The sequence below is a fragment of the Vigna angularis genome, chromosome 10, assembly GCF_016808095.1.
Source record: "Vigna angularis cultivar LongXiaoDou No.4 chromosome 10, ASM1680809v1, whole genome shotgun sequence".
Taxonomy (NCBI): Eukaryota; Viridiplantae; Streptophyta; class Magnoliopsida; order Fabales; family Fabaceae; genus Vigna; species Vigna angularis.
The window spans coordinates 27,961,739-28,236,830 of record NC_068979.1 but is presented as its reverse complement, the minus strand read 5'-3'; the positions used below and the strand labels follow the sequence as shown (position 1 = coordinate 28,236,830).

The window sequence follows — 275,092 nt, the reverse complement described above, 5'->3', positions numbered from 1 at the left end:
TCTTTTGAAATCGTTTAATATGTTTGAATTTTAAGAAAAACAAAATCTTTCAAATTGTGATGGCTTTTTTGAAATTTTTTACAGTTATAGACTTCGATTCTAATCTAAGTTTGTATTCATATATGTTTTGATTTTTTTAAAGAAAATAAAACTTATAAATTTTTAAATAATTTCAAAAATGTCACCAGTGATTTTTTTTTCAAATATTTGCACTTATAGGTCTCAAAGAATTAAGGTCTATAGTTTTCCAAATAATTTCAAAAATGCTAACAATGGTTATGTTTGTCGATGAGGAGAGATGAGAAAAAAATAATTTTTTTTGAAAAGAAATAAAGGAATAAGCTTCGGTTCTTATTCAAAAAATAATTGAAGTATAAAGTGAAGAATAGATTTTGGTTATAAATTGAAGCCTAAACTTATATATTTTTTACTTTGTTTGAATATATTTCGGTTAATGAATTAAAACATAATCTCCAAAATAATCAATCTAAAAGTCCTTAGTAGCGAAAATTTTAAAATTATAAAATTATAAAATCCTAAAATCCTAAAAGTAAAAAATTACAAAATTGTAAAATGATAAGATTAAAATTCTCTTGGGTGGTGTTGGTGGATTGCATTCGGTAGTGAAGGTTAGGGAAATAGTATTTAATTTTGGTTTTTTTTTGTAATTCATTTTTGTTTTTATTGAACCCCTATGATAATGCATGCATGATGCTTGAATGCATGAATGCATGAATGCATGGACATATAACAAAAAACTTTGATTCGACCATTGTCTAATAGAAGGCCGATATGGAAAGACTTTGTTATGTGGGCCAAACAAGCTAGGCTTAAGGATGGGTCCAGACGAGCTGGGAGGGCCATATGAAATTGGGCTTTGAGGAAGAAATGAAGTGGATGCGTAGCTAGGGAGAGAGGCTAAAGGAAACTCTCAAGCTCTCTCTCTCGGTGACCTCCAAGCAAGAACAATGATCTTAACTGAATCAAAGCTAGCACATTGTTAAGAAATGGACTTTAAGCTAGGCTTCAAACCATGGCTTTGATACCATGTTAGAAAGTGGGTTTAAGCCTAACTCAATCCCACAAAACGGGCTTGTAAGGTGAGATTTGCACCCACTTATATACTATGAATTGGCCTTATCTCTAGTCAATGTGGGACTTCCAACAAACTCTTTTGAAGTTGTTGGATGCACATGGAAGGTAGCAGTTGGTTGGACGTTAGGTGCAAACCCCTCCTCGCTGAGCGTAAGGCTTCATCTTGCTTCAATTAAGTTGTTGGATTGTTTCTCACGTGAGAGAAAATTAAGCAGGTTGTTGGTTATGTGCCTCTTGCTGGACAAAATTAAGTAGGATGTTGGTCTATGCATCCAAGTGAGAATTAGGCTCACTTCTGCATTCTTAAATTTCCTTGCTTCTTTCCTTGATTCTTCTTATTACTTATCATTTTTGAAAGTGTTGGATCTTTTAATGGCCCTAGGTTTCGCGTTATTCTATCACATGTAAAGGACTAAACATGACTATAGACAACATGGATGGATTCAAAAATCAAATGACACTAAATAAGCATATAAGACCGAAAAAAACAGCAAGGAATGACTCAAAAATAGAAAAGGCATATAAACATATGAAAAACCTAGTAAAAAAGATGAATGGTTCCAAGAGAAGAACAAAGTAGAACCATAAAAATAACAAAAATGGTAACAAGATTATGATAAGTAAGAACAACACATAAAACATAGTGAAGATAGTTAGGGAAAAAAGGAAACTTAGCTCTTGAAGAATTAAGGCTCTTGATATCACATGATAGCAACCTCCTTATGCTAGGTTGGGTCAAAGGTAGGAGATGTGCATGGATGAGTGTTTCATTGGATGGACGGTGCAAAAATGTGGTGGTAAATGGTCCAAGGATGATGAGATAAGGTGTGGATGGTGTAGAAGCTCACGGCCTCTAGGAGATATATGGTGGTGGTGTTGTAGTATTTGGTGGCTCCTGGAGAGGTGAGACCAACTCAATGAGAAAGGTTACTAGAAGGGTCTCTAGGGTTGATCTAGTCTTGATCTAGGAAATGTATGGCCAAATTTTGGCAGCATAACATTAATAAACTTTCAAGATGATTACAAGAGAAGAGACACCTCTATATATAAGCAAGAGTGTCTCCTAAAAACCCTAAAAGAATGATCTCCCACTTTTGCACTCATTACCTGAAAATGAGGCCTTCTGAGGAGTGGAAAAGTGTCCACAAATCCTCTCCAATGAGGGGAGGACATGTGGCCACGCATAAAGCACGATCCTCTCCATTCCTAGAGTGTCATGTGGCTAAATCCTCTCCAATGGAAGCACGAGACATGGCACATACTTTCCACATGGTTTGGATGTCTAGCTTGAGAAAAAATCCTATACTAATTAGGCCTTAATACAAGCCTTAAACAAACCTACATTACATGGCCAAATACAATGGCCTAAACAACCTACACTACTTTTCAAACTATGCTCCATGATGGCTCCAAAATCCACAAGGTAGAGTTGATACGATTTTCAAGGATGACTTTCACTATTCTTGAAAGTACTTGACCATGACTAAGGGATTTGTCATCACATGGTGATTCTTATTACATAGAGTCCCTTATTGTTAGGAATAATTCAAGTATGAGTATAAATCCTACATTGAGTAGATATGACAAAGTTTAACATTATATAAGAAAAAAGACATAAACTTCATGTCTCGATGTTTTTGGTTAAAAGTGGTGTTAATCCTTTTTGTGGATTGTCTGTCACATTTATGTAATCTCTTCCTAATGAACCTTCTCTAAAAAGAACCTATCAGTTGTATAAGAGTTGACAGTTCATCTTAGTGGTTGTCTTAGACCTTTGTGATACCACCAATAACACAACAACATCACAATCATATCAACGATGGTTTAAGTAAAGGTCACCCTACTCTTGAGGAGAAATATATCATATAAAAAGAGTTTATTCCTGAGGGAGAGATTGTTAAGAATAATCCAAGTGAGTCTAGATCACACGTTGAATAAAAATTACCAAGTTAAACCCAATATAAGAAGAAAGAGACATAAAAGGTTTTGGTAGATGTAGGTTATGGACCCTTGAACGCCCAAGCATGTGAAGAGAAACATTTTGGTTTTTGTTTATGGAATCTCATTAATTCCTCATTCCTTTCTTCCATCATGAAAACTTGGCATCCCATCTTTTTGTATTTTCAGCTTTTGATATTCAAAAGAAGTAGCAAGTTTATAAAATACAGCTAAGGCATATTGTTCCACAATGTGGCGACCTATTTGGATTTGCTAGCTAACTCTAGCTCCATTCTGTTGAATCATTAAGGGGTCGAAATTGGGAACACATTTAATGGGTCTTCTAGACATGTTTGTTATATGTTTGGACAGGAATTTGGAGTGAAAAGAAAAACCTTGTGATGAGGCCGGTGTGAGAGATACGTGTGCGGCCAGATCTATGTGTTTGATTTATGCCTCGCTTACAGATATGTGTGTGGCCATCCATTTGGAATAAAGCTCAGAGGACGGTGTGAGGCCCATGTGACATTGTTTAAGTGCCTTTTACTGAATTTATTCTACTTGTTCGGTAGAGAGGGTGTTTGTGTTAAATCCTTCTTTAGAATTTCTTTCTTCTTTTGTTCCCCTGCCTCTTCCCCATCAAAACATTCACAAGAGAAAAACAATTGTCCAGGTAAATTCTCCACGCATTTAAGAAGGCCATGATTTTGTACATTTCCACTTCAAAAAAAAAAAAAACCAAAACTGGCCTCAAAGTTAAATGTTGCATCTGTACATGATTGCTTGCTTCAAGTTAACATACCCGATTATTAAAATGTGATTTCAGTCTAGTTCATCCGTAAAACCAAACTTAATTAAAGAGATATTTAATTCAATTATATAAATTGATTTTATATAGTTATAAAATTTCTATCATATTTCTTACATTCAAGACATAAAATATAAAATATAAGAATGAAAAAAGTCAAGTAAATTTCTTTAGGTCATAATGTATTTTTATGCTACATCATAGAATGCAGAGTTATTATAAATACCAATCAATTCACTTGTTATAATATATCTATTTTATTCAGTCATAAAAAGTAGTTATTAATGACTCTGATAAGTGAATTTAAGTTCAATTTATTCTCACAACCCCAAGTAGATAAAGAGAGTTTATTACCTACTTAAATTTTAATATATAATTTTAATTTTTAATTTTTATTCAAAAAATGTAGATAAAAGAATAATTTGAAATGGTTGAGAATAAGAGCTCTTTTACCGCCAGCAGAGATAATGCGTAAAATACTGAAATACACATTGTAAGAATGTTTAGTTGATAAAATGAGAAGAGTCGTAATCTCCAAACTTGTATTCTAATTTATAATAATCTAATCAAGCTTAAATTAATTCATATTTAGTAATGTTCATAAAAATATACGCTAATACTTTTTTATTTGTTTTTCATGTAATTTAATCGATTATTAACTGGAGAATTATTACACCAAAAGAAACTGCCGAATGCGACAAATTTAATCAGTGGTTATGATTAATAGGAAATTTGTAAGTACAAATCCTGTTCAATGTAAAAAATATCAAATTTAAATTGCCTTTTATAAATTTATTATTAGTCGTGACTATTTATTAATGTATACGAAAGCATTAATTTTAATTCTCAACAGAAAAAATCCAATAAATAATAGATTAATATGTGTAGGATATGGGTGAATACGGTGGTTCCGACATTATTAAAACAATGTTTGGTAAGTAAAAGTCATATCCAAGAAATATATATTACTCATTAGTTGTCAACTTTAATCCACTGTGCAAATTATGTACTTAAATAAAATTTTACCTATTATATTCTAATTTTGTTTAAAGTGGGTTACTTAGTGTATTTCAAAGATAATTATATTCGTCCCCACCACAGGGACATAGTTTGGTGAGTGTTATCTATAGAAATGAATAGAGCATAAATCGTTCGTCGCATTTTATGATTAGGTAAAGTACACGCCTTAGCCATGTGCTATACTTTCACGGGTCTTCGATGGTTTTGAATTGGTTCATATTTTGTCCCCTTTTCATACCAAAATTATATCTTATTAACAAAGACAACAGCCTCCGACCAAAACATCATTAACTTCTTCACATATTTTCTAAACAACAAAACATTGCTCGAACACGTATCATAACGTAAATTTTAAATCTAATTTAATTTAATTTAATTTAATTAATTTATAAAATAAAGTTTAAATTCATTTATATATTATAAATTAGTTTATGTATCATATAACTATTCCGTTAGTTCAATATTGAATGGTTCCATTAGTCAAGAACACCTAACAAAGCAGTCTGTAAGCAAGAATTAAAATTAAAAATGATTAACTTAAACTAAAACATGATGATTACCGGTTAGGCTATAATTAAGTGAGCATTAATCCAAAACTCGTCTTGAAATCTATAAATACAAATTTGAGGTATTTCAATATGTCAATTAATTTAATACACATTGATTGCTAGATTGTCGAATCTTTGCTATCCTCTACAAGTAAACTCTCAATACAGTCGAATAATGATCGGTGCAAGGAATTGAAAAAACAGAACTCGAAAGACGGTTAACCTCGATCCCACAAACCAAAACATTTGACGTGCAACATGGGACCGCACAACGTGGGACCTCAATTAAGCTGAAGAAACTTAATGGTGACCAGAAGGAACATGATAACAAAGTAATTGAGAAAACAAACTTGCTAAGACTAGATTAGATGTGAAATGAAAATAGTAGCAAAGTCACCAAATACAAACCACTAAGAAATTCCACTATGCATTCTTTATTAAAGTAAATATCATAAATTGGATTCTGAGATCAATATTAAATTTGAGATTAACTCATTAAAGGTGGTTGGCCATAACATATAGTTCCTTTATCCCATAATAATGTTACTTAATTTGACATCATCAACATCAAGAATAGACATTGATAAAAATAATGGCATTCTCAAAGCCACACATATATTATAGATAGAAATTCAATAGAAATTACATTAACAAAGGCAGCAAGTTTATGTAAATGCCAAGTGAGACGCAAGTGTCATTTTACCTTGACCAATGAACTGAGAAAATTGTCCGATCATGATACCCTGTAAGAGTGCAAGATGTCTCCTGAAATTCCAATAAGAAAAAAAATTAAAATATCTGGAAAGGAAGGGGTATACTAATATGCCTTCACTATTAAGTGTATGCTATAGTAAAAAATAGTATTATGAACACAACCAACCTATGCAATTGATTTCATAATATTTGAAAGAAACTAACGATGGTGTTTCAAACTATTCTAAGCTATTATATGAATATAGCATAATTGACAGTCAAATTACGATTTCAAAGATCAAATATATCAAAATTAGACATTTCAAAAAAGTGACAGGGGAATCGTGAGACGACAGCAAGCAAGCAATAGGTCATGATGTAGTCATTATAGTTATCAATCTCAAAGGGCACAGCGCAGTGGCTAGTTCTAAACTCGCTATAGCAGGATAACATGATGGACACTATTTTAAATAATATAATACAAACTAAAAAGTTTATAGTGCGCACATAAATCCTCAAAAACAAAAAGAAAACCCAAAACTAAAGAAATTCAAAATAAATAATAGAAGTCACAGTTTAAGCACACAACCACCATCAATCTAGGTGCAATAAAGGCATGGTAATGAAGTCAAAATTGGAAAGAAGATCAAATTATGAAATGAACTAGAAAGTTGAATGGGAGAATAAAGGATGAAAGAAAGGAAAAAATATTTCCTTAAAACTCTAAAGGAAGAAAAGTCAAAACAGAGTTAACTTCATAGTAGCCAGCTATGCTATTTTCGCCATTATTATAACCGAATGTCAATTATTGGAAAATCTTCACTATTTGAATCTCATAGCAAACCAGGGCAACTCCAGTCCACTACAGCGTGATATTGATTAGTGTGGAGGGATTAGAGAAAAGGTCCTAAAATTAGGATGTTAAGAAGGGGAAGAATTAAGCATTAAATATTCAAAAAAAATCTGGTTTCTGTACTTCTATTGTTCCACTTGAGCCTGTTAAAGAGCTATTGGTTATGTCATGATACACTCTACTTCCAGTCCATACGCTTTATCCCAAAAAATAGGTCCTATACCACTTGACAATGTTCCTCTGGGAAAACCAGTTTCAAGATTTAAAGCAATAACCCATAATAATAACATTAGTACATAAATGTGAATGGCTAGCATCAAATAGCTTCTTATAAAATATGAGATGTCAAATACATATTCTAGTGTTCTATAGAAGGGGGAAAAAATAATGTAAGAAAGGCATAAAGGAAATTTCTAACTAGATGAACAATAAAATAATGTAACAGATGAACGATGTCTATATAAAGATATATAAAGATGTCTAGAGAGATGCTTAAGCAAAATAGTAACTAGCCCACATGCCTCTCAGAGGTTTCCAAGACAAAAGAAATTACTAGGTATATTATACTTACGTTCCTGCAATCTCTTGGTAGGTACTGATGATGATAAAATCCATTCATGGCTATTAAATCAGCAGTGAACTGGCATTCGAAAGGCAAAGTAAGATAAGAAAGAAGAGGGACATTAACCTGTGTAACATAAGGAAGCAGTATATGCCCAAAAGTTGAGTTTTGACTTTGCTGGAATAAGGAAGCAGTATATGCCCAATTTAAATGAGACTTCAATAGCTTCAGAACTCACTATTTCTTAACTTAAGTTGGCAAAATATTGGTATCATGTTCCTAGTCTTTCTATAATAAACATTTCATGAAAACATAGAAGTTCAAGATTATTAAATTTCTATATTCAAATAACTATTTTGTTAACTGTATGAGTCATATAAGGTCTAAAAGCATAAAAGATGTTACATAATATATTCAAGAATCATTATCTCTATGGTAAATATTGAACTCTCCAAACAGAGAGATAGGTAGATGGTGTGGATTTCATGTAGGATGCATCTGCGTTTACGACAGCTTTGCAAGAACATTAAATTTTGAGAAAGGAATCTTGATAGACAATCATAACAATTTTTGAAGTTTACAAACTTACAAAGATCGATGTTGAGCAAGAAGTAGTAACAGTGGGATTGCCAACTTTGGTTCATCTTTTGTAAGTAATGTGTCTCTAAGTCTGCTAGTTGACTTTATCAGTGCCTGCAGTTATTAGCAGATAACATAAGAAACTCACCATGCCAATACCATGCCAACCCCAAGTCAGACGTTGAAACTTATAAATAAGTAGTGACTAAAATTAATTAATACTAGAAAATTCATTATTTTGCTGTAACGAAAGCAAAAATAATGCAACCAAATAATTATTCAAACAAGAGCAGTTTCACTGCTTTTTCTTTTTCTACATTAAAATAATCTAAAGAGATCATTAGCATACTTCTAAATAAAATAGTACACTAGTTTGCTTTCTTTACAGGAAATTAATGAAAAGGGATCATCCAACTAATTCACACTTATCTACTTCAGGAAGTTAAATCTATTATCCTCCAATTATCATGGATAAATCAAGTGATTTTCATTCAGTATAAGTGTCACAATTTTCTAAAAACCAAAATTAAATCTGATATCGAAGTCAAAGTAGATTTTTCTTTATGAAAATCATATTTAAGCTACGTACGTATATGTTTAAGATCAAATATAAACACTACATCCAAATATAACATAACCCAAGCAAGTTTATAGATTCTAACTAATATCTACAAATTAACCAAAATATATCCTAGATTATTTATATAGAGAATTAAAGTGACTTAATATTATATCATTGTATCACAACCATAATTACACCACATTTGTTAATCATCAATAATGGAGAAAAACAGGTTTTTTAATCATCAATTATGACTATGCGGAGAAGACATTAACCTCCAACAATAACTGGGCCTGTTATTGCTCGTGTCTTCTTTGGTTTCTAACTTTTGGAGGCCACCAAGGCTTCCCAATAGCTTTTCCCCCTGAAAAAAATAATTAGTTAGATTTAGAGCAGAATGCTATTTGAATTCAAAAGGGGTTTCATAACATCACAATATTTTCAGCAAGGTAAAACAGCATGAAGAAGATTGATACCCGACTTAAATCGTGGTCAATGTTAACAGCAACATGGTGACTCCTGGTAATTTGTTCACCCTGTTGATGAAGGGTGACTAGTGTTTTGGTGGCAACCTCTCTTATATTCTCTGCAAACTTCATACAGTTGTCGACTGAATTTGTGGTCTCTTCAGCCTTGTAAACAGCAGAACTCTCCAGTTCTTTAACCGATTGATTCTCTAATCTGCCTGAATCGCCAAAATTATTATTGTACTTGTTCCGGTTGGCCGATTGAAAAGCATACGATGTAAATGATGATTTCTTAGTGGCATCAAGGGGTTGCTGTTAACTTCCAGCGTAACAATACTTTTTGGTATGCTTCTCCTCATCATCAGAATCAAATGGATTAGTCCAAGATTCAATAGAACTAGGTTTAGCATCCTTCAAATGAGATTTCTTTGCACCGGGCATTATCTCTCTTCTTGCAAAATTGATTCAGAGCCAGATTAAGAAGTAAATTTCTCAAAATCTGATTCGACCTAAAAAGATAACCTAATTTTTCCCTGCAAAGACAATCAAGTGCTATTCAATCACTGTATATGTTCCTCAACAAGCAAAAGAAACCCAAATATAAAATTCTTAAATCACTTATCACAAAAGCACTAATTTTGTCAAGAAACCTTATTCATAACTTGACTAAAACTACAGGTTAATGATGGAGCCAAAAAATCGGACCAAAGCAATCAAGTGTAAAGAACCATACTGAAAAACGGAATCAACAACCCCTAACAATGACAGGACACGGATTTAAAGAATAAAAAAAGTACACAAAATCCCAACAAAAAATAAATAACATTTCTTTTTCAGAAGCCTGTGTAAAAGGATCAAGAAACACGAGATTTTCGAGAATAAAGCAAGCCACAAGAACGAAAAACAGAAGACCCAGATGGATTAAAAGGCTTATCCAAGCAACAGAATCATCAAAATCAAAACTTGTATAAGAGAAAGCAAGATGTACCAGAGAGAGGAAAAGTTGTGCTCAGAAAGACTCGTGAAGAAGCACGAATTTGAGAGGTCTAAACAACTGAGGAAGAAGAAGAGGGTTTCTATAAGAAGTTGGTAAAGCCATGGTCGACGAATGATGGCTTACGATGGTTCGCGTTGGCTTGTGAGCAAGCAAATAATGGCGTGCACATAGAGTCCTAAATCCGAAATGTTCAAGCTTCTTTAGAAATGAACGTGAGAGGGTCCCATTTTCTATTTTTTTTTAGTGATGGAGCGAGAGAAAAAAATTTCAAGTTTTATTTTTATTTTTTAATAATTAATTTTAAACATCCGTATATAAAATTTTGCTAGGTAATTTTTTTTAGATTATACGAATAATATCTTTAGATCAAACAACCACTAATTCAAGCACAAATACAAGTCTTTACTTACCTCTGTTCCAACTACATTATAATTCACATAACTACACACAAAGTATTACCTATTCCACTAAGATTCAAACCACAAGTTATTCTCAAACAGAGCATATATCAAGGCAGTATAGCATGATGAACTAGAGTCAACCAATGCAACACTTTAACTTAAAATATATTCTCCAATTACATTTCAAAATGAAGTATGCTCAGGACAATTAACAATCTCAATCAAAATTTATGGTAGTTTTCATAAATATTAAGATTTTCATCCAAAAACAACCATACCCACGATTGTGCTAACCAAAGTAAAAATAAAATAACCTTATAAAATATTTATGTAACAAAAACATTATTTCATCTCAAGCATTCAAGCCAAATATTGAAATCAAACCTAGTTCAAATTTGTTTCACAATAAAACCCTCGACTAAAAACTCTTCGGAGACCTCATTCTTAACGTCATGTCTTCTCATGCTCACTGTTTGGCTTAGTTTCTCGTACACTCTTCTCATCAGTCTCTAAATATTTGTTCACCGTATTTGCACAAAAACCTCTAAAAATTTTAAATAATACGATAAAATTATTAAAAGCACGATTTGTGATAAGAAACCAATTCATCCCATTTTGGTTTATTGTTCACGCTAACCATTTCGCTGCACTGCTTTAATAGTATGAACATATCTTTTGCAGTTTTATGGAAGATGGAGTTTAATCTAAAAAATACAAAATGAGTTGTACATGATAGCTTTGACCTTTGCTAATTGATTGATGCATAAATTTAGCCTCACTTATCCAATTTGGTTTATTCTTTTTCCATCACATTCATGATTCAATGATCTTTAATATGAATGTAAGAACAATTTTTTTGGAGTGCTTTAAAAGGTGGAGTTTTTTAAAAACCATACATATTGCATAACTTCTAAATTATGATTTTAAGTACATTTCAAAAAATTTATTTTGAAATTATATTATATGATTCTAGTCCAATTTTGGACATTGAACTTAAAGGAAAATATTTAATGAAAGTTGGATAAAACCTTAACGAATTGCTACAATCCACAAAAGCAAATGCATATCAAATGCAAATCTTGGTGTGGAGCATAGAACTTGTAAGGAACTTTGAAATTTTCTCTCTCTAGTACGTTGTATTCTATAGATGATTTAGTGTATTTAAACAAGCTAGAAAGGAAAAACAAGAACAATGCTAAGAAAGATTAAAAGAAAGTTCTTCTTCTACAAGTGAAATGGTTGATCACACAGATAGAGGAGATGACAGAATCATCATTTGAGGCTTTTATTGTTGGGGCCTTATACTTTAAGGAGATTGTGTCATGCACCTAAGACCTAAAAAATATTTAAATCTATCATTCCACCTACTGCAAGAAGAGTAGAAACTAAACTTGCATTTCTTAACCTTATTCTTCACATTTATTTTTCAAGAAAAGATCATGAATGTCCTTGAGCTCACCTATGGAGTTTGCGCAAACAAAAGGAATTGAACTAAGGAGGCTTTGAATCCTTGACTCATGCTTAAAATACATAACTAGCGAGTACTGAAGTTGACTAAACAAGTCAACAATTTAAACTAAAAGAACAACTTTACAATACTGAAGCCGACCATTAATTCAATTAGTTTTCCACAATCGAAGTCAACCATCAATTAAATCAATTACAAGAAGCGTGACTAAAGAAAATCATATCATCTTTTGGCTCCTTTATTCCTTTGTTCAAAAATAGTAGAATATGTTTCTTTGGCTTGTATTTTGTCTTTAGTAGTATAGGTTGGTTCTTTCTTTGTACTTTATCTTTTGTAAAAAGCTTATATATCCTTCTCCTCTTTAAAGTACAAGCAATGTGATACATCAAATAGTTTGGACTTAAAAGAAAAAGAAAAATAGATAAGTCTTCATTCGATTACTTGTAGCATAAGGCAACTCTTTATTAGCTTCAATTTTGATCTTTTAACAAGCTAGGTACCTTATATACCTTTAGGATGACGAAAAATTGAGAGACGTGGGACTTAAGCTGCCTTAGCCATGTGTTTATGCAGTCCTAGCATCTAAGTCCCACATTTTGTAGCTCACTCACGTATCTTCCTCTCTTAAAGTTATATAAGCAACTCTTAGCCTCCTTTGTAACACATACCTTTGATACATGACATAAGAGTGATTTGTATTTGATTGCATTTCTTCTTTCATATAACATTTATTTCTTAGTTCAATTTTGGATCTTATTTTGTGTCAAAAACAAGTAATGATCTTCTCCATTTATCTTGGATCATTCCAAGTGACGTGACATCTTTTAACTCCACAAGTTTCCTTTTCTTTTTTTTCTGTCTTGTGCTTGTTCTTTCAATTCCTTTCCAATTTTGCTTGTTTAGTCTTAATTTCTTTCCTATCTAAGCTTATTATTACATATCAATGTTGATGTCTCTAAATTTGAAGATGAAGAATTCTTTAATAAGGTGGTTCAGTCTAGGAACCAAGAGATCTTAGTACAGATAAAATTTAAATTACAAAAAATAGAATTGTTTTTAATTCTTACACATTAATGTCTCATATCTAAGTAACGTAATTAATAATAAATTTATCCGTCAATAAATTTTATCAACAAATTTTAACCTATAAATAATCTGACAAAAAAACATTACCAATGTTTTTTTGTGACAAATATTAACTATTGATAAATACAATTATTTTAATCGAAAATGAAAATGTATATTATACAATTATATATATCTACAAAAGTAATTATTTTTTATAATATATTTATTTATTTTGTTATTTACCTTGCTTGAAATTTAATTCAGTGATAACTTCTTGAAAGAAATATAAATTTTATAAATATTTAAAAATTATCTATATTTATGTTAAGTATAATTGTATATTGATAAAGTTGAAATAAAATATTTTAAATTATCAGTCAGTACAATAATTTTAATTCACTGTATATTATTTCTATCTTTTGAATTTGTTTGAAAAGTTGAATTATTTATTATAAATAAATATTAAATAAATTATTATAAATAATATAATATATTTTTTCACAAAAAATTATTTATTTATTCATCAATTTTAAGTTTAATACATTACATTATATCAAGCCATTATAAAAAATTATTTAATAATAATTTAAATTAATATATATATATAATTGTAATTTTTTACTATATTTCAATTTTATCATTATTATTATAAAATTTATTTTTATTATTAAATATTAAATATAATTAAAAGATGTCTGTGCATTACTAATTTGTTAACAAATTGTTGGTTTTGATAATACATTTCAACTCTAAAGTAGACCTCTAAAAGAGCTATCTATACCTTTTCACAAAAACATGGTGTATAGAGTTCCCATTTTTCAATTTTATCCCTCAAACCGAGGTAAAAATTTATCCTAATTTCAGAAATTTCTAATGCAAAAATTAAAGTACACATACCCATGTTCAATAACACCAAAGTGGTCCCTCTCTACCCATCCCAAAAAATAATACTACACAAGAAAATAAATACTCATCCATACACATAATACTTCCCCCATGCCCTATATATACTCCCTGCAACCATCCCCTTTCTACTCTGTCAATCAATTCAGGCTTTTTCTCTCCCTTTTCTCTCACACTTCATTCTGCACACACTCATACACAAACTTAGTAAACCAGTAACCAGAGCAGTAGCACGCAATCCACCAAACTGCATAGCTGGGATCGTATTGGATCCAGTTAAAACATTTACCATCAACAACTTTTTAGATAAACCCGAGACTTCAAACGCAAAATCAAGTCTTCATTATCAGGAAAAGAAGATGATAACATGGAAAGACCTGTACACGGTGCTCACGGCAGTGGTGCCTCTGTATGTGGCCATGATCCTGGCTTACGGTTCCGTGCGGTGGTGGAAGATATTCTCGCCGGACCAGTGCTCCGGCATAAACCGCTTTGTGGCTATCTTTGCCGTGCCCCTCCTCTCCTTTCACTTCATCTCCACGAACAACCCCTACGCCATGAACTTCCGCTTCATTGCTGCCGACACTCTCCAGAAAATAATGATGCTCTTTGCCCTGACTCTCTGGACCAACCTCACCAAAACTGGCTCGCTGGAGTGGATGATCACCATCTTCTCCCTCTCAACGCTCCCCAACACGCTCGTCATGGGCATCCCCCTCCTCATCGCCATGTACGGTGACTACTCCGGCTCCCTCATGGTTCAGGTAGTCGTGCTCCAGTGCATCATTTGGTACACCCTCCTCCTCTTCCTCTTCGAATACCGCGCTGCCAAAATCCTCATCATGGAGCAATTCCCTGAAACTGCTGCCTCCATTGTCTCCTTCAAGGTCGACTCAGACGTCGTTTCGCTTGACGGACGGGACTTTCTCGAAACAGACGCGGAGGTCGGCGACGACGGCAAGCTCCACGTCACCGTGAGGAAATCCAACGCTTCCCGACGGTCCTTCATGATGACGCCGCGGCCCTCCAACCTCACCGGCGCTGAGATTTACAGCCTCAGCTCCTCGCGTAACCCCACGCCACGTGGTTCCAACTTCAACCACGCGGATTTCTTCTCCATGATGGGGTACCAACCACGCCACTCCAATTTCACCGCCAATGATTTGTTCTCTTCCCGTGGACCCACTCCACGACCTTCCAATTTCGAAGAAACCTCCACGCCTCAGCCCGTCACAGTCGCTTCTCCCCGCTTTGGGTTTTACCCAACTCAGACCGTGCCGGCTGCGTACCCGCCTCCCAACCCGGAGTTCTCTTCTGCTCCTACTAAACCCACAACAGTTACCAAGAACCAGAACCAGCAGAATCTCACTAAGGGTGCCCACGATGCGAAAGAGCTTCACATGTTCGTATGGAGCTCCAGCGCGTCGCCGGTGTCGGAAAATGCGGGGCTGAACGTGTTCGGGAACACCGACCTTGGAAGCTCCGAACAACCCGACCAGGGTGCCAAGGAGATCAGGATGTTGGTGGCTGATAATGCCCACGTACAAAATGGGGAAGCAAACATCACAGGTACTGATTGAGCTTCTTTCCTTTTTTTTTCCTTTTCAGGGTTAAATTGTTCTTTGCTGCTGTAATTGCAGTGGCAGGATCCTAATTGGTCGAATTTAGTTTTAGATTTTTGTTTTTGAGTTTGTTTAATTAGAAGTGAAGTCTAATATCTCTTCATATGTTCAATTTTAGTTTAAAAGTAACACAAATATATATATATATATATATATATATATATATATTGTATATTTTTTCCTTAATTTGTTATATAATACAATTTCAATTTCTAGACAGTTTAAAGGGCTAGGTTTATTTGGGAATAATTAACTTTTGTTTTAACTGTAACCATGACATTTGTTATAAGAAACCTTGTGACTGTAATTGTGATTTGATATGTGTCAATAGCGAAATTTTAAATTTTGGTTGGTATAATGATAGTAATTTGGAATGATACTTAATGAGATTGTTTTGGTGTTAAATTGAAGGTGGTTTGGAGGCCGAACTTGGCGGAGAAGAGTTCAAGTTTCCGGTGAACGGGGGAGAACAGGTGGAAGAAGAGAAAGATAAAGAGAGAGAAAAGGAGGGGCTGAATGGGCTGAACAAGTTGGGGTCAAGCTCTACGGAAGAGCTCCACCCGAAAGTTGGCAGAGCCGGCGAGCTTTCCGGTGGCGGAAAACACATGCCTCCTGCGAGTGTGATGACTCGTCTCATTTTGATAATGGTGTGGAGGAAGCTTATCCGCAACCCCAACACGTACTCCAGCCTCATTGGTGTGGTATGGTCCCTCATTGCCTTCAGGTAGGTGAATCAAAGTCAACATTATTGGAAAACTTTTGACTAAAAAGCATCTTACGAAAAAAAAATTAAATTAAATTTTAACTATATTTTAACTTTCCACACTTTGAAAACTCTATTTTGTATGCTTAATTTTAAGATTGAAAAGTAATTTGGAGTAATAAAAGTATAGTCTAAGATTTAATTAGGGCAACGAAATGAAGCATGACTAGTTTCTCTTCCTCTCACTTTTTGGTTATCTGATTGAAGTAATGTTGTACTAATTATTAATGGTTAGTGACACATGGTGTTGTTCATGGTTAATGATGACGTACAGGTGGCACGTGCACATGCCCAAAATAATAGAGAAATCAATTTCTATACTGTCTGATGCCGGTCTTGGAATGGCAATGTTCAGCTTAGGTGAGTGGTCGCAAATCCATTCTCCAAATCCATATTCCCCGTAATAATTTCATTCTTCTATCCACAACACAAATTGCTTCCACTTTTACATCACACCATTATTTTATTATTATTGCCTCCACTTTTTAGTATACGTGTGAATTTTCAGTGTTTCATTCCAAAACCTTTTAGTGTAAATTGAGACTCTACATGTGATTGAGTTATCCCACTTTAGATAACTCTTATTATTGAGTATGTTAAAACATCAAACAGTTGGTTTGCATGAATCAATGAAAGGCATAAAAAAAGTAGTAAACAATTCATAGCCGTCCATGTTGGTGATGTTTGTTAGCAACAAGTAATGATCAAGATTATATTGTTCACCTGTTGAGCATAATGTCCCGACACGTGGGGTCGGGTCATAAACCAGATCACTTTTCTAGGACAACACACTTCTGGCGAAGCCTACCATTTTGGATAATCAAGCAAGGTGGTTTGAATTAGACTAATTACCATTTTCATATAGGTTAGTTACAAAATCTTATTTTACCTTAATGAGATCTCATTTTAAAAGGTGGAAAACAATCATATACATGAAAGCAAGAAGCTGTAAGTGGAATAGAATATGAACGAATATGAACGTTGCTTTTTAATGTCTTTGTGGTTGAAGATTGGATGTGATTGATGTTTTATAGGTCTGTTTATGGCACTTCAACCAAAGATAATTGCATGTGGAAACTCTGTGGCTACATTTGCTATGGCTATTAGATTCCTGACTGGTCCAGCCGTGATGGCTGCAGCTTCCATAGCAGTTGGCCTCCGTGGCACTCTCCTACACGTAGCAATTGTTCAGGTTATTGCTAACTTCAACTTTTTCTCATGCATTTATGTCCTTACATAACTGGTGAAACAAAGTGAAATAATGTGCCAGTTTAATACTTTAAGAAGATCATGGTTACATTTATGTCACAGTTGCAGTAACAGTGTTGGAAAGAGTGTTACAAAGAGCCTCGATAACATTTCTCTGTATCAAACTCTGAAAATATGGAGCAGAGGTCCACCTTATTGTTTAATTTAGATTCATATAAATAAAATCTCGAATTACGAATACATTAAATATTTAAATAACAGAGATTAAATCAATAAGATATTCATGCATTTAATAAGCTTTATTTATACACTGACCAAATTGAAAACTTTTTATGTATAGGAACTTTATTGCATCACTGACCAACCGTTTAGAATCATGACACATGCTCATAATGTTAAATTCAATACCATTTCTAAAAACATCATACTCTTATTAATTAGCAAAATATTTAAGAAAAGGTTGAATATGACAGCCAAATATATAGAGATCCAGATATCGATACAGTAGTATAATTTTTTTTTATTCGTCGTGACCACCACATTTATTATCCCTATTGCCGAAAACTAATGACCAAAAGTACAGTTCTAAAATATCTTAAATTCTTTTTTACCGTGTCTAATTTTTTAGGCTGCACTTCCTCAAGGAATTGTTCCATTTGTGTTTGCTAAGGAGTACAACGTTCATCCAGCCATTCTTAGCACGGCGTAAGCAATCAAACCTCTATTTTCTTCATCACAATTTTGTTGCCATGAACATACAATTTAACATTATTTTCTTCATCTGATAAATTCAATTGCAGGGTTATATTTGGGATGTTGATAGCACTTCCTATTACTCTTGTCTACTACATTGTTCTTGGTTTATGATATTTCTATGCTACAGTAACCAAGATTGAAGGAAAAAAAAAACATGCAAGTGAATGTCAACCTTTTGATATTTTTGAAATTGGAGGAACCTCTCACTAACTGGTAATTTCACAACAAAAGGATGCGATTCAAAGTTTTCAAGAGATTGGAAAATTGAGAAAGTATGAGAGTTTGGGAGTTCATGATGATGATTCATTTTGAAGAACCTCAAAGAGGAAGGAATAATAGAGACATAACAGAGGAAATAGAGTTAGTAAGTCAATGATAACTATAAATGGTTCCTTATTTATCACCAGTTTTTGTAAATTTTATGAGAAAATCCCGTTTGAATCATCAAATTAAGAACATGGTCTAGTGAGTGAGTAGAGGAAACCAAATTAATCAGATGAGATGAGCCTCAGGAAGTCTTTCATTTCATTTTATTTTGCTGTTCTTTTTCATTTTTCATTATTGATATTATTATCATTATATATTCAGTAGAAATAAACTAACTTTTTTGTTCATTTTAATTCAATAAAGCACAATTGTATGTCAAATTTTATAATAACTAGTAGAAAAGTCACCTTAAAAAGTAAATTATATGAAAAAGTTTATACCTGATAATTAAATTTATATTTTTGTCAAACTGTTATAGCAACGTGTTTCTTTTAAAAGCTAAACTCCAAGAATGTATTGTAAGTGGACACTACATATCATTTTGTAGTTCCAATTCAGTATCAAATTATAATAGAATATCTTGTCTTAGATATTTCTCTAAATATTTGATAATCCTTAAGACTGTCTCCCAATGGTCTTTACAATGTTTCTACATAAATTGAGATAAAATATGTACAAAATAAATAAGATTAGTTTAGTTAGAGAGAAATAGATTAATTATCCAATTAGTCTTTAACAAGGCTTTAGATCTTCAAGAGGTGTACTAGAAGCTCATGCTAGCATATGATGTTGTTTCATTAGAAAATCTATAAACTTGACCCTATTAAACATGTGTCTTCAATAGTTTTTAACATTATTTATGTCGACTAAGATAAATTTTTTCAGGATTATGGACTATCTCCAACTTTAAAAAATATTTTAAGACTCTCAAGTTCATATGAAAGTAGGAACTTAAGTCATCTTTAAAAGTTATCATAGCTGAAATATTATTGCCTACAATAATTAAGTCATCTACGTAGGCTAACATATTGAAATTTATTTATCCTTTGTGCAATGTAAAATAATGAGTAATCTGAACAGGATTGGATAAAGCCATACAATGATTTTTTTCAACTTGAAAACTAAATTCAGCTTAATGTTTTTAAAACTCAGAGGAATTTTCATGTACACCTCCTCAACCAAATTATCATGGAAAACATGTTATATACATCCATTTGGTGAACATGCCATTTTTTAATTGACACCACTACTAAGAAGGTACTCACGATCACCATTTTTACCACTAGGACAAATGTTTCATCATAGGCTAACATATTGAAATTTATTTATCCTTTGTGCAATGTAAAACAATGAGTAATCTGAACAGAATTGGATAAAGCCATACAATGATTTTTTTCAACTTGAAAACTAAATTCAACTTAATGTTTTTAAAACTCGGAGAAAACTTTCACGTACACCTCCTCAACTAAATTACCATGGAAAACATGTTATGTACATCCATTTGGTGAACATGCCATTTTTTAATTGACACCACTGCCAAGAAGGTACTCACGATCACCATTTTTACCACTAGGGCAAATGTTACATCATAGCTTATTCCTCTCTCTCTAATAAGGTCTAAATATAACAAGTATCACTTTTAAACGCTATATGCTCTCATTAAGCGATACTTTATTTTGTATACCCATTTATTTTTTAGAGCTTTCTTTCTATGCAACAATTTTTGTAGAATCTATGTTTCATTCTCTTACAAGGCTCGTATCTCATAGACCATTACAACAAGCAAACCAAAATCCTTTATGGCTTCCTTAAAATTCTTATGTTCTTTCCTGTTGTCTCAACTGCAACAAAATTTCGACGTCTAGTAGAAAATTGTTCATTATTTACAAAGTAAGTAATAGGATAATAAGTACCAAAGGCATGTTGTTGAGAAGATGAACTTTTCAAGGCCTTTAGTTTTCTAATCATATCAACGAAAATTTCTTTTCCATCCCCCTTCACATTTTTGTCAACATATTTTCTTCTTGCACCACCATAACACCATCGATCTCATCAATTCCATGTCAAGACACTATCACATCATTCATACCACTTGTACTTACTCTCTCATCAATTGCCATAGTAGTTTCATGACAATCTCCTCACAACCTCCTTTGACGTTGAGATTTCTCTAGTCGCATCATAATTCTCGTGTCCAATAACATCACTATTTTTATTATTAGTATTAACATTATTATTATTATTAGTATATATTATTGTATATATTACTATTATTATATAATAATATATAAACTCAAAATCATAATTTATTTGAGGAGTATAAAAAGTATTAATGGGATTCCAAATCATGCATTTCCCTTTTTTTTTCCTCGGGGATACCCACAAATACCACTTTCGACTTTTACTTTCAATTTTATCTCCATCATGACATTGGTGATGTACATAAGTAACCAAAAATATACATTGATCAAAGTGATTTATTAAATAATTTTCCATAAGGTGTCAAATAATTAAACACACTAGATAGTGTGTGAGTAATTAAATAACATGTCATTGACACATATTCACTCTAAAATTGCATTAATAAATGCCCTTAGAATCTAAGAAAATATGCCACATTCATAATATGTTAATGTTTGTTGAGACAAGATTGTCTAGAGAGGCTAGACGTTCAAGTAACTCATGTTTTGAAGTTCAACAAATAACACGCAACAAAATATTAATCATAAGATATAACGACTAAACGTTGACATATGCTAAAGGATAATACTAGATGTAATATGTGTCTATCAGATATAACAACCAGAGTATCAAACAAGATAAACGTTTATTAAGAATACAATGGTTGAAGCAAATTTTGTCTAAATGAAAGTTGTGTTTGATACAATGGAAACGTAATCCATGTAAATACTAAGCTGAACATTGATGCTTAAGATTCAATGTACAAATGTGGTAAGCCACTAAGTGTATAATAGAACGAATTATCTAGGATATCAATATAATGTGTTAAACATCATAAAAAGAAATATAATTATCTGATATCTCAAACGTATCCAAGGCATAAGACATAAAAAGTGTCAAACGTTATAGAACTCCTAGCAGAGTGTTTAATCACCAAAGCGCTTGAACAAAATGATAAAGCGTCTGAACGTCAAGCTTTGCTAAGCATTACTTGAGCTTAGACGACCTTATGTAACAAGAGCTTAAAATATCATATCATCTAAGTGTAACATACCAAACGATTTGCCTTCAAACAATGCTTTTATCAAAACGTGTTGACATGTTGATGGAAACCCATCTAAAGAGCTTGATGGGGATTCATCCAGGAAGCCACAACTTGAACTAGGTTAGGAGAATAGAAGAAGAAGAAGGACTTCAAGGACTTATATACTCTTGTGGAGATGGTTTTCAAGCTTGTTTTTCCTTCTCTTAAGCATTGTAAATATGTATCTGTATCTTTTTTTAGGCCTTGTATTTGGCCAAGGACCTACCCATCCAAGGAGATTAGGAAATGCAGACAATTTTGAAGATTTAACTCCATCCAACTCAGAGATCCAAAAATATGTTCCTATAGTCAAATGAAAGCCCTTTGAGTATATTAATCATTACCATACAATACAACACGAAAATTATATTATCAAACACAGACTATATCAATCATTACCACACAATACATCTCAATACTCATCTCATAAATTAGATCGTACAGATAAACCTATGTCGTTTCCTTAAACTTTTTCGTACAGAACCTGATTCACAAAACATGACGATTCGAGTCGTCTTCCATCCTAATTTCAGAACTATCTCCCTGACACCTCAAGGACTAACGAGTAAAAACAACGATACTACACGCACTGGTGAACTATACTCAGCACGAGCTGAAACCATTGGGCGGGACATCTAACCCTCTCATTCCTCGCGTAGGAGGAAGGATGACACTCGAATCTCTGTTTCCACGCGAGACCCAAACTACTAATTTTTTCGCAATACGAAAAGTTTACACCAACAAACAAAATTACAAGGAAATAACAAAGTGTATGTACGCACCACAATCTCATACATATTCTCAATAATACACATAAAACCAACGAAAACATAGCCCAAACCGAATTAAAAATAATTAAATAGATAATTGAAATTATATTTTTCTGAAGTAAACCCTTGAAATTACTAAGTTCACCCCCCTGTCCACTAGTGATGAATCATTATTTTGTTCTATTCACTTAGCTTTTCGCACCAAATTGTAATAATGAATTGTGTTTAATTCTCCATTATTGTCTCATATTCGTTATTTGGGCTTAATTTGACTAATAATTCTTATTTTAATTAATTTGAATTATTTGGGCTTAATTATTCTAATTATTATTTGCAGGACCATTTTGGAATCATATTTTGGGAAACCAAGGGTGTTTCCATGTCATTTATCATTATCCACGTCAATATTATTCTTATTTCATTTTTTTTTTGCTTTGGGCCCATTTTGGGTAGATTTTGTAGAAGCCCATATGAAAGGCAAAATTGTAAAAGGGGTTTTTAAAAATCCTTAAATCAAATTTGGAGACTTTCCTCTTCTTCTCTCTTCATTTTTCGTTTTCTGGAGCATTAGAACATTTTGCAGTCCTCCTCTCCCCTTGGGGGTTTAGGTTTCATTTTCTTTCCTCTTTCCTTTATGTATTAAATTTCATTCTAATTGCAATTTTTATTCTCGTTTTATGTTCTTGCTTCAATTTACTTTTCCAATTGCATTTTTGTGTTCCATTTCAGTTTCGTTTACATATTCCCAATTCGTTTTCTGTTGTAATTCCATTAGCAATTTCATTGTCAAGTTTCGTTGTACCAATTCTATTGCGTTTTTGAGTCTATTTTTCAATTCCGGTTTCTGCACTTTCGTTTCAGGTTTAATGATGTTTAATATTTTGTTTTGCTGTGTTGAACCCGTTTTGATGATAACTTAGTTTTGTTTGGTTGGTCATTAGCAACATTGCATCGTTTCCATGAGATTGTTGCACTATGATTGCCAGTTTGTTTCTCTGACTTTGCATAATATTGAATTTGTCTTGTGCTTGCGATTGAGTATACGCTTAGTTGCCTAATTGATGTTTAATATTGGCTTAGTCGATTAAACTGTATGGTGCATAATTGATTGAATGTGTGTATTGCGTTTACTTAATTCGTTTTTATGAAAATATGGTTAGTCTTTGCTTAATTGGTTAACTTGTGTTGGATTAGGGGTTAAAGGAGTGGGTAATTGTTGTTAATATATGATTGGAACAATACAATTGAGCTATTGACCAACCGTTTTTAATTAGTGTTTGAATTCGTGTTTTAGTTGTTTAATTTTCCATTCACAACTGTCCAAAAACCCCTTGTCCACTACGTGTTTGATCTAATGACTAAACCAACAATTGGTCCTTGAGAGATGACATAGGAGTCACTTCCTAGTATATATTGCATTTCTAATTAGTCATTAATTTGATTCGAGTACGACCTCGATCAACTAGAACAACATTTCTAGTGCACCGCCTTATTTTTACTATGTTCACAACACAAAAGAAAAACACACCTTTTTCTATGTACCCCTTTTTCATTAACTTTTTCAGGTAGGACCCACTAGTCCTTATTATTTTAAAAAGAAAACACATTTTTCTCTCACCAAGGTGGGCCCTACACGAGTCGACCCAAAATTTCTACATTCAAACTCTTTTTCTCTCTCCCTTTTTACTTTTTACATAATAGCCTTTCTTTCTCCCATCTTCATTTTTTTCACGTAACAATCACACACTCACCTTCTCTGTTTCTCTTTTTTCTTTCTCCTTTGCTTTGACTTTTCAACACAACCCACTCTCGAATTCTCCTTCTCATTATTTTTACATGACAACATGTGTCCAAGTGATAATCAATTATTCCAATGTGTTTTCTAAAAATTGCTTGAATATGAGTTTCTCTTTGGTTAGTTGTGTTCGTGAAAAATGTAAGTATAAAATGAAAAATCTAATCTAGAATACAATTACAAATGGTTAACAACAAAATCTTTAATAATAGTTTCTCTAGTCTTCAATCTTCATCATCAAAGCTATTTTCTCTTCAATCTAACTTTTTTATCTAACATATATCTCTCTTTTGCTAATAAATGGTCAGTATTCTCAAGAAAAATATAATTATGGCTGTATCAATATTTTTATCAACAACCTAATCACTTCCCATGTAACTTTTAATGTTCACCATGATCATCACAAGTGGAACATGGATCCTAATGATTGATGAAGAGAGACCGAGTCTTAAAGTTGTAGGTCAAATCCTAGGATCCCATTGCGTTTATTATATGTTATGTCTCTCAAGATTAATATTTAATACTTACAAAGACTTCACTCATTTTAATGTTTTCCTTTCATATCTACCTATAATACGAGTAGAAGCAAAACTTGTTAAATTGTTTGAAAATTTTTAAGAGATCTTCTTTAGAATGTTGTCAGATGGAGAATTTAGTTTTAATACCCTTAAGAGATGTTAAATATATAGATAGTCAATTCTTCTTATGTATTAATATTATTGTTGTATAAATCTTATGTTTTTGTAATATACTATGAATAATTATAACTATGTAATGTTTTGATGTACATATAATATCTACGAGGTTATGTTATGATTAACGTTCTAGCTGAAAATATTATTGCACATAGAAGTTACTCCTAATTTTTAATTAATATTAATTATTTATATAATAATTATGGTGATACACATAAATGTCCTACACTATCATGATAAGTTTGTCAAGTGGAGGTTCTCACATCATAGGTCTATTGGCTAAGAGGAGTAACAATGCTCATGATACAAGTATCAAATTAATGCAAATATGAAACCAAAAACCAAGGAAAAGGATGCTAGTATGGAATTAATGCAAATATGAAACCAAATATCGAAGAGGAGGTTCACTGGGTAGATACAAACACCAATGAGATCTGAGTCTAACCACATAAGGGATTGTACCCAAAACTTTAAGGCATTGGTTTAGTGCTCTAATATCCAATGTGAGACTTGGACTCACAATTGGATTCCCAACTATCTCCCTCTCAAAGGTGAGTCCCTTCCATAACCATCGGTTCTAATACCATTGTTGGGTCTATTGAGGAGAAGGTTCACTAGAGAGATACAAACACAATGAGATCTGAGCCCAACCACATAAATGATTCACATCACTCTCTACCCAAAACCTAAAGACAATGAGTTAATGGATCTTTCTCCTCTATATATCGCTCTACTTTCTCATTTCTATCCAATGTGCGACTTGGATTCCCAACCATGGATACATAATATAAATTGAATTTTGTTTAAAAAAAATGTTGAATCCTATTATATCTTAATTATGAATTGCTACAACCCTTAATCTCAATTTCCTACTTCACAAGTTAAAACTTAAACCAATTAATCAATTAACTAATTAGAAATTGTTAAGTCCTAAGGTCCTAATTTCTTCACATAACGAACAATTTATATAAATAGAATCCTAAAGATCATAATTATATAATAACTTAATATTGTATGGGAACTACTTAAGAGTAATCATAACACTCCAATCACATATAATAATCCAACCACATATAACAAAATCCTGTGTTGTCTCTCTACTAATTAACAATTCCCATAAACATCCACACATTAAAGACTTCCTAGTCCCCTTCCTACATTGAATGATGATATATTACATCCCAAGATACAAATCATTAAGTCTTTTCTCATACTCGTCTTCTTCAAGTTTTCTATCAAAAGAAAGAAATTGAACAAGTTTATAATTAAAAGAGAGAAGACTTAATCCTATTTATGTACTCTTGAGTTATCTAGGTCTAGAATTGTAAAGAACAAGTCTAACTCACTCGTAAGATATTTTTTCTTTCTTTCTGTGTAGTTAACTTTATTTTTATAAAACACTTCATCAATTTTATTGTCTAAGTCCAATTTTAATTAAGTCAATAAACAATTATATATTATTTATTTTAAGGAAGACAACATGTTATTACATAAAACTCATCCCCAAATTTTACTATATTGAAAAGCTAAGATAACATCTTTCATCTTGCTTTTAAGCTACCAAGTAAAATTCTAAAAATTTGTTTGGTATCCTTCTTTCCAGATATGCCTAATAGAATTGTGTTCACTTTGAGTTGTTTAACCTTTTGGTTTTCAACAGTTACCCGTAAAGTCTAAATGATTAAGTTTTCTTTTATTTGAAGATTGTTTTACTCACTGCTACATAACATAAACATATTTGTAAAGCTAAGGACATGGAAGACAATATAAAGATTTGGTAAGGAAGAAAAACAACTTGCTAAGGCATCCCACCAAATTCTTTTTAGGAATTGACAATGTACACAGAAAAGATTATAGTATTTTTTGGATTTTGAGGTCTACCAATTCTCAAGAATAAAATTTTATCTTCTCTTACTATCATATATGTTTTGTATATACCTTGCGATGCTCTTATTCATTTTATACTCATCTAAATAGTTCATTCATTGATTGTTTCTATGAACATTTATTAACATCAAACTAGATTTTAATTAGTACAAATTCACACACCAATCTATATAAATTAAAAGATTAAAAGCTCATCTCAAAAAGTATAATAGTATATCAATAAATATATTGTTAAGGATAAGTATATTGCCAACTTGAATCCAAGTATTTTCAAATACACTTAAAGACAAGAAGATTACTTACTAGAAGACATATTTTACAATGAAACAATATATCTTGATAGGATTATCACTTTGTTTTAATGAACCAAATTTTAGATTTCTCAAAGAATAAGCCAAGTAGTTTTCTCAACCAAATATATTCAAAATATAAAGTGGGGAAATAGAAAATTTAAAATTTTGGTAAAAAGTGGATATCTTATTTAATCTGGTAATTCACTTTCCTACCATTACTATAAAACATTTATCATAATTATCAGAATAGATATTAACATTTTCTTTTCAAAACATGAGTAGTACGAAGTTAATGGGTTGTTTAGGCCTATTAAAATTGTAATAATTTTTTAGTATTTTAACTAGAAAGAAAGAATAGAATTGTTTTCTTTTTGCACATATGTGATCATATTTTTTTATAAATTTATTCATGTTTAATTTCTTAGGATTAAGTTGATATGGAATAACTCTAATTATGTATTGATATATATTAATTTTAAAATATGAAATATAAAAGAGTAAAGTAATACTACTTAAAAATTAATATAATAAATTTTAAAGTTACTTGCGACTTCTTTTACCAAAAATGACTTTTAATATATTAATATATATAAAATTATTTATAAAAATAAAAACTACAAAGTAGCAATTATACTTTTAATTGAACTTATACTATTTAGAAATAAATAAAGATAATATTTTTAAAGAAGTGTACTCTAAAAAGCTATATTAATTTTATATATAATTGTAAATAACAGTAATTTTTTATTTTATTTTATTTTTCTATTTGATAAAATAAATATAGGTTTAATCAATGAAATTTAAATTTTTGTAAATAAATAAAAATTCTCCAAAAATCCAACCTTTTAGAAAAAAGAGAATAAATAATAGTTAGAAAAATATTATACATAATACTTAATTAACCTGTACAAGTTTACAGGTGATAGGAAAAACTTGTTATAATAATGTAACATTAAATCAAATTGAAGGGATTGATATTTAATAATATATTTATTTATTGAGTACAGAGAATCATCTAAAAAAATTAACATGGTCTCGAAATTATCCGAATTTCAATTAATAAGTTGTTTGATTGACAGGGAACACACGCACAGCAAGAGGCTTGAAGTTCTCGGTTTATCATCTCCATAAATTGAGAACAACCCTTTCTTTTCTATCTTTCCCTTTCCCACCATAAATATATAAACCTTATCCAACATCACATTCATTTGACATAGTTACCTTGGAGGTCACAATATTTTAATGGTGTTTGATCTTTGTACTGTCGAATACACATACAACAAGTGTGCTCAGTTGAAGGGTTTTGGGAACTTGTGGTTTGTCCAATATTACTTAGAGTTAGACAAGGGTCACAAAATCTCGCAAAGACCAACATGCTCAACCATGAAAACGATGGCTGCTTGTTCATTACGACACCTCCAAGACGTCCTGGCAGGTTAATATACCTCACATGGCTTTGTTCTGAAGACATCAAAACAACTATTTCAAGTGTCTCACGTGTGGTTCTGCTTCTGAAATATATGTTACCTTGTTTAATGGTCTAGTTAAAAGACTAAAATAAATTATTTAAAATATACAAAATGTTCGTTTAAATTTTAATATTTTGTTAATATAACATTGTTGTTAATCTCATTTTAGGTTTTATCTAAAAATAATATGAGAACTTTAAAAGATGAAGAGTATTATAAGATTGTTTTAAAAAATTAATATATAGAAGAAGGATAATAAAAACCTTTGTATCATTGAGTGTTGCATGTATGTTTATTTTAATATTGATAAAAGTATTTAAATTGTTAGCATAGGTGTATTAATAGCATTGGGATTTTAGTTTTTATGTTCATGTTTGTTTTTCTTTAAATTATTAAAATGTTCGTAATTCATTTATATTCTATTTTAAATTTTCTATAATGATATATTTTTATTTTTATTAGTTGGTATAAACATATCATTTTATACTAAAATTTTAATAATATTATACATCAATAAATATGATATTTTACTGGAAATAAAAATAATCAAATATACTAAAATTCATATAAACCTCATGGGTTCACTATCCTAATTTTTTTTTTTCTGAAATATACACCATCTAATTAAAAGAAGTAATATTTAAATTTTTTTAATTTCAAAAGAATTACATGAGTTCCTTAAATTTTGGTCATGGTTGTACCAACCACGCACCCAAGAGAAACATGTATGATTTTTTTTTCTATCTTTTGTAGTATTCAGTGTGAAAGTGACATTCATTTCTTAATTCATTCACATATCCTAGCAGTTGTGACCATCGATTAACAACTGATTAGGAAGATTTAGAATATTTATTTTCAATCGTGTGATTGTGCAATGTTTAATTTATTTCTTTTTCTTCTAATTAGTTTAGAGACATATTTGACATTGACTCACCTAGATTCCTGAAGACTGCATCAAGATAATCTTCTAAGAAAAGAATAATATATATATATATATATATATATATATATATATATATATATATATATATATATATATATGGATTGGTCCTCATTTATTTGTTATAATTGGCTTCTAAAACAATCAAAATAGATTGTCTTCTTTTAACTTAGAGATTAAATTATTGAATTTGATTAGGAGCATCCATGCAAGTTAACACAGGTCAATAATTTGAAAAACCATTTTCTTAATAAAATTAAATGCAAATAGATTGATTAGAATTTTGATGATGGGTATAATATTGATTACATTGTAACTTTTAAAAAAGAATATATATTTAGCTAATTTAGTTATTAAGTTTATTTTTTTAATTTAAACAATATAATATAATCAAATAATTTATATTTTAGAAAATAAAATTGTGTATACGTGAAATTTTCAATTACAATACTAATTCACTTACCATTCTTCTCATATTCAATTTTGGACATTATACCTTGAAATTTTGTTGGTTCCAATTCTTTTCTTTTTTTCATCCCAAAATATTGGACAACATAACTATGTTCACAATTTGGTTGGATTCTAATTATTTTTTTCATTACAATTTGAGTAAAATGAAAAAAAAATAGAACTTAATGATAAATATAAGAATGAAAATTAAATTTTTTTAATATCCTAACAAAAGAAATTATGAATATGTTTTATGAAGGACAAAAGAAAAATGTTGGCAAAGAATGAAAATTAAATTTCGTTTTGATGATGATGGTGGCGGCACTTTGTCTTTTTCCTTGAATGATTTTCATTGTATTATACATTGTCGATTATCTTAATTACCTTTTGACCTTAACACATCCTAAGTGTCGCCTATCAGGTCAGGTGGTGCTTACAAGGTACTTACTAAAGCTAAGTGTCGTCTATCAGAGTTAAGTTTCACCTATCAAGTGTTATTTATCCAGTGTCACCTACCAAAGTCAGATGTCGCCTACTAGAGTTAGACATCACCGACCAGTATAAGACCCAATGAAAATGTAGTTTTTGGATGCGATGATATAATATGGATTATGTATGTTGTTAATGAAATTTGCATGCTTTTTGGAAAACTGACTTTGGTACGGCTGAAGCATGAAACTTGAGGCTTAAGTCACATGAAGAAACCCATAGCCATGGCCAAATCACTTCCAAGAAGAAGCTAGAATCATCTATGCAAGGTGAAACAAAGTTCTTTCTCATATGTCATCATAGAGGTTGAAGAGTAGTGTAGGTTTATTTAGGCCATGTATTTCGGCCAAGTAGTGTAGGTTTGTTTAAGACTAGTATTAAGGCCTAATTAGTGTAGGGTTTTTCCTAAGTTAGACATCCAAACCATGTGGAAAGTATGTGGTCACACTCTAGAAATGAAGAAGACTTTGCTTTATGAGTGGTCACATGTCCTTCACTCATTGGAGAGAATTTGTGGACACTTGTCCACTCCTTGGCTACTATTTTCAGCCAAAAGGTTATTGGATAAGTAGGGAAGCAAAGTTTTGGTTTTTAGGGTTTTTAGGAGACACCTTTGGCCTACAAATAGAGGTGTCTCCTCTCTTGTTATCATCTTTGTTATTGAGTAATGTTATGCTGCCCATTTTTGGTCATAATACTCATCTTAGATCATTATTAGAGCAACTCATGAGGCCCCTTTAATTATCTTCCTCTTAGAGTTAGCCTAACCTCTCTTTGAGTCATTAAACACGACACCACCACCATACCACCACCCTAGGCCATGAGCTTCTCACCCTTTTCCATCCATATATTTTGCATTTCACACCCTTTTGCCCACCATTTATGCATCTACATCTTCAAAGAGACCATCCGCCATAGCATCTTGAGGAGGGTACCATCAAACACGAAGCATGAGGCCTGAGCTATAGAGGAAACCCACCTTGGGGGAAACCTTAAGCACCAACCTTTGGAATGATTCAGACTGTAAATTTTACAGCTTGAGCCTAAAAATGTGCAGCTTAAGCCCTAAGAAAGGTGATTTAGCAGGATTCTCATTTGATATGAGTTTTTGAATTTTCTTTAAGATGTTTTTCTAAACACATTTTTTTCGACCCTTCAATATTTCCCGTTATACCTAGAGTTTGTTTGATCATTGTTTAATGATTTTTGGAAAAGTACTTATTGATGTATTAACTAGAGAAGTCGTTTAAAGATGTGTTTTACAAGATCCTTGGTTCCTATTAGTTTTCTTAAGCCTTCCTTTTCATTTATGTTGTGAGTTTTAGAAGACTAATTCTTCGTCGATATTCTTCTAATTGTATGTTTTGTTAATCCATAGGATGTGTCAAGATACTAGTTGATTTTGGATTATCCCTTTGGCAGTCTTTCTTTTCTTCCTATAGTGACATTAGTTGTGTAATTTCTCTTGCTATAACATTCTTTGGATTCCTAGTTGTCAACACCCAATTTCGTCTGGGTAAGTAAATGAATAAAACATAAAGAATAAGAGAATAATAAAATAAATTTCTTTAAAAAATGTAACTTTAATGTAGGACACATCACTAGAAATATTTTTGAAATATTAGTTTAATATGGTAATAATTTGAATCAATATTATGCCAATAACTATAAGCAATAATTAAAATAATATATTGATACAATTTGTTGCGTCGGTTTCTTTTAAAGAGAAAATTGTGATTTTAAAAATGGACAAAATTTTCTGACAATAATCATAACCAGTGTCTTGAATATTATTTGATTTATTTTTCTTGGAACCAAGACTACTTCTTTCCCTATTTTGTTAATTGTCAATTAATTCACAGTTAAGGCAAGATTACCATATTATTATAATGTGTATTTAAATACGCACTCTGTCATAGAAGAGAGGGACGAAAAAAATAGAGAGAGATACTTTGAAATAATAGAGATAGAAAGAGTGAGAAGGAAATAAGTTCTCATGCTAGAGAGACTTTGCCAACAGAAACTACCAAGGAAGAACTAGGGGAGTACTAAAAGTTGAAAAAGATATGTCACCTCTGCACCCTTCTTTTTCTTTTTTCATTGTACTTTGAAGGGTTTTTCTAAAAATATTATTTTTTACTACACACAAATAACTTATTTTTTAAAATCATAAATTTTGGAGTATAAGTACTCGTCGGCCTATGGCCGGTTTCTTTCTTTTTTCCCACTATTCTTGAAATAAAAAAATACAAAATCTTTAAAGCCAAACAAAATTTCAATCTTGTTAAACCAAATCCTTGTCGGGTTTACTTTTCAAAAATCTCAAACAATCCATAATAACTTTCAAACAAATTCACAAACCTTTTTCTAGATAAAGAACTATGTGATCCCTGATTGTCCATCATAAATGGATATACGTAGGAGCAAGGTCAATCCTTGTCGGATTCATAAAACAAAAAATATTTTTTTGTTTCTTAGTAGTTTCTTTATATTATTATTTTTTAGGGAAAATTAAATATTTTGAAAAGCCACGTCAACTTTATACATTTAATTAAGGGTACTGCTTTTGGGCACGCGCATTAGGGTGCTAATACCTCCCTTATGCGTAACCGATTCTCGAACCTAAAATCCAGTTTTCTTAAACCATATGTCTTATTTTACGATTTTTCATAGTTTTCCCAGAATAAATTATGGTTGCGACTCCTAAAATCTTTTCTCAAAACCTCTTGTTTTCGGTTCGTCGTCCCGTCGCGATCCCGGTTGCGACACTAGTGTTTTGTTATTTGAATGTTTCTTGTGTGAGTTAAATGTTTTAACTTTATTATGTGAGCTTCTTGTTGTGCTTTTATGTTATTTCAATTTTATTCCTTTATAGTTTTATTTACAACTTTTTATTAGACTTGTTGTGTAAACTCTTTTTATTCTATACTTTGTGTTTCTATGTTGCTTTTCCAACTTTTAATGTTTTGACCATTATAACCTTTTCTTTGTTTATACTCCTTTGTATATTTGTATACTTGATGACTTAAGACTGCACTTAAGACTATTTCATGTAATGTTGTTGGTTAAACTGTAAAACCAAAGATGTCAAAGACGATTATAGTCTTTCTCTTAGACAAGCTTGTCTTAACAACCAAAGATCAATCAAAGTTCACATTCAAGGCATATGTTTAGTGTATCATTTCTAAACATACAAAAATCACTGAGGTTTAACACCCCTTACGTCTTCTCCAACAAGAAACCTTCAACTCTTGATGTTCTTAATCCATAGCCACCTTCCTTGCTTGTTCTCACTTTCTTAAATGCACAGAAAATTCTAAGGTAACACTCTCACATTCTAATTCTCCCATTTTCCATATTCACGTTCTCTAAAAAAAAACTCAAGTCTCACAAACCAAAACAAACTTTAGGCTACTAATTGTATGTTCCTATACCTAGGGTTTCCTGTGTAAAAACAAATTAACGCTTGCCTATAATTTCACTGCTAATTTCACTGCTAACTAGATTAATTTCCTAAAAATCTTATGTTATCCAAAGTTCCTTTGACCAGGTTCGATGAATTTGTCTACCCTTAAAACTAAAAAAAAATATTATTTTTAGTCTAGCCAAGGTTCAAAGACATTTCCCTTAGGTTCTAAGCAAACACATCAAGCCACACAAACTATAACAAATTTGTTGATATAAACATGCACAAATAACCATATAAATAAATACACAATAACACATCATTTAATAGAATAATTAAAATAATAAAACCACATTTTATGCACCTAACGATTTAAACACATGACCACAAATTCCATAACAAGATGCTCTCACCGACTAAGCTACACAACACTTGTGTCAAATATCTTATTTTTTTTATTTTAATATTTATACTTCTCGCCCAACCACTTATAAAATTTATTTTAATTTTCATGGGTCTTACAGATTTCATTGGATATGACTTTGTTTTATGTGAAGGAATTGATTGGTTTGAAAAGTGTGGGTGAGTATAGTTATTGTATATTATCATATATTGTTTTCTGGTTAGCTCACCCTTTCTTATTTGTGTTTGTGCGATAACCGTATAACTCGTAATGTTATACATATGATGTTGGTGATGTTTAAAGGAAGGAGACACGTGAGGAAATCGTATGAGAGTTTTCGAAATGTATTTGGGACGATAATTTATTTTAAATTGTAATTTTCAAACAATGTCTTAAGTTTCAGAATTTGGATAATGTTTGCTTTCGTGTGGTTTCAATTTCATTTACGAATATTAAATAAAGTTTTTTTTTATTTCACTATTTCGTGGTATCAAAGTTATATTTTCTTAAGTTAATGATTGTTTTATAAAATACACATGACATCTTGAAATGGGTCTTACACTTTGGTATGACCGCCTTTGACCGTCCATCCTTTAACCGACCTCTTGGACATATCAACCGTGGTCGACCATCCTGACTGAATGGCATGACCGACCGATTGCAAAATGGTCAAATTAGCATAATGGTAATCACAAATCAATTTGTCAATGTTGATGAAGGAATGATTAGGCCATGATTAAGCCGACAAAAAGGTAAAAACTCATGAAAACCACTATAATTAAAACTTTAAGGTATGACTTTCAGATACATGCATTAAACATGCAACGCAAACATCACTGCACTAACACTATATTAATCAATCATCTATTGACTTTAGCATTAGAGTATATTTTGTAGGTACCATTCAACGAATTTGAACGCACAAGAGATTCTTACCAAACAAAACTTAAACTTTGGATAACACATAAAAACTGAGTCGCTGACCTTGACCTCACACCTAAAACACAAACAATTTTTTATTTTATAATAGTTGAGATCCTTTTTCTTCGACAAAGTGTTTGTCGAAAAGCAGATCTTTATTTATTCTTAAGTGAATAATCTCTCGACAATCCTTCATTGACACTAGTACAAAAACAGCATACATCGTCGAATATTTTGGGTCTTTCACGTCGAATTCGAGACTAACGTCATATCGGGAGACGTTAAATTGACGTCAAATTTAAAAAATTTGACGTTAAATTAACGTCAAATTTTGTCAATATACGACATTAAATTAATGTCGAATTTTGTCAATATACGACGTTAATCAAGTTTTTTTTAATTAATTGTGATCCTTTTTTACAATTCTACTAGACCTGAAAAGTAGAAAACAATAAATTTTAGTTTTTTGTATTTTATAAAGCATGAACTATGAACGTGTAGTGTAGTATCAACAACAAACAACAATAACCAACAACAAACAAGTTTAATCAAACAATAACAACAAACAAGTTCAACAAAAAAACAATAGACAAGTTCAACAAATAAGTTCTTCAAAACGAAAACAAAAATTAACCTTCAAAATGTAGGTTCGTCAGAATAAAGTGTCGTCATCAGTGAGAGAGAAAGCAGAATGCGCCTATGAAGGACAAAAACACGAAAATAATCGGTCAAAACAAACGAAAATCATACATAAAGTAGTTAATTAACATGCATTTGTATCAAATGAAAGAAATATTACATGTGATGGTCGTCAAACTTCATTCGAGAAAAGTTTGAGAAGAGAAGAGGGTCTCGAACGCTAAGATAAAGTAAATGAATTTTCAATATCCCGCTCAAATTTTTATTGAATTCACGAACCTTTTGACGTATAACGCTGGGACATTCGACATTCAAACATCATTCTATAATAGATCTCTTAGGATTTTTATAACAACACTCAATTAATGCATCCAACCACTCCAATTCCCATCACGTCGAAGCCCCGTGCAGATGTTCTATTGATGGTTTAAAAGAAAAAAAGAAAAAAGAATTAAAAAAGAGAAACTTTTGGCTGACAAATAATACGTCGAAGCCCCTATAGAATTCAACGTATTATTGGTGGTTTAAAAGAAAAAAGAATTAAAAAGGGGTAACTCTTTGGCTTCTGGCTGAAAAATAGTACGTCGAAGCTCCTATAGAATTCGACATATAGTAAAAGAAAAAAGAATTAAAAAGGAGTTACTTTTTGGCTTCTGGCTTGTCGAAGCTCCTACAAAATTCGACGTATTATTTGTTGATAAACTTACTTTTCTAAGGTTAAAATAATGTCATATGGATTGCATTAATAATTTATTTGTTTTGCTTCTCTAACTAATCTCCTCTAAAACCCGTTTAATTTTGAAAATTCAACTATAACAATACTTGAATTTAAAAACTGTTTAAAGAAATTGAGTCTAGTTCCCCCCGTAACATCGACTTATTGGTATGAAACAAAGAAATCTAGCATGAAGAAATAAAAGGTATATTAACAAAGTGCAATGATCATGTCATGGTGTAGATAGTGTGTGTTTCGGTTGAATTGGTCCGAGGGTCGGTCGTCCTTCCTTGCTATGCTCTCTTTTGATCTTCAATCCTCTCCGAGAACGCGATCCACTCCAATGGGTTGTTGACCTGCAAACGCTCAAGTCATATATGTTTCATAAAGAGAGGTCACTATTCTATTATGATAGAAAAAGATGATTATACCTGACATCAGTTGTATTATTTATAGAGTTTGTGGCAGTCAAGTCCATTGATTAGTTATCAGTATATTTTTAGGGAATCAAACCCAATAATCAATAATTAATACAGTATATTTATAAAGCGTAAGGTAATCTGACATATTAATACCTGATAATTGCCCATGAATGACCATTAACTCTGATCGGTATATTTCATATAGTACATAAGCCCCCCAAGCCCAAGCAAGCTCTTTTATTCGAAAGAGGTGCGTAGGGATTATTATGAGCTTTAAAAGAGGTCGCTCACCTTGTATTTAGGGAGTCTATCTTTGATGCTTTAAGTCTTCATTGCTCTCTGTACCGAGCGGCGAACTCTAGGAATTCTCTTTGGATCTGTTCTCTAGACTGAACAGAAAATGCTAAGAGTTCTCTTTGACACTTTTTACTGTGCAAAAGATTTCACTCCAAAAAATATGCTTTTAAATAAAATAAAGTAAACGCTTCAATATTTTATAATTTATTTTTATAATGAAAAGGCATTGGAACCTGACAAAGCTGAACCTGTTAAGTAGTTGACTGATAAGAGTTCTTTTTCGAATTTCCTGCGTTGAGCGGGATTTCTCAAGTCCTTTTTCGGACTTTCACTAAAAGTATATTGATAACTAATCAATGGACTTGACTGCCACAAACTCTATAAATAATACAACTGATGTCAGGTATAATCATCTTTTTCTATCATAATAGAATATTGACCTCTCTTTATGAAACATATCTGACTTGAGCGTCTGCAGGTCAACAACCCATTAGAGTGGATTGCGTTCTCGAAGAGGATTGAAGATCAAAGAAAAGCATAACAAGGAAGGACGGCCAATCCTCAGACCAATTCAACCGAAACAGTGTGCAAATTGGAAAAAGCAATACATGGGGTCCATGGTCATGAGAAAACCCATATTGGGTTCACGTGAGTGCTGGGGTACGTTGTGTATGAGTGTTGGATCCATGCCAGAGATATGATGGTTTCTATAATTGCATAGAAGCGAAAGAGAAGGAAAAAGAGAAAGAAAGCAATGAAAGAGAAGCTTGGAGAGGATTAGGTTACAACTAAGGTAGGGACTCCGAAGCACAAAGTTTTCAGGACTTAGAATATAATACAAAACGAATTTTGATATTAGCCATTGATCATAAAGTTTCTGTTATTTGGTCAAATATGATATTTATCTGACTACTGTGATGTGATTAAAAATACATGTTTAAATTAACCTGATATATATATATATATATATATATATATATATATATATATATATATATATATATATATATATATATATATATATATATAAATTTGAAATAATAATCTTAAGATATCGAAAACTATTAGTTTGGAGTGTAGCAATCATAGACTTTATTGACTCGTCCTCTTTCATAGTAAAAATTTCATATTGATATTGATCACTCAAAAGAGAGAATTTATTACTTTCATCTAACTTCTTTGGAGTCTTCACGAGCTAAAGCTAGAGGATTCCCATTTCTTTGGTTGTGTTTTAACTTTGCGTTGAGTTGATAGTTGTATTTTTTATCATCATTTATAGTATTCGCAACAAAAAAAAAGTAGGGAAGGTGTCAACCCTTACGACACTCGGCTCAAAATTGATCCCTTTAATCAAATATACAAAATTAATACCTTTAATCAAATATTCAAATATACAAAATTAACGTAAATTTTAAAATGTCCAATTTTCTCAAAAAAAAAAAAGATAATAATACTAAAAAAATATTTATTTTTGTTTTTTAACTCGATAAAAATAAATTTTATTTTATATATTGTCGTTTAAAATGAGAAATCAAGATTGTATAATTTTTTTAAAGACTATTTGAAAAATGATTGTATATATTTGAAAATGAGTCTATCTTGTTCTTACATATCTCCATCAACAATAGACAATTGGGAAACACAATTCTAAAAGAATTGTTTGTATGAAAGTTTTGATACTTTTAATTTTGAAAATCACTTTTATATTTTTGGTATTTTTTAGACACTAAAAAGAGAAACAGAAAATTACTTTTGGCATTTTTGAAAATCAGTATCTTACGACCAAAAAGACACCACAAGGTGAAAGAGAAAACTATTTTTGATATACTTAAAAAAAATGATTTTTAACAATTTTTTTTGAGAACTCTTTTATAATGCTCACATGATGGATTATAATTGATCTGTTTTAAATAATTTTTTAAAAATAAATTCAAAATAATCAATAAAATAGTAATATGTAACTTATTGTTGAAAAATTATTATAAAAAATTATTAACATACTATAGTCCATGATTAAAATTTGGTATAAGACCACATGAGCAGTGGAATAGGTTCTAAAAGTAAATAAGAAAACTATTTTGGTATTATTTAAAAGGAAAATATTTTTTTAATAACTTTTTCTCGATTTATAATGTCTATATAATAGTTTGTGATTGGTCTGTTTCTAATATATGAATCAATAAAATAATAACACATAACCTATTGTAGAAATAATCGTTAAAAAAGATATTAACATATCGTAATCCTATTTAAAAGTGTGTGACAAAACACATGCGGCCAGACTTTCACCTCAAAAGGTGAAACAAAAAACTATGTTAATCATTTCTTTTAATTTTTCGTATTTTGTTTTAGTTTTTGTAATTCTTAAATATTTTTGTTGGATTTTAGAAAAATAGCACATGGAATAAAAAGATAAGGTTTGATTAAAAACAGTCAAATATGGAATAAAAACAGTGACCGGTGTTAGTAAAATAAAAACAAAAATAAAGGAAAAAGTGTGTGTAGCAATCAAACCCGAAAATAAAACAAAAGACATAGGAGTTGGGTTACCAATTACGGAATGCACGAAGTAAAATAAGAACAAAACACAACAAAAGATGCATAAAGGAAAAACCAGGGGTGCAAAGAGGAAGGCTCCCCAGCGCTCAAAGTGTAGTGAATTTGGGGTGCAGAAAGCATCCTGAATGCCCAATCATCTTCATCCTCTCCAAAAATGCCAAAAGCCATAAGGGCATCTCCCATCTTCCTCTACGCGTGAGACCACCGCAGCTCCTCTGCGCCTTCGTCAAATAGTTGAAGTCGCGTGATGGAAAATGTGGTGGATGTTCTTGATGATGGATGGAATGGTGAAGGTGAAGTGATGATGGAGAGAAGTGGAGATTGAAGATGAACGTGATGAAGCAGTGCTGGCGTGATGTGTGTGCGCCCGAAGCAGTCTGGAGATGGTGGCTCTGGTTTGTGTGTGAAAACGAGTAAATGGTTGCGTGTCGTTGGAGGGATATATTGTTGTGAGATGAACATAGAGTGGGGTGAAAAATAGAAAAGAGAAGAGGAAGGTTAGCGCTGGTAAGTGTTGGTGAAAAAATGTGGATATGAGTTGAGAGATAATGTGGATGCTGGAAATTGAGTTGGGATTGTGTATCTGTCTTTGGTTCTCAAAGTGGAGGTGGTGGATGGATCGTGGGGATCAATGGTGAAAAGAAAAAAAAAACAAGCATACATTTTACACAAGACATAATTTGGAAAGGGATGGATAATCTAAGTTATGCTATTAGGAAACACAACATCAAAAGTAGATTTTAATCTCATTTTGTTTACTTGTTTTTGTTAGATATTTTATGATATTTTTCGTATCATTTATATTAAAGCACAGTAAACAAATTCACTCATCAACTTGGTTTTTTTTAAACATACAAATATTTTGTTGTTACGATTTGGATCCTTACAACATTAGTTGTTATCTAACGTACTAAACTAACTTTAGGAGCAAGCACACCACATCTACTGAAGGACAAGTACAAAGAGGAGAAAAAAAAGTAGTCAATGAAGAAAAAAATTAAAGAAGTCCATAAAGTTACCATCTCTTTACATTATATCATCAATTCTATAATAACAATAAATAAATAAATAAATATATATATATATATATATATATATATATATATATATTAAATGCATTGTAGCTACAAGGTACTATATTACGCTATAGTTTGGTAAGTAATTAATATTCCCTGGTATATTATATTTAATTTGAAAATAAACAAGATCTATTATCAAATTATCTTATATTTTTAACTTATCAAAAGTGAAATTTCAACCGCATCAAACTTGAGAAGGTAGAGAGCGGTGAGAAGATGAAGTTAAAGGAAGAAGATGAAGTGAGAAGACAGAACTTTCTTTCAAACTTTTTCAAGGAGGGAATGCTTTTCAGGAGGGAATGCTTTTCATGAGAGAAAACTCAAATTATTTTTCGGCAATATTTGGATTTTTCTTTATTGTTTTAGGCCATGTTTTATTTGTTTAGTCCATACATTCTCAAGGTAACACTTAGATAAATGTGCACTAGTGTGCAGAATTGGGCTTTAACGTCGCCCTGTAGACGTCGGAACACAAAATAACCAACGTAAATTATTGACCGATGGTATTTTCGTAAATTGGACATCAAACACGCAGTTACGAGTCGTCTTCCTTCTTGCCTTTTCTCTCTGCGGCATTGTTTTTCCAGGTGCGTTTTTGTCTCTTTTGAACCGTTTAAACGTACTTTTATTCTGATTATATTAGTCTTTGGTTGATTATCTTTCATTTGAACCGATTAAAATGAGTTTTTGTTGTGTTTTGGTGTAGTTTTTCTCGTGTCTTTGGGTAGCGTAGTACCGCATTCTCCCTTTGCTAGTTTCCTCGTAAGAAAAACTTGCGTCTTTTGGATGTCTTATACCGTTTCAACCCAAAACCGAACTTCTGTCATTGCCTAGTTATATTGTCACCGTTTGTTTTCATTGGCGGTTTTAATGGAACTAGACAAAGACCCAAATTCGGTTTCGGTTGAAATGCCATAAGAGATCCAAAAGACGCAACCTTTTCTATGACGAAACTAGCAAAGAAAGAAGGTGCTACTACGCTACCCAAAGACACGAGCTACAGTAGACGTCGATTAATGAAATGTCCGACGTTTGATTAACGTCACCCACAAAGACATCGATTATGGAACTGACGTTAAAAGACCAAAATATCAGACGTTAAATGCTCTTTCTGCACTTGTGGTAGTATAAAGCATCATCACTTTATTAACCATGTTTTTTTTTGGCAAACTACATTTATAAAATAGTTGCCTTTATTATATTCAGACACTTTATGTACTCAGTCTGCTTGCGTAAAATAAAACCTAGTGTAGTAACATTAGCATCCATAATCTATCTATGTTTCTTCTTCTTCCTTTTTCTTTTGTTTTGTTTCCATTTGATTATCTTCTTCTTTATTAATTATCATCATTTTCTAAGTACACTTGTCATGTCAACATCCACACAGCAAACACTAGCTAAACTCCAAGAAGAACATAGTTGATACATTTCCCACTGTCAGTTGAAGTAGACTTAAAATGACATTGTCGATTTTTTCTTCAAGATTTAGGGTACACATAAAGGACACCACATTGTCGAGTCTAGACTCTAGCTATCGTGCGTGCTAGTGGTTAAATACAATCATGACTCATTCATGCATGAACCTACAATTAACATAGCTAGCAAAATGGTTTTTCAACCAACAAAAAAGTTGATGGTGAAAAGCTAACGACTGATTGAAACTGTTATATTAAATAGTATATATATGCATTGCATTTATGTGCTAATACTAATTATTGGTGGTCCTTGAAAATGGTAGGGTAATCAAAGATCTACATATGGTAATCCGCTCGTGTGCGTGGCCTTATCTTGGAGCATGGATTCGGGCCAGCCTTCTAATCTCATTCTCATCTGATTCAAATGAAAAGTACATTAGGAATCTTCATTTGAGATGCTAAATACAACATTAATAAGTACCCTAACTTGAATCGATCGGTGTCTATTACACTGACCACGATCATCTAATATAAAAATTGATTTTTTTTATTAACGAGGTAAAAGCATACTTAAGCAATACTTAATTGTGATTGGATACATTCATTTAAAACTCACTTAAAAACCTATAAATAAAAAATAAGATAAAAATATAACTAAATTGTGAAAATGTATCTCTCGGCCTTATATACTAAAATACTAACAAAATTTTAGGTTACTTCATAAATAAATACAATAGAATAAAACATTAAATTAGTTTTCTAATAATATGAGTCAATATGTTGTTATAATAAAAAATGGCGTAAAATATTAATTTTTTAGAAAACATAATATTATTTTAAAATTTAATTTTACATTATGTAAAGAGTACACGTGGATTAAGTCAATACTCCTATGAATAAAATTGACATAATCAACTTTAAGTCAATAAGTCTATGAATAGAATCGACATAATGAATGTTAAGTCAATAATAGGTATACGTAACACTAATAGAAATTATTTATTGTTAGTCAATAATTAAGTTAACTTAGCCAATGGACACAAGTTATTTTTAACTTTTTAATAAGTAAAAGTATTTGTGTTTCTATTACATGAGTTGGTTTAGGCTGACATTAATTTTATTAATTTTTCGTATTTACATTTATTTAATTTGTTAATTTTGGCTACGTCAACATTGATTTTATTTATTTAACTTAATATTGACAGCGAACGCTAATTTATATTTTATTAATTTGTGCATTTTCATAAGAAGAAATACATAGATTATTTTTTTACAAATAACAAGATTTAAAAATAAAAATATTTGCACTAAATTTTTTCTCTCACTTCTTTATATAAATCTCCTCACATTTGTCCACCTCATTCACATTCATATCTTTCACACACACTTATCTCCTCCATTCTACGTTTACATACATTTTTTTCATCTATACTGATCTTCTTCATAGTCTACAATTGTTTTTTGTTGATTTTCTTTTTTGTGTTTTATTTTGATTAGTGTCATTTTTTACATTTTAAAGTCGTATTTTAGATGATGTTAAATGTACATTTCCTTGTAGTGGTAATTCTCACTAATGCAAAAAATACATTTTATAGTTATCGCATGGAGGTGTTGCCTTCTTCGACGAGGACTGCTAATGTGTTAGAGATCTGGTGAGGTCGCATTTTGCAACGACACTCTGGTTTCGTATGTTTTTCGTGGTAGTAGATCTACTTCAGGCGCGATGAAGATTACATTCATAAGTGAAAAGTACCTAGTTGGTAATCTTCTCCTCTTGATTTCTTCTCTCTATGTTGCTTTGTAATCGTCTTCCCCCTAACCATTTCTCAAATTCCTTTTGCCTTTTGATGTCAGGTATGAGAATGATCGAGCTCAACATCGTCTCAACGAACTCAATGACGTCTTGTTGAGCTTAACATCATCTTTGCAGGGCTAAAAAATATATGGAAGAGCTCATCAATTTAGCCTAGAATCGTGGTGGTTGACTTCTCACTATTACTATTTTATTCATTTCCTTATTTTGACTCTTGAAATTTTTAATATAGCAATGATACAAAAATTTTAGATTATGATGAGGTAGATTTAGTCAGGGAAGCTGAAATTTGAGTTTTTGGATGATTTGGACAAATTTTTCTATTCCGATTGTACCTTTAACCGATATAAAATGTGACATTTTCTATATCGGTTCTAGACATGTATAAAAAGTCAATACTTTCTATACTTTGCTTTTATATTGGTTTCAAAATCAATATAAACAAACCTTTTTAACAGGAATGAAAAGGTTTTTCTACACTAATATTTATATAAAATGGAAACATCATATTTTCAAGGTCTATTCCTCTTAGAGTAAATTAAAAATGTTTTTTTTATTATTTCTAGTTCGACCAATTAATCAGAATATTTTACGTATCTAAACAAATCAATGGAAATTTTTCTACATAAATGATGAATAGAAATTAGTGTGGAACACTATACATGTTCTAGCCACACATTAACGTGGAATTGTAATATCACATACATATTCATCTAATTTAAATCTATATAATCATTTACATTTTAACTTAAAAAAATCCTAAATTCAATATTAAATTTTAAGGTTAAATATGTCTTTAGTCCGTAAACTATAATGTGAAATTGAATTTTGTCTTTATTTTCTAAACTTTAATAGTGTTTCGTTTCTAAAATTTAAAAATGAACCCGATATAGTTCTCGTCACTAAACAACATTAAGAATTTGTTGACATGGCTAACAACATTGTCACGTATAAGTCCATGTGTTGATATGTGTGTTCAAATCATCATATGGACATATGTGACAACATCGTTTGGTAATGAGAACTCCATAGTTAAACACACAAAAAGATATATACCTGCTGATTATATCAACCATAATCAAATACACAACGAGATACATATTTGATGATTATATCAACCATAATCAAACACCTCATATAAACATTAACAACAAAATTCCTAATCCTTTAAACACAACAAGTCAATCACATCTGAATACTCAATTCTTGAACCTAGATACTTCATCCTCAATCCTTGATCCTCGATCATTATGAACTTCACACACCTAAACTAAGAGTCTGTCCTCAAGTAGCACCTAGGCCAACTATACCACCTGATACCATTTATATCACCCGATACCATTTATATCACCCGATACCATTTATACCACCTGATACCATTTATACTAACTGAGTATTTTCTTGATGCTCCATCATCACAATACTTATCAGCATGTGTACCTCCATCACGATTAACCCTATCATGATCACCACCATGAGTCTCCTCAAATACCATAACACCATTGATGACTTGGGTTCCAAGACCAGTCATGGACTCGTCACTCGAAGCATGACTAGGAAGCTCCAACATGACTTGGAAGAGTTAAACTTAGAAGGACAAGCCCTATTCATCCGTTTTGAGTGGAAGCCAGGAGCCCAATCAGATGATCCAGAATTGGTCAAACCAGCACAAGGGGAAGGATAGAAGAGATCGAGAGAAGAAGAAATAAATCACGACAACATGGCAGATTTTATTTAGCACATGTATTTCGTGCTGCTTCTAGGTTTCAGCATTTCTTCCTTGCTTTGCCATGTGGATTGTGATCCACCATATTTTGATTTCATCAGCACCGTACAAAGCTAGGTACATATCCTATAAATTCACCTTAGGTCACTTGTAAAAATCACTTTTGATGATTAATGAGTTTTACTCTGCTAAAGCATTTCCAGCACCCAAAACTCTGCCAAAAGTCACCCAAATGATCTTTCCCTCTCCATCTAGCTTCCTTCCGGTGGAAGGCCGTTTGAGCTAGCTCCTCCCTCACCAAACAAATCTTCAATCCATCACCGACACCACTACAATCTACCTCTGTACGCCGCTGCCAAAACACGAGCATCTCCTTCCGCTTCGTATCTTACCTGGAGCAACCTCATCAACCATAGTGGAAAGAATCAGTCTCACTCTTGTACCCTACCTTATTGACCGTAGTCGCTCTTCCAACCCAATTTTTAGCATTTCCTACAGATATGTTTAAGTAGTCCTGCAATCCAGCTAATGAACATGTTTTCCTGCCACACAAGGACAAGAAAGTCATCATCCTCTACACAAAGAAGGTTCAATACCCGAATAACTAAAACCTATGCGCATATAAAAAAAACAGGATTTACTAAATACAAGTACAATCAGTAGAAAGTTATGCTAATTCGTGAATCATTGAACTACTAAAAAATATCTAAATTTGCATACAAAAATATACCTATTTGATAAAAAGATGAAGTTGGGATTCCAAAGTAGATGTATCCTTTAGGATATCTCAGCCATGTGCTGTACAAAATTTATTGATGAGAAAGGAAAGTATATGTATTTTTCGTGAAGCATATGATATTGGGATGACATTACTTTTTTTATTTTTTTTGCCAAAGTGGAATTTGAACCATAAAAATACTGAAAGTTGAGGTTCGTAGATGAGAGTAAATACATGCGAACAAAAATGAATGAAAGCAGCTTGAGAGAGGTCATGATCTTTGTAGGACGAACCACGGACAAGAGCCAGATGGTGTAGGGCAGTGAGTTTGACAAAGGACAACTAAAAAGGTTTAAAGGAAAGAAGTTCCTTTTATACAGAGTGCACCTCTCTCTTCTTATATTTTCCTTTTGTTCTTTATTCTTCATTGAATAAGAAAATTATAAGTATTATTCTATTTTTGGATGTGGTATGAGAGAGGGATACAACAATTATTTGCTAAAAATCATAAAGTGAATATATGAATATTTAATCTTTTATGTAGATGTGAATATCATTACTAACAATTAATAACGGGTTGGAGACTAATGTGGATTTGAAATCTCATATGCAATAAAATTAAATAATTTGAGTGATGTATTGCTTAGAAGATTCATAATCTCAATGATTAAGTCTAAATATAATCTTAAATTTATAAGAGTTAGCAAGTATTTTTACGCAATATATAAATATTTTAACATTATGATTAAAAATATATCTAAAGAAAATAATATTTTTTTACCACTAATAATGAATATTATCTCTAAATTGAGAGAAAAACAGAGATAAAACTTTTAAAATGGAGATTGAAATAAATAAAATAAAATACTGGAATCAACACTTGATGTCCTAAATTCAGCATTTAAAAATTAAATTTATTTGAATATCGAATAAGATGACAGTCATCTTAATTAATATTTTATATTGAAATTAGATATCGCTTGAATTTAGTTTATCGAGTTTCAAATTAAAGTTTAAGAAAACTTAATAAATAAATAAAAATTAAATGTTCAACAAAAGAATAGTTGTGTGACTAAATAAGGTTTATTTAGTATGAAATGAAATATATAAATTATAGTTGGTTGCATGAATGAATGCACAAAGGTAGGTCCACTAGCTACAGAAATACTAATGAGTGCATATCAATATGCATGTTCCCTTCTGGTCCCCTATTTCGAATTAAATTTGCCACTTCACTATCCTTTTGTTTGTACTTGTGCATGTCCTCTCTACTTGTCTATTATTGTAATAATTTTTTATTATTTATCCAATAATTCTAACTTATGCTAGAATATTTATTATACCACAATAATATTTTATAATTTCAAAAATAATATATAAAATATTAATTAATATTTGAATAACTTATAAAATTGGGTATTTCAATTTATTGTTTATTAAATTTTTGTTTTATTCAGTGTTTAAAATATTTTTTTTTTAACTATCTTGTGGTCTGATTCTGTTCTCAACGGCATAATACAATCGTCATTTTCATTTTTACTTTTTTCTCTTCAACTCGTTAATCAAGTCTGTATTTAATATCTTTCGACTCACTTTTTTAAAAGGAATATGTGAGTTTATGGACGAGTTAAATGATACTGAAAAGAGAATGAGTGAGTTAATCAGTAATTTGGGGATAAGAAAACCAAAGTCTTTATAAAATGGAAACCAATTTCCAGATGCTTTGTTCTTTCATGGTGGAATGGATTGGTAGAAATCTCGATAGTTACTTTATTGTCACATTAAATAATTGCAAAAGAGGAAGAAATAAGAAAGACAAAATGTAAATTACAGATCTAAGTAATTTCAGCATTGACAGCAGCAAGAAATCTATACTCAGATTTAGCTGAAGATTCGCTAACAGTCTTTTGCTTCTTTGTTTTCCAAGAAATTAAAAAGTTGCCTAGGAAAATACAAAACCCAGTAGTAGATTTTCTACCATCAAGACCCCAATCAGCACTAACATAAGCATGCAACTAATAATTAGAATTTGTTTTTAAAAAAATGTCTTGTCCGGCAGTATGTTTTAAATATCCAAGGAGAAAATAAGCAACATCATATTTTAAGAATGAGGATGGAAAACAAATTGATCTAGAATTTAAGTCTAATTTAATGTCATAAAATCAAAATGTAAAATAAAATTTATATCTATTTATATATTTAAAATAAAGGGTTTTACATGGAAGTGTATCGTAATCTTCAAGGATGGAAAGAAGATAATGGTGTTGGCACATAAAAATTCCAGCATGTGATTTGGAAAGCTCTAGGCCAAGAAATTTTTTAGATCTCCAAGGTTTTTAAGTTTGAAAGTGTTTTTATGCCGAGTTTTAACAAAGCTGATAATATGCTGGTTAGGACTAGCAAGAACAATATCATTGTAATATCCCAAAATATAACATAACACTATATCATAGATTAATCACACATAATAATAAGGTAGATCAGTTCATCAAGGGTTTGTAAAGTATTTAACATTACAGTTATCCAAAATAACCATAAAACTAAAAACTTTACGGATCAACATAAGTCTGATACAAAAATACAGACATAAACCAAACGGTGATACAACAGTCTGTATAACCCGACCGATTTACAAAAGATAAACTAAACCTATTGACCGAACGGTCAATCTAAAACTATACACAACCGATGACCGAGCGGTCTTAACTTAAGCAACAGGGTCCTTGCCTTCCAATGCTTGTTCCATCGAATACTCATCACCTTCTGCTCACATCCACAAGACGATCATTGCAAAATAAAAGATAACCGGACGAACAAAACAAGACAACAAGAAAGTTAGGGTAAGCTAACGTAATTTAATTATAAACACATATATACAATTCATGCAAGCTAAATACGTACAAAGACGAACGGTACATCATGCAAACACATAATACATTTAGTCACATACAAACTGAACACCACCATTCATTATATATATATATATATATATATATATATATATATATATATATATATATATATATATATAAATTGAACACTATGACTTGATCATCCGGATTGTATGAATATGTAGCTACAGTCATCCTTGCACTTGTGGTAGTGTAACATCTGACACCAATCAAGCTACTACCCAAGGTTAATCTCATAATACCTACCTCGGCACCCTGAGGTGGTAGGACCTCCTGCTATTCTCACAAATGAAATACCTTTCTCTATGTGAGAATGATACTCATAGAATTTCAGGATGAATGCCAGCTTAGCATATCCATATTCATACTTTACAATTCCATAACCATACACGAGACATTCCGCCTTGGAATTCTCTTCCACAATATACATAAGTCCAAAATTCTCATATTAAACATAATCTGTCATTCATCAATTATATTTTCATTCATAGAATAAAGAGAACATGTAAACGTTGGAGACCGAACACCTTCACATTACCCAACCGAGAGAACCGAACGGTTCATAATAGACAAAACAGATGAAACTGACCGAACGCTATTATTGACCGACTACCATAGAAACCAACTAGTAGGAACTTAACCCAACCCGAAGAGTTTAAACACACACTCATAGCTCAAATCGAAACTCTTAAAACCTATACCGAACACTATACTAGACCAAATACTTAGAGATTATTGGATACTCTATACAGACCGAACACTAGTTTAATATTAGAACACTGTGATTAGATCGAACGGTCATAAATAGATAATACCTCTAATAGACCGAACCCGATTAATGACTGAGTACGTAACATCTCTGAACGGTCAACAAAACAAAACTCTGAATAATACTCCTTAAACCAAAACAAGATATTTTTCTTAATTTCTAAAACCTCCAAACTTGATTTCTGATTTATTTTAAACCTATTCCACTGAACCTATTACACACTGCTCACCACTCACATTTTCACATACTCTCTTCCTAAACAGAACTGACCGAACGTTCTAGAACAGGAAACTCCAACCCAGTTCACATGTCTCGGCCAAACACAGAATTTGAATACAATTCAATCAAACATACCATTATTCATACATGCAAGCGTACACACATCAATTCCAAACACAGAAAAATATAATTAAAACACTAGCTTCCCTTACCTTGAATAAACTAGACACTTCCTAAGCTTCCACCACTTTGACTAACCAGCAACCACTTTTAAAGCAACCTATTACAATTCCGATCGGCAAAAAGGGACCAACCAGAGGATTAAAGACAGAAACAGGTTCAGAGAGAGATAGATGAAGAACACATGCAAGCTGAACGGTGCTTGCATGTTCTAGAAAGTACCGAAACTTAAAAAGAAGAATGAGTTTACTTACCCACTTCACACAACAACTAGATTGATGGAAAAGAAACTCTTGCCACCAAGGAAGAACTCAGACACAACCTAGATGATGATCAGAAGAAGGATAAAGTGAGGATTTTTAGAGAGAAGAAGGAGAATTGTAGAGAGAAGGAGGAGAAATTCAGAAATTTGGAGAGAAGAGGTGCATGCAAAAGTGGCTCAATGTTTGAAAATTTTGCTTATATACTACCGTCAAAAACCAATCGGCCAATCAGCTACACACACCTGTCTTTCATTTTCGGAATTTTCTAAACCCTTTCACCCACACCTGGTTTCCATTCACAGCTGAAATTAATGGTTCTGACAATCATCCATATAAACAAGAATGATTATGAAAGTGGAATTATATCCTTTTTGTGAAAAGAAAATAGTCATTTTTGGACTGAACAAAACCATGAGAAGTAACTGGAACTAACTTTGTGAAACCATTTTTTAGAGGCTTGTTTAAGGCCATAAATAAAACTAATGTTTTATTAGAATAAGAGGAAAATGAGAAAACAAATTAAATTTTAGCTGATACCATATTACAAGATATCAGAGCAAACAAAAGGAAGAAAAGGAATATATTGAATACTGAAAAACGTCGCATACAAGAAAGAGGAGAACGAAATGAAAAAGGAAAAGAGTAACCTTAACTAAACAGAAACTAAATTGTAAAATCAGAATTAAAACAAAAACGATAGCTCCAATAATATTAAACAACTATAACTAAGAGAGAATGACAATGTTGCAGCAAACTGTGATTGTTTAAGCTGGAGTACAATCAAGTTAACGAAAGAGAAAGTTGTTACTACATTCATTTTAGTTTTTAAATTGCTTGCTGATTTCATGGTTATGTTATCTGTTTGATTGTGAATGTTGATTTTCAAATTCTGCATTGAGTCCTGATTAGAACCATTACTCTTTCCTTGTTGAGATCATTATTTCAATTGCAATGAGAGAGCAGTTTTGTGAAATTACATGTGCAGAATTAAATATTGTCTAGTTTGATTGATCTAATCATTTCTAAGTCTGAATGTGTTTGCTTATTTCAATCACAAATTGTAATTGCTAGCCTTGGTGTATGTTCTGCTAGTCTTGGTGTATGTTTGGCTAGCTAGTCTTGGAGTGATAGTTTTATTAGACTTGACTTGGTTAATCTGAGTGTGCTAAGGAAAGGAGAAGAACCTGCACCAAGGTACAAGAAACCTGTGACCTTCACGCAGCAGCAGTGAATCTGATAGTAGCAACTAGATTTGTTCAATCAGAGGCTAGAAAGAACAAGCTGAGAGAATCCTTTTTAGGATTTAGAAACACCAATGCAGGGAGAAAGTTTATATTAGAATTATGATTTGTTTTCTTTTGCTGCCAAGAATTAAGGCTGAATTGTATTGATATACGTGCTCTTTCTTTTGTTTCTTTGGATTTTGGTGTAGATGCTGGTATTGCAGAATGCAGGGAGGATCATTATTCTTAATCTGAGAAAACAGCAGCAGAAGCAACTCACGTGGGAGTTTGCACTGACTTCATGTTGACTACTAGTGAACACGTTGATGGCCAGAGAATGAAGGGAGTTATTGTACTTAGAAAGCTTAAAGAAAAAACAATATTGTTGGTGCTGCAACAGTTTACAATTTGAGAGCCAAAAAGGACCTTTTCACTGCATCAATTGCACAAAGCCAAGGGAGGATTCTTTTTCTGTTGTATATCTCCTCTTATGATTTGTTTAGCTAAGGTTCATTGATCCAAGCTTTGTGATAATCTTTGTTTACAGGAGATAGAAAGACCAAAACTGTCCAGAAGTAGCAAGTGTGCACGTGTTTCTTTCTGCAGAAGTGATCCAGCACCATGGCAGCAGCGCTTTTAATTCTTTTGTAATTGTTTTTGTGGTTATTTTGATTTGTAAGAGGCCTCTGTTTCAGCTTTATTTTCATTGTAAAAGACCATTTAAAGTTTAAGTGTTTTAGAAGAGTCCTTGATGCTCTTTCAACTCTAGCAAATTTTCTTGCTTGATTTGAATTTGACATAGCTTAGCGATGATTGTGTCTTGTTAGCCAAAGTTACAAGCCTCACTATAGGATTAAATATTGATTGAATTTTTTGTTTCACTTGATTAAGAATGATCTAGGATACAAGAAATTAAAGTCTAAGCCTTATTACATTAGAGGTCCGAAATTAGGAGTCTAATTCTTTTATTTTCTTAAATTGTGTGTGTTTGTTAGAGTCATATACTTTGTTTCTAAAGGTAATTTTAGTTTAAGGGGTAATTAGTCAGTAGTCTAAGACACTTTTGGCAAGGCAAGACTTGGTACTTAAGCAGTCTCTTTGACTCACATCTCTTACCTGAAATTTGTCTAAGTGTGAAACCTATAACCCTTTAGATTATGAAAACTTTTAAGAACAAAGGATGTCATGTTATAGGTCATCTAGGATTAATAATTTTGATGTCAATTACATTTAAAACCAAGAGAGAAAAAGAAATGAGTGAGCATAAGGACATGTTCGCCCATACACATAGAATCAAAATGAGAGTAAATAAGAGGAAGAATCCTCACATAGGAGAAAGGGTGAAATGTATAACCAAGCTAGGAGAGATATTTCATTCTTTGGTAAAGACATCAATGCATTAACATACTTAGCTTGGGAAAAGAAAATTGATAAGATACATCCCTTCTTTGGTAGAGAGAGTGAATCCTATGTCCTTAGTTTATACACTTCTAGATTTAAAGAACATGCAAGTGAGTGATGGAGTCAAAGGAAATCTAGTGTCAAGAAAGGTAGAAAATCATCTATTCATGATTGATATGAATTAAGAGCTTGCATGAGAAGAAAGTTTGTGCCTCCTTCAATTAAGAGAAACCTATAACTAATGAGAGATAGCATTCAAGAGGGAAAAACATTCATTAAAAATCCAAATGGTTAGGAAAATTGAATTTGGAGCCAAACTTGAGAAACTCTTGGATAAGAAAAGAGAAAGAAAGCTTAAAAGAAGATAAAAAGAGAGAAAAGAAGAGGAAGAGAGGAGAAGAGAGAAAAATAGCATAGAAGAAGAAAAGAGAGATAGAAGAAGAGAGAACAAAAGAAGAAGAGAGAATAAAAGAGGAAGAGAGAAGAAAAGAGGAAGAGAGAAGAAAAGAGGAAAAGAGAAGAGAAGAAGAAAGGAAGAGAGAAGGACAAGAGAGAATAGAAAGGGAAGAAAAATAAAAGAGGGAAAATAATGAAGTGCTACTGAGGGCAACTTCTATCTTCCTAATGGAACCAAAATTTAAAAGGGAAGGTTTCCAATCATTTAATTCTTCTTCAATTATCTTTAAGTCTTCAAATGCTAACTTCTCTTTTAAACAAATTGCCATTTCATTTTCCATGCAAAACTTTTGAAAATATGGCAATTCAAATCTGAGTTATTGTTACCCTTGTGGAAACAAGCAACTCAAGACAAAAGCAAAGTATCTTATGAAATAGAACTTCCAATTTTTCTCATAATTATAAAATCAAATATGAGAAGTCCTTATTCTAAAAATACTCTTTTAAAATAATTGTTTATTAGAACAACATTAATTGGAGATATGTTTAATGTATATTGCAGACTAAAGGAATAAAGTCATTCCAAGATGGCCAACTCCCAAGTTGTGAGGAGCTTCTCAATTCCTCCAATTGTAATTTCTTTATGTTTATTATTTGACATTTTAGCTTGCATGGAGCATGGGTTACTATAATGACCAAACTCCACCATTCTATGTTCACTTTTGGGATAAATGAGAATTGAGTTTTTGAAATCTAGAATCAATTCCTCCTTTAAAGTCAAGGCTAGGGAATCATAGGGATCCTCCTCTAGCCACCTTCCAAGCACACTTGAGTCATTTTTTGTTTTGAATCCAATTATGTTTTTGTTAATTGTCATGTGCATGAGCTAAAATTCTGATGCAATTTTTAATCACTATTTTCATTCAGTTTAAATCTACCTAAGCTTTGAATATTGTTTTGCTTGAGTTGAGAGACTTGTGTGGCTATATATCAAGCAATTAAGGCAATAAGATGATATTCTAGCCTTGGTGATATGAGTAAAGATTTCATTTCTGATTCAAGTCTTAAATCTATTCAAATTTTCATTTTCGGTATAAGATTTTTTTATTTTGTTCAAGTCAGTTTTAATCTATTTTGGTGCATTGTGCACCATTGTTTGGTGTTGTTCAAGGTAACAAGAGGTTTGGTAAACCATAAGAGTAATGAAATGCACTTTATATAGCTTGGTTACCTCAAGGTTCACCAAAACTTTTTATAAAGATGATGAATCAATGACAAAAAAAACCTTGATTTTGTGAACTTGAAGAAGTTAATAGAAATTTAGAGACAAAACATTATCAATATGAAAACTCTCTAGGGAAGCAAAACTTTGGTGAATGGATGTGAAAATTTTACAAAGGATCCAAAAACTCATCTTGAAAAATGAAACCGTGGGAAATATAAGAGTGTTTGAGATAAAATTATTTTGTTGTGGACATCTACGGTTACATACATGGACGTTATATTTTTACTTAAGATACAATAGGATGTCGGTTGTGATGTTTTCATACGTCATTAAGTTAAAACGTTTAGGTTATTACATTTATTTACAACAATACTACGAGTCATTTTTAACATTGACTTTTTAACATTATACACGAAAAGTTGTAACCTTATTTTGCATGAGTGTAATCAAACAATACATGTGAATATTGATTTTTTAAAAAAACATAATTCAGTAATGTATTTTATTATTTTTTACACAAATATAAAAAGAAAAAAGTTCATAAAAATTACAAATATTTTAAAACATTATTTTGTATTTATGTTTGAACAAGTAAATAATTAAATTATTTCTTACCATTAAAAAATAATTATAAATTTAAACATTACATAAACCTATATTTAAATATAGAAACAAATTATAATTTGTATAGTAAGATATCTAAGCCAATCGACTGGTAACCCAGACGACCACTGAAGATAAATAAATAAAGCACACAATGGCGAGCTATCTTATGGTCATCCCTGAACGATCGTCCACCCATTAGGTAGAACGATCGTTCAGGGATATCATATGTCTGTCATCGCCGCTCTTGGCATCAATCATCATTCAGCGATCGTTGTCTAACTATCGTCTGTTGATTGAACTAAAGAATGTTTCGGTCAATTTTAGTCAAAATTGACATATTAATCCTAAGAAAACTAAAGAACAAGCGGTTAGAAATATCTGGCCATAATATCGCAAATCACGGAGTCAACTGACCTAGTATCAAGCACGACATAACGATTGTGTTTTCCAGATGGTCAAGCTCTCTAACCAACCGGATTTTTAGGTAAACAGTTTATTTTAATTGTTAGGTTAAATATGAAAAAGCATAAGAAAAAAAGGTACGTTTTTTCCTGAGAGAGATTAAGAAAGAGAATATTGATTTTCTTCTTCGTTTGAACTGAAAAAGGTTCTGTCAATCCCTTTTTTCTGACTTGAGCGTCAGAGTGCCTTTGCAGGTACCCAACCCATTTTCCCTCAAAGAGTTCTAGGTAAGAGGAAGACGTGAGGATAATTGCACTACTGGAACTCATCATACCTATATCTCGGCCTCAACTATTCTACTGAAACATAATTAATAATAAATGATAATGTTAAAGTTTATATATATATATATATATATAGTATTATTATTATTACTATTTTAATTAATATTATTATTATTATTATTCAAGATAAATTGGTGGAATATATAAGATACGACACATGTTATTAAAAAATTATAAAAATCCAACAGTTGAAAACAAGCGAAGCTAAGCCTGTCCCTAAACGGTTTAGGTAAGCACAATGCGCACAATGCTAGTGTGAACCATCTTCATTGAACCCTATGCACCGCAGCACCTTTGCTTTCAGTTCTAATCTTTCACTCTCCTGTCCCACCCCTCAATTTCTCTCTCCTTCCGTGTTATACATTCATCACAATGTCCACCTTCGGAGCCGCAAATACCAATCCCAACAAATCCTTTGAGGTAATAATAATAATAATATTCTCGTACTTCAGCGTTGAATCTGTCACTTTCGTTATTCAGTGTTTTTCCCCCTCGAAAATGAAAATTTCAGGTGGCCCAACCGCCCTCTGATTCAATTTCCAGTCTTTCATTCAGTCCCAAGGCCAATTTCCTCGTCGCAACTTCATGGGATAATCAGGTTTCCTCTTCTCAGTCTTTTAGTTTAATTTTTGTTTATTATCAAATATAAAGACATGACAAAGAACCCTAAATCGTGTTTCTAATTTTCTGTCAATTTCTACTTTGATAGGTTCGTTGTTGGGAGATAACAAGGAATGGGACTGTTGTCTCCAGTACTCCCAAGGCTTCCATTTCTCATGACCAGCCGGTAATGAATTTGAACTCCAAAAATTCCAATAGGTTTTATTAGAAAAAATGGATTATTGTTAATTATTGTTGTTTGGGACTGAAGTGGCATTGGCCATTGGGGGCACCTTTTGATTCTGCTGTTTGTTGTATTTGTGTAGGTTTTGTGTTCTGCTTGGAAGGATGATGGAACAACCGTTTTTTCTGGGGGCTGCGACAAGCAGGTCAAGATGTGGCCACTTACTTCTGGTGGACAACCAATGACTGTTGCCATGCACGATGCACCTGTGAAAGATCTTGCCTGGATACCGGAGATGAATCTTTTAGCTACTGGAAGCTGGGACAAGACCCTGAAGTATGCATCTTGATTATTTTTCTGCATGTTGAAAGTTAGAGGGTTTCTAGTGATGTTGTGTTACTGTAGAAGGATGAAATGTGTCAGTAAGTTGGTACGAAAGAGCATTTTATTTTGTCCACTAAGGTGAAATAAACACGCTTTAAGAGGGGCTCTACATTGAGCTAGCTGAGGTGACATGACAGTTAGTTTGTATTTTAGGTTGGCAGGGGATTAGGAGGCTTATGTCTGCATTGTAGATGGTAGTAGTAAACATTGCCGTTCTTTAGGTTTGGTGTATGAATGGGAAAAAGAGTGTTTTACCTTGAGGAGTTGAGGCCCTTGGTCTTCCTTTTGTCACTCTAAAGTGTACGCCTCTTAATTAAATAAAATTTCTTTCAACAATGATCCTATTGGGGGTTGCTATGCCTAGTTCAGATGAATGTTGCTCAAGCTAGTAGAGAACATTTTTTTTAAAATGTGCAACAATGTAACCCGTATTGTATGTAAATTGCACTAGTTAAATGTAACGCATGCTATGATCATTTGAAAAATTCCTGATTTGCTTTGGGATCACAGAAACTACATCTTTCTGTTAATGTTTTGGTGGGGTGGCCATTTATTGCATGCTCGATTACAAATATTGTAGTGTGCATATGTTTATTATTAGGATAGGATAGGAAGCATACAAATAGAATAACTATGATTTAGAAATGTATATATCAAAATGTTTGGATTCATTTGGAACAGTATCTCCGAATATTGTCACTTTCTGTTTTTTCATGAACTTGCTGAAAGTGAAGTTTAGATATAGTAACCATTTTATGCATCATTACTAAATACTTGGATCTTGGTGTGAGGCTTTTGCAAATTACCATATTTCCTTCTTTTGTTTTATCATTAAGAAGTTTATTATTATTTATTTGGATAGCATTGAGACACTTGTGTTGAGAACTTCAAGTTGTAAAAAATGAGGTTTTCTGTACTAATCCCTTTTCATGTTACATGTGTGGCGGATTATGTTGAAGTTTTAACTAGTTAGTAAATTATTTTAAACTGCACTTTCCTTATTTTAGGTATTGGGATACAAGGCAACCAAATCCAGTGCATACACAACAACTTCCTGATCGGTGTTATGCAATAACAGTCAAACATCCTCTGATGGTTGTGGGAACTGCAGATAGAAATCTGATTGTCTTCAACTTGCAAAATCCTCAGGTAATCTTTCATTCTTCTTTCTAAATTATTTTTCAGTGTTATTTGTAGGTTTGTATGAAATAGGTTGGCATCGTAGTGTAAGTTTTGACTTTTTTGCTAAGGATATGAATTTTCGACTAGAAATTCTATTACTGTTGTCTAATTTGAGTAACATGAATGCTAGTGATAGGTTCAGAAGTGCAAGCTTCATTGTGTGATACTGTAATTGATATTTTAGAACAATAAAATAACAGGAAATGAAAGATAATCTGATAGTGGTGTCTTATCAGCCCAAACCCACAGGATCCCCACACTAGAGAATATTCTCAGTGATCTCACTCTTCTCTATAACTGAATCCCGTGCCCACCTCTCCACCTTCCTCTTATTCCTTATAATATAACTAATTGATTACAAATCAAGCCCTGCCAACCATCCCAGCTCAATACCCTTAAGTCTGTTGCTAGTTTTCCTATAGTAGACCCTCCAAATCTTTGGCCTATTTTCCACATTGGACATGAGCTGGCCCAAGTCTCTGTTTCTCAATTGGCCAGTGTGTGATTCTGTTGCATCATGTGAAATGTGCATTATCTGTTTTTGGCACTTCTGCTCCTTGAAAGTCTAATTTTCCTATAGTAGACCCTCCAAATCTTTGGCCTATTTTCCACATTGGGCATGAGCTGGCCCAAGTCTCTGTTTCTTCATTGGCCAGTATATGATTTTGTTGCATCATGTGAAATGTGCATTATCTGTTTGTGGCACTTCTGCTCCTTGCAAGTGTAATGGTTTAGATTTGTACAAGAACTTGCAAAACACAATATTACATTGTTACCACCTTCACCTGTAAAGTGCATGATGCACGGTGCACGGTGCACTTAACAGGAACAGGATCATCTGAATTTTACTCAGTATTATCACACCTTAGAAAAGCACTAAAATTAGTTAAATTGTTCTGTACACACTGTTAAAATTTGCTTATTGTTCTCACTATCTTGATAACCAAGTAACCAACACCATAGGAGTATCTCTTTCAGGAGTCAGCAAGAGAAAATATAGAATTTATCTTATAGGCCATCACAGCAATTGAAGAAAGTTTTGAAAATATAAAATGAACCCATGAAAATGCAACTCGTTTGAATATGAATGCCCATATTTAACCATTTTATTTTCCCTTTGTGTTTTTGTGTATACATATACTTATTTATATATCAGGGATGTAACAGGGAGAGGCCCTTTTCCTCGTAATGAGAAGAATAGGTATTTCCTTTAGATCTTATAATGCATGGTCAATATTGAAATCCAAAAATCAGTTTAAAAGATTAGTGACTATCCATGTGTGCCTGAATGACCTAAATTTACTTCTATTCTCGTTAAAAGCATCCTCCACGCGATATGGCCCCTATATGTATATAGTTATTTTTCCAACTCTTCTTGCTATTTTCATATGATTTGTTTGTATTCACGTGGTCTATTCTTTTGGGTTTTACACGTATTTAACAAGGAGGAATTAAGAAGCGTTGATTCCATATTGATATATGAGGAGTTATTGATTTCAATAAATGTCAATGATATTTGTTATTCTTCTAATTTATATTGAAATCTCAACAGACTGAATACAAGAGAATTGTATCTCCACTGAAATATCAGACAAGATGTGTTGCAGCTTTTCCAGATCAACAAGGTTTTTTGGTATGTGTTCAGCTCTCACTTTCATTTAAATACACTAATAAAACTTTTATTGTTTCCTTCTTTAGTTTATTTAATCTCATTACTGCTATGATATGGGGCAATTTGGCACTTGGTTTAGGCTTACACGTTAATGTTTTGAAGATCCCCTACATCTCAAGGATTCAAACCTATGTTGCTTGTATGGAAAATTTCAAGTTTCTAGGATATAAATTTACAAAATATACATATATAAGAAGATATGTATACAAACATGATCAAATTGAAGGATGTTAAAAAAATACAAAAGGGCACAACTTATCAAAAAGAGTATCTAGTTTTTTTTTGAATTTTTGTGGTACCTCCTGGTACATACCCATGACTACTGGACATGTACTAGGTTTGAGAATGCAGCCAATGTGAGAAAATTTTTATTATTATCTTGTAGAATATCTCTTATAAAACTGTTGTCTTTTGCTGTACCCATCAACCATATTATAGGGTCCTAGTCTATACATTTTCTTGTCAGCCTTTCGTATTTCAGATTGTATATTTTTCTACACTAATAGAACAACTGAGAGTGATCTCTCAAGTCAATTTTCTCCAAAACTCCTTATTCTCTACATGGTATTAAAGTGGTCGAGTCCTCCTGTGTATCACTTCATGCCTATTGAAATGTAATGTTATTTTATTAATGTTTCTTTTGTGTGTAACCAGCTTTAGGGTTAGGGTTTTAGGCAAGTGCCTTGCCTCTTTTTGTATCCTATATATATACATGAATAAAAAGCATAACAGTGTAGGTTGAATACACCGTGCTCACTATCCATCTTATTCAAGTTGGTATGAAAGTGGGTATGATTGTGCTGTCTTCTTCATCGTCTTGGCAAAGTTTGCCATCATCGTCACTGCTCTTGACTGTCGTTGCTAGCATATTTGCTGCCATCTGATACAGTTTTGTAAAACAAGTTAGGGTTTGGTGTGCCTTGAGGAACGCCTCCTAACCCTGGAGGTTGTTCAACCAACTGGTCATCTATGCTTTGTCATGTGCTGATCTATGCGCATCCCGTTTGTGGTGCGTATCCTTCATGTGCCACATTCTCGTTTTCAGAACTACTCAACGGCACCTCTGTTTGACTTTCCGGCCTCTTCTATCTCTGTTTCTGACCTCATTTTACTATTGCAACGTACCTTTGTGTTGGGACACATGCTCTCATGATTTTAGGGTTTCTCTTGTCTGTTCTCAAGTTTGTTCACTGTTCTCCCTTTGTGAAATGGCTTCAATAGGTTCTGCTCCTTTCTTTTTGGCTACTCCAACCATTACAAGTGCAAGACTTAATTGGAAGAATTATTTGTTTTGGTCTGCCTCCATGGAATTATGGGTTACTTGCTCAGGATACCATGACCACTTTGAAACTGAACTTTTCTGATGGAAACAGGTCCTAGTAGCAAACGCCTCTATGATTCTCCTAATAAGCTAGCATCTCTTAATGAAACCTTGATATGACCTTTATTGCGAGGAAGCTCAAGCTGTTGTTGAAGTGAATATGTTCTTGCAAACTAATTCATTAGAAGAAATTAAGATGATATTGGACTAGTTGTACATGGTGATAATATTTTGTGCCATGAATACAAACTATGATCATTGTGATCAGATTCTCTCTACCCAAGAAGTTTGATCAGTGGTGAGTTTGACAACAAAAGTTCTCTGTGTTCTAACTCCTAATAAGGGAAATCTTCTTATTGCAGTTGAATCTTATGTAAGGGCTGATAAAGTAGCAATACAGGAGGATGTGGTGGTAGAGGTGGTCATCCTCAATACTCCTTTTTAAGAGAATGCTGCAATACTTAAGAAAGAGAAATGCTACTCCTTGCAAGGTTTTCCTGATAAAGTAACAAATATCTCCAAATCTGAGAAATTTGAACCCAAGTTTTTTATAAAGAATATAAAAAATATTTGAGCTTGAAATCTAAGTGTGAAAGCATGCTCCTAAAAAGAGAAGATGAACATAAACTTAGAATAAGAATACAAACGAAACAAGAAGGGGAATAACAAGAACATCTCAGCAACTCAATGGAAACAAAGAAAAGAATGAAGGAGAAGGACTTCTGGATTGATGAAGGACGCCACATCACATGAAGGAGCTTCAAGATAAGTGTTGAATTGACTCACCACTTGATCCTATAATCTAAAGATAAGACCAAAGCAGGGGAACTCTCTCTCTTTCAAAGGCACTCTACAAATGTTCTTGAAATAACTCTCATTCAATATATTCCAAAAGTTCTTTTACAAGGAGAATGAGTAGGCTATTTATAACCTTTGAATCTGAAAATACTAATCCTGATAAAATGTAAACACACCTGGAAATCAAATGCAAATCGAAACCTAGAATTGCCTAACATGTGACCAAAATTTTGAATTACGCAGGAGGGAAAAAAATTTAAAAATTTAAAATTGAGACATGCTTCTTATGCTAGGGTCATGCTTCTTTTGCTTCCTTGCATGCACTCCTTGCCTCTTTGTACAACCATTTGGTTGAGAATTTGGATACTTGTTTTGGGCTTGATAGGATTCAAAATTCTTCTTTCTACTTTGCCTTCTAATGCTTAGACCCCCTTGCCTTCTAATTTCTAAAATTTTACAAACAAAATAAACTTTATTCTACTGGAATTTATTTATTTAAAACTATTTTAGATCCTCCCTTTACATGCATTCATCACTAAGTCTACATTTGTGACGTTTCTTTAGAATCATCTTCTTCATATCCACATCATTAGGGACACAAACTTGGGTATTATGGGAAGCATAAGTCTCACATCTACTAGTATGGGATGCTTGGTGGAGTATTTAAATGTTTGGTTCTCCCCTCTTAGTAGCTTGCTTTTGAGTGTGGGTTCCCCAAGTACTTTGGTACTTATCATTTGTGATTGCTTGATTCCGTTTATGATGCAATGCTGTTATGAATTGTCACAACAACTTCATTGATGATGTTTCAACAGTCTCCTATATAGTTCCTATATATTCTGCAGCGTACACACATTACAAATCATGATTCTGTTTAGTATCTAGGTGATTAGACCACTTCGAGACTCCTGAATTTTCTCATTTTCTCTTCACTTTTCCTTTTTCTTCACTTGCCCTCAGTTTGTGTTCTCTTGAACATGTCCATGTTTTCCTTCAACTATAATTGACTTGTATTACATATACAAATATATTTGACTTGTATTACATATACAAATTCAGACATTAATACCGTTTCTGAGTTTAACTAGTCTCCCCTGTCACATCTATGATTTTGTTTTTTTCCTGCAGTTATTCTTGTTAAATCCTTGCTGTATATTTGTTGAAAATTATTATTTTTTGCTTTAAAAATCTGAACTGCTGGAATTATGGAGTATTGACTATACACTATTTCTCTGTAGGTTGGCTCAATAGAAGGAAGGGTTGGAGTACATCACCTGGATGATGCACAACAAACCAAGAATTTTACTTTTAAATGCCACAGAGAGAACAATGAGATATATTCAGTCAACTCCTTAAATTTCCATCCGGTAGTACACCATATAACATGAAGATTAGTTTAATTTATTTTCAAGCTGTGGATTTAATATTCTTCTATGTAAGATCTGATTTTATGTCTTGGCTTTCAGATACATCACACTTTTGCTACTGCCGGATCTGATGGCGCTTTTAATTTCTGGGACAAGGACAGTAAACAGAGGCTCAAGGTTCCTTCTTTCTTTGATACTCTATTCTTACTTGTCCTTTCATTCTGAAACTGATCTCTGGAATTTCCATAACATACTTATGTTGTTGCTAATTTCTGCATAAAGTAATATTTTTTTCTCCTATTTCATAGTAGAACCTATCTGTATGTATGTCTAAAACACCTGGTAACCAAGATATTACTGTTATTCTCCTTTCAAGCCATTCATTTTTATAGAATTGTATATGTTCCTAATGTATACCACACTGTATTTATACTATTTTACAGAATCAATTATAATATGTTTGGCAGGCTATGATTGGATACGTTCATCTTGTATACGTTCAATCCTTTGGAGTATTTGTTTTTATTGTCATATGCTTACAAGACTTTAATGTTTGGCAGGCTATGCAAAGATGTAGTCAACCCATACCTTGCAGTGCATTCAATAATGATGGTTCCATATTTGCTTATGCGGTATGTTCCATTTTCTGTTTTTTCACGAATCATACTTCTCCACTTTTATACAGTTATTATTTTTTTCGCTTTAATTCTCATGACCTTCCATTTGAATAATGTGATGGAATAAAGAATTTTTTTATTAATTGCAATCATTCTAATTACATTTTCAACTCTTTTATTTGTAACAATCACATTCTCAGATTAAAATTAAACCTGCCAGAATAAATGTGTAGATTCTAGGAATATTTTTCCTAATTATTATTGAGATATTAAGATATTTTTTATCCTAGTAATCTCCTATTTACAACATTGTTCCTCAAGTTGGTAAATGACTATAGTTCATTTTCAACTCTCCTACAAGATCTTAGAATCTGACCTGAGAAAGTGCCTTAGTGAAGATGGCTGCTAACTGAAGTCTCGTATAGACATGGGTTGTAATCACCAGCCTCTGTCAATATTATCTTTGATAAAATGCTTGTCAATTTTGATACGTTTGATTTATCATGTTGTACTAGATTACGAGGAATGTTCATGACTGACTTATTATCTACAATACAATTGTATGAGGATGTCAACCTTTATTTTAAGGTTATATAATATGATCTTCATTTAGAGGCTTTTACACACAGCTTGAGTAAGGACTTGAAATTTAGTTTCCATACTTGAACGAGAATCTTACTTTTTGCTTTTCTAGGTCACTAGACTTTCTCCTAGAAGCATACCATACAAAAGGTAAAATGTTTAGTCAATAACATAGTCTGCATCAGTATATATCTTCTGGGTCGCCACTTTTTCCATTTTAAGCCATTATTTTCGGTTTCATCATGTCATGAATAGAGTAAGTTTACGTCTTTATGAATAAAGCATGATCTCCTTAGCTTTGCTTATATTCTAAGGAACCATGCTCTTGGAGATTGCTAAAGACCACATAAGGCCTTTTTTAGGAGGCATACCTTATTCCTTTTACTATGAGTTTCAAATCCTAGAGGAATCTCTATGTCCACTTCTCTTTCTCAAGCTCCATGAAGAAAGACATTATTCACATCGACTATGTTCATGGCTTGAGTCCTATGTTCACTTTTCATGGCTTATTGGACTAAGGTAGGAATTTCATTGGCATCAATGGTAGGAATTTCATTTACCATTACGTTCAGAGCTCCTCACCCCTGATATTTTTTCCCCCAAAGAATGTCTTCTTCCACATATCAATTGGTTCTATCCCGCTTGTGCGGGTTCCATGACTGAGATCTTGGGCATCCCTGCAAAGGCAATGCAAATATAGTAATTGATAGGAAGGAGAGATCCTCTGCGTCAGGTTTTTTCTCCCCAGAATTGCTGGGCTGACCAAAAAGGATTTTGTCTCATTAAAAGTGAGTTCCATTGTGATAAAGACAAATGACTTGGAGGTTGATAACATTTGTACACATTTTTGTTAGAAGGATAACTAATAAAGACTCATTTAAGAGCTATAGCATTTAATTTATTGCAATTAGGATTATTAGAGTGAACAAGAACAGTCCGACCTAACAAAGTATTGATGACACTAAGGCTCTGTTCTTTTGAGGGGATTTGAGAGGATTTGAAGATAATGTTTTTTGTCATTTATTTGAGTGAATTTGGAGGTAAATGAGAGTGAATTTGGAAATAAAATTTGTGAGAATTAGTATAGAATTGTATTGACATGACAAATTAAAAAAAATTATTTCCAAATTCACTTTTATTTACCTTCAAATTCACTCAAATAAACGATAAAAAAAATTATCTTCAAATCCTCTCAAATCCTTTCAAATCCATCCTCTCAAATCCACTCAAAAGAACAGGGCCTAAGGGAGAAGGGGGAACAAAAGACAATAGCAGTTCAGTAAGACTAATGTCACTTAAGACATGAGTGGGTAACATGTTGATGAGATATGTAACGCTTCACACAATTTCTTCCTAGTATGTTTTAGGAACAAATATCTGGAAAATGAGAGCTCTAGCTACTTTTAGGAGATGATGATTATTCCCTTTTGCAGCCCCATTTTGTTAGAGTATTAGCACATGTTAGTTCATGAACAATATCATTAAGGGACAGAAATTTGGAGAATTCATGGTTCATATCTCTAGTACCATTATCGGTCCTAATTTTTATGTTTTTCTCAAATTTATTTTTGACCAGAGAAAAGAAATCAAGACTGGGAATGCCTCGACTTACTTTTCATAACACATGTTCATCTGACATGAATATAGTCGTCTAGTCCTAGAGATGGAATCTAAAATGGGTCTGTAAACGTCATATTGAATTAAATTGAGGGTAAATTGCTCGTTTTATTGCTACTTGGAAAGACGAGCGAAGCTTGAAACTCCTAGCCAACAAGTGTTTGATTCGATTGATTTTCAATCTTTCATCCAAAAACATAGTCCATCAGCCAAGCCCTTTTGACTCTCCTGTTACTCCAGTTTTAGATGCATTGTAACAATTGACAAATGTCAATTGAAATACTGCATGGCTATTTTGAGCTTTGGATATTATTTATTGGAATGCAAGAAAATAAACCATTAACAAAAAAAAAACTAGTTCTGGTGAAATGATGGATATATTAGGTATATATGACGTGTATCATGAGTTTTTATTTATTTAGTAGAATTTTATTGCATGAGGTTGTAAACTTCAAGCATGTGTTATACAAAAAAGGTCATTTTCATCGTGGCAAGTTCTTGAAAGACACAATACAAAGATAAACGAATACTGAACAGTTCAAGTCTTTTTTGTTAGTTTTTGTACAGATAAGATTATTTGTCAATTGTGGGACATATAAAACGCCATTTAATTCAAGAGATGATTCTAACAATATACTCCCGGATCCACACATGGGTATGATCTATTATCATTTGCAATTGTAATGAGTTCACTATTCATTTTAATGTATGAATAGGAAACAAGGAAACAAAGTCATGTGATTAGTTGCTTTTAACTCAAGAATCCAAACACCCTATGACACATGCCCAATTGTAAGTCATGTGATTATTTGCTATTAACTCAAGAATCCAAACACCCTATGACACATGCCCAATTGTATTGAAGGAATGGACAAGGTACATGATCGAGGGACTTATTAATTGGTTCAATCATTTTCTTCAATAGTGCTATCGATATTGGATAACGGAAAATATCGGAGACCCATAAATTCTTGATAAAGTTATAACGGATACCATTTGGGTTATATGCCGACAGTGGCATGCGGTGGTGTGTATGATCTGATTGAGATGCATGTTTTGGCTATATAATTGAAGTCTTTGTCTTGTTTGCTTTCGCTCGTATGGCACACATTTCATTCTTCAACTTTATGAACTTGCTTGGAAAATAAAGTATAAAGTTAGCTTGTTTTTGTTGACATACAAACGTGAACCATCCGTTGAATTTTATTTGGTTCTGAAACCTTCATTCATTTATTTAGGTTTGTTATGATTGGAGCAAGGGTGCAGAAAATCACAATCCAGCTACAGCGAAGAACTACATTTATTTGCACTTACCACAGGTAGGCCTATGCATACGTGTACATGCATGCTTGAGTTGTATGATCTTTCCATGAACATATTGAACAACTCACTGGATGTATGAGACTGAATGAATGTAAAATAGTGAAACATAATGAAACAATTGTTATTCTTTCACTTAGAATATGATTAAACAATGATCAACTCGCATTTAAGAGGGGTACCCCATTTAAGTTGAGGGATGCTTCATTCGTGTCCTGTAAATATTAACTATCGTTTATTTCAAATTTTTTTCCCATTTTAAGACTAACCTTGTTTCTCATGTGAACAGGAGTCTGAGGTTAAAGGTAAGCCACGAGCTGGAGCCACGGGAAGAAAGTGAAGTTTCATGCTAAAGGGCCATTTCGTTTTGGCACTCACGGTGATTTAGTAGAACCAGCTAAACTGAGAAAATTCATACTTTGATTTTTTTAATCTGAAATTTTCCTAGGATAGCCCATTTTTCTACCCTATCGGTGTACTTTATTATGATTTAGGTTAGGCAGTTTCAGATGAAGCTGATATATGTTTTACACTTTATGGTAGATAAGTTTTGTAGGAGGTTCATTTCTCCATCCCTTTGACATCATCCTCAATGAGAACTGTATTTTAAACTGTATTTTGACGTGCATTGCACATATTATTTTCAATTATTAGGAATTGCGTTTTAATTTTTTTTAATTCAACTTAGGACTGAAGATATTGAAAATAGCAGATTAATAAATATTAGGTGTTAAGAAAATTTTCAAAAATTGTTGAATAAAATTCTTCAAATTATTTTTATTAAAATTAAAAAAAAAAAGCTTGTCTAACCTTTATTTTACTTTATTATTTTATAACTGTACATCGAGAAACTTATTTAAAAGTTATTAATTCCAATTAAGTATCTAATGTGGGCCGCTATTTTTTTATCAGCACTTGCAAACATGGTATATAATGAATTAAATATGATGGGTTCAACAAGGCTTAATTTAATTAAGAGTTAATTAATTTACAGCATTCATTGACATGTATCTAATGGAGTATTTTACTTTGAAATTAGTTTGTATTTTTTGACCTTTTATTAATGTTTAAAACTAAATACATTAATTTGATTTTAATTCAATATTCAAAATTAATATAATATTGTCTAAAAATAATATATATTTACTTAAAATATAAATACTAGGAAAGCCTTGACCTATTTTCATTTCATAAAAAATGTTTCATTTAGTATATATGAACTATGTTTACAAGTTTTTATTGAGTTAATTAATAAATTTCTCATTTAATAGTAATTTTATCTGTTGTTTCTTTAGTTCCGTATTTTTTATCACTGATATTCTTTAAAATTTTATGAGTTGAGATCAATTCCAATCCATCAGAATCTAGAAGCACCACCTTCTGCTGTGATTGGTAGTCACAGACTAAGTTTAATAATTTTTCTGAATTTTTATAATCAATTCATAACTTGCATTAATAGAAATTTACTTGAATTTTCATTTTCCAAATTCAAAAAATAATTTTAGAAATAATTGTTTCGGTATCCAATAGTATAACTGTATTTAAAAATTCAGATGAAAAATAATTTAAACATCTACGCTTTTAAAATAATATGAGTATGAATAATTTGGATTTTTTATACTCTGACTGAACTTTTTTTTTTATCAAAGGTTATATTTCATATATAAAATATCTCACTAATAATAAAAAAATGTCATTTTAATAGAAAAATCATTTGTTGATTTCAAAAGAGATATAGAAATCCTATAATATTTATCAGTTTTAAAATTTGTTTGATACAATAATTAAAATATCTAAATTTATTCTTCAATTTAAGTTTTATTGTTTTAAAAAAAATATCAGTATTTCTCTTAAAGAAAAGATCAAAACATTGGAAATAATAATGATTTTTGTACTTTTATTCTAATGAGAATAAAAACAACCTTTATCTTATTATTTTATTTTTAAATTGTTTAAATATTATTTTCTTAACAAACTAATTTATTTAACAAGAATTTAAATATAAAAATAAGTTATATAAATTTAATATTTTTAATAATTATTAACTAAGGAACATCAGAAAAAAAATTAACAATATATAACAACCTACAAATCATTCACCACGTAAAAAAAAGTAATAATTAGTTAGACACATTCAATTTTTTCAAAACAGTAAAATATATGTTTAAGCCTTTAAACAACTACCTTCTAAATACAATTAATTTTTATACATGTTTCAATCAATTTATCTTTTTATATTTTTACATTCAATAAGCGAATAGGACCAATTAAATTTTCAAATAATTTATTTTTTTATAAATTATTAATTGAAATATTTAATAATAAATAAAATTATTTTTTAATTTTATAAAATGCAAACATATAATCATATCAATGTCTATTTTGTCTAGTTCTAAATGAGAGAAATGAGCTGTGCTACCTAAAGTCATTATACCACCTAAGACACATAGAGTTACATATATAACCGGTTAGATATCACTTTAAATATAAAATAAACATTATTAATTTTTATTAAGATTATAATAAAAAGAAAGAATTTTAAAATATATTAATAATAATTCATAATTATTATCATATTCCAAAAGATACAAGTTATAATTATAATATTAAATACTAAAATTTAAACTGAAATATTATGGTTTTAATAAATTCTCATATCTATCTTTCAATCAAACAAAAATAAAAACTGGCATTAATTTAAAGTCTTGTATCACTAAAAGTATATTTAAATTAATAATTAATAATTGATATAATATTAGAAAAAATACAAAATACAGTTATTATAATATTAGAATATTAAGAAAATATAGAATACCAATTTGTTTAAAAAAATATAAATTAAAAATAAATATTAGAATTATAATCCTAACTGACTTTCAAATTCGGTGAGATAAACAACGTTTTATCTTTGTTTCTATCACACTATTCCACTCCAAAATCATCCATACTTAGAACATATGATGAAGAATGTTGAAAACAAAGATGCATCCAATTCTGAGACTTTTGCAAAGTCCAAACTCGTTATGGAACATGATGTCAGAGGTACTGTTGCTCAATTCTTAATTTTTCATGGTTTAACTATAAATTGTATTCTTTTATAAAGATGTGGAAGGTGAGAAATTTAGGTCTTTACATTGCTTTTGTAATTGGTCATATCATTTTGGCATATTAGCTGAATATATATTTAGAATTTTGAGCTTAAAATGAAGTTATCTGCATTTTTCAATAGCTTTTTATGGATTTTGCGGTACTCCAATATGGTTTTTAAATGAACAGCACATGCTTTGCTTTGTGGTGATTTGGTTTAATGAACATAATTGTGCAGAATTGTGCTTCCCATGATCATTGATAAATGGTTTTACCTTTATAAAAATCTTTCATTTCTATATAAGCTTAAAAATACTTATTTTAATGTTTTAACTCTTTTTTTCTACACAGATGAATTTGGTTTACCTTCTTTTTCAAAGAAGAGAAAGAAGAGGGAAGATACTAATGATCAATTGCCCAGCAAAGGTAAAAAGAAGGTGTTTCGACCTAAATTGGTGTCTCAAATACCTAAAAGAAGAAAAAAATCTCAAGTCAAAAGTAAGACTCCAAAACCTTCAACCCCGGAACAAAGAGAAAATAACATAAGAAGGGGTGGTTCTTGCGAGAGGCAGTTGTTCAATGAAGATTCTTCAAATGCTAGCAACGAAATAGGCATTCAACACAATTCAGTGCAAAGTTATCACAAAATGTCATCTTTATCAGGTTTATGTCTACTAAAAGAGAAACAAATTGGATCAGAATTTCCATTCTTGTTCAAGAAAAAGAGAGTCCTTAAAAGAAGATTGCATTTGCTAAAATTCTTGACCCCTATTGAAAAAAGGAGATCAAAGTGGTTCAGTAGAAAGAGAAGACAAAAGGTAGATTTCAGTGTAGATGATAGCAATTTCAAGAATAAGATGCTGATAAATAGAATCAAGAAATTTTCTTCTTTGATGAAAAAAGGTAAAAGTAAAAAGATCAATGAGCTTGATAACTGCAAAGACTCTCGAAAATTGGTTCTTTACAAAAAGTCAGCTTTAAATGATAGTTTACTTGATGAGGAAACATCAAGAGTGTGGAAGTTGCTGGAGCAGGAAAAAGGGCATGATGAGAATGATGAGATGAAGAGAAAATATTGGGAAAACATCAGAAAAATATATCAATGCAAGGTTGAATCATTCATAGATCACATGCATTTCATTCAAGGTTTGTTTTTGTTTATGTTTTTTGGTTTCATAGTTATCCAAATATTTTTTATTCATTTTATTAAATTAACTGGAAATCTGAGAGAATCCTTTTAATTTTAATTAATCAGATATCAATTGTCATGAGTTCTATTTTCATAGACAACTAAAGTATCAGTTTAGAATAGAGAGTCATCCCTGTCAAATTGAGTTTGTTTAAAACTAAGCTAAAATAATAGAAATTAAACATGTTATTTAACAAACTCTCAGTTCATAAGGAAACATAACATGTTTTAGCTCTGTTAACTATTTATTGTTAGTGAAGATTAACTTTTATATAGAAATAGAACCTTACCAACTATAGTCTTCAAAATATCTAGAAGAATTCATGTATTTTTCTAAAACATGCTCTACAAGTAATCTTTTGAATAATATTTTAGTGTCTACCATTAAAACATTTATTTTGTTATTAAAACATTATTGGCTTAATAATTACTATCTTAATTGAGAGTTACTTTTAATATTAACATAGAATATGTGTGTAAGGTATTAATTTTGTAGTTGGAGTATATTGGTAAAGTATTACAATTGATAAACTTTTTGTTTACTTTTTATTCAAAATTTTAATTTTGTTACACTATATATTAAGAAGCTATAATTTATACCAATTATTTTATGGAATCGTGTTATCCAAATTCAAAATATAATATTATTATGTTTCTCTCTATGTGAGAAAAAAATATTACCCATAATAAATTTATAAAATGGAAAACTTTTGTTATATATGTATTATTTTATTATTGTTTTGCATATGGAGTTTTTTTTTTTGCGTTTTTTTACTAATGATTTATGATGTGAATATAAAAATTATTAATGATAGCAAATTTGATACTGTTTTTATTTTTTTTATTTGGTTGGTGATAACTTGACAGGAGACAGACGTTTTCTACCATGGAAAGGTTCAGTTTTGGATTCTGTGATAGGAGTCTTCTTAACACAAAATGTGGCTGACTATTTATCAAGGTAAAGTTAATTATTTTTTGTTTAATGTATGTGTTTGTCTAAGAAATTTATTATACAAACAAGAATAATTTGATGTTTTCATTTTATTATAAAATGTTTATGAAATATATAATTTTTTAAACAAACCCATTTAAATCCTTGATTTCAAATTGCTTATTTATGTTTACTTATGATCTTTGGTGAAGCTCCGCGTTCATGTCACTTGCTTCAAAGTTTTCTTTAGAGAAAAAAGAAAGGAATCTGGAAAAAGAAGAAAAAGAAGATGAAAAAGAAAAGAAAGAAGATGAAGATAAAAATGAGTCAAGTTCTATCAAAATTGATGATAAAGGAACAACTAATGTAAGAAGTGAAGAGACAAACGTTGTTGATGAGAAAAAGTCAAAGGAAAAGAAAACAAAAGAAGAAGAAGAAGAGATGAGAAAAAAGAGAGAATATTGGGATTCATTAAGAAAAATATATACTAAAAATTATCGAAGTGAAGATTATATGGATTCTGTGGATTGGGAAGCAGTGAGAGTTGCAAAAAAAAGAGAAGTTGCACAAACTATAGCAGCTCGAGGTCAGCATAATATCATAGGAGAAAGAATACAGGTATATCACCTTTTTTTCTTATTATTTTATTTAATTTCATTCTCTTATTAATAAAATAATCATTTTGTTATAAATTATTTTTACAGGATTTACTTAAGAGTTTGATGGAATCCAACGGAAGCCTAGACTTGGAATGGTTAAGATATGCTCCACCAAAAGACGTAAAGTAAGTTTAAAACACTTATTTCATTTGTTAAAAATTTATTTATGATTATGACTTTATTAATTATAAACATAATCACTGTTGTTATAGAGAATATCTGTTGGCCATAGGAGGATTGGGATTAAAGAGTGTTGAGTGCGTTAGACTTTTAGCCCTCCATCACACTGCTTTTCCGGTAATTCTTTTTATTAAATACAAATTAATTATTTTTAAATTGTATATAAAAAATGTTTGTGTATATAACATAATTGTTTTTTTTGTTAATATTAAGGTGGACATAAATGTTACAAGAATTGTTGTCCGTTTAGGATGGGTTCCCATCCAACCATTGCCAGAATATATTCAAATACATAATTTAGAGATGTAAGTTTCCATCATTCAATTTTTATTAATTTATGGATATTTATTAGCCTATTTATTAATTACTTTAATTTAACTTTTTTAATGTATAGGTTTCCTGATTCAGATAAAATTCAACAATACCTTTGGCCACGGTTATGCACACTTGATCCGCCTCAATTGTAAGGATGGCATCCTAATCTACACATCTTAAATTAATTATTTTTTATTATTTTTCATATATTACTTTTAACAGGTATGAATTGCATTATCAACTCATAACTTTTGGAAAGGTAAATATGATTATTATATTATTATTTTAGATTTTTTATTTTATTTATAAGAGTCACGTGATCATTTAAAATTATTTTCAGGTCTTCTGCACAAAACAAAAGCCAAATTGTAATGCTTGTCCATTGAAAAGTGATTGTAAATATTTTGCAAGTGCTTTTTCGAGGTAAAAATTTCATTTTATATAAATTCTAATACATAAGTGTACATTTATTTATTCTAATTCAATAATATTGTACTTATATAGAGAAAAATTAGCCTTGCCGGAATCAAAGCTAGATTACGAAGATAAAACAGTATCAAAATTTGCTTTACCTGAACCAACATGTCTGATTTATGAGCCAAAAAGATGTGAACCTACCATTGAGCATCCACCATCACCAGAACATGTAGATGATTGTAAAGACATTGAAGACATTTCAAAAGATTATTATAATTCAGAATCTAAGGAAGATATCAGTCTATCCAAAGCTATAATTACATCTTATGCAGATCATATTCCTATGCAAAAAATGAAGGATGTTAGTCGTCTAAAAACAGAGCGTTTAGTGTAAGTTTCTCATTCAATTTAAATATTATATTTTAAAAAAAATGTTATCTGATATTTTGTTTTTAATTTTCTTGTAGTTATGTTCTTCCAGATAATCATCCTTTGTTGTCGGCGATGCAGGTTTGTTCTTCTATTTTAAAAATAAAATATTTTTTATATATGTTTTTAACACAAAAGAATATATATGCAGTGTGAACAAAGGCAAGCAGATGATCCTTGCCCTTATCTCCTAATATTATGGGATAGAGGTATATTATTATGACGTAAAATTATTTATTATATTATAAAACATTTATTTTATAGTAAAATATTAATTTTATACTTTATGTTTATTCAGGTGAATTAGAAGATTCATGTGAATCAAATTTGGACGAGGAAGCAAATACACTTACTATTCCTGCAACTCTTTTGGTAATTAAATTTAAGATTTCAAAAAAATAAATAAATTATATTCAATAATTAATAATTTATAATTTATAATTTATAATTTATAAACAGATACCATGTCGAAGTGCTATGAGGAGTCGTTTTCCACTTAATGGGACGTATTTTCAAGTTAACGAAGTAAGTATTGTTGAAATGTTTTAAAATTTAGGTTAGTTTTTGTAATATTTATGCTAATTTTTTTCATTTTTGTTAATTATGTTTCAGGTGTTTGTTGATTATGCTTCAATGATACATCCTATCAATGTACCAAGAAAGTGGTTATGGAACTTAGATCAACGAATAGTTTATATTGGGACGACTGTTTCATCAATCATGCGAGGTAACTAAATTCATTAAATTAATATATGATTATAAATACTATACTGTTTGTGATAAAATATATATATATTTTTATAGGTTTGTCTCTGGGTCAAATTCAAGATTGTTTTTGGAATGGTAAGAAACTATTTAATTATTACTTATTAATATGTTAAATATAACTATAAAATTATATATTGTTAAAAATATATGAATTTTGCAGGTTTTGTTTGTGTGAGAGCATTTGATGTGAAGACCAGAGCACCTAGACCTATATCTGAGATGTTACATCGCAACACAACCGCTAAACTTAGAAAAGGTAAAGGAACAAAAAAATAATTTTTTTTTGTATAATTGAGAAAACTTTTAATATATATAGTTGGATGATTTATTATATTGGAATATATGTATAGTGTAATACAGCATTAATTTGATATTTTAGATGTTTTCATTTACAATTTTTAAATTATAAAAGTATTTGTAAAAAGAAAGAATAACTTAATTAATTACTCTTATATTTGTGTATTTATAGAAATTATAGATTAAAAATCAATTAATATAAAGTATAATATTAGTTAAGTGTTTGTATCATTGAATTAATATTTTTAAATTAAATTGTAAAATATTATATTTAATTAAGTTAAATAATTATTATAAAATAAAATATTATATATTGTTATACATCTAATTTTATTTTCTAATCGTACTATTTTTTATAGTTTCCAATTTTTATCGTTTAAAGTTATATGGATGAAAAATTGAAAAAGATTTGTATAATAATTAAAAAGAGTTAAGGATAATAAGGTTGTTCAACAAAAATAAATAATTTTAATAAATTTTTAAGAAAATAAATTTCGAATTAAGGTTACATATACAGTCAGATTTTTGTTATTTTGAAAAAGAATAATAATAAAATAAAATAAAAGTCAAAAATGGATATTGAAATTCAGTTTATTGACTTGTGAAATGATTGTTGTGTGTTTAATGAATAGAAAACATTTATTAAATAAACTACATATGCCAAAGTATCACGGTTGAAGATGTTTGAAGTAAAGTTTCATATGTTATTATTTTAAAATTTATTCCAATGTTTTGTCTTGTAGTTTAATGGATTTTTTTTAAATGTATTTCTGTTTTAATTAATGAACTTGTTATAATTGATTATAAGGGAGATGATTGTTGACAAGGGATCATTCATGTTCGATTACAATAAACCTCTGTGTAATTAGTCAATATTTAAGACAATAACCCATAAATCCTTTCAATTGTAAATCATTTAAATTGTAAATGTTTTTTTAAGTTTTTCTTATATATCTTTACAAGATAGTTCTTTATCAAATACACGAGTCAAGAAAAAAACAAAGAAAAAAAAAGTTATAAAGTGAAAATAAAAAAATAAGATAAGAAAATACAAGAACACAACCTTAAAATTGAAGAAGAAAGAGTAATTATATTGAAGATTAATAGAAGAAGATATCTAAAATAAGAATACAGAGAGTTTTACACTTTTGAGACACTTAAAATTCTTACCAATCTATTTGATATTCAAAATACATGAGGCCTTCCTACAAGGTAAAGAAAATCAAACACTCATTTATCTTTGAAACTCTTTTAGATATTTACTTTTGACATATTAAAAAAGTTTCAACCTTATTAGAGAAATAATTTTTTTATAAAATCAAAATTTAAGCATATTAATTTTATAGAACAACAAATATATTTAAGTTTGTCTTTATATATTTTCAAAAATTATTTTATTATTCAAATTATTTTAGTATATTTAAAATTAAATTAAAGTTTAAATGCATGTTTTTGCACATAAGTAATTTCTACCCTTAAAAGTAAATTTATCTGAGTAATTTAATTTTACAAGTATTTTTATTTTTACTTTTATAGTGAGACGATTAGATTTAAATAAATGTAACTTTTAAGATATAAAAATTACAAAATAACTACTCATTTCCTTTTTCAACTATTATTAAGCTTTACCAAACAAAACCTAAAATGTGGAAATCTCGTTGAAGAATAAAAGGATGACGAGTGCAATCAAAAAGTGATAAATGTCACGCAGTTGAAGAGTTCAATATGATATTTGCAAGGCATTTGCACTTTTTCTTCTGGCAAATATGGTTCACCAAAACACCAGGTGAAAGGAATAATGTTTGAACTTCTTTAGCATATTTCCTGAGACATTTGGAATACGCAACTAACAACTATTACTGTGTAACACTAGAGAATACCTGGGAGTCATTAAAACGCTATTAAAAACTTTAAATAAACTTAAAAAACCTTGTTGCAACACTGTCAAAATCCTGAAAAGCATAAATTGAATATATTTAACAAATCCAAATGTTAATATTTACAAAACCAAATACTAAAATTCAATGGTAAACCAATACATAAATTCTTAAAATTATTTTCCTAAAAAATATATTTCATATGGAATCCCAGATAACAATTCCCCTCTCCGAAGCATCTAATCAGCATCTAATCAGCACTTGAAATATCTGCATCTGTTCTCGTAGAACATATATGTTATATAAACATCGGCACACACACAAACAAGTATTTATATCTCAATTGTTAAGACCTTACCATAATCCTATTACATCAAATAACATCAATACACAGTAAGACTATAACAAACGATACATTAACAAACAATACACTCCCTTAAAAAGAATCATGATCAACCCATTAGCTCCACAAAACATGTCCATTAAAAGCAACTAGCGTCAATACCAATCATCTCTATAAATTTATGTCAACTTCCATACTTCACCGTACCATTCCTATTTACCAAAATAGGACAATTCAAGTGGTCTTCCACCACATCTTCGGATCTGTCTCCGTTGCTCCTCAAAGCTTATGAGTAAACACTCCAAATCGCTCCCATATGCACTAAACTCAGCATGAGCCAAGACCTACGGGTGAGACATTTATTCCTTTGTACCCCTTGAAAGAGAAAATGATAGAACTCGAATCTCAGTCTCTTCTACTGACCCTCATGGACAAAGTGACTCATCTCTTCCACCGACTCTTAAAAAACAAAGAGATCCACCTTTCTATCCCTCAAATGTGACTACCTTTCTACCGTGTGGCTGGTTCAACACCATGACTCTCTCAATAAACTAAATAATGATCATGAAAATCACTACCACACAACTCATAACCCATCCTCTTCCACTGCCTCGCACAAACGAAAGAGGACATCTTCCCACTGCGTTGCACAAGCGAAAGAGAACCCTCAAATTCATCAAGTATTACCAAACTTCACCACCAATCACTCTTTGCTCTTATGCAACGAAAAAAGTAACACTCAAGGTATCTCAGGGTTCTAACCTCAATCACTATGACACATTGACTGACACAACTTCAACCTTGCCCACAGCCACTATTCTTGACCACAATCACTAATCACACATAACCACACAAATCGAGGTATTCAAGAGCATCAAGTATATCACACAAATTAGAACGAGTATTAAAAATACCCAACCCCGCATACAACTTCAAAGTATGTATGAATAGTACGATAGCAGTTTAAAAAGATCAAATCCACAACAAGCCAGCGGCATAATCTATTCAAACCAAAGTAATGAAACACCACTTATTACCAACGAGTGCATATAACTTCACCAACAAGTTGGGTTTCATACATTAGAAGACAACACTATCAAATAATAACAAGGTACCCCATGACATTACCACATCAAAACCATTTATAAATCTTATAAGATATGGGGGAAATCCTTAAATTATTATCAACCAAATTCAAGTACTAATGTCACGAACCAGCTATAGGAATCCTGTTGCCGAAGCACACAAAACAGCACATACAACCTCATAGTAGTTTGAAATCAATTAATAAAATGCAGCCAATTATAGTCATGGGAAAAACAGCAGCTAGCTACAACATTTCTGCTGCCTAAAGCACACAACCAGTGTCAGAACTCCCATGTCAAACTGGAGTTATACAAGAAAATATAAAACAGCCACCAGGTCAACACAATAACCTGAAAACCAGCGTCAAAAGCATCTAGAACAAATCCAAGTTATTTCAGCAATGTTTGACAGCCAATCAAGCTAAAACAACTCTATAATGCATGCAGAAAAGTGAGCATTCATTTTGGTGATAATAGTCAACAACCACACGTTCAAAAGAAAACTAGGCCTTTCAAGGTAATGCTAAAGTGGATTTAGAATGGACATTTTCCACGCTGCAATACATACCTAATGTACCTACCTAATCGAACTGGTTTGATGTTGTTCTAAAAGTTTAATGTTGCAGACCAGCCTCTGGAAATTCCCTATATTGAACAAGCATAATGCTAATCTGCATAGTTTTAAGCTCTAAATCCTAAACCCACATATATATATTGCTTACCACATTGGACCGTAGAAAAAATACTAGACTATGTAATTTAAAGCTGCAGACCACTCCTAGACCACTCACCTGTGGGCTTCTTTGGTGCTAAACTTCACAATTTGCATTTGCACAAAACACTCCTAAAACAGCTCCTATACCTCACATTGAAACTCTAACTAGCTCACAATTTCACTCTAAAACTGTGCACCAACTCCCTCACACTTAAGGCTCCAAGATTTAGCCAATTAAATGCTACACCCGAGAGCATTTTACACTGCCTTTAGTAAGTCAAAGCAATAGGACAAACCCTACAACTATTGGGAATTCTGCACCAGTTACTCACCCTTCCTTAACCCAATCTTAAACACCCAATTGCACTAAACCCACCCAGTCCTCCACTGCCACACTAGCTAAGCTATTGTCCTGCACCCAAACTCACCTCAAATCCACCCATTCCAACACCTAAAACATGCATTTTCACGTTCTAAATTGAGACATATATGGACAACTCATATAAGAGAAAATTATACTCCTTCACGTATAATTACAAACCACATAACAAAATAACGAAAATATCAAATATGCAAAGATTAAAAGCAGTGCAAATCCAAATTACAATTTGTTTCCAGAGTACAAACGAAAAGTGGAATCATTCCATTAATCAATCCAAAGCATCAATTCGAAATTCACAAGTTACCCAATATGACAATGGTTCATTATCAAACACGCATTCAATAAATTAATTGAATTACAAACGAGCTAGCTCCCCATACCTTGTCTGAAATCTTCTTGCAATTGAAACCCTTAACCCCGAACTCCTTTGAACGCCTACTGTTCAACCTCTGTGCTCACTCATTCACCTGATTCCACTTCGCTTCTCCTATGCTTCACTGATCCACTTAGCAAAACTCTCCTCCGTATGCTCCCCCTAAGAAAAAATCGAAGGAATCTCCCTTTTTCTCTCAGTCACTCACATTTCTATTTCTTTCTCGCACCTTAATGGCCCTCAATCTCCCTGGCCACACCATGCCCTTAAGCCCTAGGGTTTCCAAGTCTCGAAGAATCAAAGAAAAGGGAAGGAGAAGGACAAGAGTTGACTCTCGAAGGAAGAAGTGAATGAGTTCTCTTCCTCGTGGGTTTCGGCCCAAAAGCAGATGGGTAAAAAAGAGCAAAACGAAGGCAAATCCAAAAATTAAAACACACTTTTGCTCAAGGTTCAAGCCCTAATCCTAAACGCCACACACAATCAGCACACAGCACATACTACCACTAATCCAAACTCAATTCGCTGATTACATAACCATTTCATAGTTATTCAGATCATACTCTACAATTCATATAACAAATAAGACATTAAAAGAATAAAACCACCCACAATTATATACCATAATAACTCCTACTAATATTTCTACTAGACACTTGAGTAAATACTTCTACTAGACACTTTAACTTATTTTATTAATTACTAATATTTCAAAAATTAAATTTATATATATAATTGTATAAATTTCCTGATCTTACACTGTCAAATAAAAAACATTAATTTGACAACTCACTCTAACAATATATAACAATAAGATATTTTACATTAGTGTTTCAAATCAAACGAAATGAAGTTTTAAATAGATTTGTTTTATTGATGCTGTGAGTGCATCACCTCTCTTTTATCAAATATAGTTTGGATCTCATACTCATACAATTCTCCCTTAATAATGCCGACTTTTACAAAATGTGCAACCTTTTTTTTATTGTAATTTTTATAGAATAGTGATATCTATATATCTTTATTTTTATTTATATTTATTTTTTCCTCTTCTTATTACTTCAAATAATATATATTAAATGTTACATGCATCTTTCTAGTGTTCATGAATTATTTTTCACTTTATATACTTTTTAATTCATAGTTTTGTTCTTATATTGATTTTACATTTCTCTTCTGTCGGATTAAGCCATGAATACCCTAAACCAAACGCTCCTAAAAAAGTTAAACGACTATTGAGAGAGAATAACCTTATAATTCTGGTTTTTAATATCTGCTATATGTACTATTTCTAAAATAACAACAACCAATAATAATAGCAATAATAAAATGAATAAATTATTTTATTAATAAAGAAAATAAATGTTCTAAAGAATACTTTAGCCCCTGCACTGCTATGAAACCAAAAACAAAAGCTGGGAGATCTCCTTTGCTATCTTCCAAATTTGTTTCACCAACCCACAGCATATTTGAAAGTAAATTTAAGTCATGAGCTGGCTGGTCAAACACGTGTCTTGCAAAATCCAATAGACGATGTAAAACAATCGTCCATTCAATGCATCCAATTCTCAATTTGTCACAACTTGGAGTGTAATCACAAGCTAAAATCAACCAAAAAATAAAAACAACTTTATTGATGCAATAGTTTTAAAAGTGCATCAGGCTATGGTTACCAATGACAGTAACATATCAAAGGTGAAACATAATATCATATGTCGAAATACAAAAAAAACAAAAATAATAATAATAATAATGACCACGACGATGATGAAAAAAACATTACAAAAATTGTCCCCAACTTGAACTTGAATTTGATTGAATTAATTAATGGGAATAGATCTTAAGGTTGAGGGACCTGTTGAGCCAAGACCTCAAGGTGCCACTTCCCCTCCGTGGAAGTCCGGCAGTCGGCCCTCTTCCGTTATCAACTGCTGTCTCCTTCGCATTCTCCGCCTTCTTGCAAAGCGTGAAATTCCTCGCTCCATGTGATCCAATTGTATCCCACGGACTCAGAGCTATCAACATCAAAACCAGAATAATAAATTATCATGTTTGCTTTCCTATTTCCACCACAATTCAAAACCCAATATCCTAATTAGGACTTCTCTGTTAAAAGATGATAATCCAATCCGAATAATCACCGATATAAAAGAAAATAACGTGTACAACAACTTATCCAAATGATCCAAGAACCAAATCCAGAATCCAACTAAAATTATCAGTTCCCCAAACCAAATATCATGCGAATGATCGAATCAAATTCATTGCCAAGACAAAGAAAAAAATACAACAATGTATCAAAATCTAGCCCAATAATCAAATACAGAATTCATCTTTAATTCTCAATCTACCATTTGAATGTATGCGTTAACAGTAAACTAAGCTTCTGAAAGTGCTGGATGCAGTAAATTTATTTATTTTAAATAAAAAACAAAAATTGATTTAGGTCCTGTAGAGAACATAAAAAAAGAGTCTCTAATTTAACAACATGAAAGTATTGAATTATCTTCTTTCATAACCTAATTCATCAATTCATTGTTAACCTAAACCAATTCATTTTCACATAAAACAAGAATAATCTTCAGAGAAAATTCTGAAAAAAAAAAAAATTCAAAATCCTAATTAATCATGAAAAAGGCGTGATGAAATGACAAGGAATATTGTAAATGAGAACAAGAAACACGTTGTTTGTGAGGAGTTGCGGGGGAAATTACCATCAGGCCCAAGATGAGGGCAATAGAGAGAGAATCCAGCGTTGTCGGTCCCAAGCAGAGGAAGGCGCCCCTCCCGGGCGTAACTCTTGAGCGCGGTCTCAATGACCGCAGCGACGAGCTCCTCCTCGTTGACGACGAAGCGAAGGGGCCCTGCACTCCCCAGCACGTTGATGCTGATGAGGAACCTCCTCACGTTCGGGTTCTGGTTCTTCTTCTGCTTGGACAACAACATCGTGCCCCAAACACAACAAACAAACAAAGAAAGAAAGTAGACGAAAAAGAAGGATCCGAAATTTCGAGATCTGAAAAAGGAAGCTGGTGAGGGTTGTGTTTCTGTTAAAACTGGGAACTTGATTGGATGTGTTGGAATTTAGGGGTCGACGCCGAGGCAGCGGTAGTACCAGCCTTGTTTGCAGGAGGCGAATAGGAAGGAATGGGAGGGAGCGCTCGCCCTTGATGGGGAAAGGGAGCGCATGAAACCGAAGGAGGACGAGGTTTCTACCATTCACAACGAGGGAACGATCTAAAGGGAATTGGAGCGTTTTGGTATTGGCTTTGCGATTAGGGCGTGGAAGAGGATGATGAAGAAAGGGGTATTTATACAAAGGGAAAACAAGGGAGCAGAAGAAGCGTTTGGATTGAACTCAAATTCGCATTTGGGTTTGGTGAGGTCAGGCTTGGGCTGGATCTATTTCAAACCGAAACTGTTGCAATCGTACGGATATTTTTTGAGTAAGCTCGCATCAAACATTTATTTCGTTTTTTTAAATTATTAATCACTCCTTTTCTTTCTTTCAATAATGAAAGATACAGCTACCGTTTTATATAAAATATCTATTATTATAAAGTGTAAATTTAAAATCAACATTTAATGCTGTATTTTTATTTTTTTATTTATTTTTGTGTGAGAAAAACGACGTTGTTTTGAAATTTAACGTGTGGATGGAAAATCAATGAAAAGGAGAGTTGCTTATGAAGTTTGTATAATGGTATATAGTTGGACTTAAAATTATATAAATATGGTTTGAATTTGTACTAGTTATTATTATTATTATATAAATAAGGTTAAAGGAAACATAATTGAAGTTATGGAGGAGAAATTCTTTGACTAGAAAAAAAGAGAAAGAAGAGATATTTGACTTTGTTAGTTGAAAAAGTGTATATAATATGATTTTGCATTTTATTTTATAGTATGAGGATTTATTACCTTAATAAAAATAGTTAATGTGTTTGGATCTTTGTACTATATAGGTTTGTGTGTATTTGAATACTTTTAATTACACTTAAAAAATTATTAAAATTATAATTTAATACTTATTAATTAACTGACTAAATTTAATAATTTAATATTTATAACTTTGTATGAAATAGTTTTATTTAATTAATTAGTCACAAAAATAATAATTTTTTTATAATTATAAAAAAATATAAATAGGTTTTACAAATTTATTATAAATAATCATTTTAATTAAAAAAATTAAATTTTAGACAAAAGTGATATAAGAAATATTAATTTTACAAAATTCATTTAAAGAATAAAATTGATAAATTTAGTATTGTAATTTAAAAATAGTTATTTAAAAGGTAAAAAAAATATATACACCAAAAACGACTCTTCCATAATAGTATAGATAGTTTAACATTTAAATAATTTCCAAATAGTTTGATTTAATTATTTAAATAGAAATTTAAAAAAATTGATAAAAAAAATACCGTGAATTCGGGTCTTCCAAACCTGAAATTCATACTGAGACCGTGATTGTCGCTAGAAAAGCAAAAACATTTAAATCACAGCACTATTTTTTATTGTTAAATAAGAAAAAAATTACAGCACGACTAAAACGTGGTAATATTTTGCATTACATAAATGCTAACCTTTACTAAATTATCATTTGAGTAAATATTTAGAATACATATTTTATTACTCAATTATCATTATTTCATTAGTTTTATTCTAAAGTTACTGGTTTATAAATTTTAATAAAGCGATGCTATATCATAAGAAATAAAAGTAAAATAGCAAAATAAAGTGAAAGTGAGCGTTATTTTGAAAAATTCAATGATAAAATGATGTCATTTTCTTTTTAAGAAAAAGTAAAGGTTACCATTCTGTTAAATTTGTTGAATCAGTAAAATATCTAAAAACTAGGAAATTCGTTAGTAAAACGTGGAAAAAGAAGATTAGACAGTAAAAGTCGCATAATGATAATAATTGAATTATAAAGTGTACTATTTAACATAAAATAAATATATTCTTATTATTATAATTAATAATAAAAATACATAAAATATAATTTTAATTTACTATAGGTATTATTACATAAATTACATCAGGATATGAGCTACTTAATTTTTTAGATGCATATTCAAATACATAACTTTTTAGATTCATATTCAGGGTAAAATCATATCAGAATGTACCCCGAAATGAAGAACAAATTGCATAAATGACAGAAATGGCTAACTTGTATTACAAAGTGATACCCTTCATCCTAAATGTGTCAAGGCAGCATACTAGCACTTGATAAATAGTGTTGGCGGCCTCATCAATAATAATATCATGGAAGTCTATATAGATGATATGGTGGTCAAATAAAGTAATTGTATCTCCTTGAAAATTTGTTCCGTATTAAATCTGTCACATCAACATGTATCCCTCATGATACAATAAATTAGAATAAAGTAATTGTGCTCTATCATAACTGATGCCTATTTTTTTTTATTATATTGGTGAAATATATATATATATATATATATATATATATATATATATATATATATATATAATTTATTAGGATATAAAGGTTTTTTTATAATACTAATATTCTATATTCTTTTATTCTGTTTACTAAATTTAATTACTATTATTATTATTATTATAATAGTAACACTATTATTCATTATTATTTTTATTTAATTAATTATTTGGTTAATTTTTCTAATCATATATATATAATTTATTATTACACTATATATATATATATATAAAAGAAATAAAAATATTTATATTTATAAAAAGTATAATCCTAATATATTGTATATGAAAAATATTGTATATTAAAGTTACAATTTCTAATTCTAAAATATGAAATTTTATAACCAATATAAAAATTGATATTGTAATTAATAAATAATTTTTGTTTTCATTGAAAATATATAACTGAAAAATTAGAGGAACTCGATTAAAAAGTACCTGATATATTACAAAAGTTGAATTGAAAATGTTAACTGAAGTAGGTTTAAAACTTAATTAACTCTGAAGAAAAAAACTAAAATATAAGATGTATATATAAAATGAAAATAGATTATAATAAAATTTAACAAGCTTAATATTTTTTAAGAGATTGCTGCTTTAATGAAAAAGTATAAGAAATCATCTTAATATTAGTTATCTTTAAAATTTTAAAAGTTTAATATCTTTCTTTGTTTATATATAATCTAAAAAAAATATTAAAAGCAAAAGCTATATTTATATTCTAAATCTAGTTATTTTATGAGAACAAAAAAAGAAAGTGTAGCTTAGCATGGGCATGCACCCATGGTTGTAGGGTGGCGAGAGGCTAGTATTGAAGCACGAGGGTGGATCGCACGTTTAATTACATATCAAAATAAAACTCATATTTATTTACCTTTAGCTTTTCCTTTTATTCATTTGTTTTCAAATGACGTTAAAAGCAATTCTACCTATCAAAAACCGTTGTACGTAACCACCATTGAAATGTTTCGTTTAGCTTTCCAAATTTGTGAGGGGTTGAATTGGGTTATTATATCAAACACTTTCTTTTGTTTAAATTGAGCAAACGTGTGTAGACATTAGGAGTTGCGTGTTATTGTCGTGTTTCAATGGACAATAGTATTCTGGGACTTCTCAAACTTCGAATTATAAGAGGTTATGATCTTGCAATTCGCGATGCCATTAAAGGACGTGCCAGTGACCCTTATGTCGTCGTCAGCATGGGCGATCAGGTTCCAACTTGCAATTTCTACACTAATCTTTCTTCTGTTAAAGTTCCATTATTTATTAACTTAATTGAGAATAGATATGAGTAAATATTTTAATTTTTATATTTGGTATTAGATGATGATACGCATATATAAAATTTAAGGTCTCCATACTTCATTGTATATCCATTTCAATCATCTGTTTGTTTCCATTTCAATCTCACCGTGTTCACAAAAAGGTATGGCAATAATGATTTTGCTGTTTTTCTATTATATGTTGATTACATGCTAATTATGGGTCATGACAAGAAGAAGATTGCTAATATGAAGAAAACATTAAGGATGTTGTTAGCTATGAAAGACTTCAGAGCTGCAAACCAAATCCTTAAAAAATTATAAGAGATCATTCCAAGAGGTTATTGTAATTGTCACAAGAAAAACACATTGAAAAAAATACTCAAAAGATTCAATATGGACACAACAATGCCAATATTGAATGTTTGACTTGCTAGACACATGAAGTTGAGTAAAGAACATTGTGCAACAAGTGAAGAAGATAAGCTAGAGATCAGCAAGGTGCCTTATTCATCTGCGATAAAAAAAAAAGCATTATATATGTATGCCATGATTTGTAATAGACCAAATAGTGCTTATTTAGTTGGAGTTGTGGGTCAATTCTTATCAAATCATGGTAAGGAACACTGAAATGTTGTAAAATGGATAGAAGGTATTTAAAGGGAACTATCAAAAGGTGCTTGAGTTTTGGCAATGGAAAACCCATTTTGAAAGTGTTAAATACAGTGAAAACTATGTATGAGATTAATCTACCTTGCGTTCAATATAAACATAGGGTCCTCTATTTATAATAGAAGAAATATGGACTAAGTTCAAAATACAAATAAAAAATAATAACAAACTAACTAAAGATAAAAAATAAATATAAAATAAAGATTATATATCTAACACTCTCCCTCAAGCTAGTGCATACAAATTGTATGTACCAAGCTTGTTACTAATATAATCCATAAAGACTTAGTAAAAATATTTGTTTCTGCACTTATGTGACACCAAATTGTTAACGATTTGCGAAGACTGCATAAAAGACGAAATATCAACCCAAAAGACTCCCCTTTAGCAACAAATCTGAGAGGTTGCTCCTTGTAAATCTCTTCTTACAAATCGTCATTAAGGAATGCATTGTTGACATTCAGTGGATAAAAAGGTCATTGTTGAATAGTCACCACAACTATAAATAAACTAACAAAAGTCATCTTTGCCACGGGAGAAAAAACATATATAGACAGATCAAATGCAATGGTGATAGAAGAGAAGTCAGAAGGAATAACAATGAAAGAAGTCATTGATGAATAGGAGAGAGAAACCTTAAAAATCCAAGATTCTCCAATCAAGGCACTTGAAAAAGGAAAAAGAACGACCTCGATGCTCTGAATAGTTTCCTAATAGGAGACGGGACGTGCGGCCATGCACGATGAACCTAAAAGAGGAAAAAAAGTGACCTCTACGCTTTAAATTGTTGCCTAAGAGGAGACGAGACGTGTCACGTGCACGACGAAAAAGGGATCAAATCCACAACTTCAAAAGGCGTTGAAAGCGCGTAGGAGCTCTGATGAAAGCATCGTTGACAACACAATGGTCACCTGGCCGAGATGATCAAAATCGTGTGATCGTCGATCAAAACTAGAACTCCGTTAGTGGTAGCAGTAGACTATAGTGGTAGACGATGGTAGTAGACAATGATGATAGACGCCCACGCCGCCAACAGCAGTTGATGGCACCGTCACCGATAGCGACTGGTGTAGTGGTTGAGGCAACATAAATTTTTCCTCAAAAGAACCTGGCTAGATATGTTAAATATAGTGAAAACTATTTATGAGATTAATCTCCCTTGTGTTGAATATACACATAGGGTCCTCTATTTATATTAAAAGAAATATAGACTAAGCCCAAAATGTAAAAAAGAAATAATAACAAACTAATTAAATATAAATAATAAAGATAATATATCTAACTGAAAGCGTACACTGATGCTTTACATGATAGGTGATGTAAATAAAAAAAATCCAATCAAAAAATTCACATCTGGATATGTAACTATTTTTGAAGGGGGAGTTGTGTTGTGTCAGTCAAAGCTTCAAAACTATATCACCTTATCAACCATTGAAGTCAAGTACATTGCAGGATGTGAAACATGTAAGGAGACTTTATGGATGAAGAATTTTTTGTGTGAATTAGGTCACAATTAAGAAATCTTTGTGGTGTATTGTGACAATCAAAGTGCAATTCAGTTAGCTAAAAATTCCACTTATCATTCCCGTAAAATCATATTGATGTTCGTTATCATTGGATGGGGAAAGCTTTGAATGATGACTTATTATTGTTCAAGAAAGTTCACACAAATGATAATTGGTTTGACATTTTAACTAGAGTCAAGGAAGTAGGACTTTGATACCCTGAATTAAGTAAGGAAGGGGGAGAATTTTGGAATTTACGTCCCTCCTTAAGGGATGCAATTCTTATATAATAAAATGGTTTATTCCATGGTCTTAGAACTATTTCTTTGACTTTTGAAGATATGTACAATCATCTTTGGAAAAGTGAAGAACGTTTAATATCCATTATCATTCTTGATTTAGAAACCTCAATCATTCACTATAAAGGGGTCTTGAGAGAGTTAGAGACACCAAAGAGTAATTAAGTAATCCAACTAGTAAGTTGAAGAGTAGTAGTGAGTTGAGTATCATTTGAGAGAGAAAAGAGAACTTTTATCATTTCTTAGTTATAAATCATCCAAAAAAATGAATTTGTTTTATACTTTTAATAAAAAAGATTCGTTTATAATCATACTTTGATCTTACTGCTTAGTCTCATGAATTTTTCACGTAAAAAATATGGAGTTATTCTTTTCTCTTATCCTCTTTTTCTCGTAGGTCTATTTTAAGTTATACAAAGAAAATTTCTCTAACCTTTTCGGGAAATGATATAATAGCATTTGTATTAAACTCTTTGACGTTCTATTTCAGTTCAATTATTTACACATAAAAAGAAAGAAATTGGTATTTGTATTTTAAATTATTTTTTAAAATTTGGGACACAAAAGTTATCTTTTGGGAAGATCATTTGGGATTGAAAAGCTGCTTGTTTTAAATACCAAACACATGTTTTCAATGCAACAGTTTTGGATCATTAGATAATTCTGGTGTCTGAACATTATTCTGATATTTATGCAGAAGCTGAAGACTTCCGTTAAAAAAAACAACTGCAATCCTGAGTGGAATCAAGAAAGGACTCTTTCTATAAAGGACGTTACAACCCCGATACGTTTGGTAAGGTCTCATGCAAATCATAACACCAAAAGAAAAATTCATATAATATCACAAAAAGTTAATGGCATTACATTCTATGTTGATATATGCTTTCATGGGAAAGTTTTTGTTTTGCAGTCAGTTTATGACAAAGACACATTCTCAGGGGATGACAAAATGGGAGATGCAGACATAGACTTAATACCATATGTTCAGTCTGTGAGAATGGGATGGACTGACCTTCCAAATGGTACTGTAGTGAGGATCATTCAACCAGATGAAACTAATTGCCTTGCCAAAGAAAGCAACTGCGTTTGGCAAAATGAAAACATCATCCAAGAAATGGTTTTGAAATTGAGAAATGTTGAGAGTGGGGAAATAGTTGTCCAAATAGAGTGGGTTGATGTTATTGGTTGCAAGGGCTTATCACATCTCGATCTTTAAATAATTCTACAACTAAATAACTATTGTCTTATTTCTAAAATATATTATGAAAATATATATATCACATCGAGTAAGAGAAAAACTCAAATTCTTTCAGATTATTTTGTTAGAACTGCAGTTCTTCAACAAGTACCTTGCTTTTTGTTTGAAAAACCCTAATTGTTTGAAAATAAACCAAATATCCCTAAATGGGTGCAAACGAATATATGCATAAAACTGGAAACTAAAATGAATGTAGTGTAAGAAAATAAAAATGTAAGCAACATACAAAGCAAATCAAACAAATCATTATATCAGAAATTCAAACTACAGTGAAAGAAAGATAAAAGAAAAACATATTTAATCTCTTAATTGAAAAACTGTAGAATTAAAACTGAATTAACAGTAAAAGAATGAAATTGTATTGAATTCAAAAGTATGGGTATTGAAAGAATTATTTCAGTGTCGGTCTCACGATCACCTTATACTCACAAGACCTCTCTCTCATAATACTCACACTGTATAGTAGTAATGCTCCTTCCTTAATGGCTACTTTAGCTCACTGAATCAAGAACACTCTACGTTGAAGAGTTGAATCCCACACACTTATCTCTCGAACCCTAATCTATCTCTACTCTAGGAAGAAGAAAATTTTCAAAATAGGAGAGGAAGGAGAAGATGAAGATGATTTTGCTGTTTGATTATTGTCTTCTCAAAGAAGGAAAGAAAACCACCTTTTAAAAAGAATCTAAACCCTAATTTTACAAAAGAAACAAAATTTGCAAGAGGACCTCTAACGGTGCGTATCAGCCTCTTTAATTGGTTATGCCCAACTGACAGGGTGCTTTCCCCCAAATGGGTGTTTTATAGCTCGGTGATACATTGTCTTTAATCCTGAGTCGTTTCTTAGTCAATAAGAAATTATTTTTCAATAATTAATTTTTATTAAATTTTAATCAAAAAGTTAGTAAAACACAATAAAAATAATAAAATTTAAAAATAAAAATCTATCTTAATAAAATTAATATTTAAGATGGTTTAAGTGTGAATTTAATGAAATGACAAATAATAGATTTTAAATCAATTATAGTAAATAAGATAATTTCACTGTTTTTCAAAAATAGATTCATCATCGAAGTATATCCTCAGTTTAAAACAAGACTTTTCTAAATTATTCATAATAAATTCAACCAAAATATATTCTCAATTAAATCTTATTATGTTTAATCATATGTATTTTTTTTATCGCCTAATCAAGTTAAAAGTTAATTAATCAAAGTACATTCTTAACTAATTATTGTTAAAGTTTTTACCACTAATCAAAGTACATTCTAAATTGGTAGCGAAAACTCATTCAATCATATGATTAAGAGATAAAAGACATAGAAGAAAGATAACACAAATAATAAAAAGAACAAAGACATTAATTTAACCTAACCTCATAATTTATAATGAAATTAACAACTCTAGAAGCTTGGACATCTATGGATGAGTGAAATACACGATGAATGAAAATAAAATTAAGAGAAAGAGAGATGTGATGGATGACTGCTCCTCCAAACCAGAGTTGTTAATGTCTCTTCTACTTTTTGTTGGTCTCTTCGTATAAAACTTGATTGGACTTGGATTTTGACTATTGTGTTGAAGAAATCTCTTCTTTGATAATGTAATATCTCCTAAATATTTTAAAATATTTAATCAATTTTAAAATTATTTGGCAAATATTTCTGATGATATTTTCATATATAATTAAATTAATTATTTTGTAAAATATATAATAAATTATCAATAACTGAATTTTCCCCAAAATCCTAGTTTAACCCTTTTTATTTTTTCCAAAATTATAAAGAAACCCAAAAGATATTGATATTGTCATTTTAGGCCCTTTTGTTTAACTAGCTTGAACTGTTTGACCTAGGGTTGATTGTTTGACCCAAGGAGACACTGCACAATGAGGGACTTCCATGTGTTAGTTCCCTCTTCAACCCAAAATTAGGGTTTTGCTGTATTGGAGGTTGATATTCGAAGACTCGTGGTGGCTGCTTCGATTTAGGATTTTCTAGTTATCGTTTTCATTTTGCAAGTTTGGTTGCAAGAAGGAGAAGAAAAATCTCACAGTGGTGAACGTTGGTCTAGGGTGGATATGCGAATTGGTGAGAGGATGATGGTGATTGAAGATAATGGAGTCGAAGCTCACACAAACTCGCGATTTAACGCTTTTTGATTCGTGATTCACGTTCTGTGGTTGTTTTGATTTACATGTGGCTTTCACGCTCTCTAGTATGCGTGGTGGTACAAGATTATGGGTAGTGGTCTCAAGTGTAAGTGGGTTTTGGGGTTGTCGTAGAGGTTGATTGTGGTGGCTCATTGTGGCACGATGAAGGTGATGATGCGAGGGTTTTTAGTTGTTTGGGGTTTTTGTGTCGTAGATGGCCTTCGATTTAGGTGACTAATGAAGGATGTGGCGGTTGCTGATGGAGGAGACAAGGCTAGTGATTCACGATGGTTGATATGAAGGAGGCACAAGATTCGTTGATGGAGGTGCGTTGGTTGGTTCGTGAGTTTGAAAGAGTTTATGGTGGTAGGTTCTGATGATTGATGACTTTCGCGATGGTTTGATGAAGATGTTGATTGATCGCTAGCGTTGTTCCGATGCGGTAACTAGGGTTTCTGAAGGAGGAAGGTTTAGATAAAGAATATAATGACATGGCACCCTACCATTGGTTTGGCTTTGTGTGTTTAGGAAGTATGTTGCTAAAAGTTATTTCCAATGTAAAGGTATTGATTACATAAAAACATACGCTCCTATTGCCAGGTTAGGAGCTATTAGAATTTTATTATCATTTATAGCATTTAACAAAATTAAATTATTTGAAATGGATGTAAAGAGTTCATTCATAAATGGTGAAATCAAAGAAGAAGTATATGTGGAAAAACCTCCTAGTTTTGCTTGCTCTACAAATAAACACGTTTGTAAACTAAATAAAGCGTTGTATGGTTCGAAATAAGCTCTTAGAGCTTATGAACGCTTAAGTTCTTTTTTGACCCTAAACGGTTTTTCAATAGGGAAGGTAGATATTACATTGATTCGCAAATACATCAACTATGATTTCATTATAGTTCAAATTTATGTTGATGATATAATATTCAATGTTACTAATGAATCCCTCTACCAAGATTTTTCTAAGATGATGTAGGAATGATAACAACCTTCGTTGCTAGGTTAGGCCAAAAATAGAAGAGAAGCTATGGTGATGGTGAAAAAGGTGAGATGGTGCGGAATTTGGATGGTTATGGAGGAGAAGGCTTGCGACCTTGGTGTTTGGAAGGTGATGGGGTGGTGTTTGATGGTGCTCTTAGAGAGATTAGGCCAACTCTAGAGAAAGGTAGCTAGAGGAGACCACATGAGATGCTCCAGCCTTTGATGATCTAAGATGAGTAATATGAAACAAAAATGACATCATAACTTTAATGAAATTCAAAGGTCAATTTACATGGGGGAGACACCTCTGTTTATGGGCTTAAGGTGTCTCGAAATTGTAAAAGCAAAACCCTAAAAACACTACCTCGACCTAACTTGGAAACAATGACAAAAATCATCTCCAATAAGAAGAGAACATGTAGCCACTACCTATGAAGAATTTTCATTCCTAGAGTGACATATGACCATTAACTATGTGAATAGGGATATTATCGAAATAAATTATTGATTGAGTCAAGAGTGGCTTGGAAAAGTATACTTGGTTGAATCAAAAGTGGCTTGTTGAAAGAGTACTAAAAGGGTTACCTAAGAATGACTTTAACCCTAAATAATACTAAAGAGGTTGTTAGAAATGACTACGAGACAAAATAATACTCAAATTGTACTTCACATCATTAATGTTTAGTGAAACTTAATCAATTTATTGAAACTAGACATAGTTTGTATGACTACTAACTTGTATAAAAATATTATGTATATAATTTCTTTATCTATTTGTCTACTTTTGATGTAATTTTTATTCATACTAACATGACTAACATAGAAGGAGAGTAATTTAAAAATAAGTAAAATTAAAACATTTTAACAACCAATTAAGAATTAAATGTTGGGTCTATATTTCTTCATTAGTTTCAATTGATTACTTAATTTGTAAAAACGTAGTCTAAACACTACCAATAAAATGATATTTACAACAAGTGTAGAAAATTTTTAAAATTACAATTCAACTCTGGTTTCTTGTATGTGTTTTTTTTCTTCACAATTATGTTTCAATTATTGTTTTACTAACAGTATAATTGATTCAAACTTCTTGTATCATTACTTTCACTATAAGAAGTAAATTTGAGATTCATATTTTAGGTTGAGTTTGATTATGCTTCTTAAACATTCTTAAGCTTCCATATCTTATTTTATTTTTCTAATTTTGTATGTCTATTATTTCACTTAGAAAGTTTAAACCTTGAATGTCACACAAATCGATGTGAATCTTCTTGTAATAGATAATCAAATCTTATTTAATATTTGTGTTCGGTAAACCAAGACATCCTTTGAATACAAAATTGAGTACTTCTCAGTTTACCAAAATCATTAAAAAATGTACACATACAACATCAATATAAATAAATAACATGATAAAAAAATTATACCTTTTACTATTACTGTAATTTATATTGAGAAGCTACAAGATTATTATTTTATTCTATATTAGTTATATTTAAGAAAATAAAGTATAGTTTGTATGATATCAAATTAAAGTGAAAAGAATAGAGTAAATAATTTATGTATTTAATAAAAGGTTAGTTAGATATGCATGGGTTAAAAACTGAAAGTAGCTTCCATTTTTATTATTAAAACTAATTTACTTTATTTGATAACTAGTTAAAATATATCTTATGTACATGTGTGTTATTTTTATAATAAAAAATAATAAAATTATGATTATAAAAATAAATATAAATACTTTTATAATTTAACTTATAGTTTTTGTTTATTTTGTAAACAATTTTTATTTATTTAATAGATGATTTTTATTTATTTATTTTTTAGGAAAACAGTTAAATTTAAGAAACTGATTAAATTTAAAAAATCAGATAAATTTAAATGAAACGATAACTTTATATATATATATATATATATATATATATATATATATATATATATATATATATATATATATATATATATATATATATATATATATATGTGTGTGTGTGTGTGTGTGTGTGTGTGTATATATGCTGTTCGATTGAGCCTGTTTGTAGGGTCTTGAAACAGGAGGAACCACACATTTCGAATGTAAGCGAAAACTGTTAAAAATAAAAATGAAACCTTGGTAAAAAAATCTTGTGTTTAGACATCAAAGTGTTTGTTTTTGAGGGAAGAAGAAGGTGTGTTTCAATGGACAATAGTGTGTTAGGTATTCTCAAACTTCGAATCATAAAAGGCATTAATCTTGCAATTCGTGATTCTCATGCCAGTGATCCTTATGTCGTCGTCACAATGGCTGATCAGGTTTACATCTTTTCCAACCCTATCTTTTCTTTTGCTTTCAAACCTTCATTTCATCAATAATCATTCTTCTGTCTTCATCTTCTTAACCATGTTTGGTTGTATGTCTGTGTAAGGATACAGAAAGCAAAAAATGTGAGAAAGTATAGGAAGAAACACTCCCAGCAACCTCTCTCAATATAAAATTTTACATATTTTGATCAAAATTTGCAGATAAAACACTTTTTGGACCGTTAAGAATATATTTGAACAGTGTTTTTTTTTTTCTAGTAAAACTAATTTTCCATAAAGTAAAATTAGTTTATATACAAATTAAAATTAAAAAGTTGTATATGAAAGTTCTTAGTAATTAATTTATGGATAAGTTAATACTAATTTATAAATATAGTTTGAGGTTTTTCTTCTTATTTTTTGTTTAAAAGTATTTATAGAAAAGTTTATCACCTCTTTTATAAGTCTAAACATTTATCTCATAACTCATGCAGAAGCTGAAGACGCGTGTTATAAAAAGCAACTGCAATCCTACGTGGGATGAAGAAATGACCCTTTACGTAAAGGATGTTAATACCCCATTACATCTGGTAAGTTCTCATGCAATCTACATTAACAGAAAAAAAAAATATCTTATCTTAATAAAAAGAAAATCTTATCGTAATAAAATTAAAATTAAAATTAACTTATAATAATATCGATAAAATATCTTAAAATATTAAACATAAATTTATAACTCACGCAAATACGTAATCCAAATTGAAATATAAATTTGGATCTTATACAAATACCTGACCCAATTTCATTACCAATGATTAATTTTATACAAAGTACTATAGCCAAGTCACATTATGTTTTTCTTTTCACAAATATATGAATTTCTTTATCATGTTATATCTACTAAAAATCTTACATCGATTAAAAATAAGGTTAATGTAGAGTATATAAGTGAGTGTAAATTTTATTTTACAAATCGGTTTTATAGGATTAAGTTAAATTTAAAATCTACTTCTTAACATAGTATCAAAGTCATGATTAGAATCTATTCTAATAATATTTATTATTTGTTGGACATGCTGTTCCATCTGCTATACAAACTTCACCTTACAACCTATTAAAAGAGCTGTGTTGGTCACAAAGAAAGTCTCCATCACACCCAAGATTACCACCAGATAAAAGAGAAGTTGTGCACATAAGTTATCCGAGAAAAAAAAAAGTGAGGAAAAAGATTGTATGCAACATTTAAAAAAATCATTTACATCATACCACTTGGTATCAAATGTAAAAAAATCCATTTACGTCAGACGTTATAAAATTCGACGTATGTTAGACTTTATAAGACCCGACAATCATAAGGGATTTGAGATACAAATATTACTCTTATTTACAAAAAATTCATCATGGTTTTTTAATATTTAATTCTTTATACTAGACTGTAAATTATATGACATAAAAACCGTATTTTTCATTAGGATTTAATTAATCTACATAGAAAACTACTTCCCCTTGTTATATAACTTGTAAGATTTTGAGTATATGTATATTTCAAAATTTACGCTTCTTTCTCTAACTATTTTTATTTTTGTTTTCATTAATTGAGTAGAACCATCTATTATCTATAAGTTGTTTTATAACGACCGTATAATTGGTTTTGTTGATTATTACGTTTATCAATTATGACGTTCATTTTTTTATACTAAGTGAACATGTTCATGATGTTTTTAGTTTAATTCATTTTACAGTGTTTAACCCATTATTCCAAAGAATCGGCGAATCCAATATTGTAATTAATTGTATAAGAATATTTTGTTTTCCAAAAGCTTAGAATAATTACTATGCAAACCACTATACCAGCAAGTAATTTATTTCAGCATGGAATAATTACCTTGTTCTTTAAATCAAAACTCGTACGAAATTGATTACAAAAGATAGCATTTGATCAATTATATTTTTCACCAACCTTCTTTTAACCAAATAAGATTTTTCGTTTTCTTTAAATACTACTTGTTTATCTTTAATATTTGAAAACTTTATAAGTTTTAAGTTTTTATGTTTTCTAAATCTAAAATAAAAAATTAAATTAACAAATATGTTTTTCATTATTTTTACATTTATGTCACAAATTACCCATACCTATGACATAAGTGAATGTAACCTTTGTATTATTTGCCATGACACTTGATTTTCTCTTCTTCTTTTAAGTACTCATAGATTTGTATGAATATTTTGCATTTTGTTTTTCTACGTAGACAGTTTATGACAAAGACACTTTCACTGTGGATGACAAAATGGGTGAGGCAGAAATAGACTTCATACCTTTTCTTAAGTGTAAGAAGATGGAATTGAAAAACCTCCCAAATGGTTGCGCAGTGAAGAGGATCCAACCAAATAGAAGTAATTACCTTGCTGAAGAGAGCAGTTGTGTTTGGAATGATGGTGATATTGTCCAAAAAATGATTTTGAGATTGAAAAATGTTGAGAGGGGTGAAGTGGTTGTGCAAATTCAGTGGGTTGATGTTGTTGGTTTCAAGGGCTTATCACATATAAAACTTTGACCATGTTTTCGTATATCAAACTTTGAAACCTAAGCTGACAACTCCATACATTAATAGGGTATTAATTTAATCTATTTTTATGTACTTGTACCAAAAGAGATTGCATATATTTTAAGATTAAATAAATTAATAGAAGTATTTGTTTTTCCTCTTCTTTCGTTTTGGACTTCGGTACGGCTACCTTGTCATCTTATTAAATCCTATTAGGATGGGAAAAAAATATGTAAATATGGTTAAATCCTATTAGGATGGCAAAAAAATATCTAAATATGAGTATCTGCGGATAAAATCTGCTACGGATAGTTATTATATGTGGATATTTATTATTGGTAAGTAACATATAGCGGGTATTTTAATATTCGTTTCTAAACGGGTTGGGTACGAGTAGTGTACTACCCGACTCGCGGGTATCAGTTACCCGCAAAAAATAATAAAAAAAATTAATTTATATATTTTTTAATTAAATTTAATTAAAAATTAAATTAAATTATATTTTATTAGGTTAAATTTGATTAAAATTAAATTTTAATTTATATTTAATTTAATTTATATAATATTATATATATTTTTTGTAATTTTATTTATATTTTATCTTAAAAACGTATAAAATATTTTTTTTGATACCTGCAAATTTTAAAATATCCGCAAGTATTTTTTAAACGGGTATCCGCGTAGGTAGCGGATCGAGTAGTGGATACAATTTTATTCGATAAGTCGGATTGCGGATAGACACTATCCATGTTCGATCCGTTATTATCACTAAACGTTACACAAAAAAGTAATATTAAGAACATAATCACATATATAAAATTTATATATATATATATATATATATATATATATAAACTTTATATATATATAATTATGTTCTTAATATTACACCTATGTTTTATAATAAAATAATAATATTAAATTAACTATGTTAGACAAGGATAAATAACACATGTATACGCTTCACTTTAATTTATATTTTTATTTTATCAAAATTTAAGAGTAATATAGTTATTTTTTAAATTAAAAAAATCAAATTATCATTTGAGAAAGAGCATTTAGTGCTTTTTCTCTGTCATTTTCTCATGTCAGTATTTTATTCTATGATAATGTGTTATCTAACTCATTTTTGAATATCGTCCATGTCTTGTATGTTAATCTTTGGGGTAATTTTTAGTACCCTACAAAGTTGGTCCATTTAGCGTGCATAAGAAAAAGTTGCTATAAATGAAAAGGTTATTAGAAAAGAGATTTACCTAAATCATATACACTTTTAAGAAGGCATGATAAGGTGGGTCAATCTCGACAAGGTTGGCTTTTCCAATCTGCTCCATCTCAGGTCCATTAATATATATTTTTAAATTAAAATTAATAAAAGAATAATTTAATTATTTAAAACAGGTAAATATATAATATTATTGTAATTTAAATTATTAACACTTATAAAATAAATTTTAATTATTAATTATAATAGAATAATTTAATTTGTAAATATATAATAATTTTAATTTATTAAATTAGAGATTATTTTCCAATATTACGTCGTTTTATATTTACATAAAGTAAATATAAGAAAAACCTAACATTCATCCTCTTAGGCTTTTCCATTATCAACACCATACAATATCCAAAGCTCCATTTATTCATACATCAACATTACACACTTTTGATACATTATTATAAGATAAATGGCTTAAAGAAACTAACTTTTTAAGCCTAGATAAAACCACATGTTTTTTTGTAAATAAGAGCTTGACACATTCCATGGAAGGATAAAATAAATATGCTGAAAATAGCATATTGCTACTAACTTTAAAATCAACATTCCAGAATTAGAAAGTAAATCGACATTAACCTTTGACTAAATTAGCATCAATGTCTTTGACGATATTAATGATAAATTGCTGGTATTTGTTTGGTGGAGGGATGTGTTCATTGAACTTCTCATATTCTATTCTCAGTTTCAATATTCCTTTCTCAACCTTCACAATGGCCTTGTAGCTTTTGTATAACTCCAAGGCATTTCCTCCAACAGCAACATAAGTTATTTTCTTGTTCACTTCATCAATTATAACCCTTTCCTTGAATATTTCCTCTTTCCCCTCTGACAAAACAATCAACAAAAAAAATTGTAATTTGAGATCTTATACAATCTTATTATATATTTGACTATTAAAAAACAATATTTTTTTATGTTATATGGTCATAATTTAACAAATTATATGATCTTGTATCAACTTTATATTATTCAATGTTTTTAATTTTTTTTACGGGTTAATTTTATATAGGAGCTCACCATTTCTTTTTCTTATGTCTATTTATCATTTTTTTTACCGTCCTTCGATAAGAAATAACCTTAACTACAATTTTCAAATTAAAAAGTCTGCAATTGTTTGATAATATGAACATACATACTTTCAGTAAATTTTAATTAAATTAAAGTGGTATAAGTATTCATTTATAAGTTATTACTTAAACAAATCTTATCTTTTAGCTCTTACACTTGAAATTAATAATTTGTTATCCCTTATATGTATACACTACTTTTAATCTCTTGTCTCTAATATTTTAAACAATTAGGATTCAAAAATAATATCCATAAACTAAAATGGAATAAATAATATTTGTTGAAAAGTATGATTTTAAATATTGAAACCGAAAGAATAAAGTTATAAATTGTAGAAACTAAATGAGTAATTGAATCAGTTAAAAATAAATATAACTATTTAACTAGTCTAGTAATAATAATAATAATAATAATAAATAATAATACCTATATTATACTTCCAAAGCTTGACAGAGCCTGGAGTGTTCCATTCTCCTTCGTGGATCTCAACAGCATGCAGCTTTTCAGTGTGTACGTTGCTTGGAATTTGCTGATTTTGGCTTTTCAGAAACATGAAGAACTTCTCAGCACTCGATTTCAGTTCTACCCTTTCTTCAAGGACACACATTTCAGCCTTACCCATACCTTTCAGATCGATCACCTTAACTTCACTACTACTTTCTATCTCTTCTTATCTTCCCTCTCTCTATATATAGACACACAAAACTTCAATCTTATTATTCCATTTATTAATTATTTTCTATCTGCAGATAATAATCTCTTCTACTATCACACCAATACAACTTGAAAAAACATGTCACCACTTTCCAACCAGAATAAAGTCACATCAAATTTTAAATTCTCAATATATATTCTTATTCATCTCATGCTTTCTTTCCTCTTCTCTTTTTTTCTTTTTTAATTTAACGGGTTAATGAATTATCTACTGAAACTATTAAATAAGAAAATTTAAAATAGAAATATTACAACAGTGAGATAAAAGAACTATTTAACCAAAAACATTGTTATCATAAAAAGTAATTTTATGACAATTATTTGAAGAGACACGTGTGTGATAGTAGGAGACTATTAATATTTTAAGGATATGAAGATGAGAATAAAAATATTTACTTTTTTAAGAAAAAAATATTTCTAAAAGATCTTTTTTTTTCGAGAATAGATTTTAATTAAGATTGAAGGTGAGAATTTAATTTTCCATTTTAAAATAAAAGGTTTACTAAAAAAATATGTTATTGCTGCTATTATTAGATCATTTAAAAGTGATAATGAATAGATTTTTCGTTTAAAAAACAAGAACACATTATTCCCTTGTTTCTAAACACATTTTATGAATATTCTTAGTAATTTTTCCTTACCAAATACAAAATTTACTATTTCTGGAGATCATAACAGTCAAGATTCACGAATTCAAGGTATCTGAAAAATTCTCTTTGATATCGACTTCCCCTAGAGAAATTACTTCATCTCTTCTACGTATATAATAATCACATAAATAACAGGACAGTTAAGCAATGGTTTAAAAATCGAACTGGTTAAGGTACTGGTCTAATGTTTAATAGTTGAATAAGTTGAACTGAAAAATTAAACTAATAATTATTATATTAATTAAAGATATGTAACGCCAAAGCATATATGAGAAAGGACTATATATATCTATCAAAGAATATTTATAAACATATTTTAGAAGACTTATATTAAATATTTTCATTAAAAATTTAATATTTGACTCATTTCAGTATTACATGTATCTAACATCGACTACATGGATTATGATAAGTTTAAAGTACATCATTATTCATTCCTCAAAATATATTATGATTCACTCTCCCAAACACTAACATGTGATTAATGATATAATAAATTCTCATCATTAGATATCTTACTTTACATGACTTAGACCATTACTAAAGTAAGACAATCTCTCTTACTACATATATATTTGTTTTGTTATAAAAATCACACCTCATACATAAGTATGTCAATTCATGCATACACATATTGTTAGGTTTATAAAGGAGGGGTTTAACTAGGAGACGTAATACCAATGAGATTTGAGTCTAACCACATAAAGAATTGACATCATTCTCTACCAAAAACCTTAAGACAATGAGTTAATGAATCTTCACCTTTATAGAATGCTCTACTTTCTCATTTTACCAAAAAATATTGATTATGATGTTCTAGATCCTTGTAGATATTCACATGAGTAAACAATCAAATTTATTGGGTGAACCTAGTTCATCAAATCAATTACTTGATTCTCAAATTAGTGTTGTGCATCGATACCGAGACATGAAAAACACCCATTAGGATTGTAAAGCCAAGTATTTGTTAGCCTTAGTACAAAGAACTCACTTTGAATAGATTTAGTTGTTAAAATCATATTGAAATTTGATTGACCTAAATCCCTTAAAAACAACCCCAAACAAATCCTAGGGAATGATTCTCAAATGAATTCAGTGAAATCAATCGATTCAATCCAGTTCTGAGATTTATGGTTTTAATTTTTAAAAGCTAATTTTATCGCATTTGGATAAGTTAGTTGTCTACTATTATTGCAAAAGCCAGTTTAATTGATGATAATTAAACATTGTAAATAAAATTGGAACCTTATGGAAAGAGAGAAACTCATGAAAAAGAAAGTCTTTTATCTTTATAAAAAGCACAGGTACTAGTGTGAAAGAAAAAGAAAATTTAAGGAATACGTTCTAATATGCACCTAGTATTGTCAAAACAAATTAAAACTCGTGGACCAATCCGGCTCACCACAAGTTTGAGCCGGATTGGGTTTTAAAAAGATTGTAAATTTTGATATGGGTTAAAATTGAACTTGACCTACTAAGAATCTAATTCACCCAAGTTAAATCCGTGTTGAGCCGAACCCACCCATAAATTTTTAATTTATACAGTTAAATTTTATTAAGTAAAACTTATTTAGTTAATTTGAGATCTCTGTTTATAAATTAAATAAATGATAATGATATGATAACAAAGTAAATAATTTAACTATAGAAAAATTAGAGAATCAACTTGTTCTTTTGTATTTATTGTTTTTCTTTTGTCATATATTGTTTTTCTTTTTTCATTTATTTTATTTGTTTTAGGATAGACTGTATGATAAAGAATGGACATTCAATATGTCTAATTCAATATGCATAATAAGATTGACAAATGTGACCTAAGAGAAAAAACAAACATGTAGATGCATTTGAAACTTAGAACACCAAAAACTATTATCATACTCAAATTTCCATTATGAATTCCATTTTCACTTTTTTTTTTTATTGTGAAGTAATATGACAATAAGATCTATTCAAGGATTCCATTGAAGGGGTAATATAGAATAGAAAAATGGATTGGAAACAACTATGAATGAAATTTAATAACGTATGATGAAAGAATTAGATAAATAGACATATCAACATACATAAGATTTCATAAGAAATAAGACAGAAATCAAAAATAGAAAAAGTGAAAAAGACTCCAGATATGCAAGAGATGGAAGGAAGATAGGTGATTTACTACTTGAGGTTGAATAAGCATATTAATCTCCAAGATAAATTCCAATAAAGAATCATCATTGAAAGTTAAAAATGCTAGTCCTTATATTTATATTGAAATATTTAATTCTATTGTTTGGCCAAGCATGTATTTTATGTAGGGTGAGCCAACATATACAAGTATTCACCGTGATAAAACATTGTTAAAATTTTCACAGATTTATTTTTTATATTATTTTAAAAGATCTTTTATTAACTATTTTACGTGTATATAAACTTATGTTTATTTTTATTTTATTTTATGTGATCCATATATATATATATATATATATATATATATATATATATATATATATATATATATATATATATATATATATCATGTTTTATATTACTTTTTTTTCCTCATCTCTCTCGTCAAAGTCGCATCAATTTAAGCTTGAGTGATGCACTTGTTTTCCTTTCTTCTTGCACTCCTTTACATTCGTTTGGCAGCTCCATATGCTGCTCGAGAAGTGTCCAACTAAAACTTATTCTAAACATTATTTGCACCTAAATAGGCAAGAATTAAATTTTAGGAAATACATACTAAACAAAATAATTTGTTGTTGAATAAGAACATTTGCTGTCTTATCATGCTTCTGTGATAATTCTTCTAGGAATGACATGTCCTTTTTTTTCAATTTTTCTATCTTATTCATGCACTCATGATATATTTGGTGGAATTATATTCCCTCTTTTGCTAGATTTGTTTTTTAAATATTAGTGTTTACATATCCTATACATAATTTTGTGTTGAGGAATATATAATGAATGTTAAGCATAAACTATTTTCTTGGATTGTTTTTAATATAACTGAATTGGTTTTTAATAATATAATACAAAGCTTCGACTGTAGTTTTATATTACAGACAACAAATAGAAAAATAAAGAAATTATACACAAATAAGCTATTTGGTTAAACTATATGCATGCCAATAAAATAATGATTTTGACAATTTAATGGTTAGTTGTTAATGGGATATATGCTTTGTTATGTAGTGTAGTACCACTGGCAGAGCATTTTCCTTTTTCATATTCTGGCCAGGCTTCGATAATATCAGAGATGCTGCCAATAATATGACTTATTTAATCCTTCTTCACATAAAATTTAATTCAATTCTGTGTAGTAAGTAAGAAAATATCTAGATTGAGCTTAATGATTAATATTATTAAATAAATAGATAATAATTCGTCCATTTTTATTCTCAAATCTATAAAATATTTAAAATGAATTTAATTATTCATATGATTAAGTAAATAGATAATAATTGGTCCCTTTATATTTTGTAGTGTAGTCATATCACATGGAACCGTAAGACAATAAAAAGTGGGTTATACAACTTATTTTTATTATAAGCATCACTGCACTAAAAAGAGATTCTTGTGTCTGTACTACCAAGTTATATGTAGCATCTCAAATATACATTAAAAAATTATAAAGGATTGAAATGACATCAACGGAACCCATGAAGATAAATTTTGAGTAAATTTGATTAAATTTAAAATAAGTAGTTTTTAAATAAATAATTTAAAATAAGTAGTTTTTAAATAAATAATTTAAAATAATTACTTATTTAATACATTATCACATAATTGAGTTTTTTCTTTTTTCCAATATTTTTGACTTTATAATTCAATTTATTTTTCGCCGTGTCCTATTTTCGATAACAATCAATTAATTTATTAATTCTTTTAAATCTATTTTCTTCTAACTAAATCACAAACCAGAGTTATTTCTATTTCTAAATTATATAATAATTTTTTTTTACTTTTTAAAATGGATAAAATTTTAGATTATATAGTCTGGAAGTAAAAAATAAACTTTTCATTGTGTGATCTATATTTATATTTTTAAATTACAAAAATAATTTTTATATTTATAAAAGTGTAGACTTCGGGAGCATGAAAACAATAATAAATATTTAATAAACAAAGAGAAGTGGTTGAAAAATAAAAAGATTCAACTACATTAATAATAAAATGAAACCTTTAAAACATTAACTGTGAGAGTGACATGACATTGGGAGATGTTAATCATTCTCTTCTTTACCAGACTGTACATTCAGTAAAAAAAAAGAGTAATTAGTTTTTATTGTAATTGTCTAACATCTAAGAAGTACTTGTTTGCATAAAAAAGAATGATTTTTTTACACTTTTTTTTATGAGGATTTTAAATAACTTGGTAAATTTGAATAAGGTAAGTTTAGATGAAAAATTTATATATATTTTTAGTTTAAATTTTAAATTTTCAAATTATTAAATATGTTATTTTATTTTTTTAAAATAAACATTTCAAAGATAAAATGAGACTATTAATTTAGATGATTAAAGATGTGTTAATAAGTTGTATGTTATAATACCACTTATATTTAAAGATGTATTAATTATTCGAATTTTGTTATTTATCGAAAAACATATATTCTTGTAGAGACAAATATTTTTTATTATTTTGTATTGTTTTTTAAACCTATATTATAAATGAAGTGAATGTTTAGTATTTAATTTAAAAATATTACGATTCAACTCAAACTTAAAGATAATATAATTCAATTCAAAATTAGTATAATTCAAAAATAGGTTAAGATACATAATAATTTAGTTCAATTCATGTTTAATACAATTTAATAAAATAAAATAATTCAATTTAATTTGTTTAAATTATTTTTTAGTTCAATTTAATTCAGACAAACTATATTTTGATTTATTACGATTTTTAACTGTTCAGTATAATTAAGCGTATAATTAAGCTAATTTTGTCCATCCTTATACGTAACTAAAATCAAATAAATAGTTAAGTTTTATATCGCTTATCACTCCTTTACTTCTTTTATTTCAGTTTTCCTCTTTTGTGATTGAAAATTACAATTCTAATTTTAAAATTAAATTAAAAATCAATTGAATCTTGAATTAATTATTAAATACAAACCAGATTAAATGATAGTTTGACTTAATTTATATAACCAATTAATTACTTAATTGAATTCATTAATTATTCAAACTTGGATTTCAATATTTAGAGAACTAGATTATTTATTATTTAATATTTTAATCTATGAATAACTCTTTACATCTTTTTTATTTCGACCTTAACTTACCTATATTGTAAAATTTAGAGAAAAAATAGTATATTTGATTTAATGAATGACTGTGAAAATTAACTATATAATTGAATATTAAAATTTTAAATTATTCTCCTTAGAACCCTATTCTACCCTGTCTAGCAAAAGAAGTCAAACTCGCCACATGGTCATACCAAACTAAGACATATGCATCATGGATTTTATAGTACCTATTTTCTCCATACACAAACTCCATATAAATATGATTATTTGATTATGTCAAATATATATAATCTTTACCCAGGCCTTTTACTCTGATTTACATTATCAGCTTTAAAAATTAGAACATTACATTTAAGAATAATTATATAATTATGTTAAATGATTATAGCTAGGTCATGATCGGATGATTCATGTCAGCCAAAAATATATAGATGAAGCGATGAAGGATACTACTTGAAAAGATCAGAGACATCCGTCCTGGATCTAACCATTACAGTGGATGTAGACAAACCATTCTTTTTGTCAGAAATCGTTCGGCTGTCAACTTTCTTACTTCGTTTTTGTTCTTTATCCGAAACACCTGAGCTTCCAAATATCTGCACTGTTAAGCTTCCCCCTACAAAATATTGAATATAAAATTAAAAAAAAACAAAAACAAAAACAAAACGTAGGCTCGCATATCAGGAATTATCACCTTGTGACCACAATGTTGCTGCAATAGCATTACAAACTATGTTATCAAAATTCCTGTTGTAAATATCATGTACAAGGGTTGGAGTACCCCAAGTACTCCATTTATAATATAGTCTTCTTTAATGATAAAAAAATGAATGTTATAAATGGTTGGATTCTGCTGGATTCTATGATCCAGCTCGTTTATTAAATGGAAAAAAAAATCTAGTCTGATAAATGTTTGGCCCAAAGAGAATAAGAAAGAGAAAAAATTAGGGTTGTCTTCTCTGATATTCCTCTCCTCCCGTAGTTTGCTCACTCAAATTGTATTTCATCTTGTTCATTGACCTTTTGCAAGACGATTTCATAGATAACACACATGCTTTCAAGAATCTTTACAATGCTCGGGTATTATGGTTTTCTTGTATATGAAAAATCATTGAGTTTGATACACCTATTACTATCCTCAAAGCTTAATGTCTTTTTCTGCCAATCTGTGGTGATTTTGCCATATATTTCCAACCACTCTACACCAAACATTATGTTATGCGTTCCAAATCCAAGACATACGCTTTTGATTACAAAAGTATACTGCCAAACTATTAGCTCCAAGGCTCCAGAGAGGTCACTAGATGAACATCCGGTACCATTTCCCAATCATACACCAAATTATTTTGTTTTGGTCACATCCAATCCCAGGGAATCAACCACTCCCAAGCAACCACTGTCTAGTAAGAGTAGGTTAGGAAAATTAGACAACATCCCTTCTAATTCAGCATTTTAAACTGAGATAACTATTGAGGATTGTTGCAACTTATAACTTCTGATATATTTCAAATAAAGCATGTGGATGCGTGTAGTAAGTTATTTGCATAGAATAGAATAAATTGCGTATGCAGCAGATATGTCTTATCCCTTATCACTTTTGTTATTTTTAAACGTTAACCATTTAATGACATTTAATGCTTGTTCATAACAACAAAATGTTTTTTACATTTTCTATTGTTGAGGTTGTGTTTATCATTTAGGTTTTTCTTTAAGATACCAAATGTTAAGTAAGAACTTCATCGTTGGACGAAGTAAAGATTTCAGCTTATGGTATTGTCTAGTCTGTTGTAAACACTTTTTGAGATATTGCCCTTTTAGAGCTAGAGCGTTTCGCACTTTTCTTCTTTTACAAGTTTTTGGATCTTTGTTTAAGGCTTTTAAAGGGTTTAGTCAAAGACATTGTCTTGACACCCTTTCACTTTTCAAGAGTTCAACTGAATACCATTGGGTACAGTAAAACTTATGCATTTAGCATAACTCTCTTAGACGCTTTGGCATGTAAGTCGTTTAGTGTTACGTCTGGAAGCTTTAACCTAGTTGTTTTCCTAAGCATTTTTCTAAGACTTTTCTATGTTGTTGGATGATTGGGGATATGTTCCTAGACTTGTGTTTCTGCCTATCCTATTCTTCTGGTCAAGCATTTTCAGATTGTTTCTTCGTTTAATGTTATTTGATTAAACTTCAAAACATGAAAACGTTTAGACATATAAGTCTTATAGACAATTTTATCTTAACAATTCTGAGTCAAGCAACTGAGATTAGTTTATGACAATTGGGAGATTCAAAGGCCAACACCTCCAGTCGAATATCCTCCTTCAGTTCCTAAGAAAAAACCCTTATATTCATTTTCTGACATGGGAGGAACCTGGGCCATAAGGACTTCAAAGGTTCAACAAACTCTTCTACTATAATCATAACTATTTGTCATTGAGCACATAAGGACTTTCCAATTTAACAGAGGATAAAAATCATGTAGGATTTTGAACCAATCCCACGCCATGCCCTCCCTACATATTTTTGCTAATTGAATCTTCATCTTCGATAGAGTTCCTTGTACCGCAAATATAGGTTTCTAACTTTATGATCTATCATATCAAGTTGTCGGTGAACTGCAGCAACTCTACTCATTTGGCTGATAAAAGAAGATCGTCTGATATTGCAAGGACAAAACCCACTGCCATTCGTTAAACCATGTGAACCCACGTCCAACCCTGGCATCAACGATTGTTGTCTTTGGAATCTCTACCATATTTCACCATGGAGAGCTTCAAAAGGGACTTGGCCATCTTTTCAACACTAGACAATAAGGAGCCAACTAAACAGTATGATCCTTTAGAGTCACTTCATGATCATGGACCCAGCATCTTGTTCCCTCATTGGTGCCTCCTAATTTTGAAGACTCACCTCAACAACAAAAAGGCAAGGTTCTAAAGCAACCAAACGTTGTGAAGTCATGTCTCCCAAACTGTTAGGACGTGGAGAGTCTATGAGAGGAGGAAGGGGAAACAGAACACTTAACTGCTAATCAGTTAAGTGAGGCGGCGGGAAAGGGCCTATATATTAGGACCCTTTAATGTTTCAGTTAGTCAGTTGAGTAGTTTGTAAGTGTTGACCGGTCTTAGCATCAGGTGGAGGAGGTTAAGCTCCTACGATACAGTGTATTCTTGATTCATTGTTGTGAATACCATTCATACTATTCCTTCTTTACAAGTTCTTGATTGTTTGTGTTTGGGAGAGAGAGAGAGCTTGTTAGGAATTCCTTCCCGAATCCCTAACACAAACTCTCTCACTGTTGATGAGAACTTACAAATAGTATTAATTTTGTAATGAAAGAAAATACAAGTATGGCCTAAGGCCCAAGTCAGAGAGCCCTCCCTCAAACTTCCAATATCGAAACAAAATTTTCTACACCTTAACATTATTTCCATCATTTCTATTCACAAACTTCCCTCTCTCTCTTTCTGTAACTACTTTCTATTTTGTAACTAATTTCTCAACTTTCAGTTTTGTATATACTTTCTCTCTGTTATGGACTTCCCTTTCTAATTTCCTCCCTTTCATGTTGATTGTCGCTGATTGTATCATATGCTATACTCAAAGTCTACGAAGTATTAACTCTAACAAGAAAACAACACTGACACATACACTACAACAATTAATGACTTACATATAGGACATGGTAACACCATTGACATATTTATATAATCAACATCACAAAAATGGTTATTGAGAACTAAGATTAATAGAATTCTCACTTAAAAATATATTTGCTAAGTTCACAATTTTCCTAATAGTTCAAATAACTAGTTAAGTCTTCGTACAAAAACAAACCTCAAAAAATTATGACCCCTACAATATTTTAAATATAAGTTGTCTTCTTTAATTTCTTTAACTTTTTGTTATAGCACTGTCTTGAAATGTTTAACCAAGACTAAGCGTTTGTTCACTCTCTTTACTTGTGCCCAAACTGTGTCGAAGTGTATAAGCTCAAAAAATAATTTGACACATGTCAAAAGCATGTCTGACAAATGTCATGCCCAAAGTGTCAAACACAACGACACACAAGTCTACAGAGGTCACGGTGTTTGATAGCTATTAGTGCATTCCATTATGTCAAACCTTAGACTCACTAAAATATATGGTCAACCAGGTAGTCATACCTTAAGAGAATCAGAAAATAGTGAATAATACAACTGGGACATTCAAGTCATTACCATACCTAGCACAAGGGCAGCACCAACCCATCCTGTGAGACCCCACCTTTCACCAAGAAGAAACCATGCAAAACCAGCACCCCAAACTGGCTCCAGACCATAAATTATAGCTGTTTCTGTAGCTGATACATCAGACATTGCAGACAACTGCAATTGAATCTAAGAAATCTATATCAGAAAAATGAATCATCTCAAAGAAAAGCATAGTTATAAGGAAACATAGAAAAAGAATTGGCGGCTGGGTGATAAACAAAAAATATATTTTTTGGAAAAAGAATTACGGGGACAATGATGCCAAAGACACAGAACGGAGGATAAGAAAAATCTCATACAATATTTGAAGCTAGAAAACAAAGGGAAAAATAGTGATAAGATAATAGTAATAACATATTAAAAAACTTAAGTCGTATTAATGCTCAAAGATATTCATAATAAGGATTACCTATTTTTTAATATTTCAAATTATGTGAGCAATTTTATAAAATATATACTATACTAAAATACTTTCAAAAACTCATGGGGTGAATTTCCCTCAAGAAACTCAACATGAATCCATCATTGCATGGCAATCAATCCCAAATAAAGTAGCCAACCCCGAAGTTGTAATAGGAAAGTTGGATGATCACAAAAGTGAAGTTGAGATGCTTTCTCAAAAAAAGAAAAAAAAAATCCTGAAACAAAGAGAAATGGAAATCAATCCTAATTTCAAAACTCAGACATTCATTTGAGATAACCAAGACAGAATAATTCTTAAAAAAGGAAAACCTATGGATGTTTGGTTTGGCTTTTTCTTTTGTTCACTTTAAGTTTGTGTTTCTAATAAGTAGCCAAGCATTTGGGGAACCCACCCTATCATAGTACTTTCTGAGACATGATATCAATTAATAAGACCAACGTGCGGCTTGGCACCCCATAATACTCATGTTCCTTTTAGTTTCCTTTAATAATTAAAAAAAAAAACTGTTACTTGTTTATTATTCTTGTTTCTAAAAGCAAATAATGAAATGGAGAAAAGAAGTATTTTCATTGTTAAAAATGAAAAAAAAAAATAATAATAAACACCCTCTAAGACTTGTTTATTATTCTTGTTTCTAAAAGTAAATAATGAAATGGAGAAAAGAAGTATTTTCATTGTTAAAAATGAAAAAAAAAATAATAATAAACACCCTCTAAGACTTGTTTATTATTCTTGTTTCTAAAAGCACATAATGAAATGGAGAAAAGAAGTATTTTCATTGTCAAAAATGAAAAAAAAAATAATAATAATAATAAACACCCACTGAGGGAGGCAAGAATGATGACTTTACCTCAACCAACAAGCATAAACCAGTTGAAAATATTCCTGTATAAATTGCTGGTATCCATGGAAAACCAGTCATCCAGTCTGTAAGCATTTTCCACGTCCAAGATGATGGTAAGGGGTGCTGGAAACCATTAATGTAACCTCCAAGAAGATACCATATTGCAGAAAACAAAACAACAACGCAAATCTACATTTAAAACTTTAAAAAGGGTAAATGTTGTAAAAGGTTAAACGGAAGGGTCTCGCTTTGAAATACACATAAACATAAACAGGAAAGAAAAAAGTGGCATTGCATGGACAAGTAACTAACTAACCTCATATCCAAGGAGGGGCAGAAACTTCTCCTTATTTATTCTTCTTGACAAATGTTCAGTTCTTAACATATGAATGCCAAAAGACACAGCACTTAAAAAGTTCAAAAGATCTCCAACCTGTATTCACAGCATTCAGGTAATATTTATCCATAGTCCTTAGCCATATATACTAATATGATAGGTTCTGAATTAAAAATGAAAAATAAAGGGTAAGAACTATTAGCAAGCCACCGGAGTTATTAACTAGAATGTACAAAAATAGGAAAGCAAAAACATCAGGTAAGCCAAATACTACCCATGCCCTACGGCTTCATCCACGCTAGTCAATCCACATGATGTGCCCCACCTATACCATTCCCTTCATATCAAGGTTGTGTTCCACGATTTAAACACCCACTCAAAGAACTCTTACCTGCTAAGTATCCCTTACTTTAGAGCCATTTTTTCTTGCACAACATTCTGGTACTCTATACTTCCATTCTTATTACCCAATATATCCCTATTTCTACTCTCCTTTCTACTCACATGAAACAGAGAATAATGACTTAAAGGCTTATTGTATCATAAACCTCAGTGTAAACGAGAATAAAAGATGAAGGAAAAAATGAAAATGAAGATCACTCTTACACGTGGAGATGAACCACTGGATTCCAGCATTCCAACTCCTACAATCGACATCAGGGCTCCAAACCAGGTTCTGGTTGGAACTGCTGCTCCAAGAAGGCCATCAAGTAACGGAACCACAATAACCTGTTATTTCACCCTCATATTCATGAAGAACTTGTTTAAAATACACTCATGAAGGAAAGGTCACTCACACAATAAGTAAAATTCAACTATCTCACAGTGAACATAGATAAAAATGATGCACGACCAGCATCAGAGGTTTGTAGTCCAAGTGCCTGCATAAGATATCCCAGACTGACCCAGATACCCAATTCTATGCCAGAATTTCTGGTACAAGAATCTCCCCATCCTCGCACTACAAATGGGATAAAAGGAATGGCAGAAAGAGCAAAGCGCACAAATGTGAAAGCTGCTGGATTCATAATTGCCTGAACCTCTTTGACAACTGGAATGTTACTTGCTAAAAATAAATTGACAAGGAAATAGTAAGATCACACGATGTACAAAAGCACCTAGATCATTCCAAAAATTACATGTTTCTACACTCAAAATATCCATTAATAGCAATTTACCCCAAAGCAATAAATGTAATTGCAAATATACAGGTATGCATGATACACTATACATGGGACAAAATATAATTTCTCGAAAACTAATGCTTTACTTCGCAGTCGAGGTCATGTTTTGGTCTATGATAATAAATCTGTTAAAGAGAGACAAAAACGGATACAAGAAATCCTGAAACCCTGAAATAAGAACTACACAGCATAACTCATTTTGTATAGGCTAATTGTAATAAATAGAAATAATTGTAGGAATACAAGATATAATATGTTTATAAATCATATTCTAATAAATCTTATTATAATAAGATATCCCTATAATTACAAAGATCCTAATTAAAGAAGAAAACAAACCATAAAATAAAATATTAAATCCTATGAGATCATTATGAGTACTCTAAATTTTGATAACACATGATCGTATATTTCCAATATTTCTAACAAAATCAAAAGGTAAAACAATGCAACCAGTTGCTTAGCTTGTAATTTTCCTGTTTTACCTGAAATTTCAGCTGATACTGCCATAAATTTTCTTGTAGAGATTTATAGATAATGAATAGGCAATATATTGTTGAAACAGAGTTCAGTTATAAATAATAAAAGCTTCCCAAAAGTCATACAAAATACAGTCGCAAAAACATGTAAAGCAAGATACAGAAGATAGTGGATTTGACCGTTTGAAAGTTTAAAATGGAGGAAAGCTGTGGGTCTTCGAATTTTTCTTCAAAAAACAGTTTTTCTTGATGCTGAATGGTAGAATTGAGCATGTGATCCCACCCATCCCAACAAATCGAGTGTCATCCTATAATTGGGATTGTTTGGGGACTCAGAAATGTAAAATTGTAAGATCTTAGTATCTAACTAGTAAGATCATGATTTTTACACACCCCAGTCTGCACATAGCCATAAGCATACGCAAATAAAAGCATTAATCACTCAAAGATACAACATCTTCTTCAGCTACAATAAATTTCCTTAGTTAATTTTCGTCAACCTTTTCCAAAAACAGAGGGATTCGATAAGAAAAGGAAACAAAGGAAGGTTACCGTAAATAAAAGTGGTGACATTCAGCAAAATGATGTTTCTGACTTTCCTCGATGGGAATAGAATCCTCCGCCACAGACACCGCTTTCGGAATCCGAACACAGAGTTCCAACTTCGGGTTTGACTCAAACGGTTCGGGTTTTTATCCGAACGGGTATTCTCATTCTCCGGCGTGGGATCCGAACTCGAGTCTAGAATAACGGGCGTGTTCGATCCGTGACATGTATTGGATGTAACTGGCGAAGAAGTGTGGCGCGGGCTCTGGCCGTGCAGAGAGAATGAGGTGGAACGGTGCCGTTTGGCGCGGGAAGGATAGAGAAATGAGAAATCGTGCGGAGAAGGGGTTCTAGAAGGGTCGACGTAGAAGGGCACGGTTCTACAGTATGACTGCAAAACCATGGTTGGCTCTGGTGACGAAGAGGAGTGAAAAAAAAAATGTACACCTTGTGAGAGTGTCCTGAGATCGTGATGTCACCGTCAATCATCAATTTTCGCACCAAAAAAAGCATTATATTCAGATATTTATATACTTTTTTTCTCAAATTTTAAAAATAAATTATATAGTCTCGTATTTGGTCGGTAAGGTTGTTTCTTCATGCACTTCTAAGAGTTCTTTTTCTATCTCCAATCGATAAATTTGTCCCTCGGTAAATAGGAAGAGGAAAAAAGAATTGGTAAGTGGTAATTACTATTTATCCAATTTTATGAAGTATCATATAATTCTTATCTTCGTCTTACATGCTTTTGTTAAGTTTCTCCTTCACCTTCATCGTGCTCGTGTTCTCAGTTTGTTTCCATTCCTTCGTCTAGCTGCTTGTGGTGTGCAGTGTTGGTCTCCTACTATTCGATGGTGGTTCGTGTTTTTCTTCCTCACTATGTTGATGGTCGCTCTTCTTTTTCTACTTTTTTGTGCGACAAGAATTAGGGGCATGGTTAAATTTTTTTCATTTCGAAGCTTAGGAAGTAAGTTGAATATGTAAGAATTCACAAATTTGAAAATCCAATTAGAAAAAAGATCAAGGTTTCAGCTTTCAACTTATTTTGAAATCCGTTAAAAGTTTTATCAGATTTTGAAAGTTGTTAAAGTTTTTAATTTGTTAAATTTTTAGTAATTTTTTAGGTATTATTATTACTATTATTGTGAATGATGTGAGGTATTAAGTGGTGGATATATTATATTATAGGTAATTACATTGTAAAATAGAAAATTATTCTTTCTGACATGGATTCTCAAGTAAAATTTTATGTTACATGACTTTGTTCTTATGCAATCTTACAACTATTCATCACTCACATCTAGTTAGATCTTATATCTCATCATTTAAACATCTTCGTCATTATATTCTTTTAGACTAAGGGACTACTATACGTATAAGGTTACAACTAAATGTACAAATTTTCTTGCAAAATTCGGTGGAACAATTACTAATTACAGAGATTATGTTTGGCAAGTTAACGAAAGATCAACTACCATTATTGTTTTATCAAAGCTCTTTGCACGCCATCAATGTCATAAAAGACTAGGGAGTTGGTGTATTATATATAACTAATTATTTTTCGGCTTTATCAAATTGATTTCGTCCTAAGACAACTTAGGACAGAACACACCTTAGGTGTTGTGTTGTTTACTAAGACTAGGTGTCACCAACTAAAGTTATGTGTCGCCTATCAAGATTAGGTGTTGCTTACCAGAATGATGAACTGCCAACTACTAAGTTGTCTAGTCGAGTACATATCGTGATCTATGTGACTACTTAACGGTTTGTTAGACTACCTATCGACCTGTACCCCGACCTGCCTACCTATTGGTCCATCTAACTACCTTATATATTACCAAAGCTAATGGCGTATTGTTAACCCTCCATTCTTCTCACTTTTTCTTTCTTAAAAATTCTTTCTTAGTCTCTTTTAGGTTTTAAATAATTAAAAATATATTAGATTTTTTGTTAAAGTGTGAAAATAAGTTTTTTTTTTTGTAAAAATATGGTTAATTTTGTGTTTTTAGATACTTAAAATGTTTTAAGATAATTTGTCTCTTACTCTTGTAGAAAAATTAAAATAGAAAAAAAATATTTTTTTTCTTTGTGCTTAAATAGGTTTTTGAACGTGCATATTTGAATTTTAACCATTTTCTTAATTCTTTAAAAATTTCATAATGACCTTTGGTCAATAAGAGCTCACTTGGCCTAAAAAGGTTTGACCTAGCTTATGATCAATATTGTAGATCTATCTCACCTTACTATATATTCTTTTAAGGACTTGGAAAGGTTCATCACTCCTTGGTTAGTGATTGAACTTGGGAATTTGTTTTTCATTAAATGAAGTCAAACTTAATGCTTAAGCTCAAGGATGACATCATTTATTTCCTTATTGGCATGTTTAACATATCAACCAACCTTCTTAGGCTTTGACTTGGTGTGAAAATCTTTTACAAATTATGTTTTTTTAAAACCATTATTTCATAACATAGAGACAAAGTTTGGAAGAGATATAAGGTCAAAAAATGATAATGGATTGAATCCATATACAGTCTTAAAATTGGGAATGGAAACTTATGTAAGGTCAAAAGGTATTAATGGATTGAACCCATATACAATCTCAAAATGGGAATGGAAACTTATGGTGTCATCTATCCTATTATATGTAAAATCAATACGAGGCAAAAATTATTCCTACTATCTTAGGTTTCAAAAATTTATACACCTTAATATGTTAGAAAATATTTTATTCACTACTTTTGTTTGATCATCAATTTGAGAATGACCACAGTAGAAAAGATAAGTTTATTTTCTTTCCCTAATATCTTCCAAAAGTGACTTAAAAACTTTGAATCTCTATACTACACTTTTAGGAAGCCATGAAATCTTACCATGCATATATCACAATATAGTATGCATACATCCACCTTGTGTCACACAATGAAATGGGTTAAGGATTGAATCTTATCCCTCTCTGCCTTGGAAAGTCATGTATAAAGTTAATAATACCCATCCAAGGTAGGTTAAGGATGCAAAAAGGGGTATAAAGTCCATTGTATTGAACTTTAGACTTAACCTTTTTTTTTTAATATAGTGCATTATCTATAAAAGAAGTTGAACATGTTTCTCATACATAGTCAAAAGAATACTTCAATGATATTTTAAGCCCAAAAATTTTCCATCAAGTTTCCCTCATGTGTTGATTAGTTAGAAACAACCTTAATTATATATATTGATTAATTTTCTTTTTATAGGTGAATAATAACATAAAATTGGGTGAAACTCTTTCAAAACATAAATAGTCCTATTAGTGAATCATCACAATTTGATTAACTAATCATAAAAAATTCTAATTAACATAATTAAGTACCATTTTACTTAACACATACAACTTCACCTAAATGAATCAATCCTTATAATAATAACTAATTTAATGATCAATCCTTATGTTCAAAGTCACCTTACTAAACCCTTCCATGAACAATCACAAAAGTTCTTCATTTTTCTCTTAGACGTTCAACAATGTGATGAAAATTAGGTGATGAAGTTGACTTGTAATAATGTGTGTCATACTTTGCTATCAATATGTTAAAACAATTTATGGAGTATACTTAGTTGGTGGTGTGGACTAATTCATTGTAACATGAAAAGACTCAATAAAAGATACTATAATGGAAAGTGTGGGGGTGCACATTTAAGTGTTCATTCCAATCAATAGTTTTGTGGTAAATATTGAGAATGAAACTCTTCAAGTTTGGTGGGAGGACATTTTCTATCATATATACATATTTCTTTCTTAATTTTTCAAAACTTTTTTTAACAATAAAATCCTAATAAAACTATCAAAATTTAAAGGAACAATACATCAAACATAATTGATTTTAACGGATTTAAAGTCCGAACTAATTAACAAATATAATTGATTGAAAGACATATTAATATATATTGTTTTTACCAAATTTTGAATCATTATGAGGGAAGGTCCATTTACACAAACTCTCAAGTCACTCAAAGAGAATAAGTGGATATATGAAAATAAAGTAATTATAAAATTATAAGATTTTTCATACATGTATTTATAAATTTTTTAAATAATAAATAGAGAAATATATCAAACAAATTATGTTATTACTTGGAAGATAATCTATTATTAAATTTTAATATTTTATATAATAATTATTATGTCATATATCTTAGACATATTAAATAATAAAATATTATTATAATATCTTAAAAATATAATATAATATGATAATACATTATTATATTATAAAATATTATCTGTAAATATGATAAAAATATTTCATAATATCTTAAAAATAATAAAATATGATAATAGGTTATTTTATTATAAGATATTAACTAAAAAAATATCTGGGAGATATACTTAATATCTGTATTTTACGTGTCAGTACACCAATTTTAATTATATACCAAACTTGAAAGAAAAAAACACTATTTTTACAATAGAATCAAGTTGCCAAATGCAAATGCCACGTCATATTGCAAACCTAATAATTTGACTTGTTAGAGTGAGAAGAAAGAGAACAGTCTGGGAACAGAGAAGGACGAAGACTCAGTTATCAAAATAGAGAACAAAATTGGAAGACAAAGATAACAATAGGTGTTGAATGGGTATATTTGGGTTTTCCAGTGCGAAATTGGAAAAGAAAGCGAATATGCGTGGAGGGAAATAGGAAGATTCTTGCGTAAGCAGCATCTTCCTCTCTCTTATTCTATTCCCTTATTTTTATTTTTGTTTCTTATATCTGAAAATTCAAAATACCCATCAACTGAAAAATCAATCACCACCTTCACCTCCTTCTCCTTTATAAATACAATACGCGCTTCTGCATTGCTACCTATTCACTCTCAGGTTTTCTCTCTCGCTTTCACTCATTCACACACATTATTGTAAACTTTTGTTTTCTTCTTTGTGGTTCTTAGTTGAAGCCGAATAATGGTTTAACTGCTATTGGAGTTTAATTCAAGGGAACCGTGATATAGTAATTAGGACGGTTATACTGTTGTTTCTTCTTTAGGAACGATGCTCAGAAACATTGTAGAGTAATTGGGCAGGTTATGTTGTTGTTGAGTTGAGACCGGCGATGGAACGCAGTGTTTCGTAGTTAATTCGAGAATGAAGGAATATGGATGGGGATTAGCTTCATAAGAATTCAATTGAGTACTTAAAACGTAGAAATACCTAGTAAAATTTTAGATTATCTCTCTTAGTTAATGGTTTGTTTCCCTATAATTAGGATTGAGAGTGTATTGTATAGGTATATAAATAGGAATATGATTTTTAGTTTGATTTCGGTGCATTGATGATGTAAATAATTTGTACGACTCAGCTAGCATATGTTGCCGATTGGGTTGATCTTGGATTGGTTCTGTCTTTTATAACACTAGCTCAATAGTTTACCGTGTTGAATCTAGTTGATACAAATTGCAAAGGATGATAGTCTTGTTTTTCTTTTCTACCTGAATTCAGTGCAACAGTGAAAGAGGGATTTTGTCATATCTTTGTGAATTGGGTTCTTCCTTCGGAGGAATTCTGTTATATCTTAATTCATTGGATTTTTTCGTAAGAGGAATTTTGTCACCAACGGCTACCTGTGTATTCACCTTTCTTGTTCTGTTCACCAATGAATTAAAAGTACTCGCGTGCCTATGATACATAGCTTCTAGGAGATTATATTTAGGTTGTTTTAATTGTGAAAATCTGAAGAGGGATGATGATAACGTTTCAGCTATCTGAACTGCTGAATTGGAAATTCTTTCGAAATTTGGGATATTTGTCTCATGATTATCTCAATCTCTCTTTCTTTCTCTCTCTCTCTCTCTCTCTCTCTATATATATATATATATATATATATATATATATATATATATGTATGTATGTATGTATATTTATGTGTGTATATGTATATGTGTATATATAGATATGTATATATTAGTAAGAGGTTCAGGCGGAACAACTTTATGTATGACATATCAAAGAAAGTTGAACGAATTCGGGGATATTCATCTCATTTAATTTTGAAGTTTGAAGTCAACCGAATTTTTATCATGCCAATTAATTACGAATTACAATAAAAAGTGGAAGGTCACCTGTTTCAAATTCTTAGATAATTTGTTAGTTGTTATATAATCACAGCCATTAGCAGTTCTTCCACTATTTTAATCATTATAAATAGGGGCAGGTCACCCGCGTGTTCTTGATTCATTTGTTATATAATCACTGCCATTAGTAGTTCTTCATTCTTGTATGTTAAAATTTTATTGTGGCGAAAGTTAAAACTACGTACACACTGACTCCAACTTTTGTGAAGTAATAACAAAATTCTATTTTTGATGCAGCATTGGCTAGACTCCACTCTCCAACCGATCAGTGCCAGCAACTTCTTGCTGGTACTTACGTTGACTAAAATCTTCTGTGGGGGAGGACATGACTCAAAACAGCATACTGAATCACAGTAGAGCCCTTGAGGGTGTCCATGGAGTTCAAGTGGCACCTCACTCACCGTTTGATTTGACAGAAACTATTCAAAGTGAGGACTTTCATACTTCAACTGGACGAACGTCAACTACGGAAGCAAATCAGCAGCTGCTAATGCAGTAAGTGAATTATGTACTCAGCAGAAATGTCATACAATTTTTACTGGACTATAAATTTTTTATGACATTGCAAAGAATTGAAATTTACAACACGTGCACACGACTAACCTACTTCTTACATGTACCAGAAGACTGTGGCACCAGAGACCAGCATGCTTAAGACCCATTCATTGTAGTATTAGTTGTCATGGTAATATTGATAATTATTCTTTCCATTTGATGTTTTGTTAATTTGTTTCCCATGAATGATCCAATATTGTGTAAATAATGGTTAGTACTGCATCCCTTTATCAGGTGATCAGAATCTTGCTGAAAGGTTTGCTAATGTGGTTACTTCAATTCCTTTTATAGCTCTTGGAATCCAGGCCCCCAGGTAATATTTCCCTCCTAGCATCGTAAATTATTTTGGCTAGAAAAATAGCTCTTGTAATCTTATAAATAACTGTGTAATGTAGGAAGAATGTCAATTCAAAGTTGTATGCTAATTCACTAATTGGAGTTGGAGTGGCCTCAAGCATGTATCATTCCTCAAGAGGAAGGTTGAGGAAATTTTTGAGATGGGTTGACTACACAATGATAGCCACAACAACTGTTGTAAGTAGCATACAGATGAATAAAATTGGCTATTCAATCATGTGCAAAACCCATATTTGCTATATTCTGTACTAATAACTGGAAATTATTATGTACTAATAACCCATATTTGCAAGCTTTTATCGATATTGTCTAGACCTAATAACTGGAAATTATACCACCACTACAATGATGGTTAGAAGAACTAAGTTTTTTTCTGCAGTTATACTGGTCATCAGCACTTCTGCACGTCCACTCAATTTAGAAATGCCTTTTTCCCTAATTTTGTTTCAAATGGCAAATTTCTTGTACTTATATCTAACTTCTTTTGGAGAAAAAGGTATACTTTTTTATATTTCTTTCATATCAACAATAATGCCGAGTCACTGAATATGGAGAAAGGGATTGTTTGAAATCAGGACCATTCTATAAAGGAGAGGTTAGATTATCATTACGCTATATTCAGAAATAACCAAGTTTCAATATTTCAACATCTTATAATTTGGGCTTTGGGTTTAACTTAACTCCACAAAATTGATTTATATGGTAAGGGTTGCTCAAGTTGTATAAGGATTAATTATATCGACAATATTGCAGTCAATGTGTTATTCCAACACACCCTGTAATGCGTACTTGACATCTGGAACATGGACAAATGTGGGTGGCTCAATTATAACACTCTCTCACACTTATGAATAGACATCTAGAGCCTAGACAAATACAAGTATCCAATAATAGGGCTTTTATAATCTTAGAATTTGAACTTTTAAGTCTACCTTAATCCTAAAAACCCAATTTGGAAAGTGAGGAAGCCTTATGAAGATTACATTGATTATCTGTAGTTAATGTCTTGTTGTTTTTCTCATGGTTTTACTATCCTCTGTGCCTAAAGTTTTTTTTTCTTTTTTGCTTTGTTGCTTAAGTATAACAACGAAATAAAGAAGGCACATTACTTGCGTATTTGGACATGTTTTCTGTATGTGTATCATTTTTCTTTATTGTCTACCATGATATTATTATATACTTTTCTGTGAGTAAATCATTTTGATATCATATTTGAATATAAAATCAATTCTGCAGTGTTTGTCAATGGCCCTCAGAAATGAGAATCCCAAGTTACTGATGGCAGCATCTGCAATATTTCTTCCTGTTAATCCGATGATGGTTTCAGTTATTCACACAGGGATGATGGAGGTAAGTCTTACAACTATTTATTTATGATGATTTACATTTTATTTGTAAAGCCTGGTTACGAAGTTAACCATTAGGACTCTACAAGAATATTGCATCTCTATTTTTCTTTATTAGTTTTCAGATGGATCTTAGGTCTAGCGAACGAAACTGTTGATACTTGTCTAAAATAATTTTGGTTCCATCTTTATGCAGCCTTACAATTTTCTCGAGCACTTCAATGCATTCATGCATTCCGAATTGGACTTTCCAAAACCTATTTTGCCGCCCATTCCTAAATCCAATTTGTTCATGGATTGAAAATATTTTTGATTGTATAATCCAGAAATATATTATACAATTCAAAAATGCGTCTCGAATTGTGTAATCTAGAAATCCATAACGCATTTTTACAAATATATTTCGAATTTTTCAATTCTGAATATATTTTTGAATTACACAATATGAAATATATTTCTGAATTATACAATTCAAAAATTCATTTTCAGATTACATAATATGACAATTTAAACACAATATGAAATATATTCATGAACTGCATAAAATAAACTATGGTCTGCCATGATTCTCAATTTGTTCAAAAAGAAAAAAGATAAATATGAACCTTCTCTTTTTTTATATAAAAGGATTGAAATATGTAGTCTTGTATAATTTACTTATTAACTTGTATATATTAATTTTAGCTAGACCTTCTCAATTTAAACTTTATCAATGCGTCAGATGACTTGCACCACAGACTCTATCGTTGTTTTAATTTTTTTTTTCAAATAGTATTCTTAAATATACTCATCAAGTTATCCTGCATGTAGCAATTTAAAAAGTTTATTTTAATTTCTATAATAAAATAAAAATCGTTTTTTTTAAATAATGAAGTATCTCCTACTAATACTTTATATCTTCAAACACGATTTCATCATTGCTTTGTAATGATAATATTCTTTTCTGTTTATATATTTTTAATTTATATATTTAAATTTTGCCTAAATATGAAATGGATTTTTCTGACTATGTCTCAAAGACAGTGGTTAAGGAATTGGGTAAAAATAATAATACACCAAAACCTATTATAAGAAATAAGAATGAGAATACATTAATAGCATTGAAAGCATTCATGCAAATGTATGGAAATGTTGTTACTCTGGCCTTTAAAATGCTTTACAGATCTGTCTATTAATTTGAGGATATGACACAAACAAAGTTAAAAATTGCAAAAATAAATAAACGATAAATGTTGAGTAAAATAATTAGTATATAAAAGTATATCTAGCTACAATATTTTCTAGTTTGTTTTTTGGGCATCAAAGTCTAATGTTATCATTAATACCTTTTCATTCTGGGAATATATTCTTTAAGGTGTTTTTGGCACTGGCACAGCTCTTGTATGTATTGTAGTGACATGAGATCTTGTAAAAAATTAGCTGTAAACATTTTAGAATTAAGCTTTTCTAACCATTATTTTTCTAATTCAGGTAGCATTTGCTAAAAGAGCATTGAAGGATCCAGACTTGAGGATGGCTCACACAGTGCATAAGATGTCGTCATTACTTGGTTGTATGCTTTTTGTAGCTGATGATTTATTTCCTAAAACTCCTTACCTTCATGCTGCATGGCATCTTGCTGCTGCTGTTGGTGTTGGCACCTGCAATAAGCTTCTTGAGTAAATGTGCATACTCATTCGAAAGCTGGAAACAATGCATTCTGAATAAGAATAGCATCAGCATAATCTGTCGACTTAATTTGTAAAAGCAGTGATTGGGACCATGAGGTAGTCATTGCATCTTATTGTATTAGGTTCATGATGTAGATGAGTTCAGTGCAAATTAAGTTCCCAATTATTTACCTTATTCAATTTGTAATTTTATGTTCATTAGAAAGGGATTCATGCAGGAAAAACTGGCGTCTATTCTTCTTATTTGATGAGCATGCTGTTATAAAATATCTTGCATTATAGTTTCTACCTGCGCATGAATGTTGAGAAATTGCTTCCACGGAGAATCTTGACTTTTTTGTTTGAAGTATGTCTTGGATTTTCTGAAATTTGGAAACATATAATACGATGGTTTTTTACATATGACATAAAAAGTCCTGCGTACATTAATGGATATTTAAGTCTTTAACTTTGGACTATCCTTGGAGGATGTCTAATATTCCACAACAATACTCATAAAATGAGTTTTTAATGTAAACAACTTGCTTTCATGTATCTTGAGTTTTGTTTTTATTCTTGCCGTTTTACTTTTATGGGCCTTGGGCTTCCATTTTTCACGTATCTGCATGTATATAAATATAACATGCATCACGTACTCTGCTGTATGTTAAAATGCATTAATAGAATCAGTTTATTACAATAGAACCTTCTTTCTTCTCGTTTCGCTATATTATCCGTTTTTGGCGTTTGATTTCATCTTTGGCGTTCATGGCAAAAGATGGTACCAGAGTGGATCCCTCTTTGCTTCAGTGCTTTCACTATATTTTTTTTCCATTACTAATTTTTCTTGGTCTTGCATATTCTTCTTTGTTGTGTTTCTCTTTAGTTTTCTTTCTTCATGGATCTCTTGCAAAAATCCTTCTAGCCCCTTTTACTTACACCCAAGGGAGAATCTAGGAATGATTCTTATCGTGCTGAATGAAGCCATGAAAAGTGCTCTCCTCTAACAAGTTTATTTTTATTATTAGAGACAATGTGGAACTCGTGCATAAATATGGTATATATAATGCATAGGAGAGGTGAAATGTGATGATCATCTCTTGGATTATGTTGTAAAAGCTGATGAAAAACAAGAGCAAAGTGGGCTTTTTTAGAGGGTATATTCACTATTTTTAAGGATTTATTTTCAGTGTATTGCATTAGTTTGAAAAATACAAAATGAACTTCTCATACAATCTATTAAATGATTTCATATTTTCTTTTAGATATCGTTTATGATTTTCTGATTCATTTAAACAATTTAGTTCAAAAAATATTATTTATGATCTTGGCTTTAGACTTATAGAATATGCTACTATTTTAACAATTTCTAATTAAAATCTTTTTATATATTACACTTTACTAAAATAAAATAAAATAAATAACATAATAATTATGTTCTAAGTTGTTATATATAAGAAGTTGTTAAAATTAAAAACATGTAAATTAAATAATTTGAAGGTTTAAAAAGATAACGTGAATCTTTTATAAGATTTAGTTATTTATATTTTAAAAATTAGTTAAGAGAAGATAAGAGATAATCTTAATTGAATTAGAGATTATAAAGATAAGATGAAAAAAAAAAGAATAGAAGAAAGAGAGGGAGTTTATGAAAAACCTAAACCTTTAGAGAGAAGAGAGATAGAAAGATAAGGAAAGAGAAATGTTTTCTGGGAGAGAGAAAAGGAACAGTAAAAAACAATAGTGCAGAGAAAAATTTACAATGTTTTGAGGTTCCAGATAAAGTCCTAATATTAACTAAGATATTAATTAATATTAAATGTATATGTTTTTAATTAATTATGCACGTTGAGGTTTTTGATAAATATGTCTTCGCATATGAAAGTTTGGAAATATATGCCTTTTGTAAAATGTTACCGTAGTCACACATGTCATGCATCTTGTTGTTGCATTGCTGAAAATCTCACTGTACTGCACTGCTGGGAATTTTACTGTGTTACTCTTTTGAGAATCTCTTTGTCACCGAAAGCAACCAAGATCATTACGTGAAAAAAACATGAAAAAAGATCGAGAATAAAAATATTTTTTCATTTTTGTCACTCTCAAATCACCTAAAGCGAGATTCAAAATTTTTTTTATCCCAGAGAACGTATTCTTCTCTTGCTCTTAAATATATTAATCCAAACTAACAGACAAGTCCTTCTTTTTCATTCTTTGTCAACGGTAACACCCTCAAGTAACTAAGCATTAATATTTTTAACTCGATCATAATGAAATCATTTACATTATTTGTTAATTAAATATTTTGTGATACCAACTTAATTTCAAGGTTGTAAAAGAAAGAAGAAAATAATTAAGGCGAAATAATAGATAATATATAAACTATTTTATTTGTTCATATTTCTTTATTTTGTTTCCGGTTACACTACACGAAACATGAAGCATAACAACTGTCACATGTCACAGAAAACCCTTGTCTTGAAAACTTGTAATGCAATCATCAAACATCCTATCTAGGGTTATGAATGGAGGAAACCCCAACTGAGTAATTTTGGTGGTGTCCATGCTGTGTGGGTTATCATCTCCCTGCTGGCTGCTGCACCTGTAACAATGAGACCAGACCTTGAAAAACATAGGTGATTTGTAGCAAAATGTTTTTAGATCATTTAATTTGTAGTAAATTAGTGAAATGTTCTTTCTAAAGTGTATTAAATTTAAAATAAGCTTGCTTTTTGTGCTTCAAATTCACAATTGATGTTCTTAATTCTTAGTCAGGCTTGTAATTTGAAAATAGATTTGCTTATTTCCGTGTGCAAATATTTTTTCTTATTTAAACATGGTCTGAATAAATAGTTTTTAGAAAAACACACAGGTAGATACTTGATGCTCAAAAATAAAAATATCTTATTATATACTTATTATTCCATAACTATGCCAAATCTTAACTACATTTCCACATATGCCCATAACAAGTTTTTGTCAAATTACAAAACTAAATTAAGATAATATAAATAAACTCTTGTATAGGGTTATGATAAACTAAAAAAACAAAAAAATTAGAGTGAATGTTTAAGATTTTCCTAATTCGTAGTTATATTATCTTTCTATTTACAGCTAATTATGATTGGTATATAAATAACAATTTATACCTCTTACAATCTGTTAGATATAACATACTAAAAATGATGGTTGATTTTATTATTTTTTTATCCCTAAATTTTTTGTTTGAATTAGATTATCTTCTACTATATTTTTCTGAAATTATCGCAATCGATTCATTTATAAATAATAGTACAGGCTAGTCCGATAATATTATGATTGATTGAACTATCCATTTAATAATCTATTAGATTTATAGAAGTTATTCTAATTTATATCTAGTTTTAATTAATTAACTTAATAATATGATTACTCACTTGTTTTCAAATGGGTAGGAGGGATATTTGGAACGAAGCATTTGAATGATTTGTGACCAATGAGCTACTGTGCTTGAACAAATAAGCCTTCCAGATGCATTGGTATCTTCCATAGCCAACAAGTGAGCAGCTACAACATCATTTATGTGGACAAACCCCACTGTTGTATTAGGATATTCCCCTTTCATGCCTGTTAAAAGATATATAAATAAAAACTGTAAAGAAGTGAATCATGCAAATTTTTAGAAGTAGATTGAGAAATTTTTAGAAGAAGATATATTGGAGAAATTTAAAATTATTGTTTTCAATCATCACATACGACATTACTTAATGTTTAGTTATGTATGTAGTATACAATTTGGGTAGTTTCTACCTAAAATTTTCACAAGAGAAAAAAAATATAAACTAAAATTGGGTTATATAGACACTAAAATTGGGTTATAGACACACGTGTTAAGCTTTATTATTTAAGGAAATTCATAATTAAATCAAATCATATTAAATTATGCAGTTTATACAAAAAATATATATTTTATTTTAATGTTTCTTACCGAAAAGTATTTATCAAAAAAATTATCTAATATGAATTTTCTTTATAAAGATTTCTGCATAAACAAATACAAAAAATGAAATTGTAACTTCTTTATAAATTAAAACTTACTTATGGATAATTTGGAAACTAAATTTGTAAAAAGTTATGAGATAATCTTTATATATTTATTCACAAGTCAATTTTAAATTATGAAAAAAATATATATTTCTCTAAGAAGGTTTCATAGAAAAGAATTTGACACTATAAGGAAGATTTTCAAATATAAGGCAGTTATTCAATCTAGCAATCATCTGGTCTCAATCATAATTTTATAAGATTTGCTTATTGACCTATATGTTTAAAACATCTATCCTTGTCCCCATTTTTATTAAAAAAAACGTTAACCCAAGGAGCACTCAAATAATAAAAAATAAATTAAGCAGTTAGTGTTTTGTGACATCAACATTTTAATTAATGGAATTTCTTAATCAACATTTATACATAAAAATAAAAATAAAAATGAAAAAAAACAAATCTATCCTAAAAGGTAAGAGTAATCAATAATCTTTTCAACATGAAAATATCTCTACAAACTAGTTTATGTTAAATCAATAAAATAATATTATATTTGGGTTTATAATGCATCTATTTCTCATTTTTCTCTCAATACTTTTGTGTATTAGAATAATTTCAAACCTACAAAATAATTTTACACTCTTACCATTTGAAAGAGAGAATAGAAGAGGAGGAAATTTGTAAGAGCAGATAACTAATCACGAAATACATAAGTTAGATTGTCAAATCATTGAAATTGTTAAAAGAATGGATGATAAGTTTTCACCAAGATGAAAGTTACCCGTTTTTCAACGTGATAATCATAATCGAATAATTGAAATTTATGAAAATGGTAATTGCCTGTTTTTTAAATCTATAAACCAACAATTAGTGATTGAAAAAAAAAAAAAGTTTACGTCAAATATGAAAAATTTCTGTAACATAAGATGGCGATCTACTAACCTTTGACAATGGCAAGTATCAAGAGGAGTGTACTTGTTGGTTGTGGTGCAAGGAGTGGACCAACAACGAAAGATGGGTTAACCACAACTACATCAATTTCATTTTCTTTTGCTATTCTCCAAACCTCTCTTTCTGCCACCGTCTTTGCATATGCATACCATAACTGCACATACTTCTAATACTTTAATACAATGCCAACTACACAAATATATAATAGTTGTGAAATTGGGTAGAAAGTGCAATTACGTTGTAGCGTTTGCAGTACTCAAGGTCTGTCCAATGAGATTCATTAAGAGGACAGAGTTGTTGCACATCATCACGGTATCTTATGGAAGAGCAAGAAGAAGTGAGCACAAAACGTTTCACATTTGCCTTTAAGCAGGAGTTAAGCACGTTCAAAGTTCCTTTTACGCATGGATCAATCAAATTCTTCTGTGATATAAGTCAAATCATGATAAATCTTAGTATAAGAAGCTACTAATAAAGAACAAACTTCACCCTACGTCAAAACAGAGAAGGCTTATTCACAAACAATTTGTGTTCACATCGTTTAGTTATGCTAAAATCACATTTCCATAATATCATTTAGTTCATTATATCAAAGTCAGTTCTACTAAATTTAGGCATATTCAACTTTATGTCAGATTCTTCAAAATAACAAGATATTAAAAAGGCAAAGATACCTGAACGTTTTCGTCGAATGGAACAAGCACAGGTGAAGCCGTATGAAAGACACCATCAACTCCTGTCACTGCCTTCTCAAAGCTTCTTTCTACTAAGAGATCTGCTTTCAAAATCTTCAGTCTTTCTTTCGCTCCACTGAGTTCGCTCAGAAAACCAACCTTCTCCTCATCCTCTGATAAAAAAAAAAATAATTAAATTCAGAACTGTAGCAAGAGACAGAAAGTGGATTACTAACAAAAATTATCAACTGTTATACAAATCACTAGAAAATCGAAATCGAAGGAGAAAGTTCCATCTATAAACCAATTACTTGAAACAAAAATTACATATTCAACTAAGAAATACAAATTTATATTACTAAAAAAAACTTATTTCTACAAATTATACAAATTTAATGGCATACCTGGGTTTCTCACGGTGGTCGTCACCGTATGACCCTTTTCTAATAAGGTCTTGATTAAGTGCGATGCGATGAAGCCAGTACCTCCTGTCACGCAAAACTCGGGCATTTCTAACTACTTTATCTTCAGGTTCTTCGTTTCAAAGTCTCACTTTGTATATTGGTCTAATAAAGGAAAGGACTCTTATTTACCTCTCGCCACTCACTACGAAAGAATAGACAAAACTCAAAAATCGATAACACAAGAGAGGCACGTGAGATGTGTGTCCCATTCTTGGTAGAAACAGGATAGTCATGTGAAATGCATTCTCCTCTGTTTGGTGGGACACATGATGTTCATTTGATTTCCAGGATAAGGCTTTTGTATATCTAAATGTTATTTTGGCAGAATTAAAAGTTAAACTAGAATAATTAGTAACAACTTTTTCTATTAGTCCTCTGATTTTATATTATGTAAATTGTATCATAAAAGTATACTTTGTTTGCTAAGACTAATAGAATTATAGAGTTAAATTTAAGAAGGAATTGAATGAAACTTTTACCAAAGTTACGAAAACAAAGAACAAAACTTTTATGAAATAAAATGAACAAGATATCAACATAATAAAATAGTTGTATGTTATTTCACAATGGTGTGTGGTGGGTGAGGTGTGTATGCCGCAACTTTCAACAACTTGACTAAGTTGTATAGTTTGTTGAGACAAAATCGTCTAGAGAAAATAAATCATCTAAAGTATTTTTTATTTTGAAATTTAACTCAACATTAAACGAAATAATCTTGAGTAATCAAATGTCTAAGAAAAATGAATGAACATAGATATATAATGCAAAGAATAAAATCTCATTCTCCAGTGGTCATAAGAAAAGGCATTTGAACACCAAATAACAAACAACATAGAATCGTCTAAGCATCCATCAAATGAACCATCTAGATGCCCGCTTAATTAGAAAAAGAAATCAGAGAGAAAAATGTCTAAAGATTAGAAACATATAAGCCGAACTAGAGTAAAAATCAAAGGTTATATCTAAGACTACATGAGGCGTTTAAATATTAAATAGCAAAAGAGATAAGCTAAAATGACATGATATATTCTTGAGAAGAAGCATCTTATCAGTAGGAAAAACCTACACATACTTGTTAAGACATTATGCTTAAAAATACATATACATTCACAAAGAGATAGGCATAAAAGTGTCTAAGTGAATCTTGTAAAGAAATTAGTACAAAAATCTATCAAATGAAACATGCTTTGTTGAGTAGATAAGGTGACTCTAATCATAAGGCTTTGGTGAGCAGGCAAAGTAACCAATAAGTTACATGGGAAAGACATATTGGTTGTGTTTGTAGGATGATCCTAAGTGTAAGGCTTTGTTCATGAGTAGGTAAAGGGACTCTGATTATAAGGCTTTGTTGACCATTCAGAATAATCGATAGATTCTATGAGAATGACCTTTGGTTTGACATCACTTGGAGGTAATGTGACTATGACATAGTTTTTTGTTGACGTGATGTCGATCTTGTGACATGTTTGTGGTGTGAACTGTAACGCCCCGGCAACTCAGAGGGAGTGTCGACTGCCCCCACAAATCACCACCAGGCTTTCCAGTGTGCTTTGTCCTCACTCGCACACTTTCTGGGAAAACTTCCCAGAAGGTCACCCATCCCAGAATTACTCCAGGCTAAGCACGCTTAACCATGGAGTTCTTATGAGTCAGGCTACCGAAAAGCAAATGCATTTTGGTGATATGAGTAGCCAAATCAATCCCTTTAAGATATCCTTCAACTGTATAGTCCCATACCTATACAGTCTCCAGATCCCTCTCATTCCGGTGTATGTCCGATTCGTCCATGTACCCCTTCCACCCGAAGCTGCCAGGAGCCGCTCCTTGTCTGTGCCCCCTGCACCATGCTTCTTGCACCGGCGTCACTCCCCGCCCTCGTCTCCGTGCCCGGGTGTCCCATGAACTCTTTATTAGTATTGAATAATTGAGTATAATGAGTGAGTGTGATTATTGTATACAGTTTGACTTTGTCCTCTTAACTTGTGTTGTTATACAAGAACAGAGAATATTACACATGTTGTTGATGCTTTGAAGAAAAAAAATATACATAAGAAAATCTTAAGAGAAATTTTCAAGACAATGTTTTCTTTTGATTTAACATTTTGAAATACTATGTTATAATCTTGAATTGAGTTATTGAGATTTTCACTTAGTTTCAGTTTAATTTACTATATTAAATAAAAAATTTATTTATTCACTTTTTCATAATGGTATTAGAGTTATAAATTTTTAAATTAAATGAAATTTTTATAAATTATACGTTACAAATATTTCTATATAAATAGGGTAATAATATATATTCTATTTTCTTCTTTTTTTCTGAGTTGGTTTTTTTGCACATTACAGCTTTTAAGAAAATCACGAACCAAAATTGAATATTTAAAAGTATCCAAATTTTACAAAATCTCATTCTACATTTACTTGCAGAATCATTATATAATATTGTACAGAATAAGCAACATATAATGTATAAATAAATAAATTTTAACCTGCGAATAATTTTTTAAACTTATTATAAAAATAAATTCGATAAAAACATTACGTAATGCCATCTTACTCGTCTATATATGCCTTGGCAAGTAACTCTTACGTAAAACCATATTATGAGAACTGGTATGCGATTGAAATGTGATTTAACAATGGTTGGTACATCATAATTCATCTCGTTTCGTTAAAAATTATCTAGTGTTTCTTTTTTCATGTTCTTCTTTGTTAATATTTTTCAGTCAATAGGATCACATTGGTCAAATTTTTTATATGCACATGATCCACGAAAATCAAACCCAAACAGTGTTTAAATAGTACATTTGAACTTAAATTTAGTATATTGACCATATTGTTTCGGTTGAATTTGTGAGATCGAGACACTAATCTTCAACTTGTGTGCTTCACCTTTGATTTTCCATCCTCTCAAAGAACGCGGTTCATTCCGGTGGGTGGTTGACCTGCAGAAGACACTCTGACGCTCAAGTCAGATATGTTTTGTAAAGATGTCTATCTTTTATTGTAATAGAACCAGATGTCTTTACCTGGACGTTTAGCCCTATATTCATAGGACGTACAACAATTAAGCTCATTAATTCATATTTGATATAGCAATAATTTCAATAATACCTGCTAACTGTCCATTTATATCATATTTTTCTGTAATATGACCTGTCAATCACTCAAAATAGCGTATATTCGCATTTAATATGACCATTAAACGTATTAATTGACCATTAATAATATTGATCTTTCTTGATTAATGTTTGTCTGACAGCCGGTCGGTTGCCTGTTTTGCCTTCGGATTCTCCTTAGTCGATCGATCAGCGGGTATAGTACACATATAAAATTGTTGGGATGCTCTTTGCTTGCTGAGATGGCAATAACCAAACAGAGTGATTAGTTATAAGGAGCAGTATCTCCATTGTTGTTGTAGGAGAACCACAAAAACTTCAATTTCAAACGCCACCTTCCATTCATAAGTCTTGCTCGTGGCACCTACTTTATTACAGACATACCTAATTTGGAAACTCCACTACTAATTCTCCACCTGACAGAACTACATAAATGATTATCTCTCTCACACACACATACATACATATATATATATATATATATATATATATATATATATATATATATATATATATATATATTTGATTTATGAAGACTGAAGCTAAGGTTGTTGGCCAATTGTTTACCTTGTCCTAATTAATAGGTTTCAATAACCGTACTGATAAACACTAACTAGTGTATGGGAGTACTAATAATTTGGTAACATATGTAGGTGAACACTTAAATCTTGACGTGTGGGAAACCCAAGAATAAAATTTTTAAAGGTTTATTGGATGGCGGAGTTGTCTCATTTTGAATTGAAAATATAAGTGATGCCATGCAACAATCCTTTTTAGGTATTTTATAAATATAAGTGATGCCATGCAAAATAACCTGATGAAATATACAAAAATCACATGAGATATACATTCAAAAATATTCTCCAAGCTTATAAGTGCTTATTGTAAAATGATTATATGCTAGATAATTTTAGAGTGAGAGATTTCGTTTATTAAATCATTCAATTTTATGATGTTAGACTTCGGTGCAATGAATGTTTAGTTTATATTTCCCTTTTATGAGTTTTCCATGTAAACCACCAAACAACTTTTATTGTATAATAAGGAACCACAATGTGCACTAAGTTGGGTGACATATACTTGTTCTTTATCTCATGAGGAGGAGATAAATGCACTGGTGTAGGAAAATCTTTTTATACCGATTAAAAAGGACTTTTATACTGATTATAGATACATATACAATATAGAAAGTTATGTCTTTCTATATCAATTTTAGAACTAGTATAGAAAGTGTCACTTTTTATATCATTTAAGATCATAATCGGTATAGAATGTCACTTCCATTGAAAATTGCTATGAACCCACCAAGGTTTCCTTGTGTTCCAAATTTAGCCTTCGAAAAATTATAAGTAATAACTGATATTATTGACAAATCAAATAGTGAAAGATCCAAATCATACACATATGTTTCAAAGTTATTTTCTAGCTTTGAATTTACCATTTTTGTTCATCCAGGATAATCTTCCATGAGATGTCAATCTCAAAAAGATGTATATGCGACATAATCATTATGTCCAAAACTACACAACAACAAAGCACATTCTAAAACAAATTTGTGCATTATTCATGTCCCAAAATTACATTCAATTACAAAACTCAATGCTCAAAATAACAGTGCTTGGCAAACAACTTTACATTAGTGTCAAAAATGCAACAAGTGTTGTACAAGCGACCTCTATAACGTTTTGGAATGAAACCATTAACGATAGTGATTTTCAAAAGATGATAGAGTTTAGAGAGCATGACACCTCTAGCCTCCATTGACAAGTGGTAGACGACATTGTGGAGAACTATATCTTTGATTATGACTCACCTAAGACAGAGATGCGATGTAGAAGAAGATAAAGTGAGAGCCAAAGAATGGGAAGGAGCAACCCTCCCACAAGAGGAAAAGGCTCATCGGCGGTGAAGATCCATGGTTGCAAAAGCGTTGCAAATCCATGGTTGCAGGCTCGTCGACAATCGTGGTTGTAGGCTGGGATTTGAAAAGTTTAGAATTTCCGTGTATCCTAATTTTAAAAAAGGAATATAAACTTCTATACTGATTAAAACTAAAACCAGTATAGAAAATTTTCTTCTATATTATAAAAATGTCACCGTACCCGCGTTCTATACATGTTATAACTAAAATCGGTATAAAATATTTTCTTTGTTTATTATAAAAATGTTACTAAATAACTTTCTATACTAGTTATACTAAAATCAATATAAAAAGTATTAACTTATTTACAGTTTTTTCGTAAGAGTAAATTTCAACCTGTATATATAAACTCTTTATAAAAAATATTTTTGCACTATTAATAAATAACCATAGATGCTTTGTACATCTATAACTAAAATAAAATAATTCTTATAATCATATTTAATTGTAGAAATCTATAATCAATAGGAAAACTAGACATATTCTAGGTTTGAAAAAAGCGATATAAACCAAAATCTTTCTATTACAAGTTCTTGTTAATTTTATCAAACATTTATAAAAAAAATTAAACAAATTTCAAAATTATTAGATGACCTCCAATAAAACATCTAATAGATATCATGATGAAAAAAAGCCTAAAAAATTTTCAAGCTCTAATCAAAATTTATAAATACTTTTTTTCTTAATTTGTAAAAGTATATATTTTTCAATCCTACTTCAAAAACAAGAACTTAAATGCATTCACTATAACAATGGTTAAAACATTACACGTTCAAACCAATAATAAATTATAAATATTTTCCGCAAGTTGGGTGAGTCTTTCCATTAATTATGTGGTTCCACTTATAACACTGTTAAAATTTCTTTTCAACTTTTACTCTAACATGGAAAAGGTTTTTAAGAACCACACGTCAGTTAATTAATGTTTTATTTTGGCTATTGATAATTTTATTTTGTATCATCCGCAGTGTCTTTATGGCATCTTATAAAATTCAAATATTAAATTTATGACTTTCACAATAAAAATGTGTAAATATTGTTAAATTTATATTTACTATAAGATAGGTTAACAACTTATTTTTATTAATTTCTTTAATAAATTATGTATTACTATTTTATTAATCTGTATATTTAAAATGAATTATCACTAACTATCATCATCACTAACTATTACAAAGACTATTGTAAAAAAATTATCAAAAAAATGGTTGAAAAACATTTTTCTTTACTATAAATTAATATAATAAAAACCTCGAATCGAACGGCTAACGCTATACTCTTAGTTTTTTCTTTTTCCTTAACCTTCTAAATGTGTTATCATTTTAGCACAGCTCTAAATGGCAAAGAACAATCTTCTGGCTTCCCACCTATAATGAGAAGGAAAACATTATCGTAAAGGCAAAGTGCAGCGAATGTGGAAATGTCTCATGCATAGAGGACACGTACACTTCTCTGTTTGATCGTGGCAACAAATGATAGAGGAAACGTAATCATTCTGCTTTGCAAGAATTGACAAATGATGAGTCAATGCTTTCGAATGATTTGAGAACCTTCTGATAAAAAAGCAAGGGCCCATTCCCTAAGAGATCAATTCCAACAAAATTCCACTTATCGATGCCATTTCTACCACAATTAATTCATATCCTATCAACCAACAAACCATTTCTGTATCTTCTAGAATCTAAAAAGCTCACTATTTGGATTCATGCTGCCTCCCGTTTTTGAGACTAATATATCCACCATACACATAGTCAAATCCTTCTCATATTAAACATTTTTTAATGTGTATTAATTTCATTTTTGTTAACATTTTACTGAATTAGACTTAAATTCATATTTTAAAATGGTATTAAAGTAATCTAAAATCTATTATATTTGTTTATTGAATTTATATAATATTATTTATTTTTAAAACAGTATTTGTAGTTTGACATGTTACCGTGTCAAACGACATTCATCTCACACATATGATTTGTAAAATAGTGTAATTTAATTGTCTACAAAAATTGAGTAAGGAATATATCACATATTCACATTCAATTTTATAGTTTTTTAAGAAAGAAAAAAATAAAATGTAAGAAAGAGTAATGTGAAATGAATGTGAAAAGATGATGTGTGTCAAGTATAATTTTTTTTTTTCAAATTATCAGTGGATCACAGTGTCCCTTGAATGTTCTGTACATATCGGTTTTGTATAATAATTTGTTTCTAGGAGTTGAAGCAATGTCTGGTGTATATGTGTTTCTCGTGTCATTTGGTTGCAAAGATGTTCTTTGTAGCTTTGTAGCCACGACCACAAACTGTAGAAAAAAAAAACTGATAAAGTTTTAGCGGTGAAAAAGTGCTTTAAGGTTTAGTTAGAAGTGGAAGGGGGAGTTATGAAAATGAATGCCAACTTAGAAGAGCGTTGGGTGATGTAGACTCTTTCATTTAATCCCTTCATCTACCTCTTCATTGCATAGGTCCCTCTTGCCTTTAAAACCTCACCTCCCAATCCCATATTCAAAATCAATCCTTCCCAAATAACCCTAGCTACCTTCCACACCCTCCTCAAACTGCTAAATTCACTCACTCACTCACTCACATCATCATGCCTCATTTCTCAAACTCAGTCAAGCTCAAGTATGTCAAACTTGGCTACCAATACCTTGTCAACCACATCATAACCTTCATCATCATACCCCTAATGCTTGCAACATTCATAGAGCTACTTCGTTTAGGCCCAGATGAAATCCTCAAACTTTGGAACTCTCTTCACCTTCACCTCGTCCAAATCCTCTCCTCTTCCTTCCTCCTCATCATCATCGCCACCATCTACTTCATGTCCAAGCCACGCACGGTGTTCCTTGTCGACTACGCCTGCTTCAAGCCACCGGTCACGTGCCGTGTCCCTTTTGCCACCTTCATGGAGCATTCGCGGCTCATACTCAAGAACAACCCCAAAAGCGTGGAGTTCCAGATGAGGATTCTAGAAAGATCTGGCCTTGGAGAAGAAACATGTCTCCCTCCTGCGATCCATTACATCCCACCCAAACCCACCATGGAAGCAGCGAGAGGTGAAGCCGAACTTGTGATATTCTCGGCCATGGACTCGTTGTTCAAGAAAACGGGTCTGAAGCCAAAGGACATTGACATTCTCATAGTGAACTGCAGCCTCTTCTCTCCAACACCATCTTTGTCAGCTATGGTGATCAACAAGTACAAACTCAGAAGCAACATCAAGAGCTTCAACCTCTCGGGAATGGGGTGCAGTGCGGGGCTTATTTCCATCGACCTGGCTCGTGACCTTCTCCAAATCCACCCTAATTCCAACGCTGTGGTTGTGAGCACGGAGATCATAACCCCCAACTACTACCAGGGCAATGAGAGAGCCATGCTTCTTCCGAACTGCTTGTTCAGAATGGGTGGTGCTGCCATTCTGCTATCCAACAGAAAATCTGAACGCAAGAGGGCTAAGTACAGACTGGTTCACGTGGTGAGAACCCACAAGGGCTCCGACGACAAAGCGTTCCGTTGTGTGTTTGAAGAGGAAGACAAAGAAGGAAAAGTGGGGATTTCACTTTCCAAGGACCTTATGGCCATAGCAGGAGAAGCATTGAAGTCGAACATAACCACCATGGGACCCCTCGTGCTTCCTGCTTCGGAGCAGTTACTTTTCCTTTTCACGCTTATCGGAAGGAAAATCTTCAACCCCAGATGGAAGCCTTACATCCCTGACTTCAAACAAGCCTTTGAGCACTTCTGCATCCACGCTGGTGGGCGTGCTGTGATCGACGAGTTGCAGAAGAATCTTCAGCTTTCTGCGGAGCATGTTGAGGCTTCCAGAATGACCCTGCACCGGTTCGGGAACACCTCTTCTTCCTCTCTGTGGTACGAACTGAACTACATTGAGTCGAAGGGGAGAATGAAGAGAGGTGATAGGGTTTGGCAGATTGCATTCGGAAGTGGGTTCAAGTGCAACAGTGCTGTTTGGAAGTGCAATAGAACCATTGAGACACCTCTTGATGGCCCTTGGAGTGATTGCATTCATCGCTACCCGGTTCACATTCCTGAGATCGTTAAGCTCTAGGCTAAATGACACCAAAGGAGAAACACGACCAACAATCTTCCTTAGTTGTCTAAAAATTATTCTTGTAAATACACAATAATTTATGAGAAATCACAGGATTTATGTGGTTCTGACTCTTCTCTCAACGAGTCACAACTCGTGATTTTGTGATTTCAAAGGTGCAGATTTACTTTAAGTTATTTGGGAAACAACATCTGTTTTTAGCGGTTGTTTACTTCGCTGTTATTCATGTTTCTTCGTATTTGGATTTTTTTGTTTTTCGCTGACAATCACAAGAATTTGTTGTGAATTGCTTACGGAAGGATTTACTTTGTATGATACGTGTCATGTAAGGGAAATAGAACTCCCCAGATCCTATTAATTAGTTGTACTTTTTGTTGATGGGCAAGGAAATGATTATGTTGGTGAAGACTCCGTTGGGTTTTATATTGGCTAAAAATAATTAATATATAAAAGGATAATATATAAAATATTCCTAAATTTATTATCTTCATTTTTCATATTGGAAGGATCATTATATGTATTTATTCATTATTTGTATGTTCGAAATAAATTCGAAAATTAGGAAAATAATATTTTGACATGCCTTAAACAAATATATTCATTTGACAATTCTCTTTAAATAATATATCATAAGTAAGATTGTCAGTAACAAAGGAAGATATTTTTTTAACAATTTTTTTTATAATTTTTTTACAATAATTTATATGATAGTTTGATTGGTATATACAAATAGTCCATAATCAAAATAGCATAAATGGCACAAAGCATAACCACAAACTCAGGCTACACAGAAACAAAAGATGAACAATTTTCCATCCGACAAAGGTCCCTTTCTAGACATGCATGGACAATTGACTTCATTGTTCCTTCCTCTTAGCATCTACCGTAACTGCACGTCACATTTTCTTTAGTTTCTCGTGACATTGCCTCCTTCTAAGAGCGACACCTTGTATCCAAGGTTAAACGAAGTATAAATTTTTAGGAAAAATATCTTTTTAACAATTTCTTTGATCACTTTTTTACTTAGTCGGTTTTAAATATATGACTAATAAAACAGTGATACATATTATAAAAAAATTGTTAATAAAAGTTGTTAAAATATCATGATCTAAGTTTTTATATTCAGCTTTCTGTCTAAACCGTCAATTAAGGCTTGTGTACCCATTGCAACCTTTCTTTTCTTATATATGTTCCGGACTCTAAATATTTAACATGGATTTTTTCAGGCCATGTATTGATTAATAAAGTGTTGTTCATGAAAGTCCCAATCAGTGACAACCAATGAACCCTTACGACATCGAAAGTTATTTAGACATTTTATTTAAGACAAACTGGTTGGTAAGGTTAACTGTTCATTTAACCAACGTATTCAACTACTTTTTTGAACTATTTTAACCTGGTTATTTTTTTCTAGCAAACTTTATGCATAGATTAATAAAGTCTTATTTCTGGAACTTCCAATCAGTGAAATTGAACTAAGAATTAGAGAATTAGAAGGTATTTAAACATTATATTGATTGTCAAGGTTAAATACTCATTTAACCTACTTTTTTTTACATAGTTAACTACTTTAGCCTATGTTTTTTTTTCAACTGCATGCATATGCATTAATAAAGTCTTGTTTTTGAAACTCCCAATCAGTGAAAACCAATTAACCATTATGAAATTCAAAGCTATATAAACATTATTGTTGAAGTTAAAGTGATTGTAAAGATTAAATCATTTAATTAACTATCTAACGTAGTTGACCACTGTTTTTAACTATTTTAACCTGGGTTTTTTCTGGCCAACTATATGCACGTATTAAAAAAGTCTTGTTGCTAAAACTCTCAATCAGTGATTAGGAAATTGAAAGCTATTTAAACATTCTTATTCAAGTCATATTGATCGTCAAGGTTAAATACTCGTTTAAGTTAACCACTATTTTAAACTACTGTTTTTTTATGACAAACTGTATGCATACATTAATAAAGTATTGTTGCCAAAAGTCCCATTCAGTGACAACCAATAAACCATCAGCTTAGAAAATCTTCAAATAACTTACAAAAACAACTTATATTAAAATTGTTTAACCCTGTTTTATTTTTCATTATACAATTACAAACAACTTATACATAACCACTTATGTGATAATCATTTGCTGAAAAAGTACTTAATAACTCGTTAACCCAAACACACCCTAAGATGTAATTTAGTCACAGAATCATATTAAAGCCGGGATAATGATTTCTCTACATGTTTTTATTTGGACATTGGCTACCTACATCACCAACTTCATCCCTGTCCAGTCCAACAAGATCAATTTTGCTAACTTTCGAGCTACTGAAAAGCCCTCTGTGGTTCCATGTATATGAAAATCATGTTTAAACAACAAAACCAATGGAGAAAATTAACAATATAAGATTGCCTTCAACCTTAGAATTTAAGCTCATCGCTCCCTTTCTCCTCATTCGATGGCCCTACAACATAAATAAAAGAATGAACATGGTCGATAAAATATTAAAAAATAATTGTTGTAATGGGCAAATGCATACAATTTTTAGAGCAAAAATATCAGCTAACATAAACAAAGCTTTCAGCTTCTCATAAATTGCATAAATTTCAACATGTACACCATAATGATTCCCCCACCTTATTCAAAATTTGTGCCAGTATAATATGTCCACAAATTTTGCTGATGACTAATTTTCATAAAAGAAACCTGGCTGACTTTCTTCTTTAAAGTCGTTTTCTTCCATCCAAATGGAAATGGAAATGCAAAATCTTCCCATAATCACAAATCAAATGGACGGTCTAGACAGTTTATCAACAACATCTTCAACAATGGGCTCAAATTTTGACGCACTTTAATAAACACATCAATGGGCTCAAATCTCTCTACATTCGGTGATGATGTTAAAATCAAGACCCTATCTAATCTTAACATGAGGCAGAATCAGAATTGGAAAAATTCTAGTATCACCATTTCAAAAATGGAAGCTGAGATTTACAAGAAAAGTAAATTAGTTTATGTACGTATTATTAGATATATTGTGTTTTATGTTAATTAGAGAAATATAAATTTTTTTATTGTTTGATATTGGTAGATATTGTTGATATTGTTTTTAATGATATCTTCTATTTATGTATTTATATGTTTGGTTGTCATATATATTTTTGTCATTTTTCATTATAAATATATTACCCTACGTGTGTTTTAAACACAAGAGAGATTAATCATATACCTAGTTTTACTATATTCAATACAGTATCTAGAGCCTAAAGTTTTTTATAGTTAATATTTGAATTTTGAATTCATTAAGAGAAGATTTCTTTGTTCTTGTCATAAAACACTACTTCTTATTAAAGATTGATATTTTTGTGATGAATTTTCATTGACACATTAATCTGCTAGATTTTGATATCTCCATCTCTGTCTTTATTTCGGTGTTTTTCTATAATTTTCTTTATTTATGCTTTGGGAGGAATCAAATTCAAAACAAACATACTCTTTCCTAGATAAGGTTATATCATTTGTACAGCAATCAACTACGCTAAATTCGCCTATTTATCCTCTTTTAGTATTTGTGCTTGTTGCCTTCATTGGAGAACCTTTATTTTTTTAGGGCTTTTCTCTTTACATGGCTTCTTTCGCTGCTTCTTCGGATAGTGCACGCAAAATGCTCTTTCCAATTAATTTCTCAAATGGTATGAGGATCATCAAAACTCTACTTCCATTGTTTCTGTTGCACTCACAAGTATATTTTTTGTTGGCCTAACTCAACCTTCTTCTCTTAGACCTTGGGTTCTTGACTCAGGTGCTACAGATCACATTACTAGTAACAAATCTTTGTTTTCTTCTTTATCCTCTCTGAATAATTTACCTACGGTTACAATGGCTAATGAGTCTAAGGTTTTATCTCATGGTGTTGGTATTGTTAATTCCATCTCTAACCATTGATAATGATATTTATGTCCCTAGGTCCCCCTTTAACTTATTATCCATTATTTGTCTAACATGTTCTCTTGATTGTGTTATTTCTTTTATCAAAAATTTTGTTTGTTTACAAAACCAGAGTTCAAGACAGTAATTAGCACTGGATGTGAGTCTCATAGCCTTTATCACATGTTGGCATAGTTATAGGTTCTTAATCTCTTCTTCATGCTCAGTTAGATTATGCCAATCTTACCAAATTGTAACAAATTGTTCCGAGTTTGTCCAATGTATCTAATTTATTATATGAGTCATGTCAATTAGGAAAACACAATCGTAGTTCCTTTCCTCGTAGATCACTCTAATTCTAAGAGACTTAGTCGTGTCAAGTTTAATTTAGGTTTTTCGTATTTTTTTACTTTTATTGATGATTATTCCAAATGTACTTAATTGTTTTTAATGAAAAATCGTTCTGAGTTATTTTCTATATTTCATATCTTTTATAATGAAATTAAAACTCAGTTTGGGATTTCTATTTTTACTTTGTGAAATGATAATGGTCGTGAATATCTTTTTCATTCTTTTAAACATTTTGTGACTTCTCATGACATTCTTCATCAAACTTCATGTGATTATACACCTTAATAAAATGGGGTAGTTGAATGTAAGAATAGACATCTTGTTGAAACAAATAGAACATTTTTAATTCATGGTGAGATTCTTCAACATTTTTGGGGTGATCATGTAACCTAACATATTTCTAAGATCGACAATTACAATAATAATTTTCATATTAACACATTTGTTTTTAGTATTTTTGTTGTTCATTGGAATGGTATTATCTTCTTATGAAGGCAATTATGTGAAAACAATAAATCATTGTTAAATTTACATGGCAGAATGTTTATAAAATAAATTCGAATTTAAAATTAAAAAGTTTAGTCTGCCACAATCATTATTTAACGTCTAAATCGGGTATTATGGGATACTGTGTACATCTGTTGATGTTCAAATTGATGTAAAAAAATTCTACCTCTATTGTTTCAATGTAAAATAGTAAGATATTTCTATTCCAACCAACATCTCTCAAGCTAAGTAATTGATATAGTGCATTTTGTAACCGTCAATATACTATGGCATTGTTTTACAAAAGAATTTTAATTGAACTTTATTTTGTAACATACATCGTTAATGTACCGTAAGTCAGTGTACCCGTGCAATTTGTGATTCATCTAACGTGGGGTTGGAGTTCAATCTATTAATTACTCGTGCATCACCATCATGTTGGGGTGGGATACACAAAGATACAATCTGAACCTCAGTTTGTTGAGCACAAATATTGTCGTTGCTGTTCGAAGAATTCGAAGAAGTATTAGAATCAACCAATGCTTGGAAATATTCACGAGGTCCCCATCCTACAAAAGAAATTCACATTGACATAAAAACGTAAAAACATTAGGAGGTTGTGAAAAAAAAAATCTACAGAAGAACCACCGTAGACAATAATTTTAAAGTTTAACGAGCTACAGAAGATAGCTAGAAGATTATAAGGAGAAGAACAAGGTCATGTATAGTTACGGTCCTCATCATACTCAGAAAATTGCACCGACTGTAACAGTGGGCAAAGTAGCCGAAACAGATAGGAAGACACTAAATGTAGTCACAGTACACTTGGAACACTTATTATACACGCTGTTTTAAAGAAGGATATACAATGATACAACAAACAACTCAAGTAATGGAGGGAGCCATTAATCTTATTGTATTTTAAGTTTTAAAGCAACCACACGCAGACTCCATTGTCTGGAGCTCTTCTTATTAGTTGCTGCAGATGACGTTTTAACAGTGAACATCATTGCCCAAGTAATCCAAAGGAAGCAAGTTCAAGGAAGTGTTTGAGTGAAATACAAAAGATACAAATGAGTGTTTTTGAAGCTAGAGACTAGTGACTAGGCTGGGCCGATTGTAAAGGAAGGAACAAAGAATGTCATGAGATATGTAATGTATGCAGCTGATAACATCATAATTGAAGTTAGATGGTTAGCAGCGATAAGATGCAAGCTTGAAGGGCACCTTTGGCTAGATTAGGAGAGGTCTCATAGCATTAATTAGGAGTAGGCATGGCATGTTTTGTACTATTAGATCTCTCTATATATATTAGAACTATGTATACAGTTTGAGTACACAAAGTCATCTACGTGTGTGTGTGTATATATTATTGTTGATAAAAAATAAACTATTTAGTAACAAACTGTAGCAATAATCCCACCAACACACTAAGAAAGCACATGTTAGGCCACAATACAAACATATAATAAAAGTTTGGAAGAATAAATTTGTGGACATACCGTCTTTATCATATGGAGGTGGAAAGAATTGCAAGTAACAAAAGGAAGCGATTGTCAAACCTGCATAAAATCTCGTATAAAAATGTCTGGAGAAAGGAACTTTTATATGTTAATAAATCAAACAAAGAAAATCCAGTCTTCAACGTACCTATAAGCCCTCCAGCACAAACATCTTGCCAATGATGCCAATAGTCATCAACACGAGAGACAGCAATCATAGATGCCACGAGAAGGGGAAAGAACACTATACAAAGCTTTGCAACATGCCCCTACGGTCAAACACCTTAATTTTCCCAGATAGATACCATGCAAGAAAACCAAGACCAGCAAAGGACCCTGTATACCAATAATTTGATTTTTCTTTTAGCATATATTATTATAAAAGGAGAACAAACTATATAAATAGGTCTTTTCAACACACCTTAAATGCCCAGTGATAATTTCCAGCAGTGTAATTCCTATTATATTTATTTACATAGAAATTTTTTTATCCTTGACAATATAGACTTGTAAATGGAACTCAGTTTTTAATATCATTTAATTATCAGTTCTTCAAAAAAAAATATCATACTATGATGGAGTGAACTTTGATCAATGAATATTCAATTCTAACTTCAACTTTGAACCCTGTTTCTTCTAAAACATGGTATGCTTTTTGAAATGAAGCTGAAGATTATCAATTTATACCTATGCTGACTTAAAGAAGAAATGAGACCACTGTTTCCAATGAAATGTAAAACATAGAGGAGGATTTATACTATATATCAAAATAAAAACTGAGGTCCCATAGAGACCCGGTTAGGACTGCGGGAAGGAAAGAGTTAGTTGCAACAGTTACCATACTAATTAGTTAGTCAGAGAATTAATGTGTTAAATAACTAGGAGAGTGCAAGAGAAGATTCAGATGTATTCTCATTTGTAAATTGAACATTAATAATTTGTAACTCCCTCTTTTCCATTGTCCTAACAGAACCCGAGGTTGTTCTTAGTACTTACAAGAGGTATGTCCACTCGGAAAACTTTTGTGCCCTTCTCTAATAACAGCCTTGTCTCCTGTACATCTGACATCCGTTGTTACTGGATCAAACTCCTGAACATATCATGAATCAACACCATGTTTCTTGAGCATACCACTAAGTAAAACCAACTACGTATCACGTGGTAAAGGTATTAATTAGGAAATTCGGTATATAAAATTGAGAACCCACCCCTTTCCCATCAGGGAAACAACGCCAGAAGAAGTCTGGGCGTGGCCGTCCCACACCATCTTTGATAGCATCGGTTATCACCGCAGTAATGAGTACAGAGAATAAAAGGCCTGAATAGCATTTGGCAATGCATAGGATAGGTTAAAACAGAGTAATGTTTAAATAAGGACAGGAAAAGATTTCTGAAGGTGAGAAAGGTACCCAGAATAGCATGGTGGAAGTCATAAACATCCTTTCGGAAGAAATAGTAAACAAGAATGAGGACTATTGGCAACAATATTGCTACTATCTGTCAATTTTAAATTTGAAATTCCAGAATTCATATATTGAATGTCCATTAAGGTCAATTTTGACAAGGATGTAGTTCTTAGAAGCAAAAACGTACTGGTACAGCCCAAAAGGGTATAGTATTGTCTTTCAATGGGTAACTTAGGTCGGTCATCATCCCCTGTCCAACAAAACGGTGAAATGGCTCTATCACATTCAAGATAGCATCAATGATAGCAAGAAGCAAAAGAATCAACCAGTCCTGCATATGTCTCCTTGCAACTTTAGCTCCATGTGATCTAATAGTACGTCTGCTTAACTGATCTTCAGGCATTTTTTCTGAAGCACATGAAAAAAATAGAGCCCATTAAAAATAAAAAACACAAGAAACTAAAGAAATACAATGCCAGAAAAAAAAAAGGTGGAACATAAATAATTTTCAAAGTGCTCCGGGAGATAGCGAATACAATTGCAGTCTGAATGTAACTCCCAAATTTCAATTTTATTAGTTTCAGTCTTTCAGATAACACGCTCTCTGTCCCTTGCTCATGCCTGAAAAATATGTAATGCAATAATGTTAACTGTCGTTGCCATTTTAACTCTAGAATCTCATTACAGATAGGATTTGATCTTCCATACAACTATACAGACCATCAGCCAAAAAATTCACAGCCCGCATATTAACAGAGAATACAAAATTCAACTGAGTTTTCCACACATTATAGCAGGAATCACCGGTAGAAAACCAAAATTCTCAGATCAGAGACATGAACACCGAGAAAATAACTGTCAGTTAAATTACATATTCGCCCCCAAGAGTGTCTTGCTAAACTCATTTTGGAATTTTGACAACGAATGTGAATCATTTTCCACACCTTTGTGAACAGAAATCTAGTGTCCGAAGTGATTTGGAGACATTGGAATTACACATTTAGAAATTGCGTGAGCATAAAGAGCTATGCTAATTAAAAGGAATAAGAAATCGAGGGAGGGACTCACCTGTAAGAGGTTGGTGAAACAGAATTTAGAGGAAGAGTGTCTGCGTGGGAAAGAGAATGAGGAATTTAAAAGAAGGAAGTCTATGGTTAATGCCTCCAGGTTTATGTGGAAAGTGACAAAAGGGGAAAGCCTCAATGAAAATGACGCTTTTGTTTTTTCGTATATACACATACTGAAAAAAACACAAGCACTTATATATTTTTCATTACATTATTTCACTTTATTAACTTAAAATATAATATTCATATTAATTTTATTTTTATAATTTATAAATTAGTTAAATAAAAATATATTTTTTATTTGATACGTAATTCATAATTTGAATTAAAATAATAATAAAAAAGCAATACATATTACCGATTATATTCGTATGAAAAACAAAAAAGAAAAAAGTAATTGTAGTGAGAAACAGTGGTGTGTGCAATTATTTTGAGTGGATGGGTAGTTTATTTCCTACTTTTTATCCCTTGTTGCATATATAAATAGTTTTGAGATTTAAATATGTAAGCGTCATTATGTTATAAATATTTGATGTATAGTTATTTTGAGTAGAAACAAAGTCCCACATCCGATAAATTAAGAGATGAACATGAGTTTATATACACATAAGATATCTTCATTGGTAAGAGGTCTTTTGGAGTGATACCAAAAATAAATTCGTGAGGGCTTGCCCAAAGCGAAGAGTAAAAAAATGTTTTAAGTTTTCAGAATCGGTATTAAATAATACCAAGAATGTTGAGTTTTGTATAATAAGAATGTTGTTGTTGATGTTAAATTTAATGAGTCATAACATGTACATGACTAACACAAGTATTCAACTCAATGTATGAATATTTCTAAAATTGAATATATATTATGTTAAAGTTTTAATGGATAATTATCACTGCATGAATCATACCATATGGTATACTGACTCATGAAGCTCAATTATCTTAAATAATTACTACAAAATTTATTTAAATCTTTATAAAAGTTTATAATATAACTTTTAAAAATAAATAAATTTACTATAATTTTTAGTGTTCATATGCCATAATTATATATATATATATATATAGATATATATTTACTGTGGTGTTTCTCTTCCAGTGCTATGTTCTCCGAGAGGAAAATGGGCTGGGTACCTGCAAAGGCACTCCGACGCTCAAGTCAGAAGAGGGGATTTCCTCAATCTTTTCAGTTCAAGGTGATCAAGAAGAAGAAGAATAATTTTTCTCTCTTATTTTCTCTTAAGGGAAAAACGTACCTTTTTTCTGGTGTGCTTTGCATATTTAAAACAGTAAAATAAACCGTTTACCTGAAAATCCGGTCAGTTACTGAAGTTGACTATTTGGAAGTTATAACTGCTAGGTCGTGTTTGATACTAAGTCAACTACTTCCGTGATTCGTGGCATTAGCTAATATTCGTAGTTGCTTATTCTTAACTGCTAAACTGTATACTACGATATCGCGTTCTGTATGTCGATCGTCTTGTGTATCGACATAAATAGGCGACTTGTCGCGCGAACGCTGTATGCCGCGACATCACTGTTTGGATGTCGATCACCGAGTGGTCGACATCAACATTTAATCGTGTGACATTACGACCGTGAGAAGACTCTGCATTGTATATCCTTACTGTTAGTTTTAACCGTACCGTTGGTGGATTAGGTATCCTATAGTACATATATACTGAAAAATTTCCTGTTATTTATATATTTTGTTTAAAAGAAATATACATTTTTTTTTAGAATTGAACATATGTTAAAGAAGGATAATATCTTGGAGTCTTTAGTCAGGGAATAATGTAGATGAAAGTTTTACAAGGAAAGCAACAAAATTTTGTTTGTTTAAAAAATTCGTAACTATTTCAGTATGATTGAATAGAAGGTTGAATATCAATTTAGTAAAGAAAAAAAGAAGTAATTGATAATGTAAACGATACAATTAGAAATATAATATTACTAATTAATTCATTTCGTAATTGATATTAAACACTATAAAACAAAAAGATAAATATACATACGTATATATTTATAGTATTATTACTAATGTAGCACGTGTGGACGAAGGGTTGGGTCCACGTGTGCGCAATAAAGCTGTGAGATGACATAGGACTGAACCCGGGTAAACGAAGCTAGGGTTCAGTTTGAAACTTCTTGTCTCTTTCCAATGGGGCAAGGGAATCCAGATCCTCGTGTGGATGCAAATCCAAATCCCAGTCACGAAGAAACACAGTCTTTGGATTCCGGTCGTGTTCAAAGAGTGAAAAAGAAGCCCGGCAGAAAAAGTAAAAAGGATAAGGAAGACATGAGAAAGAAGAGAATGTTAGATGCTGCTGAGGAGGAGGGTGGGGTTTCTGTGCAGAGACCAAGTAGGAAAAGAAAGAAGGACGATGGGAATGGTGAGCTTCAAATGTCTGGCGCTGAGAAACCGTATGGTCTTAGGGGTCGTAAAGAAGAGATGACGTCAAAAGTCATCAAGAAAAAGGCTAAGGTGACATGATTTATCATTCAAATGTGGATGCTGTTTGAGTTTGTCTTTGCGCAAAGCATTGCATTTGATGTCTTGATTCTGTTTCTCAATCAACAGAATGGTGAAAAGGAGCGCTTAACATGCCACCAATGTAAGAGAAACGATAAAGGTCGTGTTGTAGGGTGCTTGGACTGTAACAAGAAAAAGTTTTGCCTATTCTGCTTACGAGCTTGGTATAATTTTGCCTTTCTTTCTTTTTTCTCCTTTTCTTGTCGTGTTTAAAATATTGCATGGGCGGCTAGCTACTGTTTCTTATTGTTGAGAGAAAAGTCTTAAATGATAGGGACAGTTGCGAGATCATTGCCCTGAAATGAGAAGTTATTGCGGAGTTTTGTCATGAAAGATGATTACTTGACCAATGTTTTCATTTTTTGATCTTGTTAAGGTATCCTCATTTGAAAGAGGAGGATATTGCTAAGGCATGTCCTGTGTGCCGTCGTAATTGCAATTGCAAAGCATGCCTGAGTTCTGTTCAACTTATTAATGTTAGGTTTTCCCCCCTTCTATACATTGGCTTTTTTCCTGTGATTTTCTGTATTCGGCATTGAAATTTTTCTGTTCGGTTTACTGTAGAAAATGAAGGATAAGGCTACAGGAGATGAGGGTGAGAAGGTTGAACACTCTTTGTATTTGCTGCAAGTACTTCTTCCGTTTTTAAGGCAGCTGGATGAAGAACAGATGATTGAGAAAGAGACAGAAGCTAAGATACAAGGTATTATGTTTTCCTGTGGGAGACTTGGTTAAGCTTATTCTTGTGTGAATTATGCTACCTCTTTAAAGAGATTAAATTAATGCTGAAGCAAAGCTAGATTTGATTAGTGTATTTGTGCTAAATTACAAAACAAGTTATGCTACACACAACTAAGTGATGCCTGAAGCCACAGATCTCTATGCACTGAAGTTTGAATGCAATAAGAGAGAATTATCTGTTTCACAATCATGGATAACCTTTTAGCTTTTGAACTGCCGACTGTTTCATGTCCTACTTATCTAGTTTCCCTTCTAGTTTGTTATTCTAGCGAGTATTTACTGGTCTTGGTTCTTTATTTCAGAATTAATTCTCTCTCTCTCTCTCTCCCTCTCTTTTGGATCAGTTACATATTTTGAACTTTTTTTCTTGTATGCACTTTAGCAGCATAGCTTGAGTTTATATGTCATCTCACACCCCAGTCAGTTCAGTACAATATCCATATTTTTGCATTGTATAATTTGCTTTTGGGATGTGCACTACAGGGCTCCCAGTCTCCGAGCTAAATATATTTAAGGCAGATTTCTCTTTAGAAGAGCGTGTGTACTGGTTGGGAATTTTCTGATTTCTGATCTTTTATTCCTCAGTTATCCCATATTCCTTAGTTGTTAACTTAACACTCTCATGTAGTGACAACTGCAAAACTTCAATATTCGATTACCACAGAAGCTGCACAAAATGCTCTTTTGACCTTTGTCTCATCTGTTGCCGTGAGCTTCGTAGTGGGCAGCTTGTAGGTGGAGCAGATCCAATTGTGTTGGAGTTTGTTTGGCAAGGACGTGATTACTTGCATGCTGGAAAAGAATTTGAAGAGGTAAACCAAATTGCATCGGATGCAGGTGCTAAGCCCGAGGTTCACGAATGGTCAAGATCCAGGTGGCATTCCCATAATAATGGTAGCATTCCTTGTCCAAAAGTCAACAATGAATGCAACCATGGTTTTCTTGAACTGAGAAGTATATTAGGTCAACATTTTATCTCTGAGTTAGTTTGTAAAGGGAAAGAACTTGTGCAGGCATACGAGATTCAGAATGTATTGAAGCCCCCTGACAGCTTCTGTTCGTGTTTGGGGCTGGATATAAACACAGATGTTAGGAATAGTAATATGAGGAAGGCTGCTTCTCGTGATAATTTGGCCGACAACTATTTATACTGTCCTAAGGCTGTAGATCTACAGGACAAGGATTTAAATCATTTTCAGTGGCACTGGGAAAAGGGGGAACCTGTCATTGTCAGCAATGTGCTTGAGTGCACTTCTGGTTTAAGCTGGGAACCACTTGTCATGTGGCGTGCATTACGTAATGTAGCTAGTGCTACCCAACGTGGTCAACATTTGGATGTGGAAACAATTGATTGCTTAGACTGGTGTGAGGTCTGTTTAATTTCTCAATCTTTAACTTTTTAGACCTTGCAGAGCTTATGAAACTTATGCTTGATTATTTAATTTAATGATGTTACGTATTTATACTGGACCACTACAGTTGAAAATGGCATTTGTAATATAATTTAATTGTCCCACTATTTATGTTGTTGAATATCCTACATGTTTCCTGAATTAAGTAACTTCATGTTTTCGGGATTGGCTGTTGTTTTGGTACTCTTAAATTGTTAATTACTGAATTCCATAGTTATCAGTGCCGAGTGTCCTAGAAATAATTTGGAAAGTACTGAAAATTTATAATGTTTTGGTGGATGGTTCCACTCAAGAAACAGTTTGTAGATGTTGTACTATCTGGGTCATAAAGAAATATAAGTACAAGGTGGAATGTTGGTCAACAAAAAAGAAGGCACAATAAGGGTGGTACAATGGTAAGTAGAAATCATTTTCTGGATGTGGTTTGTCTATGACTCACAAACTTTAACCCCATGTTGCTTTATGCTGCATCTCACAACATTGTCAAGAAATTGAGTCACAAATATTGGGGTAGAATAGAATGATTTTATTGTTAAGAATACATCACTTTCCTATGATATATATATATATATATATATATATATATATATATATATATATATATATATATATATATATATATATATATATATATATATATATATATATATATATATATATATATATATTATCAGGTCCCTATAATTCAGAGATATTTCTGTTATACACTTTAACTATGATATGCTAAATATGGAAGTAATAAAATATGATTGCTGACTCTCCCCGTCAAGTTGGTTAATATGTATTTTCCATTCCTAGCTTGTAAACAATCCTGTCAAAGCTGTTGGTATTAAGCCCCTTTGTTAGAAGGTCTGTAATGTAGTCTTGCAGGGATACATAGGGAATGCAGATTTGACCACTGTCTATCTTTTCTTGGATAAAACGCTGATCAATTTAAATGTTTTTGGTTCTATCATGTTACACCAAATTATGAATTTGGTTAATGATTAATCAATAGAAATTTTCTATATTTCAATCTTTTTGTAATGAAATAAAAAACACATTTTGATATATCCATATGTGTTTTTTTTTTGTGACATTGCCCTTGAATATCCATCTCACAAATCCCAACAATTCATGGCATCCTTCACCAAACTTTGTGCCGTCACATTCCTCAAAAAAATTGAGTAGCTGAATACCAAAACAAACATCTTATTGAAACTGCTTGGATACTTCTTCTACGTAGTCATCTTCATTGTGTAATGTCATCATCCGTTCTTAATGATTGGGTATTCTACTTTGTACTTTTCCCTCATTACCCTCTGTGTAGTCTTCCTTCACATGTTTTTGGTACCATGTGTTTTGTATATAACCTCACAGCTGGTCGAGAAAAACTTTCTCCTCTGTTGATCAAATGTGTTTTCGTGGGATATCAGTGTTCCTCAAATGATGTTGGTTAAAATGCACCTTTTATTTTTTGTTGCTACTGTTGAAAGTATTATTTTCAACCTGTTTCTGTTTTTGCAATCAGACTAGAGTAAATCATATACGTCTTTTTCTGTTGAACACATTTTTTACAGCTTTAAATTCACTTGTTTATTCTGTTGCTGCTGATTTTCTGCATTTTTCATCTGAGTTGTTGGTTAAATGCAGGGGAGAATTAATATCCACCAATTCTTTACTGGGTATACAGAAGGTCGAATGGATTGGCTTGGTTGGCCTCAAATTTTGAAATTAAAGGATTGGCCACCTTCTAATTTATTTGAGGAACAATTGCCTCGTCATTGTGCTGAGTTCATATCATCCTTACCCTTCAAGGAATATACTGATCCTCTCAGAGGTGCTCTTAACCTTGCTGTGAAGTTGCCTGACGGTTGTCTAAAGCCAGACATGGGGCCAAAGTCTTATATTGCTTATGGATTTCCTTCAGAGCTCGGGCGTGGTGATTCTGTTACTAAGATCCATTGTGACATGTCAGATGCAGTACGCATTTTGTGCTTATTCTTTTGCTGTCCTGTTATTTTCAAAATTATTTTCTGACATTTGAACTTTTCAAGTTATTATTTTAAGGAGTTTTATATTGGGAGATGCATAGTTTGTAGGATGTATAGATTGTTTTCTATGATTATACATTGCATTTCTCTGTTCTGTTTTTTTAAAGTTGATTGTGGCTTCAATTCCATGTCAGTTTCTTTGTTTTGATTGCTTAAACTCTCATTTGATTCTATATTTGATTAGTTATTTCTCTGGTTGGTCTAATGATTGATTGATAATTATAAAAAGTACTCTTTTTATGATTTGTGGAATCATCATACATTCACGTTAGTTCTTTTAAGGAATTGAAAATCTGTAAATTGGGTATATATACTTCTGTCAGTTGCATAGCTTTTCCTGATCATATATTTGTTAGTGTTTTGTATTTATTGCTGTAAGTGTGAATGCTTATCAATGAAGGAACTGGCATATCATTTTTAATAATTTGGCTGTTTTAGGTAAATGTTTTGACCCACATTGCTGAAGTGAAATTGAATTCTAAGCAACTTACTGCCATTGAGGAGTTGAAACAAAAGCATTTTGAGCAAGACAAAAGAGAGTTATGTGGTAATGATCATGATGTAGAAACTAATACTGACATGCTTAATAATTCCTCTTCTGCCATAATTGCTTTGGACAACCAGAATACTGTTCAACTCATGGAACATGAAGGTGGATTATGTGATCAGAAAGCAGTCAATCAGTTTCATCAATCTGGTAATAATGAGATTGCCACTGCTAGGGAGGATGGTCTTTTATGTGAGTCAGAAGTCAAAGAGGTTGACAAAGTGGACACAAAACTAGAAAATGATTTGTTGTTTGGGGGGGATGCTTCTGAAGGTGCTCTCTGGGATATTTTTCGGAGGCAGGATGTATATAAATTGCAAGAATATCTGAAGAAGCATTTCCGAGAGTTCAGGCATGTCCATTGCTGCCCCTTAAAGCAGGTAAATTAGTAAAATGTCTTCCAGCTTTCTGTCTAAATACCGTGTCAACTTGAGTCATTTATAAACTTAGTTCCTAGTCAATACTTTTACTGCTGGGTTATGTTTGTAATGTTTGGAGCTTTGCACCCTTTTAATATGAACATTCTTCCATTCCCTTATTTTAAACTGATAGCAAATTCATTACATCTACCACCTCAAAAAGGATTGGCTGAAGATAATGCTGCTAGTTGGTAGTTGTGAATAGTTATGTTGAGAATAAAAATAAATTATTTTTGTTTGTTTCTTTTGGGTATTGGTCTGTTCACTTTGAAGACATTATGGGCATTTTGTAGAAGAGAAGGATAAGATAGAAGAGATTTGTTGTTAATCTAAATTGAGCATTGACTCCTTGTAAAGGGAAACTTTAGGACAATTTATGTCATGTTCATTGTTCTTTTTACCTTATTCTATATTTTTTTCTTATTTCAATTCTTGGTTTCTAGAAAATTTGTTCTCCCTATCGGATCTTCAAGGGAAAGCTAGTGTTAAAGATGGAGGAATTTGGGCCTAAGGGAAGCTACTAGTCTTTGTGGGGGCAAACCCAATTGGTTGGATTGCTAGGATAAAAAGTATGAAGGTACAAGAATTTTGATGGAGTAACTAACTTAGTGTTGTAGGTTCTTGGCCGAATTTTGTTGTAACTAACTTACTGAAGTCAATTATGTTGAGTTGTAGTTAGACCTATATAGGCAAGTCATCAAAGCATGCTACTATTGTATAGATATTATTGAAGATCCAACATTGACTTAGGATATGATTAAATTTTAGTATATTAGTGGTTGCAAATCTTACCTTACAAGCTGAGTTATGAGGTCGTGTTAGGTTTTATGTTTACTTTCTAAGATGGTATCAAAACATGTTCTATTAAGGTATGTTGGGCTCGTTGAAATATTTAGTAAATCTATGTAATCATTATGTCTAAGGTAGGGGGTTGAGTGTTAGATAACCTCTTTACCTAGTTCTCTGTCCAAGTAGTCTAGGACAGTGCTTTTGATGTTTAATCTTCCTATTGTATTAACTTTCAAATATATAAATTGAGAACCATGAGAGGGGTACTTCAAGCCCTCTAGAAATATATTTCCCTGTTTTAATCTCAAGTGGGCCTATTGTGCCATTCACTATCTAACTCCCTTTATCTGTATCTTGTGTTGCTTCATGTGAGGTCTTCTTTTCCCAAACATTATGAATCTATATGATTTTGTTTTTTATTTTTTATTTTATTTCCTCGACATTTAGGGGCCTAGTCGTGCGTCATTATTTGGCTTTAGATATTTTGTCACTTTTATCGACGAGTTTTCAAGATGTACATCAATTTATTTAATGAAAGCCCATTCTGAGCAATCTCCACGTGTTGGTTTGGTTTGTAAGTTGCATCCTCTCTCTACAGTCTCAAGCAATCTCCACTTGTATGGTTTGGAAAGTTCAGTCACATTGTTGAATCCTTTGGGTAGAAACGTAATGAGCACCATGACGTTTTCTATTGCCATGTCTCTCCTAAAAAATGTTTGTACTTAATAGTGTATGTTTATGATATAGTAATCACAAGAAATGATGCTGCTAAAATCTCTCGGTTAAAGGAGCATCTATGTAATCATTTCCCGACCAAGGATCTTGGAAATCTTAAATATTTTCTGGGCATAAAAGTAGTTCAATCAAAGAAAAGTGGTAATTTCTCAAAGGAAATATGCTCTTGACATCTTGAAAGAAATAGGTATGATTGATTGTGATTGTAAACCAGTAGATTGTTCCATGGATCCTAATTTGAAATTAGTGGTAGAACAGGGAGAAATTTTCTCTAGTCCAGAAAGATATAGAAGACTAACTGAAAAACTTATTTCTCACTATTACTAGACCAACTTTGTCCTTTGCGGTTGGTGTTGTGAATCAATTCATGCAGAAACTCTGTATTGATCAATGAAATGCTGTCATTCCTATTCTAAGATAAAGATATACTCAAATTTTTGGCTATTGTGACACTGATTGGACTGATTCTCCTATGGAGAGATGCTCTACTACACGATATTGTGTTTTGTTTAAAGGAAATCTTGTCTCTTGGAAAAGTAAGAAGCAAAGTTTTGTTGTTCAATCATCTACTGAAGCTGAATATAGAGCAATAACATCTCTTACTTTGTGAGCTTATATGGGTAAACTAGTTCTTACAAGAATTATATTTTGTAACATTATGCTAATGAAGATTTATTGTGATAACTAGGCTACTCTCCACATTGCTTCTAATCCAATGTTCCATGAGAGAACTAAGTGCATTGAAATGATTGCCATTTCATCTGAGGAAAGTTGCTATCTAAGAAATCTGCACCGAGTTTGTTGGATCAAGTGATAGCCTTTAATAGGATTTATTGTTAGGTGTTGTGTGCTTTGTGTTGGAGCTAGTTCCTAGAAATGTGTTAGGTTTCTTGGTGACAAGAAATCTAGATACTATTTCAATAAATAATCACAATCGATATATGAATCCTCACAGTGAGGAAACAATTTTATTGAATGAAAATACACTGAAAGCAATCAAGAAACCATAATTCCACATAAGAGGATGATAAATAATTTTTCCAGTTGAGTTTTGCATATGTCTTGATAGGAGTAGCAGATAGAGAGGAAGTTATTCCAATAGAAGACGCCATTCCAAAGAAAGTTGTGGTGAAAAAGTTTAGGATTCCAAAACAAGAAAAATAGCCTTGAGGGAGAAAACCCTATGTATGAGCCACAATCAATGAAACAGAGAAATAGGGACCAAAACAACTCAGGAGGCTTCGACGAGATGACCGGCAGTGGCGTGGTGTGACTCCGACACTAGGAAGGCATCGTGTGAAAAAAAGGCGCTTGAGACTGGTAGGAGAGAGGCGGCGCGTGCGGAGGCTGCTGAGGAGACCACTAGGGCTGAGTCGCTCTTCTTGAGGGGCACCTAACTCTTGACTTTGCTGGAGAAAATGCTATGGTTGATGACGAGCAATAGTGGCGAACGACGGAAACGATGGAAGGACGACGATGCCGATAGTGAAGGCACAATGGCCTGGCTCTTGACACTAACTTGAAGAGCTTAGAAATAACTAAAAACAGTCGATTTATGTGTCTTACAATGTTGTAACTTTGCTACTCTATTTATAAAGTATCGAGGTGGGCAGAATACAACCCTAACCCTAAAGTTAAGTTTACACAGATGAATAAACTAACCTTATTACATTTCAACATCGGTGTTGTAATTACTAGTCCAAAATTCCAATTAGTTATTCAAATAATTATGTTTTCTTTACCTTACTTTGGCAGACCATAGAAGATTATGCTTTATTTTTTCTTGAATGACACATCTTTGGAAATGTAGGTTATTCACCCCATTCATGACCAGACTTTTTATCTGACTATGGAGCATAAGAGGAAGCTTAAGGAGGAGTATGGTCAGTAACACATGATTTTTCAGATTTTGATTGGTAGAGTTGTTCAGCTGGTTCTAAATTTATAGTTATGTACTTTCTATAGGAATTGAGCCCTGGACTTTTATTCAGAAGTTAGGAGATGCTGTTTTTATTCCTGCTGGTTGTCCTCACCAAGTCAGAAATCTCAAGGTAGATTGTTTATTGCAGGCTTGAGGTATCCTTGTTGTCCGGAAGTGTATAAATGCTAAGCATGTTACTATTTTAGGTGTGGTTCTAACGTTCATTGGTAGTATCTTTTTTTAGCATCTAAAATTAAACCTAAATCTTTCATCAGCAAAGAAAGACTTTTCAGGAAGTGAAAACTGTTGGTTTTACATCCCTAGGGTGTTCTTTGATGCATTAAATTTGATTGCTTTTTTATTTTAATTGTAATTTTTATTTTTTTAATTGTAATTTTTATTTTTATTTTATGATACAATGGCAACAGGGAGGTTTGAATCTCTGATATCTTATATACCACTCAAATTCCTTGTTGCTAGCCAACCTTTTGTCGCTTGATTGATTTTATTTAATCTTCAAAATGTATCAACTCCATGTTAGGATTCATAATTTATGTTTTCTTTTTGCAGTCATGTATAAAAGTTGCGGCGGATTTTGTGTCCCCTGAAAATGTTGGAGAGTGCTTTCGGTTGACAGAAGAATTTCGCACACTTCCAATAAATCACAAGTCCACAGAGGACAAATTGGAGGTATGCCAAACTAATTTTTGTGATTTGATTTTGGCATTTATTTGCTTCTCCATTTTTGAGATAAAGCATCTCTTGTTTTGTTCTTAGTCTTAATGGCTTTGGAAATTATGCTTTACACACCTATATAATTTGTTAAATATAGGTTTTGGTTTGATAGACTTGAGCGGAGGAAAATGTATCAATTTGTTGTTTTTGATGTTTTGAAGGTGGAAACCCGTTAAATGGGATGATTGTGTTTGTTGATGCTTTTCTATTGAAACGTAGTCTAAAAATAAATTTATTTGCATAATTTATTTGGAATTTAATGTGGTTATATGTTGAATTCAATATTTGGCTTTACATGTTGGATGCGTAAGAGTTGTAAAGATCATAGAAGCATGTGGCGAAGTATGTGGAGATGCGGAGATCCAATTCTCTTTGTGAAGGATTTGGTGTGAAAAAATAGGAGATGTTTTCCCAAATGTTTTTTTCTGAAATTTTAGAGAAATGGGAGAAAGCCTTGGCACTTTGGATCATATTTGTTTCAGTTGGGACCTAGGCCGAACTCATAATCATGCCTTTACTAAAAAAAATTAGATATAAGAAAAAAATCTGAATCTATTAATTCAATTATAAACCCCTAAAAATAATGATTACAATATCTCTTTTACTATTGTACAATATCTTAGATGTAGTAGTTACAAAGATTGATAATATTTTCTTGTAACTCAATATCTTTTCATAAGCCAACATTTCCCTTGAAGTTGGTGAATGAATATTTATCATTCCTAGTTTGTATTGCATGTGAGATCATGAAACCATTAAGGCCTTTTGTAAACAAATCTGCAAGCTGAAGTCTTGATGGGATGTAGAAAGCATTGATAAGACCATTATCCAATTTTTCTTTCTTTAAGTGTCAATCTATCTCAATGTGTTTTGTCCTATCATGTTGAATTAAATTGTAAGCAAAACAAATAGCTGATTTTTTATCACAATATAGGTTATTCACACTTTAGTTTTGTTGAAATGTATTAAGTTTATGTTGTTTTGTGAGTGTGTACCCAACTTAAGAGGTGGGTTGTATTCTGTCATGGTATTCTATATATATAGAATACCATAACCTTGTTAGGAATATATGAATGAATAAAATGTCTCAGTTAGTTCTCTAACAAGTTTAAGATCATTCAAAATATTTTTCAACAATAATTCACAAACTGCTTGTCCCGTAACTGGAACTTGGAATTAAGCTTCTTCACTGAACTTGGCAACTAGATTTTATTTCTCACCAAGGTTATTAAGATTGCAAGTAAACTTGCAAACTCTCACAATCTTGGGATTATGGAGGATGCAAGCTGATGTGGACGGTGAATAGTGGGAGGCGCAGATCAAAGCAAGTACTCAATGATGCTCATTGAATCATGGGATCATGGGCCACATCAATCCTTTTGATCTTGTGATGCTTGAGTTCAACAACCCATTGTTGACTAGGAAAATGACTTGACCCAACTCGAAAAAGGCCATGACTCATCACCCTTTTTCTACTAGGATTGCCATTGCAAATTAGAAACAAAGATCCATGAGACACAAAGCTTCGCGAGTCATGAGTATTGTTGACATTGCAACAATTATCTGCGCTTGCCTTCATAATCCCTGATGATTGCCTTTGTAGTCGCCAATGATTGCCTTTGCAATCAGCGACACTTGTCTTTAGAAACCCCGACAATCACCTTCACAATTGCTAGCTCTTGCCTACACAACTCTTGGTACTTCGCTTCACACCTTCTACACTCTGTTATGATCGCTTCTTTTGTCCTTCACACTTTTGTTGTTGTTCTGCTCCTTGTTATGTTCCTTTTGTTGTTCTGCTAGCTTGCTTCTCAATTTTATTTAGAATTTGAAGGAAAAAATGGCATTGGGTGGTTTATGTGGTTCAGGTGATCCTCCTAAAAGAGGAAGTGGAATTGGAGCAAGGATTGATCTTGCATGAAGTCATTGTGTTTGTATTGATGAGAAGGCAAGAAATGTGAAATGGATATATTATGAGAAAGTATTAAGGGTGGAATTTATCAAGTGAAGCCTCATTTAGCATGAACTTCAAAGGATGTTGGAGCATGTATCTTGAAGAGGAAGTCATTGTGTTTATATTGATGTAAGGACTGATGTTGCATGAAGTCATTGTGTCTATATTGATGCGAAAGCAAGAATTTTGAAATTTAAATATTATGAGAGTATTAATGGGTGGAATTTATTGATTGAAGCATCATCTAGTCTGAACTTCGAGGATGTTGGAGCATGTATAGTGGTTCCTGAAGATGTTAAAAAATTAATATTCGAAGTGGTTTATGTGCTGTAGCAAAATTTGATTAAAAAATCAATATTTAGAGAATTTGAATGGGAGATTAGTATGGATGATTCAGAAAAGGCTAGAAAATACACTAAGGCAAGAAGAAAGTGAGGAGTTGTCAAGTATTTTCAAGAAAAAGTGAGAGAGAGAGGAGGCATGTCAAGAAATTGCTCTATTTTTCTATGACAATACTATTTCATTTAATGTAGCAAAGAGTGAAGTGTTTAGGAAGATTCTTGAGTTGGTTGCCACACATGGTACTAAATTTAAGCCACCCTCATACCTTGAAATTAGGGTGAAATATTTCAAGTAGTAGGTTCCAAAGATCAATCTGATCTCGGAAAAACATAAACTGTTTTGGAAGAAAAATGGGCACACAATAATGAAATGGATGGATAGATAGAAGGAGAATCTCTATACTTAATTTTCGGGTAAATAATCCAAAGGGGACTATCTTTTTGAAGTGTATTAATGCTTTTGACATATGTAATACAACTGAAAAAATTTTCATGTTGATCGATGGTGTTGTTGAGGAGGTTGGGGAAGAGAATGTGATCCAAATTGTAAACTGGTGATGCAACAAATCACAAGGCTGCTGGAAACTTGTTAATGCAAAAGAGACAATAGTTACATTGGAGACCTTGTGTAGCTGCATTGATTTAATGTTAGAAGATTTTGGTAAGAAAATAACATTCCATCATGAGACAATGGGTAATGGTAAGAAAATCACAATCTACATCTATTCAAGAATGGGTCTTATTTCCTTGTTGTACAAATTTACTAGAGGCATATTGGATAAGGTCAACCAATACTTGTTTTGCCACCTCTTATTTGACTTGGGTATGTTTGAATGAAAAGAAAATATCGCTTATTAGGATGTTCACATCCAAGGATTGCCAATCTAGTCCATTTGTTAAGACTGGAGATGGAGGGTTTGTGGAAAGTTTGATGTTTGAGGATGGATTTTGGAAAAATATTCTAAATTTCATGAGGAGTGTTCTTTGCCTAATTAAGGTGTTGCACATGGTGGATTCAAATGAGAAATTAGCCTTGGGATTTATTTATGAATAAATGGATATTGCTAAAGAGAAGATACAAAGTCTTTTTAATGGAGTTAGTAAAAGGTAATTGTTGTTGGTAGGATATTAAGTGTTCTACTACAAGTTGTTATAAAGTTCTAGATATTTTTGTAATTATTACTTTAGTGTTAGAGTTCTCACTATATAGATGTTGATGTACTATATCAAATAAACAATTTGAATAAAATTCTTCTTTCATATTAATCCTTCAAGTGTAATAACAACTGATGACGAATCTCTAGGCTCAGAGGCACGTGAACTAGTAGAGTGAAGAAGATGAACCGTTTGCTGTGATAACGGTTTGACCTGGAATCAGCGAAAGCGAAAAGATAAAGATATGGTTTAGTATGGTGGAAAAAGGATTCAAATCGGTCATGCAAGGACTTAGAAAGGTGAGGCCAATTTTAGGGGAAGGGTGGCTAAAGGAGGCTATGGAGAACCTCTAGCCGGTGACTCTGAAGAAAAGCAAAGCTAGAGTAATCTCAATAGCATTTTACTAATCATATGAGAGTTCGTTTTACAGAGGTGGAAGGCACTGTATTTATAGGGACGAGAATCCCTTTCTTACGCTACACATGTGACCAATGTCCTTTCACAATTCACAGATCAAGTGTCAAGTGGCATGTTATTACGATCTAGAGCATTTACAACATGTGAAAAAAATGAGCAAAGCATGAAAAACAATGCCTCTGGAAAGAAGGCCGACCTCCTGGGAGATGAGATCGGTAGCTCGGCCATGAGGGAGCTCGGTAGCTCAGCTTGGAAGATGAGCTCAACAGCCTGGCCATGAGCTAGCTCGGCAGGTCGGCCCTTAGAGGAGCTCAGCAAGTCAGCCATCAATGAAGCTCGTCAGTCGACCCATAGGAGCTTGATAGGTTGGCTAGATGTAGAGGAGCTTGACCTAGTAGTCTGGCAGGTCAGTTTGGAGCTTGGATGGAAGCATGAATGCTCGACTATCTTCATAAAAGCTCGACAGCTTGTCCAAAAGTACAAAGTACAAAGAAAGTGAAAGAAAACTTATACAATTATACTTTATTGGTATATATTAGGAATAAGGAAACTAAAATGAGGTCTAGCCTTGGACCCTTGTTGTAAGCCCTTAGGGTGATTTTCACAACAACTTAACACCTTTCACTTATATTTGATTTTCTAATTTATTAATTTTAGAACTATAGACTTTGTTTAGAAATTAATTAATTTATATTTATCTTACATAGCTACACTCCCTCTTTGAGAAATCATTGATTAAAGATGGGACAACCAATTGCATAGACCATTGCATGCTACAACCTATTATCTTAATCCCATGTTGCATTATGATGCTGAGTTTAAAGCTGATTATGAGGTGAAATGTAGAATGTATGGTTGTTTGGATAGGTTGGTGGGAGACAATGATGAGAGCACTAAGATGGATGCTCAACATGCATTCAAAACCAAAACTCCATCTTATGGTGGTGGGATCAGATAGTGATGAACATCCTGGATTACAAAGATTTGCAATTTGAGTATTGAGTTTGACTTGTTCAACCGGTTGTGAGCATAATTGGAGTTCTATGGAGAGGCTAAGAATTCAAATTTATGAAATTGATTATATAATTATTTAGAGAGGCTAGTATGATGTGTTAATTAATTTTATAATTATTTAAGTCCACACCAAGAAAAGAAATCGTTTATATCAAAAACCATGAATGATGTGGTGATACTGGTGATATTGCTTCTGTGATGAATGGACTGTGGAGGAGAATGAAGCAAATTCAACTTTGGATTCTTTAGATGAAGACATCTTAGTTGAAGTTGGAGAAAATGAAGACTTCATAGTTGAAGTTCGAGAAGATGAAAATGCTAGTGGTGGTGTTGCTGCAAGATTAAGACGTCTTAGTTGAAGTTGGAGAAGATGAAGACATCATAGTTGAAGTTCGAGAAGATGAAGATGCTAGTGGTGGTGTTGCTGCACCTGAGGATGATTTGGAGGTTCATTCCATTGCTGCTGATAATGATGAAGGTCATGAAGGAGATGACACTAATGAAAATGAAGATCAGGTGGAGAAGGATGATTATCCTCTTTTTAATATGAAGGACTTTCTTGGATAGTTTGTTTGTATTAAACATTTATGAATTTATTAGTTATTTTATGCATGAATAATTTTATGAATCATGACCTATATCATCTATGTTATTTGTAATGGATGCACATGTTTATGAATGCAATTTTTTGGATACTTGTAACTCTTATGAGTTGAGTTACAATCCCCGAGTAACAATTTCTTATCTCCTTTTCAACCTTGAGTTTGACGACATTGTTTCTTACTTCATATAGACTTCTTCCTCTTGGTGCTCATGCAAAAGTTATTTTTTTGCATCAAACTATTGCAATTCCCAACCAAAATGTGCTGCTAATGTGAGAATGATCTTGACAATATTTATCATTAATACCAAGTCTGAGTATATCCTTTTTTATTGATGTAATGTGTCATTAGACTGATATTTCACTGAATAATATTGTCATAATAACAGTTTGCACTGTCATTTTGTGTAACTTTTCCGCTTGATTGCTCATTTTGAAACAGGTAAAGAAAATGACAGTATTTGCAATTCAAGATGTCGTTGAAAAGTTGGAGAAATCAAGGTTAGAGATTGCAGACATCTGACCCTCTGGGCATGGACTGCGATTCTTGCATTTATTGAGAACGTTGTACGGCTGTCAAAGGCAAAGGCAATCTTAGATAATTTTATGTTATGTATGGTTATCTGTTCTTTAAAGATCTTAATTCGATTATTGTGAAACTGACGATTTTTATTCAATTTACAGGTCCGGGTTAATCAGGGTTCTCAGTAACAAATCGAAGCCATTGGAAGTGTAATTTTATGTCATCAGCTTAATCACGTGTAATGCTGATGTTGAATTCTATGCATAATGTTATTTGTTTTTCAGCACACCTGGAAGAGTTTCTTTGAAACATCATGCATGACTTGTAACGGTGCACATGTAGTTGTCGGTTCTCCATTTGTATGCCTAAGCGCATCCACAACCCACCAATCGATGTGAGATTCTTAAATGATACACCGCATTGACATATTACTTATTTTTATTTACGAATTTCAGTACATAATCCTTCTAATTCAGCTGCTCGAAAAAGGTTACCTCTAATTGCATCTCCAAATTAAAGTTTGTGGGCAAATGCTGATGTGAGCATTGTATTTTTGAACTTCTGAGTGCACATAAATGATTAGAGATTCGAAGTTGCCCCTGTTGCATTTCAGTGTGCCAAAGTGTTTGGAGTACTGATTGATTGGGTTTTATGTTTAGTTTTATAAATTACTTCAATAATTTTAATATTTTTAGGAGTAAGCGGAAAAATTGTAAACGAAGACATGTCAAAATCGTCTTCTTTACCATCCTGCTTTGGTTTCTTGTTTAGGTAGGGATTTTGCGGGATTGGGTTGCTTAAAATTTGGATAAATTCATTATCCAAACCAATAATGGGGTGGGTTTATGTATTGTTGCACTTTGAGATTGCTCCTTACATCCTCGTTCTCATGAAGTTATTATATAGTCTTGAATATTTTATTCCAAAATTTTTGGAAGGCTTAAGTATTTTTTCACTCTTTATTTTCGTTAACTTTGTTTAATGTGATATTAATCTTTTTTGGATATTTAATGTAGTCTCAATTTTTTGTAATTTCTGATGCCTTGACACTAAAAATAACCTTTGTTCTGATAATTATAAACATATGTTCTGATATTTGAAAAAGAAAAACTGATATTATAATTACTTGTTCTAATATAATTGTTTTGATAATTATAAATTTACTCTAATACACTTATGTTTTATTATTCATCATGCTTTGATACTGATATTTACACTTTATGTTCTGATATGATGTATAAATATTTTGAAAATCTTAAAAGAAGTTTGTTATTCTTGAAAAATTTATAAATGCTGTTACTTTTACAAAATATATTTATGTTCTGACACGTATGTTCTAAATTTTGTTTTAAAAATTATATTGTTTAGCATGTAAAACATCAGAAAGATTGTTAAGACCTAGAGATTAGATCATTTAAACAATTTAAGTTTTGAAGTTTAACAAAATCATTAAATAAAATATCGCTTTGAATGAAAAATTGTATTAAATAAGTAGTATTGAAAGAAAGTGTCCTTGTTAGATCTTCCAATAAGACGATTTGGACACTAAATAGTATAAACGCCAATCAAATAACGCCTTAAAAGCTAACATTTTATGAACAAAAATTCTCCATCTCTTTGATAACACTAAAGTTTGAAATAATGTTTATTCAAATAAAGTGTTAATTCAAGTAAAACATGTTATAAATGTATGATCTAACATATGACCATTAAATGCTACACCTACATATAGTTTTTAATAAAGCATCTATTATTTTATACCATCTGATGATTATATATGTTGTATGTTTTATTAAACGATGCATTTATTAATAAAATGACAAGTGATAAAAAGTTTTGAACACACAATACGATCTAATGCTTATTAACATTTATTTAACGCATATCAGAAAAAAGTGTCTTGATACTTGTATACCTTGTTCTTGATATTTGTGTAGATAACTAAAGCATAAAGATATGATTAAAATCACTACACCTAAAAAAAAGACGTTGCGAGAGATGAAGAACATTATGAGAATGTTTCCCTTGAAGTCTTTTGCTCTATCACATTGTACAAGCTCTATTTTGATAAAGACTATGATAAAGGTATGTACATATGCAAAGTAGACTTGAGTCTGACCATCTTCCTCTTTCAGAGTCTGATGTGCAACCTTGATTTTTCTCTATAGCCTTAACAAAACGATTAGTTCTAGGTTTAGACATATATTGAGTATTATTTTCTTTAAACCCTAAACCTTGTCTATCAGAAGGATGTTTACAACCTTTAAGTAATGGTCCTAGATAGTTGTTTCCTTCAAACGTTCTGTCTAACACTTAATATAATGTGTCATTCTCTTGTTTGAGTGAATCAACGCGTTTAGTATCTTCAGTAATAGCTGTATTCTTTATTATTTTTTTGTTTTTTTGAAATGATGTTTTCATTTCCCCATTTTAAAACAATTAGCTTCCCTTTTAGGTTGCTAACTTTTTGCTTTAAGGACTTTGCATCATCATGATGTTAGTTCATTCTTCAAAATGTCATGTTTTTTTAGAAAACTTTTTTATTTTGTTTTTGTAATAGCTGATAGGCTTCTGATATAGCCTTGACAAAATTGACAATAACTCGTGATAAACTTGAATAATAAAATGAAGATCATATAAGTATACCTCTTCGTCAAAGTCGTCTAACTAGTATTCAATGTTGTCTACCATGAGACAAAGATTTACTTCCTTGTCTTGTTTAGATTTTGATGCATCATGGTCCTCCTAGGTGCTGATGAGAACCTTTTTCTTATCCTTTTTGTTGAATACCATCTTCTTCTTGGCCTTCTCAAGATCTGGACAATCTGACTTGAAATGTCCCAGCTTCCTACACTCATATGAGACTATTGGTCATTCCTTTTTGTTATTCATCTTGTCATTTCAAGAAATGGATCCAATGTGTCTACTTCTGGAAGGTGTGCCTCTTTTTCTCCTCCACGTGGAAAATATTTTCCTCGAGATGAACGATAGTTCATATTTCTCCTCATCACTCATTGAATCTTCAACGTTTGACTCTTCTAAGGATTCATGAGCACTAAATTCCTCTATAGGTGTTCTTTTGGTGGGCTTCTATGCCTTTTGAATGATGTTTCCTTCTTTCATCAACACTCCACCTTTCTAAAGCTCCATCATGATTCTTTAAGGTTCTTAGAGTGGTCACTTGTGGTGTGCATTACTTGAGCAGACTACATAAGATTATATTAATAGATTGTCTAGTTAGCACCTCGCGTTTTGAAGTTTATCAAAGGCAAGACACTAAAAATTTTCATTCTTTTAGTATTCTTCTATTTGACTAGGTATTAAGGAATGTCGTGGTTTTAGAAGACACATTTTGGACTACGGATTGAAATCACAGGGAAACACTAGAAGGAGGGGGGGTTGAATAATGTTTCAAAACTTTTTGTAAATCAACGTTTAATAACTGTTACATGGTTTAAACGGTCTGCAATAGTTATTGGACGTGTGTTCTAAATAAAGCATTTAAGAAAAACATTTTAAATAGGAAGGACAATAACATAAGTACTTTATACTGCTTCACTCAATCCCGAGCTATGTCCAGTCTTCCTCAAGAACTCTTGAGAGGTTCCACTAATGTTATCGAAGATTACAGCTGAGTATAAACCACTCCTGGTATACATCGAGTATTCTAAAAATTATTGGTCCCTCTAGTCAATCCTAACTAGTATGAGTTTAACTACTCTTGGTATCCAAGTATTCTAACCACCTCTGGTATCAACCCTAGACAACTATCTAGAACATTTAACTCTCCTAAGCTAAACAATGCAAGTGTTTTAATTGTCTTCAGAATTACCAAACACAATTAGTGTTGATTTATAAGTACAAATTCTGATAGCTCTCAACGAGAGGATAAATACAATACAAAGAAATCTAAGAACTTATGAAGTTCTTTTCTTTTATTATATGAACAGACTCAGAAAAAGTAAGCTTATTGAGAGAATAACAGCGTAATGATACAATGATAACAAACGTTCTTTTATTCTTTTGTGCGAATCCTCCTTTTATATCTTTCTTCGAGAGATGACCATTACTTAGAGATAATTGCCTTTGTTGAGAGTAGGTGGCTTCTTGTACAAAGATATGTACCTTTCTACACTTTAGGAAGAGCTTGTAGGACTATGGTAGGACATAAAGCTTTAGGAAACATTTTAGGAATGTCTTCTTATTTTACAACGTCTTTCTGATCTTCATGGAATGATTTTGAGTATAGCTTGGTATTGTCAATATCTTCATAGATAAAGAGAGAAAAAGCATAGCAGACAAGGTACAATACATGCATCCATTTAATGATCTATACGTTGATAGAGTGTTGAAACGTGTTTCGTATAATAACCGTTTAGTGCAACTCTAAGCTTTTTCAAGTAGTGAGAGTTCATAAGATATATATCGTTTATGGCTTCTTTCACTAGACATGCTTATGTCAAATGTTGTTTAATATTTTATACTTGACACGTCATGGTATCTCATGTAAGCATTTGATAAGAATGTTTTGATGTGCACATTGACCAGACATTATACTTCTCTAAACGATATTTCGTAAAATGTTGTTTGTTAAACTTCTAAACTTGAGATAGATAGTTTATTCTTCTTAGACGATCTTGTCTTAACATTGGTAATAGAGAAAAGATAATTTTTTTGAATGATTTATATGTATATGTATTATTCCTAACATTTCTCTTATTGTTAGGTTTTATATAATTTTTGGTGGTTGCACTCTTTTTTTAAGTGCTAATGTTGAACCACGACTTATGCAAAATGTGGTTCTTACTACCAAAGAGGATATCATGAACTAAATGCCTAAAGAATTAGGAATTTTGATTCACAAAGATGCTAGGAGGTTCTTTATTTGGATTTTAAATATTGAAGGATTTTAATTTGGTCATTCTTCTTTTCCTCCTAAGAAACATGTGGAAAGTTATACAAAATAAGAATGTTGTTGACACAAAAGCATAATGTAGAGGTCTCACTTTGTGCTCCATATGTTCATTGTGAAGAGAGAAGAAGAAATCTATTCAACATATTTTCTTTGACTATGTTGCAATGATTTACTTGTGGTCTTGGTTGAAGGTATTCTTTGATTGGAATTATGTTTTTGCTGATTCCACTATATCCTTTATAAAATTACAAGAGATAAATTTGTTGAAATCGGTCGAGCTTGCAAGACTCATTTACACAATGATATGGCAAATGAGGAATAATTCTAGATTTTAGAAAAGTACCTTATTGCAATTTATTGTTTAGAGCATTAAAGGTTATATTTAGTTGAATTTTAGTAAAACCATGAGTAATGATATGGATGATTTTTTTTTTTGGTTTTAAAATGCTTTGATATTAGAATTGGACAAACGAAGTCAACTAATGCAATGTAGGTTAGTTAGAAATATTTTAGAGTGGGTTGGGTTAAAACAAATAGTGGTGTCGTTTTGGTTGGCCAAGATATGCTACGTGTGATGGTTTGTTCAAAGGGAGTAGGGAGAAATATATTTGATGAAAACCCATTTTCATTTAAGCAAGGTATAGTGTTTATGATGGCATAGCCCCTAGCCAAGGGAAAGCATACTCAAGAAGAGTTGGGGTCATCTATGAAAGATAGACCTAAGCTCTTATAATCATGGGAAATTAGAGAAAAGGAAAGGAAAGAGAAGGGTTTAAAGAGGAGGATAAGAAGAGATGTGTATGAAAAGAGTGGGAGAGAAAGAAGGAAAGCAAAAGAAAAAGGTGATTAAGTATGGTAAGGTTAGATGATTTGTCTTCTTGAAGAGGAGAGAGAATTAATGGCTTGATTGACACACAACAAGTAATGAGGGAATTTATGATAAGGTTTAGATTTTGAATTTTGGTGATTTTGAGTTTTTGGAAATCCTAGACAACTTCTTGCTTAATCACAAGACAAAGTTTCCTCCGATGAAGTGGCAACCTCCACTTGTGCTTTTCCGTTCCACTTTGTCTCTAGCATAGTCAACATCACTTTGTAGGATAGACCAAGATTAACTATTTTTATTAGATAGCGAAATATTCGCTTAACAACACTCATATGAGTTTCTCTAGGATCTGACTGAAATCTCGCACATAGAAAGATGAATATGTCAGGTTTTAGATGTAGTGAGATACAAAAGTGAACCTATCATTTGACAATATGTAGTGTTGTCCACTTTTGTTGAGTTTTCATCTAGTCCTAGGCTAGTTGTTGGATGCATTGGATTTTTCATCTCCTTTGCTTCATCCAATTTGAAAATTTTCACCAGCTCCTTGATGTATTTAGTTTAATGGATATAAATTGCATCCTTTTCTTGCTTGATTTGCAGTTCGAGAAAGAAATTTGGCTCACCCATCATGCTAATTTCAAATTCATCTAGCTTCATGATGGAGAAGTCTTGGCATAGCTCCTTAGTAGTAGCACCAAAGATAATGACATCAACATATATTTGAATTACTATAAAATCTTGATTGAACTTCTTCCTGAATAACGTGGTGTCTACTTGACCTCTCGTATAACCATTCTTGGTAAGGAAGAGACTTGACCTCTTATACCAAGCTCTAGGGGTTTGTTTTAAACCATATAAAGCTTTGTTAAGTCTGAAGACGTGTGTTGGATTGATTGGACATTCAAAGCCCCGAAGGTTGTTCCATATACACTTCTTCCTTAATATCGCCATTTAGAAATGCACTCTTGATGTCCATTTGATATAGTCTAATCTTATTGAAAGCCACAAATGACAGAAGAATATGAATGACTTCTAACCTTGCTACTAGAGCTACGATAGCCTTTCACAACTAGTCTTGCTTCGAATGACTCTTCCATCTTCATCTAGCTTGTTGCAATAGACCCGTTTGACTCTGACTACAATAATAAGCTTATATTTTAATGAAGCTTGAAAGTGTTTCTGATCTTGAGCTTTTTCTCTTCTTAGATATTATCTTTTGAGTTCGTGTGTTTTTTTGAGCTTTTCTCTCGACGATATTCACTTATGCTCTTTCTTTTTGTATGCTATTCTCTTGATTTTCCTTTCAAATCATCTTCTCTTTAAAGACTTCTCAAAGATATATGTGTTCGATAGAACATTTTTCTTGATTCTTGAGTCTTCTTAGTCTTGTCTTGTAAAACAGCTTTTGATTAAAGTCAACTTGTCAAAACAATACTTACGAATCAAGTAATAAAAATCATCATTTGTGCTTACAATTTTTTTTCAAATTTACCTCAACTTTTGAAAATCATAGATAATACTATAGGAGTTCAAATCTAGAAAACCATATATCCATTCTAAAGCCCTATAAATTTAGATATCCAATGCAACTATAATAAACCAAAAATATATCTAGAAATTTTTTTGGCCAAAATAGTAAATAAAGGTCATATGAACCAAAAATACAAAATGAAAACAAATACAAAGATCACAATTTATTAATAGAAATGGAAATGAGCTAAATACGGAAAATAAAGTATTTGGAAAGTGCAATAACTTATGATAACTTCATAAGTGTGTACACAAAAAATGTGTTATCAATTATCTTTCAATTTAACAATAGCTATTAAGAACGTGTGACCCCAACCTTCCAATATTCAATAACCACTCTAAAAAAAGCCGACTTTAACAACATGAAAGACATTTGAACTTATTCCATGAAATATAGAAACAAAAATTACATAAAAAAGTAGGAAATATATTTTAATTTGTTAGAATAAAGGGCCTGAAGGAATGAATTCACCTATCATATATTTTTCAAAATTTAGAACAAAATATTACTAGTCGAGTTAATTTTAGTATTTAGTTACTTTGACAAAAACTTTTATGAACAAAAACTTACAACAACAAACACTAATGAAAAAGGATTTACTGACAAAAAAAAAAATGAAAACATGTTAAAGTTTATAACCTAATTTAATCTATCATTTTGTCTTTTTAATTGATTTTTGTGCTTAAAATATTTTTTATTAGAATTTTTTTATAATTAGTTTTATTGAATTTAAAATATAAAAACGTGTTAAAACTAACTTTTTAGTTGTGTAAATGTTTTTTTGATAAAATTAAATTGATTAATTCTCTGGGACACCTTCAAAATAAATCCAATAATAAAGAATCATCAATGATATAAGAAGTGATGTCAAACATGACGTGAAGATCGAAATTAGAGAATGATTAAATGCAAAACAAGATTTTACGAGTTTTGGAATGGGGCCTAGTGGTGTGCTGTTCACATTCACTTGTGCACTATTCACATGGCTTAGTGAGGTTAAATAATTGGTTCAACAAAAATGAGAGGAAAGCCAACAGAAAAATGTCAATGTGATTTTCTCTATCTTTTTCAAGTTAAAGGGTTTTGATAATGCACAATAATCTTAATGATAAAAGATAACGTGAAAAATATATCATAATATATTTTATTTGATATTTTTAAATAATTATTTTATTTAATTATATAAGAAAATATCAATAGATAGTAACAGTCAAATCTTTTCAAAATTGGGAAATTTTTATAAATCTTTTTAAATCTCAGCAGCATAGCAACCAAATATATTATGGAGACATTAGATTTATTTAAAAGATCTTAGAAGAATATTACATTAACAAAAAGAATATTTCAACAACTAAAAACGAAAAACACTTAAAACTTAGTTACAACACATTGAGAATTCTGTAAAATATTTTGAAGCACTTGGTGATTGAGTTTTTGATATCAGATAATAGGTTTAAAATCTCTTTATTGATTGAAAAAGTTATTATAATGATTGCGATTTCTGCTCCTTTTTATATGGTTTTAAAAACAGAAATTCAAAAACAGATAGACATATATAAATGACTATATTATTTTAACACGCTATGCATTAATTATAAAAATTGATATAAACAATTATTAAAAATATCCAATCAATTATATAGTTGGAACATAAAAACAAGAAAAACACTATGTTTTAATTCGTCATTTTCCTGTATAATCAATTATATTGTTCTTAAAACCTCAGAAGAATAATTTAGCTAATTATGTAATCGATTCAAAATGCTAAGTTTCATTTTCCACTACTTTTAAGTTTTCAGGAAAAAAAAGAATTCATTGTAATTCAATTTTAAAGGTTGTATGTTGTATTCAGAGTTCCAACTACTACTTTGAAAGATTCAAACTAAAAACAAAACAAGCTTTAGACTAAGATGGAATCTTCATCAACATCTTCAACCATCATCAAAACATTACCTTATATTTTTTGAAGTTTTCTTCAATATCAATAATCTTAACCGATTTAAACAAATATGTAATTGATTAAAATGCTTTCTACAGTCATTCGAGATTCAAATAAGAAAATTTTAATAAATTATCTTTTTTAATCGATTAAAAATTTCTTATCACCTGTTCTAAAATAAATTGAAATTTCTTTTTTTTATAATAATTATAATATCAAATACATGCAATCCTCAATGCAACACACTCCTTTAACACGTTTAAGTGTATAAAATTCAAGAAGGAAACTTGATCATGTCTTCCTTAGTTTCAAGGAAAGTTGGATCCTATCAAATCTTGCTCAAATTTAATAACACCAACATAATTAAACTAGAAATTGTCAAAACTTAAATATGAGTTAAGCATCATCAACTGTGAATAAACAAATATCAAAATCCAATAATAAACAAGTTAACACAAATTGACCCTAAGAGAGTGATGTATGTTACATTCTTACCTTTTTTTTCTTCTAAATAAATAAAATTCAAACACAGAAAATGTATGTTACATTTAAGTTAAAGATGTTTGAAAAAAATTAATAAATTTGTTCCTTTCTTACATATAACAACTATATTATAAATTTTTTTATTATATATCATTGAAGATAAATTTATTACCAGACTTTTGATTCATACTTGATTAATCTATATCCGAATTGAAACACAACTATAGGAATTATAAACATGCACGATAAATTTGAGATATACCACCATCTGTAGTCATACATGAGAGCAATATAAACTCTTCAAATGAGTATTTTTAAAATGAATTTAAGTGAAATTATTTTAATAACAGGGTCTAAATTGTTCAAATACTTTTCATATCATAATAATAGCTATTTTCATGAATTGATTCACTGTTTTCTTTTATAATATAATTTTCTGTCAAACAGCATTCAAACCTATCAAATTAAACCCGCAATGAGTCAAGAGGTTATCATGCATATGTGACTTCCCTCCAAGAAAAAGCCAACATAAAACCACAACTGGATTGTTTTGGTCTTTGTGTTAGCATTACAGCTAATGGATATAAGAAACCTAAGCAATTGTTTTTGTAATTGTGGTTTCTATTCACGTGCCTTCTTGTGCAGTCTCTTGTTTTTTTTCCTTAAAATTAATATGATTTTGTTTATATAAAACAAACTTTGGAGTATGTTACAACAAAGGGACCAAAAAAAGTTAATCATCACGTTAGACTATAAGAGAGGAAACATTGAAAAATGTGAACTTTAAATCTAATTTAATTTATAAAATTAGTTTGTAAATTAAGATTTGCATCTTTTTTTTTATTTTTATATATCGTACGTGAAATTAAATATTAATGAGTAATTTAATAGTAGATGACATGATAGATCTTCAAATAACAAATCTCGTTAAAATAAACTTTTTAATTACTTTAATACCATCTTAAAAAGTACATTTATTTCTACCAACTCAACGGAAAATAGGATTTATATTCATTTATATACTCTAAATTTACTTTATCTTTTTAGTTGATAACGAAAATTGTTAATAACACAGAATTAACAATGAAAATTTGGAATGATGGTTGTCCTGTATGGTTTAAGACTAGATAGGGACAAACCTGAATTCATTTTTCACATTTACAAACCTGAATTGATTTTTCACATTTAAATTATAGTTAGTTTGAATAACTACTTTTATTTTTCACATTGATATATTTGAGATTTAAAGGTGTTAAATCAAATATGCATGGCTTGAAAGATGAAGGAGGTTATCGGTTTTAACGAGATGTGAGTGACTTTAATTTTGCCATAAGGTGGTCCTTGACATTGAAGACGTGTGAAAATTTGTATTCTCCTATATCAACTTTAGAAGTACATAAAAAGGTTTAGGTGTTTAAGATATTTAAGAGTTAAGAATGGTAAAGATAGTAGTTCTTAAATAACTATAATCTATAACTTATGATATACCATACTTCAATTTGTGTAAAATATTATTATGATGTAGGATACTTCAATTTGTAATAATGTATTTGTATTTCACATGTACAAATATTTTATAATTTTTTCATATACATATGTCACATGTATTTTTCTTTTGTTGGTAATATATATATTTGTTTTGTAACGGTGCATCATAACCTATAGTTATAAATGAGACATCATTTATATGTATATCTTTTGATACATCTTCTTATAATGTATCTTTTTGGTCAATAAAAAAGCACACCAGAATTAAACTGGAAGTGTGATAGTTTTAAACTATTAATTGGATTCAATAGTAGTCTCTATATGTCACATTTGAATAACAAAAACATCATAAACTATGACTTTGGTATTAGCATATTCCCATGAAATAATTGAACAAAAAGAAAAGGCCAACATGGGGAAACTTTACCACATGACATTCTTTATCAGAGAAGAGAATGCTTTTTAGTTCAAATATAAAGTATAAAGAAAGAATGAAAGAAACAATATATGTAGAGTTAGGAAAATTTTCACTTGTTGACATCCATAACCATGAAGAGAAAAGGACTATGTGTATGTGATCTATGAGATATCACAACTTCCAAAGAATAAAACAATATGTGGGGTTGGCTCTATCAACCTAGATTGCAAAAACCCTAATGATAGATACTGATAGCAACCCTTCCTCGATGCAAGTCGAAGTCTCCTGGATCAAATTTTAAACCCTTTCAGGAGGCATTGATCGATTGTGGACCATACATGCTATTTTATCAGATATGTGCCCTTCTTTCAACACAAAAACCACACAAAATCTCTTGTGACCCTATTTCTTGTCTTACTTTTTTTCTTAGTATAGATTTCATCTTTCATTCTTAAGGCAGCCTTTATTGCTCAAAGATGTGTAAAGTGCCTTTCATGTCATCCTTTATGGGAGAGCCATTTTCTTTTCAGCTATTCATTTATTACTTTTTCATACATTAGTTTATTTATATAAATAATTCTTTAATTTCATTAAATTTGACCACTCGTTGTTATACTAGGGCAAGAAGGACCCAGATAGAGCCAGATATAGTAGTGGGTATAGAGGAGAGTCCGTGTTGTTGTTACATATTATAATATTAGATAAAAATAATTATTATAATTTGTATTAATTAACGTAAAGACAAACTTTTTCAGCATTTTTTAAATCATCTTCCGGCCAATGTTTTCATTCTTCTCTTTCGTTCCAACCAAACTAGAAGGAACTAGCTCGGCTATTTTTCCTTTTCAATTCCAATCTGCACATTGAAAATGTAGAAATATATATCATTATAACAATGTTTTAAACAATTTTTAGAACTTGTGGTCATTCTCTCGTAAGATCAAGAATTTTTACTGTTATATATATATATATATATATATATATATATATATATATATATATATATATATATATATATATATATATATATATATAATACTTATTTCAAAATTAATACCAAAGATAGTTTTAAATTGCAGTTGTCATTGTGGTTTATAGTTGCCACTAGGATGTAATAAATTGCTGTTGTTGAACCATGATTTTATTGTATTTTGTATAACTAGTAAAATATAATAATTTTAGAATTACTCTAAGTATTGGATTCTCTTTTACAATCATGCATTCAGCTACTCTTTACAATTATTCGCTCCATATAATTTACATTTAAAAGTTAAAATAAAAAATTAAATTTAGAAGTTTTTCTTCTTGTAATAAAAGTGAAAAAGAAGGATTCATCTCACCATGGTGTCTCTCGCACTTTCTCAACATCTCACACAACATTCACTCTGCCATTGACATTCAGAAGTTAGAACAGAAGTTTAATATTACAATCTTTATTATTTCTTGTGATAAAAATGATACAGAACAATGTTAAAAAAAAAAATATATATATGTGATTCAAAGTAAGAGGAACTTTGTGGTTATGGGAGATACTTCAAAAATAACACTGCGGCGGAAAGTAATTTAGAAGTGTGAAAACATTAAAAAGTTATTTTACAGTCTGAATCCATAGATTTTATTTTTCTTTTGTTGTTTCAGTAGTCACGAGACGATGTTGTTCCTTTTTTAGTTTAATTTTATGTTTAAAGGGGAGAGAGAGTTGGCAGAGGAACTGATAGAGAACTTTCAAACCTCTTTTTATCTTGCACCATCACTCACAGCTGATAGCATCTATATATGGCAGTCTCAAACTGAAGTGTTCTACAAAATGCTTTAGTCTTATCTTCCCATCTGAAACAAAGTGTTTGCCCCACTGCACCCCAACTTCTCCCTTTTATTTTTTCTGTCTCTCTCTGTCGGCATCATGTAGGTCTTCCTTCACACAACACCTTCACATTTCTCATTCACTATCTTCTCTAACTGTTGAACACACATCATATTCTCTCTCTTCACTTTGTTGTTGCTTGACAGGAGACCAGAAAATAACCCTTTGGATCTCAACAACCTTCCCGATGACTACTCCAGAGATGGCATACAACTCTTCCAAGACAGTTTCTCATCGGGTAATCCTTCTCTGAATCATCATTATACCACATGCATGTTACTATAAAAGTTCAAAGCATCATAAAAGTTTTACTGTTTTTTACTTTTCCTTTTCAGTATACAACTTAATCTTTTTCGGCCATATATCAGCAAACAAAATTGGAACAAACCCCCATTTCTTTCATAGGTTTTTTTCTTATTTACTTTTCCCTCACCCATCTCTTTCATTGCCTCCTTTTCTTTATCAAAACAAACTAGAAAGTTAAACATCAGTCATAAGGAAAAATCCATGAGAAGAAAGGGTTGCAAAAAAGTTAGGTTTAAATGTTGATTTGTTGGGTTTTTTATTTTTATTTTAAATGAGGGAAGATGGATCTCATGGATATTGTTAAATTGCTTCGTTTTGCAGAAGAATACCAGAGAAACAAAGACATAGTGAAAGATGATGAGAATGAGAAGGTCTACGAGTGTAGATTTTGTTCCCTCAAGTTCTGCAAATCACAGGCTCTTGGGGGACACATGAACCGTCACCGACAAGGCTAGATAGCTGCTATCTTCATAACTTTTGTTGTTTTATCTTTTTACTGTTTCTCCAGAAAAAAGAAAAATCACTTCTACAAACCTTAACATAACAGTCTTTGAATATTTCTTGATTAAAAAAATGCATGGTTGTTGATGATTAGACCACGAGACGTGGTCATTTCAATGATAAAATTGAATGGATTGCTGAAATTCTTGAAATGGAAGTGGTTGTACTTGTTTTGAATAAAAGAAAATTGCTTTTGTTTCCTTATTTCATCTGTTTTGCAGAGAGGGAAACAGAGACACTGAACCATGCTCGTCAGCTGGTCTACCGTAACGATCATACCCTAAGCACTCCACCCGCCCCCAACCTAGGGTATGTACTCACCCTAACTCTAAACTCAGTAGTATTGTTTTATTAGTCCTTTTCATGTATTCTTGTGAACTGGTCCATCGTTTTTTCTCATATTTTTGTTCTTCTCAAACATCATTAACCATCCAGTTTTAAGGAAATTGTTTCACGATTGTTTTAACATCCCTAGGCACATATATTGTCTTTTATCGAAATAATAATGCTAACATAAAGTCTTCTATGATATCAACTCTATGAATTTTAGAGAATCCTATTGGACTTTAGAGAAAATAATAAAGAAAGGAAGAATTACATAGAAATAAAATAATTTATATATTGAATCAAAATAGCATAAAGTAATGGAAAAATAATGAAAAATTGCCTGTGATAATTACATACTGAAGAGGTTGGTTTTAAGTTAATAAAAAATTAATAAAATATATAAAGTTAGAGCTCATTAATTGATTCACATATCAGATTTAAGAAGAACCGATAAAACTGACCTGCTTTTTATGGGTTTTTTTTTTTTGTCTCTTGCAAAAGTAAATTATAACCATACTCAACTGTTTCAGATGCTGTCAACCAATAGCATCAGGGGGCTATCATCCTGCAAGTAGCATGGGAGACCCAACAATGCAGGCAAGGTTCCCAAGATACATGTCGGGTCCGGGTTCAGGTTCATCTTCGTTCCATCTACCAACTCCACCACCGCCGCAGCTGCAACTGCATCAACCATCTCATCATCTCTTGTTAGCCTCACCTCCTACACCACCCCTTCCTTTTCCACCGCCACCGTCGTATTCTCACCACCATCATGCAGTGAATGACTACTATGTGGGTCACGTTCTGGGCAGCAGCACCAAGAATCACGTCCTCAGTGACTGCACTTGCATCGGGGCACCCGTAGGACAAACATTGGTGGGTGGTGGCAAAGACAGGTCACTGCAGACTCCTCAGGGCGATACGTTGAATTGGGGACGGGGCTATTCAGGAACACGGCAGCTATTGGATACTCCTTCAGCGATCAATCGGTGTCACGAAGGGTTTCAATGAGTGGTGACGATTTTATTATGCATCACAAAAGACATGCTATTCAGAAAGAGAGAGACTTAACGAACTGACACATGGGGTCATGAAGGGAAAGGAAATAGAGAGAGAGAAACGGGTTTTGGTTTCATACTTAATTAATGGACACAGCTTTTGAGCTCATGCATAGGCTCAGCTACTTTGGCTTCAAGCTCTTTGCGAAATTTCAACTCTTTGCTTTTATGTTCTTCTTGTTGTGTGTATCCTAAATGGTATGAAAAACAATAACATGTTAAATGCAGGTCTTCAATTCTAAACCACCTCCTTATTATTAAATATTCTTTATCTATTTTCTTCTTTTCTTACTTAACATACTACATTTTATTATTATTTTATTACAAACAAAACTGTTAAAATATTTTTCTGAAAGTAAATAAGAGGTTGAAACAAATTTTAAAATAAGAAAACTCTCTACGTACCCTTTTAGACAAATTATTTCTAGACGTGTCTTTATTCTTTACAAGTACTCTGATTTATATAAAGGATATTTTACTTCTTAAATTATAGAGCACAATAGCACAATTGTTTGATTATCACTTACACCAATGCATGCAACATACATACAAGATTTTACTGCATAATATTGAGTTTTTCAAAGTATGGAAGAACTTCTCATTATCAGAAGTAAAATATGTGAGAAAATTAGTGTAGTATTATTCCCTTTTGTTTTGAGTTATGCACACCCATTGTATATATTTATTTAAATACAAAAATAATTTAAACAAAAGATAAATTATTTTTTATAAAATTATAATTTATTATAACTATCATTTTATATTATTATATATAATTTCCTAAAAAAATCAATGTTAAGTAAATATTTTTAATAAGAATATAATTAACAATTTAAATATATCATGTCTTACAGTTTAATAAGGTAATTTATTGAATATATATATTCATATAAAAAATATCATTCATCTTCATTGATATTTTTTGAAATAGAAAATGATTAGTAACCATTGAAAGTATGTGTATCTAATTTATAGTATATAATCATAATAATATGGTGAGCGATTTTATTGATATTATCAATATGAAGAACCAAAAATAACATGATATTTTCTTTTTGTCTATTAATGTTTTAAGATGAAAATTAAAGTACATAGTATACCAATAACAATTTAAGAATTGAAGAAATAAAAATATTGACCTAGTTTAAAAAATTAAAGTTATACAAATTGGATTATAAGATATAGATAAATTCAATTAATTTTTTTTACAAAATTAGAATAAACAACATCAAACTGTTTATTTTTTAACAACATTTTTATTGTTAGACTTATGTACCTTGTAAATATCTGGTAACCATAACCTTTAGTTCGCATAAATGGTATTACATAAAGAAGATTCAATGCACTTTTTTTTTTCTTTTCACTTTGACAATCCTTTAGCATTTGTATTTATTTATAAATGTAATAAAAGGATTGAATGAAAAAAAATATCTACGACTATGATTTATGCTGGACAAAATGAGATCCAAAAAATTCGTGGCGATAATTTAAAAATTTGTAGTAACTCTTTCATCGTTTAGACTAGAAAAAAAAAAAGAGTACTTACGTAGTTGACATAAATATTTAGTTTTATGTTCTATCTTCACCTAATTATATTTTTTTTTCTATTGTATGACCATCCGGTTAATTATAATTGGATGGTTAACTATAACTCAGTTGGTCAACTATATGCTCGACGAATAGGCCATTAAACTCAGATAGTCATAGAACAGATTAGACGACCATGCACCAAACCAGATAGTCAACTACCAACTTGGCGAATAGGTCATTAAATTCAGACAATCACCCGACAGATCGAATGACCATGCGCCAAACCGCGTGATCAACCACCAGCTCGGCGAATAGGCCATTGAGCCTGAACGATTACCAAACAGATTGAACAACCATGCATTACATCATATTATCAATCACTAACTTGTCAAAGAAGCTATTGAGCTTGGATGATCACCAAACAAACAATTCAACTTTGTATCAAACTCAACAGGTTCAAGGAAGATCAATATTAAAACCAATTAACTTAAGGTTAAAGTATCATTACTCACATTTTGACCATAATTAGATAAACTTTAATTAAAAGCCTACCAAAAAACTTATAAATAAATGTTTAAAGTAAGATGATGGTTACACTAATTAACTACAACATTTATTGTTATTTGTTTAAGTTGAACTGACTTTGATATCGAAGTACCTACCATGTAATTTATTTGGACACTCAACATAACTTGGACTTTAGATGAGTATAGTGAAAGTCAGACACTTGACCTTGACTCCACATTCGATATACTAAAACTCTTTTGTTTCGTGACATTGTTAGTATTACTTCGTTCTCTTTAGCTATGGACTCTTTAGTCACCACATCCTCGCCGTAATTAGCGCCTCATCCACATTGTAATTGTGTCAGTTGCCACCCTCCCTTAACGACATCTGGCTATTTAAAGTTCCTGTATTCATGATCGTTATTTGTTACCAAGTTCAAAGGTTTTTCGTTACTCGTCGTCGCTCCTTCCTCTTAGTCACCATTTTTTTTCCTTTATCTTTACATTTGTAGGTAAATACCGATGTAGCCATTATATTTGATATTTTTTTATTATTAGTATGGTGATTTTAAAACACTTAAATAAGGTTTATTTTATTTGTATAATAGTATGGTGTGGTGATTTATTGTATATGTTCATTGGTACAGTGTGCTAATAGTTTGAATTTCTTTTAATGTATGTATAGTAGATGTTAGTATATTTATTTCATTAATTTTATTTAAAATAAATATTGTATTCATAAACACACGGAACAAGCCTTAATTTTCATTTAAGGTCTAAACACCCTTAAACATTAATCATTTATGTTAAATTTTAAATTTTCGATTAGACAATTTTGAATAATATTTTTTATACATGCATATTATAATTCTAACCTTAAATTTAAGTCTAATTTCTGTTCAAACCCTCTTTAGTTGCATATTTAACTATATTGTGTTCTTTTTAATTACTTTCATTTCATGTATTTTGGATACCAATATTAAATGTTGTCAAAATTTTATAAAGTGTAAAATAATCGACATAATATGTGGCATCAAATTACAAAAAATGTTTTCTTAAATGGGTAGACTCTCTCCTCCCATTATAAAGTGAGACTCACATTATATGAGTGTTGATGATGAAGTTTGTAACATATATAGTTATGAAATGAAATTGGATGAATGTACATGACATTAGTTAAGAGTATAAAAGGGAATTGATGGGTCGTTCACCAAAATGGAAAACCTATAAATGAGGCATGTTATTGTTCATGCAATTGTTGTCTTAACTAGATGCGTCAAGTACTTTGGGAGATATGTGATTACTTATTTATCTTTGATATTTTCAAGAGTTATTCATTATAAAATGACATAGAGAAATATTAGACATTCCAACTAGTTCGACAATAAAATTTTTGAAGAATGATGAACGATCATTCAGAACGAATGATACGTGATGTTGGTGAAAAAATATTTTGAAAAAGTGCATGTGTATGATTTTTTGAAGTTTGATTTCAAACAACAATTGTATCCAAGATGTAGTAATCTGTATAATATTGTCAAAACTGAAGAGAATCTTAAAACTTTCCAAGTTTCTTTGAGAAAATTAGTTTTCCTCTCCTAAAGAAAGTTAGAGAATGAAGAGAAGAATACTCCCACTTAATGAAGAGAACAAGAACATTAGTAAAATAACATAAATTCAAGTTGATTCAAATCTCTTTAACCAAAGAGCTCCATTAATATAATGCATTTCAGTAGTGTTGTAGTGTTTAAATATTATTGTATAAAAATAAACATTTATAAACTTTGATATTAAATATAATTTATATAGGTAATTAGTTTTTATATACGAAAATAAAAGAGGTATATAATTAGGATAATTATAAAATTATCTCATCGTAATTGTTTCAAGTGGCATGCATTATTGTTATTATATATGTTGGTACGATGTAATAAGTGATATACAAATTAAATATATTTTTAAAATAATTATGATTAGTTGTGAATTTCTTGTATATATATGTACTTGTAGTTTTTATAATATTTTATTATATAATTTTTATGATGGTTATAAAAGTTAACGTGCATGATTTTGATAATTTAATTAGAAAAACGAGTTAGTTAAGATTTTATAAAATCTATTATAGACTTATCGTAATCAATTAAACTAACAAAAAATAAGTTTATTTTCTAAAGACAATGAGCTTTTTAAAAAATTCGGTAAAATAAACCCAAGCATATGCCTCCTATTTTCTCCAACTCGACAACATTTAACTTTTTTTGAACTCGACCTCTTCCAACCTTCTTTTCATCCTCACGTTTTCCTTTCTTAAAGCATCATTTCTTCTACGATACATCTTTTCAATTTACTCAACTCGAGCATGAGAGTTGTCCTGCAACAACATTTTGATACTCAAATATTAAATATGTCTGTAATCAATAAATAAATGCAGTATTGGTACAAGAATTTATCTTATAAAAAGTGTTATTTATAGTATATTCAATACGTCAAATCCCCTTCTTAAATGTATTAAGATTTAGTTAACCTGGCTTGTTACTTAATATCCAACTCTTAAGACAAACCAACATGGTCCCCATATACTTATATGTTTGCAATCGATATGATGTGATATTGGTATGACAATATTGTATCGAACTTATATATATATATATTAATACAATAAAAATATACAAGGCAGAATATAAGAATGCAAATAAAAATATGGACAACTGATACTTTAACAGTCAATAAATCCTTTTGTATAGTATGTATTTATTGTTTTACTTTTCATGTTTCTTTCATAATTATAAAAATTTACTGTTTTTAATAATTATAATGTCTTTAAGATTGAATGGTTAACTTTGTCAAGTTGTTGGTGGGATGTGAAAAGATAATCTCCATTAAAACAAAGAATTAAAGCATTGGTGCAGAAGTTTTAGTGTGCAGAGTTAATAATAGAGGTATCCATGATGTTAACAACCAAAACTGGACCATGGTTTTCACCGAACCAAACCCTTTACAGTGTGGAATTCATGATGGGAGACTGAACAGCAGAGGCCTCAAAACATCGTGTGGCTGGGGATAGAGAATCACTCACTTTCTGCATCCCCAGGTAAAGTTGAAAGAGCATAGTCGACTCTCCATCACTATCACATGCACAACGCATTGTAAAACATATCTCGTTTTTTACGTTACTTTACAAAACAACAACCCAAAATCGTGACCACTTTTGGATGTTTTCCTCGTTCATCAACTTGTGGAGTTCGAAAACATGCACATGCGTAGTCTTTTATAGCAGCTTTCACAGTTGTTTTTTGCTCTGTCTCTAACTCCATGCATGCTTGAAATGTTGTTGTTTTACTTATTTTTCTCTTTTCTTTTGATTTCATGTCCCTGCAGATCTTATGTTCTGTTAACTGCTCCATGTCTCTGTAGGTGAAAAAGAAACGATAACATTTTCATTCATGGATCATGTCACTTTTTGGTTTTCGCGTTTCTCAACCAAATAAATTAGATTAATCTTCAACACAAGTAAATTGTGTGTGGAATTCAAATATGTAACCTAAAACTAGGACATCACTATTATATAAGTTGGAAATGAAGAGTATCTTAGTATATTTTATCACAAATAAATATATACATACATGAGTTATTCCCTGATTGGTGATAGGTTCAAAATACATTTTTCAACCCCTCAAGAACCAACCATCAAGTCATGGGTGATCAAACCATAATAAGCATTAAACATAAAAATCAAATACTAACATCAAAATGGAAAACATATACATTAACAACAAAAACACACAAGAATTCAACAATATGTTTAGCTCTTTGTGGTGGAGAACTTAGGATTTCATAAAAAATGATCTAGACAGAGGTTTTGTGATTACAACTCATGTTCCTACAAAATTTCAAATCGTAGATATTTTTACAAAAGGGCTCCCTCTGGTTATATTTCAAAATTTTGTAGGCAAGTTGAGAATGATTGATATTCATTTACCAACTTGAGGGAGATTGTTGTAATTAGAGGAAATATCTTTTTAATTAAAGAAAATATCTATAGAATCTTCTAAATTAGGGAAACAAAATAATCTAGAAGATTACATATATATTTTATCTAATTAGGAAGATTCTATAGATATCTTCTTTAATTAAGAAGATATTTCGTCTAATTACAAAAACAAATTAAAGAGATAAAGAAGAAATTGTAACCAAAGAAAAGAAAAAGACATTTTTCCTAAGCACCTAGGAGCTTCTCCAAGCTCCATTTATGCATCCCATTCGCATCCACATCAGGCTACCTTCCTTTTTAACCTAAAAGGAAAAAAACATCCATGGATGAAGGTTGAGACCTAAAGAGGAGAGGGAAAGCTTCCCAGCACCCCTAATAGCCTTCAAAGGCCTCTCCTAAGAACCCATAATGTTTCTTTCTCGTGAGAAAATGAGGAATGCTCCAAAACCCTTGTAGAGAACATGGTTAAATATCCCTTTTTGACAACTCAACACCACTACTACTCGATAACATCTCAGTATTGTTGGACACCATCAGTTAAAATGTGAAAGTGGCAGCCTTTGCCAAAGAACCGCCTAACATCGCCTAACCACCACCCGATGCTAGCAGCCACTGCCTGAAGTCACTGAGAGTTTATGATTTAGGGTTAAGGGTTTAGGATTTAGGGTTTATGGTTACCCAACAAGCTCGTCTTATTGTCCAACGACAATTGTGGCGCCCAACGTCCATGATGTGTTGCCTAGTGCCTCTAGAACTTGTTTGCTCTTTGTCTTTTCAATGTTGGGTGAAATTCCTCAATGCAAGTATTTGCTTTAAAATTATTTTTTTCTTATCGAATCATGCTTCCTTCAAATTTAGTTTTTTCTTCACCAATATTATTCCTATTTTCTTATTTTCACACTCGAATATAGATTAGAAGTAAAACAAACACTAAATAACTAAAGCCTGAAAAGACAAAAATTAATAAGATAAACTTAAGGATTAAATAAAATGAAAACTATAAAAGAATTAATTTATTTATAAAAATATATACACGTCTAACACTTGACCTTTCATGGTCTGACTTAAATTGTTTAGATATGTAGGTCCACTCAATTATATTCAATATACTCAATTCAACTTAGCAATGTTAACTCAATTCAACTTAACACAATGAAGGAGAGTTACTTAAGTTGGATTCAACCCAACCAACCATGTGTATTTTGATTTGATACTGTCCCGCATATATTAGCTCATATAAAACTTTTGTTGCTAGTTCGGAGATTTTTCTTATATGAACTTTTTAGCCTTTTGAGCTTCGTTAGTCCTTACTTATGTATAACAGGACTAAACATTGTGGACTAAGCCAAATTAATAAGTTTATCTGGATATAAGGATACATTCTTAAAATCTAGATCTAGATCATAGATATATACTACGGGAACAAAATTATACTTGAAACCAACATATCAAACAAATATATTACAGAGCAAGTTATTTCACTAGACCGACCAACCACATACACATATAATTATAGGAAATAAAATTAAGCAAACGAAGAATGTGAAATGACTTCTTTGAACCATTTATTTGACTTTGAACTTTGAATCATGAGAAAGCGAAGGGAGCACTTAGAATAAACTATAAAACTATTTTGTTTTAATTAATAATTTTAAACTAAATTATAAATATGTAATTATATTAAATACTCCAAAAAGAACACTTCATCTTTAATTTTGAATTAAAATCTTAATATATATTGATGAATAATTTTTGGAAAAAGTAATTTATCACTAATATTGAAGCAAAGTTTTCTCTGATAAAATACTAAGATCGTCTCCCAAAAATATTTAATAATAGTTTCAGTTCTGAAATTTGATATTGTAGAAATTAAAATCACATGATTTTATTTTGAGAAGTAATTATTTTTTTTGTAAAGTAAAAATTTAAACTAATCCAATCCAAAGTTTTTATTGAAGAGAGTAAGTCCAGAATTCTGGGTAGACAAAACTTATGATTAAATCCCTATAAAAAAAATAATGAGATAAATTTAAAAATACAAATAAAATTATCAAAACTACTTTTCAACTGCATGTTCTACAATTAATTAAGAAAAGATTATTAAATAATAAGCTAACCACAGATTTGTAATAAATCATTTAATTAAATTTATATCCTAATACATAAATTTTCTTTCCATACAAAAGAAACACACTACCTGCTTAGTGCACGTTAGACACGTGCAACAGGCGTGCTTCCACCGACCCCAATTTGGCGAGAAAAGTGAACATCGTGCGATGTTGTGACCATTGTTGGGAAACTTGGAAAGTGGTCTCTGATCGGTGCTTCGCGAATGCTCACATTGGGGTTTTGACTTTTCTCTTCGATTGCAATGAAAACCACTAGTGCTATTAAAGAAATCCAACATTATTCTCTTGTAAGCGTTTTCGTGATCCCATACACACCCTTGTTAAAGTTCGTTGACCATGGAGCTCTCTACGCCCTTCAGATTTCAATCAAGGAACCTCATCTTACCCTTCACACACATACCCATCAACCACCCTTTCAAGCATCCACCACCCTTTTCAACCAAGCTCGTTAACAAGCCCAAAAATTCTACACTAACGGTGAGAGCATTGAGAAAGACACCTATTGAAGGGCTTAGCGATGAGTTGAACGCTATTGCACGTCGTAACCTTGACTTTGCTTACACTCGAAGAAGGGTTCGCGATGCTTTCACCGAGGTGCATCAGCAGTTGGATCATTGCTTGTTCAAGGTTAGTTTAGTTTTGACAGAGTGGCTGATAGGTATTTTTGGAAGAACTACATTAAGGACTTCTAGGTGATAAAGATAGGAAAAAGTTGAAATTAGCTTTTGTTTTTGTAAGTTCAAATTATTTAAAATTTATTGTATGCAAGATAATTTGTAAAATTTTTCTTGTCTCTAAATTTGCAATTTTAATTTATGTAAGAGCTAATTTTAATTTGTAAAAACTTTTTTCATTTTTTATCTTCATATTTGTCTTTAGAGATCCATCCGAACATCTTCTAGATAAAAGGTTTTAATTGAACGAGGTTTGAGGTTAACATTTCTATTTATATCTTTAGTTTTGAGTTAGTATATTATTTGGTGTTTGAAAGTGAAGTTTTTAACTATCATTGCTTTGATGGTGTAACATAAGTTGTATCTTTATACTAAGGTTTTCAATTGTGGTTGTGATCCTTAGTACTGTGGAAATTTGCTTACAAATGTGGCTGATGTGGTTGAGTTGCGATTCACTCAGGGAGACCTGGAAACCTTGACACTTTTGGCCACACTTGCCTTTTAATTAAGTTATGTTTGGATAAATGATTTCATAAACACTTTTAGAAGAATAAAAAAATCAATGAAATTAACTTACCGTAAGCCAAAATTAGTTTGAGCTTGTTTGGATAAATTTCTTCATAAACACTTTTAGAAAAAGAGCATAAGAAAAATATTAAATAATTTTTTCCGTAAGCTAAAGCTAGGTTGTACAGGAGAACTTCAACTAATTTTAGTTTAAAGAGAAATTTATTTCATTTTGATTTCTTGTTTTCTTCTTCTAGAAGTATTTATAGAACAAATCATCTAACCATACCCTTTAAGCATAAGCTCAGTTGTAAAAACTCTCTTAAATTGGCTTCTCTAAAAGCTTATTTTTAATTTATTCATATCTAATTATTTTCTTTTGTTTTAAAGTGATCATGGAGAAGTTTATTTAAACATCGTTAAAGCTTTGCTTTACAGAATCAAGTTATGTACGAACGCCTTTAATTTTCCATTAATGTATGTGAGTAGTGCTTTTTACAAGACTCGGTGACTGACTGATGTTTAACCTCTGTTGCTAGAATGCTCCTGCAGGGATCAGAACTGAAGAAGTAAGATTTTCTGCTTTACCTTATTATTTTCTAAAAAACCTAAGAAAATGTTGATGTTCTGAAGTTTTTTTCCTTTGACTTATTTGTCACCTTGCTTGAAAATGTTATTTACTTTTTATTTGCTTGATGGGTAGTGGTACGAAAGGAATTCAAGGGGATTAGAAATTTTCTGCAAAAGTTGGATGCCAAGGCCAGAGATTCCACTCAAGGCTTCTGTGTGTTTCTGTCATGGATATGGTGATACTTGCACCTTCTTTTTTGAAGGTTTGTAATGGTATATGATGTCCTAAATGTTTCTAAGGAAGCTAAGATTCTGATTTGGGGAGGATTTGGATTTTGTATTCAGGTATAGCCAGGAGAATTGCAGCATCAGGGTATGGTGTCTTCGCAATGGACTATCCAGGTTTTGGTCTTTCAGAAGGCTTGCATGGTTATATACCAAACTTTGATTATCTGGTTGATGATGTTATAGAGCATTATACAAAAATTAAAGGTGCGTCTTTAACTTTTCAGTATCTCTGGTGTCATATTGATAAATGTCGTTATATTTTACATGCTAAAAGAAATGTTGTTATTGATTATGTTTTGTATTTCAATTGACAGTCAGGCCTGATCTGAGAGACTTGCCTAGATTTATATTAGGGCAGTCAATGGGTGGAGCAGTTTCTCTTAAAGTTCATTTGAGGGAGCCAGATGATTGGGATGGAATGATACTTGTAGCTCCAATGTGTAAAGTAAGCTCATTCTTCTGTACTTTAATTGTTGCTCAAGAACTTCAGTTTTCTTTAATTTTCAAAGTACGATTCAACAATTCAGCGTATTCCTTTATCAATGATTATTCCAATCTATAAAAGAAGTATACCTTGATAAGTGCATTTTGGTATTATCCATGAATTTTAAGCAAATACTGAAATTACAAGTAATTAAGATTGATGCAGTGTCAGTTGCTGTTGTGATGAAATTGTAAAGACCTCAAAAATTGCCATATTGCAAGCATCATCGTAGTTTCAGGCTGCAAGCTAAAACAATGTCGTTGCTATGTTAGACACTATTATAAACGGATCTCTGTTTTCTGGCATTGGGAAGTAAAAAGTATGGTCAGGATTAATTTCTAGAGTGAAGTGTCTGCCTCAAATCATATTCTTTAATAAAGATGAGGGACTACTATGTCAATGATGTCAATAGTGGGGATAAAAGGTTTAGTGTCTGTATGAGCATATGTGAAAAGGTAGAGGAGAGGTTGTGCTAGGATTAGATCATTGAGTTGGGTATATAGATAGGGAGAATGATCTTCGTTGAAAATGACATTGTGAGATATGATAAGGTTGCGAATATGTAAATTGTAGGTGAGATAACCTTTGATATAAAGAGGAAAAACTAAAAAAAGCAATGATGGGCTCTTTGGTCAAGTTTCATGCGGTGGGAAGTGATAGTTGTGATGCAACAGAGATAACCAAAGACTTTAAGCATATTAATATCACATTGATGACCATGCAATTTTGTAAAGGGGTATATTTTTGAGAAAAGGTGAAGGAATGCAATTAATAAGATAAATTGTATGTAGTAAAGAAAAATTTCAGGAACTGTGAGGTAAATTGTATGTAAGAAGATATTTGTTACTGGAAACATCTTCAAAAAGCACAAAATGGCATATTCATTTATAGATCAGTTGATTAACAGAAAAAAACAATATCCAGCTTTTGTTCAGCACATTTGACATATTATCAACAAAGATACAGCATAATGAATCCAACACATAGCTACACATTTTGTACATTTCAGCAGCATTTCACAGGATTTACATTTTTTTCTAGCTTGTCATACTGCAGAAAGGGATCAAAAACTCCCCCTGCAGAAAACAACTATCTTGCAGCCACTAAGTTGATATACAGTTTCATTTGATTAAAGTATTAGAAAATGACAACATATATGCATTATATTTGCAGAAGCAATTTTAATTTATTGCTCCAAGAAACACCATCAATTTTGAAAACTAGGGTCACAAAACATTAACTCAGAATTCCTCAATTAGTTTAAGGAATCAAAGACTACTTTACACACATTAGATGTTTTATTTGAAGCCTTAATGATACAGACTTAGCTTTACTTATAAATCTCAAAACAGTTCAAAACAAGATATCACATTGATTCCTAGGCTTTCTCATAAGCCCTGCAAAACAAGTAAATAACAACTAAGCTACGCAATTTAAATGTGGGTCCTTTCATGTTAGTAGCATTGATATTGCTTTTGGGAATCCAAGTATATTTGCTACTAAGTACACCAACATATTTGGAATATTTGATGCATGACCCTTCTTTTAAACAACAGAAACAAGAAACAAAAGGTGTTTTGGGAATGACTTTTGCTTCTTTGAAAAAGAATATCCAATTCAAACTCTATCTATTACACACTTTTGGGAATTAAGAAGGGCGTCAAAGTTAGATTTTCCCATTGTAAACCTTTCAAGAAGAGCATCCAAGCTCTAACCCAAATTGTACATGGCAGTTTTGAGTCTTTCCTTTCCTGTAAATTAGTTTCTGTTTTCCCTAATGTGGATACTAACTTGTTATACCCCAAAAGCTATCTATGCTTTCTGTATCACACATCTCCGGTAAGGGAGTAAACACTTTTACAGTTTATGCATAAACTAATTTTAACTTGTGTAGAAGCTCAATTCATATCTTCTCTAGGTGTTTATAGAAAACTTTGTTTAATCGAGTTCAAAGGCTTTTAGCCTCTAACAAATAATGATTGGCCTTATTTGAATGATTACCCTCACTAGAGGAATCATTCTAACTTCCAGTATTCTTCATTAAAATAGAAATGAGATTGATACTATAGTTATGATCTATGTTCGATATTTACCTCGCAAAGCCACATATTTTTTTGGATGCCCTCTTGAAATTGGAGATCTTTCAAAGGTCTAACCATCAAAGTACTTTGGATTGCTTTGATTCCTTCTAACATTCATTACAAATTATTTATTTTAACCTGAACAAAAAGTTATATTTTGTTTCTGCCCACTCTAAATTGGGGCTGTATTTTTTTTTTATAGTTGGATAAAACATGACTTGCCGATCTCCTGTTTCTGATAAGATTGCAGATGATGTGTTACCATCGGATGCAGTTATGAAGGTGTTAACTGTTTTTTCTAAGGTGATGCCAAAGGCTAAACTCTTCCCAAACCCGGATCTAGATGAGCTCTTCTTCAGGGAACCGAGCAAAAGAAAATTGGTTGGCATCTTTGCAATCATTAGTTATTGCGTGCTTCTATAATGATATAACTAACCTTTTCTCTTCCATCTCATGCTTCTTTACGAAAATGTCCTGATTGTTTTTAAATTTGTCACTTTTCATTATGATTTTAAATTTTAGTTATGATCATTTTTTTTAGATATGTTGCAATTTGCCAACAGTACGAAAGTACAACCACAGTTTCTGTTACAGAAACTTCCCTTCATTTTACTACAGCCATGATTTACATTTCAGTGACTACTATATCAATATTATCCGCATGATAAAATGATGGCATTGTAACCAGTTTTGCTGTTTGGAGTATTAGTTTCTATGAGCATATAAATTTATATTCATATATATATGAGGTTCATCATCCTTAACATGATAACATAAGGTCGTCAAGGAAGAGCCATATGTATATAAAACTCCCTCCTTCCCAGATGACTGATGCTGAAGGATGTTTCATACATTATAAAATTAAGCATTCCAAGAAACGTAGTATTTGTTAGGTACAATTTTACTAAAATATTCGTGTTCTCTCTCTTGATTTCAATAAATGCCTTATTAAGCCTTTTAAGACAAGAGTATTTATTAGAGGACAGTGTTGGAAGAGATACTTAAATATCTTGTTAAAAGGTGAGGGCATCAGTTATTTAAAATACTAAAACTGTAATTATTTTGGAACAGAGGGAGTAACTCTTCTATACATTTATCATCTGATCAGATCAGAATTTAATGTTTTACTTCCAATACGTGGGTGTCATTAATGCAACCGAAACAGACCAAAACAGATCCGTTACAAACATTTTTATTCTTCTAGTGTCATTCTTTGTAGGCTGTTTACAATGTTCTATGTTATGATGATAATCCACGGCTTAGAACTGGCATGGAGCTTTTAAGAACCACAAAAGAAATTGAGTCAAAAGTTCACGAGGTTAGTTATTTTCTTACTTAATGCAAGTTGTGCTTATTCTATGGTTATTTCTCTTTCTATATATATATATATATATATATATATATATATATATATATATATATATATATATATATGCATTAAAAGTCTTTCAATAAACTTCTCCAAAAGGACTATTAGAAGATAAAAATAAGAAAAAAAGAGAAATGAACTTTTTCACTAAGACAAGCATTTAATTGGTTTGTGGAATGGGTGATTGCAGGTCTCATCACCATTATTGGTTCTTCATGGAGCAGAAGATAAGGTGACTGATCCATTAGTGAGTAAATTTCTTTATGAGAAAGCATCAAGCAAAGATAAGACTTTAAAGCTGTATGAAGGTGGTTACCACTGCATTTTGGAAGGCGAACCTGATGACAGAATATCTGCTGTACATGATGACATTGTCTCGTGGCTTGATTTTAGATGTTCAAGTAAATGAGGCCTCTCTCGTTCTTAGCGTTTCCATGGAATTTATTTTTATAGATAATTTCAAGTGTCTGAAGATAAAATATCTTATTCAGATGAATAAATTTCAAGAGACAAAAATTCTAAAATTTACAAAGTAAATTTGATTATATAAAATAAAATTTTAGATTTACCTGAAATGTAAGAATTTCATTGTTTGACTTTATTTGAAGGTGTTGTTGACTCAATCAAGATATCATTATCTCCATCAAGGTTAACACATGTTTCTTCAACTTTAATTAAGTCAGCTTAGTTAAGATTAAAATATTACAGATTTTATATTGTTTTTTAATTCTTCACTAAAATCAATTATGATTATTTCTTTTATAATCAAATTTGGTTATATATATATATATATATATATATATATATATATATATATATATATATATATATATATATATATATATATATATAATTTTACCTTTCATTTCTCGCATTTTATTTATAGAAAATTTTGAGTTAAAAGTATAACACTTTTCATGTGATCTTACTTTCTCTAACTATAACTATATAATATTTTAGCGTATTTAAATTTATAATTTTGGATTGAAAGTATTAACCTTGATCTTAATTTCATAAATTTGTTGAGTCATAAGTTTAAGAACTACTTCTAAGAAGTGTCTTAAATTTTATCCCTTTTCAATTTGAAATCTGTTTAATTATACAATAATATATGTTACAAATATTTGAAAAATATTCCTTTGGTTAAATCACATTATATATAGCTATAATATTTGTTTAAAATAAAACTTTAGAATCATAAGAGGAGAAAGTCACGATATAGAAGACCACATAGATGAAAAAAAAAATTAAGATGAAATCAAATATATGAAAGAGGTCAGAAATCATAATAATAAAAATTAAAAATAATAAGTATTGGTTACTATTGAAATGTTAATACATATTAAAATATAAGCTTAAATGCTTATTTCGTCTCCACGTTAAGAGTTGAATTTATGTTTAGTACCTGATTTTAAAAATGAAAACATTGAGTCTCTATATTATGAAAAATGTATAAATAAGGTTCTATCCGTTAAGTTTACAGTAACAACGTTAACTTCATGCTGATGTGGCATACTTTTTCTCTTCTCTCACTAATGCAGAATTGGGCTTTAACGTCACCCCGTAAACGTCGAACCACAAAATAACCAACGTAAATTATTGATCGGTGACATTTTCGTAAATAAGTGGGCATATAGACGTCTGTTAGGAGGGTCCTCCTAACAGACGTCTATATGCTTGACAGGTAGGTGAAAAGTCATTTTTTTCTGCCTTAGAAACGTTCGATCCCGCCACCCCGACCTCTATATTCGATTATGGACGTTGGTGCCTCTCCTAACGGATGTGTATATGTCTGACAGGTAGATAAAAATTTATTTTTTTCCGCCGTACAAACATCGGATCCCGTTATCCGACGTCTAAATGGCTTGACAGGGTAGGTGAAAAGTTGTTTTGGACGTCATATTATGAGGGCCCCGACGTCTAGGCCAGAATAGACGTCGGTTCACTTGAGGAGCCAACGTCTAGTTTGCTGTTAAATCAGACATCAAACTCGTAGTTATGAGCACTTCATCGTCTTCCTTCTCGCCTTTTCTCTCTGCGGCATTGTTTTTCCAAGTGCGCTTTTGTCTCTTTTGAACCATTTAAACGTACTTTATTCCGATTATATTAGTCTTTGATTGATTATCTTTCATTTGAACTGATTAAAATAAGTTTTTGTTGTGTTTTTGTGCAGTTTTTCCCGTGTCTTTGGGTAGCGTAGTACCGCATTCTCCCTTTGCTAGTTTCCTCGTAAGAAAAGCTTGCGTCTTTTGAATGTCTTATAGCGTTTCAACCCAAAACCGAACTTCGATCCTTGCCTAGTTCTATTGTCACCGTTCGTTTTCATTGGCGGTTTTAATGGAACTAGGCAAGAACCCAGATTCGGTTTTCGGTTGAAATGCCATAAGAGATCCAAAAGATGCAACCTTTTCTATGACGAAACTAGCAAAGGAAGAAGGTGCTACTACGCTACCCAAAGACACGAGCTACAGTAAACGTCGGTTAATGCAATGTCTGACGTCTATAGAACCCTTTAGACGTCGGATCATGCAGTAACCGACGTCTATAAAGACGTCAGACCTGTTGATTCCGACGTTTGATTAACGTCACCCACAAAGACGTCGGTTCTGGAGCTAACGTTAAAAGGCCAAAATAATAGGCGTTAAACGCCCTTTCTGGAGTTAACCCCATTACTGTAAACTTAACGGATAAGACCTTATTTATACACTTTTCATAACATAAGGACCCAATGTCTTCATTTTTAAAACCATGCACTAAACAAAAATTCACCTCTTAACATGGGGACAAAGTAAGCCTTTAAGCCTGAAATATATGTTACGTTTAAGGGTAAGATTCTAGTTCAGTGTAAACTTTGTAACGTATTTAATTCCCACTTATATAAAGGGATTGAGATCTAGATTCTCTTTTCAAATTTTTAATTCAACCATGTAAACTTTGTAACGTATTTAATTCCCACTTATATAAAGGGATTGAGATCTAGATTCTCTTTTCAAATTTTTAATTCAACCATGGCATGTTAATTGAAAAAGTTTTTCAACAAATTATTAGTAACAAAATATTTCATGAAATATAAAATATTTAATGAATTTAAAATATGAGTTTCTTATATATTGCAAGATAATGTTCATAAAATGAATTGTAAATAACATTATATTATAAAAATTCAACTTAGGAAAAAAAGAATGTAAGAAATTATTATTAATGTGAATATTAATCTAACGTTTATCGAAAGTGTGGTATATCAAAATAGTTTAATTGGTAATGATCAACAACATTCATTTATTCTGAGTTTGAAAGACATGAATAACTCTATATTGCTTGATAAAAAATAATTATAAATAAATAATTTTAAATATCAAATTCGTTATTATCTTGGATTCTGAAGAAAAAAAATTATTTAATGGAATGAGTATTCATGAATACCTACTTACTATGAACAATGAAAACTTAATAATGAAGACTAGCATGGGAAAAAACACCCTACAGACATCAAGCTTAGAAAATAAGGGCTCAACATATTACCCATAAAAGCTTAAATTTATTATACTTTGATTAAAATTATCAAATCATAACGAAAAAAAGAAAAAAAAAAAGAAACTGAGCACTTGCAATCTTAAAACAAAGAATTTTTTCAACCCTTCAATCTTAAAGTTTATTTTATCATTGAACACCAGTCCAAAAAGTTTAATTTCAATGAAGAAGGAAGAATACCTGCCTACTATAATGCTATAGGTATTTCTTTTTTAATAGATTTAATTAGTCTTTAAAAAAATACATTAACTTCTGCAAAATTAATGGAAAATTAATTCCAAAATACAGCTGAATAGTATTAACGGAAAATTAACAAGGAAGGTTTTGCTTATTTGATTTAATGTTCAAAATTAATAGCATTTTTAAAACCTACTTTTTTTTTATTAAATACAATTAATACCATTGAATTCAATTATATCGTATTGTTGTTGTGAAATTGGTTTTCTATTTTGTCTTTTCTTTTTCTTTTCCCAAGTCTAGATATCTATATATATGTGTGTGGACTTTTGCAGATTATAATTTTTTGGTGAGTAACAGCCATGGCTTCTACCTCCAAATTCCAATTCTCAGTTCTCATATCTCTTCTTTTAGTTTTATTTTTTTGGAGTGTTGAAGGTAAACTTCCCCAATCATGCAAGAAATATGAGTGTCCCACTTACAATGTCGTAGAAGCTGGAAATGGTTATGAAATTCGAAAATATGATTCACCTGTCTGGATTTCTACCCCTCCAATTCAGAACAAATCTTTCGTTGGAGCTACAAGAAATGGTTTTATCAGGTTATTTCATTTCCTTTTTATAAAGTTAATTTTATCTGTAATACATTAATAACTTTAGGTTTTGTAAGGAATCTGCTAAAAAAAAGTAAGATACTCTATATGCTAATGCTGTGTTACGAATATAATTTAATTAAACCAACTAAAACTAAAGGTAACGAGTTGAAGAAGGAAAAAATGTGTACACATAAACCTTCAGTAATAATCTTTAGAATTTGTAACGAAAATTAGCATTATCTTTAGTTATAAATGTTAACGTTAAAAAGATTCATGCTAAATTTACCGACACTTCAAAATTTATCTATTATTCTTCATTACATTAAGAAAATAGAATAATGAAAAACTACATTAAACTCATATCAAAATATACAGATAAGGTTCAAAAAAGTTAAACACCCCTATGAATAGGAACTTGGTTAATTCTTATTATAAATATAAAACTGTAATTTTATCTCTACATATCTTTTTTCTATTTATTGTAACTTTTTTTTTCTTAAACGCGCGTATGGGATGATCTTTTTATAATTTTTATTATAATTATTGACGGATAATCATTTTAGGGTTTTGTAGGTCATATATTTAGATATTACTTACCAAGTACTTTTTTTAAGTAATATTCGATAGTAATTGTTTTATCAAATTAATTCAAATAAACATATGAATTGTGTATTTGGTTTAATTGGCTAAATTTGTGATCACTTAAAATGTATTCTAATAAATCAAAACAGTGATAAACTTGGGTAACCATTGGTATTTTATTTGAGTTTTCAGGCTATTTAATTATGCCCGTGGTAAGAACAAGGAGAACAAGCAGATTAAGTTGACAGCACCAGTTACGAGTGAAGTCTCTTTTAATGGAGGAAAGCCCTCCATTGTTGTGAGCTTCTTTGTGGCATTAGAGAACCAAAAGAACCCAGCTCTGGCAGATGGTCTCAGTGTTAAAAGATGGAAAAGTAAATTTGTAGCAGTGAAACAATTTGGTGGGTTTGTGACAGATTCTAACGTTGGGAGGATAGTTGCTTCCCTGAATGCTAGTCTTGGTGGAACCAAACCGTCGTTTACTTCTAGCAAAAGTTTCATTATAGCACAATATGATCCTCCTTTTAAATTGTTTGATAGAGTTAATGAGGTATGGTTCTTGTCTGAGTGATGATACTGACAATCGAGTGGAATAAACTAGACTAGAAAAAATCTCCATGTTATCTTAGTTTAGTAACAATGTCATAGATGAATGTTGCAATTGTATAAATACTTATATATGAATGAATATCGGTGTGATGGTACTTTTATAACAAATTTGTGTGATGGTACTTTTACAACAATTAGATAAAATAGATATTTTGCGAGATTTGGTACTAGATGCACAAAAACCATAATTTTGTTGAAAAAGCACTCATAGGGCGATAATGTTATATAAGGACGTTGTGAATGAAGGAACATATATAGCAATGTCAACGTGAATAATATATAGTCAATAAGTTGAAGCAAGATAACTCATGAAATTCATTGGGCCATCACAACAAATTTCAAAATATTCACTTATATAATATGATTTCATAACACTTAGAATATTTGTTATCATCAGTATAGAATGAGCTTGATTGTATAATTGGTAATTGTAATTAAGGTGTGATTTGATCATAATTAGGTCATAAATAAGTAAAAATCAATTATAATTTCTATAAATAGAAATCTAAGTAAGATAGTTTCTTATCATTAATTGTTGCATTTTATTGTTTGGATCCTTTTTTACTTAAGCATCAGGGTGGAGGAAGATATATGGATGCGTTGAAAATTCTCATGAGCGTATTGGAAAATTTTGAGTCTAAAAAAGAAACTAGAATCTAAAAATTGTATTTTAAATTGTAGAGAAAATAAACCTTCATAACGTCAAAACCTCCATTATTATCATCATTCAATCAATTCCTTTTAATTATTTTAAATAATATTAATTTGTGAAGGGTTTTTATAAACTCACAAAATAACGTCTACAAATAACATTTTTTTAGTTTGAGGGCAATGTATGTTCTTCAGGGTGCATGTATATATATATATATATATATATATATATATATATATATATATATATATATATATATATATATATATATATATATATATATATATATATATATATATATATATCTGCGTGTCTTTTGTATGTAATATGTTAAAATTATAATACTTTAGGGTCTCATTTTCTTTTAAATAATCAATCCTTTTGAATTTTGCACAAGTTTAATTCATTTAAATATTTGATCTTTTTTTGTTACTTTTTCATGTAATTCATTTAAACATGATTATATATATATATATATATATATATATATATATATATATATATTTATCGATTCAATAACAATATTAATATATTTTACTTTTAATTCTATATAAAAAAACATTTTTAGCACAAAAAAATTATAATTTTTCCATTAATAATTGATAATTAAAGTAATTAAACATATGTTTAATTTTTAATAGTTGTAAACGTATTTTTATTAAAAGTAATTAAGAATAATATGCTATTAACTTTGAAGAGAATTTTAATATCTTTCCACTAAAATTAATTTTTTATTTATTATATTAAAAGAAAAAAATCAGTAAATTAATTGCTTACCCCATAAAATAATTTATTATGTAATAAATATTTGTTTTCAAGCATTAGACTCATTTAATAGTTGGGAGTCCAAACATGTGCATATATTTGTGAACTTTGTAGGTTATGATACTTGTGTGAATATTAAATCGAATTAATTGGTGATTAAATGGGAGTCCAAACACTTATGATGTCACAGAAGTGGGCAAGGACTATGAAATTCGTCGCTATAATTCACCCGTCTGGATTTCTACCTCCGCTATTCAAGACGATTCGGTAGTTGCAGCTACAAGAAAGGGTTTTTCAAGGTACCAAAAGTCGCTATAACTCCATTGTTGTGAGCTTGTACGTGCCAAAAGCCAACCAAGAGAACCCTCCTTCCGCTGATGATCTAAAGGTTCAAAGATGGAAAGCTTCATATGTAGCTGTGAGGCAGTTTGGTGGATTTGTGAAAGATTCTGATGTTAAGGCGGAAGTTGCTGCCTTGAATGCAAGTCTTGTTGCCACCAAATGGGCTGCCAAGACTCATAATGGTTTCTTTGTTGCACAGTACAATGCCCCTTTTGAATTGTTCAACAGAGTGAATGAGATATGGTTCTTGTATTAGTCATAATCAATGACATGCTAAGTGAATAAGCTGGATGAGAATAATTCACCATTATATGTGATTAAATCAGTAAACAATACCATACTATATATACTTTTATCAATATGAATATTATGAGTGAAAAAATGGACTGTTCTAGCCTGTTTTTATTTATTTCGTTTTGATTCATAGAAGACGTGATATGGTGGATTTATACTTTAACAAACAATTAATCTAATTTATGATGATTATAAAACAAACATGATAACTTTTTTATCCACAAATACCTTTGGTATTTCGATTTTCATGAATGTAATCAATAATTTTAACTTAGGGGTTTAAGTCTGCCATGGATGGTGTAAACGATATGAACTCTGGATTCAAGACAATTTTTCACAACGAAATTTCATGCCTCTGGCACTGTCCGACTTAGTGGCAATCGCAGAGACGTTCTATTCCTTTGATGGAAGCTGCTTTAGTTTCCACTTATGCATATAGTCAATAGCTAGATTCCAATAGTTAATATGTATTGGTTATGTGTTTAATTAGTGTTGGTGGAGTTTGCTGGGTTTGGAAGATAACTTATGATAAACATTGTAGGAACTGTGTTTGCATACAGTGTGACGAGTAGTGGTAAGATGCATAGTATGTAAGTGTCACCTTTACAATTTATGTACTGGTTTGAATCTTCTATATATGGAGTTTGTACTATGAAAGTCAAATATTTGTTATTATCTTCGTGCTCTCTCTGATTCAGACCTGTCTGACTATGGAGAAATCGTTTTGTTTGAATTAAAATTATCCATGTTTTGACTCTAAAGTATTACAACTATTTACTATACCATATTTATTGTTTCCCTTTCCAATTCATTCATTCCCAAAAATCTTCATCATTAAATTTACTTGATCTTTAAAGTTGTGTCTTTGATTTTCATTTTAATAATGATATTTGCAGGAAGACCAAAATTGTCCTGGTATCATTTCACTGGCTATCAAAGATGTTTTCGGCAATATCCAAGATGTGAGTTTTCATACTAACTTAGTAAATATTGATGAAGTCATTGTTATTTTGTTTAATACCTATTTTGGTCCCTCGGTTTGTAGGGTGTGTTCAAAGTTGTCCTCCTTTTTTTTAAAATTTCGTTATCGTCCTATATTTTGCAAAAACGGTTCATGTTAGTCCTTTTTGCTTATAGTGTTAAAAAGGCTAACGACAGACTTGTCCCGTGACAAAAACTTGATGACTTGTACAATTATTGTTGACGTGGTACTGTGAGGTCATTTGAGGCCAATGAGAAGATGCCACGTGGTAGATCCCTTTTCACCCAAAGTTAGGGTTTCACAATTGCAGAATAGGCTATGGCTTTCTCTGCGTCCTCATGAGAACTGGAGGTTCTACCACGAATTGTCGTGGAAGCGCGATTTAGGTATTCATAATGGTGGCGCAATTGCTACGCAAAGGAGAAGTCCATGGCACTACGATTTGGTCCTCGCGATGTAAATAAGTTTCTGGTTCTATTTTGAATGCAGGTTGATGGCAGCACTTTCGAGGAGAATGGGTTTTGTGCATTTGCAGGTTGCGCAAGAATGATGAACTCGCGAGGAAGAAGATGTGATTTAGGGTTTCTATTTATGGATTTTTGTGTTTAATTTCACTCTCACTTTTTAACAGAGCAAGGAAATAGGGTCTTGTGTTTTTCCCTATAGTTAGTGTCTTGATTCCCCCATTATTCTTCTGTTTTCACTATGTTGTAGGTTGTGGCAGCTGTTCTCACAACGTTGCAGCTACTTGTATGAAAAATCTTTGTAGACTGGGTCTGCTTACCCTTGCTGTTAAAGTAAATCTCACCGGTTGAGATCTTAGGGAGCAATTTGTGCTATGTGCAGTATCCTACATCACACATATCCATAATATCTTTAGGAATCTTCTTGAATTGTTGAGGGACAGAGAATGATGTTGTGAGTGGCTGAGAGATGGAAATAGAGGCAAAGTTAGTTACATAAGTGTGGTGCAGTTATTAGATAATGCAGGCAGAGTATAAAGTCCTTTGGGTGAAAATTAAACATGTTTATTTTTTGTGGGGGCAGTAATTCTTTGTAGGAGGTTGGTGGTTGGTTATTGTAGAAGGGTTTCTCCATTATAATTTTGTTCTTTACAGAAACAATACCCACCATTTTCTTCATTTCATTTAATGATTTCTATGTTATTACCTATACCGCTTCTTGATTGCATCAAACTTTTCCCATCTACTGGATTTGTTGAGAGGGAAAGTTTGGAGGAAAGGAATCAGAATTTTAGGAAAAGGGTAGATGAAGGTCGCATTAAAAAATGGATGCTAAGATTGTCATTCTGGAGAATGAAATGACAAACCTCGAGACAAAAATGGATGCCTCTCATTCCAAGTGCTGACACATATCATTTGTGAGCTAGGGTTCATGGTAGCGACGCTCGCGAGCTAGGGTTCATGGAGCGACGCGAATGGGTTGCTTTGCTATGCGATTTGGGAGTTCAAAAATTAGAAAATTTTCTGGGTTTTGTTGTGTCTGAATCACGAGGAAGAAGATGGTGTTGATGGAAATTTCACATCATTTTAACCTTAAATGTAATTAACACCTCAAATGTAGAATTCATCAAGTTTTTGCTAGCGGGGGCAAGTTTGTTGTTAGCCTTTTTAACGCCGTAAGCAAAAAGAACTAACATGAACCGTTTTTGCAAAATATAGGATGTTAATGAACTTTTCAAAAAAAGGAGGACAACTTTGAACATACCCTATAAATCGAGGGACCAAAATATGTATTAAACATTTTTATTTTTAATCGACATAAAATAAATTTAAATATTAATATTATTTTATTTTATTTTGTTATGAAACATTTTCAGATACACAAATCAAAACTAATTTTACAAACTTAATTATTTTCATTCTAAATTTTCTAAATTTCTAATCAACCTAAAAGCACAATCATACAACATAATTTTCATATATACCTTTTATTTATTAATTTATAATTCTCAGTCAACACAATATCTTCGTCATATAGTCTGATTTAATCAGTAATCGAAGCAATCATAAACAAACAACTGTCCTTGGTTTACTTAAGCAATATTAGGAGTTGTAACCTGTTATGTTCAGTATACAATCATTTTTTTTATCTCTTATCTTTGATCATGATAGTTTACCATAATGAATCCTAGGGAGAGGTAGTTGATGTCAAGTAAGTCATCCGATGTAAAGAGAAATACTTCCTATAATAGACTTCCTTGAGTTGCAAAATTTTAAAAGTTTTTACACAATAAATACGTCATTCATAAAATTACAAATTTTCTAAATTTACAATATAATACCAAATTATATATTTTAAAAATGTGTATATATATTTATTTATTTAAAAATACGGATATATAGGCTCAACACATGTGATTGTGGTAGATTAAATAAAAATAAGAATATATTTGTTATTTGATGTTGGAAGTTTTACATCGACTAGAGATAAGATTAATTTTAATATATAAGTAAATGTAAACCCATCTTATAAACCGATTTTGTAGAGTTGATTTAAACTTAAAGTCTCATTCTTAACATGGTATCAGGATTAGGTTAGATCATATTTAACAAGATTTATGTAGACATATTATTCCATCCAATCACGATTGGACTACTATTAATAAGCCAATTTTATAGGATTAAATTAGATTTCAAATCCGCTTCTTAACCGTTTTAAATGTATTTAATAATTTAAAATTTATTCTCACACTTAAAGTATATGTAAAACTAGCTACAATAACTTTGAAAGACAGAAGACTATTGTTAAGAACTATTTTACCTTATTAATATTGAAATCCGAATTCAAAGTTTGACCAGAAAGGCATAAACGCGGGATAGTAGTTGAAGTGTGTGGTCTTTTTCTTATTTTATTTTACCTTACATCTGAGTCGACGATGCCTATATTTGACGAATAAAAAAGTGAAGTCAATGGTCAGGAAACGTAGGCTAAAACATTTGTCTATATATATACATTCTGAATCTCTCTCCCTTTTCAATCTCCCCAAAACAGTTTCAGTGTTTTGACATTGGTGGTGAAGTCTCAAGTCCTGAAATGAGAACTGCAACCACAAAGTTGGAAGCCCTTAAGGGTCAACGTCCTTCTTCCTTGTCCATCAACAAATATTCCCATTTGATTCGCAAGCCTTCTTCATCATCTTCCACATCTCATCTCGTATTGACCAAAGCCATCACCAATAACCCCATCATCACGTACACGGAATCTCCCAAGATAATTCACACTAAGCCTCGAGATTTCATGGCTCTGGTTCAAAGGCTAACTGGCATATCCAACTCCAATGAACATCTCTTCCACGATGCTGCCTCCTCTCAGAATTCTGGGTCTCTTACGAGTGATGACTCCAACAACCGACAAGATGAACAACAACATCGGGAAGATGTTGGGGATGGTCAAAGTTGTGTTAAGGAAGAGCCTTTTTCTCGTTCTAGTATGGATTTTTCGGATTTGCCTATTTTCACTCCAGATTCTGTGTTTACATATGCAGCAGGTTCGCCATTTGGGTTTTTGGGTGCTTTGTTATCACCTTCCGGAATGGAATTCATGAAAGAATTGCCTGAATATTAGTGGAATCAGTTAGTTCAATCTGAATATGTTAGTTTTTTTACATGTACATGAGATGAATCTTCTTTTTCCAAATTCAGATTTTTGAGATGAATATGTAGATGCAAGTTTTTATTTTCTTGAAAATTTCGTATGTTAATGTTAAGAATGGGTAATCTGATGATAGCTATTCTAATAGGCTCTAACAATAGTTTTAATGAATTTTTAAGTTTAAGTTAACCTTATAAAAAACACCTGATTATATATTATAAATTGACTATCAATTTAAAAATAAAACACAACTATAATATTTGTGTGAAATTAATGATATATAAATTCATTATACAGACACAAATTCAAACACATAAATTTAACTTATATAAAAGATTCACAACATCTTCAACTCAAAAATCTTAAAATAATAAAATTGTATTTTCTTTATATATATATATATATATATATATATATATATATATATATATATTAAAATTCAACTGAATTTTCTGTCTAGGGTTATCTAACTTTTGTTTTGTAACAGTGGCTAGCACAGCTTGAATTTTCTGGCTTGCTCTATCTATCTTGTGAGACATTGTTGGAGCTCCTTGGATTCCCTGTTATATTATGCAGCCACTTGTTTTTAGTATTTTCTTATTAAAGGCTGCCAGTTAGTATTTTGTAATTATTATGTTTCTTTGCATTATTGATTTTTAAAACAAGGGGCATGCTCATGCACTTGCGTGAATACTATAAATTCGTCTTTCCTATTTATCATGGTTTAATATATAATTTCAATGGGCGTCTAACAGTTCAAGCACTTAGCCTCCCAATTAACAACAAAGGTAAATGCTAATTGTTTCTCAAATAATAACCAGTGCTCGATATTTTTGCCACCAGTAAGAAAAATGAAACAATATAGGCTTCTCATCTTCCTTTTTACAAGTTAATTCTGAAATGCTAAATTAAGTTAATTTTTTAAAATGATATTACACTTTATTTCAATTAAAATTTTTGGATAAAGTTTATTGGAGGAATTTTATCAATGTATTTACAATACGAGAAATCAATCTCCACTATCACGACTTTACTTTAATATCAAGCTGAAGTAATATGATATAGTCATAACTTTAGTGTTGAGGTAGTCGTTCAACATTAACACAAATTTGATTAAGGCTAATATGTTGGTTTTTTTTTTACATAGCACATTCGTGCCATATTGAAATGATTTCATTGATTTTAATTTTCTTTTGAAGTCGTTATAGACTGAAACAACTTTTGTGTAGAATAGAAGTCGTGTTATTATTGAACTATTCTTGTATGATGATTCATATTAAAATCGTGTGAAAAAAAAAATTAACCAATTATATTAACTTAATGAAAGTTGTGTGAAGTTAAATACCTTTTAGCATAACATGAAAGTCACGTCTATATCACATGACTTCAAACTGGATAAAGTAAAGTTATACTAATAGGTAACAATTTTCTTATATTGAAGTCGTGTCACCGAACTTATAATTTTTTAAAATTTTACAACAATTTTATAAATTTGTAGTTGAATTGTACCACGTTATTAAATAAAAACAATTTCAATATCCAATTTTGCATGAATATTCTCAAATATAAGGGGATAGGTTGATGATTCCTCGTTGTCTAGAAAAATAGGTAAAATAAAGTATATGAGTATAGTAAGTCTATTACAAGAAAATCATTAAATAAAAACTAAGTTTAAAGATAAAAAATAATTAGTCATATATATCATTTTATAAATAAAAAATTAGTGGTATCTAAAATAGTTTCTATTATGAATAAAAATTTATAATTGATTTGTGAATTAAAATTTAAATTGGTGTCTAGCATTAATTAACAAGATTTTAACTATAAAAAGGTGTCTAATTATTTTGATATTTAAAATTTATTACTATATTTAAATACTTTCATGGTGGTCTCATTAAACTAAATGTTCGGTTTGTGTCTTAAGTTACTAACATGTATTAGAGAAATAAGGTTATCCTTTTATTATTTAATTAAGATTTTAGTTTCCAAAATTTAGAATAAATCCATTTTTAGCTTTGTAAATTTTAAACATTATTTTCATTTCTGAAATTTGAAAAGCATGGTTTTTTATTTCTTAAATTATATACTCTTTAATGATTTTGAAAAATCACTTTAATGTTAAGATTAACACAATTACCATCTATATCTCTAAAATGTTACTAAATTAAAGTTTTAAAGATAATAAATAAAATTAAATATTTTATATTCTTTTATTATCTTTCAATAAATTGATAATATTTGTTAAGATAAACTACTTTTACACTTACATTTTATCATAATGTTCTTTAATAAGAAAATGAATAAGTTACAACATTCAACTAATTCTTATATATGAAATTGAATATATCAATTCAAAAGCAACGTCCAACAAGTTGAGTTATTGAGTTTTTTTTCCTATGTGGAGAATAAGCCCAAATAATGTAAATCATTATGTATCACTTGGTTTAGTGAAGATGAGTCAAATTAGAAGGACACATATTATAGTCATTTTGAAGAGAGGGAAAAGTCAAGTGAGAGATAAAGGAAGAGAAAAAGTATTTCCCGCATAACACAAAATATGCACTAGCTAGTGTTTTCATCATTGTGAAGTCATTTACCGTTGGATCGAACTGATTTTTAGACAGTGGGTTCTAGACGTATGGTTCTTCATTTTGACCATTCGTATCATCAATCGGAGATCTAGTTTTCGAGAGACAGTCTTGCATCAACAGCTCTATTTTGGAGAAGTTTCATTTTCTTTGCTCTCATTTGTAAAGGTTTGTGTTTAGTTAAATTGGCTGATTAAAAACATCATTTAGTGTTTTTATTAGACACTTTTGTATCCTATTATTGATCATAGTGGATTTTTCTTTGGTTTGGACGACTTGTGATTTTTACCCTTGTATTGAGGAGTTTTCCATGTTAAAATTATTGGTGTCTTTTTGTACTTTGGATTCTACTTTTGTTTTATTTATTTTTTATGTTCCTCACATATTCTCACAAGAAGGTAGATTAAATTTTCGTTGCATTATTACTCTTTGTTAAGTTATTATTATTTTTTACCGTTTTTTCATCACAACATGTTGTCTTTCTATGTAATGTGTAAATAAATATAACAACTCAGTAATATTAGGAAAGAATAAATGTGAATCAAAAAGGAATGCTTACAAGGCAGAACACACAAGAAAGTTATGTTATATATGTAGTGTCCATAGATGTCTCAAATTAGTCTATATCATAATTTAGTCATATATATGGATGGAGACAAAAAAATTCTAAGGGACCAAAATAAATCATTTATTAAAAAAGTCCGCACGATGATATATCCATAAAGTGTTATGAGTTAAGACTAGTCCATAGGTCTTCTTTTGACAAATTGACTATTTTATTCGTAATAATATTCAAAATTTCTCTCATTAAGTTAACGTATTCATCTAACTAATTGTGTAACTTAATTACATACATTAGTCCTACACTCTTGAAACAAATTATGCAATTGTATTAACATCTAGTTTTTTGTTATTGCTTTTTTTTAATTTAATAAAATTATGTTTATTTTTATTCAGTTTTGATATACGAAAATGTTTTTATATTAGCACAATTTTATAAAAATAATAATTTGTTTGATTTTTTATCAATAATTCTTTTAAAAAAAACTATTTCTTTTTAAACTGAAACATATTTATTATATTTTAAATGTCAAAACTAAAAATAAGTTAGAAATTTATATATATATAATTTTAAATCCATAAAAACCTTCAAAATATGAAAGATATAAAAGTAAATGTGTTTTTAGGATTGATCTAAATATATGTAATTTCTAAACTTATAAAAAATGACTTACTTTTAATATATTTTCTTTCAAAATGACCTTATTTTTAAGCTCAAGCAAATTCAACATATGTTATATTTTCAACTTTTGAAAATAATAAAATTATATATTTAAAATATGACTACAATTAAAAAATTATTTTGAATAATTTTTTATAAAATTAATATATATTCTTTAGGAATAATAATTTTTCAAGCAAATATAAATTAATTTCCATTTTTCAAAATTAATTACACTAAATTTTATCAAAACTACTTTTTTATTTGATAATGAAAAATTGTCATTGAACAATAAAATTCTTAAGTATAACTTTTTTTGGGTATTCAACGTCGTATAAACATGTTTAGAGTAAAGAAGAAAAACAAAATTAATAAAATAAATAATTAAAAATACATAAAAAAATATTTAATTTAGTTTTGGACAGCTAATCTTACTTTAACCTTCTCCAATTCACTTTACATGATTAGGTGAGATCACTAAGCTTTTGTTTATGGATTTGGAGAAGAGTGATTGAGTAAATTTGAGAGGATTTAAAGGTTAATTTTTTATTATTTATTTGAATGAATTTGAAGGTAAGTGAGAGTAGATTTGGAAGTAAAGTTTGTGAGAATTAGTGTAGGATTTGATTGATGTGACAAATTAAAAAAATTTACTTCCAAATCCACTCTCACTTACCTCCAAATCCACTCAAGTAAACAACAAAAAATTTACCTACAAATCTTCTTAAATTCATTCAATTACCTCCTCTAAATCCATCCAAGTGAACAAAGTGATAGAAAATGATAAAATACTTTTAATATTTTGAATTTTGTAGAGAAAAAGATGAAGCTTAAATTGGTTCTCCAAATTTGACCAATATAGGCTACCAAGCCCAATCACAAGATATCCCAAATCTAAGAAGAAGATTAGATTTAGGAAGTCTAATGTCACCTATAGCAAGTCTTTTTAGGTTTTTTTTTGGAAACTTTGGAAGTTTGGATTAGATTTGCCGCTTAATGCACTCCAAGTTTCACATATCTTAGAGTAGGTTGTAAGAGGATATATATATATATATATATATTCTATAAATAGTTCTATTAACTTTTGTAAAAATCACTTTGATATTAATGTATCATCTTATTCTTTACCACTAAAATATCTTTTCTAAAAAATCTATTGTTTTACACGAGATTCCAACGCCTTTTAGACCTTGTTTGCTTCAATTAGCAATAGATTTTTATATTAGTGGACTAAATTATTCTTCATCAATATAGCCAAAGGTTGTAGGAGAAGAACTCGTAATACACTGATAATAGTTTTTTTTTAATATTGCATTATTATAATAATCTTTTTCAATCTCATTTCAATATTTTAATTGTTCTCAATTTAATTTATTTTTTTAAAATTACTTAATATAATATTTTTCGTAAAATTTATAGTAACAATATTATAACATAACATATGCTTTGAAACTGTGAGGACTTGAAAAATTAGAATTAGAAAGTTGATAGATGTAATACGTTAATGAAACCAGATTTTAATGTTAAAACACATTCATCAGTATAAATATAATTTTAGAATATCCTGATTCATTAGTCAAATCCTTCTATCTTTCTCTAAAACTCAGTTCTTCATGTTCCTCTGCCTTCCCTCTACCATTTCTCCTCTCTGAACCATTTGATTTTCGATCAGGTTGTGCCCAAGTATCCACAGCGTAGAGGACTCCACAACTGACCGATCACTTTCTTCATTCGAACTGGTAAGCTGTTTTTCCCTTTCCTCCGCTATTTTGGACCTAAACCATGCAATCTTTGCTGGTTGCATGTGTCTTATGCTTCCTCTCTTGCATTTCTTGTTCGATTCTAGCTCTAAGAGTTGTTCTTGATCACCAAGTGATGGTGTGTAGGGTGTTGTCTAGGTTTCTCACAACTCAAGGTATTGTTGAGGCGAGTCTTTGAGCTGGGCTGTGAAGTTTTGAGGTAAGGGGAGCTAGAATACTTCTTTAAATTTGTGGTATGATATGTATGTATGTTGAAATTTGAATTGGTGTGCTGTTTTAGAGTGGTATTTGAGGTCTTAATTTTATGGTGTGGTTTGTGTTGAAATTGAAATCTATGAAACTGTGTTGTGATGTTGGGAATTGATTTGGATGAGTTTAAATTGCTATAATTGATCAAATTGGAAGTGTTTGAAGTGTGAAATCTATTATAACTTTGGTTAGATAGAAAATTTGGAGTTTTGATAGTGTTTTAGGTTATTATAAAGGAAGTGAGGTAGTGATTTTGAGAAGTAGTGGTCAAGGACTATCGTGGTCTGTTGGGGCAGTCTTAGCAAGTGTATTGTGACTTGTTTGAGTCACCAAAGTGATCCAAATAGGTGCAAAGTGTTAGAATTGGGTTTGGGGTCCTCAAGTTGTGGAAATTGATGTTGAGGAGAAAAAGTTGAGTTGTAATCAAGTTAGAACTATAGTAGGAAGGTTTAGGAACATCTAGACAAGTTTAATTAGGTGTAAAACATGAATTAAAGGTGTTAGAAATTGAAGATAAGGCCTAGAAATGGTAAGGGGGTGTTTGAGTGCATAATTCTATAGAATTTACATTATGTAGATTATGCAGACTCGCTATGCGAATGGTCTCGCATAACGAGTCCCTGCCGAGGGTGCTCTCTGTTTGAGTCATTCACTGTGCGAGCTGGTGCGCTATGCGAATGACTGGAGGGTGCTGCTCTCTGTTTGGTGATTCGCATAACAAATTTGGGCGCTGTGCGAATGGTGGTTGCGTGGGAAAATGCTAGTTTAATTAGAATAGCGAATTTGGGGCGCTATGCGAGGGTTTAGGGTCTGATAATGTGTAGCAGAATTTTCAGTTTAGCTAAGCGCACAGAGTTGCTACGTTGAGCGAATGGACTTTAGCTGAGCGCACAGGCTTGGTGCGCTGAGCGAATGTGAGTGAGTAAAATCCATTGTTTCTGTTATTCGCACAACGAGTTTGGTGCGCTGAGCGGCTTGCCCAGAACCTGTTTTTATTCTTTTTATTCCTGTTTTCTGATAACCTTGAACTATGTTTTGATTATTAGAATGATGTAGAAGTATCTATGATAGTGTATGATCAGTGAGGTTATATGTTTGGATTCAAAGTGACAGTATGGTTGATGGACGTAATTCCATGGATCTCAAAGGGAGGTTACATGGTGGTGCCCTATGTTATTGGACGTAATTCCATGATCCTCAAGGAGAGGATCCATGGTGGTGCCCTTAGTATGTTTAGAAATATTTGCATGGAAGCTCAGTCTTGGGAGTTATCCTGAAGCTCCAATAGTCTTTCTTCTCACTTAGAGAGGATCGATCTATGTCGTGAGGAGTAGTAGGAGGTCCTAGTCTTCAGTGCTTCTAGTATGACCCAAGGTGAGTGATAACGGACTAACCTCGTGAGTGTGGTAGGGTGAAACCCATTGACAACGGCTTTGCAAAGCAGTAGAAGCCACCACGAGTGCATGACCTGCCATAACTCGACAATCATTCTAAGTCCGAACGAGTCAAGTTTTAAAGTGTAACAAGTTATGTTATGTGATCCAGTAACTTTGAATTAAACTTGTATGTTGTGTGTGATTGTTATAACATGATTTTTGTATATCTAGCTCACCCTTCTATTTGTTCTGTGTCTACTTGTGTGTGGTGTGTCCTTTTTGCAATGATCATCCATTTGGATGTAAGCAGAGGTAGGTGATGTGCCCCTGGAGCAGGTCTTGAAGGAAGATGATGTTGCTGCTTAGTCTAGTTAGGATTCATAAACGTTATTATATTTTGAAATACTCTTATGGGTGTTTAAAGTTTTAAATTATAGCCATTTTAAGATGACTGTAACCTTAAAATTTTATATGCAAGTCTTGTTCTAACTGTTCTATTATATTAAAATATGAACTATTATATTATATATTTTTATATAATCGTGAGATAAAGGGTTAAAGTTTACTTATTGATAAAAATGTCATATAATATCAATAACGAATACCACGTGACATTATAATAATCTAATCTAGTCAAAATAAATTTAATGAAAGAATAATTGTGATCAAATTAAAATTCTTAAAAATATTAAGATGAAATTACTGATAATAATGGGATAAAACAAATACCATTTAACCCAACCATTGTTAGGGAATGGTTGTAATTAGTGAAATTTGTGGGTATGTATTTTGTTTATTCTATTTGTGGTTTAAGAGGATGATTAAGGATGTAAAAAAAAAATTATATTCATGAATATATATAGATAAACTCTGCAACTGATAGAAAATAAATATTATAAATGATTTATAATTAACGAATACAAATATATTTTTTATCCACATATTAATAGGACGAATACAGGTAGGTATCATATCCTTTGTACCTATAAATATTTATATTGCTAATTTTTAATTTACTAAACTATCCTCATATATATATATATATATAATAAAAAATAAGATTAATATTTACTTTTATAATTTTATTTGGATTTATATAAATTCAAGTTTATTTAAACTTTATTTGAAACTTATAATAATGATATATTATATTTTATATATTTTATTTGAATTTATTTGGACTTGGTTATCTTTAAATGTTTAAAATCAAATTTTATATATAAATTTTCTATATTTTTAATATAAGTTTTTTAAAAATTTCATATTTATACAAATTTTTAAAAATTTATTTAATTTTTAATTATTTTTATACTTTTTTTTTATAAATTTGTATAGTTAAAATATTTTGTTAAATATTTTTAATTTTTTATAAATATTTACGATATTAAAAAGATATAATAGTACTTTTATAATGTATATCGTACATAGGTATTGATAGAGGCAAATATTTATCCAATTAAAAAAAGTAACTAGAAGCTATTACCATACCATTCCATCCTATATAAATCCTATAAATATTATCTTTAATTTTATAGAAAGACGAGTAAGATGTCATTTTCAAGCCAACCATTTCATTTTATTAAATAATCAATAATTGCCTTTCATATCACATAAATTATATCCATAATTCCGACATTAGGCACACCAACCATAAATTATTGTTAACTTTGAGTCTTGGATTTATTTATTCACCTAACACCTATATTCAAACCTCAAACAGCTTTATGCTCTTTATCTCGAATTCAAGTAATCCACATACACTTTTTCAATCCTATAATAACAAACAAGAAGTATGCATTCCAACCTTAACTGGGTTAATTAATTAAACGAAACAATTTTTTTTATAATTAAATGCTAGAACTTATCTACACAATTGTACGAAAAAACTATTAAGAATCAATATTTAAGGACTTTTAATTTTTCGTCAAAAAAGCAATTTGATTTGATTTCAATTACCAATACTTACATAACTTACGAAAATCCATGAAATATTTTAGAGCTCTCAAAACGGGTAATCTGACTCGACTCAACCCGATCCACCACGGATTAGTCATTTAGTAAGTCAATTCAACCCGACTCATTTATTAGCAAGTCAAAAAAATTTGAACCTGACTCGACCCACCACAGGTTGGTGGGTTAAACAGGTTGGCTCATTGACTCACTTAACTCTTTTTTTCACCCTCTTCTTCTGAGATTTTTATAACATGTTACTTTGATTGATCAAATTGAAACAATAATAATTGGACCAATTGATATAAAAGAAAATGAAACAAAAGAACTCTATTGTTATATATTCTAAGCTATCAAGCATAAAATTTTGTCAATTTAACGAGATATAGACAACCGTTTGATCAAGAAACTACATATAGTCATTAACAAAAATATATACTAGAGGGGAACTTTTGGATAAACAACAGTACAGCGCAACACTAAAAGCTCTAATGCGAAGTAAATGTTCTGCGTTTTGAATAATTAATTTAATTAATTTGATTTCAATAAAAGAAATATGATTTGAATAATTAATTTAATTGATTTGATTTCAATAAAAAAAAATAGGTGGGTTGGTGAGCCAACCCGACTCATTACGGATTCAACTCGGGTGAGTCGGGTTCTTAACGAGCCGGATCAAAATTGGTTCGCATTAAAATTTTCACATTTTTTTCCAAACCAACTCGGTTCAAACCCGTGGTGAGCCGGGTTGGCTCACGGGTTTCAACCCATTTTTACGGCACTAGATTATTTATAATGATTCTTTTATTAGATTTTTTGGTATGTTTTCTAACATGAAAATATTACTATAAGTTTATCTAAGTTAACTTATTTGTACTTAATTATAATTATGGTTTAATTTCAAATTTTAAGTTTACTTACCTCTAGAGTTTTTTTTTTTTTTTTCTAACTTTTCTCTCATGTTCTCTCTTCTGTTTCCTTCTTTACCTTTTCAAATTTTTATATTTCATCATCCGTGGGAGGTTGAAGGTTGAAGATTAATTATTGATCTCTTTATTTACATTTTTCTGTATTTTTCTTATATTTTATCATGTTTATATTTCCTGTTTTTTATCTAAGTTTCTGTTTTTTTTTAATTTACTATTTCTATTTTTCATTTTCTATTTGTTTTTCTCTCTTTTGTCTTTTTATGTTCTTTTTTTTCATTTTTATATTTTAATACAGTTCTACTATTTCTTTTCAAGTTTTATTTTTGTTTTACGCGATTTTTTATATTTAGAGCATTTATTCCCCTAGTTAATTTCTCCCGAATTGATTTAGGTCAACTTTGAATGTTATCGTGTTGTTATACGCTTCATTTAATGCATTCAGGGTAAAGAAATGGTACATTAATATATATGAATTTTTTACATTTATTTAATATTTTTATTTTTATTTTTTATCATTTAAAAAATATATATACAATTTATTTTTTTATGACTATTTTACCTATTTTAATGTGTGTTAGATGATGATTAGGGTAAATTCAAGTTTCCTATGTCTATTTGATGCAGAAGTTGACAAGACATATTATAGAGAACTTAATAAGGTTTGTACGTTCTAACATTATAATGTTTTGAAAGTGTAAGAAGAAAGACTTAAGTCTCTAAATCTTCAAGGAGAATTTCGCACAGCATGTTCTAATATTATTTGATTACGTGAACTTCTTTAAAACTTGATTTCTTACAAACAAGACCAACTCTACTTCATTCTAACAACAAAAAGTGACATAGTATATTATCAAAGAACCAATCATATAAAGATAGATTGTCACTCAAGAAAACCTATGAACATCAAACTATTAATTTATCTCATGTCTGTATGTTAGTTCAACTTGCCAACACATTTACTAAATCACATGTCAAATTCATGATTTCTTAATTAACAAATTATTACTTGTTGACTTACAAACATCAATTTAAGTGGGTGTCAACATATTTCATTAAATCAAATTTTTAGAATTTATTAATAGAATATTATCTATTATTAGTGTATATTGTTTTATAATTGTACAATTACAATTGTGTTATTATTAGATAGCTTCATTGTAGGATTAACATTTATAACATATTAATTATTATAGTATTATACAAATTGTATAGTCATTTAAACGTGAATTATCTAGAAGAACACAAAATAGTTAATCTATGTTTGTTTTAAGTTTAACATATCAAATAAACTTGCATCTTACAATATTTGTTTGGAAAACACACGTCTTACATATGAAAGATATTCATGATTATATTTTGTTATTAAACATATTATAAAAATGAGTTTTGACGTGTGTTATTTTTGACCTTTGATATTTGTCCAAACTTCGACATCATAGTGAAAGGTGTTAATTTGACATCAAAAGAAAAAAATGACGTTGATTAACATCGAAAAATAAGGGGATCCAACGTCCATCACCACTAAACATCATACCTTGGTTGCTAGCAAAAGTTTCAAGGCAGGTTTTATCTTCCTGTGTAGGGAACAAAACCATACAGTGTGCATTAACTTGGTATGATCACCATCAGTTGCCAATGAGTTCTATCATGAATCACAAATAGTGAGTTGATTAATTAAGTAAACCTTCATAAAATTGTACAATGAGTAACACATACCTATCAATGTATGAGATGTACATGTCTCTTTTACACTCAACCATCCATGTTTGCAAATATGATTGCTTGAATTCAATTGTGTTTCCAGAAGATTGAATGCTTTGAGGTTCAAAAAAATCCATACATGAATGCTCGATCTTGGTCCACTATGATGGTGTCCATTTACCTATAACAATAAAGTTGAGTGAATATATATATATATATATATATATATATATATATATATATATATATTAAAAAATAACAATTTGAATATTTAAATATGAAAGATTATAAAAAATCTTACATACACTATAGTTGTAGGATTAAAATATTTAACATCATTTCTCCACCAATGACCTCTAGTGCATCATTTAGAGTAATATAAAATGGCAAATGACATTGACAACCAAATACTCTTAACTCTCACTTCAGCTCTATCGGTCCTTTATTCAACCTGTATAATTTTGTCATTAGTTTTTCTAGAGGATCATCCTTTACTTCTGCCATGTCATGATCCTTGGATCACAAGTTCATGTATGAGTTATTTCTCAAGACGGAATAATTGAAATAAACATTTTAAAAGTTATGAACCATTTATTTCTAACTTGGACATAAAAATATTAAGAATAACAATATAATACCTGTGGTGGGCCAAAATATGACATGATCAAAGCTTTAGGTCAAGCTATAAATGTGCCTAAGGCCTTCCCACGAATTGAATTTCAGAAGTTGGCATAAGCACTTGAGTGTGGGGGTCTTGGACTTCATCAATTGTCACATGCACGTTGTGGGGCACCATGAATAGTGTGCCTTCTTACAAGTTGTTGTTTTACGGTCACTATGCATGGGGGATCTCCATCAACCAATAGCTCATATTGACAAGTGTAGTTAGTATGATCTGAAATAGACATGAACATCTGGTGCTCATACGACATCCTATTGGATCTTTAGGGGGAGATCATCGTTTTGCTGCGTCATGGATTGAAATATTTCTTCAAGTGCTTTTTGTATTTCTTGGTTTTGTTGGAGGCCTTCCATGAAGTGTTGCTCCATAACAGTCATGCGTTGGTTTAGTTTTTCCTCCATTTGAAGCTCCAACTTCCTCACACCTTCTGACTCAAGGAATCTGTACTTCTCTATGCAAGTTCAAAGTAGTCTTTCAATCCAATAACACCTCCAACGCCACGCTCACGACTTAGGTAGTTTGGCTTTCCAATGGTTGTTATGAGAATACTCTCCCTACCTTAGCTAACATATGAACCCTGAGTCTGTTTCTCAACTAACTCATCCTACATATCATAATGAAGTTTGTTACATAAAATTCAAATGAACTATGGTTTTAGGTTTAGAGTTTGTACTTACAATTCTTTTTTATATTTGTTGAGCTCATTGTGATGTATTTTGATCATTAAACTTAGTCTATGCAGCCTTCCACATCTTACACCTAGCAGGTAGAGGTGCTAGGTCAAGGGACTTAATTTCTAAAGCCTTGGCACAAGACTTTCTCATCTTTTTCTTTAATAATGCATAACCACCATGTGAGAGTACGTGTGATGCATCATTAAGTCTTTCTCTCTGTTGGGAAACAATCCTTTTTTCATGTCAAACCATAAAAATTAATAAGTTTAAGTAATAAATGAATGCCTTGTATGACTATAACAAAATATTAGGAAATAAACTTGTCAGTCCCCAGACTCTCTAGATACTCTAAACTGCATCCACTCCACCTTAGATATTTTATACTTTCCATAAGGAATGTCGCTATCTGATTGCAATCTGAGATAAGACTTTCTTCCTTATTTTCTCATTATTAGGAATATCAAAATTTTGTTGTTATTAAAAAAAAGATGTTAATGATTAAAGTAAAACATATTAAATAATGTATCTATTTTAAGTAAACATATCACAATATCCTTCCATAGGAGGTTCTTCTCCATCTCCGGTACGTCATCCCAAGGAGACATGTGTTTTGCTAACATGCTTAAACAACTCTGAAACTTTTCTGCATGTGGGCCTTTAAGTGTACCCAATCAAGGATTAATCTCCACCACCAACCTCTCCATGAAAATTTGTCGGTATGTGACATCAAGCAACCGAGTCACATATCTACCATGTCAATTCTTTCTTGATCAAGAGCTCGTCATACTTGAAAACACAGTGTTAGTAAATCATATATAAAAAAACCAAATTATCTCTATAAAGTTAGAATAAACAAAATAAAGAAATTGTAAAAGTGGAAAAAATAATAAAAATATACCTATTAGGATATTATTATCTCTCATATGTAGTCATTGAATCACTTCGAATTGCATGGATTTCATCGATTATGTCATCGACCTTGTTTTCAATGGTTCTTGATGAAAAAGATGTTGTCTCAAGTACATCAATATAGTCTTCATCATCATTTATATGCATGCTTCTACCTTCCAATACCATTGATCATTTCTCATTCGTTGATCAATTACATATAATATATGTGTTGCTTGACTAGTCATAATAAATGGTTCATCTGTATCACTCATCTTGTTTTCAATGGTTCTTGATGAGAAAGATGTTGTCTTAAGTATATCTATATAGTCTTCATCATCATTTATATGCATGCTTCTACCTTCCAATACCACTGACCATTTCTGATTCGTTGGATTAATTACATAGAATATTTGTGTTGCTTAACTAGTCATAATAAATGATTCATCTGTATTACTCATTTTTGTTAAGATCCACCAAAGTGAACCCAATATCATCTATCATCACACCTGAATTGCTATCAACCCATTTACACTTAAAAACTGAAACTCTAAAACTGACATAATAAACCCATCTCTTGTATTATTCCGAAATAACACATCGATGTTGTAATTGTATTTTTATCCTTAAAACTAGCAGATTGTACAACCTTAGCCTGTAGGATAACCTCATTATTTTGAACTTTACTTTTTGTCATCTTCCTGCTTTGAATAGAAATAATAATTGTTTATGATATTTTAAGCTAAGATGGTACATGAAATTAAAGGATGGAGGAATGTTTATACTTATCTTTCTAGTGTCTTTTTCTCTTGTGATTTTTCTCGATGCTTGTTGGTTCTTCCTTCTTCTTTCTTCCGTCTTTTTGTGTCCATTGTCTTAACATTATGGTAGGAGTTTCTCTTTTATTGTCCATATGCAAGAAAAATGATTTGATTATTTGGTACTATCTAGAGTTGATTCCAACCTTGTTAGTTTTATTTGTTCTTTTCTTTTCGAAATTAGACTTAACATTAAATACTAATACACTAAGTTGCAAATACTAAAAAAATAATTAAGGACTATTTTGCATTCATTAAGAAAATATAAGGATCAATTTACAATTTTAAAAAAAGTTTAGGAACTAATATACAATTATAAATAAAATGTTAATGAAAACATCTAAAATATTTCATAATATATTGAGATATTTATAATTCTTAAAATATCGAAAAACAATTAGTAAATCAAATAATAAAAAAATTATATACTACTCATTCTTTGGAAAATATAATTATAACAAGAGACATGTCACTCATAAATAAGAAATGGTAAAGAAAAAAAATATTAATTTTAATTTTTCTAATTTAAAGTCGAGGAATCTCTAGAACATTTATAAACAACGTGAACTAAATATTTAGTCAGACACCATTCTTATGCGTTTAAATCTCTACGCTTTGTTATGACCAATGCACGTGACCTCTCAAGATACCTTCATCATATTTGAAAAGTTCGCTGGCTAGGAAACTTCCTAGGGTCAACATTTCATTACATTAAATCATAATTAATTAAAAGTCAAAGTAATGGTTTTATGTCCATATTTTTTAACATATTTACAACACTTCGTATAATTATTAAATTTATTATTGGATTAAATTATAACTAAATCTTTGGAAAGCCAACTAAGAAACAATCACTATAAGAAAGTTGTCATCAATGATTTCAAGGAAACAAGATCGCTTATTTCCCACCACACAAGCTTGAGCTATGTACAAAACCAAAGAACTAATTTATTAATTTACAATTATAAACTTCAAATTGAATAATACAAATAAACAATTTCTCTTAAGAAAAAATGGTGGGGCCTTCTATTTTTTTTTCATTTTATTATTATTATCATTATATTTCCAGCACCCAAAAAGGACCATCAATTATTCAAGTTGGTTGTTGCACATTGATTGCTGTTCGTCCGAAACAACAATTGCGTCCGCATCCCACCAAGTATCCGCGTCAGACTCCGTCACGTTGCCTAACGGCGTGCTGACATTTCTCATGTCCCCCACCGTCACGCCGTTACGTCCGTCGTCTCTTACATAAACCTTCTGCACGCCGCCAGATTCCACGCGCAGAGTCTTTCCCACGGTGGGCCCCCACTCCGCCACCACCGTCGGCTTCCGACGCCGCAGGCGCGTGTCCCAAATCTCCACCGCCAGATTCCCGCACGCGCCCTCTCCGGCCGAGACCATCACCGCGGGCGACGCCGTGGAGCTCGCGGGGTCGTAAGTCGAAACGACGCCATCCTCGTAATCATCGAAATCTAATCCCAGCCCGAAGCCTATGCTGTCCCAGAGCTTCACGACGCTCTTGCTGTTGGCGAGTTCTGAGAGGGAAAATATATCTCCGATGCTACCACGTCGTTTGTGCGTGCCGTTTTGGGTCTGGAACTCGTCGTTTTGGTTATCGTCGTTATCGTCGGTACCTCTGACTCGGAAATAGTCTTCCAAACGAATGAAGCTGGAAGACGCGGAGGGTTCGTCTTCGTACTCTGATGACGAGTAGGTTAAATCGTCGTCGTTTTCGTAGTCGTCGTCGTCGTCAGTGGAGGAGTAAACGTCGTCGTATTCTTCGATTGAGGGAAGAGAAGGGGCTTTGGTGCGGAAGCGAATGATGAAAATGGTGATTCTGTTGATTATGCTGCCGAAGGTAGCGACTAGGGCAAGAATCACTGCGCCCCATTTGCAGAAATTGTATGCTATGGAAACGGAAGCGAGGGAAGTTGTGATCTGAGAAGAAAAAGATGGGGTTTGCAGAGAATTTAAACCCACTTGAAGATCGTTGATCCTGTCTATCAAAGGAACTTGCATGATTGCGTTACTGCAACAGAGAAAGAAAAAATTGAGATTTTGAGGATCCTAGACTGAAAGCTGCGGAAGAGAAGAGGGGAAATTGTAGCAGAAAATCGAGTGATTTATAGGCAAACATGAGTAAGAAACTAGTTATGTGGTACTGGATTTAAAATAAATATATAAAAAGTAAATTGTCTGAAACATGTTTATTTTATAATATTAAAAATAAATATCGAATTAATGTTATTTATTTCTTTTAAAATAAATATTAAAAATTTTAAATAATGACTTAAGATTTACAAGTATAAAACTAAAAAGCACACATATTTATAAAATGATAAATTATTATTTCAAAGTTTATAATGTATTCTTATACAAATAAAAGTAAAATTTATTAATTTTAAAAATTACTAAGGGGGCATATTTAATTTTCTACAAGTTGGAATTAATTATGCCTCATGTCTTCTCTCTTTTTTTTTTCCAAAACAACCGCGTCTATCAAACATGTAATTAATTTATTAGATATTTAAATAACATGTATTTGATGGAAATCAAGCTTCAACTGAGTTCGTATAACTAGAAAATAAAATAATGGTTGCTTGTCGGAAGGATATTTAGGCAACAACAAATTATCCAAGGAAGTGGCATAAATAATACGTAATTTTCTTTCTTTAAGTATGTATTTAGATTCAATACCTAGACTATATTGAAGTGATAATTTTAACATCGTAAATATATTTTTAATTAAATAATAATGTATAATAAAATTATTTTACATCGTCATTAAACTCGTTTTCAATGCTTTATTTTTTATTCAACTTATTACGGTGAAAATATCATCAGTGTATTTCTTTATTGCATTCATTTAAAATTGATCTTTTTAACAATATGCAATTATGATAGAACGCACTAAATCATGAGTGGTTTTAATAGGAAATGAGTGACATTTAAATTTTATTTATTTTTAAATAATAATACTAAAGAATTTGAAAAAAAATGATATTGTTAGTTGGCTTGAGGAGAATGATGTGCCACGTAAGAAAAGAGAATGCTTTTTGGAGGACAAGAGATTGGGACGGTTGAGTCAGCAAAAGCCCAAAAACAAGTGTGGTGGGTCCCACTCGAACGAAAAGGTCATTTCTGAGGCTTAAAATTTGTGGTGGTTAGGTTTCACCTATGACATTCCAGTGCAGTTACGACACGTGGCGACAGGTCATTGCTCTATCAGTATTTTGTTTTATTTTTAATTTAAATTGTTTTCGAGGTGGTCAGTTTTCAAGGTTCGTCGTGTTGTGCAGTGGTTGAGTATTTGTTTTGCTGTCTTTTGATATATTTGTGATTATTGATTGTCTATTCACTTGACTCGGAATTATAAGTTGGTTTCAGACATTTTTTTATTTACGAAATTGTTTTTATTGTGTTTAACACGTACAAAAATAATAACAAATAAATAGAAAGAAGGTCATTAAAAAAATTAAAATTGGATTGCAAACTTTTGGATAATATATATATATATATATATATGATTAAATAAAAAAATAATAAAAGACTAATTAAGGTAATTAATGACATGAGTTGAGTTTATAAAATTAAAAAAATCTATAAATATAATATAAATAACATAGAATATTAAATTAATTATGACTATTTATTATAATATTAATTATTTTTCTATGTATTTGGTTAACTTGAATATTAAAGTATCTTGAATGTTTTATGTAGACACAACTCTATTCAGTTAAGAAAGTACAAACACTTAAAAAATTGAAGGTTTAAAATATTTGAAGTGTTTCATAAAGTTTGGTAAAAATGTATTTCATTCTCTAGAAACAATAACAATTTTTGTCTCTAAAACAAATTTAAAACTTACGTATTTGGCTTAATATTTTTTGTCTTAAATTTTATTATTTTATATTTATTCTTATTATTGTATGATTTATAATGACATGCTATATGACCATCTACAAACATATAAATAGGCTCATGATAAAGAAATAAGTGGTGGTTGAAGAGAAAAAAAAATATTTTAAAGATCAATTAAAAATAAATAAATAATAGAGATTATTAAATAATAATTTCATCTTAGACAATTTGAGTATACATTTTTTAATCTTTCATATTTTCTAAAGATAAAAAAATATATTTTTTAAAAAAAAGAATTCGATATTAATTCAACGAATTTAATTAATTTAATATTTAATTTCGAAAAATAATTAATTATAGGATAACAGTTAAACACAGAAATGCGTTGAAAAATTAAATTTACTTAAGTTAACTTTTATATATTAAAAAAATTATTTATTTTTAAGAATATAAAAAAGAATGAAATCCAGAAGGAAAATGTTTGGTGTTATCCTAGATGACTGTGTAAGAGCATTCGTGATAATCCAAATGAAGTGGAAGTAACGAAGCTTATATGCTTATCTAGAGTTTTATAGGTGGTCCTCAACATTTCGTTGAGTGGAGCCATCAATTTCGGAAACAGTTATACGTGGCGATGAGCCGATGGTTTAAACCGTTGCAACAAGTAAAAGACGCTGTGCCTATCAAGGTTTATTCTCCTTTACAAGTCAAGGTTTCTATTTTGTGCGTAGATGTGGTTAAGGTGTCCCAAATTATTTCTTAAATATGGCTTAGCGTTGTAAGAAAGAGTTTAACTACAACAAATGGTAATCGTAAATGTGTTTTACACTATAAATATTGATATAGTTTTAAGCAAATCTAACTAAAATGAGTTTAGAAAAAAAATACAAAGATATATATATTTTTTTAATTAAAGATAATTTCGAAAAATAAATAAAAATGTTATAAAAGCTATAAATTAATTTCTGTATAAACTAATTTTAATTTATAAAGTAAATAATTTGATTCTTTTTAAAGTTATTTTTGAAGTTTGTTATCATATTTATTTATCTTTTTGTAAAACTGGATAATGTTATCATATTTATTTTTGAAAAGAATATTGATGTCACACTCAATAAAGACAAAAATATGACTAATAAGTTAGAGGGATGATCGTCATATATTATCTTTATAAGATCATATTCATAAGATCAAAATTAAAATTTTTACAATTTCAAACTCCAAAAGGTTCTCACAAAAAGAAATATCAATTTCCTAATAGAATTCATATATCTCATTATATTACACGTGTCTAAAAGATGAATTAGACAAAACTTTTTATATTCCACAATAATTCTTAATAACTAATATTTAATATCTACTTATGATGCATTCAATCCTCATTATTTGAATGATTATTTTTTATACTTAATGAAAAGATAAAATTACAAGAAAACTTAAAAGATCCTCCAAAAGCTCATCGTTCCTTCCTTCTTCAAATACATTCCTTATCCAATGTCATGACTACAATTTTTTCAAATAAAAACATGATATCAGGATCAAATATCATCCTTTTATTAGTTTTCTAATTCAAAACTAGAATTTGTGCACACACTATTAATTGATTAATCCCGCGAGGTTAACTTTGATACCAACTGAAATACTTGAAAAACACTATAAGGGGCGGTTGAATAATGTTATTGATAAACTTTTTCACAACCGGTATGATATAGAACCTTTGTCGAGATTGAAAGATTTTGCATAGATTGTTTAAAAGCTCGACTTTGAAATTGATTTAAACGATGTGTTCTTTTCAAGTGTTATACAATGGTTAAGAGATATGCGCTTCAGTATTTGAATGAAACTTCCTTTTTAATAAAAGTTGTTTAGTATAGAAAGCTCAATATTAGAAATGAAATTGCAACTACAGGTTGTGTAAGAGTAGCGTCGAGATAGAATAAAATAATAAGTGCATAGATATTTTTATATTTGTTCACTCTAACTGAGGTACGTTCAATCTCTTCTATTTTTAGAGGGTTCCACTATAATTTTCAACAAGATTACAACTGAGTATTCTCACCACTCCTAGTATCCTTAGATAATCTTGGTATCCCCTAATACGCTGCCTAGTTGAGTTTCATCCACTACTAATTGTGCACTATAAAGGTACATAATTCTAACAAAGATTAAGAATACCAAATAAAATACTACCTAAAAAGCCTCCTACAAGCTAAACGATATCAAACACACTCTTAGTAAAACAATAGAAAACACAAAATATTGAGTCTTTTAAACAAACACTAAACAACATTTATTGTCCAATGATTGAAAATGTCCAGGTAAAGAGAAATAGGACATACTTGCTATATAGACATATGCTCTACCTTGCGCAAGACAACTACTACAAGTGTTCATCTGTCTTACCTTATGAGAATCAAAAGTGAACGTTAGAAAGAAGAAGATATAAGAAGAATGATTCGTTCATCAAAAGTTGTGCCAAATGAAAAGTCAAATATGCTTTTGACAAAACTCTAAAAAAGTGTGTTTGCTATGACAAAAAGGTTCCATCCTATGAAAGACACCTACACCGATAGCCATAAGAGATCAAATCCCAAGACAAGCTTCGTCAAACGAATATATTATCAAATCTCAAGATAAAAATCATCTGAACAATTACTTTCATCAAAGGTGTATAAATAGAAGAACAACATAAGAAGAAAATGATGATGAAGAAGAGAAGAATATGAAGATATAACATCATCAGAATTGAGTAAGGAAATCTCTTTGAATTATAAAAGTCAAAACTCCTTGATTAAGGATATAAAGAAAGATACGAGCTCAAGAAAAAGAATACTCTCAAGCTTCATCAAAATATATGCTTACCTTTGTATGAAGAGAAGAAAGAGAGTGATAGAGTGAAATACTAAGAAGTTCTCTCAAAGCTTTATTGTAATATTTGCTTATTTTGTAAGAAGAAGGAAGAGAGAAAAGAGAGTGAGACTAAGCGAGTCTATAGACTATATTATATTGAACATATATCCTCTATTTGAGAGTAATAGTCTAAACGACTTGTAAGAATTCAGTTGATTACAATTCTAAAGAGAATATATATGTAATTCAATTGGCAACTCAAGACTCATATAAAGGCTTTGGATGAACTTGGAATACCTTTAGGAATTGGAGTTGCCTAGTGTAAACCCTTGGACACCCAAAGCTAGCAAGTAAGATGCCACATGAGTGCCACGATTTTAGTGTGATTTAGCAAAGAAAGTGTGAATTTTTTAGCTAGCTTTTAGTTCGATAATTGGAGGGAAAATTGGACCGAATTAGAGGCTCTCCCTTACCTATAAATAAGAAAGCCTAGTTCTTGTAAACACACTTTTGAGTTTAGTAATGAATTGCTACAAAAATCTGTCCAGCCTTGCTTTGCTCTTGAGTCACTCTAATTCTAGATTCTTCTTCTTCTCCTCTAACTTCCTTCCTTGGTAGGAAGACCTTCTAAGCTTGAGGCACCATACACTTACCACACTTTCATCAAAAAGCATTTCCAACCACATCAATTCTCCTATTTCAGTGCACATCTAACCATGTTCGCTGCATCTCTAATCTCTAGCTTTTGGACTTGAGGATTCGAGTTGAGGAGACTTGCATCACATGATAAATTTAGATTCCTCATTAGGGCTAAGTAACTCAGATTCGCTCAGTTGGAAGAAATGTCTATATTGATTGAGAGGAGAGTGAAGATTCCTATAAGAGAATTTAAGGAATTTTCCAGAGTCATTGTATGGTGTGATGCATTTTTTTTAATATTATGTGTAGTAACCATATGCTTGCATTTTTTCAGCAAGCAAAGATAGGAGTAATGGTTGGATTTAGCTTGTCACATCATGTGTTACATGGTGTTAAGTTCTTCATTGGTATAGAAGACATTTCACAAGCTTAAATTATTTTATTAGGTTAGATATAAATTTTCTTTTTGGCAGTGTGACACACTATGTAGTCAATCGTTCTTCAGGACATTGGGAAGTGTTTGGAGTATATGTGTGGTAATTTTGGGCAACAAAATATATATAGTTATAGAAATGAATATGACAAACACCTACAGTGTGTTCACTTGAGAGAGTAGATTTCACGGAGAGAGTAGATAAATTTGAGGGAATTTAAGAATAAATTGTGTTTTATTTTTGAAGAGATTTGGAAGTGATCGAGAGTTAATTTGAAACTAAAGTTTCAATAGAACTTGACCCGATAAATAAAAAGGCTTTAATGGATAAAAAATAAAAATTACCCAATTATCTTTAATAGTAATAGTAATATAAAATGCTATTTATAAAAAATGTATTTAATGGTTAAAAAATATTTTTAGTAGTAGAAAAAAAAGAAAAATTAAAATAATATTTTATTTCAATAAAATAAAATTATTCTGTTTAAAATTTATTTTTTTAAGAATATAATTTAATCATAAATGATTTAATTTTATGTTTGTGTAATAAAATTAAATATTCATAATTAACAAAATAATAAAGTAAAATAAAAATATTATATGAAATATAAAATGTATACAAAATTTATATACATAATAAAATACCATTATATTTATCATAGTTTACAATTATATTTATGATAATTTATAATGAAGTTTTTTTTTTCTTTGTTTTAATAACTAAATTTATTCGGGAAACTCATTTCTTGGTACTCCTTGGGTCAAGAAACCTGCCTCTGAAAAAACCTTAGGGAGTGAATGAATGTAACCATGTTTTAACTTTGTTATATATATATATATATATATATTATATGGTGACAGCAATGAAAGTTCAGTTTAGCATCATCAATATCACCCATTTCCATGTTCAAATCTGATATATAGCATCATATTCCCCACAGTGCAGACATCAAAACAGTTACTAGATTGATCAAAACAGAACATACTCGTTTATGATCTTTAAACTTTTCAGAACAGTATCCATAACATATCAGCAATAGAATTCTCAACAACTATAACTCACACACAGTTGTAGGCCCATATTCATTCTAACAAAGTGAATTGACATTCCAAACATCATTCCCAAAACATGGCATAGTAGATTTCTATCCAGTATCACAAGGCAGTCATTTCATAGTAATAACCACATTCAAAATTTGATGTTCAGTACACATCCCTTTTCATATTCATTTCAAATCTGTTAAAACCTTTGTTAGTCTTTTCAAACATTCAAAACCAGAATAGCACAGGGCATAGTACGAAAATCTCATCTCTATACTTTCAATCATGCAGTTATAACCTTATATTAAACTAGAAAACATACAAAGCAGCCAGCTTATCATCACGAAATCTGCACGTACTGAACCAATAATTTCCAACAGACCGCAATTTCTTTACCATTCATATTAAGCCAATAACAAATTTCACACACATAACCATCAGACAACTAGCCAAGACAGAGTATACCCATTTATATCACAAATTAAGGCACACAACATTCTAGTGTATGAATGATCAACCATAACATATGACATAGTGCATACATTAACTTCTAAGGGCACATACAGATTAAAAGATAGTTCTTAGTTACTTCTCCACTACAGGAAATTTCATCACTTTATATACAATTAGGCTGTCAGCAAGTACAATATCCCAAAAGTTCTTGAGTAAAAACATAATTCCATCTTGAGAATCATGAAAACAATGCATAACACAAACCTCAGAACCCAAATTCATCCAAATGACATACGGCATATGGTATAAGGACATAGGGCTTACGGGTTATTGTTAGAAATATTATATCTTTTATCTTTATCTTTTATCTTTCAGTTAGTTTGTTATTATTTCTTATTTGTATTTTGGGCTTAGCCCATATTTCTTCTTTTATCTTTCAGTTAGTTTGTTATTATTTCTTATTTCTATTCTATTATAAATAGAGAACCCTATGTGTGTTTAACACAAGAGAGATTAATCCCATATATAATTTTCACTATATTTAACATGGTATCAGAGCAGGTTTTCTGATATCTTCCGGTGCTTTTTGCTGTCTGCCGGCGGCCGGCCGTCATGGCTGCCGGCAGCCCCTAAAAATTTTATAAGATTCATTTTCTCTTCTTCTTAAATCTCAGCACCCAGAATCAAAGAGACAAGTCTCTTTGGAACCACTGCCTCCTCTGAACCAGCTGCCTTCTCGTCGGCCACCGTCACAGTTCCGACTGGTGACCAGTGGATCTGGACCGTCTCTTCAAGCGCGACCTAACCCTGGCGATCGTCGTCTTTGTCTCGTTTGCATGCGCTGTCACGCGCCTCCACTCTTCGAAAATAGATCTTGAACGCGTGTTCATCACGCTCCGCCTTCTCAGCGTAGGTATCAAACCTAGTCGTCTCATCGAACCTCCCTCTCTCTGTTCAGACCTTCCAGAGCAGCCATTGCTGCCATAGACGTCTGTCTTCTTCTCGCCGCATGCTTCCGCATCTTCGGACCTCCTTCTTCTTTTTGCGTTTTTTTGTGTTTCGCCTCTGTAGTAGAGGGTTTCGCCTTTGTAGTAGAGGGTTTCGCCTCTGTAGTAGAGGGTTTCGCCTCTGTAGTAGAGGGTTTCGCCTCTGTAGTAGAGGGTTTCGCCTCTGTAGTAGAGGGTTTCGCCTCTGTAGTAGAGGGTTTCGCCTCTGTAGTAGAGGGTTTCGCCTCTGTAGTAGAGGGTTTCGCCTCTGTAGTAGAGGGTTTCGCCTCTGTAGTAGAGGGTTTCGCCTCTGTATTGCTGTTCTTGCCTTGTTCTTCCTTTCTTATTGTATCTGCCGCACAGATCTGCTGCGTTTATTGCCTCCTTCTCCGCTGCTCTCCTTCATCCACTTCTGAAGTTGAAGTGTTTATTGCCTCGTTCTCCGCTGCTCTCCTTCATCCACTTTTGAAGTTGAAAGTTTCACAAGCTGCTGTTTGTTCATTGAGATGTGATAACCCATCTCTGCTTGCCTCACACTCTTGAAGACAAATCATCTAGTTCAAAATCAAGTTCAATTATTTCAAGCTTGGTTCATACAATTTGTATGCTCCAGCTTGAGGGGGAGTGTTAGAAATATTATATCTTTTATCTTTATCTTTTATCTTTCAGTTAGTTTGTTATTATTTCTTATTTGTATTTTGGGCTTAACCCATATTTCTTCTTTTATCTTTCAGTTAGTTTGTTATTATTTCTTATTTCTATTCTATTATAAATAGAGAACCTATGTGTGTTTAACACAAGGGAGATTAATCCCATATATAATTTTCACTATATTTAACAGTTACTTTACTGTTAGATAGATTACTTTACAGTTCCAATCAGTAGTCTAGTGCAATTCTGGGTAGTCATATATTTAAGTTCTTAGCTTTAACACCTTTAACCATTTTTAGTTACTAGCATGGTTATCAAACTCTCGAGTTAACTCGTAAATTCGGAAATAAACTCATTTTCTGCGTAAACTCGATAGAATCAACTGTGAAATCGATAGGATCGTGTAAAATCACGAGTTTGGAGCGATTCTACGAGTTTGAAAATGATATATTTAATGAAATGCATCAAAATTAATTACAATAATTCATGTATTTATGTTTTATAATATTTATTTTTATGAACAATATAACTATAAATTTTATTTATTTAAAGTTATATAATTTTGTAGACTTATTTGAATTAAGATATTATTTATATAATTGTTTTTCATCTGAAATAAACTCTTACAAGTTTACTCGACTCTTACGATTTTACGTAAACTCTCAAATTTGATAACCTTGGTTACTAGCTTTAGGTCTTAGGTAGTCATATTTGGAAGCTTTGGTAAATTTGATAAGTTCAGTTGTTTTTTTTATTTAGATTTTACTATTTTAAACTTGTTAGGACAATTGATTTACTCCCTTCTAGAGTTCCAAATAGTAGTCTTGTACAGTTATTTGTTTCAGCACTTTTAGTTTATTTTAGTTACTAGTTTTAGGTCATTACAATCTAAGTTTTAGGTAGATTTGGTAACTTGAGTTGTTTCTTAGTTAGATTTAACCTTTTTAAACTTGTTAGGACCGTTGCTTTATTTTCTTCAAGGATAGTTCGGTGCAATTTTATGTATTTTGGAGTAATACAGTAGAGTATCATAGTTTTAGGTGGTGAATTTTTTAACCTTTCTTAGAAATCAGTTTGAGTCAATTTTTGGTTACACTTAGCCATTTAAAACTTGAATCGATAGTTTCAGTATGGTTTCTCTTAGTATTTTTGTGTAGCCCTTAATTTTAGTTTACTTTTAGCATATTTATTTTTTAAGTCCTAAGTAGTGAAATTTTGATTTCTTTTCTTATTTTTTATGAAAAAAAGAATAAACCTAACATGTGCAAAATTTTGTGGAATAGAAATGCAAAGCATTGTGTAATATTTTATGGAAAATTGCAAATCATTCATGATGTAATTTTTCTCACAAAAATTAAAAACCTTCTAATGACACACAACTAAGCCCTACATACACCCAAGTTGTGCTGACATCTCCAAAAATAACTCTTTATTTTTATAATACTTATCTAGTGCTCTTTTCTTGAAATTACTCAATGTAAGAACTTTGGTGTAACTTTGGTGTAAATTTTGTGTGGACAAAACTGCAACTATGTCATTTTTTGTGTACCAAAATTGTAAACCCTTCATAGTGCAATTTTTCTTGTAAAATTTCAAACTTTCTAATGACACAAACTACCCAAATCTCATGTTCACTGTATAACGGTAACTCCACAAAACAACTATTTATTTTTATAATACTACTGTTCTCTCTTTGATAAATATCACTCGAGAAAACATGTTATACAACTAAGAAACTTATTAAATTGTGATAATGATATTTATATTATTTCTTCTTCTTTTAATAATATCTTATTACTTTTCCTTTTTTTAGAATCTCCAAGGTAAGACTTTGGTGACTACTCCTTTAGCAACAACATGATCTACTATTAATAAATAACTAATTTTCAATATTTACATGGTTCTAGTATTTTCCAAAAATATCTCTCCTCGGGGGGGTGGCAGCTCTCTATATAACATGGCCACTATATGCATGCTTTGTCGAAGTAGAGCAGCATGAGTCACTTTTCAATTCAGCTTGTTGCATTACTTTCACTCACGCTTTTGCTTCCGAATACGCATGGCTGGGGAGACGATGGCCATGTCATTGTTTGCAAGATCGCACAGGTCACTTGCTACCTTCTTCTCTTCTCTTTCTGACAATATTCGTCAGAACTGAACCGGAGTAACCCGTTTTCTTCTTCTCCTTTCCCTTTTGTGGGCTTTCTTATGAACAGGCTCGTCTGAGCAAAACTGCTGCAGAGGCTGTGCAAAAGCTGCTGCTAAAATCTGCAGAAAAGGAGTTATCGAGTAAGTGCTCGTGGGCAGATCATGTTCATCATATCTATCCCTGGTCCTCTGCTTTGCACTATGCAAATACTCCTGATGCCGTTTGCAGTTACAATAACAGCAGTAAGTTCCACACTTTCTCATTCTTCTTTCAGTCTTAGTTGTCATTCATTTTTATATTTTATTGCTTTCAGGACATAATGCATGTAGAATTTGTACAGTTGAGGGTTAAAAAATAAATATATATAGTTGATTATACATATATTTTTAAGAATCATATTTGATGTTAACCATAGAAAATGTAAACATATTATATAGAGTAAAAATAAAAAGAATAAAAAATGTATAAATTTACTATTTAAAGTTTAAGGTTAAAAGAAATATTATTTGAACTATATATTTTGTTATTATTGTATCTGTTTAGTTAATATCAGTTTAGACTACTACACTATAATTCAATAATTCATGTATCTTTGACGAAGATTTAGATAAATATATTCCACAAAGAATTGTGTAACTATCATATCAAACAGACTTAGTTATTTTACATTTACATTATATGCAACTTGTTTTTGAAAGATATTGTTTTATGAAAGGCTTTTATAATTATTAAAAAAAAGAGAGTAAAATAATGAGTTTGATCTAGTTGAAGAAATTTATAGGATCGTAAATATTGTCTTTACATTTTTAATTGGTTATCTATTTATTTTATTGATCCAATGTTAAATTTATATATGTTTTTTCAAAATTAGGTGAATTGAATCCTTAAAATATTTATATATGTTTTTATGTTTCGTTTCTTTCTCAACTCTATGTGACCCTTTCAAACAATTCGATATTAAATATAAAATGCTTCATGTGGAAATTTAATATTAAGCCTTAAATAAGATGGGAAATTTATTAAAAAAAATCCAAAAGTGTGTTAGTACGATGTAAAACCTCAAAATACTACCCGACAAACTAGTGAGCAATAATTCAACAGACACATATTGTAAAGAATCTGTAATAACTACTGAGACATGTACCAAATTTTGAAAAAGAAAAAACAGCTATTCCATCACGTTTTCATCTATCTAACCCTTGGTAGGTCATATTTGTTCCATCATATCTTCTTAATAATGTATTTGTAGCTTCTATCTTACTGCAAAATTCAATAAAAATTTGTTAAAATATAAGTAGCATAATATTTATATTTTAATAACATTTTATTTAATTTTTAATAGAAAATAAATTTTATAAACAAATTGTATTTTTTATATGAGGTTTAAATTTAAAGTTTAAATTTAATATTATGTTAATCTATTTCGATGAAAAGATTAGCAAAGTTTAATTTTAAATTTATTATCCTAAGTAGGATGTATCCACATATTTTAATTTTTTTATCTGATATTTAAATGTATAAAAAAAAATCGAATAAGCGCACGTTTAGAATAAATTGTACAGGAGTCACGACGAGAATATTGATCCAAGAAGTGTCAGTGCATGTGAACTTACAGTACTGCACGCCCTATTAAATATTTGTCACGTGATGATATTGTAAAATATTAATTATTAATTTATATTTATTTTAAACTACTTTTATTTGATATATATAGTTTCAATTATTGGTTGATGACAACATAAAGAAAAATTGACAATTATTTCATTTAACTAGAGGTATTATTGAGTACAAATAAAGTTTTATATCGAATAAAATAAAAGATGAACATGAATTTATATACATAAGATACCTCTATTGATGAGAGACTTTTTGAAGTAATACTAAAAGAAAATCCGTGAGGATTTAGCCCAAAGCAGACAATATCTTATTACTGTATAGATATTTATGTTAGGTACATACAAAATCCCTACAGATATATATGAATGAAAAGTTAATAAGATATAATTAAAGTAATAATTGACAACTATTTCATTTAATGAAAGTGAATTAAAGTAATAATTGTGTTGTATTAGTACTAACTTGTTGTTGAACATTTAGGGGATTGTATAGATTACAAGAAAGGAATTAAAGGACGATGTGTTGTGGCTGCCATTAACAATTACACAACGCAACTTCTCGAATATGGCAGTGAAACAAAATCCAAATGTAAACCCTACTTTCACACCAATGATAATCTCCTTCATTTTCTGTTTACTCACACATTTATCAATATATCAGATAACCTCACACAAGCTCTTTTCTTCCTTTCACATTTTGTCGGAGATATCCACCAGGTATATATTTATATCTACAAAAAGCCTCATTTTTCTTTTTATTTTAAGTAATTCTTCAATATTTTTTCTTATTTTTTTATAGTCTTAAAAAAAACATTATATATGTAATGGCTTTGTTTGCATTCCTGCAGCCTCTACATTGTGGTTTTCTCTCCGATAGTGGAGGCAATTCAATTAATGTTAAATGGTACACAAGGAAGCAAAATCTTCATCATGTAAGTTCATTTATTAGTTATATAGATTTATACAACTAATATATATTTCTAATTATGTCATTTTTTATGGTGAAACACATCATATTTAACAACCTATTATTATTATTATTATTATTATTATTATTATTATTATTATTATTATTTATCAGCAGATTAACCATCTATTATATTTGTATTGGTTTATATATAATATGGTTCATTATGAACATATAGGTTTGGGATCAAACCATACTTCAAACAGAAGTTGACAAATTTTATGACTCAGACATGGGCGAGTTCGTCGACGCAATTCAACAGAATATTACGGTATTGTATAATTTCTTTTATATAGTTTCAAAATAAACAAAAAGTATGGATTGATCAAGAATTTGTGAGCGCATAAACTAGTAAAAGATAAAAAGTAAGAAGGGAAAAAGTAAGATGAACTTTATCCAAAATGTTAACATTAGTTAGTTTATATGTAAATTAATTTACAAAAACCGTCTAAAATAACTCTTTTAAGTTTTTATTTTTTTTAACTTATGTATAAGTTAATTTTAATTTATAAAAGAAATTATTGTATTTTTTATTTTATTTTTCTTTTCTAAAAGTTCTATACAATCTAGCCAAAGTTGTTGTTTGACTAACTATTCATTTTGAGTCTTATAAAATTGAGACATTTAGTAATGGCATCCAAAATAACTTTTGTACTCAAATGCCTTATTGAAACTTTTTATGTCATGTATGAAAATTTAAAAAAAAAATCAAATTATTTGTTAAATATCGTGATGATAGATTTGTCACCCTTATGCGTGACTCGACTATAATTCTTAGGTGGGAGACACTATGAAATGAAACTTAAATAAATAAATAATATATATATTTACTATTTGATATTCTCTTACTTTTTGTTTATCTTTTTCGTAATTAACAGAAAGTATGGGCCAACGAAGTAGAAGAGTGGGAACACTGCGGTGACAATGACCTTCCATGCCCAGCTCAGTATGTCCCACTATTATCATTTATTAATATCATATCTCCAAACTAAAATATTATTTTACGAATAATGCACAACATTCTTTTCAAACACTCCTGATATTTTTGTCTTAATTACTACAAATATTAAGACAAAAAGAGGTATTAAGTCAAATATGATAATTGTTGTAGAAAATTAAGACACCCATCACATATCTGATTATTATTATTATGTACTCAATTAGAAAGAAAATTATGAAATACTCAACATATAAAAATAAGTAATATATTGATGAATTACAATTTATTTAAGCAAATAAATAAATAATAGGATAAAAAAGCTTTCAGTAGTAATATAACACAAGTCTTATGGTTGAAATTTTGTTATAGATATGCATCTGAAAGTAGCATAGATGCTTGTAAATGGGCATATAAAGATGCGACGGAAGGTTCAGTGCTAAGTGGTAAGGAGGTTTCAGAACTCTGATATATGGCTAAGAGAAAATGGAAATTTCTTTAACATTTTCTGATTAGTCTCTGAAAATATACTGTGCAGATGACTACTTCCTGTCACGTTCACAAATAGTGAATTTGCGGTTAGCTCAAGCAGGAGTTCGTTTGGCTGCTATTCTTAATCGTGTTTTTGACACAAAGCTTTCGTCGTCGATGTAGTTGCGTCGACAATTAGGTTAATAAAGTGCCGTCTAATTCCTGAGCTTAATTTTAAGTGCACTAGTCTTTGTGATCGTTGAGTTTACTGGTTTATGTAACATTGGACAAAATGAAGTCTAGGAAACTTCAAGTTATAAAGGCTTCATCTATTAAATTGGAATGTGTTTCGTTATTATATATTAAACCACTAAAATGTGATTGGTGCGAAAATATATATATACATATTATTTATCAAGAACTTATGTTTTAATCAGTGGCGGCAGTTAATATACAAATAAAAATATTTTTTAATTATAATATATTTAATCTCTTCAAATTTATAAATACTTTAAATAAAATTTTGACATCCTAAGATATTTTTAAACAAATCCACCATTAGTTCTACTAGTTTTGGTTTGTAAATTTTCGATTGAACTTTTTTATTGGAAAGTGTATCTAGACACTTGTCCATGATTTGCGATATACAGTTATTGGAAAACAACAATTAATTTTTATTGATACAGTAGGAATTGGAAAACAACAATTATTTTTTTTTCTTCATTATTGTTTTTACTTTAAAAGTTATTAAAAAAGTGCCAACACTTAAAATAAAGGAAACAAAGTGATTCAAGTGAAGGTTTGAAATCTATGGTGTATTTTTCATTGCTATTTCCTTAAGTTGAGTAACTGACTAAAGTGGAGTTTCCTATATAATTAATAATCATAGTGTAAATTTAGATGACCTAGTGTATATATATAATACCATCATGTATTTTAGCTTTGACTTTGTGCTGAAAATAAATAGTATCATTATGTATATTGAAAGCATCAAGCGTTTGTAGTCCAACGGTTAGGATAATTGCCTTCCAAGCAATAGACCCGGGTTCGACTCCCGGCAAACGCAAGCAGTTTTTCTTTCCTTTGTTTGGAGTCATATATCTTCGTTCCATTTTTTTCTTTTAGATTCGTGTAATTTAGTTGTAGATAATTTTTTATTTACTTTTTGAGTTTGTGAATTGAGTTCCTAAGATTATACGTTTAAGAGTTGCAGTGTTGTTTTGAAACCTTTTATTATTTAGTTTAAATGACTCTTAGTCTTATCAAGAAAAGTGACCGTAAAATAAAATTGTTTAACATTTTTGTATTAGGAAAGTGTTGACAAAGTGTTCACTGGGCTCGAACTTTTCCATAGGTGTTCTACACTTTTAGTTACCAGAAAAAGTAGCAACATTTTAAGTCAAAAGTTCACTAAAATTAAATAGTTCAAGATTTAAAAAGGTTACCTTATTTCACATAATATTTAGAAACTCATAGATTGCACTAAAATTTTTCTTATAATTTTATATAACTTAGAAAATTTGTAGTCTTTATAAGTGTTTTTATTTGTTTTTTTTTCTATTTACCACGAGATAAAATAGTTATTATATTGTTATGAAAAAAATCTATCGTATCCTAAAAAATAAAAAAACAAAAGGTAAAGAAATTATTGATAGTGAGGAAGAGCTTCAAAGATTCAAATGCTTATTAAGATATTTTGATGATGTTTAAAGATGTAGATGATAAATGATGGAGAATTGATGAAGGAAGCTCCTTCAATAAATGATGATCTCCATGAAGGTTAAGAGAGCTCCTTCAAAAGTGATGAACTTCATGGAAGAGATGCAGTAGCGGAAGCAAATTTGATGAAGAGATGAAGATGGTGCTTTGAATGGTATGCTCTAGTGTAGTTCTTCTAAGGAGATTGGGTCAACCTTAAAGGAGAAATGATAAAGAAGTCTAGTAGAAGACATATCCTAAGTGAGAACTTAAGAAAAGAAGATTTGCAAATTTACCAAAGTATCTTTACATTCAATCAAGTTTTAAAAATATACAAAGGGTGTCTTCTCCTTTTAAAGATGAAATGATAAAAGCTAAAGTACAAAAAGAGAACCTAAAACATTTAATGGAGGAGCCTAAACATTAAATGTGAAGAGCTTTATGCTTATAACTAACTTAGTCAAAGTATTTCTCCATCATTAAATGAAGGAGTCTTTGCTTGTAACTAAGTAGGTCAAAACATTAAATGAAGAGGCTCATTTTGTAACTAACTCATTCTAAACCCATTTTGAAACACATTTAGGTGCTAGTTACTTTATTAAGGCACTAATAATGCTCTAAGCTACTCTTAAGGGCACCAAGTCTTCTAAATAAAGCTAAACAACATTCTTGGCCAAATACAAAACCTAAAATGTACTATATTATATATTTACAAAAGATGTTTAAGATAAAAGAAGATAAAAAATGTGATCCTCCACAAGAGTAGAATCCTTGAAGTTCCATCTTCCTCTTTCATCTTCTTGACCATGACTCTTTATGAAAGATCCAATGTCCTTTGAGGCTTGAGGGAAAGCAAGAACAAGTTTGATAATTCTTATTCTTCTTCTAATTTTCTAGTCTTACCTTAAATTGATGCTTCTTTGATAAATCTTCATTTAGTTTTCAAGATGGATTACATCACTATTTTTTTTATTATGTTTGTGATTTAAATATGATGTTTTCTTGAGTTTATTTTGTTCCAACACACAATATATATTTTAAAAAATGAGATTTTTTTTTTCTAAAAATAGTATCAAACTTAAAATTTCTTTCAACATTTTTAATTGATCATATTTCCATATAATTGATTAAACTATTTTTCAGAGATATTTATGCTATAAAATTTTCTATAGCTTAAATAATCAATTAAATATGCTAGTTTTGGTTAGTAAATTTACAATTGATTTTCCTTTTACTAGAACGTGTATCAGACACTTTCCCATGAATTTTCTTTTTTGTTTATATACAAACTAATTAAATGAAAAATCATGAATAATTCCTAAACTTTTTCTGATTGCATAAATTTTATCCCAACCCAAAGGCTTACTGAAAATAAGCCTTATATATTTGGTGACTTTATATGCAAATAGCAGTAAAAATATTTGGTAACTGTACAAATAGCAGTAAAAATATTTATTTAAACAATATTTTTTAACACGTTATATTATTTTTAATATGTATATTTATCAATAACTTAGTCCTAATTAGTGGCGAAGTTAATATACAAATAAAAATATTTTTTTAATTATAATATATTTAATATCTTTAAATTTATAAATAATTATAAATAAAATTGTAACTTTGCAGATATTTTTTAAAATTCACCACTAGTTCTACTAGTTTTGGTTAGTAAATTTATAATTGATTTTTTTTATTGGAAAGTGTATCTGGACACTTGTCCCTGATGTACTCTCTAAATTGAAACTGTTTTTTTATGTAATATAACACTAAAGCAACAATTATTCTTTTTTCTTATTATTATTTTTGTTTTCAAAATTACTAAAAAGTGCTAAAACTTAAAATAAAATAAACAAAGGGATTTAAGTGAACCATTGTATGCCGTATTTATCATTGCTATGTACTTAACACTTTGTTCACTTGAATGGATTTAGGAAAGAGTGATTGAATGAATTTGAAGGTAAATTTTTTGTTATTTATTTGAGTGAATTTGAAGTTAAGTGAGGGTGGATTTTGAAGTAAATTTTTTTAATCTGTCACATCAATCAAATCCTACACTAATTCTTATAAACTTTATTTCCAAATCCACTCAAATAAATAACAAAAACTTATCTTTAAATCCTTTCAAATTCATTTAATCACTCTCCCCAAATTCATTCACGTGAGCAAAGCTTAAGTGTTTGTGCGAAAAGAGTGTTTATTAAAATTGGCGAAAAAAATTACTAAAACATCAAGCGTTTGTAGTCCAACGGTTAGGATAATTGCCTTCCTAGCAATAGACCCGGGTTCGACTCCCGGCAAACGCATGCAAGATATGGTAATTTGGTTTTTTTAATGATATTCTTAGTTTTTTTTGTTTTTAGTCACACGTCTTTGTTCTGTTTTATCTTATATTTCTGTAATTAAGTTGTAGATAGGTTTTGGTTTAGCTTTTACTTTTTGAGTTTGTGTAATTGAGTTTCTAAGATTAGAGGTGTAAGAATTGCGGTGTTGCTTTGGAATCTTGTATTATTACTTTTAAGTAACTGTCAAATCTTATCAAGAAAAGTGACATGAAAACCAAGTTGTTTGACATTTTTGTATTAAGGTGTTAACGAAGTGTCTTTGAATTTTTCCATAAATGTTATAAATTGCTAGTTAATAAAGGGTAAGTACCAAAACTAACATCAAAATTTGAGGTAAAAAATTTCACTAATGTTAAGTAGTTTAAAATTTGAGGAAGGTTGTCTCATTTCATTAACATTAAGAAACTCTTACATTACACTAAAATTTCTCTTGTAATTTAAGGTAACTTGGAAAATTTGTAAACTTTATAAGTGTTTTTATTTTGCTTTTTTATTTCCTATTTGTCACGAGTCAAAATATTTATTACGACTCATCAACGTTAACAAGACCAAAATAGAAAAGAAATAAAAAAAACATAAAAAGCTATTGTAAATTTACAATTGTTTATGAAATTGATATAAATATATTATTTTTAATCATTTACATCGATTCTCTTTTATTAGATTAAGCTTCAAGTTTATATTCAACACTATTATTTCTTTAATTCCACACTCTATTTTTCATCTTCCCATTATCAACCACTTATACCAAGCACACTTAGAAAGTAAAATTGAGGAAATTTTGACGTTTATATAATATATTTTCAATTTTCCCAAATGGGTGTTTTTAAGAGAGAAAACTGCAAGATTTAGAAAAACTAAACCTTTATAAACAGTCTAATCTTTCTATCTCCCAACTATTGCCAAACAAATGCAAAGAATACACACTGGGAAGCATATATATTATTTAGATCTTAACATGTTCTTTTTAAATTTATTTGAAAAACATGTCTTTATTATGAGTATTTGGTGTTTAGTAGAGATTTATGATTAAGAACAAAAAATGAAGTAGAGAGAATACAATTGTGTTGGTGTTTAAAAATGAAAATGTGTAATTAGATTTAATCTGTCGAATATTGAATTGATGTTAAAAAGAAGATCTCTTTGCGGGTTCACAAACTAAGAGCAATGTAAGGTAGACCAATATTCAGCCCGCATTTTAAACTTGGACGAGTTAGTTTGACTCACTATTTGGGAGTCAACTGTAGACCAAGCCTAAATGGATTGAGTCAAACTACATTATTATCTCTACCAATAATTCACTAAAATAAATATTACAATTTAAGGATTCTTTCATTATAAACTCTCAACTCTAAGTTGGTTACAACAATTGTAACATTCCAAATTTATAGTTTTAACACTATTATGGAATTATAACATATTCAATAAACATGATTAGTTAATCTAAAAAGAACATATAAAATATGGTTACAGTTATTCAAAAATATAACCATAATTCAAACTTTATATACACGATATTCTATTCCTAATATTATCTAAACATAAACTAAAGGTTATTCAAAATATCAGAATTTAAACCAATTCTACTCTAACTATCTATACAATAACATCCTCCGCACCGAGCACCTACTCAATTGAAACATCATTCTCTACTCACACCAATCAGGTGATTATTGCCAAAGAGAAAGATTAAACAAAACACAAGCAACATGGTAAGTTAATTTATAAAAGAATAAAGATATGTAGTTCAATCAATTTCAGAATATAACAGTTCCATTATCCAAAAACATATATTTAGACTCTAGACTTTGACCATCCGGATACATGTATTTATGTCAGACTCTTGGAGGACCTACGCATGTGTGGTGAAAACAACATACCACCCAAACTATCACACAAGATTAATCCGTCAAACACGTCAGTCAAATTGACCCAAGGCTAAAGATTTCTTGCTACTCCTCACCACATAACCATCCCTCTTGAATTGATATTGGGCGGCTATTAAAGTGTTTGAAAGATTCCTCCATTTTAGACCCATACAATACATTACAGTAAGCACAAGACATGTATAATTCTATCACAAAGTTTACATAGGAAATCTAAACATTCATACATTAAAAGTGTATATAGATCATTCAGAGTAAACTTAAGTACCAAAGCAAGAATTGGAAAACCATAAAAGCAGAAGAATGTCAAAGCAAGTAGAGTTTGGAAAAGTAAACTACCGTTGAGTGGCATACCCTTATAGTTGAGCGCCATTCTTCGCACAAAATTGGCGCCTGACTGCCATCATGGTGTAGTTGAGCACCAAAGCTCTCAGCTTTTTGGTGCTTGAGCACTGCTTAATGTCGTTGAACACCATAGTAGAAGTTTAGAAACTTCAGAATTTGATCTAGATGTACACAAGACCTATTCAATTAATCCAACTTTTATCTTTAACACTCAATTTGATTTGAAAAACCTGTTTATTCTTCAAATTTGATACCAATTGGCTAAACCCAAATATCCAAAAAAGTATACATCAGACTTGACATGCTACCAACTAGATTTTAGTGAACTAATTAGCTAAACAAGTCTTAAATGGCCCAACAACAGGCCCTAAGAATCAGATTTACCCATTCAACCATTCCTTCAAAGTTTCACCTATCAAAACCCCTCTATTTAGACCAAAACTAGCATACAACATTACCTTTTTACTACTTTCAATTCTACAACAGTTTTGTACTTAATTAAACTTCAAAACAACAACATTAAAGGTTCAATCAAATACCAATTCACAATCATACATATCAATATGCTTCAATCGACAACATTCACTCATTAATACACAAACATCACTCAATAATCATCTCAATTGATAACATATTCAACCAAACATTAATCTCAAAACTTATCTAACAAACATTCATACTTCTTAACATGAATTTAAAGCAATTATTAGCTTTTCTAACCTGGTTGGAAAGCTCAAACAGATTTAGAAAGCAAACTACCCCTACCTTAGCTTAGATAACTCTATCTGTACCTATAGAACGTATAATTTTGATCAAAGTAGATCATTAGGCGCAATGATCAATAAGGAACACACAAGAACTCTAGGAATATGAAGCTTTTCGCATGCATGAAAGAAAATCATTTCAAGAAAAGAGTAAAAACTAACTTACTCTTTCTAGAAAACCCATATTATGAAGTTGAAGATATCACTATTGTGATCATCTAGGTACTTTCTGATCGTCAAAGAGATGACTCAAAAGTTAGAAAACTTAGAGAGAAGGGAGAGAAAGTCTAGAGAAAGAGTTCTAGAGAAATGATACATGATTTAGATAATGAGACGTCTTTCTAAATTTCTTTTTGTATTATCGAACTTTTAACATTAAAATATTATAGTCTTATTAATTTAAAATACCTATCAACTTTAATACTCTATTTTCTATGTTTTTACAACAATTATAAGTGAGTGAAGACAAATGAGTAAAGAAGAAGACAAACACTATATAATGAGAGAGATATCTTATACCATTAAACACTCTTAATCTATTTTATTGCATTAAACAACAGAAACTTTATATCAAAGTTTTATTAAAATAATATTCACAATTGTGAGTTTTATTTTCCGAAAAATAATATTTAATTAGATAGTGTTGGAAGTTTCACATTGACTAGAGATAAGACCAATTTATAATATATAAGTAGGTGCAAACCTCACCTTACAAGCCGATTTTGTAGGGTTGAATTAGACTTAAAGTCCATTTTTTTGCCAATTTATAATATACAAGCATGTGCAAACCTCACCTTACAAGCTTGTTTTATGGGATTGAGTTAAGCTTAAAGTCCACTTCTTAACCGATAAATACTTTTTTAAAGTAAGCATAAAGATAAATTACATAGTAGTAGTTGAAGTCTCACGTTATATAAAAGTGAGGAAGTTGAAAAATGGAAAATAAAAAAAATCCCCAAACATATTCATTGTATGTTAGCTACTCTTAACTAGTGAAACATTTTTAATATTTTTCTCCTTCAAAACTTTCTAAAGCAATATCAAAACTAATAATTCATCTTTAGTATTAGTGAAAATTCCTTCCCTATTTCTACTCAAATTTCTCAACAATTTCTATATTACCATATTATTTTCGTACTAATATAACTAATTATAAGTTTTGATGATGTGATAGATGCCTATGTAGATCTTTTTGTGATTTAGTAAAATTAGTTTGAAAAAAAATTGTTTTTAAGTTGAGCGTTTGTAAACACTAGGTTAAAAAAAAGAAATAAAATTTGATTTTATTCAAAAGTTATAAAAGTTATTCTCACCGTAACAATAATGCAAAGTTGTCTTTAAATTCATTGAATTTCTAACTGTTCTCTTCATCTCCGTATATTCGGTTGAGTTTACTTTAAAATTCCGGCTTAAAATAATTCAAATAATCGCTTAAAGTTTTATAAAACGTGCACACTTAAAAGTAAACGATAGTATATTTTAGGTTTAATTGCTTCCTTTGTCCCCAGTTTGGTTGAATTGTGTCAAATTCATCCTCATTTTTAAAAAAGTTTCATTGTCGTCCTCACGTGGTATAAAAGTGTCAATTGAATCTAAACATAGAAAAAATTTGTGTCAAAGTAGTCATTTTTCCTATATCTCTGTGTCTTCCTTTCATATGTCACTTCTCTGGAGCTATGAAAAGCCTTAAATTGGATAAGGTAAAATGAATATCTGTACTTGATTGTATGAAAGGAAGACACAGAGATATAGGAAAAATGACTACTTTGACACAAATTTTTTCTATGTTTGGATTCAATTGACACTTTTACACCACGTGAGGACGACAATGAAACCTTTACACCACGTGAGGACGACAATGAAACTTTTTTAAAAATGAGGATGAATTTGACACAATTCAACCAAGGGGACAAAGGAAGCAATTAAACCTATATTTTATAAGTTAGCAACGATAATGCCTAAAACTATCACAAAGAAACTGCATCACGCAACTGTGCTTAGATCAAAATCACAGCATTTCGGAATATATCCGTTATTTTCTTACGTGGATATGCTAATCAATAAGTTTACCCAAATTGTATATAAGTTTCGATACAATAAAATAAATAGTTTTTCAAATATTCATTTCCTTCAGGTAGATAACTAGTTTATTGAAAAGTAAAAATTATTTATTTCTAATTAAACAGGGCAAATAGATACAAAAACTTATATCTATTAATTTTTGCTTAAAAAATAATTTTAAATTATTTTAATTCTAAATATATTGAAATAGTAAGATCAATCACTGTATCTGAATATTGTTTGTTTCAACTCAGATTAAAGGAAGAATACATATTTAAGTTATTTTTTATTTTGACATTTAAATTATGTGAAACTAAATGTCCTGAAAGAGTGTAAATAAAATATTTTGTATTGGACACTAAATTCATTTGTGTACAATTTAGTTTTATCGCTTGGTTTCGGTTTCTTTAAAAAGGTATTGTCTTAGCAAGTGGGATCTGAATTAAATAAGACTACTTCCATGTTATAAAAGAATTTAAATGATCCCAAAAACTAGGGTAACACGTCACGCTACTACAATTTACGATCATACCACATGCCAAAGGAATATTCCTCTTATGCCATTTACTTTCCTACTCGGATGGTAGATAGACATAGACTTTTTGACATATAATAATATCTGCCATGAATCCAATACGAAAATACAAAAATGACGTCCTGGAATGGCCATCTTGATCTTGACTTAAACTAAAGCACTTTTAGAAACTTTTTCGGTAACGATTTATTATGACAAGTCCATCAATCATCAATCATAATAAGTTGATCAGTTTAATGAACTTGTTATAACTAGTAAAAATAATAAAAATAACACTTCTAGTAAAATGTAATATGTTATGAAAAGAGAAAAGAAAAAACTTAATATGATAGGTTTAATGAGATTGTCATGATAAATTGGGTGTAGTGACAAAATTGAAATTATGTTAAAACTTATTATAACATGTATAGAAAGAACTGTTATAGTAAAACATTATCATGACTATTAGTTCATCAATTATCATAATATTTTTAAATTTTTAATTTGTCTATTATTTCAGTATCCATAAATTCTCTTTATAGAAGTCCTCACACAGAGTCCTACAAGTCGTTGCCTCCCCACATCGTCAGACGTAAGACGTCGTTGCCTCTCTACACTATTGATGAAAGATGTTGTCGTCTCCCACAGTCGTCGACAGAATGAACTATGCCTTATCTATTGCGCACGTCTCTCTCCCAAACTCAACCTCATGTTTTGACTTTTAGAGATTTCAATATGGGCCTTGATTAACGACAACCTAATTATGGCCTACTTGGAGGTAATCACACTTTACCTTAAGTTGTTCAGCATTAGAGATATATCCTTTTGTCACATGATTGTTCGGTCCAATTTCATGGTCGTTCATTTTCAAGCAACTCGATTTGCTTTGTCTAAATAACAGTTGACCGTTCAGTCTTTCTTTGACCGACGGTCATACAATACAATTATTACTATAAATTATTTCTGATGAATGTTGATTGGATGCAACAACCTCCAACTTATGTGACCATCCAAAGGGTTATAAGAGCTACTTTTGTTGAAGAACATTCTACGATATAAAAACACGTATTTTTGGTCAATCTAGTGACACCGACATAAGTAAATTTATAAGAAGTAAAAGAGAAAATATTGGTGTGCTCAATGGTCATGTGCTTAATTTAGGATCTTCTAGAGATGATGCTTCATAGTAGGCTGAAAACAAGGAGAATAATATTGTTTCCATTTGTAAATATCTTAAGTTTAATACAATTTTTTAGAGAGTATTTGTAAAAGTTATAAATGTTTATGTATATACGTTTTAAAGTTGTTGGACAACTTATGTATGAGGTTATTTGTTTGAGAATTGTTTGGTCTAGTGATACGAATTGTAGGATATTTATAGGTAAATTGAATGGACAGAAAAATGGTAAAACAAAATGAGTTTGAAAAAGAAATCTAACTTATTATGATTATCTTATTTTACCTTGACCATTCGATCTTTCTAATAATTACGAAGAGATTTTTTATTTTTTCAATTAGAAATTCCGTATTTATCGGAGATCTAACATTAATATTCTATGTGCGCAGATCGGGTTTGAGACCCCTAATGGTATTTAACTAACAGGGTTATCCAATGAAAGCGTGTGGATGTATACGAGAAAAGCAAGCGAAGTTGGGTTTATTTGCATAGTTTTGAATAGTACAGAGAAGAATGGGTTGTTATAGAGTAGTTCAAGCAGTGGCCATAGTCTTATTCGTGCTTTTGCTTCCAAATACCCATGCCTGGGGAGAGGAAGGACATGCCATTGTTTGCAAAATTGCTCAGGTACGTTCACATATCATGTCGGAATGATAAATTTACTAAAATCAATACAGTGAAGAAAGAAAAAGATCTATAATTATTCTTTGCCAAAACTTTCTTGAATTGATTTAGGGGAGATTCTACATCAAACCAAAACTTATCTAGATTTGATTTTGAGCAGGCTCGACTGAGCAGTCCAGCTGCAGCAGCTGTGAAGAAACTATTGCCAAAATCTGCCAACAATGACTTAGCGAGCAAGTGTTCATGGGCTGATAGTTTGAGGGTGGTTTTTCCTTGGTCCTCTGCTTTACACTTTGCAGATACTCCTGACAACGCTTGCAACTACAAGGACAGCAGTAACTCCCTTCTTCTCTCAACTCTTTCTATCTATATAACAAAGTTTTCTAAAAGAAAACGTTCTTTTAACCATTTTTTTACGATGTTTATGCGGTAGTGTGTGATTGGTATATGTTTCAAATATACGAGTCAATAAAATAGTAATACATTGTAAAAAAAATTGTTTCAAAAAGTTTTTAACATATATTAGATTTTTTGTAAAACCTTACATACATATTAAAATGAATCTTCAACATTCAGGGGATTGTGTAGACTTGAAAACTGGAATTAAAGGGCGATGTGTTGTATCAGCCATTACCAACTACACCAACCAGCTCCTGGAGTATGGAACCAAAACCAAATGTAAATATCAACCTAATGTGGTATTTATCCACATCATTTTCGACCTCACTAACAATTTTCTTTTCTTATATCAGATAATCTCACTCAGTCTCTGCTATTCATTTCACATTTTATGGGAGACGTCCATCAGGTATATTTTTATATATGCATTTACTTTGCATCCATAACACTATAATTAATGGAAAAAGAAGAAGGAAAGAATTAGGCAAGTTTTAGGTAGGAAAGTTAATTTTAGTACATTATAAGGTTTTGTTTATCAAAACTATTTGATAAGGTAGTTGAGAGTGATATGTATTAACTATTAGGTAATAGATTTCTAATTTATATAGGTTTTAAAATGACAAAATAATTTATTAGATCAAAAGTATTTGATTAACTAGCTAATAAATTAGTTGATGAATATAAATTATATAAGTTTTAGTGTGTAAGTTAAATACTTATGCTTCTTTTACAAAATATTTTATTATGAAATTATATTTTTATATATATTTTTAAAATGTTTAAATTCTTAATTAAACTTTTTACTAGTTTTTTATTCCTTAAAAGTTTAATAAGTTTTTTTTAGTTTGAATAGGGCGTTTTATTTAAATGAGTTTATATAATGAATATCAATTAAATTTATTTTTAAATTTTAATTTAAACTCTCATTATAATTAATTGTTTTTATAATTTTTACTGTGTATACTTTTGACATATTATTTATAATGAAGCATTTATAAATTCAATTTGTAATGATAATTCTTTTTAAACTTGAAATGCCTAAAAATTAAAAATTAATTTCACAAATAGTAAAAATAATACAATAATTAATTATTTTATAAAATTAAAATAAATAATAAAGGGTAAAAGTACAATAAAGATAATAAAAAATATATTAAAATATAAATACGTAGTAATAGAGAAAAGTTAAATTAGTTATAATTTAGAAATTAGAAACGGGCTAATTTATAAATTAGAAACTTCTGAATAAACTACTTTGATGTATTTTTTATACTGGTTAAATTAGCCTCAAATGTTACTTTTAGTGGTTTATCTTTGATTGTTATTAACTTTTGTATATTTAGCTCTAAAAAAATTTCTTGAAATAGTTTTTTGAAGAAACAAATTCACAAATATTGATCGTTAAAAGTAATAGATTAAAATAAACAACAGGAAATGTTTCATATAAATTATAAATACCTGCATGAATTTAAATGGATGGAACTCCAGCATTGATAATAATATTAGTTTTTTATTTTAATTAACTTCAATACGCGCTTTATGGACAGCCTCTACACTGTGGCTTTGCATCAGACAGGGGTGGCAATGACATCAACGTTCACTGGTACAGAAGAAAGCAAAATCTTCACCATGTACGTTAAATTACAATTTTCTTCAACCATATAACATCATCATCTGTTTCTGCCATATAATATAGTATTTATATACCATATATGCGTACAGGTTTGGGATACTAACATTATTGAGACAGAAATTGAAAGATTCTACGACGATATTGACGATTTCGTTGGTGCAATTCAAAAGAACATTACGGTATGGTGTGAAGGTTCTTCTGTTGTCTTCAACATAAGGATTTGTCAGTTGAATTTTGATTTTTTTTAGTCTATTTTAATGAACAGAAAGCATGGGCTGATGAAGTAGAAGAATGGGAGAACTGCAGAAACGACGATGTATCATGCCCAGCTATGTATGTTCCTTAAAATATTACTAAGATGGTTCATCATTGCATCAAAAATATCATGGCTAACATCTCATAAGACTTCATCTTATTGATTTTAGACTACAAGATTTTGATTGCAAATTGTTTTGAAACGTGAAATGCTTATTCGCTGTTAATTAACATGGTAAATGTTTTAGATATGCATCTGAAAGTGCAGAAGATGCCTGTGCATGGGCATATGAAGGTGCCCCTGAAGGTTCAGTACTAGATGGTAAGCAATGGTAGTTTCGATAGTGTTGAAAATCTCTTTTGTCTTATTCTGTTCTAACTATACCATCAAAATGCACTCTGCAGATGAATACTTCTTTTCTCGTTTTCCGATAGTGAATTTGCGGTTAGCTCAAGGAGGAGTTCGATTGGCTGCAACTCTTAATCGTATTTTTGACACAGTATCTGTAATGTCAATGTAACTTTGCTGATTACGAAAAGAAAAGAAAAGAAAGACATTGGGAGGGGCCGCTCATGAGCAATTTGATATCATATTATAGGTGCTTTCATTGAATCAAATAAATGAGAATGATGATACTGAATTCATTCAAATGTGGCATGCATCAAACTTTTAAATCATAATTTAAATAGGTGAATTTAAGATGTAATAAAATAAGAAGAAAAATGTTGTGTGATAATTTTTCGGAGAAGTGAGACTTGTAATTGCAATAAACAATTTATTTGGTCATCAGTGAATGATTGGTCAGACTTATAATGGAAAGAAAAATAAGAAAAAAATATCATAAGTTAAATTTCATTCATGGATTATTTAAGAAAATAATATGAAGAAATTTTCATAAATTAATTTATATAATAACATTTCAATTTATAAAAAAAAAGTTGTTAACAAGAAAGGAAGAACTGAAGTCAATGATGTTTTAACGATGAAGTTAACTTTTTGTTTGAAAAGTAGTAGAATTTGTAGTTCAATGTAAAACTTTTGTATTTGTACTTGTAGATTAGACTTAGCATAGAAAGATACACAATCTATTGGAGAGACCATAAGGAAAAACATTATTTCAGTTAAATTCAAAATTGGCAAAAAGTCTTTCAATAATTGATTATCTCATAAAAAGTATTTCTGAAAAAGTCTCTAGAATAATCGATTATCACTTGAGATAATCTCTTATTAATGGCAGTTCTGAAAAGGCTTTTCAGCTTCACTCGGACAACAATAAAAGGAAGCGCACTTGCTGATTATCTAGCATATCAGGCAATTGATGATTATGAGCCTAACCAACTTTCATATTTGAGTTTATAAATATTTTGTCTCTGAATATTTTTGAAATTGTTAATCCTTTCTGAATAGTTTAGTGCTTGTGCTGAGAAACTCTATGTGTTCTTAGTTAAGAGCTTGTAATACCTAGTGTTGGTAGAAAGAAGTGCTTCCACTAAGTGTGTCGAAGTGAGTGTAAACATCTGTTGTGCCTAGGATAAGTTTTCCATCATTTGTGTGTCAAAAGAAGTGTTGTTCATCTCTTGTACCTTTAAGAGAGGTGTTTTCTAACATTTACGCTACTCTTTGTTATTGTAAGTTCTAGTTATTTTTAGTGATTAGTTAATCCCTCTTTAGATATATTAACAATTGGACATAGGCTCTTTTGATCCAAGCATAAAACTACCTGTGCAAATTTCTCTCTCCCTATACTCTTTATCTTTATTGTTCTTGTGTTAAAAGAATTGATTTTTGTTATAAAATAAATTTATGAGAAGGAAAAAAAATTTAAATTTTTTTATTAGTAAATCAATTCACCCTTTTGATTTTATGTAGGCTTTAATATTCCATTGCACGATTCTAACAAAAGTTAACCTTATTTTTATTTTCTTTCATAAAATAGTTTATAGAGAACTAAACTCATATTGTTTTTGTATTTTTGGAGTTTATTTAAAGAATCTTATAAGTTTTTCTGCTACATATAGTGTCAAAATTAGTCATGATCGGAAGAAAAATAAAATGCTTAAACGAAGAATAATTAATTAAGATAATTTTTTAAAAATAATTATCCAAATGGACTCAAACATGATAATTTACGAATTAAGCTCTCATTTGTATTCATAATAAGAATTTAATTTATTAAGAATTAAATTCTGGTCCAGTTTTCCATTTTTTTCTTATCTTTTTCCATATAAAATGATAGGCTCCTCCTCAAGTTAGTTTGAGTCAAAGCAAGAAGATGAATGTATGGTGGTAGAAGTGGCGTAAAGCTTTGAAGATAGTGGTGATTGCTCTCGGTTTAGGTGGTTTAAGTGATGGAATGGAGATGGTTGATGATGCTCTTAGAGAGGTTGGACCAACTTCATAGATGGGTGGCTATAGGGATCTCATGGGATGCTCTAATCATGACTTAGATACAAGTTAAGAATGAGTCAAAATTTTGATAGCATTTCATTACTAATCTCAAAGTGGATTTATAATGGGAGAGACACCTTTATTTATAGATGAAGGTGTCTCCAAAGTGGACCAAAACCTAAAATGCTATCTTGCACCAAACCCTAAAAAACCTATCTTGGTGAATGACAACTTGACATGTAACACTATAACTTTTAGAAAAACTCTCCACTACTAGAGTGCCATGTGGAAAGCCATTTTAGCAAAAGTTTCTCCACTTGGGAAATGACACATGATCACTACCATTGTAATAAAACTCTTCGCTAAGAGCTTGTCATGTGGAACGTCACTTTAGCAAAAGTTATCCACTAGGAAAATGATACATGATCATTACGTTTATAAGAAAACTCTTCACTACGAGTTTGACATGTAGCCACCATGTCTCATGTGGGACACCCTCCACTAAGCTAGATTACAAAACTAATCACCCAATATTAGCTTAAGCTAGGCACAAATATTGCCCTACAACTTAAGCAAGATTGTTTAAAAATCCTACACTAATTGACCCTTAATACAAGGCCTAAAAAGAAATCCTACACTACTTGATCCTTAATACAAGGTCTAGAAATACTTCATGATAGCCCAAGTGAATAAGAGTTTAGCTTATTTAATTTGGGACAAATATATCTTTAAATATTTTATTTGAAATTTTTAAATAATTATCTTATTTAACATATAAAAAATATCAAAAGATAATAACTACCAAATCTTTTGAAATCTAACAAAATCTTCTTAAATATTTGTAAATCTTCATAGAGGGTTTGAATAGTGTTTCAAAACTTTTCGCAAAAACAACGTTTAATAATAATTACGAGTGTTGGATAAACTACAGTAGTTGTTAGAGGCTTGTGTTTTCAAGGAAGCATTTAGGAAAACGTTTTAAACAGAAAATTAATAACACACGTATTTTTATATTGGATCACTCAACTTAAGGTACGTCCAATCTCTCTTATCACATCTTAAAGGGTTCTACTAATCTTATCAACCACTTTTCGTTCCCCTTGTCAACCTGACTAGTCTAAGTTTAATCACTCCAAGTATCAACCCTAGACAACCTGTCTAGAACGTTTAGCTCAACTGAGTTAAACAATACAAGTATTTTAATTCACTTCTGATTATACAAACACAATCAGTGTTTTGATTACAAGTACTTATTCAAATAACTCTTAAAGAGAGAATAAATTCAATAAAATAAAATTTGATAACTTGAAAGACATTTCCTTGTTCCTAGAACAGACTCAGACGATGTAAGCTTCTGAAGAGAATAACAACGTAACAATTCAATGATTGCAAAAGTTCTTCTTTTCTCTTTAGGGAGTCCTCCTTATAAAGCTTTCTTCGAGAGATGATCATTACTTAGAGAGAGTTGACATTCTTAAGAGTAAGTGACTTCTTGTGTGAAGATTTATACTTTTCTGCATCTTGGGAAGAGCAACACTACTTTAATAGTGAGAGCTTATACGATTATTAAAGCAGGACATAAAGCTTTAGGAAATATTCCAAGAATGTCTTCCTTATTTCACAACATCTTTCTGATCCATGTGCACTGCTTTTGAGTAAAACTTGATGTTGTCATTATCTACACAAATAAAGAAAGAAAGGCAAAGCTGACAGAAGTACATTATGTTCATGCATTTATTGTTCTAATGTCTCATGTAAATATACTTATATATGTTTTTGTTGGTAAAAAAGTGTATTAGATCATTAAGTCTTAACATGGTGGCATAATAAACATTTTTAATGTCGTAGTTCGTATCTTTATTATCCCTTCAAAAGATTGTGTAAATAATGTGTAAAGTTTAAAAGGAATACCTACAATGATGTGGTAAATGACAAACCTTTTCAATTAAATCCTTTAACCTAATATTGTAAAGATCATGTTTTAGATATTTGCTACCAAAACTTAAGTTTAGTGCTCAATCTCTTAATAGAAGAAAAATATTTCTTTTGAAAGAAAAGTCAACCAAATTAAAAAAATTCAACAAAAACTTTTTTCAATAAAATCACAATTATCAAAGGATAATTATTCAACGTGCAAAATCTCTCATTGAAAAGTTAAATTCATAATATTGAATTTAATGCCAATTACTAGATTAAACTCTTATCACTAAGACAAGTTATACCAAATAATTAGAATATAATTCTTTCAACTTAACCACATAATGATTAAACATTGACTTGACTTATCTAACTTATAGTATGAAACAATTGATACATGATATAAGAGTATAATTTGAAGAAAGAAATTAAAAACGAATAGATAAAAAGTGTATTGAAAAAAATGAGAAACCAATAATGGATAAAATTGCATTCTTAGTAGTTTGGTTGAGTAAAAATATAGAAAGATACCTTTTGTTAATTAAGTAATATGACAAATTTATTAGGAGATAAATTATTTAAATAATAAAACTAATTACCTACTTACTTTATGTCCAAACATATAGTAAAATAATATTTTCTATTTTCATTGATCTTTCCTATCCTCTTCACATATAATAAAATATAATCCGTCTCCTTGATCACCTAACACAGTGTTTAAAACGTGACAATTGATAATTATAAGAAAAAGTGTATAACGCAATACTCTATCCAGATCACACGTTATATGTCTAGTTTCTTTTGGTAGACAAAAATAATCGACATTATAAAAATTTCCATGTTCTGCTCGCGTACAATACTTTATAATATCGTCCAACGTCCATTATTTCTGTACACATTGCATTCATATCAGTAGTGCCTAGCTGGGTGTCAGAGCACCAGATCCTTGGAATGCAAAATTCAATGAATGTTGATTGGGTTGTTAACATTTATGGGTTAAAGTTAAAGATTTTGAATTCCTCAAAGCTCTGACAGTGCAACATAATTAAATCAAAACAAAGACAAAACCAGTACTTTTAGAAAAGTTGTCTCCTCTCTACAGCTCACTAAAACTGACAGCACATCTTTTCTATTTTTTTAATATTCATCAACATTTAAAATATTAAGTAATATATATATATATATATATATATATATAAAAGTAAAAATTATAAATATATATAAAATATATATGTTACAAAGAAAAAATATAAAAAAATTATATTTGACTAAAGTATATAAAATACAAATGTATGTATGTGTACATAAAATAAAAACATTATTGTTCTAAAATATAAAATACAGATGTATGTATATCTACTATTATTGCAACGAACAAAACAATATATCAACCGTATTGACAATTGTCACGGAATGACAACAATTTTTTCTTGTAGCGAAACTGCTATCTTGTATTGTTTGGTATGGCTCCTTCCAAGATTATTTATCTAGCTTCGAGAGGATAAGGTGGATGACATAGGATTTTTGTTATTCTTTTCATGTTGAATGATCTCATTCTCAATTTTAAGTGTTTAAGTGTTTTTATTCTATTTTTTTTTACTTTCTTTATGTCTCGTTCATCTGCCATTGAATATTTTTTATCATCTCAATCGTGTCTGTTTAGTTATTAACAATCTTCTCTTGTGTTTGGTTGCTCATTATGTTTCACCATGTAGGTTTAAAAGATTTTGTTTGGCTCCATAATGTTGCAAAAATGTTTTGGGTGTATGGGTCAAGTATTCACTTCAAACAATCTTCTTCACTCCTTAACTCTTTTCTTTATTGTTTGTGTTTTTCAACTGATCAGATTTATCTACTAAAGATACTTCGATGCTTAAGTCAATTCAGTATTTGATCAGTTTAATGTTGTAATATATGCATCACAAAAGTTTCAACAATCATACCTTTGACCTGTATTTATAAGTTTCTCCATGAACTTCTAATTATAATCGGTTTAATCATGACTTAATTCTATTAAACCTTATTACTAATTTGTTTAGCTTAATCGAATGACTAACTGAATCTAATAACTATCTATAAGTTATAAACTAATAACTTCCTAAAATAGTTAATTTATAAGAAAATGAAATGTGAAGCTTTGTCACTCTTTCAAATTATTCTTACATTAACTTCACTTTTATTACTTTTATAGAATTTGTGATTCCATGTAACATGTAGAGAAAACTAAAAAAATTAAAATATTCTTAAAAAATCAAAATTTAGAAATCCAAAATATCATCAGTAATCAAAATTACAAAGTTAAATAATATAGAAACAAAATAACATTTGTTATCTCATTTGGCTTGATGATCGTTATTCATCTATGCTATGATGGACAAATAAAATAAATGGCAAAATGTTTTGCTATATGATTTCTCATACTAAAACCTAAAAAATAATTATCTAATCCGGTTCTAGTTGTTTGGGTGGAATGAGTGTGAAGGGTAAAGAAACTCTAAAAGAGAGAAGGAGAAAATAAGAAAAGAGTGAAGGAAGGAAAAAAAAACGTATAATCACCTTTTAAGGCAATTTAACAAAACAAAAACATATTAAATAATTTTAAATAAAATAAAAACTAAATGAAACAAATAAAAAATCATGTTAAATTAATTTGAAATCAAAATACTAATTAAATATAAAAAAACATATATTCATAAAAACACAGCACATTGACGTTTTAAGACTTTAAAGTTTTAAATAAAAAATAATGTTATTGATATGGAAACTAGAATCTTCCATTCCATTCTCGTTATTAAAAGGAAAATATGGATTATATATATTATTAGTATGGTTTGAGTGGTACAGTAAGGAACGATGGGTTGTTTTAGAATTGAGGCAGTGGTCATAGTGTCACTGATGCTGGTGCTTCCAAATGCAGAAGGATGGGGAAAAGAAGGGCACGCCATTGTATGCAAGATTGCTCAGGTTTCTCTTTCTCTTCTATCTAGATCTGTATCTTGTGTTCCAACGTTCAATGTAGTGTATCACTAACATCTTTCCTTCGGTTGAAATTTGATTTTGCAGGCTCGCCTGGACACTGCAGCTGCAGAAGCTGTAAGCAAATTATTGCCGAAATCTGCAGAAAATGATCTGGCTAGCCTGTGTTCGTGGCCAGATGATGTGAGGAGGGCGATTCCTTGGTCGTCCGCCTTGCACTTTGCTGATACTCCCGACTCCGTTTGCAGTTACGATCACACCAGTAAGTTGCTTTTTCCTCTCAAATCTTTCCAATATTCTTAAGACAAAATATACATCTTACCTCCAGCTCATTTTTTATCTTATAAATTTAAATTATACTTCAAATTATTTACCTGTTTTTTTAGAAAATTCTAAAGATAAAGGTGAATTTATAATGTATATAAATTGGTGTAAATTATGACATATATTAAAGTTGAGTTTTTAATATAATATTAAACTCGTATATTAGAGTTTAATTTTTTAAAATTTATTATTTGTTAGATTTATTATTATATATATTATCAAATTGTTATAACATCATTTATTAATGTCTATTTCTATGTTTAAGATTTGTATGTATTTGTAATTTTTATATTTATGTGACATGAATATAAACTTATTTGTGGATTTAAATTAAATTTAAAGTTGATTCCTTATAATTATAAATTAAAATTTATTCTAATACAATTTATGATATAGTGAGTCTATTATTTTCTATTGTTATTCGGTTACTGTGGAAATCTTTATCAATATTTAGTTTTATATTTCAAATATACATACTCCACGATTTTTATATTTATCTGTCATGAATATATTAATAAGAATTTGCACTTGTAAAACTAAAATTTGACGATTAAATATCTAAAATAAATAAATTATGTGCAAAAATTACCTTTGATCTATGATTAATTTTTTTTACTATAAAATATTTTTTTAAATTAAGCATTTAATAAGTTAAAAGTTTCATCTATCATTCACGTGCACGTGTTAATTTGAAATGTGTACATCGCATAAATGTTCAAAAGTAATATATATTAAATGTGTTTTGCTTGATGTGTTATAGAATTCACCAGATGATAGTAATATCATGGTAAAGATATTGATTATTATGACAAACAAAATAAAGGGAACAATCACAAAAAGGTTTAAAAGTATTTTTAATAATTAATTAAAAATTAGCAAAATAATATGAAATATAAATAACTATTTGTTTCCAATGACTAATTGTATAATTTTATTAAGCATATGAAGAGAAACATAGAATAAGTAAAACAAAAGTTGATGATGATGACACGAGATATTTTGTATTGAAGCCACAAAAGTTAATCAATGTCTTGATATAAAATCTAAAATAAATAAGTTTATATGTTTAATAATTTGAAGGAATAATGTGATGTGTTTTGGTGTAGAAGTACTAATTAGTAGTTGAACTTTCAGGAGATTGTGTAGATCCGAGAACAGGACTTCAAAATCGATGTGTTGTGGCAGCTATTTACAACTACACCAACCAGCTCCTCGGATACGGAAGTAACATAGAATCTAATTGTAAACCCTTGTTTCAAACTATAATGTTATATATACCCACATCACTTCTATTGTTTGCACACTAACAATTTTTGCTTCATCATCAACATCAGATAATCTCACTGAAGCTCTTCTGTTCCTTTCACATTTTTTTGGTGACATTCATCAGGTATTAATACGTGCATCTATTTATTTCAAGACATGTTTTTACTCATATAGATATTAGGGTAAATAATAGTTGAGTTTTGTTCAGTCTATCGAAGAAGAAGTTTACTGAAAAAATATAACACTAACAAGACTTGAACCTAATTACATAAGAGATTGACATCACTCTGTATCTAAAACCTTAAGACAATGGATTAATGGGTCTTCACACTTATATATTGTTCTACTTTCTCATTTCTACCCATTATGGGATTTAGACTCACACTTGAATTCTTAATAATTTTTTCCCTCAAGAGTGAGTCCCTTCTGTATTGGTACACTCCCCTTCTAGCGGAGGAATTCGACTATCCCTTTTTGTACCTCTGATCATTTTAACGAGTTACCTTTATCTGGAAGTCTTTGTCAGGAAGACTTTCGATACAGGACCATTGTACTCATGTGAGCTTAACCTAGCTTTGATATCAATTGTAGAGAGGTTTAACACACATAAATCTCTCTACTAATAAAATATTGTCCGCTTTGAATTAAATCTCCATACTAATAAGATATTGTCGCTTTGAGTCAAACTTTTACGAATTTGGTTTTTTTATCACTTTAAAAAACTTTTTACTAATGAAAGTATCTTATATATATAAATTGTTTAGGTTTTATATACCGAAGTGCTAGCCAATAACTAAGACCCATTTAAATACAATTATCTCACATCCGCATTACATTATAATGACATTTTATTCTCTATTATCTGTAGCCTCTACATTGTGGCTTTGTCTCAGACCAGGGTGGCAATGCAATTAATGTTCTTTGGTATAACGCAACGCAAAAACTTCACCGGGTAAATCAAATGCTTAATTTCTTGGATCATACACCATAATGATCTCTGTTACCACTCCACTAACAGTATATAACGTTCAGGTCTGGGATGATAACATAATTGAAACAGAGTTTGAAAAATTCGATCAGGATTTCGACGACTTGGTTGATGCAATTCAAAGGAATATTACGGTATTGGTGTCTTCAATCTAATGATTCGTTTGTTCAAGTTTTATGTTTTCTTCACTCTAACTTGTTTTAATAATAAATAGAGAGTATGGGCAAATGAAGTACAAGATTGGGAGCACTGCAGTAATGGTGACATATCATGCCCAGCTATGTACGTATGCCTCCATTTTCTTATATTTTGTTGAATTTTTATTTCCAAAATTTTACTAAAATATAAAACAATTACAAATATAAAAAGTTTTAGTAATGATTTTCGTTTTCATGGATATTTGAATTTACTGAAAAAGTTTAGGTTATTCCCATGTCTACTATGGTTTATTTAACATGGGTCAGTTTTTTCAGATATGCGTCTGAAAGTGCGGAAGATGCCTGTAAATGGGCCTATAAAGATGCCCCTGAAGGCGCACTACTAGATGGTAAGCAATGAGAGTTTTGATAGTTGTGAAAATTTTCTTTTATCATTTTGTTTTTTCTAACTGTAACATGAAAATGCACTCTGCAGATGAATACTTCTTCTCTCGTTTTCCGATAGTGAATTTGCGGTTAGCTCAAGGAGGAGTTCGATTGGCTGCAGCTCTTAATCGTATTTTTAACACCAAGTATGCAGCGGAGATGTAGTGTCATTCGATCATGGTTAATAAAATGATTTGAACTATCAAACATTTTATATTTATTTATCAAATCTTGCTAAGATATTGTTATTATACAACAAAAACGTTACAAGAAAAATTAATTATAATTAGTGTTAAATCAACTAAAATAACAAATAATCAACTCTAACGAGTAGTTAGTATCAAAGGACTACATGTAAATCCAAGTTATGGTATTTGCCTCAACTAAACACGAAAAAAGGTATTAGTATATGTACTGTATGATCAGACGGTCATAGAAATAAAACCGAGCGGAAGAAACGACTAAATAAATATGTTTAAACTCGGAAAATTATGAAAACTGTTCAGTTAGACATAATCAGAGACCGAAATGACACATTAATCGTAAATATTCTTAAAAATTACTTGAAACTTAAATAATTGGTAAGTGTTATTTAATAGATAATGAATCATAATTAAGTCGTGATTAGGGTTTTATTAATCATAGATTTATCCTAAACACTATGAATAGAGATCAAGGATAAGAAATTAGAGAAAAAAATTTATTGTGAATTCAAAACTTTGTTCTAATTCTGATCAAATTAATTATTTATTTAAATATCAAAATATCTTTAGATAAATACTAAATACGAAATGCAAGAATGATTTGAGGTGAAAAGGTATGTTGACCCTATATTAAAACAGTATGAAATAAACTCATAATAAGAAGAAAATATAAATTTAATATTAATTTATTATGAGAATGTAACATTAACTTAGCCAACTCAAAAATAATAAAATTTAATTATTTAGTAACAAACAGTAATGAGACGAAATAATAAATAGATTACGTATAAAGTTTCAATAGTCGACGTTAGGAAAGATAAGTATAGTAAATATAAATTATAGCATTGGTATATAGATTACTTTTAAATATTAAAAAATAAATACGTGTATAATTTATATAAAGTTATGTGTCAGTCTAGCTTACGTTTTCAAAGGTTAATAATAAAATATTCTATAGTGAAGTTCTTCTTTGCATGTCTACACTTGCGCTTAATTGTGAATCTAACCAAATTTTGAACCACAAATCCAATTTAATTTTAATATAAATCAATAAAATTTTCAACCACAAATATAATTGAATTTTAATATAGCCACTAATTAATTCAGGTTAAATTCTATTAATTAAAAATTGTAATTTGAAATAGAGATTCAATTTTAATGGTAACACCTGCTAATGTAATATAATTCCAAAACCAAATAAAACTGCAACTGCAAATGCAAGGTCATTTGAAATTGAAATTTCAAATTCAAATTCAAGGGCTTTCCTTACTGCACCTCCACGGTAAACTCCAAACTACTCTCATGAAATTATAATTGTATTTTCCTTGTTTTTAAATATTTTTTGGAGTAAATATTCCGGAAGGCCATTCCAATCAAAATTATTTTTGAAATATCTAATATGTAATGTATAAAAAGTATGTTTTGGATTGAATATTTTGAAAAGTATTTCTCTTTCAAATTATCTAATCTAAAATATATTTTTATATTTGGAATATATTTTTAAGTGTTTAAAAATGTATTTGAGAATAGTCAATTCTTTGTGTTTTTTTTAACTTAAGTGTGTGCAAGAAAATGCTCATTTAATTAGCCAGGGACATGTATATGGTAAATTACTATGATGAAATGGAAGTTATGAAACACAAACACGAATATGGGAATACGACTAAATTGAAAAAAAAAATATAAGATACGGGTATAAATTAAAAAAAAATTAAGAGAAACATTTATAAAAAAATATCATAATGTTTGAATTTTATATATGTAATCTTCTTTTTTTTTAGAAGTTTCTTAAAAAAGACGAAGATTATTATGGACAAATACTAAATTGTTCGTCCTTTTAAGTGTTATTTTATTTCTTTTAAAAGAATATTTAAAAGAGTAGATACTTCAATTTCTTTCACAACAATAAAAGAGTTATTAGTGGATGGCTATGTCATCCTGTCATGCAACAAAGCTCGGTTTGAGAGATGATCTAGAAATGACTTGTAGGTGGACAGACATGTAAAGCTCAACCCTTGGGAGAGGACGACCTATAAGTAGACAACCATGGGAGCTCAGCTTTTAGGAGATGGCTTGGAGCTTAGCCTTGGTGGAGGGTGGCTTGGTGCTCGACCACAATGGACAACATGATGTTTGGCCTGGGTGGATAACTTAGAAAGAGCACCTTGAGGAGCTGAGTTTTTTAGGGAGCTTGACTATACGGTACAAACCATAACACCAAAAATGAACCATGCGATACGGACAAATCAAATTTTGATATCCGATCGAATTTCGATATCTGATTGATTCTTCATCAGATTTCGATATCTAATTAAGAGCTGAGACCTTTATAATGAATTCATGCACCTGTTTGACGCGAGAAGTTTGAAAAAGATACTTCCCTAACTCCAATGATAGCTACCAACACAGCAGCACTTCCACCACGTGTTTCGAACACTTCTCAACGAACAGTCTCTTTCAAATCTTTCTTAAATCTCTCTCAAGGACCACAGTTAATAAAATCGGTGGAAAGAGATAGTGAAGAAATGAAAGGGGGTGCAGGGAGGGAAGTATATAAACTTTTACGCTTATTCAATGCTTCACTAAATTCGTTAACTACTTAATTCAATAAACAATATTTAATCCTCACTAACCTTATTAATTATGAGGACATTTATGAAAATTGGAAATGCAGGATGAAACCATGGAGGTGCATGGTAAAACACCCTCATTTTAAGTTTGTTTTTAGCTTGGTCCATTTTCAAACAAGCCAAAAGTCTAATAACCATAAACCCACCATCAACTCTCAAATTGCTGTCTAAACTTAAGAAAACCCTAGCTAGTGAGACCTTTTCCTTCTCAATGACCTTCCACTTCAACATTGGGAACCTTTACCTCAACCAACAAAGCACCTCTTATGCCTCCTCACGAACACTTTTTCAATGACCTTCCATTTTAACATTGGGAACCTCTCGTTTGAAAACAAGTGGTCAAATATTAGGTTTTACAATGGATAAAACTCACTTACGCAAACATGAGTTCTTAGCAGGTTTAGGTTATTGTCACTTCACATATGAACAGTCATGTTGGGACATGCGTTAGGGTTTGCAATGTCACGTAAGATGAAAAGCTCCAACACCTAATCAGCTCATCCAAGACACCACTTTTTTGCTTCTCATGACACTAAGGGTTTCTACTTCTCAGTGGTCAATATACTAATCACTCAAAAATGGTTATACAATAGACTCACAAGAGGATGGGCGTATTGTGTTATTTTGTGGAAAATTATAACTGTAAATTCCAGAGATAGTGACAAAATATATATGAAAAAGAAGAGGCTAAATTAGTTTGAATGTAAGAGAAAAACTGAAAGAATACGGAAAGGTGAAATGAAAGAAAATTTAAGTTACCGGAGTAATACCCAATTTTAAGTTAAATGTATGTCACTAATATTATAAAAGATTACCAAAAATAATTTTTTGTTTATTTCAGATTTGTTGACTTTAGCAATATCAATAATCACAATCAAAAAATTAAAAGATTTCAGTAAATATACTTTATTCCAGTGTTTAAATGAATCTGTTACATACCATCAATTCTTTAATAAGCTACCCGATATCATCATATGAATTTAACTGCACATAACCAGGTGGTACATGGTTGCAGGAGAATGATAAATGTTCAGTTAAATTAAATCTGCACTTTTCAAACAGTAAAATTATCTGTTTAATGGAGCAAGCAGATTACGTGAGTGTTTAGACATCAGTTGACATAGGTTCCAATCACTGTCAACGGAAGTGAATTAATCAACGAAGTTGAACACATTCAATGAAGACGAATGTTGTTCCAAGCATGTACTACAAAAATTTTAAGTATGCAATCCGCATAAAACAAAATAAAGGCTATATTGCTAAAAATCACCTTCTGATCAGTTTCAACTTTATTTGATATGGAAATTTCCTTCTATAACATTTCGATTCTTCACTAAGTTCACGTTGTGCTTATATTTGAACAAGCATGGCAACAATTTCACACAGGGCATTTTGTCAAACACCTGAAGAAATTAAGGATACAGGGACATGGAAAAATGCTTCAAGCCTGTAATTCCTTCCCCCTCTTTCAATTAAGTCATACAAGGCTTACACAGATTCAGAAAAACAAGAAAAATGAAAACACTTCTTTTTCAGCATCATGAATTTAATATTCTTACAGTTTAAAACTTCATTGGTGGATCCATTACAGAGCACCGTTAGCTCCTTCCCACTCACAAGCTAATAAGGCCAGCACTTAAATAGTTGAATGCTCTTTTAACCAATAAGCTATAGTCATCTGGTATCCGAATTAAGAATCATCAACTCGAATAAACTTTACCAATTTAGACTTCATGTCCGCTGGAATTCTTACAGGGCGATAGTTTTTGTCAAGCCAAACCGCGGTGGCCTTAGCTTCCAAAATAGGCTGCAACCAATTCACCAAATATCAACAAATATTCAAAGATGGAAAAAACTATGCGATAAATGGTGGAGACAGACCTCTTGGTTTGGCAGCTTATAGATGAAGTGTTCAAAGTATAAACGAGCAGCCGAAGACCCAGAAATCCTAACCCTTACAATAAATTCGTCTCCACTCTGGTTGCATGTTCTTAAAAGGAGAGCAAATATTAGTAAACAGAACTAGCTTATACGAAAATCATATCCTTCTTTAGTGTACTAAAACATATTAAGAGGTTATTTACACTACATCCCAACAAATGTATATCCTAACATACAGAAATAGCAAGCAGAATTGGAGAGGCATACTCTTAGAGGTGCAAGGAATTTGAGCGACAGTTCTGACAATGCCAATGCATCACCAGTGCGAGCCACGGCATCACAATTAATACCGATGCTTTGCAAGAGTTCATGACGACCTAACAAATTTGTATGGCATTTGATCAGTTTAGACATCTAAAATAGAAAGTAGAATTTTAATTGACAGTTGTCACACATGAACAAGGATAATTTAAAAGGTTTGCAGATTATCCAACTGAATACATTTCAATTCAGTATCATGTCAATTGTCCATCCCCTGATTATAGCAATTATACTGGCTGAAATATATCAAAACAAAGATCAACAAAAGAGAGGAAACATTCCGAGCACATACATGGATTGTAAGAAAAAATATTATATGTACAACTTAGAGAAACAAATATAAGTATCAGCGTGATGATGAACCATTGTATTGCATCTAAATTAGAACATAAAGTTGATGTAACCATACAAAATCTTAAGGCAGATTTTTTATTGAAAAAGGTACAGAATATGATGAAACTTTAGTAGACTAAATGGTTATCACTCATTTTCATACTGCAAATATCCTTGAGTTGGAAATAAGTCCTCGAGTCAGGCTCCATAGGTTATTTCTTCCCAAGTGATGAATTAAATGCTTGAACAGGGAAGTTCCAAGAAAATCTTTGTTTGACTAACATGCTTGGAATGACTCATTTTTATTCAGTACTTTTCTCCCTCTGTAATTCTTGTAGTCCAAGAAACACCCAAAATCACTCTTCTTGAGTTAGTAATACCAAACACACATGCCAGATTATCTGGCTTTTGTCCAAGAAATATTTCAGTGTCCTATCACTATTTTCTGTGATATTCTTTCTTCTCTTATAATAACCTAACAAATGTTCATGTGTATATATGAACGTTGAATCTACAAACACTAAAATATATCAAATCTAGACTGCGTTGTAAATTCATGATCATGTTTTAAAGAAATAAAAAATGTAATTTTGTACATATAAAGGACGAAGATCTCAAAATATACACCAAGAAAAGCAGACAATAACTGTAGTCAAACCCACCAACTTATCACATCCCACAATAATCCCCTCAAACTCATTTGGTGCTGTAAACATTTCAAAACTAACATCTACTCCCATAGATAGTTTACAATTATATATATATATATATATGCAAGATTTTCTTTCTGTAACATCAAGGGTACGTGTGGAGCCCTCAGGTATAGTCTTTTTAAATTTTTATTTTTAATTCACGCATAGGTATTTCTCGAAGTACTTTCTGGAGAAACTTGTTGATAGGGTAGTCCCTAATTCATTTATCAATAAGAGTTCAGAAGCGCATGAGATCTCACCGTGCTGGCAATAACTTGCATAAATTGCATTGTTGACCACACCGTACTGATCCAACTCATAATCACGCACTTTCAGTTCGACATCACAGAATCCACTCATTCTGTTACATCGTAAACAATCGTGAGGTTATAAATTGCAGGAAGATATATAGACAATGAATAAATTAATCACTATTTAAAAAAGAAGCTCGAATGAAAATTGCTCATCACAGTAAAAAATTAGAGAATTAGCGGAATTCCAAGTGGGATCCGTCAATTGCACACAATGAAGCCCCGAATTGAAGTTCAGTACTTGAACGCACAGGTAAGAGTTTAAAGAGTAAAAGAAGGGATATATGAGGAAATTGCAGTTACCCTTTGCCACCTCTGAGATCGAAGAGTGGTGTAGAGGCGCTGAAACTCACCGGCAAAACTGATCGGAGTGCCGGCGGTTTGAGCGGTCGGCGGAGAAAAAGAAAAGGCAATTGGCGTTCGGGACGAAACGACGTCGCGTTGAGGAATAATGTGGAAGGTAATGACACCGTAGAAGCGTGGTTGGAGAACATTTTTTTCGAGAGCAACGGGATTGTGACAGTAGGCGTTATCACCCATGTTACTGCTTTTATACTTTCCTTGTTCATCATGCTTTCAAAACCGGTGGGTTTTAGTTTGGTGGCAAAAGGTAATTTTCATACATCATGCTAAAATAAATGAAAATGAAAAAAAAAATGTAATGGGGAAAGCGAAAGCGCCATATGATACGATATTAAAACCAAAGTAATTTGGATAACAAAATTATAAATATAAAGAAGAAATAAAACTTAAAAAAAAATTATTTTTCAGATACAAATGTAATCATCAACATATGATAAAATATACAAAAGGACAAATACACTTAAAGAAGAAGAATGTTGCATGATAAAATGATTATGTCTTTCTCATTACATTTAATTATTTGTATACATATAAGAATTCAAAATTTATATCTTACCATAAAAAAATCATTATATATCAATCAGTTTTGAAAAGTAATTAATTACTATATAAACTAACTTAGATATTATTTTACAAATTAAAAATTATTTATATTTAATTCACAAATCAATTATAAATTTTTATTTATAGTATAAACTATTTTAGATATTATATGTATCGATCGATACATACTATTCAAACTACTCCTAAACTGATCGTTCAAACTGTAAGAAAATCGAGTAGTGTCGATCATAATCAACTAATCATTTAACTAAGCTAAACATATTAATAATTAGGTTTACCAAAATTGGGTTTACCAAAATTGGGCTGTGATTAAGTCAACCTTAATTAGAAGCTTATACAGAAACTTATAAATAGAGGTTAAATGTTTGATTGTTGAGATTTTTATGCATTTATTACAACATTAATTGTTTGATCGGTCGAATCCGAATTGACTTAAGTATCAGAGCATCTTTAACCAGTACACTTTATCGGTTAAAGTATTCGAGCAAGAAGGAAGAAAATTGAGGAGTGAGGAAGATTGCTTTAAGTATACACTTGACCCCATACACCCAAAACATTTTTGGTGCCTACAGTTGGGCCAAGTAGAAACTTGTCCTATGTCATTCACCTCGATTCTCCTAAGACCAACTAAACAACTTCGAAAGTCGGACCGAATAGTCCAAGCTAGAAACTTCACTACAAGCAAGGTCCAACGTCATTCCATTGCAATTGTCAACACAGTTGGTCTTCTATTGTTTGTTTCAGGGATTATATATATTCATTTGCCCGATAATTTGAGAATGTTGGTATTTGACAACTGTGATGGATCTATGACACCAAACGAGCACATACGTATCTTCATGAACCAGATGACATTGTACACTACAAGTGACACCATATGGTGTCGGGTTTTCTCCACCTCTCTGAGGGGGAAGCCCTAGCTTTGGTTTTATGTTGCTAGTCAACTCCATAAACTACTTTGCGACTATCCGAGCGAAATTTAGAGCCTAGTTTACGATTACCACACAAGTAATCAATGTTATAAGAATAGAGGAAGATTACTATGACAAAAACCGAGCGTCTAACATCCTCATATGTTACAAATAAGCATATGACAAAGTGTTATCCTTGTGAAAAATCTGAATAATAAATGTTTGGTGAAAAAGCCATTTTATATCTGAATGTTTAAAAGGAA

General features: G+C 30.8%; 21 protein-coding genes, 2 non-coding genes and 3 pseudogenes across 33 annotated transcripts; 18 read left to right on the top strand and 8 right to left on the bottom strand.

Moving 5' to 3' along the window:
• Positions 1-5,996: 5,996 nt before the first annotated feature.
• On the bottom strand, positions 5,997-10,328 carry LOC108334964 (SNAP25 homologous protein SNAP33-like; annotated as a pseudogene).
• Positions 10,329-14,093: 3,765 nt separating this feature from the next.
• LOC108336053 (auxin efflux carrier component 4) lies at positions 14,094-18,925 on the top strand. The gene is made up of 6 exons (NM_001329825.1): positions 14,094-15,531; positions 15,996-16,308; positions 16,622-16,707; positions 17,382-17,539; positions 18,185-18,261; positions 18,357-18,925. The coding sequence occupies exons 1-6, from the start codon at positions 14,322-14,324 to the stop codon at positions 18,421-18,423; spliced, it is 1,911 nt and encodes a 636-aa protein (NP_001316754.1). The 5' UTR covers positions 14,094-14,321; the 3' UTR covers positions 18,424-18,925.
• Positions 18,926-56,878: 37,953 nt separating this feature from the next.
• On the top strand, positions 56,879-69,004 carry LOC108336098 (protein RAE1). 2 transcript variants are annotated; one of them, XM_052870123.1, is made up of 12 exons: positions 56,879-57,105; positions 57,197-57,283; positions 57,395-57,472; positions 57,612-57,805; positions 58,861-59,002; positions 60,588-60,668; positions 64,065-64,193; positions 64,293-64,370; positions 64,754-64,825; positions 65,505-65,542; positions 68,248-68,328; positions 68,619-69,004. In XM_052870123.1, exons 1-12 carry the CDS (start codon positions 57,058-57,060, stop codon positions 68,680-68,682), a joined length of 1,092 nt encoding a protein of 363 aa, XP_052726083.1. In that variant the 5' UTR covers positions 56,879-57,057; the 3' UTR covers positions 68,683-69,004. The 2 variants fall into 2 exon arrangements, with proteins under 2 accessions (XP_052726083.1, XP_017427916.1); XM_017572427.2 differs by lacking the exon at positions 65,505-65,542.
• Positions 69,005-71,289: 2,285 nt separating this feature from the next.
• LOC108334963 (DNA glycosylase/AP lyase ROS1) lies at positions 71,290-76,580 on the top strand. Its single transcript, XM_052870060.1, has 19 exons — positions 71,290-71,371; positions 71,768-72,562; positions 73,473-73,563; positions 73,749-73,799; positions 74,040-74,154; positions 74,241-74,320; positions 74,408-74,492; positions 74,589-74,680; positions 74,770-74,838; positions 74,913-74,949; positions 75,031-75,113; positions 75,195-75,497; positions 75,575-75,617; positions 75,688-75,745; positions 75,835-75,908; positions 75,996-76,061; positions 76,149-76,263; positions 76,341-76,379; positions 76,465-76,580. The coding sequence occupies exons 1-19, from the start codon at positions 71,290-71,292 to the stop codon at positions 76,578-76,580; spliced, it is 2,394 nt and encodes a 797-aa protein (XP_052726020.1).
• A 6,400-nt stretch (positions 76,581-82,980) lies between these two features.
• On the bottom strand, positions 82,981-84,751 carry LOC108335061 (uncharacterized protein At4g22758). The gene is made up of 2 exons (XM_017570986.2): positions 84,088-84,751; positions 82,981-83,388 (listed from the first exon to the last, which is right to left on the bottom strand). The coding sequence occupies exons 1-2, from the start codon at positions 84,317-84,319 to the stop codon at positions 83,198-83,200; spliced, it is 423 nt and encodes a 140-aa protein (XP_017426475.1). The 5' UTR covers positions 84,320-84,751; the 3' UTR covers positions 82,981-83,197.
• Positions 84,752-87,930: 3,179 nt separating this feature from the next.
• On the top strand, positions 87,931-91,796 carry LOC108335597 (protein C2-DOMAIN ABA-RELATED 9). The gene is made up of 3 exons (XM_017571626.1): positions 87,931-88,053; positions 91,278-91,373; positions 91,491-91,796. Exons 1-3 carry the CDS (start codon positions 87,931-87,933, stop codon positions 91,794-91,796), a joined length of 525 nt encoding a protein of 174 aa, XP_017427115.1.
• Positions 91,797-97,152: 5,356 nt separating this feature from the next.
• Positions 97,153-99,812, top strand: LOC108335593 (protein C2-DOMAIN ABA-RELATED 9). Its single transcript, XM_017571622.1, has 3 exons — positions 97,153-97,269; positions 97,752-97,847; positions 99,507-99,812. Exons 1-3 carry the CDS (start codon positions 97,156-97,158, stop codon positions 99,810-99,812), a joined length of 516 nt encoding a protein of 171 aa, XP_017427111.1. The 5' UTR covers positions 97,153-97,155.
• A 1,615-nt stretch (positions 99,813-101,427) lies between these two features.
• LOC108335508 (MLP-like protein 328) lies at positions 101,428-102,815 on the bottom strand. Its single transcript, XM_017571533.2, has 2 exons — positions 102,577-102,815; positions 101,428-101,907 (listed from the first exon to the last, which is right to left on the bottom strand). Exons 1-2 carry the CDS (start codon positions 102,770-102,772, stop codon positions 101,654-101,656), a joined length of 450 nt encoding a protein of 149 aa, XP_017427022.1. The 5' UTR covers positions 102,773-102,815; the 3' UTR covers positions 101,428-101,653.
• A 6,129-nt stretch (positions 102,816-108,944) lies between these two features.
• On the bottom strand, positions 108,945-117,322 carry LOC108336027 (uncharacterized). 2 transcript variants are annotated; one of them, XM_017572312.2, is made up of 7 exons: positions 116,822-117,322; positions 115,431-115,672; positions 115,213-115,335; positions 114,586-114,702; positions 114,276-114,458; positions 112,974-113,127; positions 108,945-109,370 (listed from the first exon to the last, which is right to left on the bottom strand). In XM_017572312.2, exons 1-7 carry the CDS (start codon positions 117,216-117,218, stop codon positions 109,204-109,206), a joined length of 1,383 nt encoding a protein of 460 aa, XP_017427801.1. In that variant the 5' UTR covers positions 117,219-117,322; the 3' UTR covers positions 108,945-109,203. The 2 variants fall into 2 exon arrangements, with proteins under 2 accessions (XP_017427801.1, XP_017427802.1); XM_017572313.2 differs by having other exon boundaries at positions 112,974-113,115; positions 116,822-117,321.
• Positions 117,323-121,353: 4,031 nt separating this feature from the next.
• On the top strand, positions 121,354-127,137 carry LOC108334548 (uncharacterized). 3 transcript variants are annotated; one of them, XM_017570382.2, is made up of 7 exons: positions 121,354-121,506; positions 123,161-123,418; positions 123,547-123,608; positions 123,713-123,791; positions 123,874-124,012; positions 125,072-125,185; positions 126,652-127,137. In XM_017570382.2, exons 2-7 carry the CDS (start codon positions 123,249-123,251, stop codon positions 126,841-126,843), a joined length of 756 nt encoding a protein of 251 aa, XP_017425871.1. In that variant the 5' UTR covers positions 121,354-121,506; positions 123,161-123,248; the 3' UTR covers positions 126,844-127,137. The 3 variants fall into 3 exon arrangements, with proteins under 3 accessions (XP_017425871.1, XP_052726082.1, XP_017425868.1); XM_052870122.1 differs by lacking the exon at positions 121,354-121,506 and adding an exon at positions 121,517-121,673 and having other exon boundaries at positions 123,550-123,608; XM_017570379.2 differs by lacking the exon at positions 121,354-121,506 and adding an exon at positions 121,518-121,673.
• Positions 127,138-129,201: 2,064 nt separating this feature from the next.
• Positions 129,202-133,193, bottom strand: LOC108335363 (tetraketide alpha-pyrone reductase 2). Its single transcript, XM_017571372.2, has 6 exons — positions 132,883-133,193; positions 132,479-132,651; positions 132,042-132,227; positions 131,796-131,958; positions 130,247-130,436; positions 129,202-129,432 (listed from the first exon to the last, which is right to left on the bottom strand). Exons 1-6 carry the CDS (start codon positions 132,986-132,988, stop codon positions 129,291-129,293), a joined length of 960 nt encoding a protein of 319 aa, XP_017426861.1. The 5' UTR covers positions 132,989-133,193; the 3' UTR covers positions 129,202-129,290.
• A 7,281-nt stretch (positions 133,194-140,474) lies between these two features.
• Positions 140,475-142,279, top strand: LOC108335193 (3-ketoacyl-CoA synthase 6). Its single transcript, XM_017571151.2, has one exon. The coding sequence runs from the start codon at positions 140,573-140,575 to the stop codon at positions 142,049-142,051; it is 1,479 nt and encodes a 492-aa protein (XP_017426640.1). The 5' UTR covers positions 140,475-140,572; the 3' UTR covers positions 142,052-142,279.
• A 4,779-nt stretch (positions 142,280-147,058) lies between these two features.
• On the bottom strand, positions 147,059-150,864 carry LOC108335475 (lipid phosphate phosphatase 2-like; annotated as a pseudogene).
• Positions 150,865-152,880: 2,016 nt separating this feature from the next.
• LOC108335790 (lysine-specific demethylase JMJ26) lies at positions 152,881-169,124 on the top strand. 6 transcript variants are annotated; one of them, XM_052870120.1, is made up of 13 exons: positions 152,882-153,264; positions 153,361-153,476; positions 153,689-153,788; positions 153,877-154,015; positions 154,537-154,600; positions 154,682-155,423; positions 157,098-157,427; positions 158,123-158,425; positions 161,799-161,871; positions 161,954-162,039; positions 162,480-162,599; positions 168,569-168,714; positions 168,811-169,124. In XM_052870120.1, the coding sequence occupies exons 1-12, from the start codon at positions 152,941-152,943 to the stop codon at positions 168,647-168,649; spliced, it is 2,478 nt and encodes an 825-aa protein (XP_052726080.1). In that variant the 5' UTR covers positions 152,882-152,940; the 3' UTR covers positions 168,650-168,714; positions 168,811-169,124. The 6 variants fall into 6 exon arrangements, with proteins under 6 accessions (XP_017427435.1, XP_052726081.1, XP_052726080.1 ...); XM_017571945.2 differs by having other exon boundaries at positions 157,937-158,425; positions 168,569-168,708; XM_017571944.2 differs by having other exon boundaries at positions 157,937-158,425.
• Positions 169,125-182,035: 12,911 nt separating this feature from the next.
• On the top strand, positions 182,036-184,438 carry LOC108335568 (zinc finger protein JAGGED). Its single transcript, XM_017571603.2, has 5 exons — positions 182,036-182,157; positions 182,263-182,354; positions 182,744-182,872; positions 183,145-183,232; positions 183,781-184,438. Coding segments are annotated over exons 1-5 (792 nt in total). The 5' UTR covers positions 182,036-182,155; the 3' UTR covers positions 184,262-184,438.
• Positions 184,439-192,552: 8,114 nt separating this feature from the next.
• On the top strand, positions 192,553-199,086 carry LOC108334558 (caffeoylshikimate esterase). 2 transcript variants are annotated; one of them, XM_017570401.2, is made up of 8 exons: positions 192,556-193,091; positions 194,185-194,214; positions 194,349-194,478; positions 194,561-194,707; positions 194,818-194,948; positions 197,312-197,449; positions 198,288-198,386; positions 198,628-199,086. In XM_017570401.2, the coding sequence occupies exons 1-8, from the start codon at positions 192,801-192,803 to the stop codon at positions 198,844-198,846; spliced, it is 1,185 nt and encodes a 394-aa protein (XP_017425890.1). In that variant the 5' UTR covers positions 192,556-192,800; the 3' UTR covers positions 198,847-199,086. The 2 variants fall into 2 exon arrangements, with proteins under 2 accessions (XP_052726078.1, XP_017425890.1); XM_052870118.1 differs by lacking the exon at positions 197,312-197,449 and having other exon boundaries at positions 192,553-193,091.
• A 3,421-nt stretch (positions 199,087-202,507) lies between these two features.
• On the top strand, positions 202,508-203,893 carry LOC108334962 (uncharacterized). The gene is made up of 2 exons (XM_017570881.2): positions 202,508-202,746; positions 203,515-203,893. The coding sequence occupies exons 1-2, from the start codon at positions 202,508-202,510 to the stop codon at positions 203,891-203,893; spliced, it is 618 nt and encodes a 205-aa protein (XP_017426370.2).
• A 256-nt stretch (positions 203,894-204,149) lies between these two features.
• LOC128194447 (uncharacterized) lies at positions 204,150-205,946 on the top strand (annotated as a pseudogene).
• A 4,036-nt stretch (positions 205,947-209,982) lies between these two features.
• LOC108335563 (VQ motif-containing protein 8, chloroplastic-like) lies at positions 209,983-210,645 on the top strand. The gene has a single exon (XM_017571598.2). It carries the CDS (start codon positions 210,024-210,026, stop codon positions 210,552-210,554), a length of 531 nt encoding a protein of 176 aa, XP_017427087.1. The 5' UTR covers positions 209,983-210,023; the 3' UTR covers positions 210,555-210,645.
• A 15,614-nt stretch (positions 210,646-226,259) lies between these two features.
• Positions 226,260-227,647, bottom strand: LOC108334960 (uncharacterized). Its single transcript, XM_052870117.1, has one exon. It carries the CDS (start codon positions 227,438-227,440, stop codon positions 226,508-226,510), a length of 933 nt encoding a protein of 310 aa, XP_052726077.1. The 5' UTR covers positions 227,441-227,647; the 3' UTR covers positions 226,260-226,507.
• A 10,678-nt stretch (positions 227,648-238,325) lies between these two features.
• Positions 238,326-242,838, top strand: LOC108335551 (endonuclease 2-like). The gene is made up of 9 exons (XM_052870116.1): positions 238,326-238,444; positions 238,555-238,729; positions 240,585-240,692; positions 240,765-240,820; positions 240,952-241,035; positions 241,249-241,341; positions 241,949-242,016; positions 242,380-242,453; positions 242,546-242,838. The coding sequence occupies exons 1-9, from the start codon at positions 238,334-238,336 to the stop codon at positions 242,659-242,661; spliced, it is 885 nt and encodes a 294-aa protein (XP_052726076.1). The 5' UTR covers positions 238,326-238,333; the 3' UTR covers positions 242,662-242,838.
• Positions 242,839-243,472: 634 nt separating this feature from the next.
• On the top strand, positions 243,473-243,544 carry TRNAG-UCC (transfer RNA glycine (anticodon UCC)). The gene has a single exon. It is a non-coding gene; the product is annotated as a tRNA-Gly (tRNA).
• A 2,863-nt stretch (positions 243,545-246,407) lies between these two features.
• TRNAG-UCC (transfer RNA glycine (anticodon UCC)) lies at positions 246,408-246,479 on the top strand. The gene has a single exon. It is a non-coding gene; the product is annotated as a tRNA-Gly (tRNA).
• Positions 246,480-253,649: 7,170 nt separating this feature from the next.
• LOC108335491 (endonuclease 2-like) lies at positions 253,650-256,886 on the top strand. The gene is made up of 9 exons (XM_017571513.2): positions 253,650-253,892; positions 254,050-254,224; positions 254,466-254,567; positions 254,642-254,697; positions 255,836-255,919; positions 256,011-256,100; positions 256,187-256,254; positions 256,425-256,498; positions 256,582-256,886. The coding sequence occupies exons 1-9, from the start codon at positions 253,779-253,781 to the stop codon at positions 256,695-256,697; spliced, it is 879 nt and encodes a 292-aa protein (XP_017427002.1). The 5' UTR covers positions 253,650-253,778; the 3' UTR covers positions 256,698-256,886.
• A 6,425-nt stretch (positions 256,887-263,311) lies between these two features.
• On the top strand, positions 263,312-266,896 carry LOC108335183 (endonuclease 2). Its single transcript, XM_017571137.2, has 9 exons — positions 263,312-263,446; positions 263,546-263,720; positions 264,917-265,024; positions 265,117-265,172; positions 265,917-266,000; positions 266,081-266,170; positions 266,251-266,318; positions 266,510-266,583; positions 266,670-266,896. Exons 1-9 carry the CDS (start codon positions 263,336-263,338, stop codon positions 266,783-266,785), a joined length of 882 nt encoding a protein of 293 aa, XP_017426626.1. The 5' UTR covers positions 263,312-263,335; the 3' UTR covers positions 266,786-266,896.
• Positions 266,897-270,890: 3,994 nt separating this feature from the next.
• Positions 270,891-273,594, bottom strand: LOC108335184 (acyl-acyl carrier protein thioesterase ATL3, chloroplastic). Its single transcript, XM_017571139.2, has 5 exons — positions 273,295-273,594; positions 272,941-273,041; positions 271,602-271,711; positions 271,335-271,430; positions 270,891-271,260 (listed from the first exon to the last, which is right to left on the bottom strand). The coding sequence occupies exons 1-5, from the start codon at positions 273,561-273,563 to the stop codon at positions 271,144-271,146; spliced, it is 693 nt and encodes a 230-aa protein (XP_017426628.1). The 5' UTR covers positions 273,564-273,594; the 3' UTR covers positions 270,891-271,143.
• Positions 273,595-275,092: the final 1,498 nt, after the last annotated feature.

Excerpts from the sequence above, each read along its gene's own strand:
- LOC108336053 (NM_001329825.1), top strand. The coding sequence starts at position 14,322 with ATGATAACATGGAAAGACCTGTACACGGTGCTCACGGCAGTGGTGCCT. Across the intron at positions 15,532-15,995 it reads TGGGGAAGCAAACATCACAG|GTGGTTTGGAGGCCGAACTT; the intron begins GTACTGATTGAG and ends GTTAAATTGAAG. Across the intron at positions 16,309-16,621 it reads TGGTCCCTCATTGCCTTCAG|GTGGCACGTGCACATGCCCA; the intron begins GTAGGTGAATCA and ends GATGACGTACAG.
- LOC108336098 (XM_052870123.1), top strand. The coding sequence starts at position 57,058 with ATGTCCACCTTCGGAGCCGCAAATACCAATCCCAACAAATCCTTTGAG. Across the intron at positions 64,371-64,753 it reads ACAGTAAACAGAGGCTCAAG|GCTATGCAAAGATGTAGTCA; the intron begins GTTCCTTCTTTC and ends AATGTTTGGCAG. Across the intron at positions 64,826-65,504 it reads GTTCCATATTTGCTTATGCG|GTCACTAGACTTTCTCCTAG; the intron begins GTATGTTCCATT and ends TTGCTTTTCTAG.
- LOC108334963 (XM_052870060.1), top strand. The coding sequence starts at position 71,290 with ATGAAGAATGTTGAAAACAAAGATGCATCCAATTCTGAGACTTTTGCA. Across the intron at positions 74,155-74,240 it reads TCATAGGAGAAAGAATACAG|GATTTACTTAAGAGTTTGAT; the intron begins GTATATCACCTT and ends TTATTTTTACAG. Across the intron at positions 74,493-74,588 it reads TCCATCACACTGCTTTTCCG|GTGGACATAAATGTTACAAG; the intron begins GTAATTCTTTTT and ends GTTAATATTAAG.
- LOC108335061 (XM_017570986.2), bottom strand. The coding sequence starts at position 84,319 with ATGTTGTTGTCCAAGCAGAAGAAGAACCAGAACCCGAACGTGAGGAGG. Across the intron at positions 83,389-84,087 it reads CCCTCATCTTGGGCCTGATG|CTCTGAGTCCGTGGGATACA; the intron begins GTAATTTCCCCC and ends TGATGTTGATAG.
- LOC108335597 (XM_017571626.1), top strand. The coding sequence starts at position 87,931 with ATGGACAATAGTATTCTGGGACTTCTCAAACTTCGAATTATAAGAGGT. Across the intron at positions 88,054-91,277 it reads TCGTCAGCATGGGCGATCAG|AAGCTGAAGACTTCCGTTAA; the intron begins GTTCCAACTTGC and ends ATATTTATGCAG. Across the intron at positions 91,374-91,490 it reads TTACAACCCCGATACGTTTG|TCAGTTTATGACAAAGACAC; the intron begins GTAAGGTCTCAT and ends TTTGTTTTGCAG.
- LOC108335593 (XM_017571622.1), top strand. The coding sequence starts at position 97,156 with ATGGACAATAGTGTGTTAGGTATTCTCAAACTTCGAATCATAAAAGGC. Across the intron at positions 97,270-97,751 it reads TCGTCACAATGGCTGATCAG|AAGCTGAAGACGCGTGTTAT; the intron begins GTTTACATCTTT and ends TAACTCATGCAG. Across the intron at positions 97,848-99,506 it reads TTAATACCCCATTACATCTG|ACAGTTTATGACAAAGACAC; the intron begins GTAAGTTCTCAT and ends TTTTCTACGTAG.
- LOC108335508 (XM_017571533.2), bottom strand. The coding sequence starts at position 102,772 with ATGGGTAAGGCTGAAATGTGTGTCCTTGAAGAAAGGGTAGAACTGAAA. Across the intron at positions 101,908-102,576 it reads GCTTTGGAAGTATAATATAG|AGGGGAAAGAGGAAATATTC; the intron begins GTATTATTATTT and ends TTGTTTTGTCAG.
- LOC108336027 (XM_017572312.2), bottom strand. The coding sequence starts at position 117,218 with ATGGTTTTGCAGTCATACTGTAGAACCGTGCCCTTCTACGTCGACCCT. Across the intron at positions 114,703-115,212 it reads CCAGTGGTTCATCTCCACGT|GTTGGAGATCTTTTGAACTT; the intron begins GTAAGAGTGATC and ends CTGTGAATACAG. Across the intron at positions 109,371-112,973 it reads TGGTGCTGCCCTTGTGCTAG|GGGGAAGCTTAACAGTGCAG; the intron begins GTATGGTAATGA and ends AATATTTTGTAG.
- LOC108334548 (XM_017570382.2), top strand. The coding sequence starts at position 123,249 with ATGACTCAAAACAGCATACTGAATCACAGTAGAGCCCTTGAGGGTGTC. Across the intron at positions 123,792-123,873 it reads CTTGGAATCCAGGCCCCCAG|GAAGAATGTCAATTCAAAGT; the intron begins GTAATATTTCCC and ends TGTGTAATGTAG. Across the intron at positions 124,013-125,071 it reads TGATAGCCACAACAACTGTT|TGTTTGTCAATGGCCCTCAG; the intron begins GTAAGTAGCATA and ends TCAATTCTGCAG.
- LOC108335363 (XM_017571372.2), bottom strand. The coding sequence starts at position 132,988 with ATGCCCGAGTTTTGCGTGACAGGAGGTACTGGCTTCATCGCATCGCAC. Across the intron at positions 132,228-132,478 it reads CATTCGACGAAAACGTTCAG|AAGAATTTGATTGATCCATG; the intron begins GTATCTTTGCCT and ends CTTATATCACAG. Across the intron at positions 129,433-130,246 it reads TCCTACCCATTTGAAAACAA|GTGCAGCAGCCAGCAGGGAG; the intron begins GTGAGTAATCAT and ends TCATTGTTACAG.
- LOC108335193 (XM_017571151.2), top strand. The coding sequence starts at position 140,573 with ATGCCTCATTTCTCAAACTCAGTCAAGCTCAAGTATGTCAAACTTGGC.
- LOC108335790 (XM_017571945.2), top strand. The coding sequence starts at position 152,941 with ATGGGGCAAGGGAATCCAGATCCTCGTGTGGATGCAAATCCAAATCCC. Across the intron at positions 153,789-153,876 it reads GTTCTGTTCAACTTATTAAT|AAAATGAAGGATAAGGCTAC; the intron begins GTTAGGTTTTCC and ends GGTTTACTGTAG. Across the intron at positions 161,872-161,953 it reads GAAGCTTAAGGAGGAGTATG|GAATTGAGCCCTGGACTTTT; the intron begins GTCAGTAACACA and ends TACTTTCTATAG.
- LOC108335568 (XM_017571603.2), top strand. Across the intron at positions 182,355-182,743 it reads CCAAGACAGTTTCTCATCGG|AAGAATACCAGAGAAACAAA; the intron begins GTAATCCTTCTC and ends TTCGTTTTGCAG. Across the intron at positions 183,233-183,780 it reads CCACCCGCCCCCAACCTAGG|ATGCTGTCAACCAATAGCAT; the intron begins GTATGTACTCAC and ends CAACTGTTTCAG.
- LOC108334558 (XM_017570401.2), top strand. The coding sequence starts at position 192,801 with ATGGAGCTCTCTACGCCCTTCAGATTTCAATCAAGGAACCTCATCTTA. Across the intron at positions 197,450-198,287 it reads AACCGAGCAAAAGAAAATTG|GCTGTTTACAATGTTCTATG; the intron begins GTTGGCATCTTT and ends CATTCTTTGTAG. Across the intron at positions 198,387-198,627 it reads TTGAGTCAAAAGTTCACGAG|GTCTCATCACCATTATTGGT; the intron begins GTTAGTTATTTT and ends GGGTGATTGCAG.
- LOC108334962 (XM_017570881.2), top strand. The coding sequence starts at position 202,508 with ATGGCTTCTACCTCCAAATTCCAATTCTCAGTTCTCATATCTCTTCTT. Across the intron at positions 202,747-203,514 it reads ACAAGAAATGGTTTTATCAG|GCTATTTAATTATGCCCGTG; the intron begins GTTATTTCATTT and ends TTGAGTTTTCAG.
- LOC108335563 (XM_017571598.2), top strand. The coding sequence starts at position 210,024 with ATGAGAACTGCAACCACAAAGTTGGAAGCCCTTAAGGGTCAACGTCCT.
- LOC108334960 (XM_052870117.1), bottom strand. The coding sequence starts at position 227,440 with ATGCAAGTTCCTTTGATAGACAGGATCAACGATCTTCAAGTGGGTTTA.
- LOC108335551 (XM_052870116.1), top strand. The coding sequence starts at position 238,334 with ATGAGTCACTTTTCAATTCAGCTTGTTGCATTACTTTCACTCACGCTT. Across the intron at positions 240,693-240,764 it reads CAGTGAAACAAAATCCAAAT|ATAACCTCACACAAGCTCTT; the intron begins GTAAACCCTACT and ends TCAATATATCAG. Across the intron at positions 240,821-240,951 it reads TTGTCGGAGATATCCACCAG|CCTCTACATTGTGGTTTTCT; the intron begins GTATATATTTAT and ends GCATTCCTGCAG.
- LOC108335491 (XM_017571513.2), top strand. The coding sequence starts at position 253,779 with ATGGGTTGTTATAGAGTAGTTCAAGCAGTGGCCATAGTCTTATTCGTG. Across the intron at positions 254,698-255,835 it reads TTATGGGAGACGTCCATCAG|CCTCTACACTGTGGCTTTGC; the intron begins GTATATTTTTAT and ends CTTTATGGACAG. Across the intron at positions 256,499-256,581 it reads TGAAGGTTCAGTACTAGATG|ATGAATACTTCTTTTCTCGT; the intron begins GTAAGCAATGGT and ends TGCACTCTGCAG.
- LOC108335183 (XM_017571137.2), top strand. The coding sequence starts at position 263,336 with ATGGGTTGTTTTAGAATTGAGGCAGTGGTCATAGTGTCACTGATGCTG. Across the intron at positions 263,447-263,545 it reads TTGTATGCAAGATTGCTCAG|GCTCGCCTGGACACTGCAGC; the intron begins GTTTCTCTTTCT and ends TTGATTTTGCAG. Across the intron at positions 266,319-266,509 it reads GACATATCATGCCCAGCTAT|ATATGCGTCTGAAAGTGCGG; the intron begins GTACGTATGCCT and ends CAGTTTTTTCAG.
- LOC108335184 (XM_017571139.2), bottom strand. The coding sequence starts at position 273,563 with ATGATGAACAAGGAAAGTATAAAAGCAGTAACATGGGTGATAACGCCT. Across the intron at positions 273,042-273,294 it reads GATCTCAGAGGTGGCAAAGG|AATGAGTGGATTCTGTGATG; the intron begins GTAACTGCAATT and ends ACGATGTAACAG. Across the intron at positions 271,712-272,940 it reads TGCAAGTTATTGCCAGCACG|GTCGTCATGAACTCTTGCAA; the intron begins GTGAGATCTCAT and ends CAAATTTGTTAG.